The 254789-nt window shown below is 33.9% G+C and overlaps 21 protein-coding genes, 3 long non-coding RNA genes, 2 other non-coding genes and 7 pseudogenes across 29 annotated transcripts; 20 read left to right on the top strand and 13 right to left on the bottom strand.

Annotated features, from left to right (window-relative positions):
- Positions 1 to 32138: 32138 nt before the first annotated feature.
- On the bottom strand, positions 32139 to 33389 carry LOC120161644. Its single transcript, XR_005519493.1, has 4 exons — positions 33044 to 33389; positions 32798 to 32891; positions 32650 to 32718; positions 32139 to 32440 (listed from the first exon to the last, which is right to left on the bottom strand). It is a non-coding gene; the product is annotated as an uncharacterized LOC120161644 (long non-coding RNA).
- Positions 33390 to 35953: 2564 nt separating this feature from the next.
- Positions 35954 to 38764, top strand: LOC120161984 (protein SMAX1-LIKE 3-like). The gene is made up of 3 exons (XM_039172184.1): positions 35954 to 37270; positions 37373 to 37580; positions 37672 to 38764. Exons 1-3 carry the CDS (start codon positions 36105 to 36107, stop codon positions 38611 to 38613), a joined length of 2316 nt encoding a protein of 771 aa, XP_039028115.1. The 5' UTR covers positions 35954 to 36104; the 3' UTR covers positions 38614 to 38764.
- Positions 38765 to 45396: 6632 nt separating this feature from the next.
- On the top strand, positions 45397 to 51376 carry LOC120162384 (chaperone protein dnaJ 10-like). The gene is made up of 10 exons (XM_039172543.1): positions 45397 to 45596; positions 46037 to 46096; positions 47321 to 47403; positions 47532 to 47691; positions 48541 to 48670; positions 49297 to 49455; positions 49669 to 49847; positions 49943 to 50023; positions 50088 to 50249; positions 50886 to 51376. The coding sequence occupies exons 1-10, from the start codon at positions 45510 to 45512 to the stop codon at positions 50985 to 50987; spliced, it is 1203 nt and encodes a 400-aa protein (XP_039028474.1). The 5' UTR covers positions 45397 to 45509; the 3' UTR covers positions 50988 to 51376.
- Positions 51377 to 52945: 1569 nt separating this feature from the next.
- Positions 52946 to 56159, bottom strand: LOC120161497 (MDIS1-interacting receptor like kinase 2-like). Its single transcript, XM_039171725.1, has 7 exons — positions 55810 to 56159; positions 55555 to 55697; positions 55449 to 55501; positions 55061 to 55354; positions 54611 to 54959; positions 53383 to 54566; positions 52946 to 53301 (listed from the first exon to the last, which is right to left on the bottom strand). Exons 1-6 carry the CDS (start codon positions 56157 to 56159, stop codon positions 53593 to 53595), a joined length of 2163 nt encoding a protein of 720 aa, XP_039027656.1. The 3' UTR covers positions 52946 to 53301; positions 53383 to 53592.
- A 1423-nt stretch (positions 56160 to 57582) lies between these two features.
- Positions 57583 to 67662, bottom strand: LOC120162448 (SET and MYND domain-containing protein 4). 2 transcript variants are annotated; one of them, XM_039172599.1, is made up of 14 exons: positions 67318 to 67662; positions 67140 to 67226; positions 66962 to 67033; positions 64399 to 64600; positions 63786 to 63904; positions 61779 to 62168; positions 61545 to 61679; positions 60533 to 60670; positions 59550 to 59705; positions 59195 to 59422; positions 58645 to 58811; positions 58317 to 58431; positions 58124 to 58204; positions 57583 to 57902 (listed from the first exon to the last, which is right to left on the bottom strand). In XM_039172599.1, the coding sequence occupies exons 1-14, from the start codon at positions 67588 to 67590 to the stop codon at positions 57690 to 57692; spliced, it is 2376 nt and encodes a 791-aa protein (XP_039028530.1). In that variant the 5' UTR covers positions 67591 to 67662; the 3' UTR covers positions 57583 to 57689. The 2 variants fall into 2 exon arrangements, 1 of the variants encoding a protein (XP_039028530.1); XR_005519550.1 differs by lacking the exon at positions 57583 to 57902 and having other exon boundaries at positions 58163 to 58204; positions 58317 to 58424.
- Positions 67663 to 68443: 781 nt separating this feature from the next.
- LOC120161662 lies at positions 68444 to 72896 on the bottom strand (annotated as a pseudogene).
- Positions 72897 to 73768: 872 nt separating this feature from the next.
- On the bottom strand, positions 73769 to 76921 carry LOC120161667. Its single transcript, XM_039171883.1, has 8 exons — positions 76423 to 76921; positions 75953 to 76100; positions 75695 to 75845; positions 75423 to 75548; positions 75243 to 75323; positions 74725 to 74917; positions 74367 to 74637; positions 73769 to 74163 (listed from the first exon to the last, which is right to left on the bottom strand). Exons 1-8 carry the CDS (start codon positions 76618 to 76620, stop codon positions 73928 to 73930), a joined length of 1404 nt encoding a protein of 467 aa, XP_039027814.1. The 5' UTR covers positions 76621 to 76921; the 3' UTR covers positions 73769 to 73927.
- A 1017-nt stretch (positions 76922 to 77938) lies between these two features.
- On the top strand, positions 77939 to 84302 carry LOC120161496 (quinone oxidoreductase-like protein 2 homolog). The gene is made up of 6 exons (XM_039171724.1): positions 77939 to 77982; positions 78516 to 78881; positions 79000 to 79078; positions 79194 to 79277; positions 79394 to 79633; positions 84015 to 84302. The coding sequence occupies exons 1-6, from the start codon at positions 77939 to 77941 to the stop codon at positions 84300 to 84302; spliced, it is 1101 nt and encodes a 366-aa protein (XP_039027655.1).
- A 1336-nt stretch (positions 84303 to 85638) lies between these two features.
- On the top strand, positions 85639 to 87234 carry LOC120162514 (cytochrome b-c1 complex subunit 8). The gene is made up of 2 exons (XM_039172657.1): positions 85639 to 85887; positions 86972 to 87234. The coding sequence occupies exons 1-2, from the start codon at positions 85718 to 85720 to the stop codon at positions 87018 to 87020; spliced, it is 219 nt and encodes a 72-aa protein (XP_039028588.1). The 5' UTR covers positions 85639 to 85717; the 3' UTR covers positions 87021 to 87234.
- Positions 87235 to 88593: 1359 nt separating this feature from the next.
- On the top strand, positions 88594 to 91871 carry LOC120162513 (protein NETWORKED 4A-like). The gene is made up of 3 exons (XM_039172656.1): positions 88594 to 88673; positions 89719 to 89835; positions 90024 to 91871. Exons 2-3 carry the CDS (start codon positions 89742 to 89744, stop codon positions 91775 to 91777), a joined length of 1848 nt encoding a protein of 615 aa, XP_039028587.1. The 5' UTR covers positions 88594 to 88673; positions 89719 to 89741; the 3' UTR covers positions 91778 to 91871.
- Positions 91872 to 93172: 1301 nt separating this feature from the next.
- LOC120161755 lies at positions 93173 to 94319 on the bottom strand. The gene is made up of 2 exons (XR_005519503.1): positions 94098 to 94319; positions 93173 to 93208 (listed from the first exon to the last, which is right to left on the bottom strand). It is a non-coding gene; the product is annotated as an uncharacterized LOC120161755 (long non-coding RNA).
- A 2998-nt stretch (positions 94320 to 97317) lies between these two features.
- LOC120161746 lies at positions 97318 to 98952 on the top strand (annotated as a pseudogene).
- Positions 98953 to 99996: 1044 nt separating this feature from the next.
- Positions 99997 to 104457, bottom strand: LOC120161495 (annotated as a pseudogene).
- A 10089-nt stretch (positions 104458 to 114546) lies between these two features.
- LOC120161494 lies at positions 114547 to 116900 on the top strand (annotated as a pseudogene).
- Positions 116901 to 117213: 313 nt separating this feature from the next.
- On the bottom strand, positions 117214 to 119251 carry LOC120161493 (annotated as a pseudogene).
- On the bottom strand, positions 117780 to 117881 carry LOC120162581. Its single transcript, XR_005519564.1, has one exon. It is a non-coding gene; the product is annotated as a small nucleolar RNA snoR99 (small nucleolar RNA).
- A 399-nt stretch (positions 119252 to 119650) lies between the features above and the next one.
- Positions 119651 to 120705, top strand: LOC120162202. The gene is made up of 4 exons (XM_039172376.1): positions 119651 to 119747; positions 119929 to 120289; positions 120376 to 120492; positions 120566 to 120705. The coding sequence occupies exons 2-4, from the start codon at positions 119954 to 119956 to the stop codon at positions 120641 to 120643; spliced, it is 531 nt and encodes a 176-aa protein (XP_039028307.1). The 5' UTR covers positions 119651 to 119747; positions 119929 to 119953; the 3' UTR covers positions 120644 to 120705.
- Positions 120706 to 128912: 8207 nt separating this feature from the next.
- Positions 128913 to 136514, top strand: LOC120162200 (acetylajmalan esterase-like). Of its 2 annotated transcripts, XM_039172375.1 has the most exons (6): positions 128913 to 129042; positions 134813 to 134958; positions 135257 to 135469; positions 135551 to 135699; positions 135828 to 136101; positions 136194 to 136514. In XM_039172375.1, exons 1-6 carry the CDS (start codon positions 128918 to 128920, stop codon positions 136433 to 136435), a joined length of 1149 nt encoding a protein of 382 aa, XP_039028306.1. In that variant the 5' UTR covers positions 128913 to 128917; the 3' UTR covers positions 136436 to 136514. The 2 variants fall into 2 exon arrangements, with proteins under 2 accessions (XP_039028306.1, XP_039028305.1); XM_039172374.1 differs by lacking the exon at positions 128913 to 129042 and having other exon boundaries at positions 134650 to 134958.
- A 1737-nt stretch (positions 136515 to 138251) lies between these two features.
- LOC120161899 (dynamin-related protein 4C-like) lies at positions 138252 to 140408 on the top strand. Its single transcript, XM_039172108.1, has one exon. It carries the CDS (start codon positions 138282 to 138284, stop codon positions 140340 to 140342), a length of 2061 nt encoding a protein of 686 aa, XP_039028039.1. The 5' UTR covers positions 138252 to 138281; the 3' UTR covers positions 140343 to 140408.
- Positions 140409 to 140524: 116 nt separating this feature from the next.
- Positions 140525 to 142979, bottom strand: LOC120161897 (pentatricopeptide repeat-containing protein At4g20770). Its single transcript, XM_039172105.1, has one exon. The coding sequence runs from the start codon at positions 142889 to 142891 to the stop codon at positions 140552 to 140554; it is 2340 nt and encodes a 779-aa protein (XP_039028036.1). The 5' UTR covers positions 142892 to 142979; the 3' UTR covers positions 140525 to 140551.
- A 12994-nt stretch (positions 142980 to 155973) lies between these two features.
- LOC120161492 lies at positions 155974 to 156387 on the top strand. Its single transcript, XM_039171722.1, has one exon. The coding sequence runs from the start codon at positions 155974 to 155976 to the stop codon at positions 156385 to 156387; it is 414 nt and encodes a 137-aa protein (XP_039027653.1).
- A 5854-nt stretch (positions 156388 to 162241) lies between these two features.
- Positions 162242 to 163195, top strand: LOC120161690 (LOB domain-containing protein 15-like). Its single transcript, XM_039171905.1, has 3 exons — positions 162242 to 162330; positions 162427 to 162682; positions 162760 to 163195. The coding sequence occupies exons 1-3, from the start codon at positions 162317 to 162319 to the stop codon at positions 163141 to 163143; spliced, it is 654 nt and encodes a 217-aa protein (XP_039027836.1). The 5' UTR covers positions 162242 to 162316; the 3' UTR covers positions 163144 to 163195.
- Positions 163196 to 191282: 28087 nt separating this feature from the next.
- LOC120162418 (transcription factor TGA2-like) lies at positions 191283 to 195647 on the top strand. Of its 2 annotated transcripts, XM_039172571.1 has the most exons (10): positions 191283 to 191454; positions 192159 to 192252; positions 192456 to 192653; positions 193087 to 193161; positions 193251 to 193310; positions 194030 to 194107; positions 194190 to 194241; positions 194488 to 194759; positions 194922 to 195170; positions 195250 to 195647. In XM_039172571.1, exons 3-10 carry the CDS (start codon positions 192588 to 192590, stop codon positions 195394 to 195396), a joined length of 999 nt encoding a protein of 332 aa, XP_039028502.1. In that variant the 5' UTR covers positions 191283 to 191454; positions 192159 to 192252; positions 192456 to 192587; the 3' UTR covers positions 195397 to 195647. The 2 variants fall into 2 exon arrangements, with proteins under 2 accessions (XP_039028502.1, XP_039028503.1); XM_039172572.1 differs by lacking the exons at positions 191283 to 191454; positions 192159 to 192252 and adding an exon at positions 192291 to 192365.
- Positions 195648 to 196588: 941 nt separating this feature from the next.
- Positions 196589 to 200105, top strand: LOC120161911 (annotated as a pseudogene).
- Positions 200106 to 201465: 1360 nt separating this feature from the next.
- On the top strand, positions 201466 to 202713 carry LOC120162224 (40S ribosomal protein S24-1-like). Its single transcript, XM_039172397.1, has 5 exons — positions 201466 to 201617; positions 202033 to 202074; positions 202180 to 202350; positions 202481 to 202567; positions 202667 to 202713. The coding sequence occupies exons 1-5, from the start codon at positions 201546 to 201548 to the stop codon at positions 202697 to 202699; spliced, it is 405 nt and encodes a 134-aa protein (XP_039028328.1). The 5' UTR covers positions 201466 to 201545; the 3' UTR covers positions 202700 to 202713.
- On the bottom strand, positions 201475 to 221185 carry LOC120162225. The gene is made up of 3 exons (XR_005519537.1): positions 221053 to 221185; positions 217582 to 217587; positions 201475 to 201485 (listed from the first exon to the last, which is right to left on the bottom strand). It is a non-coding gene; the product is annotated as an uncharacterized LOC120162225 (long non-coding RNA).
- Positions 219251 to 220965, top strand: LOC120162223 (probable transcription factor At3g04930). Its single transcript, XM_039172396.1, is given in 2 exon segments — positions 219251 to 219537; positions 219540 to 220965. Coding segments are annotated over 2 exon segments (1260 nt in total). The 5' UTR covers positions 219251 to 219327; the 3' UTR covers positions 220590 to 220965.
- Positions 221186 to 225788: 4603 nt separating the features above from the next.
- LOC120162556 (cysteine synthase-like) lies at positions 225789 to 229651 on the top strand. The gene is made up of 12 exons (XM_039172697.1): positions 225789 to 225898; positions 226434 to 226486; positions 226595 to 226704; positions 226860 to 226917; positions 227225 to 227488; positions 227575 to 227712; positions 227832 to 227883; positions 228226 to 228305; positions 228787 to 228846; positions 229004 to 229084; positions 229336 to 229455; positions 229489 to 229651. Exons 2-11 carry the CDS (start codon positions 226448 to 226450, stop codon positions 229426 to 229428), a joined length of 975 nt encoding a protein of 324 aa, XP_039028628.1. The 5' UTR covers positions 225789 to 225898; positions 226434 to 226447; the 3' UTR covers positions 229429 to 229455; positions 229489 to 229651.
- A 960-nt stretch (positions 229652 to 230611) lies between these two features.
- On the bottom strand, positions 230612 to 230776 carry LOC120162572. The gene has a single exon (XR_005519555.1). It is a non-coding gene; the product is annotated as a U1 spliceosomal RNA (small nuclear RNA).
- A 2988-nt stretch (positions 230777 to 233764) lies between these two features.
- Positions 233765 to 234515, top strand: LOC120161491 (annotated as a pseudogene).
- A 131-nt stretch (positions 234516 to 234646) lies between these two features.
- LOC120161758 (protein MON2 homolog) lies at positions 234647 to 236380 on the top strand. Its single transcript, XM_039171968.1, has 5 exons — positions 234647 to 234717; positions 235082 to 235219; positions 235599 to 235731; positions 235843 to 236044; positions 236278 to 236380. The coding sequence occupies exons 2-5, from the start codon at positions 235160 to 235162 to the stop codon at positions 236342 to 236344; spliced, it is 462 nt and encodes a 153-aa protein (XP_039027899.1). The 5' UTR covers positions 234647 to 234717; positions 235082 to 235159; the 3' UTR covers positions 236345 to 236380.
- An 11452-nt stretch (positions 236381 to 247832) lies between these two features.
- On the bottom strand, positions 247833 to 249081 carry LOC120161490 (late embryogenesis abundant protein D-34-like). The gene is made up of 3 exons (XM_039171720.1): positions 248734 to 249081; positions 248218 to 248511; positions 247833 to 247997 (listed from the first exon to the last, which is right to left on the bottom strand). The coding sequence occupies exons 1-3, from the start codon at positions 249040 to 249042 to the stop codon at positions 247833 to 247835; spliced, it is 768 nt and encodes a 255-aa protein (XP_039027651.1). The 5' UTR covers positions 249043 to 249081.
- Positions 249082 to 250116: 1035 nt separating this feature from the next.
- Positions 250117 to 252928, top strand: LOC120161845 (pre-rRNA-processing protein TSR2 homolog). The gene is made up of 4 exons (XM_039172053.1): positions 250117 to 250382; positions 250510 to 250601; positions 251224 to 251331; positions 252706 to 252928. The coding sequence occupies exons 1-4, from the start codon at positions 250202 to 250204 to the stop codon at positions 252898 to 252900; spliced, it is 576 nt and encodes a 191-aa protein (XP_039027984.1). The 5' UTR covers positions 250117 to 250201; the 3' UTR covers positions 252901 to 252928.
- Positions 252929 to 254789: the final 1861 nt, after the last annotated feature.

The following is a 254789-nucleotide window of genomic DNA, read 5'->3' as shown; positions in this document are numbered from 1 at the left end:
CTACTAAAAAAACATGGGACCTTATAGTGAATTGAAATACTTAAAAAAGTTTAAAGAATTTTTTATACTATATCAAAATATTACAAATAAATTATAAAAAAATAGTTATTTTACTATATTTTAAGTTAATATATTTAAAATATTTAACACTAAAATTTTAAACTCAACTTCTTTTAAGAACTTTTAAAAGGCATTTTCTTATAGTACTTTTCAAAAGCATTGCCAAACCTATTTTGATGGGTTCGTAGACAAAGCCAGAATGATGGTTAATATTTTTAGATTCTACGTTATTAAAAAAACTAAACATGGTCGTAGTATTTTTGAATGGAGAATTTCTTATATTGATTTCTTTTGTAAGTTATAAATATAAAGAGATTCCCTTGAATAGAGAAGAAGGTGATGAAGTATATGAGGTGCTTATGATTGGTCTCAGCCTCAATGTTTTCTTGGTGCAGCCTATTTGTGCTGTGCCGAACATATGAGGGGTTATTGGGATATACAACTTTATATTTCCTGATTCATTCTCTATTCTTATAACTCCAATTTAATATCTCCCCTCAAATGATTGTGGCCAAATGATTTCAAGGGACATGGAATTTGTGTTCTTAGCACCAAAAATACATGATTTCTTTGTAATATAGCTTTTGACTTAAATAAAATGTTTGATAGTACACAATATACTTAAATGTTGCATGAAATGATATTTTTGTCTCACCCTAACAACATCTGACTTGATGTTTGTATTTTAATATTTTTAGCTCTAATTTGTTATTGTCTAAAAATTTGATATAAAATAATTATCCGTTTTATTTTTTTTGGTTTTGTGTTAGTTATTGTGTGAAAGAACTCACAAGTTATTGTTTTAGCTTGAAATGAAATAGCCGGTGGTTTGATCCTCGTGTATTTTTCCAACGGTAATCTCTTGTTCTTCTTCTTCAAGGATTCACCTTCTGCTCATCTTTCTTAAAGGTATGCTTTTAGTTCCTGGTGTGGGTTTATGCCCCTTTAGTGATTTTTCTGAAGCTAGAAATATATTCTTCTCCTATTTTCACTTCCTTCTCATTACAAGGAATTCTAGTCTATACTATACCTGAACTTTTGAAATTTCTGTTGAAGAAAACAGTGATGAAGATAGTATGCATAACAACGAACTAGTAATTTAGTTAGGTTGTTACATGGAATCTATCACATGCATTGACCTATAAGATCCTTTTTCCCTACCATGTTGGATATGCATATCAAGAGAAATCGTTGATATTACTTTCTTTTCAAATTCATTAAAAAGTTGTAAAGTTGTTAAGCTAGTAATATCTACTCTTTCAGTTTGGTTTGTCTATTCTAATACCATTTGAATTGATTAATTAATCTAAAATTAAAGGCTAAATTGTATAGGAAATTTATTCATGCTTTTTTTAACAAAGAATATCTATTTGTTTCTATAAGCAATAAGTATAGAGATGTTCTCTTGAATAGAGATGAAGTTGATGAAGTATAAGAGGTAATTATGTCTGGTTTCAGCCTCGATGTTTTCTTGGTGTAACCAACCTATTTCTGCTGTGCCGAACATCTGAGGGTTGTTTGGTTAAATGAATATACAACTTCCTACTTTCTGATTCATTCTCTATTCTTATAAGTTATAACTCCAATTTCACATCTCTCCACAAATGATGGTGGCCAAATGATTTTCAGCAGATAAGGAATCTATGTCCCGAGCACCAAAATAATATTTTTTTCTTTGTAATATTCTATTTGGAACTTTCTTTTCTAAAAGCAATAAGTATAGAGACGTTCTCTTGAATAGAAAGGAAGGGGATGAAGTATAAGAGGTAACTATGACTGGTTTCAGCCTCGACGTTTTTCTGGTGTAGCCTATGTGTGCTGTGCTGAACATCTGGGGGTTGTTCTGCTGAATGAATATACAACTTCCTAGTTTATAATTCATTCTCTATTATTATAATATATAACTCCATTTTCACATCTCTTCACAAATGATAATGGCCAAATGATTTTCAGCATATAGGGAATCGGTGTTCCGAGCACCAAAATAATATTTTTTTCTTTTTAATATCCTATTTGAAACCTTTTTTTCTATAAGAAATAAGTATAGACATGTTCTCTTGAATAGAAAGTAAGGTGATGAAGTATAGGAGGTAATTATGACTGGTTTCAAACTTTATGTTTTCCTGGTGCAATCTATTTGTGCTGTGTCGAAAATCTGGGGTTGTTTGGCTAAATGAATATACAACTTCCTACTTCCTACTTTCTAATTCATTCTCTATTCTTATAAGTTAAACTCCAATTTCACATCTCTCCATAAATGGTGGCTAAATAATTTTCAGCAGATAGAGAATTGGTGTTCCGAGCACCAAAATAATATTTTTTCTTTGTAATATCCTAGTTGGAACTTTCTTTTCTATAAATAATAAATATAGAGATTTTTTATTGAATAGAGAGGAAAGTGATGAAGTATAGGAGGTAATTATGACTGGTTTCATCCTCAATGTTTCCCTGGTGCAGTCTATTTGTGTTGTGCCGGACATCTGGAGGTTGTTTGGCTGAATGAATATACAACTTCCTACTTTCTGATTCATTCTCTATTCTTATAATTTATAACTCCAATTTCATATCTCTCCACGAATTATGATAGCCAAATGATTTTCAGTAGATAGGGAGTCGGTGTTCCGAACACCAAAATAATATTTTATCCGAGCACCAAAATAATATTTTTTTCTTTGTAATATCCTATTCAAAACTTTCTTTTCTATAAGCAATAAGTATAGAGATGTTCTCTTTATGATTGGTTTCAGACTCGATGTTTTACTGGTGCAACCTATTTGTGCTATACCGAACATCTGGGGGTTGTTTGGTTGAATGAATATATAACTTTTAAGTATTTCAGCCTCGATGTTTTCTTGGTGTAGCATATTTGCGTTCTCCGAACATCCAAGAGGTTGTTTGACTGAATGAATGTACAACTTCCTTTCTGATTTATTTCCTATTCTTATAATTCCAATTTAATATTTCCCCACAAATGATTTTGGCCAAATGATTTTCAAGGGACATGAAATTTGTGTTCCCAACACCAAAATAACATGATTTTCCTTGGAATGAGGATTTTGACTTGTATCAAATGTTTGATAGTTCACGACATACTTAAAAGTTGTAGCTAGTTTTGTTCTTGGCTCTCAATAACTGCATTTTTCTTCATGCTTGAATTTTTTATTCTTGTAGCCCTAATTTGTTCCTGTTTCAATATTTGTTTTAAAATAATTCCCCACTTTGTCTATTTTGATGTTTTGTTGATTATAGTGTGTAAAGAAATCGACAATTTATTACCTTAGCTTGAAAAGCCATAGCAGGTGGCTTGATAAAGCTACATCTATTTTGATGGATGTATAGATAAAGCCACAATGATGAAGAATTTTCTATCTTAGACTTTTTTATATAAGATATAAATATAGAGTGATTCTCTCAAATAGAGATCAAGGTGATGAAGTATAGGAGGTACTTATGACCGATCTCAATCTCAATATTTTCTTGGTGTAACCTATTTTTGTTGTGCCGAACATCTAAGGGGCTGTTTAACTAAAAGAACATATAACCACCTATGTTTTATACATTATCAAATCTTATAACTCCAATTTTACATCTCCCAGAAATAATGGTGGCCAAAGGATTTCCAAGGGACAGGACATCTGTGTTCCTAGCACCAAAATAACATGATTTATTTGGCATGAAACTTTTGACCTGTATAAAATGTTTGATATTTCACAATATACTTAAAGTTGCAAGTAATGGTGTTCCTGGCTCTCAATAACTGCCTCTGCTTTTATGCTCGAATTTCTAATACTTGTAGCTTCAAATTATTCCTATATGAAAATTTGACTTCTATAAACTTTGTGTAGCAGTCTGATAGCAGTCAAGCTCCTGGGTCTAGTAGGGCAAAGAGGGATGCGGCTGGTCGAGCTATGCAGAGATGGCATTCTCTGTGTGTTCTTGATATATGCGAGGTCTGTCATCCAATCATCAAGGTTTTGGGGATAACTTCCACGCATTTTTGACTTAATCTGTTGTTTATTTTCTTCCATCCCCCAAAAAAAATCTGCTTTGATCTCACCATTTTTATGAATGTCTCCATAATATTTCTAGGACAAAAGCTCGAGTATGACACCCAAAAGTGACAAAAACTAAAAGTTATGGTATTTCTAATACTCTAATTCGTTGGCCAAGCACATTTAGCGACACCAATTCTGAAAGTTATTCTTTATGTCTGAGACGTGGTTTATTGTCTCAGGTTCAATAAAGCGCAAAAAGCCATCAGTTATGGAGCAAGATGTCTAAGTTGCTCCACTTAACAAAAAAACCTACGATTATGATTGTCTTTTACTTATTCTTTATCCTTTTCCTCTATGTATAACTTGTTAAACAATATCTCGACTTTTGAAGGTGCTGAAACTAGGCCTTCTTTTGGCAAGTCGGCTACTATGGTTGTCAATATTGGAGTGTGGGCTGATTGGGTGAAGGTTAACGTGCAAAAAAACTGTAAGTCTTTCTCCCGTGATAATTCTTAGAGGGTGGTGTGCCTTTATTACCTATGAATCGACCTCTTTCTTCCCCTTTCCTAGTTTGTGACGGCTGTGAGGTACATGCTTTGGTTACCAGGCTTCTGCATGAAGAGGCCAATATATATATATATATATATATATATATATATATATATATATTCATGATTTTCCTTATTTTCATGTCTATTGGTAGTCCTTTCGAATTTAAAATTACATAACTTTAGAGAGGTAATGCCTCGATAGAAGAGAGATTTCATTTTAGCCAAAAGGATATGTTGCAGATGTATAGTTTTTTTTCCATAGTTGAACTTTACTTGGAAATTTGTTCGTTTGATCAAGCGACTTGCTTCTCATTCATGTAGCTCTTGAAGGAAGGATGCCCGAATACGATTGTTTTGGTCAGAAACATCTTCTTGCCTTAAACTAGTGGAATTGATCTTCATGTTCTAGTTTTTTCTATTGATTTTATATTTGATTCTGTTTTGTAGTTTTTCATTTAGTGTGTGATGCTTTTTGTTCCTGATGTGGTGTTTTTGACCCTGAGGTGAATTTTCACAAATGATCTATTTCATGATTTTTGTTTTTAGGCTATTCTCTGTATATCTTCCTTCAAAAACATGTGATTTCCCTTCTATTGCTTGCTTTTGGTTTCAAATTCATTTTCCCAAGTTTTCTATGCTTTATGTAGCCAAAACCTTCTTCGTAACAAAAGATCTGGGTGATGCACTTCTTCATGCCTGTGCTCATAACCGTGGGAGTAGATCCTACAGTTGATAAGATCTAAAGGGATATTGTCATTCTTTTACAATGCTTATCAGGTAATTTTCTGATGTTAGAATATACTACTTAATGTACTCCATAAACGTTAATCTTATAGTTTTCATAGGTTTTAGAATGGTTATTTTACACACTTGAATTTTGACATCAAAAGGATTTGCAAGGTAGCTTAGATGCAGATGCAAGATATGTTTGTTGTAGATGGGGGAATGCTTTATAGCTCAATGTTTTGCAAAAGACATGGGACTTTGTAGTGAAATAATTTTAAATCTATTTTTATATTATATCAAAATATTACTAATAATTTATATATATTTTACTATATTTTAAGGTAATATATTTAAAATATTTAACACTAAAATTTTAAACTCAATTTTTTAAAAGAACTTTCTAATAGTCTTTTCAAAAGCAATGCTTAGAATCTGGTTTGATGGGTATGTATAAAATCCCAGAATAATGGTTAATGCTTTTAGATTTGACGTTATTAAATAAACTAAAGCATGGTCGTAGTCTTTTTAATAAACAATTTCCTATCCAATGTGATTAAGTATAGGAGGTACTTATGAAGTATAGGAGTATTGTAAGTTGTAACAGATTGTAAATTAGGTAAATTAAGAGTTTTTACTTTGGTTTACTTATGTGGTTAGTTTAGATTAGGTCAAACTCTATCCTAAATTTTAAATAAGAGTTGTACAAGTGTAGGAGTTCTAGCCTAAGTATACTTCTTTGTATTATATGTCTATAAAAGACTTGTTTATTTCTTTTGAGATGAATGAAATAGACTGAAGAAACAAATTGTTTCTTGTCAGTTTCCACATGTACCTATTTGTGCTGTGTCGAACATATAAGAGGTTGTTAGGCTTAAAATATACTACTTCATACTTTCTGATTCATTCTCTATTCTTAATACTCCAATTTAATATCTCCTCACAAATGATTGCGGCCAAATAATTTTCAAGGGGCAGGAAATTTGTGTTCCTAGCACCAAAATAATATGATTTCTTTGTAATAGAGCTTTTGCTTCTGATAGTTGCATAAAATGATACTCTTGACTCTCACTAACAATATCTGCCTTGATGCCTTCTGATACATGTAGCTCTATTTTGTTCTGTCTTAAAATTTGGTTTAAAATAATTCTCCGTTTTAATTTTTTTTTGTGTTGTGTTGATTATTGTATAAAAGAACTCGACAAATTATTGTCTTAGCTTGAAAAGGAATATCTAGTGACTTGATAAAGCTAAATCTATTTTGACGCTATTAAATAAACTAAAGATGTTCGTAGTCTTTTTAATTGAGAATTTCTTATCTTGAACTGTTATTGTAAGCTGCACTACATATAGATAGATTCTTCTCGACTAAAATGAAGGTGATGATACAACTTCAAGAAGTTGTTTGACTGAATGAATATACGACTTTCTTCTGATTTATTTCCTATTCTTATATCTCTAATTTAATATTCCCCACAAATGATTGCGACCAAATGAATTTCAGGGGACATGAAATATGTGTTCCTGGCACCAAAATCACATGATTTCTTTGAAATTGAACTTTTGACTTGGATCAAATTTTTGATTGCTCTTGACATACTTAAAAGTTGCAGTTATTATTGTTCTTGGCTCTCAATATTTGCATATGTCCTAATTCTTGAATTTATGATGCTTTTAGCCCTAATTTGTTCTTATCTGCATATTTAAATTGCTGATTCATTTCCTATTCTTAGAATGAAGGTGATGAAGTACATGTCTCAATCTCGATGTTTTCCTGGTTCAGTTTGTTTGTGTTGCCTCTATCTTCATGCTTGAATTTAGATTCTTGTTGACTTATTTCTATCGTAATATTTGATTTTAAATAATTCCTCAATTTCCCTTTTTTTGTGCTGTGTTGTTTTTTGTGGGAAAGAAATTGACATTATTGCATTAGCTTCAAAAGCAACAGCTGGTGGCTTAATAAAGCTACGTCTATTTTGATGGACGTGTAGATAAAGCTGCAATGATGGTTAGTACTTTTAGATTTGATATTATTAAATAAATCAACATGATCGTAGACCTTTTATTGGTGAATTTCCTATCATGAATTTTTTTTGTTAGTAATAAATATAAGAGAAAATAACCTCAGTGATAAAAATGCCTTATAATATACGATTTTAACAAACTTTTTTTGGATTTGCCAAAATGACCAACTAAATCGCAATGCGATCGATAATTCGCAACGCGATCTCCGGTATTGCAAATCAGTTTCCAGATTCGCAACGCGATTCTGACTATCGCATTGCGATTTCCCAAATTCGCGTTGCGATTTTCCTAATTCGCAACGCGATTACGTAAATCGCAATGCGAATACGTAAATCGCATTGCGATTTTCCTAATTTGCATTGCGATTTACGTAAATCGCAATGCGAATCTGACTATCGCAATGCGATTTACATAGCGCCATTCGTATTAACGCGTATTTTTTTTCAAATTCTAAACACGAATTTTTTCTTAATATATCGGAAACTGAACCGTCCACAGTAATCGCAACTCATAATCTCAAACCTAAAATCACAACACTCAGTCCCATCTCTATCTCTCACTCTCTACGGCGAAATCCCTCACAACCATTCATGGTCAGAAATCCCTCACAATTATTCAGAAATGGAAAATCAACCTTCGAGGGTTAGTTTTTTTAATTAATTTTATTTTGAAAATTTTGTATTATTTTAGGTTTTTCATATTGAAATTGATGATAAGTTTACAAGTAATTTCAATAATAGATTAACCATTTCACTTAGATTTCTTATTAAATTCATTCGATTGTTGCCAATACTGCTAAACTGTTTAGTATTTAACCCTGTGAAGTTAGTATTTGTCTTTGTTTTGTCTTTTGGTTGAAGTAATGCAGAAGAAGAATAGTTTTGAGAATGAAAATCACAACGCGGAAATGACTATCGCAACGCGAAACCAAAATCGCATTGCGATTTTCATTTCGCGTTGCGATTCTCTCGTTGCGATAGTCATTTTCGCGTTGCGATTTTCATTCTTTCGTTGCGATTTTCATTTCAACCAAAAGACAAAACAGTGTTGCATATTTTAGTTTCAAGAATAAACTACTATTTATGTTTATTGTTTTTGGTATATCTTCACAGTGTAGTTTTTGGTATATCTTCACAGTGTAGTTTTTGGTATATCTAACTTGGTATGTTTATTATATTTGTAGAAATTTTTTTCGACTTCATTGGCATTAAGGAATAAAGTTAGCATAGCCACTACAATTGCTTCGAAGCTTTCACCTGCACAAAGAAAATTGTTTGAGGAAACCTGCTTCGGGCCATGGCTGAGAGTACAGCATCCGGGTGGAGATGTTAATTTGACCTATTTGTGGCTTCATACCATGACTAGCGATCTACCCGACAGTATACAACGTGGTGAGGAAGAGATATGGTTTCATTTTCCACCGGCGTATACTTGTTTTGGGTGGAAGGAGTTCTGCTTAATCACTGGTCTACGATTCGGACACGATGATGTAGGCCGGTACACTCGTCATATCACCCGCCCATCATGGTTATCCAGGGTTTTTTCTGATGAGTCAATAGAGAAGCCGAACTTACACGTCGACGACCTGAAGAAATTGTTTAATAAGAAAGATGGTTTTACTCGGATGAATGACGTCGATGTTGTCCGAGTATGCTTTCTACTACTTTTGTATGCCGACTTTTTAGGCAGAGAGGCCATACAACCTATTCCTCAAGAGCTAATATTATTGGTAGAGGACCTAAATGCATGAAATCTGTTTCCGTGAGGTTCGTATATATGGAAAGCTACCTGGACTAAGTTGTCGTCTGCCTTTGATGACCGCAAAAGTTTGCGGGGCGATGGGTCGAAATACACTTTGTCAGGCTTTGTTTGGGCATTTAAGGTAAGAATTTCTATATAATGTTTTCAAAATTATAATTAATTATTTAACAATTACTAATGTTTGTTATTATATTGTTTGTAGATTTGGATATTCGAGGCTTTCCCCAGCATGCAGACATATGCATTAAAAACCTCAAATGATATTCTTAGGGTTATTTCCTGGAAGAAGAAACGTCTGTTGGATTGGGAAGACTTAATACCATATACGACAATAAATAATGTAAGTTAACACAAATATTATCATATATAAACAAGTTATTAATAGTAGACGTTTAACTTTATTTGAGTTTTTATATTTTTAGGAGGCCAACACTCTATTAATGAGACTGACACTCACGGAGGCTGAGCTTGCCACTGATTGGTGGCAAGCTAGTCAGCGTTTTCTTGATGGCACGAATGATGAGCAGCCTCCACTTCCTCCACTTCGAGAGCCATCACCTCACCCAGAGCCATCACCTGATCGACCCGACTATACACCTCTACAACGAGAGCCATCACCTATCCCGTTACATCATCGAGCCTCTTCTCCACCATCACCTCATGATTGGCGACCGGCAAAGATGTCACGACTTCTATCTCCCTGTTCTCCACCTCCACGGGATGAGTCAAGGGAGTTACGTGATGAGGCCAATGCCTTGCGTGAGGAGATCGGTACTCTACGCGATAACGATGGTGCATGGCGTGTGGAGGTGTCTACTTTATGTGGTGAGGTTGTCGTTCTACGTGAGATGATAGTATCGTTGCAGAATGAGGTTCATACTCTACGCAACGAGATAAGTTTAAGATTTTCCATATTTAACTTGATGATAAATTTACTCGTAATTTCACTTAAATTAACCATTTCACTTAGATTGCTTAGTAAATTTATTCGGTTGCTGCCAATACTGTTAAACTGTTTATTAACACTGTGAAATTACTATTTGTCTTTTGTTTTATCTTTTGGTTGAAGTAAATTTATTCGGTTGCTGCCAATTCTGCTAAACTGTGCATTCTTTAACACTATGAAGTTAGTATTTGTCTTTGTTTTGTCTTTTGGTTGAAAGTAAATTTGTTCGGTTGCTGCCAATTCTGCTAAACTGTGTATTCTTTAACACTGTAAAGTTAATATTTGTCTTTGTTTTGTCTTTTGGTTGAAAGTAAATTTGTTCGTTTGCTGTCAATTCTGTTAAACTGTGTATTATTTAATACTCTGAAGTTAGTATTTGTCTTTGTTTTGTCTTTTGGTTGAAGTAATGCAATTCATTCAAGTTTCAATTTGCAGAAGAAGAAGAAATAGTTTATTCTTGAAACTAATTTAGTAATACTGTTTTGTCTTTTGGTTGAAATGAAAATCGCAACGAGAGAATGAAAATCGCAACGCGAAACCAAAAATCGCAACGCGAAACTATAATCGCGTTGCGATTTTTGGTTTCGCGTTGCGATAGTCATTTTTCACGTTGCGATTTTAAGTTCCATTCTTCTTCTGCAAATTGAAACTTGAATGAATTGCATTACTTCAACCAATAGACAAAGACAAATACTAAGTTGACAGTGTTGCAAGTTTGAAACATATTTGCCTTTGTTATCTGATGCATTTTGTGAAATATGATAGAATAATGACTTGGGTGAATTCAATGCAAGTTTGAAACATATTTGTCTTTGTTTTCACTGTTTAAATATCATGTCTGTTTATTTATTGATATTTGTATTTAATTATTTAGCGGCCCGATAAGGTGGATGCTTTATGTCGGGTTTTTCTTACACGACAGAGTTCACGCATCAGACGGCGTGCACGTGCTATTAAGTCTCCGTACACCCCAATAGTGTGAAGAAACCGCAAGAAGAAGCCCTACTCGCCTGTCATCCCTCAAGAGTACACTCCTATCGTTGAAGAGGCCCCTATCATTCCTCGAGAGTCCACTCCCATCGTTCAAGAGGCAACTGTCATCGTTGAAGAGGTCCCTCCCACCATTCAAGAGCCCGATTCACATGGCGTCATATGTAGGATTCTTGAGAAACCCTCTGACGTATCGGACATGATGGATTCAAGTTGTCTCTCGTATGAGTTACCGGCCAGTACCATACCGGTATCTGAAGTGGAGAGGAGACAACTACCGGACACAATTCTGGATAACACTCTTTGGGTTAAGACCACAGTTGATTTTTATCTACATGAGTGGAGCTATGGGTGTTTCACTGACATATGCAAGCTCAACGATGATATCTATTTGTTGCTTGATCGGTCTTGGTGGGGCGTATTATTAGGGGTCGAAGACAATGGCTATTTCGATGGAGGGGTAAGTCTTATATTTTTCTTATATTTCAATTTGATTATATTTTTTTTTAAATTTATGTAAGTTACTAATATATGTCTTTTTTTGTAAAACGGCATACCGATGTGTGGGTGTCACGTCTTTTAATAATTAGGAAACTTAAGGAAAATTAAAGAAATACACGATATACAATTATGCCGACGTCTTTTAACGCCGTTCACTTGAAGAATCAACGAGACGAATCATTTGCGTTGGGCAATGGACAAGCTAAACTTTATCTTGCATGGTGGGAGGTCGATAAGGTTAGTATTTTTTTAGATTGAGTTTAAAGGTATTCATAAATAAGTGCGTAAATAAATGAATTATTACTTATGATTGCAGGTGTTTATCCCTGTTTTAGAATGTAAACATTGATTTCTCGTCGAACTTCAGCTCCCATCCCTTAAGGCAATAGTATATGACATCATGATAAATTACATATCATTGGCTTATTTAAGAGATATTATTAAGGGATTAAGCTCTCATTTGGCTAAATTTTTTGATGCGATAAATTATTGGGCTCGTTCTGGAAATAAGAAGCCAAAGAAGCTCAATATTACAGTTAGCAGAGACGAGACCGCACCACAACAAACGAAAGGACCCAGATGGGATTGTGGTCCTCTCGTATGCTTGGCGTTGGAGCGTTTGATCATAGGAAGTATAAAGTATCTACCTCCCACCGATAGAGATAGAGCTGTAGTAGGCTTGTGGTTTCGGCATTATATTTTCTGTTTGTAGGTTTTAGATGTGTAGAAAGTGTTGTTTGAGCAAATATTTGGTTTCTGCAGGTTAATCTCAGAAGTGAGCTGCGTGAAAATGATGTATGGCTGCAATAGTTGATTCAATAGTAGATGAGGAAATAAGAATTATTGCTTATTTTTTTATTGTTTAATTGATTTGTAAAAGTTGATTTGTAAAAGTTGATTTGTTTAATTGATGTGAACATAATTCTTATTTGTGCTTGTTTAATTGATTGAAATGTAATGATTGATTTTGTTGATTTCAATCTGCATTATGTTGAAGGCAAAAATGACTATCGCAATGCTAAATGAAAATCGCAACGCGAAACTAAATTCGCGTTGCGATTTTCATTTCGCTTTGCGATTCCCTCGTTGCGATTTTCATTTCGCATTGCGATTCTCTCGTTGCGATTTTCATTTCGCATTGCGATTCTCTCGTTGCGATTTTCATTTCGCATTGCGATTCTCTCGTTGCGATTTTCATTTCGCATTGCGATAGTCATTTCCGCGTTGCGATAGACATTAAGATGATTGCGAACGTCATTTCCGTGTTGCGATAGTCAAATGAATGCCTTATAAGTGATAACAACTGAACAGATCATAGCAATTTTTAAACTCAAGTTACTAATACATGCCTAACTGAAAATGTTAAAAGTTCACACATAAAATCCACATAATACAACGTTTGCATTTAAAAATCACCTAAGTTAACAGTCCCAAAAGGTGAAGCCGGTTGTGATTGGGATTTTAAAGATGATTGCGATTTTGATTGCCTTTTGCTTGACACCATATGAGCTTTGGATTTTGATGAGGATCCATATTTTGGTAGAGGAAAAGATGATTGTGATGGCACTGGTGATCCACATGTCAACCTTGTATGACCACTTTCCTTGCACCGACTACATGTCGATCTCTTCTTCTCTTCACCCTTAGAAGGTATACGATCGTGACTTTTTGGTCGGCCAGGTAGCCTTCTGTCTATGGCTGGTGGCAAAACTGTTTGTAAGTCATCTGGTATTTCCCACTCAGAAGGATGTGGAATAGGGTAGACAATCTCGCCATAAGTGTGTCGATATACTTCTGTAGTGTAGCAATCTATAGCGTATGTGCTTGAATCATCTTGATTTAGATGAAGAGAAATTTTTATAACATGACCACACGGATAACCAGATGTTTGCCATTTCATACAACTACATGTCTTTGCATTTAGATCGACAAGCCCATTTAAGTTATTATCCAGTACTTCAAACAAAGTGTTTGAACATGGTTCAACTCTCCAAGACGTTGACTTCACAACACGTTTCGTTATCTTTTTTTCTGTCCATGGTGTAACACGATGTTCCAATGTTCCTGTAAATTTAAATAAATAATACTTAGTAAAATATATGATAAGTTACGAATTTAAAGAAATAATACCTGCATGGTTTCTTTTCTTGTAGTACCACTGTTGAATAGATGCTCGAAAAAAGAACATTAACATAGTAATGGGTAATTTCCGGGAATGATGACTTAGAGCGTTGATTGATTCTGCACTATTAGACGTCATGAAACCATATCTTGCTCCAAGTTGATGTACTCTTGACCATCTTTCAAACACGACATCTTCTAGTGTTTGAGCACACTGAGACAAAACACGTCTTAAACAGTTTATATGCTTATTAAAATCCACTTCCCGATAAGCTTTTACAGCCTTCCAGTATGTCCATTTGTGATTTTTTATACCAGCAGACCTTGATTTTAGATTTCTATACAAATGAACACCACAAAGTCCATGAAAAGCATCTGGGAAACACCTTCTAACAGCGTTATCAATTGAGTTTTCCCTATCGGATATGATTGTCAGATTGCTAATAAGACCTATGCAATCACTTGAAACACTAATGTAAGATAGCCTAAATCCACTTAGGGGCTCTAAATTCAATTTATTTGCAGCACATAACATTAGAGTTTCATAAGTTAATTTTTAATGACAGTTTTAGTTGAAGATTCATGGGTAAAGGCATATATTGTAAAACACTATGAACATTCTCCCATGACCCTCCAAAACACAAATCTATCCAAACACGATCAACATTAGATGATTTCATTATTGTAAATTAATTTACTAAACAAACGAGCTGCGAAACTAAAACTTGTTGCCGGATGGGAAAGGATGTCGTTGGATATAGGAACGGATGTCGTCGGAGAGAGTGATAGATGGAGATGGAATGAGTTGCAATTTAGGGATTTAGGTTATGAGTTGTTGCTGCTGCGTATTTATATACCCAAAACATTTGTGTTGCGAAATTAAAACCTGTTGCGAATTCAGAAATCGAGTTGCGAATTTGAAATTCAGTATTGCGATAGTCAGAATCTCGTTGCGATTTACTAAATCGCAATGCGATTACGTAAATCGAAGTGCGAATTAAGAAAATCGCAATGCGATTACGTAAATCGTAATGCGAATTAGTAAAATCGCAATGCGGTTACGTAAATCGCAATGCGAATTAGAAAAATCGCAATGCGAATTAGGAAAATCGCAATGCGAATTAGGAAAATCGCAATGCGATTACGTAAATCGCAATGCGAATTAGGAAAATCGCAATGCGATTACGTAAATCGCATTGCGATTACGTATTCGCATTGCGATTTTCCTAATTCGCATTGCGATTTACGTAATCACATTGCGATTTTCCTAATTCGCATTGCGATTTACGTAATCACATTACGATTTTTGTATTCGCATTGCGAATTAGGAAAATCGCAACGCGAATTTGGGAAATCGCAATGCGATAGTCAGAATCGCGTTGCGAATCTGGAAACTGATTTACGATACTGGAGATCGTGTTGCGAATTATCGATCGCATTGCGATTTAGTTGGTCATTTTGGCAAATCCAAAAAAAGTTGGTTAAAATCGTATATTATAAGGCATTTTTTGTCACTGAGGTTATTTTCTCTAAATATAAAGATCCTGAACTTTTTTTGCAAGTAATAAATATAGAGAGATTCTCTTGAATAAAGATAAAGGTGATGAAATAAAGGAGATATTTATGGCCAATCTGAGCCTCGATGTTTTCTTGGTACTTCTTATTTGTGCGTCCACCTTGATGTTTGTATTTCTGATACTTATAGCTCTTGTTTGTTTGTCTGAAAATTTGATTTAAAATAATTCTCCGGTTTGCTTTTTTTGGTGGTGTTTTTTAATTATTATTGTGTAAATTAGAGCAAATCATCAAATATCATGGACAAAACATAACATGTGAGAGAAGCTCCATATTCTCTCCAAAAATTTAGGCGTTTTTCAAAAATTTCTTTCTTTATCCCATTCGAATCCTTTAGATGGCGAGTCAGTTGAGAAGATCTGGTGGGAAGAATTGCGTTACAGTTATTATTTTCAATATTCTAGTTTGTCTTCATTATCAAGGTCTTAGGTTATTGTTCGATAAATATGACGAGGTGGTCGATTCTTTCATCCCTAGAAAAAGAAGCAAGGGAGATAGCAGGTTCGGTTTTGTCCGATTTTCTAGAGTGGAGGACGCGAGGAGGGCTATCATCTGTGCCGATAGATCTTGGATTCAAGATAAAAAGGTTAGAGTTTTCATGGCGAGATTTCAACCTCTTGATGTTTTCTGGAGGAAAAAGTTTTCTGGTTCAAATTCAGCCGTGGTCAAGAGTAGTGAGGCGGATGTCAAAGAGGTGCCCATTATTGGTGTAGTTGACGAGGATAAGCTAATTACTCTTAGAGATAGTTTGGTTGGTTGGTGCAGAAAATTTATGAAAATGAAAGAGCTAGCTGCTATTATGCACAAGGAATGCATATTAGGCCCGAAAATTATTAGGTTAAGTGGTTTAGCTATTTTGATCATATTTGAAGATGAAAAGAGTAGGGACTATACTCTAAAAAAATCAGATTGGAGCGTTGAATAATTTCTTTGACAAAGTGGACTTTTGGTCAGAAAACTTTCAGTGTAGCAGCTGACGAGCATGGTTTTCGTGTAGAGGGATCCCACCGTTTGTGTGGTGCCATTCAACTTTCAGAAACATTGCAATGGGAAGCTCTTATCTCCATTGACGTAGGAACATTTAATCCTGGCTCGTTTGATAGGGCTTGTTTTCAGATCATTACGAACCGCAAAGATCGAGTGGAAGAATCCTGTGTTTTGAAAGTCGGGGAACAATCTTTTACATTATTTGTTTCTGAGTTTGAACCTTGCTTTAGCCCAGATTCCGTCTGGGTTGATTCGTCTATGTTGGAAACGTCAGTTGCCTCCCCGTTGCCCACGGAGGGGGAGCTTATTGGTGTCTCGCCAGTTAAGCCTTCCGAGTTGGTGGTAGATGCTGGAACGTTTTCTCGAGTTAATCTTGATTTCAATAATATTAAGGAAGCTCAGCTAGAAACTCGAGCGTGTTTTGAAGGCATGCATACTGGTGGTGGAACGTGTGGTTCAGGTGCCAAGAAAGTAGGAAATGGTCCTTGTTCCGATGAGGTATGGGCTGTGGAAGTTGTGTCCTCGACAGTCCGTTACGGAACAACTGTACATGGGTCTGATTGCCAAATGAACGGCACTTTTAAATCTTTGGAGGTAGTTAGGGGGCGCAAGTGGGGTCTAATATGCATGGGCATAAACTGCCGTTTTGTGATAACCCGACAAATTGTAATGGGACATCTACGCTTGGTTCAGTTGGCCAGAGGAGTGCAGATCTTAATATTTTGGAGGAAGCTAGTGGGTTACACGTGGGCTCAGGTTTGGATGTGTGTGATGCTAGAGTTGATAGTGCAAATACGAAAGATGTGCAGCACATGTTTCTTGATGTTAGTGGTAGGCGTTTGGCTCCAATTAGAAATGTTGGTACACGGCAGACCAAGGTATTATTAAATAGTAATAGGTTCTTGGAGATCCCGAATGTTAGTTCGGTTAGTGGGACGGCTGTGCAGGATTATGACTGTCAAACTGGTGGCACTTTACATGCCGTGGAGAGTGTTAGTAGGGCGCACGTTGGGTCTAAGGATGTAAGTAAAGATAACGTGCAGCTGCCAGTTGTATATGAGGTACTCATAACAAGTCTCAGCCTCGATGTTTTCTTAGTGTAGCCTATTTGTGCTATGTTGAACCTCCGATGGGTTGTTTGATTGAACGAATATACAACTTCTTTCTAATTACTTTCGCACAAATGATATCACCAAAATAACATGAATACATGATTTCTTTGGAATGAAGTTTTTACATGTATCAAATGTCGGATAGTTCATGGCATACTTAAAAGTTGCAGCTAGTTTTGTTTTTGGCTCTCAATAATTGCATATGTTCTAATGCTTGAATTTCTGATGCTTGTAGCTCTAATTTGTTCTATATATATTTTTGGTTTTATACAATTCAATGCTTTGCTTTTTTGGTGCTGTGTTGATTAGTGTGCAAAAGAACTTGACAAATTATTGTCCTAGCTTGAAATGGAATAGTTGGTGGCTTGATAAAACTAAATCTATTTCGATGGATGTGTAGACAAAGTCATATTAATGATTTGTAAATATAGAGAGATTCTCGTGAATAGAGTTGAAGTATATTAGCTATTTATAATCGGTCTCAACCTTGATGTTTTCATTGTGCAATCTATTTGTGTTGTGCTGAAAAACCAATGCATTATTTGTCTGAACGAATATACAACTTCCTAATTTCTATTTCATTCTCTGTTCTTATAATTCCGATTTAACATCTCCCCCACAAATAATTGTGGCCAAATGCTTATCAAGGGACCAAAAATTTGTGTTCCTAGCACCAAAATATCATTATTTCTTCATAATAGAGCTTTTGAGCACCTGTATCAAAGGTTATTTAGTTATAACTCATCTTTGTAAGTTTCTCTTGATGAATTAGAATTGTCTAACTTGTAACACCCCCAACCCATACCCGACCCGGATATGAGTCAGAGATACTACATTGACTTTAAAACACAACTCTTAATAAATAATAGTAAAATATTTGAACTTATAAAAAAAATACAATAATATACATACTGTAATATATGTTTACCAAAATATTCAGAGCATACACAACTTAACCCTTTAATTACATGCCAACTGCTATTTACATAACAAAATGACCTACTGATTAAGTTGCTTCTGATCTGATGGTTGCAGGAGTAATACTGTCAAGCTGCTTCACCTGTCTCGTCTATTTCTTCGGATCCTACGTGTGAAACACTCACACGCTAAGTCATCGACTTAGTGAGGCAATAATAATAAAGCACATGTAATGAAGATATCATGATCATATGAGATGAGATGCAAACATGTACTTAATCCATGTAGTATACATCATTTATATCCATACCTGTAAGCGTATGACTGTAACATTCATGAATATGTATTAATAAGTTTAATGGCCCATGATAGCATATTGAGAACCTAAGGTATCTGAGTAATGTAAGGTTGTGCACTATGCTGTCACCACAGCTCGTATAAATGCACCGAAGTGCCCCGTAGAATTGCACCGTAGTGCCATATAATGATGTCCATAAGGACCACATAGAATTCCTTAAGAATCATATACATATACTATAGATCAAGTATGTGTCTTTCAAGACTTCACACAGGTTCCAAAGAATATACTTATGTCCTAAAGAACCGAATAGAATTGCACCGTAGTGCCATATAATAATGTCCATAAGGACCACATAGAATTCCTTAAGAATCATATACATATACTAGGGATCAAGTATGTGTCTTTCAAGACTTCACACAGGTTCCAAAGAATATACATATGTCCTAAAGAACCGAATAGACCCTCTACTCTTGGCATGCCAACTATACCTATAGTTCTCATCTACCTAACATGGGCTTATACATTTCCCGTAGTTCATATCGCGTAGACATAGTATTTCCATACCTTTATCACATAGGCATGTCATTTACATACCTTCATCACATAGCTCATATAACTTTTTCTGCATATTCATGTCATGTAATACATATAATATGAATTCATGTCATGTAATACATTTAATATAAATTCATGTCATGTATCATAATATGGAATGTGATCATATGTCAAAATATGGAATCTAGACTTATCACAAGTCTAGAACTGAATATACTACTATATTCATGCTATGCATATGCACTCACCTATACTTCTTTGCTTTTTCCTCGATCGATCCTACTTGTAGATTGTTCCCGAACTCGAGTAGGCTCGGTATCTACATAAACATAATTTTCAAGATGATCATCAGATGTCTATATCTTGAAATTAAGCTTTAATAGCCTACTAATTTAAGGAATTTATAGCTGAGTCTTTCTTCCTTTTCTTTCATTTTTTTTTCTCATGGGGGAATCGGTTCCCCTCCTGGGGGTATCGATTCCCCACTAGCCTTCTGGAATTCATATGCGTTGAGGGGGTATCGATTCCCCCCTGGGGGTATCGATTCCCCTCTATCATTCTGGAAATCATGTTCGTTGAAGGGGTATCGGTTCCCCTTGAATGGGTACTGATTCCCCTAACCCAGAAATCCTATTTTGAGCCCGGAAATCATCTCATTTCAGCTCAAACATACATATTTCAATCCCTTTAATACTCTTAGCTCTCATACACTTACTTAAACTACTTATTATCCATTCAATACCTCTAAAACTAAGAAAACTACTCATCCATATAGAATTGAAGAATCTTACTCCAATTTCAACTTGTTCTAATTTCAATTCTATTACTTCATACTTCTTAATTAGTTTATTGACAAGTCAAAAATCTGATTCAAACATCAAAAACTCATTCCTATCAAAATTTCATCTAAAAATTCATTTTCCAAATCTATCTCTAAAACACTTATCTTGTTGTTTTAATGTCATATAAGCTTTCCTTTAGCTTATATAACATCCAAACTTTCATTCCCAATCTTAAAAATCAAAGAAACTACCAAGGTTTAGATTCTCACCTTTACTTGCAAGTTTCACGCGGTTGGAGAAGGAAGAGAAGAAGAGAAAAGTCTGGAAGCTTATCTCAAATGCCCACGTGATTTATAATCTCACCCTAAGGAATATTTAATTATTTCCTTTACTCAATTACTCTTTTTCCCTCTTAATTCTCCTTCTTTATGATTCCATCCTACACCCAATAACCCAAATAGATCATTAAACTCTTCCATCATTATACTTAAATTACCAAATATTGAAACTTTGCAAATTAATCACTCACCCGACATGGAGGATGTTACATAACTAGTATTGTTGACTGTTGAGCATGACTTTCATTGTAGTTCGTAACATACTTAATAGTTGCAAGTAGCACTGTTCTTGCCTATTCGACAAATTGAATTCGATGCTCAAATCTCTGAAACTTGTAGCTCTAATTTGTTTGTGTCTGAATATTTGGTTTAATATAATTCTCTGCTTTGTCTTTTGTGTGTCTGTGTTTATGATTGTGTAAAAGAATTGCTTTAATGGATGTTTAGACAAATCACAATGGTGATTAATATTTTTATTTAATTATATTAAATAAATTAAACGTGATTGTAGTCTTTTTAACAGAGAATATTCTATCTGGACCTTTTTTTCTGCAAGTAATAATTACAGGAGTTACTTATTACTGGTCTCGGTCTCAATGTTTTCCTGGTGTAATTTACCGGTCTCACTCTCTGTCCTCTTTTCTGATTCATTCTTTATCAACGCATGTGTTGTTTATTTTATGTGAAATGATTTGAATATGATATATATATATATATATATATATATATATATATATATATATATATATATATATATATATATATATATATATATATATTTTGATGTAACGTAACTATTTTATGTTGAAATATGCATATCATGTTTATTGAAAAGATGATTGCATAAATAAAATGATTAAAATATTATTTAATTATGTTGAATTTAGATATATAAATTTGAAATTATAGATTTACATATTTTATTTAGGTATATGAAGTAAAGATATAATGTTAAAAAAATATTACTATCATTTGATTAAAAAAATTATTTTGATTTTTAATGTTGAAATAGTTTTGGTTGGATAGAAATAGTTGTATGATTTTAAAGTGCTAAGGTGGTATATGTTAGGGACGAAGCAACATAAGGACGAGCTGTATTTTTTAAAATTTTTAGTATAATGATATTTTAGGTCTTTCTAATTTAAATTTTAGTTAAATAAGATCTAACTTTGTCCTTGGTATATGCCACGTATTCAATGTGATGACATGTAATATGTTATGTGTCTAAAATGATGATGTATCACATATCATGTGTCTAAATTGATGACATATCATGTGTCCAAAGTGATGAAATGACATGTCATGTTTCAAAGGTAATGATGTGATATGTTATGAGGCCAAAGTGATAACATGACATATTATGTTTCAAAAGTAATTATATGTTATATGTCATATGTTTAAAAGTGATGATGTGATTTGTGTTATTTGTTTGGAGCGATGACATGGCACATGTTATGTGTCCAAAAGTGATGTGGTAATTTGTCATGTATTCAAAGTGATGATGAGGTATTGCCACGTGTCTAAAGTGGTGACATGGAACATATCATGTTATCAATTTGGACAATTAGAACTTGTCAAATTAGCGACAAGCGTTCAATTAACAATTTTCATTCAATTAGGGGACATTTTGTCCTAAAATAAAATATAACATGTCAAAGTGATTCAAAAAAGAATAGGGAATAATTATTTAAAAAGTAGGGACTAAAGTGACTATTTTGTCAAATGTTAAGGTTGATTAAAGATATTATTCCATGAAAAAAAATTTACTCTTAATGTTTGATTAAATAATTACTTTGATCTATTCTTTTTTAAAGCACTTTAACTTTCAATATTTCATTTTGAGTCAAAATGATTGGATAAAAATCATCAACTAATAGTCATCATTTGTTGTTAACATGACATTATTAAGTGTCTGAAGTGTTTAAATGACATTATAGCGTTTCTAGTATGGTGATATGATACTGCGACTTGTGCACAATAATGTTGTGCATTGTTAGATGTTCAATGATATTAGTAAATTATTTTATTTTTATATATTAAATTGATATTATTTATTTTTTTATTAAATTAATTTCATTGAATGAAATGATGATACATGTAATCATCTAAGTTTAAAGGGTAAAAACTCAATGCTTAGCAATCAAACTAAGTAATATATATCACTGACAAATATATTTTTATATTAGTATGTTTATAACATAATTATTAGTATATTTGTAAAGTAGATGATATTAATATGTTTCTATAAGAATATATTAATTATAAAATACTCTACTATTTACATCATAAATATATTAATATAAAAATACATTTAACAAATATATTATGTTATAAATATATTAATATAAAAATACTAATATTTTTTAATTTTTCATCTTTTTTATGAGAGAATGACATGTATCATCATATTATTAGATGAAATTAATTTAATAAAATAATGTTAATAGCATGAAATGTCGTCACATTAGATAAATGATAGTGTCACACTATTATTATAGATATGTTGTAGTATTACATCATCATTGTGGACACGTGACAATATTAATATAGTATTTTAAATATGTGACATGTGCTACGTCATCACTATTGTATATGTGATAATGTCATATAAATATTTTGGATACATATAACTTGTAACGTCAACTACAAGTGTTGACGTGAGTCAATTGAGGTTTTCTTCTCATCATGAGTTATTTTGACTCAAAATGAAATATTTGGAGCTAAAGTGTTTAAAAATGAATGAGGAATAAAGTGTTTAAAAATGAATGAGGAATAAAGTGACTATTTTGGAAAGTTATGGGTGAATTTATTCATTATATCTATTATGATTAACTACGTATTTAGTTACTCACCTATTTTTAGGATTTTGTTTTGGTCATCCAATTATTTTTTTTAAAATTATACCTAACTTTCTGTTTTGGTCACTCGTCTTAGTCGTCTATACAAAATAAACAAAATTATTGATGTGTAATTTTTTTAATGATGACATGTTAATATTATCGTTAATTTTTTGAATGTGGATAACAAAAATGTAATGTTTGATATAATTTTAAAAGAAATAGTTAGACGACCAAAACAAAATCGCATAATTAGATAAGTGACTAAATATATAATTTACCCATCTTTTTATTTATTATGTAAGTAGTGTGAATAAATGCATCTATTAGTGATAAATGCATTTTTCATACACAAATTACGAATGGGCAGGGGATGTGACGGGTTAGTATCCTGCATTGTCCTGATGCTTTACCTTAGAATCAAATTAGATCATGACCATTTGCGTTTAAATACTTTAATCGTCCCTACTAAAACAACTAATTATGAGAAAACTGTAATTAGGTGTAATGTTGTTATTTGTTGTATGATAATAGATCATGGCAAAGAGAATATGAATGATGGATTTAAAAAAGAAAAGAAAATGAACATGTTGAATGCTGAAAGATTGGCTGTACAGACTCTGATCAATAAAAATGTTCAATAGCTGAATTTGATTGTCACTCATCAGTTTCAAGCTAGAGAAATCTCTACATAAAAAGCCTTACACTTTATACACCCCCGGCTCGAAAGGGGCGCGCATGAACAGCTGACCCTGTAGTGTAACGACGACGGATGTCTCATACGGGTTGATTCTGGACGGTAAACTAACAACCTGGACAAATACAAGCATGTATCGATAATGGAAACAGTCGCTACCAATCCGATTAGGCATTTATAGTGGCTACTGAACATGGTTGCCATTATCTATACTGCGATTTCATCGATCAAGACGAACCTTTTTAAAGGGTGTGACACCCCACGGATTGTTCAATTCTCTTGGTTCGCCGGATATAACCAAGTGTCCTGCTTGATCGGACTGAACATGCACCTGATTCATTTAAGCACATGCAGACGGTCATAAAGAGGATTTGAAAACAGATGCCGAGATTAATCTTAATTAGTTAGTTAGTTGCAATGAATCTCTCTCGGAAATTCACCGAAAGAATCGTGTAGGCTACACTCGTGCAGACTTTGCAGTTAGCACATTAAGAACTCTATGTAAGAACCTTAAATGGTAAAGCCTAATGAAACAAAATTGAAAGTTTTTAACGGCAGGAAACAAAATTGTAAGAACTCGGCTAGACTCGTGCAGACTTCACACGTTAAGTTACTTAACAACAGGAAACTAGAAATGAAACAAAAACTAAACATTAGATATGATTTTGAAAAAAATTGAAAGTTAGGTGCTAAAATGGATCAAAAGTGATAGTTAAGTACTAAACGCATGGTTTACCCTTTCTTATTTTACCTTTTTAATTGAAGGATAACAAATAACTAGATCAAGCACTACGAGTAGAGAGATCTCTTAGGCAGAATGTGGTCTTCCAAGAAATAGTAGGAACATTTGCTGACTTTCCTATATGATAGAACCATGCTTATCTCCAGAAAGGATTGATGTACAACACACTCGCAATACTCAGTATGACCACGACGTAAGACGCGACGAACGATTCGTAGAAGTCGGTCATATCGATCAATCCATCGTCGGTCGACCCCTTCGGCAGCGAAGGCGGTGATGGTTCGGATGTCGAGCAGTTATTCAACAACGGTTTACCGCATAGAAGAGGATTTCCAACGTAGTTGCTTTCCTCGAATGTCGAAAATATTACAATCATTACCGGTGTACTTCCGGACAGATTATTGTACGCCACACTAAAATATGACAATTGTGGAGGGATCGTACCACTCAAGTTGTTGTGGGAAAGATCGAGGCTCTCGATTTGCTTCAGATCGGAAAATGCTGGTGAGATTGATCCTATCAAACTGTTGTGAGACAGATTCAAAGCAAAGATGTTTTGGAACTTGTTCACTTGGTGGGGAATCTCCCCTTTCAACTTGTTGCACGAGAAATCGATGTCGGACAAGTATGTAAGGACATCAGAACTCCTTATATTTTATGTAAAATTAATATGTAGAAAGTAGAACATAAACTTACTCAAGAAAACATTAAGACATATATTTTCATAATCTTGTGTTATTTCAAAAGAAAGAAATCTCAAGTCTGGAACATTAAAATGGTTGATTTGCAAGGAGCAGCACAAGATAGCAGAACTTCCATCTCCATTCAAGCAAGATCAGTTCAGTTGGGGAGCTGTGCAGTCTGAACAGGGCCTGCTTGCGCCAGTTGCTGGCCATAGAGAGAAAACAGTGTGGGAGTTGTGCATAGGAGAAGTAACTAAAAACAAATTAAAGTGAACTAGGTATTATGGTCCAACAATGGTGGAGCTAAGATAAACCTGAAAGTAGTGCTCAAGCTTGGCCTTGAGATTCTCGTACTCCTTCCGCAGCTCTTGGAAGGCAATTTTTGCCCTGCATGCAATTCATCACCTTCATTTTCAAATTCAGTATGCAATAGTATTGCATTTATGTAATGTTATGAGATTGGAAAGATACTAACGAGCAAATAAATAAGAATATATAAGTTTACATGAGAAATCTATTAACAAATCAAGAGTAAAAGAGATGAGTAAAGTATAATTAATTATAGAAAATGAGGGGTAAAATATAAAAAATCATAGAAAATGAGGCGTAAAATCAAAATAAACTAAAATCTAGAATCCTAATTTAATATTTACCCATATACTTTTTTTAATAATAAAAAATGAGAGGTAGTGTCCCTGAACGAAGCATAACTTCCACCCCTTTAGGGATGGTCAAAATATTTGATAGATTTTGATCAGACTCGTTACTATAGGATTGGGTTTTTTTAATAAAAAAATCTAGGTCTAGGGTGAATTTTGTGAATGAGAGAGTTGGGTCAAGAAAAAATATATATTTAAAATAAAAGTTTCCAGCCTGACCCGACTCGAATAATTATTATAACATCCCTCTATATATCTAAGAAAAATTACTATGATGTTACTCCATATATATATATATATATATATATATATATATATATATATATATGTATGTATGTATATCAATTATCTTTTTGTATTAACAAATAAAAAATCCTAAAATTATTTGTATTTAGTCGAGGGTAAATTTTAATCCCAAAATTCAGATCATAAATATCACCTAACAACAAGATTGAATTCAATAACAGTCTTTAATTTGTAGTTTAGGATCAGAATAATTAAAAAAAAACTCTTAAACCCCATGTCTATCCCCAAATGCAACACACAATAATTTTCACAAAACTTTTTTTCACACTACCTCTAGAAACCCTAAATACATATACTTACATGAAAAATCTTAGAAAATAAACTTATATCATATTATGGAGACTCTGTTCTCGTATCCTTCAGCTTGAGAGTCTATCCATCTATAAAAAATCTCATATTTTCTCTTAATTTAATTTTTCATCAAACATATCATATCGTAAAATTTTATAATTGAATTAAATAAAATTTATATCATAATTTCTAACATGCAATAGCGAACTAAAGCTTATCTTAAAAGTGAAACAACAATAGCAAAAAAGAACATTACCCTTCTAGGTTCTTTTCCCCCAAAAGCTTTCTTTGTTTTGATGCTCTCATTTACAACTTTCTTTGCACCAACGCTTCAGTTAACAATATCGGTTTCCCATTAAACCAACATTTGATTAAGCTTTTGTTTCACAGATTATGGGAATTTACCAGGCACTACTGCCCTTGAACTTATGAAGCACATGCTCCAGTTTAACTACATCAATTTCTCCCCTGCATAGATTATTTCCCAAAGCAATCACTCTCACCATCTTAATACATAGACATATATCCAAACAATTTTACAAGGTAATATTTATTCAAAAAACTCCCAATTTATTTGACAATAAACACTCAAACATCCTGACATACAATATGCTCGAACCCGTAATCTCTAAGAATAACAATCTATAACCCCCTCATACCGATGTGGATAGCTCGATCCGATCTGGAGTGTCACATTAGGGCCACCGGAGCGACCCACCATATAAATAGAGAAAAATTTAAAAATTTTCTTAAAACATGTAAAATCATAAAATGATTTATTATTTTTCAGAAATAAAACGGGTTTATCAGTCTCTGATATAAAAACTAAATACAATCTACATGCCCCCTAATCACATGTACCATACTCTGCATTCAACGCCGGAAGAGCTCCCTTACTGAATTCGATAGATGCACTGGTACAATTCTTTTAACCTGCAATGGTGAGTAATAGAGTGAGCTTCGGAAAATTCAATAATACAGAACTACCAGATGATGCTACATGACATGCAGATAAATGGGAAGCCATAATTTCCTTATTGAATCAAACGTATACCAATTGCGAGATAATCTGGGGTTCCATTAGTAGTTCATCGAGTAGAAGCCATGAATCTCAGTTCATAAGAAACCTTTCATACTATCACATTTTCATGAGGTCAAATAGGATGTCTAGTGTATTCCATCAGTACGATAAAATCATAATAGGTACACTAATCAAATGATAGTTCAGTAAATCCTATAAACCATAAAACTATCGTATAAAGAGTTAACCTAAGGGAATATATTAGGGCCTGGGAGCCTACTCAAGAAAGTTTGGGGTCACGGGGCCTACCTAAGAACACATCTTAGGGCCGCAGGGCCTACCCGAGAATAATCTCAAGGCCGCAAAGCCTACCTAAGAGTCACATTAGGTCCATAAAAATTTTCCAGCTTGATCAGAGTTGTACTATACAAATCTGTATCTCCAAGATATAATTTATACCGTGATACAAATCCATAAGCCATCACCATTAAGTCGGTGCATCCATAAAACATTAACCATAGATTTCAGTGTACCTCATGTTAAAACAACAAAACAATTTATTAAAAAAATAAGGAACACACTAAAGAAATCTCAGTACTTATCAGATACATTTTGCAGTTATCAGCATAGATAACATGAAACTGATGTCTTTTGATCAGATCCCAGGAACGAGGTCCTATTGAAGAGAATCAATTACTAACCAATCTAATCAGACATTTAAGGTTGATACTTTAGAATCTCACTATGTTTTCATATGCATCAAGAGAGAGTTCAGGTATGACCGGAGTAATTTGAACTGATAAAGGAGAAACGAAGATTCAGGGCACTTACCATCCTTGTCAATCGATCGAACTATCGAATAACTCCCAAAACTAATGTATATCAACGAGTTAATTCATTGCCCTTCCATGGTATTCACTCTTTAATACCAACAAATCTTATTCATAGATCATCTTCAGAAATATTATCGAATAAGTCTTAAGGAGACAAACAAACATTCCAATGGTCTTTACTTCATTACCATGTTTCAACTATATCTGACAATACTGATGTATTTGATTCATGAATCATGACCCATAAGGACAACTTATCAAGTAAATTCAACAGTGTTTCCAGATTCATCCAAACCACTTATTTAATCCTCAATCATTGAGGTTACTTAGTTCATTTAGCAATCATGACTATCACGGTTACTTCAGAGTTTTTCGGAGTAATACAGACGTTTCTGAATTTCAGATAAATATTGTACTTTCTTTCAGTTCAATTTAGTCATATAATAATCATTCTGATATTTGTGGTTGATTTGTCTCACGAATATCCACTTCTTAGTACCGAATAAGCTCTAGAGTTGAGTTGAGCCAAGTACTTCCAGAATTATCATCGATCCAAACTTGAGAAGACGAACACACATTCAAATGATATCTATGTCGTTCAGGTACTAACATATCATTGGGGTTGATCGGCTCACTTCAGTTGTGTTCCTTAAATTTTAAGGGTAGAACAACACCTATGTTTATTTGGATTCCTTAATTAATCCAAGACATTTACTTAGTCTAGGCCATAAGGGTATTTTGGTCATTCTGGTACTCAATTTTATTCCATTAATTTCAGAGCTCGAGGATATCCAATCATTCATGAGTTTAGTACTATTCTTAGGTCATTTCCATTCCAGGGTATTCTTGTCATTTTATAGATCCAGTGTATTACAATTATTTTCTTCCGTTCGATCTCATTATCGAATTCAAACTTATCATTATTTTAGTCATTTCGAACAATTCTGACAAAATATCACCATCGATAAATTATTATTCTTCATGTACTTACTCAAGTCGGAGATTTCCAGGTTAAATGCCTTCTCAGATGTTACTAACAGATTATCATGAATTTTCCATACAAAAATAGGATCTCAATAATCAAATCAATAATTTATCAGTTTAAAAACAAATTCTCATGTTACTTCCTCATTCAGAGTCAACTTGGACTATTTTACCTCTCAAGGGCATTTTCGTAATTTCTTAACCAGATAATTTTGGTATTAACTCTTAACGAAAATAATTATACTTTAGAGATCCAATGGTTAATTGCTTTCCCGAACATTCTTTGATCTCAAAATGATTCCTTAACAAACTTATAGTATCTTGCATAAACCATATTGGGTTAAAACCCGGTTATCCAAATTTTCTAAGCAAACTAGCATTTCTTATGCACATCTGTAGTTTTATCAGATCAGTATATCATTTCAGAGTTAATAATCAACTTCCAGGGACAATTTTTGTCGTCTTACAACATAAGGGTATATCCGTAATTTTACCCTACCGAAATATTCTCATAATTTTTCATCCAAGTACCTTTGATGAAATAATTATATGTTACAGATCCAAGCTGAATCATTTATCACTAAACACAAAACTTGTAATTTTAATTCTAACAATCCATCAATTTCTTATAAAAGTCATCTAAACCATAATCAGTTACCGAATTTTTATCGTATTTGGATCGAGTGTAGAAATTAATTAACTACACATATGAGACCAATATTATCTTATTCATGCATTTACCAATATTCACATGTTCCATAAAGCATAAAGAGGTAGTAAAGTATTACCTCGATTTTCGTGTCATACTGATCGGCCATTAAATTTCATTTGAATGTCCTCGATCCTTAATTCCACTTCCAATAATTTCTCAGATGCATATCAACATAAATTACATCAAAAACGAGCTTAATTCCAAAAAAAACAGATCGAATCGAGTGATAAAACAGTGAAAAACAGGTTATCGGGTTCGATTTTGGCAAAACGGACCCCAAAAACAGATTTAGGACATTGAAAACATCAGAATAGGTATACCCGGTCAAAGGTCGTTCAACGCCCGATCAACGCCGGTCAAAGTTCTAGTCAACGTCGGTCAACGCATGTCAACAGTCAACAGTCGACCGTTTTACACAAATATCACCCTAACCGAAATTAATTACAAAATTAGCCACCTTCCACAAATATTTACAAAACTAACACCCGAATTTTTCACAAATATCACCGTAACAGAAATTAATTACAAAATTAACACCTTACACACAGTGGCGGCGCGTGCGGCGCGTGAACAGTGATACGGTGTTGGAAAATTCCCGAAAAAATTTCTAAAAATTATTTTAAGGTATTTTGAGACACTTACCAAGCTCGGTTCATAATTTTGAACGGCGGAGAGCTCGATTCCGAAATATCGAAAACTTAGACTTTGTCACCCCTCCACGCGCCGGTGACGACGGAGAACGGAGGACACCGACGGACTCGGAACGATTCAAGGAACACGATGGAGTGAGAGGTGTCGAAAACGGTTAGCTGGATCGATGTGAATCGACAAAAAACCAACGAAAATTGAGTTAAAACTGATGATGCTTCTGACTGAAATTAACGATTCACGACGACGATTCACGACGAAAGGTTTGTGGTTTTTTGTTCATCGGTCGACAACGAACATGATGGTGGTTTCGGTTAGTCGATCGGAGGTCAGACGGCGAATAGATCAAAGTTGAAAGTGAGTTGACCGGAGGAGGAAGATAAAACATTTTTTTGCAGAAAACAATAGGAGGAAGGGATTTATATTTTCTCCTAAAGAAAAATAGTCAAATCATGAGTTTAGTCACTGAATTCCCTGCACTTCTTAAAATAGACTGTCAACTTTGAAATTTTACAATTTAATCCTCAATTTTCTTTCAAAATACAAATTAAATCCACCACGTTTTAAAATTTAGCCTCTAAATTGGGATGTTACACAATCATCATTTTAATCACTAATATAACTTATTCGTTCAATTTAACATATTATATTATGAATTTAAAAAAAAATACTTGAAATAATAGTAAATTATTAATTACTATTGAACAATTAATATATAAACTATGCAAATACAATTATATATCGTAGAAAATAAATCTAAATTAAAATTTGAACAAATTATAATTTTAATAAGCTTTTATCCGAAAAACATTAAGATTTAAAAAGTCAAATTAATAGTAAAATTAGTAATAATAAATGAAACAATAAATGAACAATAAAAAAAATTAACAGAAAAAAGAGTCGTTATATTTTCTCCTAAAGTCTCCATTGGCAGAAAAAATAAGGAGGGAATGGGATCTGCTTCTTTCTTCTTCTTGTTGAAGGATTCACATGCTCTTTTGAAGATTCAAGGTATGTTATTATTGTTTTTTTTTTCTCCTCATAATTTTCGTAACGTCGTTTGCCAAAGTTAACCTTGTTCTCCCATATTTGTATACTTAAATGAAGGCCGTGGAACCGATTAGTATTGTTCTTTCTTAGAGGAGAAGAGAATGATTGTTTTCATATAAAAACGAGAAATATGCTATGCTATTTTTAGGATTTCCAAAGGGTCAAAATAATAAATTTTTTGTAACCATTTCACATAAAACAATTAACTGACCTGACCAAATGTCTATGCACCAGTCAGAAACTGAAATAACACTTTTTTAATATTCAAGCGTACTCGTTAACAGCCATCGAAAGTATCTCCCAAATGGTACTCGAGTTAATGTTAACATTATCAAAAGTACTCGTTAACAACCAGAGTTTTCATCATCACAATCCAGAACCGATGGACTACAGATTCAGTAGGTCAAGTGGATTCAACATCGTGCAGGACATACGAACATAATCCAAAGCTCCAAACATTTGAAACATTTCACATCATTTAGTTGTGTAACCAACGTTTTGTTTCATATGGGATGCAGGTCGTGTAAGTGTGAAGCGTCGAGAAACATCCCACCATGCATTGTGCAACATGAACCTATAAATCTATAGAGAAAAAAAATTTTAATATCCCGAGCTCACATAGGATTTGGTACAAGAACCAACCAATTTGGTTTATAGGGTATATCTTCAAGTATTAATAACTATCGATATCAGTTTCCGGCCATCTAAGGTAATAACGCAGGCAATTCACCAGCACCTGCAGGTTGTGTAGTAAAAGTTTAAGAGCAAGGGAATGATGACAAAGATCCAGCAGAAACATAAGTTTAACAAGAAACTTTATGTATTGGCCTTATTTCTCAAAATGAATGGCTTCATTCGAAAAATAAAGAACATTTGATACTTAGGCAACTGAGAAAAAACAAATTGATATCGTTCAGAAAATAGATTGTCAACCTTAACAAATACCTGAGACAAGGAACTATTTAAAGCTGCTCCTCTGTAGCTAACGTGAAACTTGTCTTTCGCCACTAATCCCTGTGAAGTACACAGAACAAAAGGTGGTGAAAAAGGTTTCAGTGCGCATATACGGACTCAAAAAACGAGAGATGGATACCTCCGTATCAATTTCTGCAGATTCTACATCAATAATGACTTTGATAATCTCTACCAGCAGTCCAGGCCGATCTGCTGTCTCTATGGAAAGCAAGCTGGTAACACAGGGAGCAAATATATAAGCTGATTATATCATAATGGATTTAAAATATCCCAATATGTTGGTTGTGTGTGATCTAAACTGTGGAAAGGTGTGACTTATGAGCTGAAATCCATTTCCCATAAGAATTTATTTTGGATAGCAAACCTCCTATTGGGTCCATCTTCCTTGATACGTATACGAGTAGCAATGTCAACATCAAGCTGCACCAACAAATTTATAGAGGCTTAGGCTCAAAGTTCATAATATCCCAAACCCAAATGGCGCTTGCAACAACTCTTTGATATCTAATCAGAAGGCATTTTCATTTTCGAAGCCTGATCTAATCTTGATGAAATCAACATGTGCTTTTGCTTAGAGTTGGGGGCAGGAAAAACCAAACTTAAAAAATTATTAAGATTAGTTGGACCCCATTCTATGTCAAAACCGAATTAAATCCACTCAAAGGATTCAGCTATGGCGGCAATCAGTTTGGACTCAGAAATACTCTGAAAAGAACTAGAATACCATTCTGAATCCTAGGTAACTTAAATTCAATGTCCAGTTTTCAAACGGCACAAAGGTAATCCATTCAAATGTCGTAAAAGCTAGAGGCGACATTCAATCTGAGATAAACGGAGTATAAAATGCATGATTCTAATTTTGTATAAAATATTTATGTCCCAAGAATAAGTCCAGCATATATTAACAGATTTATCATTGCCTTTTTTTCCCCCCTAAAATGAAATAACCAGAATCTATAACCTTCAAGAATAATGTAAATTGGAATCAAGATCATTCGTTTGTGTAACACAAGGAAACACTGCTACTGGCATCCTATTACATAATTCTCTGAATCATCCAAATTTACTTAGACAGGAGTGACCTAACCACATGCACGTAACAACCAATATTAACAGTATTCCTGGATTCCAGCTTCATAAAAAAATCCAAAAAATGCAATCAGATAGTACTTTAAACAAACTGAGGTGAGGAGGTCTCTTACCTAAACATAGACAACTCAGCTATGAAATAAAACAAAGAAAAGATAAAATAAGTTACATAATTGGTTTGGCCAGTAATCCCAGAAAAATAAGCTTATAACATTTTGAAAGGAGAAAGCAATACAAGTTCCCACTTAACTGTATCAATGAGAGCACCCAGACGATTTCCAAAACTCAGCTGCACAACTGTTGCTTCTGGATCTGAATATTGATCAATCAAAACAATTGGCACTGGAATATAATCATCATCTTGTCCAGTTTCCTGCAATGTAAATCACCTAATTAAACTAATGGCATAATTATATATGCAGCGTGATGCAGAACAAGAATATGCTCATCAAGGGATTAATATATTTAGATTTTATGGATTGAATGGTAATTTTAGCATCTAGAAGAGAGGAATGTTAAAGACAAACATCCAAATGACTTCCAAAAATCACTAGGAAAGCAAGAGAGGAACTAAATCTCAAGCTTCTCAGTTAGTGAAATAGTAATTTTGTCCTTTCAGCTACAATGTCTTTAATGTACTTGAGGTTGGGCTTTGTTTCATGGTGTTGAACTGTTGATGACAAATAAGGGTTATGTCAGATATTTCTCGGTGAATTGGGCCTTCACAATGGCACCAATGCCCAACCTAAATAATTGTAAGACTGCTATAAAACTCGGGTTAATCCAAAATTTTGATAAGTACTTAGTCACAAGGTCAGCTTCTCGAACTTTACTTCATTTACTGAAATGTCTTTGAATGACTAATGGATGTATTTGACAAATTCATAAAATGAATTATAATGTTAGCTTTTTATTCATTTTATATAATTTATTATAATTAATAATTTATCTTCACACACTCATAAGAAACATTTTTGTTTAAAAATATAAACCGATATGATCAACGTTAAACGTTTCATTTACTATCGAGTTCGTTTGATTCATGCAAACGAAATTTATTTTAGATATTAATTTTAAAATTAACATATTTTGATATTTAATTGATAAAATGATATTTTTCATGTCAAAAAATCGTCATTCGATGTGTGCGCCATTTTTTTTGTGTGTGTTTTCTCATAGCCATGATTTTCACTAGTGGTTGATCTTTTTTAGTCGTATGGTTTAAAAAAAATGGGTCAGTTTCATCTCTTCAGAACATTTCAAAGCCTTCTCCGGAAGAGAAGCACGTGGCCATCCATGAATAAGTGTTGTATAGGTTTTAGCATTTGGCTTTACTCCAAGACCATGCTTATGGGATTGTATTCATTGCTCTCTGGTAAACAAATGTCAAAATAAGAATTTACTGCTAAAAATAACATGGACGTCAATGTACAAGAAGCGCCCAAAGGCTTTATTTATAATGAAAATAGTGCCACTGTGCCAGGAATCAAATTAACAAGCTTCATCAGTGAGAACTTGAACACAAGTTGAGTGCAGCAGACAAAGGAACAAGTCCACCGCAACATAATTCATAATCCATCGATTAAAATGTTGTAGACTGTTATACCGCCTGAATACATCCGTCGAAGAATGATGACAATCTACAAATATAATTAGCCAAAACACAAATCGAATGAAAACCTTTGAAGATCATTTAAAGCAGTCTTCATGAATATGTGATCTAAAACTCATATAAAAAGGAAAAGAAAGCAAAAAGAACTTCACATTTCCCAATTCTCTCCAAGCTTCAAACAGACAGATAGTCCACTCTTCCTTTCCTTTTCCTCCCTTTTTCCCAATTTCTCTAATTATTCAATATTGTCATCTTTTTAATTTAATTATGTAAATTACCCGTCGCTGAGAATAATCATTTTAGTATTTTTATAAAGACATATAAAGTGCTTATTCCGTTCTTTGTTCTTAATAAAGTGTTTTAAAATCATATAAAAATAAAAATCACTATTAAAGCTGCCAACTTTTAATTTATCGACATAAATTTGTGATCTAAAAAGAAAAGAAAAGAAAAGAAAAGGCAAAGTTAAATCACATGCAAGCCACTTTCGCATACAAAAGACCAAAATTTTGCCTCACTAACGGGAAAAGCATAAACCCCAACTTCCACTTGTCACCAATAGCTTCGTCTTCCTCACATATATATAAAGCTTGATGGCTGCTGCCTTAGTTTGATAGCTGATAATACATCAATTCTTTGTTTTTCTGGATATCTAGATGAAACCCACCGAGCTTGAAGCTCTAAGGATCTGATTTCGTTTCTTGATTTCCAGTGTTTAAAAAAGATGAGAGCTGGAGTTTGCACTGTGCAGCAAGCTTTAACAGCTGAGGCTGCTAGCATGGTGAAGCAAGCACTTGGTCTCGCTCGACGGCGAGGCCATGCGCAAGTCACTCCTCTTCACGTAGCGAGCGCCATGCTCGCGACGTCAACCGGTCTTCTTCGAAGAGCTTGTCTTCAATCTCATTCCCATCCGCTTCAGTTTAGAGCTTTAGAGCTTTGTTTCAATGTCGCACTCAATCGCCTCCATGCATCCACTTCTAGCCCTTTATTAGGCCCTCATCACCATCATCCTTCCCTCTCCAATGCCTTGGTGGCCGCGTTTAAGCGCGCTCAGGCTCACCAACGCCGAGGCTCCATCGAGAACCAACAGCAACCTATTTTAGCTCTCAAAATAGAGTTAGAACATCTCATACTCTCCATCTTGGATGATCCGAGTGTTAGTAGGGTTATGAGGGAAGCTGGTTTCTCTAGCACCCAAGTTAAAATCGAAGTAGAACAAACAGTTTCCATGGAGATCTCTTCCCAAACTCCATCTCCAAAAGAAAGCAATCCCAACCCACAAGCTCTCGGTGCTAACCCGAATGGTCAGACTCAGTATGGGTTCGGATTTTCATCGAGCAAACAGCTAGACCGAGTTAGGAACGACCGAGATGTGACCAATGTTTTGAGCACTATGATGAATAGGAAGGGAAACACCGTCATCATAGGAGAGTCAGTCGCCGTTGCCGAGAGTGTTGTTAGAGGAGTGGTGGATAAGTTCGAGAAAATGCAAGTCTCTGGGGATTTAAGATACCTTCAGTTAATCAGTCTTCCACTGTTTTCACTAAAAAATCTTGATAAAGATGAAGTGGAGCAGAAGCTTGTAGAGCTCAAATGCCTTGTCAAGAGTTATATGGGAAGAGGGGTTGTCTTGTTCTTAGGTGATCTCAAATGGATTTCAGAGTTTTGGTCAAGCTATGGTGATCAAAGAAGGAACTACTCTTGCCCGGTGGAGCATATAGTCATGGAACTCAAAAGATTAGCGAGTGGGAAATTGTTTCTCATGGGAATTGCAACTTTTAAAACTTACATGAAGTGTAAATTAGGCCATCCTTCTCTTGAATCAATTTGGGAGCTTTATCCTTTTACAATTTCAGCTGACAGCTTAAGTCTCGGTCTTAATCTTGAAAGGTAAATTATTTGATTTATTTTCTCGAGAAAAAAAAGGGTTGTTTGTTTTACTTATGGCTTATGCTAATCATTTTTATTCTTCCTTTTTTTGCTTTATTCCAGCTGCGATGCTCATTCTCAGTATGAAGCAAAGGAATCTATAGATTCGGTTACTTGGCCAGTGTCTGAAGCTGAAATAAATAAGAATCACAGTTCCTTCACTGATAGATTGTTCAACTTCGACAATGTCGTCTCTTCCAGTTCAAGTTTGCCTTCATGGCTGCAAAGCTACAAGGAAGAAACCAGAACAAATTCTTCCCATGATAATAAGGTATTTATCCTTCTCCTTTGAACTTCAGTTTGCAGAATTAATCATTGAAACAAGTTGAAATTCACATTTTCTTTTGCTTTTTTATTCACAGGAAGCTAACTGGCCAGTCATCTTTGAATCCAAGAAGTCACCCAAAGAGCTCCAGTTTTGGATATCTGAAAACGACCCCAAGCCTGAACTCCTCTCGAATCCGAATTCTAGCCCGAATTCGGCTTCTTCGAGCGAGGCGATCGAGGAGGATATTGACGGAATTAACGCGTTCAAGGATCTTAATGCTGAAAACATTAACATTTTATGCAATGCTTTGGAGAAACAGGTTCCATGGCAGAAGGATGTGGTTCCTGAAATCGTTAGCACCATACTAGAATGCAGATCGGGGACGAGAGAAGGCAAAAGCTGGTTAAACCAAAGAGAGCTCAAAGAAGAAACTTGGCTGTTCTTCTTAGGATCCGACAATGAAGCCAAGCAGAAGATTGCTAGGGAGTTAGCTAGACTCGTTTTCGGTTCCCAAACCAGCTTTGCCTCCATAAGTCTGAGCGATTTCGGATCGAAAAGGGCCGATTCGATCGAAGATAACAAGAGGAAGAGATCAGATGAGTCAGGCAACATTGATCATGTTCTTCAGAGATTTGGCGAGGCATTGAACGAGAACCCTCACAGGGTTTTCTTCGTGGAAGACATGGAACACGTTGATTGTGGTTGTCTGAAAAGGATCAAGCAAGCAATTGAAACCGGAAAGGTGACAATTTCTGATGGTGTTACGGTACCTGTAATGGATTCCATTGTCATTTTCAGCTGTGAAAGCTTCAGTTCGATGTCGAGAGCTTGTTCTTCGAGGAGAAGGCCAAATCGTAGTGACCCAGAAGAGATGAAAGGAACAGAAACGGAGCAGGATGAAAAACAATCTGTTTCTCTGGATTTAAACATTGCCATTGGAGATAACAGCAAGGAAAGTGACCATGAAATTGGGATACTGAAATGTGTTGATAACCAAATTGTTTTTAAAGAACAGAACAGGGGAAGAAGATGGTGATGAAGGAGGCAATTATTTTTTACTTTGATTTTTGTTTCGCTTACGTTGTGTGGTATATCTGTTTGGAGGGATAGAAAGAAAGAAAGAATCAAACTAACATGGTTTACAGTGAAATCGTGGTTGGGGATTATTTGGAACGACAGATTTAGCTATGTAGAACTGATCAATATCAATGTATAATTATGCATCGTTGATATATGTATGTATGAATGATAGTCTCATCCTACTCTGTTATTGTTAATTATGATAGCATCTATTCAGATTTGTATCAATAAAACTAAAATTATACAAATATCATTTATATATTTTCTAAATTTTAAAAGATAGATAAATGAGACATTTATCTTCACTATTACTCTCATTTTTAATTGTGATTTTTTGAACTGACAACATATCAAATATTTTAAAAAATAAAAAACATGTAATTGTAGAATGAAATACAAATATTTTTCCTTATTATTAATTTTTGAAATAGTAAGTAGCTAATTTATCAAAAATCTTTTTAGCTCAAGGGTATATAATACTCTTAAGTTTAATTACTTATTTGATGCTTAAATTTTTCCATTTTTCAATTTGGTATTCTTTTCAAACTTAGTATTTAATTTTTTATTTCGTCAATTATTTTGAAACTTAAAAAATTTCTCAGTGAAATTTAAAGATTTCATGATAAAATCTTATGTTGTGTAACAACGTGTGAGGTTTCTTTAATTTTATTGCAGTGGAAGTTCTATTAGATTTTATTGTGTAACTATGTGCTAGTTATTTAAATATTATATTATTTGTGATTAATATTTTTGGTTACAAAACACACACAAAATTATTTTCTATAATTTATAATTAAGAGATTACAAACCCTAAACTAACACCTGCCTAGCCATTTATTTACTTTTAAACCTATTAATATACAAATCGGTGTCTTAACTTGTAACTTTATTCAATTTGGCATTTTATTTTTTTTATCAAATTGATATTTAAACTTAAAAAAAAATCTCAAACTGGTACTTGTATTGATTTTTCATCTCAACAATCAATTAAATTACTGACATGGTATTGACTGGTCAAAACTTTAAAGCAATTAAGTGTCACATGTTACAATCTAATTAGTTGTTAAAATGACATATCATCATCATATACAAATGTGGGGGGAAATGACCATTGGAATGGTCCTAGTTATTAAGACAATTTTATTCTCACTACATGATTAGAGTTCGAATAACGTAATCTACATGTGTGAATTTAGATCGAAGTATTTAAAAACAATTCAAATTTAAATTTTAAAGCTGAATTAAAATACAAAATTAAGAAAAAAATATCAAATTTAGGTGTGGATTTGTATATTAACCCTACTATAAACATTTGAAAATAGTGGGGGGAAAGACTAATTGAATGTAAAAGATTCATGCCGTAAGAGCTATGCAAAGTAGCGATCATACTTTAAAATAAAAGCAGCATATTCTTCTATAAATAGATAAATAAAGATCACTTCTTTTCATGAATGGATAGTTGATTTAATTTTTCTTTCTTTTATTTTCTTTTTTTCCCTCTAGTTTCAGTTAAGTATTTACAACCTAACATTCCTAGCCCTTGAAAAGTATCGGCGGGATGATCAAAATCTAAATGAAGATATGGATACAGTCACATAACGTAAAGTTAAAAAGGGTTTATATTGATTTATGATAGTTGTGTAAATAAAATTAGATTATTAAAATTTATAAAAAAAAATAAAAAGATATTTACTAAACAACATGGAGAAAATCTTAATTATCTATTTTATACCATCCAATTATCCTAAATTAGTGTACAACTAAAAAGTTTTTACATTATATAAATAGATCAAAATATATACATATATGAGTTAGGATCTACTTATACAATATAAAACTATTTTAGTTTTACACATATTTAGGATCGTTGGATGAATCAAAAAAGACGGTTGAGATTAACTCATTGTTTTTTATCTAATAAATATCTTATTATTTCCTATTGTTAATATCAATCGTCTATTCTCATTAATTTAACTCTCGTAAATCTCGATAAAACTAAAAGGTTTTATAATATATATATTAGACAAAATATTATCAGAAATATCATTTTTTTAAATTAGACAAAATAATATTTTAAATTAAATTAAAAATATTATAAATTTATATAATTTTTTAAATTAAACAATATAATATTTTAAATTAAAAGTTAACTTTAAATCAATTTTCGTACATAATTACTCGAAATTTGTATGTCGGGAATAGGGGTGTAAACGAGCCGAATCGAGCTCGAGTATTGATGAGTTCGACTCGACTCAAACACTTTGAAATGAAACTCGACTCGAAAACTCGCGAGCTTAAAATTTTCAAACTCGACTCGAACTCGAAATCCTAAACTGAAGCTCGTGAGCAGCTCGAAAAGGCTCGAAATAAAAAAAATTCTTAAACTTAACTCGATTGAAGCCTCAAACTCAAACTCGAACATGAACCTTAAATATAAGAAATCATAATGTATTTTTTTATAAAAATATCAATACATATATATTAATATTATTAATAATTTATTTCTAAAAAAATAAAATTTTAATATATTATATTTTCGAGCTGCTCACGAGCTTTTCGAGTCGATTATCGAGTAGCTCGTTTCGGCTCGTTAAGAACTCGAGTCGAGCTCGAGCTCGAGTCGAGTTTATTCGATCCGAATATTTATCGAGCATTTATCGAGTTAATCTCGAGTAGCTCGTGATATGTCTCGTCTCATTTACAACCCTAGTCGGGAACACTATAAAATTAATAATTACTAATTAGTCAAATCATTGCCTCTCTGCGAAGCAACCAAGTCTGATGAAGCAAAACATAACAGGCAAAGTATCCTAATCTAAAAGCAAAAGAGAGAAAACAAAAAGAGAAGAGAAAAAAAATAAAAAAGAATCTGTATTTTTCACAAAAGACTATCATGTATATTTTCAGAAAGAGAATGTAAAAGAAAACATAATACTTATCATTGTTTTATATTGTTTTGTAAAATTATTTTCTTAGCATGCAATATACATTGATGGTAGAAACATATTGAGTTCACTTGTCACAATTCGATTAATGTTCGATTAAATCTATAAATTATTAAAAATCGACTCAAGGTTTTAAGAGTCGAAATGAGTTATTTAATATTTAACTCAAAAAACTTGTGAACAACTCGAAAAAATAATATATTATAATTTTATTTTTTAAATTATATTATTAATAATGTTAACAATTGTATTTTTTTAAAAACACATTATAAGATTTTTTTATGTAATTAAGGTTTAAGATTCTCCAATTTGAACTAAGCTCTAGTTTGAACTTCAATCAAACTAAATTTGAGCATATTTCAAGTTTAAATTTTTTGGAGTTTGAGTTGAACTTCAATTTTTTATTTCGAGTTCGAGACGAGTTTGAAAATTTTAAATTCGTGAATTTTTTAGTTGATTCAAGCTCAACATTAAACTTTTTAAGCCGAGTCAGATTCAACAATACTCAAACTTGACTCGTTTATGGTACTGCATCAAATAATTTGTTAAATAACAGTGTATATTTAAAACACCATCAAGGTGGGATAATTTATCCTTTAATTTTCAAATGGCAGTGAGTAACTCACCTCTTTAGTCTGATTGCGTCGCCCAAGACCTCGAAACTTTGAAAAGATAAAAGAGAAGAGATGGTTGGGCATGGAAATAGAGACAAAATTTCCTCACATTTAACCCTTTTGCAGTCTTTAAGCCACATAAAAAAACACATAAAGCTGATTAGTTTACTTTTATTGAATGTATTGCATGGAAGTAAGGGAAGTAATTCTGGGATCTCTCAAAACCCACCACCAAATTATCACTGAATAATTGAACGGAACGAACCTGAAGAGCACCACTGCTGCTCTGCCTCGGATCCTTCAAAACGCTGCTGCTTTATATGTAGTAAAAGACCAGTCAAAAAGAGGACAATGGCATTGGCATCAAAGTTAACAAAAGAATATGAGTGAGTGGTGATGAAAGATTTTGTGTTACCGTTTTCGATATGTTGTTTGCTTTCAATAATTGGTTTTCGTCTTCTCTTTAAGCTTTTTCTTTCTTTTTGGAGATGGAGAGTACTTTTTTTTAAGTGCTTACTAAGTTTGATTTTGACAGGTTGTTGCTCAATGATTGACTCAAATTTTCTGAAACAAACATCACAACTTCCTAAACGGACTCACTCTTGTCTTTTAAATTTGGTTAATAGACTGTCCAAAACATTAAAATGAAAATTGAAAAGAATGTTCAAACTCAACTCACTTCCATCTAAACAATGTTTGTTCTTTTCTTTTATTTCTTTTTCCCCTAAACAACCTGTCCATTTTTTCTTTTTCATCTTTAGTTGATAAACGACAACATCAACCTTACTGGTGATTATTGTTGTGGACATTTCTTTATTTTTCTTATCTCGTATATTTTTTTATTTTTTAATATTTTTTATGACACGATTTTCTCTACCTATATAACACGTTTCTATGACTTTTGGTATGTTTTTCAGTTTTATTTTCGATCGTTTGGTTGTTTTATCATTTATTTTTAGCATGATTAGATTTGACGTTGTCACGATTGATCAATGTGACGTTCATTTGTTATCCCACCAATCTTTCCTATTTTGGACTCTCAAATTTGATGTGGATACGCATCTTGCATCCGTATATAATTTTCTCACGATGTTTGGCTCTGATTTACGTTTATTGGTGATCTTTCTGTAGTTAAATCTTCTATTGTGGTTCGTTTGCCGTAACAGTCAGATCTTTTTGTATCTACCTATTGTTCAAGTTTTTTGGGATGAATTTTTCACCTTTTCCTTGTATGATCGTTATATGATCTTGAGTAGCTAGTTTATTGAGTTAATGGTTATGGGAAGATATGTGTTTAGTTTACAAAACTAGTTATAAACATTCATTGTCATTTTGAATATTTTTCTTTTTAATAAAATTAGTTGTTTATATTATATATATATATATATAACTCCCTTTAATCTAATTCAACTCAACGGCGCGCTTATTGTTTAAACAACAATAAACATTTGACGAGGTTACTATTATAATTGATATACACTCGTACCACAACAATTAATTTATTAATATAATGTATCTGTAAAATTATAATAATTATTTTTAGAACAACGACTGAATTTTATTAAAAAAATATAAAGAATCATAGTTACAACGCAATTTAGACATAGAAAGAAAAATAATGATTATAATCATAACAAAATCATGCATGTTAAACCTAAATATACGAAGAAAAACAAAATATTTCTTTGAAAATAAATAGCATCAGTTGGATCAAATTTGAACCTCTCATCTAAAAGACTAAAACCTAGTTCATACGAGCTGAACTTGTCCATAGGCCAGACCGTGATCTCATTTTAAAACATTTTCATAGTCCAAACCTACTCAAATGACCCATTTTACAATTCAATATATATATATATATATATATATATATATATATATATATATATATATATATATATAAACATTTTTTTTAATTTTTTGAAGTAATTATATAATTTAATTTAAATTTAAGCTAAATCGGCCCGGAAGTGAAAAAACCATTGCCTAAATTGAACCTAAATCAGGTCGGGCCAGTAGGATGGACAAGTTATTCGACCCATGAAGAGGTCTAATATGGGTCAAGCCTGCTAGATTGAAGGAGGACCTCCACCAGCGGACAGGTCTAGCCTTAAGGCCTAAACTTTTCGTTACGCAGTTGAGTAGTCAAGAAGGAAGAGTGAAGTATCAGAGATAAATTAGTCAGAAAAAAATTAAAGGATATGAACTCATATTTTGAACGATCCGATCCAACTTTGTGTTTAACAATTTTATATCCATGGAAAGATTATCGACACCTAGAGACCTGATTAAATTGATTGATTAAATGAAGTATTCGGTGCATACCAATCTTCATGACGAATAAGTCTACCATCCTCAACATATGCCTGATCAATGATATTATATCTAAAAAACTTGTATTGTTGTTTGATATGCAAAGCATGAAATTTCGAGTCACATTAACAATCAAATTGAAACAAAAGCAAAATGAAAGAAAAACTTCAAAGTTCAGACCTCCGTTAAAATTGTATTTTCCGTAACACTATATTCAACAATTATTAATTCACTAAAAAAGGAAATAAAATGTGATTATCACATCGGTAAAATGCTTTCCTCATCTATTAGAACTCATAGCATGAATGATAACATGTTTTTAACCCTCCAATTGATATATTTCTACATTTGGTCCTTAATATTTATACATTCTATCAACTTAATTTTAATTTAATTAAAAAATTACGCTCCAGTTTGCAAATCTCTTCAATTTGTTTTCTCTCCAATCAGGATGTGTCATCACATGATTGAAGGGTTAAATTTTTAATTAAATTAAAATTATGATCAAATTGATTGAATGTACAAGTATTAAAGATCAAATTATATTAATTTTATTAAATTATATTTCAGATAGTCCGTTAAATGTTAACGAAAAGTGATTTGATTGACAACATTTAAATAATCAAGTGATATGGTTGATAAAAATAAAAGATCTATGGTTAAAATAAAACTTCCACATAGTTAAATGGTCATGGTGTAGTTTACCCTTTATATAAAGGAAATAAAAGGCAGCGCGCTGACTGGAATCTGGCGGTAGTCAAAGGTTTGCGCGTGGAATTACGTCAAAAATACCGAATAGTCCTCAATTCTGGATTTGGATACATTTCGTTTCCCAATAGTACTTTAGCACGTTTTTACATTTTGTTTTTCCTATTATCTTATTTTCATCGAAGTAAAGACTATTTCTTAAAAAGCAAGTCATTTCCGAAGTTTTCAAGTAAACAAAATTCAAAAAGATCACTGCAAGTTGTCGATCGGCAATGGTGAAAGAGACGGAATACTACGATGTGTTAGGGGTGAGCCCTTCTGCTACAGAGGCGGAAATCAAGAAAGCTTATTATATCAAGGTGATTATTTCTCTATTGCTGCTAAATTAGGTCATTTTTTCCTTTCAGTTTTGAATGTTGGTAGATCCATCGGAAAACAATCTTTGATAGTAAAATCAGAGCTATCCTTACTTATGCTCATCTCTGTTCAGCTGGATTAGGTTATCTTTTTCAGATTTAGTGCTGGTAGATCCGTCTGAAAACACTCTTTGATTGTAGAATCAGAGCTAGCTAGCCTTATTCAAAGTATATACTAACCAATTTAATCTTTTTTTCTTAGATTTATTTGCTCAGTACTAAGAGTTTCCCCCTTTGTCATTCTCCATTCTTTTTTTTAATAGATCGGCATATCCTTATGCAGTTCAGCTAATGCTCCTCAGCAAATTTTGGCCTTCAACCTTTTCACTTTATGGTTCGTGGTCCTTTTAAGATGAAATCTTCACTTTGTTTATTGTATGCAGGCACGGCAGGTTCACCCGGATAAAAATCCCAATGATCCTCTAGCAGCACAAAATTTTCAGGCAAGCCTTACATTTAGCATGATCAACAGTCTGCTCCCCAAAAAATTGGTGTTCAAATGATGGCTTCTATTCTTATATAGTCTAGTAATTGTAATAATGGAAGTGGATATTTGCTTGGAGGGATGTCTTCCCTTTACCTGCTAATAATGTTTCAGCACCACAAACTCGCCTTACTGCCAAATGCTGCAGACTGGCATTACTAAATCAGTGTCTTTTTTTTTACTTTAATGTTTATATGACTTTCTATATACTATTTATTTAAGAACAAAACATAGGTAAATGAAAATTGTCATGAGGACCATTAATATCTATACAGTTTTTTAGGCTTATGTAAATAGCTGTTCCATATCAGGTACCTCCTCCATAAGTTGTGTGCTTTGTAGTCTTGAGAAATAATTTTTCACTTTAAACTTCAAAATGAAGTTCAATTTTGCCATAGCTTCTTTTCAGGACCTTGCCTCAAAATTTTTATTTGCTTGTTGGATCCAGACCTAATCACATTCATCATTGCGCCATGAATCGTTTAGTTGTCTGCTATTTTTTTAAAACTCTTTGAAGCTGTTTGGGTAAAGAATAATGATCTTTTACCGGAATCTCAGTGTTCTTGTGGAACAGTGAGAATAAACCTAAACCCTTTCACAGTTCACACCATACGAGGTTAGCAGTATGAATTATGTTATCTTTAATATGCTTTAATTAGGACCACACCGACGTATCCTTAGTAAGAGGAAAAAAGGAGACAAAAATTGATTAACTATACAGTTATATAGACAGTCTTTTGAGCATTGTGTCAGGTACAAACTGCTTCAGTTTCCATCCTTATTGTGTACATTGCTTCTGTTCTTTACCTCAACATTGGTTAGATCTTTAAAGCTGTTTAAAGCTATTTGGGTAAAGAATAATGATCTTTTATCGGAATCTCAGTGTTCTTGTGGAACAGTGAGAATAAACCTAAACCCTTTCACAGTTCACACCATACGAGGTTAGCGGTATGAATTATATTATCTTTAATATGCTTTAATTAGGACCACACCGACGTATCCTTAGTAAGAGGAAAAAGGGACAATTTTTTTTAACTATACAGTTATATAGACAGTCTTTTGAGCATTGTGTCAGGTACAAACTGCTTCAGTTTCTATCTTTATTGTGTACATTGCTTCTGTTCTTTACCTCAATATTGGTTAGATCTTTCTGGTGAGTTCTTATTTTTTAAGTTCTACTCAGGTGTTGGGTGAGGCCTACCAAGTATTAAGTGATCCGACACAACGACAAGCATATGATGCTTATGGGAAATCAGGAATTTCAACGTTAGTTTCCTATTCTAAGTCTATTAATATATATATATAATCTCTAGGTTCATAGGTTGTCAATTTTTCTTAAAGAAGTGTGATATTCTTTCCATGGATTTTAATTTGTTGTTTTTTGTAACCTGCAGTGAAGCAATTATTGATCCTGCAGCAATATTTGCAATGCTTTTTGGTAGTGAGCTTTTTGAGGAATATATAGGGCAGCTTGCTATGGCATCAATGGCCTCGCTGGACATTTCTATGGAAGAGGGGCAATTTGATACTAAAAAGTTACAGGAGAAAATGAAGGTCAAAGTTCTTGTTTATGCATGTAGAAGATAGACACTTGTACAAAGAATTTCAATTTTGATAGCGTGAATATTTGACGGAAGAAATAGAGCAAATGAAGTCTTAGTTCAATAAACTATGAATTATTTTTTGCTTTATAGTAACTCCTCTTATTGTTTGAACCTAGGAAATCTTGTGGAGAGGAGCAAAACTAGCTTGGACTTTACAAGTTTCCCAAAAAAAAAACCCTTAAACATGTTCACCCACTTCTTCTGTAACTTTTAAGATAAATATATATTTGGGTGGGGGGTGGTGGAATGTATCTATCTTCTGAAAAGACAAACAGGCCTTTCTATCTCAGTTGATCTAGGTTTGAACGGTTTGGGAAATTATTTTGTTGAATAAGTTATTAATTACGGAATTGGATTTTTAATAATAGAATTATTTTTCTTATTTTCATTGCTAGTGAGGTGCTACTGGAAGTCATTATTACGATCCCGTAGCTTCTACCTTTTTGTTCTTGACCTCCTTACAAGATTTTGCTGAAAACAGGAAAACTAAAAAGAGGCAGGTGTTAAAAAGTTTAATTTTATCCTGTATTATTTTATTTAATGTCAGCATTTATAAGGCAATGCATATCTTCGAGTATTAAGACATTTTTATCAACTTACAGTTGATAAATTATTCTTAGTATCATGATGGATTGTTGGTTTGATGTAGCTAGAAAGATTTTATTCCTTAGTGTTGACTTCTTTTACCTACTGATAAAATATTATCCCCGGCAATTGCTTAGTATGGTCGCTTGAATCCCATATAACACCATAGATATCTTTATATAAATTTCTTGGTGCAAAATGTTTCTGTCTACAGGTTGTTCAAAAGGAAAGAGAAGAGAAACTTGCACAAATACTGAAAGATCGACTAAATCAATATGTGCAAGGAAACAAAGAGGACTTTGTTAATCATGCAAAAGCTGAGGTATCAAGGCTCTCTAATGCAGGTAGTATTTCCTGTTCTCTGAAAATTGGAAATCATTTTTCATCTTGTTGGATGAATTTCTACATGTAAACAACTAAACATCTTCATGATTCTTCACCGTTCATTTTATTTGGCCTTCTGAAATGATTGCATTAATGACAAAAGTGAGCAGTCATCAACACCAAATTGAAGATTAAACCGAAGTTCTGTATATTCTTGAATATTAATCTGTTTTTCTTGTTGAAATCAGTTTAAGCTTGCATTTAGGTTCCAATTTTAATTTGCCTGGAGATGGGAAATTCTAAAATTAGATTATTTAATCTATTTTGTGAATTTTTCAAATGGCTTTCCGATTTGAAAAACCCTTATATGCAATACACATGGGGCAATTTTAGTGCCATTCAGTGTAAACTTAGTCACTATTGGGGTTCTTTGATATAAGTTTCTAAATTGGTGATTGAAAATGGCTGCTGAAGCATGCTCACAAATTTTAATTTAGGATAGCAATATCTGCTTTGCATGCCTTGGAAATCTTTTCCTCGTTATCTTTATTTTTGTTGGATGTTTGATTGTATAATTTTTTTTGATAAGAGTTTGATTGTATAATTGATTTTCAGTATTGACTGATTTGCTGTACATGTTTTACAGCCTATGGTGTTGATATGTTGAATACAATTGGTTATATATATGTAAGACAAGCAGCAAAAGAGCTTGGGAAGAAAGCGATATACTTGGGTGTGCCATTCATTGCCGAGTGGTTTAGAGTCAAAGGCCATTCTTTTAAATCCCAAGTAACAGCAGCAACAGGTGAGTAAACTGCTGCTAACTTTGATGATTAGTACACAATGATCTGTTTTTTTTATAACTCTTTGATTTTGTACTGCTGTTTGATCAATGATGTGTCTTTTATTCAATCCTTAACAAGAATAAAATCAATTGCACTTTTAATGTTTCTTGTAAATAAGAATTGTTGTGGAAAGAATTGTTGTGCTCAATCACTTTTTAGCCTTCTTGGTTTAGGTGCAATTGCTTTGCTTCAGCTTCAGGAGGATATGAAGAAGCAGCTTAATGCAGAAGGAAACTACACTGAGGAGGAGCTTGAAGAGTACATGCAATCTAACAAGAAGCTGATGATTGATTCTTTATGGAAGCTTAACGTAGCTGACATAGAATCTACTCTTTCTAGTGTTTGTCAAATGGTTGTTTCATTTGTCTCTTCTTTTATGGCTATTAGATGACACTGATTTAGTTATTTGTTGTATATTCCCAGTAATCTATCAAACATTTGTTTTAGGTTCTCCAAGATGGCAATTGCAGAAGGGAAGAGCTTCGAGCACGAGCAAAAGGGTTGAAAACTCTGGGTAAACTCTTCCAGGTATGCATTTCTTTTCCTCTTTATTAATTTGAAATCTTCATGAAAATGCTATGGTATGGTGTAGAGGGCCAAGTCTTCCGATGGAAGTGAGAGTGAACCTGTTATAGGCAGTAGTGCTGTTCATACATTGGATGGAAATGAACCAAGCCATGACGGCAGTTCTCTTAATGCATCATCAGTGTCTTTAAACCAGGAAGAGTTATCTCGTTCTACATTTGCATCACAGGTATGATTATTATGCAGGTCAATAAACTCTTTGTTTTATCCATGTGAACATGGGCCTTTTTGTGCAGATGGCGTTATAACTGTTCTAGATTAGCTGTTACTTACCTGTGATATAAGCAGGCTGGCAAAAGTATTTTGATTTCATAGTTTTTGATTACTTTGGTTATGTTTAGAGAATCTGGGATTGATCTTAAGATATATGGAGGAGACCGTGAAGATCTTTCATCTGATATTATCATGTGGTGTGTTTAATAATCACTCATGCTGCAATAAATGGCTACACCAAAGCTGGGATTCGATTTGAATTTGTTTGTGAGAGAGAAATAGTAATGTTCAGATTTTTCTTCACACGACCTTCAATTTTTTAACTCAAAATACTGAACCAAAGTAAATTTAAAGCACTACATAAGATGTGGTGTCTGGGTTCTTATGTTCAAAACAGACAGATTGAAATTATTTTTTTTCCAGAAAGACCCTGAATATGCCACTTTTTCGTTTGGTAGGAGATGGTAAAGAAGGTGAATGCTAGAGAATCACAAATGTTCTTTCTCATCCATGTTACTACCGTTCTTACGTGGTTTAACTATTAAAAAAAAAGTACACTTTTTTCTGACTATTAGAAGCATTGAAATTGTAGAGTCCGTACGTGGAAGCCCCCAACTTCGTGGATACTCAGTTCACCTTCAACTTTCCAAGGCCAACAGCACCACCTGGTGCACAAAGGACATTCTTGAATTAGCCAAGGTTGAGATGGTTCATCCCTAAAGGTGCATGATTTGTATTCGTGGATGCAGCTATCACAGGTATTTGTGAATGTCATGTCATTTGTGTACGCATGCCAGTCTCTGGGTGGTCTGATCATTGTTTGTTATTGTGTTTAATATATTTATGAAAGATTAGATCTATATGCATAGAGTGAAAGAAAGATGGCTGTAGAATATTGTTGTTTGCATTTCACAGGTTGTGACTGAGATATTACCTTCTTGCCTGCCTCTTTTTTTTAGTAGTTCGTTTTGCATTTGTTGTGTTGTGGTTTTAGAATGTAAATTAGTGATACACACACCTATTTCTCTCTCTCTCTCTCTCTCTTTTTGTGTGTGTTTGAAATAAAGTATTTGGTTTCAGATATTGGCAACACTGTATACAATGATGGTACTAGCAAACATTATTCATACAATAGCGTAGAGTCAAGATATATCGTATTTATATATGTTATAAAATGGTTTTATATATTTATTTTTTCGATTCTTTTAGATGAGTTTTTTCTTTCTTTCTTTCTTTTAATTAAGCAAGCATTTAATTTTTTTATCTAATTATGTCTTAATTTTTTTTTATCTAATGATGCTAACATCGTTCTCGTGTTTATTTTTATTTATTTTATTTCTTTATCTAATGATGTTAAAAGTTTTCGTTACTTTTTAATATGAATGTGAACGGGGCCTTTTTTATATCTAAATATCACCTTTTAAAAATAATTTTTTTTCTGATTAGTCTGAGGCGATTATAAGGTAGTATTTATTTGAAAAACTCTCAGTCAATTGACAACAACAATAATCTCTTGTTCACCAAAATCATTTGATATATGTTTAAATAGGGACTCATTTGTTATAGATTTAAGAAATTAAAATTATAAATTTAAATGAATTTGTTATAAACTTAAGAAAATTTAATGAATTTATTATTATAAACTTGAGAAAATTTAAATTGTGAGATGCTTCCGCTCAAATTAACATAATAACATTTTTCATACTAATCTTTTATGGTATTTAATCAATTTTTAGTTGCGGTGAGGTTTTTAAATGTAATATGGAGTTAATATAATCACTTTTTTTAGCCTGTTAAAACATTTAATCGATTTTGGTGGTAATCTTTCGATACATTTTGCTATTTTTCGAACTTGTAAAGTTTTTTCAACTTTCAAAACTGTTAAAAATTACGTAGGAACTCTTAATTCTAAACTGACATAAAAATTAAGCAATACGACTCTTCATTTTACTTGATAAGACAAATAGTCCATCGTTATCACAGTTCTATCTTTATATTAGAATTTTTACGCTCTTAATCATTTTAAAAATACCTCTATAATCTCTAATTGTTGAGGAATAAAGTTGGAGTCGGTGACTCCTGGGGGAGTCCAAAGAGATGAAAATAGGTTACCTTCCTTTTTTTCAGAAGAAGAAATAGTTGAAAATTACAATGCAATACATATCTCTTTCAAGTTTCTGATAGAGGTTAAGTGGTGATGAATGAAACCTTTGGTGAAACTCATCTGTATTTAATTAATTATTATATGTAGTATATGAGCATTTTACTTATCGATTTATTGAATTCAATTCATGGTAATTATATGGAATCTGTAAGTGAGAAAAGAATCAAAAGTGAGAACAATATAAATAAGATTTGTGCCAGAGATAAAATTTAATATGATTCGATTTTATTTACCTTTACAAATATGTACCAAAATACACTCTTTTAATATCCTTACAAAATCATCTTTGTAATCTAAAGTCCAAAAAATTACAAAGACTACAATTTTTTTCAAAAATAAATCGCTTTCCTAATTCGAAAGATTGAGACATATAATTTGTTTATAAAGTTAAATACTTGGTCACCAAGATCTATATAAATAAATTAAAAAATTATTAGTAGAAAAAATGGTAAATAGACGTGAAACCATCATGAACATAATCTACTTGATGTTAATATTAAACATGTTCAACTTGCCGTAAGTACATGGCTTTGATTTTCTTCAACCTCGCAACTTCTTCAATATCAATCCTCTCCTCTGCTATGTCGGCCGAACATTGCAGGGCTAATTGCAGAATGGAAGATAGGCTATCCTTTACTGCTAATCGCTGCTCTCTTTCACCTGTGTTTAGCAAATTATTGTCCATAACATGCAAATGGTAATGATTCCTTCACCCAACATTTTAGGCTCATTTCTTCCGCAAACATGTCGTTTGTTGGTTTCTTCCCTGTGAAAGTTTCCATGCCAAGAATCCCGAAACTATACACAACACATTTTGTAGAAACAATTCCTTCTGAACCGTATTCTGTATAAGAATCGGAATCGTCTGAAAATAATCTCAAGGCAAATGCATGTCTATATAAGTAGAAATACTAATTTGCATTACCTGGTGACATATAACCTATGGTTGATAGCGTCTTGGTTTATGTCATTAAATCTTCTTCACCCAAGAGTTTTGCAATGCCAAAATCACCCAGGTGTGCGACCATGCTTTTGTCTAGCAGGATATTGTTCGGCTTTAGATCGCAGTGAACTACGGGTGGGGTATGATCATGGTGGAGATATTCCAGTGCCAATGCGATATCGATCATTATGTTCAGCCTTTTCGAAATATCCAGAAAAAGGTTATGAGAATATAGCCACTTCTCCAAGCTTCCATTGGACTTGAACTCGAGTACCAAGGCTTTGAATTCCATATTAGAGCAACTAATGATTTTAACCAAATTTCGATGACGGATGTTGCGGAGTACCTCGCACTCGACATCGAAGCTTTTAAGGGCTCTCTATCTTGATTCATATTGAATACTTTTACTGCAATGGTCATCCCGGTTGGGAGAGTCCCTTGGTATACTGACCCAAAACTCCCTGCTCCAATTAAATTGCTTTCGGAAAATCCATCAGTAGCTTCATGGAGCTCATGGTAAGAAACCCTTCTCCATTCAGCCAATGGTAGCAAATTTTCTTGAATTCGCGCTTTGTCTTTCCTACTTCGACATCGTAAAAGGACGATAATCATCGTCGATATTAATATTGGTGAGCCGATTGCAGGAAGGATATATATTAAAAGCTTGGAACTCCCGGCCCTCATATAGGGATCATCAGTTCTGCACGGTGGGACTTGAAATTGTGGTGAACCACACAACTCTTCATTGCCTATGAATGATTGGCTTGAGTAGTTCCCGAACGATCCTCCATTCGGAACTCCCCCTTGTAGTCTATTGAAAGAGACATTCAAATACTTGAGATTTTGGAGATTCTCTAATGACTTCGGGATCGGTCCCGAGAGGTTGTTCCTCGACAAATCCAAGTACTCCAAACTTATCAACTCATCAAAAGACTGTGGAACAGAACCCTGCAGCATGTTACCAGATAAGGATAGATGAGTTGGGTGCATGAAACCAGCAATGGTGCTTGGGATAGCACCGGAGAACAGATTATCGGACAAATTCAAATTGGTCACAGACTTCCAGTTCCCAATATCAACTGGGAGAGAACCAGTTAGGGAATTTGAAGATACTCCAGGAACAAGATACCATTTAGTCTCGCCAAGGTCGATGGAATTGAGGTAAACTTATTCGAGCCTAAGAACAGATTTCTCAGAGAAACAACATCACCTAAGCATGCTGGTATTGGTCCAGATAGTTCATTATCCGTGAGAGTCAAGTAAGCCAACCTCTGCAGACGACATAACTCCGACAGGATCGATCCGTGTAGCTTATTACTCCCAAGGTTAACATTTTGAAGCTCTCTCAAATTTCCAGGTGTTGCAGGCATTGTTCCAGTAAACACATTGTGATCGAGCCCCAACCAAAACAGTAGGCTTAAGTTTCCTATTTTGCTTGGGATCCATCCCTTAATGCTGCAATGAGAAGCATAGAAAAAGGATACAGAAGCAGATAAATTCTCCACAGAAACCAGAAGTTCACCGCTGATCAATGGATTATCATCAAATATCACAACTTTCTAGTCTTTACAGTTTGTCAACGATGAGAGAAAGCTCAATTCAGGGTCGCTACTTAAATTGTTATGCCCTATGTCGAATCTTTGCAGATCTTTTAGATTGCCAAACGTGTTTGGAACAATTCCGAAAAGGAATTTTTCGGTAGCTGAAGATTAATAAGCTTAGAGGCATTGGAGATGGAACTGGGGATCGGTCCACTTAGTTGATTTAGCTCAAGATAAAGCCCTTCGAGTTTCGGAAGTCCATGGCCTGTAACTGGTGGAAGCTGGCCTGAGAGTAGATTGAAACCAAGCCAAATAACTCTTGTAGTAGACATGTTAAAGATCGAAGGGGGGATGAAACCAGTGAAATTATTATGTCCCAAATATAAGACTTCTAGATTCTGTAGGTTTCCTACCTGAAATGCAAGTGTATCTGTCATAATAAGGAAAATAATCACTCATTAATCAAATAATAGAGGTAGAGGGAAAGGGTTGTTTGGGTTTGAACACGATATCCAGCAGGGATGAACAGAGGGAGACTGGCAGGGCGGTCGTCCTGATATCTGGTGTCAAGAAAGACTTAAAACAAAGCAAACCATTTACAGCTATACTATACCTGATAAGCTATTACAGGAAAAATCAAGGAAACTCAGAAATGTTAAGTTCCCAATACTTGAAGGCACAGGCCCTGTTAAGTTGTTTCCAGAAAAGCTAAGCATCTCTAAGTTCAGAAGATCACCGATCGTCCCGGGATTTGACCTGCAAAAAGACAAAAAACAAAACTTGTGGGTAAGAAAAAGAATTGCAGAAACATGTCTTGAAATATAAATTGTGGAAAATGGAACCTGAAAGCAGGTTAGTTTCCAAAGACAATATCTTCAAGGTGGAAATGTTTCCAATCCTGACAGGAATCTGGCCTTGCAGATTGTTTCTGTTCAAACTCAAAATTTCTAGCTTTGGTAAATAGCACAGAGACGATGGGATTAAACCAGAGAAGTTGTTTCCAAATAAGTACAAGGTTCGAAGACGAGTGAATGAAGAACCAAACCACGAAGGGATTTCCCCACTGATTTCATTGTTTTCCAAGTTCATGTGGTTCAACCGACGCAGATTAGCCGATTGGTTTGGTAATGTGCCATGGAAACTATTATTAACAATGGTGAAGCTTGACAAGAAAGATAGATTTCCCAGGTCCGGTGGGATGGTGCCTACCAGAGTCATGCCTGTGAGATTTAGAGCCGTGACCCTTAGTCCCTAACGTTCATGGATCCGCAAGTGACACCGATCCAACTGCAGCCAGACGTGGTGATAGACCAGTTGGTTGCTAAGAGATTTCGAGGGTCTGAAGTTATACGAGATTTCAATACCAGAAGAGCAGATTAATCTGTGGTTATGTCGGGTGGTTGAGTTGATGAAGAAGAAACAAAATCACAACTATGAGGAGCATGGAGCGAGTATTTCTCATTTCATGAAGGATTTGAAATGATCAGCAAAATGAAGCGATCTTTCTTTTTAGAGAATTTAAGTTGCATGTACGACGTTATCTGTTAGAATGTGGCTTGAATTTCCAGGCCTTCAAATTTGTCAAATTGGCAGGCATCAAACGTCAAAGATGACTGACCCGAATGGAGAAAGACACGGCTTCGATTTTTGCAAGTTGTGCAACTGGTAAAATTGTCGATGTGATAATTTTGTTTTGATCCCTAAATTAATAGGTTATTTATAAGTTGATCCATAAAAGCTCAACTATAAATAGTCCAATCATCTGTCATTGAAAACCATCCCAAAATCATTCCACCATTTGTTTTATTTTCTCCCCTTTGAAATATTTAGAAATTCTTAAGGAGTTTCCTTCATTTGTAATATTTTGATAAGAATAAAGTCATCTGACAGTGATGCTCAAAAAGTAAAAAATATTTAGTTGTCAATTTAATATATTCTTTCTATTATTTATTTATTTTGTTCATTATCAGATTTTTCTTCTTATTTTAATATGTAGTAGTTTAACATATTTGTATGCTATACATTACAGTAATTTCAAATTTTGAAATGATATTCGTTTAAGAAATAATCTGATTTTCTCAACAATTGGCATTTGATTATCGATGATGGTAATTGTTCTATTACTAAAAAAACTAATGTCGTATTGCTCGAACGTATGTCTAGCGAAGTTTTGACTAGGAACAAAATACTAATATTTTAGTGGTCTTTGTGAGAACTTACCTAATACATTGTTCTCGAACTATATTTACTATCCAATATGTACTGATGAATACTGTTTGTTGGCGTAATGGCATCAAATTTTGGATGAAATGAGACACCAAGCTCTGGTATGTTCATTTTTCTCCAACTATAAATCAATTCTAACCATCACTACACCAATTTGATTTCAATATTTCCGATTTTTCATTAATTACACCTTCCCTATCTTAACGAAGCACGGATGAATTGCATAGCTGTAGTCGGGAATATTTCATCATCAGTTAAAAGCAAACTGATATTTTTGTTCTTAATCAAGAAATAAAGAAGAATAAAAATGTTTAAATTTGGGTCATAAATTTTAATTTGATCAATATAATTGAGAAATTGTATACACTTTTACACTAATGAATGTAGATATCTCCCCTCTGTATAAACATATTGTGGGGTGGTATGACTATGAAATATGAGGTATCAGTTTGCCAAAAGATGCTTACAGAAACAACAGCAATGGATACTGATTGATGAGAGAGAGAAAAGGTTTTTCCATTTTCAGCTAACAACACGGCAACTTTCTCTCTCAAGAACCAGTAGGTAAGGAAATATAGTGGCTGCATGTGGCCCATAATATTTAGAAAATATAGCACTCACTCGATTTATGTTGTTGACAGCAGTGCAATCACCCAAGGCTAACTCAATTGATGAAAGCTTAACTAATTCATTTCCAATTGCAATGTGATTGGACCCATATAGCATTTCCAGTATCTGCAACCAATAACAAAACTATGAAAATCTTATTTGGGCATCCTTAATCGACTTTATCATTACCCGAATGACTAAAATTCATCGAGAGCTTTCAAATTTCAGTAGATAATGGGAAACGGTGATCCTCCTAACCTTGTGATATGATTCCTGGAATCTTAAGTGTGTGAAGTAGTTTATGCATACACACCACCATATGAATTCTTAAACTAGTAAACAGTTACCTCAATCGATGATTTACAATGGACTTTAGCTATCTGAAAATCTCCAATAAAACAAAATGCCTTTGCCAGAATGTCTTCTGCCTGCAAAAGACAATGTCATAGGTGGTTACATCTCGTATTACTGTCCCGGTAACTCTTACAAAACTCACATTGGCTGCACAGAAGGTGTTAATAACTAGTCGATGGAACTTACTTCTGCAATGCCTTTGTTATAAGCATGCAATACTGATCTTAAAATACAAAGAGATCTCAAGGCATCAGGGAGACTAGTACTGCACATATCTTTGGAAGCTATCGAATCCTGCAATCTATTGAGCAATGAACACACAGTAGGTAAAACATATATGCTTCTCCGCAGCTGGACAGTATATGTTACAACATAATTCTAAATGAATGCGAAAAGTACACATAGAATCAAAGATGATAATCCTAATGAGATATTTTTAAAAATAACAAGATACAGAAAAAATATATATTATAAAAACTCATGAACAAAAGCTTAGTACAGATTAACTGTGTACCTTCTGAGATCAATCCAAGCTTTTTTAACTTCTTCACTCCTAGATGAAAAGTTGCAATAGGAACCACATTTCAAACAATACCCGGGATCAATATGGAGAGAACTATGTGTTTGATCAAGTGATATGTGAGCCACTTTCTTGACGTCAGAATCATCTGACTCGTATACCTGGAGATAGAATGACAAAGTTACATGATCTATCTGATTAACTCTACAGAAACCAACAAAATAATACCCCATAAATAGTTGATAAACTAAATAGTAATATTCACAAAAGTAAAACGTGCTTTAGTTCAGTTCTTACAAAAAGTACATTAATTAATCAAGTAAAATTCATTCTGCCAGCATTATTCATCTTTTATTAGAAGAAGTTGAATTTTAATTAGACTTTCTCTTAACCATTCATAAATAGGACTTTTAAAAAAATATTTTATTAAAAATTTAGCATAAATTCGAAGGTTGAAAATCTTGTGGTGGAGTAGCTAGTCTGTAGTCATTCTTCTACTGTATAGATGATGCTTACTAAATTGCACCAAGAAAAACTGAAGTACCTGCAAATGAGACTCGTTGCTGATTGTTTCTAGAATGTTAGGTTTCTTCTTCTCACAGTTAGCCACAAGATTATCTAAAACCACTCCAGAACAATTTGGATTAACACAACAAAATCCACTAATTACAAGATCAGATACATTCACTTTGGAACAACCACGACACCAACATCGAAAAAAGTACTCTTCTTCAAGAAATCTAAGGCGGTCTTTGCAGTCCCATTGCCCAACCTGTATAATTGAACTCTAAATTAAGGAAATTGATCTTGCCTTGTTTGCAAAAGATTAGATGTAACACAACTCTGGAGAAGTAACATCACCATTCCCCTACAAGAAGGATGTGTGTAAGAGAGAATACCTGAGGTCCATAAGACAATTCCAGGGGACAACCACCAGCTACAAATTCTGTTGTTCGTAGTAAGAGTGAACGCGAAATATAATATGCATGAATGTTTGGTTTGCAGGAATGGTTGAACAAACTGGCAGCTCTGTAAAGAGCCTGACCTACTCTGACCTGGGGAAAACATAAACTAATGAAAAGATTGCACATGTTCAGTACAAAATCAAACTATAAAGGTATCAATTAATGCAAAGCAAGTGAGAATTAGTGAGAATGTTTCCTGATGGGTGTCATGGTACAGTTTGGAAGGAACTTTTTTAAACCAAACTGAAGTCTAGTTCCCGAAATTGAAACTAAAAACAAAGACCAAATTATTTCTCCAAATTAAATAAATAAATAACGCACACTTTTTGCTTTGGTTTGTATACTACTGACTACATCCACAAATACCCACTGATATTTTTTATGCCTACAGTATCCAAAATTTTAAAAAAGAATGTCCAAAAATAGATTGGAGCTCCTTGATATGTGATGTATTGTTATATTTCAATTCCACGGTGCAAACAAAATAAAGCAAGCTGCAGTGCAGAAGTCCTTGTCTCCATATTTTTACGAAAAACATGTGTACCTAAATATTTGGACCTTGGCAACTCATTACAATAAACTAGCCTAAACAAATCTAAGAAGCCATTGATCAATCAGATCAAGTCATTCCTAGAGATGTAAGAATGGACTTAACACCGCATTACAGTTCATCATTCGGAATGCCAAGAAAAGAAAGGAGATATAATTAAAAATCCCTTAAACTCTCAACTCTTAGAGAAACTGAGCATAATTGCACTGGGCACATACCCAATCTGACACATAGCTTTCAACTACTTGCAACATCATTGCAAAGGATATTGAAGGTAAGGAATGAAAAGCAGGTTGTTAAAGAATATGACAAACACGGGAAAAGAAGCACAAAATAGGAAAAATTAAAAGCATACAATAAAACAAACCTGTTCCACACTACTAGCTACATCTGCCTCACCAGAGGATAACTTTTGAAACCAATCTTGCTGGTCATGAAAATCATTGGATTTCATACGGACAATTGCCATAGAATTCACTCTAATTTGAGATAGAAGTATGACAATCTGCATATGAATCAGAAAACAGATCCCAATGATTAGCGAAGATCAGTTATGCAGTAAAGGAAATGAAGCCATATGAACAGCACAAACATCCAAAGTAAGAAGTCTTTGGGTGGGGCCAAAAGTTTGCAAAACACTTGTATCAATCTGAAACTACACGGATATCTGATGCAGAACTTCATTGTTGGATGGAAAAAATGGGAAATTCTGAGACATAAAGACATCTTAAAAGGGTGATGTGACTACAACGGATATGCATCAAAAACTTGAATCGCAATAACAAAATCATTAACGTGTTGAAAATTTATATACAGAGTCCTGGTTATTGAAAGCATTGAACATATGAATAGCATATATGACTATATGAGAGAGAGAGAGAGAGAATGGATTAAATCTTTCAAGTATTTTTATGGTTTTGTTTGATTTTTCACTAAGACCTTGCACATCAGCCATATTGACCAAGTGAAGAGAGGTAACATGGGTTAAAATCATGTCAAGCAAAAACCTTGACGAAGAATGTATAGAAAAGTCTTTACCTATCTCCTAGGAATATATCAAAATAAAGCTAGCTCCAAGAAGCTCCACATTATGCAAAAAGGATTACATCCCTTCTATTGCTTCCTGAATTGTTTGGGAATGGATTATCCTCCGGTTTTTATTTATTTATTTTTTAGGGTTTGATTCAGATTTAAACAGAACGAAACTTTAAGTCTCAGTTTCACTCCTAAGGTGAACATAATCAAGCATTAAAAAGACAATTACAAGAGGTTAGAGGGTACAGTAACACTATACTTGATGTTAGTAAGAAAAAGATGGAGATTGTAGTACAATTTCTCATCAAATATAAATGGATATCACAGAAAGAATGATAGAGGACCTGTGATGTAGAGTTCCCATTAATTGACATCTCAGAACTGTACGAGCGTTGGAGACAAAATAACAATACAATGGAATATATATGTAGTTCCAATTTGCTTTCTGGTAGCATTTTTGAATAACTCTCACAAAGCCCCTACAAGGAGAAAAATTACAGGCCATAAGCTGGAATATCAGCCCTTGACATTAGTTATCCATTACAGAATTAAACCCACATTAAACTCGAAGAATATACCAAAAATTCTGAAAGATTAGGAACATCAGTAAATTTTCCTTTCTGCTCCATGGATTTCACTACTACTCGACCAGCCAGAACTACATCAGAAGGCAATATTGCAGGCCAGTGCACACCTTGACATTCATGTTTATGTTCTGATATGTGGTTAAGTTTTGGATCGCAATCGCTGCCTCCAGTTATATCTGGATACTCTTCATTACAGTTGGGCTTCTTTTTGTGGATGTTAATTTTACTAGAATAATTTACATGTATTTGTCCACCTGCTTGCATTTGGCAATGCTGGGAACAGTACAATGGCAGCGAACATGAAACACAGGGAATTGTATCTGGTGGTAGTTCATTCAAGCAATAATGGCAATGGGTTTCCCTGTACTGCTTCAAAATGACCTGCATGTAGTATGGTCAAGTAAAAAGTTATATTCCCCATTACCAGAACTGGAAGTTTCCACAACCAAAGGATGAACTGAAGCAAGAAAACATCATAGTTAAGCATATAGATAAAACACAGGTTATTTTACAGCCTCATGTGGTGCAACAAACCCCACTCATGCTCAAACGAAAGAGAAAGAACATCTCAGCAGATGTAAGCCTGGCCTGGATCTTTTAGTACAATTTTCTTCACCTCGTTCTAAGCCCTAAACTCTTTGTTTTTTTTTTTTTTTGATAGAAGTAGGAGGTCTCATTAAAAAACCCCTTCATAGTTGTCCCATACCACAAGGGGAAAGGAACAACTAGCGGAAGGAGGAAAAGTGTACCTCAATTTTATTAAAAACCCAAAGAAAGACAATGTTCCTTGTACAATACCAGAACTACTGCCCTCTAAATACAATTAGAGCACCCCGAAATGCCCTATAATTCACCCAATCCCTTCTTTAGCCAATTTGTCAGCCTCCCAGTTAATACATCTAGGAATCAGCCTAAGGATTATCTCCCTAATCTTTACAAGGGTCTCTATTTCCTTAACTAGGTTGATAAAACAGGTAGGGACAGGAGTAAACAAATTTATCCAACCCACTACAATTTTACAGTTACTTTCCACGATCAATCTACCCTTAGCTGCCCAAATAGAGGAGAAGAAGAACTCAATGCCTTTTCTAATCGCCTTCAACTCAGCCATCAGGGGAGGACGAGGGCCGATGTGTTCTGAAAAAGAGTCTAGAGTGACGTTATAAGAGTCTCTTAAAATGCCCCCAATACCCCCAGCCAACCAATCCTTCCGTACTGCACCATCAACATTCAGTTTGTAAAAAACCACCGGTGGAGGGAGCCATCTCTGCAATGGCCAACACTCAACCCCTTTGTTCGGGAGCTTGTCTACTAAGGAGGGCTCACCAATCAGCGAGTCCACCAAGATGGAAACTTGAGGGAACTTGGCCAAAAACCACTTAACCAATCTGAATCTAATGATAAAGAAAAGAGAAGCCCTATCTAGTTCCCGTTTATCACTAACTTATGAAATGCATACAAACATGCAACAACAGTCTCTCATTTGAGTTTCAATTTCAGTTTTTCACATCAAGAGAACAGGACATTATATCTACGTATGTATCACATGTGGACGACTAGAGCTCAGTAAAGTACAATGAATTGAATCAAGGGGAGATTAAGCACAATAATTCCCTAAATCCATATAATAGTGTATCAAAGTAAACCAGTTATATCATTCAAACCTTAGGTAATAAAGTTAAGGAATTAAATGTACCCAAAATATAAAGTTAAGGAATTAAATCATTAAACGTAACAAAAATATAAAGTTGAGGAATTAAATATCATTAAGTAGTAAACTGAAATGCTCAAACAGTGGTGGATACCAACCAGTATAATTATACAAAGTGAAAAGAAGCAAAGAGGACACTGAACATGGAATTAAGCAAACTATTACAGAGAAAATAAGAACATTCTTAATTACTCATTAAGCAATGCCTACTCAAATTTAAAACCATTTAAAATCAAATGATAAAATAAACAATAACACGTATAAATAATAATATAATAGATTCATACCACAGCATAAGGTTCTTCGGTATGAATCAAGGAAGCTTCAGGAATGTCAAATTGTGAAATCATTCCCCTTCCTTTGTCTGCTGTTTCTACACACTGTAGTTTTATTTGTTGTGGCACATCTGGCAGATGATTTGTGATGTCTTAGTAATTTAACAAAGAAAAAACAAAGCATCTTGTGATACAAGTGTATATCAATAATGCAATCAACAGTAATAAAAATTAATAAAAAAATCTAACCAATCTACAAAGCCTCTGATACAGAGAGCAGTAAAACCTGCTTAAGGATTTATAAGCAAAAGAATTCTACTCTGCAAGAGATTGCAACAATTATAACAAACAAGAAAAGTATTCCAGTATTCCCAATAACTTGTCATTGTTTACTTGTTAATATCATCTTTTATATTACCACACTTTCAGGTTCAAGTAGAAATTAGAAAACGTACATGAAAAAAAAAATTAGAATGCAAGGTCCTTCAAATTACACTGAAAAAACAGTTAATAAAATGCTGATAGAAAAGGAAAATCTGTGAAAGACAAAAGGGTTGGTAATTGACGAAAATTTGAAGGTGAAAACCAGAGATACATGAGTGCCGAGCAAAGGTTACTATCTTACCTGGAATTCGTACAAATTTCTGGCTCTGGTGAACTGGTTTAGCACTTTTATTCTCATGATCATGTGCAAGTATTTCCAGTTCACTTTCTATCTGTTTCTTTCCCCCTAGAGATGTCTCCATATTCTTAGCAACAGTTAAGTCATGGACTGCATCTTTATAGTTGCCCAGTGTAGCATTTACCTTACCTCTCCTATACCACGCCTACAATAAAGAAATGTTACTGTCACCAGAAACTGCTTAGTTTGGTGGAATAAGCACAAAAAAGAAACAAAAACAATCACAAAAGGAAAGGAAAGACTGGTATATGCAACTTTGAGACAAAAAGAAAGCTATATCCGTAAAAAGAAGATAGAGGTCTTTCCATATAGTGGGGCATATACTCTCTATTTTCAAAATTCCGTTTAAGGTAAACCAGAAACTAAACTCAGTAATGGCTAGATTCCTTTGGGGTGAAGAAACAACCAAGAAACGGGTTCATTGGGTGAATTGGAGTACAGTGTGTCAACCATTTGAAGAGGGTGGCTTGGGAGTCTTGGACTTGAGTTTGGTTAATAGAGTTTTGCTTGGGAAATGGGTTTGGAAGTATGCAAATGAGAAAGACTCTCAGTGGAAAAAATTAATTTGCTGTAAGCATAATGTCAGTAATTTATCTCTGTCAATATGCAAGGTTGTTTGTCCTCAAGTTTCTTGGTTATGAAGAGGTATTCAGAATAACTATGAGAAAAAGGACGAGATAGGGGAGTGCTTGAGGTCCAATTCGAAGATCCAAGTGGGGAACGGTAGGTCAATTGATTTTTGGAATGATGTTTGGGTCAATGGATCTTCTTTAAAGATTCAATTCCCTAGGATTTTTGCTCTATCGACTAATAAAAGGGGAAAAGTGGCTGAATTGGTGGCTTTGAAAATAATGGTTGGGTTTGGAACATTCCGCTAAGGAGGAATCTTTGTGACTGGGAATTGGATCAATGGATTTCTTTAATGCTTTTGATTGATAACATAGTCCTGACTGAATATGTGGATGATTTTCTTGCGTGGTCGGGGAAAGGTGATGGTTTGTTTTCGGTTAAATCTTGTAGAATGACTATTTCAAGCAGATTTGGATGTTCTTTTCAGTGGAAGTAGTGGGTGTGGTCTGGATTGGCTCCTTCTAGAGTGGAAACTTTTCTATGCCAGATTACTCACCTGAAATTGGCGGTTAGAGTGGAACTGAAGAAAAGAGGGGTTACTCTGGAAGATGTTTTGTGTCCTTTATGTCATAAGTATGAGGAATCAATTCAACATCTTTTTATATCTAGCTCGGTTGCAGAGGAGCTGTGGAATAGATTTTTAAGGTTTTGGGATATCTCTTCAGTTTTGCCCCAAGAACCTTCTTCCCTACTTTATTCTTGGTCTTATCTAAGAGAGTATTCTACTATTTGGAAGTTTATCCCCGGAGTTGTTTTATGGTCTTTATGGAAAGCTAGGAATTCAGTGGTGTTTGAAAACTGGAAATTAGACACTTCATCTATGTTCTTCATTTCCAGAATTTAGGTTGGTTAAATGGTTTTTAGCTAAATTCCCTCATGCTAATATTAAGGTTGACTTACTAGTAGGGGATCCATCTCTTGCAGACAGATTATCTATTAAAACCTATAAAAAGAAGAAGGTTCTTTGCTGGTCTCTGCCTCCTTCTAATTTCTTTAAATTCAACGTTGATGGGGCGGTAAGAGGTGATGGGTTACAGGGTGGAATTGGAGGAGTCTTGAAAGATTCGAATTGTTCTACTTTAACCACCTTTTCTACTGCTGTGGGACCTGGTCCTCTTACGTTAGCTGAGCTGAAAGCTATTAAGCAAGGAATTGATTTATTCCTTTCTTCTGAATGGGCATTGAAGGGAAGACTAATCCTAGAGAGTGATTGTAAAACAACAGTTTATTGAATTTTGATGCCATATTCTGCCCCAACGTTTTTCAGTACTTTGGTTGGGGAAATTGGGGCCTTAGTTTTTGCTAGGGGTATTATTGTTAGAAGGATTCCTAGGAGCTGCAATTGGGAGGCAGACAAGTTAGCTAAGGAGGGGATTGGTTGATGTTTAGAGCTTTATGGTTGTTTTGGTTTGTATTTTATTTCAGGAAGTTTATTATGTAAGTTGTAATCTTATGTAATTATGGTTTATCAATAAGATGAGGTACTCTTTTCCTCCTTCAGCCAGTTGCCTCTTCCACAAGAGTCAACTAAGAGGGAGGTTTTTAATGAGACCTCCTATTTCTATCAAAAAAATATAGTGGGGCATATATATAAATTCAATGTCTCAAATCATACAAGCCGAGCTCAATTGTACAAACCCTCCTACACAAACATTATTCTAGTGTTTTACCCCTCAATCCTATTTTCCTCTTCAAAATTTCATAGCCCATTTTTCATATTTTGATATAGACAGTAACTGCTCCGAGGCCAGGGCTCCTTTTGAGAGCAAATGCAAATGAATGTGAAGGAAGAGGCCATACGTAATTATACTAATGTCAGTAATTAATTATTGAAAAGTATTGAAACTGAGCCTATGAAGATGAGTTTAATATGTACCTTAGGATAGGAAGGAGAAATTTCTAGACCCCTGTTGCAATCTCGAAGAGACTCCATAGGCAGGCCCATTTTCTAGAAAGTTGAAAACCAAAACAATGACAGTTTACAGAGATTTACATTAGATGAACGATTGAAAGTTAGGAAGAAAAAAAAATCAGAAAGTGTGTGTATAACTTACGTGAAATAAAGAAGCACGATTTAAATACAATGTGGCAACTAGATTCTTGCCAGTTTCGTAGGCGTCAATGGGAGAAAGACGAAGCGCCTGTTATTCCATATAAACCAGCAAGAGAAAGCTCAAGAAAGGGAAAATTCATTCACTATTTAGGTAAAAAGTATAAAAGAGAAGAAGAGACCTTAGAATAGCAACGCAAAGCCTGGGAGTGATCTCCAGAGGAATAGCATTGATTTCCCTTTTGCTTCAACTCCAAAGCAGCGCCCTTGTTCTTAGCACAAAGACCGGCCTGGGTCGATGGCTCTGCTGCCAACTCTGATATCAACTGGTGAAATTGTGGCAAACTGAGGAAATATTGGAGCAGTGAAGACGATAGTGAAGGAAGATCATCGATACTGCTCTCCGCCACCCTCCGCTTCAGGCTCTCCGGAACCAAACATTTAAGCTTCTCCATTTATGAACGCTGGCTCTTTCTACTGTCTGCTTCACTTCACTGCTCTATATCTTCCTTTTGTTTTTGCCTCTTGTCACTGTGACTCCTTTCTTTCGCCTAAGAACTTCAGGGTTAACTAATGTTGTCTCGCCTAAAATCAAATGGTCAAATCCCGTTATTGGTCCATGTATTATATACAAGTTTTGAATCTAGTCCATTTAATTTTTTTCATTGAAATAGTTGGTTTAACGTAATAACTAATCCCTATATTGTTAATATTAAACAAAAGAAAAATAATGAGCTGTAAAAAAAAAAATATATTCATTATAATACTCTAATAAACAAACTATATCTATTTATCTATTCATTTTCTATTCCGAATAATTAAATGAAATAAAAAAAATTACGTGGAAAAGTATAAAAAATCAATGATAATCTAAGTTAAAACAAACATTAATTAACTTAACAAACGTTTTTATTATTTAACCATCAATATTTAATTTATTAATTAATTTAGATCAAAACTTACAAAAACTATTATATTGATTTATTAATTAATTGATTTGGATCAAAACTTACAAAAGATCATTATTAAAGCGATCTTCTAGATCTAATTTACTTTATTCATAAAGTCAAGATTCGAATTTTATTTAAAGGATCTAATATTATTAGACTATAATTAGTTAATAAATGATCTTTTAACTACGATTTGTTATAGTATAAAGAAATTTTAAATTTTGTCACAACATCATTGAACATCACCGCTTCAATTTTCTTTTCCCAAAGCTTCAATGGACTGAAACAAGATCTTAGCTGAGAGCTGTAAATAGGACTCCCAAGTACAAGGCTTGAAACATTTGAATTTTGGTATAATGTGCACCCAAAGAAAAGAAAATCAATTAATTCACCATTGGTTTTATGTTCTCAACATAATGAATGATTAAAAGGGAACAATGTGTTTAGCATGATGGAAATCCTAATGTACTGATATCTACGTGAACACTCCACCAATGTAGAGATGATCCTTCACAGCTGACACGCAAAAGATTACAACAATAACAGAAATGCAGAGGAAATTCTTTCTCCAACGAAGTTTATGTAGCATAGTATCGGAGACCGCGGACAACGATAACCTCTACTCTTTATATTCATCCTAGCTTTACAGAAGCTTCTCTAACTTGGTTTACCACCCCTAAATGCTGAAAGGAAGAATGATCTTGTCCCTGAAAAAAAATGGCAAACAATGGGTTGCAATTCAAAACCACAAAACATACCATCACGGTTAAAAAATGAAATGTTATTCCAAGAAACAAAAAAAAGGAAACTGCAAGAGAGAAAAGAATATGGGAACTGACCTTTGGTCGTCGAGGCTGTGGCAGAGACGCTGCCATGCTGCACTTTGTGTGCATTAAACGTTCTGATACCTGATTGAGCTGCATACACAAAATCCACGGTACTCTCTTAATGAGATTTGTCTGCAAATATTTTGGTATTTCCCAGAAAGTTGAGCAAAGAAGAGACAGAAGCATTAAAGCAATTTTCATCTGTTCGTTTGACCTACAAACATCTAGATTCTTTAACAGTTTGACAGAAAGCATTTATGATTAAGAGAAACTATACCAGATCGAAGCTCATGAGAACTCAAATTATGGTCAAAACCATCAGACAGCAATGTCTTTTCTAGCCCATGGTTCTTTATGTTAAGGGCAACCTTTCGCATTAGGTTATCAGAATTTCTCTTATTAATAACTTTTGATTCTTCTGTGTCATCCTCTCCTTCAGAAAAGACTGATGGGCTAGACCAGCCAGTCATATTTGCATCCCCCTTACTCTTCCGAGCAAACTTTAACAGCTTCTTTAATCCCTTGGGTGCATCTTTTTGGTAAACCATTGCAGGCAGACTTTCAGCATTTCCCCATTCATTAATATAACCTTCGCTACTTTCTTCTTGCAGCATCTGCGACAGAGAGTGCCGCACCCTTGGACTTGTTGATTCAATAGGTGCTATGCCAGCTGAAGACGTAATTTCAGCCGCTTTCTCATCACATATGTTAGGCAGGTTCTGGAGCTCTTCTTTTTCCATTCAAGCAGTTGGCGAGATGGTTGATTCTTCCTCACATTGGGAAGACCCTGCAATAGTTTTTAAGCCAGCATCAAGACCAGTAGTAAGTTCATTAGCACTCTCAACCACATCACCTTTCTGATGGCTATTCAACTGTGTTTCTGATAGGGTAATATCATCACAATGATCCAGCGAAGAAACATCCTGATCCTGATGCTCACTCACCAAGACAGAAGCATTAGCAATCACATCACTCTCTTGAGGATCAATAGAATTTTCAGGGTTCTTCAAAGAGTCCTCCAACTGAGAAGGATTTTTAGTCTTGTTAACACGACCGCTAGAAGTTAATCCCGAAGCTTTATGGAGAGATGGCTTTGATTCCAATGGAACTATACTACTTTTCTTCGTAACCTTGTTATACAAACTAGGCTTTGCTGGATACATACCGGAAGAGTCCCCAGGTGCCGCTGCTGTTTTTGTTTTTGTTGTTTTGCTGCTTTTCATCAATTTTTGTTCCTGCTTCTCCTTCACACCCTCTAAACCTCTTTTCTCGATCTGGGTTGCCTTTGGATTTCTTCGTTGTGGCAGGGAATTTTCCACTTTAGGACTCAGTTGCTGCTTGTGCTGATTGAGGCTTCCGACGTGTTGATGTTGTGCCAGAAGAAGAAATTGCAGCAGGAATTTTAACCAGTGATGCCCCTGCTGTTCTCGGTGATGGTGTTGAAGGCCATGACTTACGAGTAGCAGGCAAGGGGGATATTCTGGCTGACACCTTTTCAGCTGAAATTTTTTTGGTTTCCTTCCTTGTATTAGCAGGCTGTGAAGGATTCTTCAGTAACTTTTGGGAATTCTTAACAGTTGTTTGGGACATCGTTGGAGGATCATTTTTATGAATACTGTTCACATTGGTGGAAGCCATTCTAGCTTTCCTCTCATCAAGATTTTTTAGCATTGCTTCAATTTAGCTTCTTTTTCAGCATGCTTTCCAACATTCTCTCCTCTAAGTTTTTGATCCCTCTTCACCTTGTAATGGTGATAAAATCCACCTCTCTGCTCTGGAGACAGATTTTCCTTCATTTTTCCGCACATTTGGTTCAACTCCACTTCCTTCTGTTGGTTCCATTCAACTGTGCTTTTTGACGTTTCATTAGCTTCCTCTTCATGTAATATATCTGTGACCCCTTGAATATCTATAGGACTACAAGAGTTCTCTTCCAGCCTTTCTAACCCCACATCAATGGTTTCCTTGATGTTTTCCGCTCCAGTCCTAGTATCAGATTCCAAATTAACTTCTGCTGATCTCTCCATAATATCATTATCAATGACATTATTAGAAGGCTCTGAAACAGGATGATCTTCAGAACCATTCTGTGATTGGAATTGGACAGCTGATTCACCCATGCTTGCACTCCATCTTCTAAATGCAGACTTACTTGGACCAAGAGATACATTTGCTAACGAGTTCCTTTTCGGAACATCAGCGATCTGCTCCCTTTGTTTACTTTCAAAAAAACTTATAGCATCTTGAACACTCATTCGCTGAACATCATTCTCAGGTTTCTTAATGTGTCCGGTTCCTTCCTCTTCACTATCATCTGAAGCTACATCTTTTTGAAATGATATCTTTTCTTAGCAGGAAAGTAACCAAGGCTCTTTACAGTCAGAGCAGGGGCTCTACGCGAGCCAGTCCTCCCAATTTGAACCCTTCTCATTGGAGATGCTGAACGTCTAGGAGATGCGGATCTTATAAGAGCTCGACTTCTTTCTGCAGATATTGGATTCTCCTCACTTGAGTCAGAAGATTCCTCACTTTCTGTTGATCTATGACGTTCAACCTGCGCAGCTTTTGCTGGTGAAACACCATATTTAACTGGTGTTTCAGAACTTACTGGCTTTGAAATTTTATTATTTCTATCAGTCTTGTTTATGCTACCATTAACTGAAGCATGAGTGCATGAAGAGTTTTCGTCATTACGAGGGTTAGCAATTCCGCACTTTTCTCTCAGCTCTAGAAACATGCACACAAATTTCCTGCAGTGGATATTGACAAGATCTATTGGTTGCTTATAATTCAACTCGAAAACTGTTACAAAAATTTTGGGATGCAAAAGAAGATTGCGATTACAAATTCTTTGGGTAAATCAAATCCAAAGGATTGATGCACTTTTTTTGGAAGGCAACTTACTTTACATCGCTATCCCCGAAATTTTCCGAAAACTTTGCTAGATGAGTGATTTCTTCATAGGAGCAGGTTTCTCCAACCACCTGGTTAAAATCTGCAACTAACTTACTTATTAATGATGCAAGTCTTGAGTCCATAGCGCGTAAGAGCTCATTCCTAGCAAAGGTTTCCAAAGTTCGGTTGAATTTGCAGGAGAACGAGAAGACTAAAACACATTGACTAACAAAATAATATATATATATATATTATATATCAATGGAGTGAACATACTTTGATGTTTCTGATGATGAACTCTGGACTCCAAACTGCTGAGATTTACCATTTTCGCTACTTTGATTATGATTTTGATGACCCTGAGAAAATGAAAGTTTAGCAAGGGAGATGAAATCTTTTAGCTTCCTCCAAACACTTTAGGACATAGGATACTTACCTGAGCATATAGAGAAAGATGAAATCTTCTAGCTTCCTCCAATTGAGATATCTCAGCTTCAATAACTTTAGCAGTATCCAATAAATCAGTAGAACCCACAATATCTAAAAATCTGAGAAAGTAAAAGCTAGTGAATGCAAAGTAGGGAGGAACCTTACTGCTTTTCCAGCAACAGACGGAGTAAACTAAGAAAACGTGGGCAGAAAAAAGAAATGAAAAGAACCTGGAGAAAGTAGATATAGTAAACCATACGGGAGATTTGAGATTGCTGGGGGGTTGGAGTTTGTAATTAGCGGCATTGGAATTTGAACTGGAAATGGATCTGTGGGTGTACAAGTTGTTAAGCTCGGGCAAATGAGGCAAGAGTTTTTGAAGAACCCCAACACTCAGTTTCTCTACATTTTTACCACGACATGTATATGCCTCATACCTTGAAACAAAAAATAGATCAAATAATTGAAAATTTGCAGAAAGTTGTAGAAAAACTAAAGAGAAATGAGAAAGAACCTGTTTTGAGAAGGCATAATCTGAATGGTTGCGTAATCTAAAATCGCATCTCCTCCGTCCATCTCTTCTGGGTTCTTCTTCTTTCCGTTCTTTATCCAACAATTCAAAAAAAAAGTACGGATTGAAACTTAGCTTAAGGTTAAATCCAGGATCTGAAGAGATGCAAAATCAGAAGAATGTGCATTCATTCACGCTTTACCTTTTTCAACTTCTTGTGTAGTGGAAAATGAAAATTCTACAAGAACAAAATTCCCGCATTTGATTTGAGAGAGACTGAGAGAGTAGCGTTGTAGTTGTGGTAAAGTGGAACGTTGAAGTTACTTCAAAGCAAAAACAACACACGTCGCCATTTCTAGCTTAAGAACGGAGCTTATTGAATACACTTCGAAAACTTCAAATTCTATTATGATTACAACTGCTTGAAGAAAAAGAAAAGGTGAACTACCACGTGATCCATACCAAACAATTACAAAGGTAATAATTGATCCATGATATCATAATCTCATCTCTTCTGTTGCGCAGCATCACCGCCAAGCATTTCTTACGTATTTAGATTTCATAGCAAGTTTTAACATTTAATATACTTATTTTAGTATTTAATACCTTATATCACATTTATATTTACACAATAAAGAGGAAAAGAATGTTCCATTCCTCTTTCCTTGCCCCATAAGCACACCAACTCACACTCCAATTGGTTTCACCACCCGCAAACACCATAACTAAAAACATAAATTACTTTCTTCTCTTCTTGAGAACCCTTTTGTGTGGGTTGATGAATCGGCTAGACACCACCAATAGATTAATATAAGTTAACACGGAACTGGGTGTTCATATTTGGGTAGTCGCATTTTCGGCTACTCTAAATGTTTGGTATCCGAGATTTTTGGGTATAAAAAACTCAGCCCATGTCCCAGTCCATGATAGTCGGGTATCCGCAACACATCCCTGAGATTGCGCTTTCATTCCTTCCTTTATTTGCAACACAAACACACACTTCATACATGATAAGATCATTTAGAACACAAACTATATGAATTTCTGATACAATAACGGTTAATAACGGTACAGTTCCGTGAAAATCTAAAAGCCCCCCCATTCACAACAAACAACTCAACTAATATTACATTAATAAAATCCTAATCAAAATCAAACCATTAGTTAGACCACACATGAACTAAACCAAGCCTATTACCAGTATAAATCTCATTGCGTTCTTCGTCGTAGAAAGAGCAGTGATATCTTCTAATGCTTCTGCAACTGTGCTTCTAATTCTCGACGTGTTGCTCTGTGTTTTCAAACTGCAACTACATTTGCCACTGCAGCTGCATTGTTTTTCCACAGGGAAACTGTTGCCTGCCTTTATTTTAGCAAGACATTTACCAGTCAATATATTGCTGATATTAATGGAGCCTGCCATAACAGGGATGTAACAAATTCATTAGCCGCACATTCAGATGGTGAAACAAATACAAACTAAAGAAAGATGCGAAAAACAAAGAACATTAAATAAACCAACAAATTATCCTGCTTTACCAACATGCCAGGCATTTAAAACTGAGTTTTAGGGTTGTATTTCCAAGAAAGTAAGAAGTATAAGGAAAGAAAATACTAACCGTTTCCTTCCGATAATGGATCATCAGTGTCAGCCTTGCAGTATGAGATAATAAGGTCTTGATCACTTGTGATGTATATATTATTAGTATTGCAGTCAGGATGCCACAAAAGGTGATCCTCAAATGAAGTTACAAGTTCTCCACGGAAATTCCACACAGCCACTGTCCGATTTCTAAATGTAAGAAATAACTGGTTCTCATACAGAAAAATAAATGCTGACGGGGTCATAAATTCATTTTTGTTAACTTCTGTTAGCTCAGAATTGCGGACCTGCACAATTACAGTGTAGAATTTTTTTTAGCTACCGAACCTCCTATTTTTGGAATGGAATAAATGAATATTCACAAAGATGCTTACATCAAGAATCTGGAGGTTTTCATTTTCCTGCTTCACAAGAAGCTTTTCATTGAACTGTTCAATGAAATCCACCTTCTTATTCCGGTGAAGAAGATGACTAAAAGATTTGAGAACAGTACCATCCTCTATTGAAAGAATCTTAAGAGGAACATGGCCACCAACTTTAGCGAAAATTAATAACATGATCCCTGGACTGTCAAAAATAAATGATGGAAATGAAGTCAATTACGTAACGAGAAACCATTAAAGCAAACAAGTTAAGGCACCATTTGATTGTTACTGCCGGTACTTACTTCTTGTTTGTTTGGACTAAATAATTAGAAAAACAGTAAATTTTTACAAGAATAAAATGCATAATGTATACAACAGTTAAGCAACAATCAAGAGGAGCCTAAATTATTAACAACTATTAATACGTACAGAAGAATAAGAAAAGCACAAAGTTTCCCTTTTATTATCAATGAATGAATCTTTATTCTTGCAGGAAGAACACATAACCATCATGAAAGGAGCATTACCTGATTTTAATCTCTTGTACATTTCTATCTGATATGGAGTATAACATTGTATAATTTTTTAGGTCAAACACCTTGTATATGCTGATTACAAGACAAAAACAATATATATCAAACTCAGAAATCTAGTTAAGGAACCAATTGAGTTTAGCACAAAAGGGGATTCAATAGATGAGTGATTACCTATCCTGTGCGGAATAAGTGAGCACCTTCCCATTTACATCATCAAACTCAACAAAACCAGGCCATTTCAGTGACTCAGATTCAAAAAGAGCAAAACCAGCATCAGGTTGACCTCTCCGTATGTATCTGTCCATCAAACAGAATAGTTTCAGAAGGAAAACATCCCAAAAGCAGTATTTCATGTTTTTCTTTGATATTTTCCCCCATTTATCTTTTCAGATCAAAATGGAATAAGACAAGGGTTCTAAAGAGGTTAAAATGGATAGACATACTCAATCCTTGTACTTCTGCATTTCAAAGAGCTGAAATTGTCTGATGCGTAAACTGAGACTGTGATGAGTGAGTCATTGTTTTTATTGTAAAACAAGCTTCGTATAACTTCATCAGCAGTGACATTTATAAAGCATATTCTTTGATTAGTTTCTGCATCCAAAAACAATAAATATCAATACCCGCAATCTAATTCTTGATGCAGATAGAACAAAAAAGACAATCAAAAACAAGTTTAGAAGGTAAAGCATGATTCCCACCTCGGCTAAATGCCGCACATATACCAGATTGGGCAAGAGCAAAGACAATGTCTCGTGCAGCTACAATCTCTATAATCTTTGACCTCTTCCTCAGAAATGATAATACCATCGAACAATGTCCTTTTGGATCATGAGTATCATATTCCTCCTATGTATACACGTGCAACATATTACCAACATATTCCTCCTATATATTTGAGCTTATATTTCTTACTCGAATTTCTCAAACAAGCTTTATCAAACAAGGAAATAATTAAAATCGACATCAGGAATCTTTGGAAACAAAATTCCACCATTTAAAACTTCTTTTAACTTTGATTTTATATCCGAAAGCAGAGTTCTCATGTAAATTGAATAGAAAAATAAAAAAAATCCAAGCTTTAATTGCAATAGCAGTATATATAGAAGAAGATTTGTGCAATAATAAAATAATTAGAGCAGGGTTAGGTAAAGTAAGTAAAAGAAAGAACCTGCAAGCGAATGTTGCGGAAACGCTCCTGGGCGTCGGTGATGGAGAACGCACGGTGTCGCTTGGAGCAAATTTCTCTTCGCTGAAGCTTCTTGACGCTGTTAACAAAGCCATCCGCTCTCCCTCTCTTCTTCGATGCGACTATTCTCCGTCCACAGCAAGGCCTTGGGCTCACAGCTAATCTCCGCCCACCATCCATTACTTTTCAATTTCCTCCTTTGAATCTAACTAAGGTCTTCGCAAAACCCTAACTCCAAAAATACCCCATAGCCGCTGGTGGTGGTGGTTGCACTGGGATTTCAGCTCCCATAAAATTAACAGCCTTCCTACTCCTAAATCCTCCAGTTCTAGGGCCTTGCTTAGTAATGCTATGCTGCCCAAAAAATTATCTGCCAGAATACTGTCTACTCCCAAGCAGAAGATAAAGATTGTTCCTCTGTTATCTTCTCTCTCCCTCCTCTTTACTTCTTTCCGTCTATATTCCGGTTAGCATGCCGTACGATCTACTTTTTCAATTTTCGAATTGAAATTAAAAACTAAATAAATAAACAATAGGATTTTTATTTACTCAACTGTTACTGAATTACATGCGGTCATTTGTCAATAAAGTTGGTATTTAATTTTTGAAAATTTTCAAGTACGTGTCAGCATATTATTTATTGTTCGTGTACAGATTAATGCATTAAACGGTTTACGAAGTAAATAAAAATGAGATAAATTATGTGTTTAATATATAAATTATTATTTTTATTCTGTTTTAATATATAAATTTTATTTTTTAAAATCATATATAATATTTTTTTTAATTCATTGTCGTTAAAAATTTAATGATGATATTGATATGTCATTATAAGATAATATCACGTCATTATTAGAAAATACCACATCATTAGTTCTGTTAAATTTTTAATGTTAAGGTACCAAAATATAACCTAAACTATATGATTTTGAAAAAAAATAAAATTTGTGTACTAAAATAAAACTAAAGTAATAGTTTAATTTACCCATAAAAATTATAAACAATAAATTACATGAAAATGAAAATATATATTTAAACTATAGGTAAATTGCATTATTCACGATTTAACTATATTTTCACTATGATTTTAATCACTAAATTTAGATATATTCAATTTAATAAATCATTTTTAAATTATTCTTATTTCGATCATAATCTTTAATCTACAAAGCCTAAACTCTTTTTTTTACTCTCATCGATCATATTTTTATTATTTTGGTCCCATTATATCAAACATGAAGAATACAAGATATGAGTTAACATTCAATGATTTTAAGATTTAGTTTAAAATCTAAGGTTTTTGGGTTGTAATTTTGGGTTAAAGTAACGTGGTTACATAAAGAGTTAGAAATCTAAAACGATAAGGATATTGGAGTATACCACGTAGGTTAGAACAGACTGAGAGTGTTGTAGAATAGATATACACCAAGATGCTAGATAAGATAGTACTAGGTATTGAAACAAGGGGCACGATCGAAGCAGGATGTTCGGGTGATTAATGAGTGTTGGGAGTAGGGATGAGAGAGAGAACTTTGAGAGCGAGTACGAAGCGATGAAATTTAGTTTATGAAAGATCAAGGAGGCACAATATCGAAAGATGGTCGAAAAAGAAAATAACATTAAACTAGATGCTAGGATAAGTTTAAGATTTCAAGGTTTTATTTTAATTTAGATTTTGAAATTTAGGGTTGCATACAGAGGGTTAAGAGACTTGATATCAGTAAATAGAGAGAAAAGTGTAAGATTTTTATGATTTCTTTTAATTTTAAATTTAGATGATTAATTTGAAGTTTAGAGTTTGGATTTTAAGTGTTTTTTTAATGTTATATAATATTAAATATTGATAAAATGTGTCACACTTTAAAAATATATTAATAAAAGACGTTATATTATAAGGAAATATTTGTAAAATAAGTTCTTATAGCAATTAAAATACGAGCAATTCAAAAATTAAGAAATTAAATGAAAAAAAATCAACTTAAATGATTAAAAAAAGTAATAAGATAGTTGGGTGAGGTAAAATATTAGTAACAAATTCAATATTGTTTCCTCAGCCCAATCGTTAATGCCTGTAGGAACAGAAAAACCGGTAATAAGAAAGGGAAACACACCAAAAGCAACAACATCGAAGCTCTGTTGCGCAAGAGATTGGATGATCCATCATCATCGTCTATGTCGCCTATTGAGGTAATCAGAAACCACCCAATCCCCGAGCTGGATTCCGCAACAGCAGTGAGAGTCAAAGTCAAGGCCATTAGCTTGAACTTCGCTACTTACCTTAAGATTCAGGGCAAGTACCAGGAGAAGTTTCCCTTGCCTTTCATCCCAGGCTCCGATTATGCCGGCACTGTCGATGCCATTGGCACCGCCCTCGCCAGGTTCAAGGTGGGGGACTACGTTTGCTCCTTCGCCAACTTCATCGTCCAAGACCAATCCCTACTGTCCGTCCCACTCCTTTCCGCCTTAATTTCTAATTGCAAAAAAAAAAAAAGAAGAAGAAGAAGAAGAAAGAAAGAAAGAAAAGAAGAAGAAGCTTAATTAATGTTCCTTGTTGATCAGGTTTGAAGTGCCAAAAGGGTGTGACCTGGTTGCAGCTGCTGGACTCCCTGTTGCCTTTGGGACCTCTCATTTGGCCCTAGTTCATAGGGCTCACTTGACTTCTTCTCAGACATGCCCTTATTTTTTTCACTTCCTTTCATTGGATTCAATTCTGGGTTTTTACTTATATAACTAAAGGAGAGCAATTTTTGTAGGTATTGCCGGTTCTTGGTGCCGCCGGAGGCGTTGGAATTGCTGCTGTTCAAATTGGCAAGATTTGCGGCGCTGTTGACATTGCAGTTGCCAAGTGCCTCTTTTTCTTTCTTTCTCCATTAGATCATTAGCAGCTTTGTCATTCATCTCAAGACTCGAACATTGATATCAATTATTTTTCTGGGAAGCTGAAAAGGTACAGTTTTTGAAGTCTTTGGGTGTTGATCATGTGGTAGACTTGATGAATCAAAATGTAACCACGAGTGTAAAGGAGTTCCCTAAGTCAAGGAACCTCAAAGGGATTGATGTTCTCTTTGATCCTGTAGGTGGCAAGCTTACTAAAGAAACTATGAAGCTCTTATACTGGCGTGCTCAGATTCTTGTCATTAGATTCGCCAGTGGCGAATTCCCTGTAATCCCAGCTAATATCACTCTAGTTAAAGTACTTCACCTTATCTCTTCTTGTTACATTTTTTCCTCAAATCGATGCATCATGTATGGAACTATGCTACCTTCTCTAGTTAGCTATTGCATTCCCGGTTGGACCCTTGTTCTCATGGAGAAAAGCACTAAATTGACCATCTTATTCATTTTTATGTTGGTATCAGTATCGTAACCAGGAAGATCATAAACGGACACGAGTATAGTGTACGATCCTTTAAATATACGATTTTTTTAAAACAATTGAGTATACCTATGAACATATGTCCATATAAATTCATTCATATGATGCAATGTGTTTCTTTCTTCTTCATTTTCAATATATTCAGTTGAGTTTACATAGATCATAAACAGACATCACATGACAATAAAATATGCAAATGAGTTGAAATCTGTGAGATTGTGATGTCAAATTGTGTTCTCTTTTCCTTTTCACAATCATATGGATTCTTGGACTGTAACTTTGGTGATCTTGCGGTTATTTTGCAAAATAACTGCCTAATCTCGATCATATTTGAATGATAACTTTATGAAAATATTAATCATAGACGAATAAAGATATGCACTTGAAAGAGTTAAATATAGCTTTAATGCAGCAGATATGTGTTGTAACCCCCTCAGACCGATGCGGATAACCCGATTCGATCTGGAGTGTCACATTAGGGCCACCAGAGCGACCCACTGTAAAAATAGCAAAAAATTTAAAACTTTTCTTAAAACATGTAAAATCATAAATGATTTATTATTATTTAGAAATAAAATAGGTTTTTCAAACTCAAATATAAAACAAAAGACAATCCACATGCCCCCTAATCACATGTACCATACTCTGCAAGCAACGTCGGAAGAACTCCCTTACTGATGTTGATAGATGTACTCGTACAATTCTTTTAACCTGCAATGGTGAGTAATAGAGTGAGCTTCGGAAAGCTCAGTAATACAAAACTACCAGATGATGCTACATGTCATGTAGATAAATGGGAAGCCATAATTTCCTTATTGAATCAAACGTATACCAATTGCGGAATAATCTGGGGTTCCATTAGTAGTTCATCGGGTAGAAGCCATGAATCTCAGTTCATAAAAACCTTTCATACTATCACGTTTTCATGAGGTCGAATAGGATGTCTAGTGTGTTCCATCAGTACGATAAAATCATAATAGGTACACTAATCAAATGATAGTTCAGTAAAATCCCATAAACCATACTGTAGTGGAGCTTTTTAAACTCGTATTTTAAAACCATCTTACAAAGAGTTAACCTAAGGGAACATCTTAGGGCCTGAGAGCCTACCCAAGATAGATTTCGGGGCCGTGGGGCCTACCTAAGAACACATCTTAGGGCCGCAGGGCCTACCCGAGAATGATCTCAGGGCCACAGAGCCTACCTAAGAGTCACATTAGGTCCATAAAAATTTTCCAGCTTGATCAGAGCTGTACTTTACAAATCTGTATCTCCAAGATACAGTTCATACAATGATACAAATCCATAAGCCATCACCGTTAAGTCGGTGCATCCATAAAACAGTAACCATAGATTTCAGTGTACCACATGTTAAAACAATAAAACAATTTTTCAAAATATAAGGAACACACTAGATAATCCAATTATTTTTCAGATGCATTTTGTAGTTATCAATATGGATAACATGAACTTGTGCAATTTGATCGGATCCCAATAATAAGATCTTATTGAAGAGAATCGATTTCTAACCGATCTAATCAGACATTTCAGATTGATACTTTTAGAATTTCACTAAGTTTCTATATGCATAAGGAAAACATTCAGGAACCTTTATACATAATAATTTTAAATTCAAATTTACTGCGAGTGATTCCATTACCCAAAGGGGTATCAGGAATATACTTTGAATTCATAAGATTTCAGCACAATTGAACCAAATGAGGTATTCAAAATCTTTTCCATATGCGTTACTTGCGTTTTCAAACATGACCGAAGTAATTTTAGATGAAAATATAGAATCGAAGATTCAAGTCATTTACAATCTATGACTGTCGATCGTATTATCAAACAACTCGAGTTACACAACTCCCAAACTGATGCATGTCAACAAGTCAATTCATTATCCTTCCAGTGTATTCACTCTTTAATACCATAATGTAGATCCATAGATCATCCCCATAATCATCACTGAATAGATCTTCCAACTGTCTTTATTTCATTTCCACGTTTCAACGATATCATGAAATACAGACGTACTTGATTCATGGTACAACCCATAAGGACAATTCATCATGTAAGTTCAACAGTGTTTCCAAACTCATCCAATCACCTATTTAATCTTCAGTCATTGAGGTTACTTAGTTCGTTTAGTAAGCAAGTCTATCCCGGTTACTTTAGAGTTTTCTAGAATAATTCAGACGTTTCTGAGTTTCAAATACATGTTGTACTTCTTTTCAGTTCAATTTAGTCATATAATAAAGTCATTCTGGTATTCGTGATTGATTTGTCCCACGAATATCCACTTCTTTATACCGAATGAGTTCTAGAGTTGATCTGAGCAAAGTACTTCCAGAATTATCATCTATCCAAACTTGAGAAGACGAACACACATTCAAGTGATATCTATGTCATTCAGGTATATACATAGCATTAGGGTTGATCAACTCACTTAAGTTGTGTTCCATAACTTTTAGGGGTAGTACAACACCCATGTTTATTTGGATTTCTTATTTAATCCAAAACATTTACTTAGTCTTGTCAATAAGGGCATTTTTGTCATTTTGGTGATCAATGTTTTTTTTTCTATTCATTTCAAAGCTTGATTATATCCATTCATTCCTGAGCTTGGTGACATTCTTGAGTCATTTTCATTCTAGGGGTATTTTGGTCATTTTATATATCCAATGTATTTCAATCATTTCATTCGGTTCGATCTTATTATTTAATTTAATCTTATCACTTACTTCAGTCATTTCAAACAATTTTGACCAAAAAGCACCCTCTATAAACCATTCTTCAGGTATTTACTCAATTCGGTAATTTCCAGGTTAAATGTCATTTCAAATGTTATTAACAAATTTTCAGAAATTTTCCATACAAAGGTAGGATCTCAACAATCAAATCAGTAATTTATCGGTTTAAAAACAAATTCTCAGGTTACTCTCTCATTCAGAGTCAACTTGGACTATTTTCACTACTAAAGGGCATTTTCATAATTTCGCACTTAGATACTTTTGGTATTAACTCTTAACGAAAATAAATATAGTTTAGAGATCCTATGCTTAATTGATTACCCGAACATTCTCGGATCTTAAAATGATTCCTTAACAAACTTCTAATATCTTGTATAAACCCTCTTGGGGTTAAAAACCGATTATCCAAATTTTCTAACATAACTAGCATTTTTTATGCACATTTGTAGTTTTATCAGATTAATATGTCTTTTCAGAATTATTAATCAACTTCCAGGGATAATTCTTGTCATCCTACAACATAAGGGTATTTTTGTAATTTTGCCCTACCGGAGTATTCTCATAATTTCCCATCCAAGTACCTTTAACATTTAACATTTGATGATATAAAATATAAATTATAAATCCATGACTGATTTCTTTATCACTAATCACAAACTTGTAATTTAATTCTAACAATTCCTCAATCTCTTATATCAGTCATTCGATCCGTATTCAGTTACAGAATTTCCACCACATTCATATCGAGTGTATAAATCATTCAACTCCACTAAAATGACCAACATTATCTTATTCATGCATTTACCAATATCAACATATTTCATAAAGCATAAAGAGATAGTAAAGTATTACCTAGATTTTCCGTGCCATATCGATCGACCATTTAAATTCCATTTGAACGCCCTCGATCTTTAATTTAACTTCCAATATTTTCCTCACGATCCAGGCCATCAAAAATTATTAACTCGTATCCAAATAATTTCCCTCGCCATAAAAATAACTTATTAGAATCTAAATAATAATTTGGAAACCCAATTTGCATAAGTAAAAACTTGAAGAGTCAGTAATATTTAATTACTAACATCATGGACTAAATTGATCTTATTTAAACCATTATTCCATAATCATAATAATATTGAAGCTAAAAGACAAGGTAAAGTTTTTACCTAACTTGGATAACTCATCTTGTAATTCACCCCTTTTTGCATTTTATCAACTAAAACCCACGTGATTTGCTCCTTCTTCACTTCAAATTTTCTTTCTTTTTTTTTTCATTTTCTGTAGCCATCTCCACCGAATCTTTGTAGATGACCAAAGAAATTTCACCGGCCGGTAGTCGAACCCGGTGACTAACACATCGGGTCGTCGTCTACGACCATCGTTCGAAAACAAAATACACCATCGAAACCACCTTATATTAATATCATCAAACGAATTCTAAGCAGTATAATGCAAGCGAGAAACGATATGAGGTCCAGTTGGGTACTGTTCGAGCTCCACCTTTGGGTTTTAGAATTGTTGAAGATCGCCCAAGAGACTTTCTAGTTGTTAGAGCTTCATTTGTTTTTGCTTTAGTAGAATCGAAAGATGATGAGGCCATTGGCAAGCCTGGTTGCGAAAAGAGGAAGATAAACTCTGTTTTCCATATCTCTTCCCCTGCCTTTGCTTTCAATGATCGGTGCAGATTACACAAAGGGACCCTCTGGATTGGATCATTTGTTAATTATTGCTAGAGCTTTGGATGTATTCATATGGTCTTCTTGTATCCTGATTTACAAATGAATATTATAAAAAAATCTCATCAATTTGTGGTTCCAAACATTTTGAATAAAATAATATGGTTAACATCAATCAACTATGGATAGAATTCACGTGAATTCTAGAATGCTTTACACCCCATATTAAATAAAAAACTTACCCCACCAATTGAGGTGTGACATGTGTGGTTAACCTCATCTAATGAGGCTCAGTGGTCAGTTCCAGTATTAAATGAGTTAGTAGCACGCTGCACTCACTCATTATTAGTTGCATGTCTTGAAATAGCCTTCTAGAGCACCTATCTTTCGATAGGCGTAGTTTCAAGTGTTCTCTACTTTGGGTTTGAAATATCAGAGCTTATTGATTACTTATGTATGACAGGCCAACCTTGCATTCTCTGCAATTAAAGATAGAAGAGCAATTGGCAAAGTTATGATTACATTTGACGATCCGGGAAATGTAAGATCTAAGCTTTAAGTTATTAGGATTTAGCCGGTGCATGCAGGAGAATATCATTCCATGCTCAAGAGTCGGGAAATGACAATGGTGTTCATAACGAGTTACAAAAAGAAAGAAAGAAAACTTGAAACCGTGAATATTATATTTTCCTGTTTGGAATATACCTAAGTTTTTTTTTATGATTAATGGTATAACTAAGTTAAACATGAATTATGCAACATCTGCAGAATCTCTGTCCATGCTTTATAAGAAATTAGATGTCATAAATCATAAAAAGCTGTTGAAAAATGCTTGAATTTATTGTTAGTAATCTTAGAAATCCAGTAGGAAAATGTTTTTGGAAACTTATTTAATGATGAGCATTTGTAGATGATTAAATTGTTTTCAAGAGAATAAGATAAACATGGGTTATATATAATATAGGATCTTCCAACTCGTCCAAGTTTTCCATGATGATTCAAGGACTGTTTAACATGGTTTAAACTGTTTTCACACCGAGAAAATGTGTTTAATTGAAAAAAAAAATAAAAAATGATTTCTAAGAAAATGAAACTGAAAATATATGGAAATTACAAAAACAAAATACGCCTGTGGTCCAGTGAAAACGGTTTTTCTATTTAAAAAAAACGTTAAGTCAAAATACCTAGTTGTCTTCTTCTTGTTCACTGCTAATGCTCACAATACGCGGATTTACATCTCCGGTGACTAAATTAATGTTTCAACAGGTAGATTCAGTCTGAGTTGCCTTTGCTGGATGCTGAAAGTGCTAAGGAGCTTGTTCAAAGTTTGGGCCAAAGCCCATGATTTGTTTGGTTAACTAGCCAAGGCCCAGGCACAACACGCCTTTCCTCTACAAATTTCCCTAGAATTTAACAACTACGCATCGACGGGGAAAGAAGAGAATATTTGAGAGAAAGCCGAAAGAAAGGAAATGGGGAAACAGCCGGTGAAGATGAGGGCGGTGGTATATGCGTTGTCGCCATTCCAGCAGAAGATAATGAGTGGGCTTTGGAAGGATCTACCGGGCAAGATCTCCCACAGGGTCTCCGAGAATTGGATCAGCGCTACTCTCCTCCTTGCCCCTCTCGTTGGAACCTACTCGTAATTCCCCTTTCCATTTCTATTAACCCAATGCTAGCATAATATAATCATCCCTCTTTTTTAATTAGGGTTTCCTGTATATATACATGTTCCCTTTAATTTCACCTAGGGTTTCGTTTCATTAAATCTCTGTCTCGTTTTCGATTACTCATCATATCTTCTTATGTATCTATCATCTATCTATTCTGCCTGTAAGAGCTGAATATATTAGTTTTATGGGTTCATTGTTGATTTCGCCTTTAATGCTTTCTTACATTTGGAATTCAATCGTTCCTTGTTGCTTTTAATCATGAAAAAATAGTAGTAGAAGATAAACATCATTTATAGAAGAATAATTTTGTAAATTTAATGTTCTTCGTATTTGATTTATTACCAACGCTGTCTACCTTGGTAATTTGTTTATATAGGTAAAAGTGTAAATAGTTCGACTAACATATGAAATCAGCACAACATCAAATCTTTAACCTTTTATTTTAGGGTTCTATTGGATCTAGAAGGTAACTAGACTTTGTTGGTTGGTCTGTTTCTCATTGGTTTAGACTTTAGACAGGAGAAGAATTAAATTTGAGGTGTATTGAGTTTCTGTCTAAGAAGATAAAAAGTGCACCTGTTTTTGAAATTTAGGAACTTGCCTTTTGTGAATCTCTTGAGCGGTCTCAGTGGTAAAAGATAATGTTGTTCTCCCTAGAGGATCCGGATTCGACTAGTTGCGTCTATAGGGTGTGTGCATTGTCAATGGCTAAGAAAATTCTGAACAGATACTACCCTGTAATAATCTCATACTATTAAAAAAAGGAACAGGCCTTTTGGTTTCCATTGACATAGACTTTCATGCTTAATATGTTAATTACTTTTACATTCTTTGGTTGTTGGTCTTCTTCTCAGAAGAACTAAAGTGGAGAAGGAAAGGGAAAAGTAGAGCAGATTAACAGCTATAGATGTAGTAAATTTTAGTGCACCAAAATGTTGACTCAATGTCGACCTCTGCTTACATAATTAATGTTTTGTTATACACAATCTGTATTATTGATTTCATGTATATCTTCTTAGTTTATTTACACAACATATGTAATTGTGTGCACAGATATGTCCAGAACTTCAAAGAAAAGGAGAAGTTGGAACACAGGTATTGAAACCACGAGAAGCCTCCGTTTTATCAGAAAAACACTGATCTATTACATTTTAGACTCAAATTTATCGAGGTTGAATGCAATGATGAACCATGTTTCTTGATTGGGAGTGGATTAGTATCCGACCGTTGTGTCGGTGTGTTATTGGCATGGAATAAATGAATCTGGATAATATCTTCGTTTTTGGTAAAAATAAAATTGTGGATTTGTTCTTCAATTGTGTATGCAAATGATTATGGTGATGCCCTCTTGTATCCCATCCTGACTATCATTATGTTTGCTAGGAAGACAAGTGAATAGAGAGTAAAGGAACATTTTCAATCTAATAATTGAGCTGAACCTTAAATCATGTTAATTTTCATTTTATGAACTCGTGTTACTCGGACGATTCTGGGTATGCATGTTGGAACAGTTGGAATAACGTAGTTTTGAAATATGCCGAAATTTCACTGTCCGAACGTCAACAAGTTGAAATATCCAACTTGTAAAAGATGGCCTTGCAACTGATGAGGATGGGGGTGTTAATGTTAATCAAGAAAAGGTAGGCAATGAGCATGTTACGTTAATAATGGAAACAAGGAGATGGAAGCTGAAAAATGGATTGGACATTGAAGGCAGCCATGCACTAGATGTTAAGCAACTGTTCAAGCAATTATTTAAGCCGTTGCCTTTCTCATACCAAAACTTTTTTTGTTTGATTTGTTACTCGTAAACTTATTAGATTTTTTCTCTAATCGTATCCAAACGCCGGAGATGTTCGAGATGAACTTGAAGTTTACAAGAAGATAACAATAAAAATAAAAATAAAAGAAGCTTGGACGTGGTTAAAATGCGGTCAATTTATTATTGAGCGATCTCAATAGTAAAAAAAATGTTATTTTTAAAATCTGGATTATAATGATAAAATAATCTCAGTAGTAAAAGAAAATTTTATTTTCAAAATCTAAATTATAATGATAGAGGATATCAGTGAAAAAATATGGTCAATTTATAACTGACGTGGTTATGATTGATATCATGTTAGTTTGTAATGTTAAAGGTAAAGATGGGAAAATTTTAATGTAGTGATCAAAATAAAAACTCTGCTAATAATTGACTGACCAACTGTACAATTTATCCTTCTTTTACCGTTCGACTGACCAATAATTAAAGAAAATTGCATGAAAATCAAAATGTAAAAGAAAATATTTCAAAATCCAAAAATATCCTCCTGTGTAATTGACCTAAATAAATAATAATAAGGTAAACTAATTTTTATTTAGAATATAGAAGTGAGAGATTTTTAGTTTGAAAAAATTATAACTAAACACAAAAGTGAAGTTGCCTAGGATTCTCGATTGTTTGGAAGGGCCGGAGCCGATGATGGGATGTTCGGCCATTAGTCCATTTGCAGAGACAGTTGTAAATATTTCCAAATGCTACATATCAAAAGATGGGCCACTCTTCTCCTCTCTACCCCACCATATTTGCCGCCACTTATATTTTCAATTTTCAAGTGTTGATGAAATTATAGAGGGAAAGCCTTGTTCCCTCTCCTAGTCCTCTCTCCTTTTATCACCTTTTATTTGTTTATATTCTCTCCAATCATTTCAAAACCATGCTCCAACCGTAGTCTCACTGCCCTCACTTCCCCTCTCCTTTCATTCTTTCACTAAGGTCCGTGAACCTATTTTATTTTTCTCCTGAATTTATGATCAATTGTTACTTGTATGTTGATATTCATATTCTTGTACTGATTCTTGCTTTAATCTGTTTTCGGGATCTACATCTAGTTATTTTGAATCAAATTTTTGTGCTGATCCTTTGTTTTTCTAATTATAGTTTAGATTTCTTGTTATTTCAGTTACTTTCTTTGAATTTCTATGGAAGTTGAAATCGAGGCGAATCTCTGGCGTTTGTTCTTCCACTTGAATTGTCTTTTTATAATTAAGACCACAATGAAATCGTGGACTGTTAACAAATCATTGAGCGTTTTTTTTCTCTCTCTCATGTCTTAAGTTTGTAATTCAGATTTCTTGATGGATTTCTGATTAGTGTTGAGCTTTTTGTTCATGTTTATGCACTGTGGTATATGGTCAGCTCAAGCATCTGCAGTTTTACATGCTGTTTACATTCTGCAATTTCTATTTAGCGTGATGGAAAACACATGCGAGAACCATACAATACAAGATCAACCTTTCAAGTAGTTAAATTAAGTCAATTACTGAAACTGCGAAGAATGTTGTGAAGCCATCACTCTTTGATTTACTAGAATTCTAAGAATAAACAAATAGTTCTATCAAAATTGCTGAACAACCGGTGATTTGATCCCAGTTTTATAAAGGGTTCTGCCTTTCTTCCTCAGGGTTGTCAAAGTTTGTTGACAAACAATTGTATCCTTTAATTTGATTCGTGATTACATTATTAACACCTAGTTTTTCTGGAAGGATTGCCTGTCCATGGACAAGTTAGGCAAAAGTTTAAGCTTGTAACTTCCATTTTTATCCTTAATGACAGTGGGAAATGTTAATTTTTCTATATCTAAAATTAACCAATCTTTGCCTACTAATTAATTCATCCTAAAAAAGTCAATTAAACCATTTCCTTGTGTTGGCATAAAAAATAGAATCGATCTGGTACTCTTCTTTTGGAGCTTTCTTTTTCCTCTTTTTCTCTTTACAAATTTATTTTTGGGAAATCTTATACAAAGTTGTTTATATAGTTTGAAGACATTTGGAAGTAAATATGAACAAGGCTGATTCAAAGAGCATGAAATCTTGTTGGTGTGAAAGTCATCTCAATCCTGAGAATTCCGAGTGGCTGGCAGGAAATTCCAAAGGTAAGCAACTTACTTTTGAAGTTCTTGCATTTATGGTACATTATTCTTTCTTGTCGGTTTAAATCTCATAAGATTAGCATATCTCCGACTGTGTTGACTATAGATTCTTGTTGGTGCTCTTGATCGCCAATTTAACTATTATCTAGTGATCCAATGACTTGTAAATGATGTAAGATTCTTGGCTGCAGAAATGAACCAGAATATTAACCAAATAATGAAATTGGTGGAAGACAATATTGAAGAGCATTATCAGATTAAATCTGAGGTGATTGACCAAGTTCAGGAACTCCGCCGTATTTATCAGTCTCTGGCCGAGCGCTACGATCATTGGAGCGGTGAATTGCGTAAAACTGTACTTTCTGATTTCCTAACTCAAGGCCCTGACAGTGGTTTGGATCAAAACTCTCCAATGGTTACACCTGATAAAAAATTGGGTATACCCAAGTCTGTTCAACAAGCTTTATCTTTCAGTTCTGGCGGTGGTAGTTCTGAGTTGTCATCGAAGGAAGGGACTGAATCATCTTCGTTCTCATCAGATTTGGATTCTGAATCTTTCGGCTCATCTGTCAACATCTACTTGCGTTCAGTGATGGATGCTGATAACGGGGTAGAGCATCACAAAGTTATTGAGCAAGGAAGTGATCTCCCAACAATGACGGAGAAGATACGAGTGGTTGATGGAGAGAATGTAGAAGGAAAGTTGAAGATGGGGGGAAACAGAAGCTATGAAGAACTGAATGAAAGATTCGCCAAATGTGAAGAAGAGCTAAGGAATTCCAACCTAAAACTCCAGCTTGCAGAAGAAGAGATTGTGAGGTTGAATGCAGAGCTCAAGAAGAGTGAGTCTGTTTCTGTACTTGCTGAAAACATGGCCGTTCAACTCGAATCATTGCAGAGAGACATGAAAATGAGGGAAGCTGATCTTGAGCTGGAGAAGGGGAAGGTAATTGAGTTGCAAAAACAGATAGTTGAGATGGGAGCTTGCTTTTCTGACTCGAACTCCGAAGCTTCAAGGTTGATGGAGGAGATTGCTGGAAGTAAAGAAAAGATCAAGGCAACAGAAGAAGAGATTGTAATGTTGAAGCATGAGCTCGGGAAGAAGGTTTATGATGATGCACATGACGTGCTAGGCCAGCTTGAGTCTGCCCAAGAAGAGATAGCAACATTAAAGGCCGAACTAGACATAGACAGGAGGCAGGTTGTGAACTTACAGGAGCAGATTTTGAGGTACAAGGATGATCTATCTAGTCGTGGTCGTGAAGTTGAGGAATTAAAGGGTGCATTATGTGATGCCCAGGATCATTTCTCTATGCAGAAAGCAAGTTTCCAGTCTGAAATTTTTGGCCTGTTAGAAAAAGAGACCCATTTAGAGGCAAGACTCAAGGAATGGGAATTACGCGGAAGACTATTGGAGGAAAAGTTACGGGAAATTGAAACAGAAAAAATGGAAATGAAAGGTTTGTATGATGTTCAAGAGACTATGTTGCGAGGTCAGATAAGTCAGCTAAGGGCAGAAGTCAATGAGAAAGCTGTAAATGTAGAAGCTCTGAATAAGGACTTTGACAAAGTGAAATTCAATTATGATATGCTTATGGCAGAGAAAGATGGAGCTACTGCAAAGGGAAACACTCTCGTAGCCGAGGTTCGTTCCCGAGATTCACTGATTGGGAAAATGGAGGAGCATTTAGAACAATTAAGCAGGGAACATCAGCAGCTGATTTCAGGATCAAAACATGCAAAGAATGTAGAGAATGAATTGAAATTGAAGATAAAGGACCTTGAGAAGGAAGTGGATAGGCATAGAATTATGATGTTAGATTTGGCTGAGGAGAAAAGAGAGGCAATAAGACAACTTTCTTTCACTCTGGAGCATTACATGAGTGGTTATAAAGAATTTCAGGCATTTCTCAAGCACAAAGGACATGCAGTTAGGGCTTCATGAGTTTCATTAATTGTGTTAGTATAGTTTACCAGTCTTGATTGTATTCCCCCCCGTTTTGTTGGATGCTTTTGTTAAATTTTCTTTTTTGTGTCAATTAGTTGTTAAAATATATTGTTTAAAGGTGATTATGTTGCATGCTTGCATTGATGCCTAGAAACAAAACTTAATAATTTAATTCCTGTCCTGTCTTAAAATACGTCGTTTTAAAAACACGATAACTTTGGATAAGGATGAGCTAAAGAAGTGCGTGGAGTAGTTTTCTTTCAACTTGACATGATATGTTTTTTGAATTAACGTGATTGTAATGTTCCGTTTGTTTCAAATTACTTGATTACGATGTGACATTCAAGTTTCATACTTCATCAAATTCCAGATGAACAAGATTACTGCTCATTAGCTTCGTATTTATTTATTCTTTTTTTATCCAATCAGAATCAATTTAAAAGTCCAATTGTATAGTTTATTGGTAAAATGTAGAATTCTTTTTGTGTCATTACAATGTAGAGGGGAAATCTCTTAAAGCTGCCAATAAGCTACAATTTTCCCCCCCGATGTTATCAATATATTCTCGTATTTTTTTATAATTTATGTTATAACTGATATATTTTAATTGATATTATAAATATATATTATTATAACATTTTAAGATTTATGGTATAATTAAAATATTTTCATGATTTCTACCTGCTCTTTTGCGTATTACAATGATTATTTCTAGCCACTACCACAAGAACCTCTCATGCTTATGACGGCAGTATCTCCTTATAATGGGATTGATGATCAATTCCTTGACCACCAAATGCATTCATTCAAGGGTAATTATAAGGCTGCTAACTATCTTCTTCCACAAGAAAGGCGAAGAAAGGAAACCTGGCTTGATGAACGGTAACTGATTCCGGACAACATTAGATATCAACCCTTAAAAATCCATAACTATCTTCGACGTCAAATGTTTAACTCGAATTCGGGTGGTGAATCAATGAACAAGGATATGGATTTTCTTGATACTTGCTCAAAGATGTTTAATCCATTCCTGTAGGGTTTCCTCCTTCAGCTGACTTGTGGTTCTTTGAAGGGATATAAATTGCTCAAAAATGCTCCTTTCTGGTAGGCCATACCCTTTTAATTCACATCCTAATCAATAATCTCAACCAACAATTTTTATGAATGAATGAATTCAGAAATTGTGTGCAATAACGAAGTCAAGTTGAAGACAACAGTACTAACTGAAAGTGTTGAGGGACCGCACTCATAACAGCAAACCAGATGTTTACAAAACATTATTATTCAAGTTTCACTCTGCCAAAGAGACTGCATTCTCATAGGCAACCTGATAAAACAAAATCACAAAAAGTTTCAAGATTTCAAACACACATTCTTCTACTCGGACTCTTGTTTCTCGAAAAAGGTCCCCTTCAACCAATCAAATGGCTGGCAGACAAAGGAAAATGAAATTATTCAAACATTAGCTCATAAACAACTGTAATCTCCAATGAATGATTTGCTATCAGGCACACTCTCTACCCCCACCCCTTTCTCAAAATTCTTAAAGTGAAAAACAACATAAGACTCCCATCAATAATCATATAGCAGTGCAAACAAAAATACAGAGGCAGTTGACAATAGGACAAATCAATCATGGAAAAACAAAAATGAGCAATTTGTAGAGGATGATATCAAATCATTTTGAATCAGAACAACAACATAAAAGAAGAAATTATACTCGATGACTTCTTTAAAGCAATACTCTAATCGATCGCAGTAACACCCTAATAAAAAATATATCCAAATTTAAAACCTTACCAACAAAGTGTATGTGGGCAATTCACAACATTCTTTTTCACTATTTAACGTTTCCTATACTTGATTAAGGGGGGAGAAGAAGGTTAAATAATCCACAAGAACTCTTCATTGATTTAAAAGTTATCATGCAAGTCTTTGAGTCCCCATGTTCAATTGGAAAGTCCAATTTTCCTTATTAAATAACGTCATAGCCACACAGAAAATAGAAGCAAACATGATAATGAAAAGCCTAGGTTTTCATCTAACTAGATAATTAATGAAGCATCAATGTCTTCGAACCCTGCATTCAATATGATACTAGTATTAAATGGTCATGGACCATATCATTAGCATCAACCGTTAAATCACATCAATAGAAGAAAAGATTTGTTCCGAGGCATACATATTAAGATTTAAGACGCGCTGATTAGAAAGAGAAGGCCCTTTTCCTTTTGAGGAAATCCCTAGATAACCAATCAAAGTGATTTTCATACGGATCTAATAGGAATATAGTAATAATTGTTCGAAAGAATGAAACCTGGATGAGCCAAAGAGCGGTGGTGGTGGCAGCGACACCCCACATGGCAGCAGCCTGGATGTCCGCAGGGTGTGGACGGCGCCTAGGCTTGAGGAACTTGAACATGGTCTGTTCACCTGCCATTTCCTTGATCCGATTTCAAAACCCCGACCTTTCAAGTATAGACGATGATGGAAATCTGCTACTTAATTTCTATTCTTTCGCTCTCCACAAAAGTCGAAAGTTCTAAATCTAATCCTTAACTACACTAATTTAGGGTAAATTATATAAGATAGTACTAAATTTTAATAAAAAATATTATTAAACTATAAATTATTATTATCATAGTATTAATATAAAAAATAATCACTTAAGATCACACAAAAATCATTAAAAAAATGATAAAAAGTTAAAAAAATTAATCAAATAAAATCGAAGAAAAGATAAATACAAACATATCCAATTGTATCGATAAAAGAATAAAAATATTAGTTTTAAGATATATAAACATTTCAATGTATATATTGATTTTTTCATTAAATTATAAAACGTTTTAATTTAATTATAATATATTTTAATTTTAAAAAATATAAAAAATATTATTAAGTATCACCTTAAAGTTACTATTAAATAATAATAATAATAATATCAATTTGGTGTCTACTGTTATTATTATTTGTTTAAATCTTAATCATGCATGTAGGCTATAGGATTATTTTCTGGGCATGAATTTTTTCAATTGTATATTTTTTTTCTAAAATTTTTAATAATATAAATCAAATCGAAATCAAATATATTGTTTACTTTTAAAAACAAATTTAAAATACATTAAATTATATATTAAAATTAAATTATACTTTTTTAATCAAGTCGGGATCGTTGTATATCAAAATCTACTCTTTTTCGCACATTATTACTTCTTGTTATAGATTTTTTTTAAATAATATAAATTATTACAAAATAATATATATTTATAATATTTCTTAACTATTAACACCGTACAAACACATAATGTAAATATAATTATTCGTCTAAAATATGAAGTAGTCAAGATTCGAAACCGAAAGAAATGAATAAGTATGTTCATCTAGAAGCAAGGGAGGGAAAAGTGAAAACCCATGGAAACTGCCATTCATTATCACTCGTCATTACTCCTACTATTCCATTCCCACTTTATTATATTACTACATTTCAATAATCAATCTGCCACCCATTTCATGTTACATTTAAATAAAAAATAAAAAATCTTGGATGATTTTTATATAATTATTGATATTTAGATTGATTATTTTTAAATTTTATTATAGAGGCAAAAATTTTAATATAATCTATTTAATTTATAACATTATATATATTTTAAAATGTATTATCTAAAAAAATATAATATCTCATTTTATTAAATTAATTAATAGCTAACAATTTGATAGGTATGACTCATAAATATACCAGTAAAGAGGACAATGTTGATTTTGTAATTATGTACCAGGGTTTTCTATTATAAATAGAGATGTAACATAGACCTAAAAAATCATTGAATAAAACTTCTAGCGCCGCCTAAGCACCGAGGACGTAAGCACATTACCGAACCTCGTAAAACTCTCGTATTCTTTTATTTTCTTTACCCGTTTTCGTCAACACATTTGATGGTTTTAATATTACTTGTAAAATTTAATTATCATGAGGCTCTCTCTTAGGCTGGCCTACCTTTTAAGTTTATATTTATTGGCTTGACTAATACCCCTTTCTTTTTTCCTTTTCTTAACTGAACAAATTGAATTACATTAACTCTTCTATAACACTATGCTGTTTATACAAACGAAATAGTTCCACCACATGCTTTGGAGGGTTTGTAAAAAGGACTTCTCGCATCGGTAAGTCTCGAGACAAAGTCACCAATCGATCCGTAATTGTATTATGTGCATGTTGAGCATGACTTATGTGAACCTTCCCATCTCGTTGAAGTAATTCTTTGATCACAAGAATCAGAATATTGTCTTGGTGATCTGAGCTAGATTTCGAAATATAGCTTGTAGTCTTAGAATTATCAGATTCCAATTTAACTCATCTATATCCAAACCTCCATGCATGTCGGAGTGCGTCTAATATAATCCACAATTCTGCATTGAGCATCCAACATTTCCCTATGCTTCGAGAAAAGCCAAAAAGTTAATTGCCATGATCCGATCGAAACACCCCTCCCACAGCAGCATGATCATTCACAATGTCCACCCCACCATATGTATTCATTTTAATCCACTCAACCGGCCATCTCCTCCATGAAGTGGCACTTGAGATTTGAACTATTGTTGATGCATCACACCGACTAAAATTTTGTAGTGCGCCTTGAATCTTCCATGTAGCGCTAGCTCATGCCCGACAACATGAACAGGGAAAAGAGTAGACCGTGTAGCATTCTGGTTCACAAATGACTCGGTCGTCTCATGTTCTCTCGGAACCAGTCCTCTATAGGAAACGAATTGAACTCTCGAAGTCTACTCGGTCGAATCAAGGTATTCCAACATCCCCGAGCTTTTGAGCAGTCACGTAAAGCACATGTAATACATCTTCCGAGTCATGTTTACAAATGTCGCATCTATTATCAAGAGCCCCTCTCGTCGTTGGTGAGAAGGTTACCTCTCAATGCAAGCCAAGTAAATACCCGCATCTTTTAAAGTGTATCCCTTTCCTTGATCAAATGCAAATAATTTGTAGTATCACAGTACAGAGGTTGGTTCCCGATTTCCAACCGGAGAAAAAGATGCTAACTACTTGTTTTATAAATTAAAAAAAAACATAAAACCAGTTGGATATTATAATTTACGTAATCTGAGTTGGAGATGCGTTTATTTTCAAAATATTTTACAACAAACCACATGCACGATTATTTTCATCTATTGGACACACTGTTTTTATTTCTCTTCAATCTCAACGCCTAAAATTATAAAATATGGAAAACCCTAAAACAAATACTCCCATTAGTTGTTTTTACAGTAAATCCGGAGGAAAAATAATAGAGTAATCATTGAGAGCCGAGATTCAATACCATGAAACGTCGTGAATTTGAATATTTTTTTAATACCATTTGGATTCAAATATTTTATTTACAGCTGATATTTAACAAAAGAAAAAGGCGGGGAGATGATGGGGTCAGGGTTGCATCATGCATAAACGTCAGCTATATTTTGTCAGCATTTAAAGCGAGCTTTTCCTATCAATACCATTACCACCCGTTCCTCACAATTTCCTTTCATTTGCTTCTCCTTTTCCTCAGATCTTATCTACATATAATTTTCTGGGCTAATCGCAGCAAAGAAGAATAAAAAAAGCTTTTTTTTTTCTGGGTCGGGTGGTGCTGATCATAACTATGGGTAGTGATGTTTCAGCTTGGCCCCTGAAGCTTTCTGGTAAGAAGAAAAGGATAATAGAAGAACTTGTACAAGGCCAAGAATCTGCCAACCAGCTACAGATTCTTTTCCATAACTCCTCCCAAGAAACTGGGCACCTCTCATCGTCTAAAAAAGAAGCACTTATCGACAAGATCTTGAGGTCTTTAGATCAGACACTTGCTGTGCTAAGTTCTGTTGAATCTGCTGAGGTCTCCCAGTCCCAGACTGCCTCTAATCAAGATTCTGTCGACACCCGCAGCAAGAGACCTGCCTCTAAGGACAAGAGAGGCTGTTACAGGAGAAAGTAAACCCTGTTTTTCCAGCAAAAAAAATAAAGCCTTATTTGGATTGTTTCGAGCACAGAATATAATAGTAATTGGATGTGTTTTTTTTCATTGCAGGAGGGCTGCACAAGCATGGACAGTTGCTTCTGATACAATGGAAGATGGTCATGCTTGGAGAAAATATGGACAAAAAGGGATCCTCAATTCCAAACACCCAAGGTAATCCACTTCAGCATTTCATTGTAGAATTTTATGTTAGAGTAAGATATAAAATTATAGGGGAACAAAAGACACTAAGTCGGAAATGTTATTCTCTTTAGAAATTTCGAGTTCATACAACTATGTTTACAAGATGTGTGTGCCTTCATTGTTAATTAACAAAAAAAATTATGAACATATACAGCTTTTTAATCACTCCAAATTAATTTAAAGAAAATTTAAGAGATAAAAACTTATAAAAATTTGAAGGATAAAAATATATTGTCCAAATTAATTTAAAGAAAATTTAAGGGATAAAAACTTATAAAAATTTGAAGGATAAAAATAAATTATCAATAGATAACACAAAAATAAAATATCTAAATTATACAAGAATTAAAAAGTTTCAAGGGTTATTATTCCTCCAACCTTCTTGATTCATCCATGATTAAAACTAATCGTGCGGTTGAATCAAACAGGAGTTACTATAGATGCACTCGCAAGTATGATGAAGGTTGTCGAGCCACCAAACAAGTCCAAAGAATGGAAGATGGTTCTCAAATGTATAGGACCACTTATATCGGAACCCACACCTGTATGAGCTACTCATTCAAGGCTCCTCCCTAATCGTCACAAGTTCTGAATGTTGGGAAACCGGTACTGTCGATAACGGCGATTCCAAAATCCTGATCAACCACCACCACAGTCAACATTTGGATCCAACTCCGACTACTCTGGCTGTAAAGCGGGAAACTAAGGAGGAGACATCGACGACACCGAGTGATGTTACGGACTTGGATTCTATCATGTGGAAGGATTTAATGGGTGATGATGAGTTTGAATATTGCTCGGAGCCTGCTGAGATGGTGTCTAACACGTACCCGTGGTGCACGGAAATGAGTTGTCGGAGTTTTGAACTGGATTTTGGAATTAAGCCTCTAGAGTTTGAATTTGATGAGTTGTAAATATGGCTTCCCATGTAATATGATGATGTGGAGTTATAAGAAGCATTTTCAAGGAGTGAATAATGAAGCTATTTTTGAACTTTTTTAGATGTTTAATTTAGTCGTAACTTTAAGCAGCATATTATTATAAGTTTATGTGTGTTTAAATTTATAATATTCAAAATATTCAATAGGACTAAAGGTTATATTAAAATATTTATTAAAACTTTTCTAATACATAATCTTAAACTGTGTAGTAAATAAGTGATTTTAAATAATCTTAGGTACTGGACAAACATGAACTTTCAACCATCCTTATCCAAAAAGACATAATAGAGATGTGGGTCACATGTATAAATCAATCAGTCATATTCGGCGGTCATTTTTTGCATTTGAAGTTGCGAGGTCAATAAAAGTAAAAAAAAACAGATAACAATTGAAGTTGATGAGAATTAATAGGGTTGGGGAAGTTTTTGGATAAAAGCGTAGCTTATATGTATATATCGTGTTTAAATTTAAAATTATTAAAGGTCATAACTATTATTATAATCACTTAATCCTCACTGCTTTGTATAAACTTAAATTTAAAATAGAACCCACAATTACTTAAGTCATATTTTAGATTGAAAAATGAAATAAAAATGATTTCCACTCTTTCTAAATGAAATTACTAGGTAATCCATTAATATATCTTTCATATAACATTCTTAGTATTTGATAATTATAAAATTCTTATTATATTAAAGTTAAATCAGATCAAATTTTATTTAAAAGATAATTTCTTTCAATGATATAAAATTTGATATTAAAGCTTTATGATATTTAACTGAAACATTTATGTTTTGTCTTTTGTGCAAAGATGATAGAAAAAGACAAAAAAAGCATAAGAGACGTGGGTCACATATATTAATTAATCCCAGATTCAGCTGATTTGGCATTTGAAGTTGCCGGGGGACAAATTTATTGTTCATAAAAAAAACAGATAGTAATTGAAAAGACGAAATAAATTGTGCAAGTTGATGTGAATTATTTGAGAAGCATTTATTGCCCAAATTCGGACAAAACGTAGCCTATGTAATGGGGTAGTGCTTTAACCAACTTGGGCTTTCGAGTTTGAATTGTTGGACTCAAATTATGCAATCTCGGATCATAACAAACAAATATGTCATATTCAAGGATGTTACATTAGAGACACGGCTAGAGTGGTGGTGGGTAACAATCATACAAAATTTTGCAAAAGCATAGTAAAAGAACAAAATTGCTCGTCGTGGCCAATGCCATACCATGCATGCAGCCTATTACCCATCTGGGGGAGAATTGGAACCTACTTGAGTCTCTCCTTCCTCAGCCTCTCCAATTCTTTTACCATTTGCTAATGTTCCAATGACAGAGTGGTTTCTCCGAAACTTGAGGATAAGAGGCGGGCCATTGTCAATCATCTACATATCATTCATTTTTAAATTTTATTTCAAGTCCAATGCAATGCAAATAAAGCATGATCAAAGCTCGATCTTTTTCTAACCTGCTAAAATTCCGGCCGCCCAAGCTCCGATCTGCTTGTCTGGCAGCAACCAAGTCATCTTCTACCACTTGTGAGTAAACCACAAGAAAAATGATTTATACTCTTGACGCCTCCCTTCAGTTGACAAAAAACCAAAAGAAAAAAAATGATCTTGAGAAGCAATGATAGAAAAATCACCGTCACTAACTGAATTTAGTCCATCTAAAACATCAACAGATACCACACCTTGTCTACCTAGCAAAAAGAACACAACTTGAAAGATTCATTGCGTACTATTAAGTCTGTTAACTAGTTAAGATTCTGCAGAACTTTGATAAATTAGAGGACTACTAAGTGCAATACGATTCTCCCAAGTTTCAATTCATAACTTCTGCATATCTGATCCAATGGAGTGCTCCCAAGTTTCAATTCATACCTTCTGCATATCTGATCCAATGGAGTGCGGTAATGATCTAACAGTAACCAGATACCATCTCCAAGCTTTCAGTGCTTCTGCAACTTGTATTTCAGAGGATGCAAGGCTGAAATGGTACAATTACGTCAGAAGGAACAATATTAGATTTCCCCTATGAGGAGACAAGTAACTGGATATCCGCTGCCATTTCCACCTTGTAGTACTGAAAGTCATATTCCACCTGGAATAAGTATATTTCAATTTTGAGTCAGCTTCAACTGAGATCAGAGCAGAATCTCTCTGGTAAAATTGTCACTTTAATTGAAAATAATTGTAACAGTTAAAACTAGTTGCAATGTATAGAACAAACACATTCCTAATATGCACATTAAACTTCTAAAAACACCTTCTTTGGTCCAGTATATTTATGCACAAACATGCACACGTTTCAACAAATCAAGTGACAGCTTACTTTTTGAAACTCTTATCAGATTTTTCAGCAACTTTGTATTCTCAATTCCAATGGAGTTGAGGCTTCCCAATTCTAGTTGTGTTTCATCAACCATCAAGTGTGAGCCCGCAAGTAGCTGACGAACTCCAGGAAACAATCTGCGATACAACGTGAAGTTATTTAGAAAAGAAAAAGTTGAAGGTTCATAGCTGCTTTCTTAATGCTTGCAGACATTAACTTCCCCTAGTTACAGGGATACGATTAAGGATACCTGTTTGTTTGATAATCCTTTTTGGGAGCAAGAGAGGTAGTGTTTAGATATTCCAGTGTGAGAGGCATGCAATTAGTGAAAGGTAGCAGGTTTTTGAAAGTTTGACTAAGTCGAGTGCCAAAAACAGATGCACTTTCTTTGTTTTAACCTATAAGATTTAGTGACAGTTCCCTGACAGCAACATCGTCTACTCGAGTGTGAACCTGTCGATCAGTTTCGTACAATCAAAGACGGGAGTTGAAAGGAAGAGTTTTCAAGGAAACATGGAATAATTTTACTTTAATGGGGAATATTTAACAGATAGAATTCAAGTGAATAGGACAAGAAACTGCCACCCAACATAATCTCAAGAAAATAAGATGATAGTTGTAGAGGAAAATATTACCTTGGACAGAAGATGCAACAACATGAAATGAGCAGCTACGCCATCATTTCCAAGAACCGCTGTAAGATGCCAGAACAGAGCTTCCCTTATCTCTTTCACCAAATGTGGCTTTAGCTGGAAGAATGAAGATTACAAGGAAGAAAGATGAGAAGCATAACAGAAACCTCATTAGACAATAGAAGCATTGAACTGAAAACTAGTCAGCCTGAGAAAGAAAAATGCAGAGCAATCCATAAATCTCTCCTGTATATACCTCCAGTATTGGGGAGCCAGGCAGAAAGTCATGCACTGCAAGCTTCCTATGTACAATACAGTGCAAGCATGGGACCTGCAACAGGAAAGAGTAGAAAATTTACTTAATAGTCTTGAAACAGTCAACACAAAAAAAACAAACCAATTCATTACACCAAGACATTTGTAGAGCAATTGCCAAGCTAATCATGATGTGCATCATCAATAATGCATGCCAAGCTACAAAATTCCTGACCATAGTATGTGTGATAAAATACGTACAGGTAACTTGAGACTGAAGTATTTGCAAAATGGTCCTTTTCATCAATAATATAATCTCAAAAACTACATTTTCATTACAAAGAACTTTAATTGGTCCGTTATTTAAAGAATTAACGGGACTAAAACAAACTGTGCTGATATTGAAGCCACAAATGCTTCACAGCTGGAAGCAGATGAAACCTTATTAGGGGTATATGGATCAGTGCATCATCATAGAAACTATTTGATAACTCATCATTGTCATCCTTCTCAACTGCAAGCTCTGAGTCAAAAGTGAGGACCCCAATAAACTCAAAAACATCATTCAGCTTCAAGTCTGACTCTGAAGAATCATATATCTGCAATTAAAAAATGGAAAATAATCAGCCTTGGTTGAAAAGATAAGAACAAAACCACTCATCTATAGACCATTTCAATATATTTGGACGTAAAAATGCCACAAAACCATTTACCTCTACTAGGCAAGGAAGGTTATCTTTGTCACCAAATTGAAAAGTATTCATGGTGGAAGAAGTGCTTGCAGTTTTAAGATCCAAAGGTTCTGGTGAAGTGGAAGGAAGTCCATCTATTTAGCAAAAAATAATATGACTAGGACCATCTTCCTACTGAAGTAGGGGTCAAGCTCCCCTCCATTGTTTTGTCTATCCATTACTATACCATACAGTTTAACCTCATAAAAAGAAACTTGCATGTGTTAACATTTTAGATAAGACAGTAAAATGCATATAATGCAACATCATAAAAAGTTTAAGAAATGGCTTTTTACCATCTTCTTGGTAATTGGAGAGCTTTTAACCTCGCATTGGGAACTGAAATAAGATACAGCATCTAAGTTCAATTAGGTAAACTACAAATACATTAAAACCCGATAATAAAGGAACCCAGTAAGTAGGCATTGTTCTTGAGGAGTTCCAAATGTGTTCAACATACCGTACCCTTCACTAGAGAACAATTCAGAGATTCACCAAAGCAAGTTTATAAACAAAATTCAAACTAGTTTGGGGTGAAAACAATCACAAATTGCAGGCAAGATCATCACCTCATTTTCAGGAAAAAAAAACATGGTATAGAGACTACCCTATTTTTTTGGTGATCGCGACTAGCCTATTTTTATGATTGTGTAATATGATTGGGCCATCAAGTTGAGAATGAGACACAATGAAATGAATAGACAAATGGTAAGTGGAGCAAGACCAACCAAATCCAGGGGGTCCCCATCTTCACTATCCATCCTACGCCGCTTCTCCCTGCTTTGGGATGACCAATTAGAATCCATATCACAAGAAGGTTCAGTCCATGAACTCTGCCCTGGAACCTAAAGAGACCAATAAATGAACTATAAGAAAGTTTATTAGAACCAAGTTTAAACAAGAGAAAAAGAAAACTTCAAACAACGAATTTCATATCAACTGGCCATCATTTAAATACTACAATTAACCACAAAAACCTCAAAATACAAGAAGATAACTGACAGGAATACAGTACAGCAAGCGAAGTTCCCAAATACACGTATCAGAAGGTGATTCCATCGGATATTGAGAAACATCCGTGAACTTGTTGGTCCGGTATAAACTCACGTCCTTTATTTAGCAACAGAAAAGAGAAACATCAAACCCATTAATTCAGTGAGAATAAATTTTAGAGCGGCAAAGAAACATACATCCCTGCACGCGCCAACATAGAATTCATTTCCCAACATGTCCTGGATCATGCCACGGTAACGGACAAGACTGTTGTGCTGAGCCCATCTCAACGTCTTGGGATTAAGAATGGGAACCTTTGATAGACCCGATTCCTGGAAGAGGAAGTGGCAGAAGAGTTCAAGGGCACCCCAATCCTTGCCATCAAAGGCGGATGGATGGGTGAGGGCCTCTGATCCCAACCCTATCGCCTTCTCAAATGTCAATCGAACGGCACCCAGTGGGTTCGCTACGTACGGTGGACCGCCCATTTCCCTCTTATCAATCTCTGTCAGATTGATCGATTTGCTTACCTACCTCACTTCCCGCGGGAAGGTGGATGAGATTTCCCGCCATCTCGGCAGTGTGAGGGAATCCTAGAGGACATGGCAAAAGCCCAAAGAGTGGATTTTGACAAAATAAAGAAGAAGAAAATGGGCCGAAGGAGAGACCCAAGTGGTAAATGATCGACATAACCACTGATCGATATCAGACCTAAACCTTGCGTTGGAGCATTCGATGAGCGAATAGTTAGGTTTTTTTTTTCATTTACCGTTAAATAAATGTTAATGATTTAATGTACAAAATTTTTAAGCTGGTTTATTAAATCAAGTAAATAAGTAATATATTTTATTAATGAAAATAAATGAATTATAATTAATGATTGGACGATTATGTTTGGAGAGAATTATACATAAAAATAAATCTGAAAGGTGTAGTAGTTGAAGTCTCTGTCTCTTATTTATTATTGAAATTTATATATTGACTTTCTAAGTACGATGGTGCATAATTCATAAGCTGACAAGTGAACAAATAAAGTTGAGCATCGATAAAGAGTTACATGGAATTGAATCCCATCTTGTAAGCTTGATATCACGTGAACCATCTTCCAAACATTTCTATCACACGAGAGTCAATACCACACCTTTCTCTTCCCCACCTTTTTCTTTTTCTTTTGCTTCATAGTGCTATGCTATGGAGCCACTTTAAAAAGAGACGCTAAAGTTGCTCTTAAATGGGATTCTTTAGTTGGTTCAAAATAATGTTATATTGATTTAACTTAAATAGGCTTAAACGAGTAGAATCAAAGAAAATAACCTAACAACCTTGATTGAGTTGTTAATCAAATTATCAAAAAAATAAACATTCTTCTGCCTGCAAAAACACATCACTTTCCATAAGAAATGTAGAACTAAATCAAACCCACACCACAGATTACATAAATGTATTCGTTATATATAAAACATATACAGTCTCTATACATACACACATACATCACTTCAGTTTTGACTAAGTTTACTTATATGACATGATAAAAATATTTTACTGAGAAAATACGGGAAATTTAAACAAAAATCAATTTAGAAAGGTTGAAAGAGAAAACAACAACCAGCTAAGGAGCATGCATGCACGGCTATATATATATATATTCAGTGACCGATTCCAGGGCTTGGAACATCACCTTGCCTCCTGTAGAAATCATTGTAATCATAATCACTTGGGGTGCTGGGAACATCTCCTGGGTAATCTTGCTCTAACTCTAAAACCTTTCTTGTTGTTTTTGTTGATGAACTGAGCCTGCCGATACCTTCTGCCCTGCACTGAGAACTAGTTGTCAGGAGAAGCAGTAATGCAAAAAGCAACAGAAAACTGGGGTTTTTAAGCTCTTTCTTTGCCATTTTCACAAGATGGATTGATTCTTCTTTTTCACATTAAGGTTGAACAAGTTTTTGGAGAAAGATAAGATATGGGCAGCTAAGTGATTTATAAGGGCACAATGTTTGGTGGGTATCATCATTATAATTAATGAGATATATAAAATAGTATTATTTCGATTCATAAAAAAGAAGTAGGGCCGGAGCATGCAATGATCAAATATGAAAAAATTATCTTTATTTATTTTTTAAGAAATGGTAAATGAGAAATGAATTTATTTGTAGAAGATTACAAATGCTAACATCATATCATTCATGAGCAGTTGTCTTTTGACTACAGCACATCCATGACCTTACTGCACCTAAACAACACAAGAGAAAACAATTTAACCGATTGCTTTTTATTATCTCATCCGGATCTCTCTTGCAAGTGTGTCCGTTGTTATTTTTCGTTTATTAAAACTTTTGGAAATATTCTTTTATTGATCGAAGTTTCTAAAGATTTTTAAATTCACATTATCTATCAGGGTTAAATTGTAACCTTTATTAAAACGTTTAGAGAAATTTTTATGTTGATCAAAGTTTCTGGAGGTCTATATCCTCCGACCAACTACAATCCTTTGACAAAACCACTTATTGACACACGTGATATGTCAAGATTAAATTTACTGTTAAACATGTATATCCATTGATCCTACTAACCTGCAAATAGCATCATAACTCTAATTCTAACAACAACACTAATAATCAATATTAAAATTAACACACATAATTAAGAAGAGGCCTAAACTCTCTTTTTATCTTGTACTCTAAGATTATTGTTTATCTTTTTTTCTAGTATATACAATTACCATTTATAATTTTTTTTTATAAATTTGAATGATGAATCGTTTATGACCGTAACAACCTAGTTTTGTCACCAAGATTTTTCATTCAACCTATGATCAATTTTAAAAAAAAACTATGATCAATTCAAAACAAGTTAAATAGTAATTAGATATAAAAGTATATAGGGAAAACTAAAGAGATAAATTGATAACATCAGCAACACACACAAAGAAATCCTGCGCAAAAGCTGATTTTCATGGTGAAACGAGGGCGCAGGCGTGACAAACTCAATCATAATCTCTTTCTCCTATGTCTCCTTATAATTGTTGTCTTTTAGTTCGCTTAGTTTATTCAGCAAAGGAACAAAAGTTTGCAGATCCTGCTCCCCTTTATTTATAGGCTTAGATGAACAACTTAAGACAAGGTGATATAATGATCCAAGCTATGCAGTGTTGATTAGCAAGCTTGCTTATATGGTTGGTCTCCTCTTATGAATAACAGCTACATTTAATCAAACACACTTTCTGTAAACCATAATTAAGGAAGCCTCTGAATAAAATTTAAACCAAAAGGCTCCATTGCATCAACTTCTCTCTTACAACTACTTTTCGCCAATGCTTTGAATCTGATCACATTCGGAAAAAAATATAAAACTTTTGAACAAGTATCCATAAAAAGGTAAAGAGAAGGTTGCATTTTATGAACTCGCAACGATGTTGGATCTTTTAAATCCTGAAAGGTGGACGAATTCTTGTGAATTTTAAAAATTTCATGTTTTAATATTCATATTATAATTATTTATTAATTATACAATTCATTCTAATATTTAATATTGAGCGACACGTGGATATAACTGTTGACTATTAAAAATATTGGGGGGGAAAGCTGATTAGAGAGGATAAGATCAAAGAAAACACACACATCTATATAGAATATCATAAGCAAGAAAATAATGGGCCATGTGGTTCACCATTCTCCATATGCATTTGTCTCCTCCCAATTCACCATTCCCAGATTTTCATAACCTTTTTCTTCGGTCACTTCCGCCTTCTTCCCCCAAGGATTTCAAATCTAGATGCATTGCACTTTCGGTTACGCGGTTTAAAGTTTAAACAGTCTTATAGAATTATATATATATTGATTAAAGAGATGAATGTTATCGTTACAGGTCTTAAGTTCAAGCACTATAAACTCCAAGAGTTTCTGAGCTTTCATTATCAAATGACTGAGAATCTTTAGAATATATATTAACTTATAATTACCTTAGATTAATCATATATATATATATATAAACTCATCTTATATTATTAAGGCTAAGTTTCTCAAATTCAAGAAGTTGTAATGATAGAAAATATTCTTAAGGTTTGATTAAATAACTATTTTGATCTTTACTTTTTTAGAATATTTTAATCATAATATTTTATTTTTAGATTAAAAGATTCATTCGTAGGTTAAAATTGTTAGTCAACAAATAATTAAGGCTTTAAAATAGACATATTTTTTCTAAAATTAAATATTAAAGACTAAAACACTCAAAAATTAAAGGCTAAAATAATTATTTAATCAAATATTAAATATTTTTTACTCTAAATTAAAATCTAAAACAAGAATGGGGTACGTTGAAGCCATGCAAAGGGGGGTGCTTTAAAATTTACCAGTAATTAGAAAGTATTGTGTGAGCTTTAAGCAGCTAATTAGAGGCATTGGTAGTGGGTTTTGACTCAGTGTGTTACTGTCACAAATTATAATTAAACGAAGTTTGATTAATTGTCACCATTTTGGTCGGTGAAAGATTTCATACAAACAATTGGACCAACAAAATAATTCAATTAATTATAAAAAAAAATGACAAAAACTGACTGACGTCATGATCCCATCATCTTAATCAATTTTTTTAGTATTCCAAGCAAAAATATTGTGTGGACATTTTTTTTAATTAAAAATATTTATTTTTTATATCATTATTGGGTAAAGTACACAAATAGTCCCCTCACTATAGGACATTGTTTTGTTTAGTCATTCAACTATTAAAAGTTACAAAATGATCTCTCGACTATAGGATGTTGCTCTGTCGAGTCCTCCAACTATTAAAAGATGTAAGATGGTTATCCAACTATTCATATGTTCCAAACTTGTCATTTTTCGTTGAAAAGTTGATGGTCGTCTGATCTAGACGTTAACATGTTGACTGAGATATGGTAAAATTTGATCTCAAAACTATTTGAGTTGTATTTTATGGATAGATTATCTGTTTAAATTATATTGTCGAACCAATGCTTGAAATATTATATTGTCTAGCTAGCGCTTGAAAACAACGGTGGTGCCAGTAGGCATTATTAAAATATGATTTTATCATGTCTTAGTAAACATGTTAATGTCTAGATCAGATGACTTCCAATTTTTAACAAAAAAAAATGAGTTTGGAACATATGAATAGTCAGGTGGCCATTTTGTTACTTTTAATAGTTGGGGGACTCAATAAAGATCATCTTATAGTCAGGTAATCGGTTGAATACTTTACCCATCTTTGTTTATAAAAAAATAGTAATTAATATAGTGAACACATATTAAAATTTTTATTATTTTATATAGTTGTTACTTCATAAAACAGGGCATATGTTTTAAGAGAAATGAGTTTTATGTCTCAAGGGAAATAAAAATTATATTTTAAGAGAAATGGTCTTAAGGAGTACTTAATTTGTATTTTAAGGAAATCGATCTCAAGAGTAGTAAGATTTATTTCACTCTTGAAGGAAAACAAGGTGTTCGACTTTAAAAGAAAAATCAAATTAATATATATTTTAAATATATTTTTTTAATTTTTACGAAATTCAAAAGAAATTGAGTGAGTGGAGGTGTCCGTCATCCTATAAAATTATATAAATTCATCATTCAAACATAAAATTATATGTTAGGTATTCATCTAAACTTACTTCTTTTTTTATTTTACCATGTTTCCTATCAGTCAAAACTTCAAAGTGGGTAGGTGATATTTGTTGAATGAAATACAAGTATTATGATTAAGGATGGTTAAAGTAAATGAAAATAAATCATGATAATAAGCTTGTTTTTACCATTCCTAATCCAAACCCACGAACATAAATAAAAACCACAATAAAGTTGGGCCTAAAATGGTATTGTTTTTGGTAGTATTGGTTGAACAAGCCAAGACCAAGGCCAGCAATAGTTGTCGGTGGAAATTGAAATGCAAGCGGTGGGAACTACTAGGAAGTGTTTGGATATGCGTGGGACACAAGTCAGTGTGGAACGCGTAACATGAAAGTACAATTGCTGGCGTGTTTCATACTAGTCAACCCCTGACGTCTTCACCCGTATCTCTTCCTCTTCTTACCTTCCCCACTCTCCATTTTCCACTCGCCCTTCAACTTCCATGAACTTGCTTTATTATTTTATTTGACTAAAACATTATAATTTCAATGGAAATGTTTAATATATATGATAAAGCGCTACCTGAAACGTTATTTTTTATTAGAAATGTTAATATTAAGTACTTTACCGGGAATATTAAAAAATATTAATGTTTTAGTTAAAAAAATAATATTTTAAGTAAGTTTTACTAAAGATATTAAAAAAATATTAACATTTATGGTAGTATATTTCATTAACCATATATTAAGTATGCTGTAAGGTAGAACTACCCTACTCAACAATAGATGTCAAGCCAGTCGTATCATGTGTTGCCTAATCCATTTCACTGTTTTCAATATTTATATATTAAATTTGTTAACAATGAAAATTGATACGACGACAGTACACTGTTCATCTCTTGTAATTAAAGTAAAAAAATTATAATTACAAATTTTGTAATAAAAATTTCAAACTGAAAATGTTGATAAATAGTCGTCAGGAGAGATAAATAGAGAGTTTGAGATACATGTTGAGCATTGTATAAAATTTATATATAAACCCTCAATATTGATGTGCATGTTTAAAGTGATAATAGCTATTTGTAAGTTGATACGTTAAATTGATCTGTTGTCAAATATTAAATTTCACATAAAATAAACTAGTAAGATACCACATCAAGCGACTATACCTATTTAAATAATATGAAATTTTGAAGACTTCGATTTCCGAAAATTTCAAAAAATTTTAAAAATTTATAAGAAAATTCAAAGAAAACATAACAAAATACAATATTTATGAAAGATAGATTAAATATCTATTATTATTTTATTTTAAATTATAAATTTTAAAAATCAAATTCATCAATCATTGAGAAAACACTAAATCTTTTATTAAAAAATATTATTTATTATCATAATATTAATTATATATAATATTTCAAATCCAAAGAAAGGTAAAAAGACGAAAGGTAAATTAATTTATTTAAATGATTAAAAACATAATATAATAATAAAATCAACTAATTCAATTCAATGAACATTTACTAGGAACATCAAACATGGAAAGGATGTCAAGTAGCGTGCGGGAGTGGCGCGTGAACACGGCGTTTACTCTAAAACCTAACTGACTTTGTCAACTAAAGATAAGGAATCCATTCCATTCCATGCATATATAAACCCTGGGGAAGGACACGAATTCATCAATCTTCCTCCACAAAACTAATTTACTCTCGAACTTTTCTTCAACATTATTTCCCTCTCGACTCGAAAAACCATCAATGGCTTCCTTCTGTAAACCCCAACAACTCGTTGCTCCTGTACTCTTATTATTCATCTTCACCTTTTGTTCACTGTCTTCGGCTAGGCTTTTGAACGACTTTCTGTCCAGCGGCCTGCCTGCTACTGAAGCCACCTTGGACCTTGCTCTTGCCGCCGTCGAACACCACAAAATCCCTAAGCCATGCGACCACCGTACGGTTGCCATGAAGAGGTCCCATGTGGGGATTCTTAGGTCTCCGACTCAAAGACTCACCGGAAAGTACGGACCAATGATCCTCAGCAGGCTTCCCAAGGGAACACCTGTACCGCCCTCCGCACCCAGTAAAGGAATCAACAACATCAACAACTAGCCACCCACATAGTTAAATTTGTTATTCTTTTTTTTTTTTTTTTGCTATACACTCATAGTTAATTCTATGCCTTTGATTTTTCTTTCTTTCCCCCATTTTTAGACAAGTTTTATCTTACTGTAGTAGTAAGTAAAGTATATATGGTGATTATAGAATCACAGATTGTCTGAAATTAATGGATTTTTTTTATAAATTTATGATTTATCAATGGAGATGTAAATTTCCACCATATTGATGAGTTTTTGCTCTACATCATTCTGTTTTAATCATGTTGGAAATCGAATGAAGTCCAGAAAAAATTGTGCTCATATTATCTGGAGAAGTATCACGTTATTTTTTTTTAGAAAAAGTGGTTCTTCGATTAGTTAAGCAACTAGCTAGGAAGCCATTTATTGTGTATACAACTGCAGCATTTTTAAAGAACATAATGATATATCCTCTACATGATACTAATGTGATATTTTTACATATTCAATTGTTGACTTGACACATATCATATTATTATTTTACGTCTTTTTGACGCACGTTACATCAACACTTGATTACATATGAAAATATCATGTCACATATTAACACTAGTCAATTAATATTTTTTATCTAACAATGTATGTTTTGACTAAAAATTAGAACGTTTGAAATAATTTTCTAAAAAAAATAAAAGATAAAATGACCAGTTGTACAAACAGCGAGAATAGTTATGTCATTATACTTTTTAAAAAATACAATTATCATATGTTGTGTTTATATTATTATTTTTGGTATTATAACTTAATTAATGTGATTTGTATATATATACATTCTTACAATATTCTGCTTATGTTGGTGTTAGCAAGAAAAAAAACATATTGTATTTTGTATTCTTTTATTTATTTGTTATGTGACAATTTTATTCAGTATATTCTATATATATCAATATTTCAGTCATATAAATTTAAAACATTTTAGTTACATGTAATCAAATTGTTTGTCAATATTTTTTTAAAGATGATTTGTAATTTCATTATTTAAAAGAAAGTAGGAGTATGTAAGAACATCCTTAAAGAAAAATAGATGCATTAAACAAAAATATTTCAAAATGTACAAAGATTATAAAATCAAAATTATTTATACATTTAAGTAAGCTTAAGTCTAGTTATCTTTTTATTTTATTTCTTCATTTCTTAATTGACCCTTAAATTGTCTCTTATTTACCACCTCTCAAATGAGATAAATGAAAGCATTCCGATTTCCAAGTAATTTTGAGGATGAAAGTAAATAAATACTTACTTTTCAAATAGGTAGAAACCAAATCAGTTTGTGCTAAAGAATCCTAGTCCTTTTAATTTTAATTTTAATTTTAATTTCAGACCAAATTAATTAAGTGTTTATTGAATTATTATCGTCAGCAAAAGCAAAAAATAAGATTTTTTTACTTCAACATAAACAATTTCCTCAAACCTCAAGCTCTAACTCAAAGAATTTTTGTAAGCCATATGTCAAAAATCATCATCTTTTATAAAAAAAATAAAAAAAATATAAATTAACAAATATTTAATAAATTAAATGGACAGAGGTTGTCAACTTAGGTCATTGTTGAAATTAGGAATAGACCGACTCTCTAAAATTTTTAAATTGTTAATTTGTTATAAATTTTAGATTTTAAATTTTTTATATTGATAAATTATTTTTATTTTTAAATTTTAAGAAATTCGTCATTTAACATAAAATATTATGTATATTCTCTAATGACAACTAATTGAAATTAATCTTGAAAATGAATATTCAACCCATGGGAAGTGGAGCAGGTATTTTTACTTTGAATACTCGAGTCCTTCTTATCTTATGACCATTCCACCAAAAAGGTCTCCAACTTGTGATGTAGAAAGTCACTGCCGTCTCAACATGTCCAAATTGACCCATAAAAGTAAAAAGTATTATTTTCTTACATATAATAATTTATAATTTTAGACCTTATAAAAATTAAAAATTTGTTTATATAATAAGCAAAAGTTAACAATAAATTATTTTTTCTTATCCACTAAACATTTTAAAAATCTCAACTCTACTCAATCTTTTAAGATTTTTAAAAGGCTTTTTCTAATTTAGAAATATTTTTTAAGTTCTATTGACTAATCATTAAAAAATTAGGATTGTGATTTTACTTGTGATGAATTAATTTTTTTTATAGAGTATTAAGTTTTTTTAATTAAATAATTTTGGATATCGATTTTACATCATACTTTTAACATATTTATTGAATTATTTATATAAATCTTTGATAAAATTATGATAGAGTTATTTATGTAAGGCTTTAAATTTTGATGTTATTGAGTGAACAAAACGATTTCAGTGATTAAGAAATTATTATTATTTCTTGAAATCCTGGGTTTGAGCACCATATATATTAGAGATATAAGCATCTAATATCAAATAGTTGAAAGTCTTTGATCTCATTTTTAAATTGATCTCCTTGTTCATTTGCCATTTCCCTATACTTGATATCGATCTATTTGACAAGTCGATTAATCTCATGGTTCGTGTACCCCTTTGTTTTCTGGTCACCAGTACATTTGGCTAAGACGAAGTCATTAACGAACAAACCTTACCTCCACTTCGTGCTATCAATTGTTTACGAATGGCTAAATACAATATAGACATAAAAGGTTGCTGTGTATGTTAATATAGGTATTCTTACGTCATATTTAAGTACTTAGTTAATTTCTTTAACGTCATTTTTTTCTTCATATTAGAGCCTTATTAAATTTCATTGAAAGCAGATGACTGCTGGTCTGCTGCCAGTCGAAGTTCAGAGGTGAGCTGAACCTTCAGAAATTATGACTTGCAATCTGGATTCCAAGAACCTTGACCTATTAGAACTATCATTTCTAGTTTAATTAGTCCGTAAACGGTTCTTAGTTGGCGTACATAAAAATTGTTTGTCTCTATATATCGTCTAGCTTGAGGTTCAGTATTTTGTAATGGTCTATGGCTTGGATGTGCAAGCATAGATTTGAAATGATAACATTTTATTCTCCTTGTGAATGGTAATTCGGTTTCATGATACAATTACGTTGTTTTCCTACACAGTTCACCACGAACTTAAGATTGACCATCACTCATTGACAGGGGCGTTGAAGACCCTGCCTTGTGGGCTTGTGGAGTTGGAAATAGCTGGCGTACGACAGATGACATTAATGATACATGGGTGAGGTTAGAATTCTTGACTGGTGTGAACTGTGGTCAAGTGGTGTAACGAATTATCATCATCATAATCATTATTATTTGCACCATTGGTCAACATGCTGGAAGTACAATAAACTGTTTAGGTAAATCCTTAGCTGGGCTATTTTAGTTGCTCTGGATGTTTCTTTGAATTTGTCACTACACTTGCTGCAACTCAATAATATTCTTATAAGATGTCCACCGATCCTTTTCTTGGGGAATTCACCTATCCTTTTAGCTTCCAATTAGCATCACCTTCACTATGAGAGTCAACCCTGTGAAAACTAGAAATTAATGAATGGATAATGTTTCGTGGTCCGCTAAAGGAATAATGTTTGTTGGTCAGCAAAAAACTAAGCCGACTACAGAGGTTAATGAGAAACATGGAAACAATTAGAGCATTTAATTTGGGAATAAATGAAGTGAGAGTTTGATAGGAGAAACTTCCTTTTACTTTCTAGCATCCCAAGTTTGATAAGAGCATCATCCTTCTACATTTGTCCATTGTGTGTTTGATTGAAATCAAGCTTTTCTGCTCATCCTTTATTTCTTCCAACAAGTGATGTATTTTCATTTTCCCCATGTTGGTTAGCATGACTACAATAGCCGATTTGAATAACAAGTGGGATGCTGGACCTGGAGGATGGAATGGTAAAAATGTCCTTTTCCGCTTAAAGTTGTTAATATTCTTGTGTCAAGCTGCAGCTATTCAACTCTCAATTGTAATCCTTTTCGGGCAGATCCTGATATGTTGGAAGTCGGCATCCTGATACCGTTCTCATTTTAGCATTTGGGCTTTGATGAAGGTCTTCTTTTTCGTTTCTTTCCTAATTTTTCTTTGAGTATTATAGTCATTTTATGTTTTCTATCGAGTCTTTCTTATTAATGTTAAGTAAACACAATATATGCTGGGAATTGATAAATAATCTTAAATACTTGGTTCATGTAAACTACTTATATCCGTGAGCTTGCTTTTCCGTGTTCAGACATCAGTAGTTTAACTGCCAAGCCTAGATTTCAATTTAGATATTTTCTGAGAAGATATAATGGTGCAACTCTAGTTATTTGTTGTGTCTTGTGTCCTGTAAGTAAACTTTTCAATACTTACTTCCGAGTGTTGTTGTATGATCGATAGTGAAAACTACATCTACTTACGGCCTTATGAATACTTTAGTTGGCTGAAAATTTTGTCGTTGATGTGTGCAGGCTCCCCTTTTGATTGGTTGTGATGTAAGAAACATGATCGCTGAAACCTTTGAGATTATAAGCAATAAGGAGGTTATTGCTGTAAACCAAGGTGGAAGTGGAATTCCTTAATTCTTTTTCCCCCTTTCTTGTATATAGTTATCAACTCATATATTAGGGCTACTAAGTAGATAGTATTTTATTTCGTTATGCAGACTCTCTTAGGGTTCAAGGAAAGTTCATGTTGCTGGAGAAGATAGCTGTCTTCAGGTGACCTTCCAGTTTGTTTTAAGTACGTAAAGTGGATGACTTCTGTGAACCTTATCTAACGACAAAGGTAGCAAATTTGCATTACAGAGAACAACAGACACGATGACAATCCTCAGATGTGGCAATAGTTAACCAAAAAGTTAATTATGAACCGTATAGCGCATCACATCATTAAACTCTAGTTTAGCTTGGTTTGCAGGTTCGGGCAGGTCATTTGTCCAGCAATCGCTTGATTGTTGCTTTGTGGAATAAATGCTCAAAAGCAGCAATAGCTAAGTGGGAGGTCTTGAATCTAGCACCAGTGTCTCAATTAAAGATTCGTGGCAGGTGAGGAATGGTCTTAGATGTAAACTTGATCAAAATGTGCAACGTTCCACCCTTTCCGGGGACAATAACCTCTGTTGTTAAATAATCAATGTCAGTTGCCAGCAACGCAGTACAGCCTCCTGTATCATCCCAGGATAGTTTGATTTAATCAATGATTCAGCCTTTGCTTGAATTTCAGTTGTCAACCCATTGCTTATCTCTATTTGTTGCAGAACAAAGATCTTAAGGAATCTTCAGTGGCATCATTCAGTGCTAGATTTGATTCTCATGATTGTGGCATATACAATTTTCAATCCCAGCACGGTGGTTCTCTCCGATATTTAGCCTATTCATGAAGGTAGACACATATGGAGGTTTGGCTGTTGTTACTAAGAAGCCAAATACCACCCGAGTTCCTGCTTCTTGAAGTGTTGTAAATAGTGTCCAGTACCTTAGAACTCTAGAATACTAGAAACAAAAATAAAACTCAATTTGTTTTTATGCGAAGGACTACGAACAGAACCCAAACTTAATAGTAGAAGCAGTAATTATGAAAAATTAATTAGAATGATCTAAAAGAGCCAGCAACATTATATGAAAAGTAAGTTTGGCTAAGCATGTGCTATTTATGAGATATCAACTAGCATTCTCAGCCATCATGGCTTACAGAAATAATAAATAGTATCAAAATGGCTATTAAACTTTTAAGTAATCAAAACTTTTCTGCACATTTTCATGTTCTTAAAATTAAGCAGACATTTTAAAGCAAAATAAAATATAGACATTCATCTTAGGCTTCATACGCCTTAAGGACGAGGAGGAACGGCAACACCAGGACGTGGTGCTTGACCAGGCTGCCCTGGCTTTGGCATGTCATCCTAACAGAATTAAAATCAAACACACAATCAATGTAAGCTTTCTTAATATGGAAAATTTTCAAGGAACATGAAAACAAAACTATTTGCATTACAAACAAAAGGTAACGAGTATTGCAGATTACAGCAATAACAATTATTTCTGTTCGATTAGTGAAATTCATGGCTACATTGGAAAATAAAGCAATGACACTCAGACAATCAACAATACATGTGTACGTAGAAAGTAAATGTCTTGGCAAAAGCATTATTAAATATTTTATAAGATAAAATATCTTCTACAAATGATGCAAATAATTCAATTCAGGAGTCTGCTAAAATTCTTTACACATACAGATAACTGTCATGCATCATACAAAGACATTTTCCATCCTATAATGATCAGCATGCTACCGGAAAAGGCAACTGACAAAGTGATCAGATGGACATTAGATATGAGGGGCCAGTTCATACCTAAAGCACCTCAAGTTTCAGCCAAAGGAGCAGACTGGTCCATAAAGAGATGAAAACCATCACCAAGTGATGCGCCCACCAATTACAACCTTCGATGTAGGGGGTTTCCAAGTTTCAGGTGTATTTAAATTCTTCTATTATCCCTATTGATGATCCCCAAGTATCGTTTACGTTAATTCTAAGGCATACTTTCCATCCCATAATGAATCAATAAGCTACCACAAGAGACTCATAAAACTTATTTAATATCATTATAAGACAAAAATTGAATGTGTCTTCACATTTACGACAAGCATAATCCATGTTAAATAATAATGTTTTAAGCTATTAACCGTGTCTTAGGCATGTTATCCATGTTCAACACGTTTACAACACAAATTGACAAAGGTTTTCAATAGCTGAAATTACATTAACACTGCACCAAACGGTGGCAAAATCATACCTTCAAACAATAAGCAATGCATGAACAAGCATAATTCATTCACATCAAAACATATATCATTCAAATGCTCCTAATCAGCATATGAGAATCATCAAATTGCTGGTAATAAAAGAAACGTACCCTGCGTCTGATGAAGCGCTGGGGTGGGTCACGGTTCCTCCTGTCAGTGCGGGATCGGACTCTCACAACGCGGGAATGGATCGCACACGAAACACAGTATTGCATCTTCACATACAGCTTCGGCAGAGTGTAAGCTAGACAGAATTAACCAAACAATGATTTCAACATAAGCAATAAAACGAGGAAGTCGGATCATAATTGAGAAATTAAACGAAAATTACAGTCATAAACGCAGGCTTCCTGAACATCCCTCACAGCAGCTTGTTCCAAAATGTTTCTCACAAGAAACCTCTTGATCGACTTATCCTTTTATGTTCCAAACAATGAAAAAAATTGAAAAAAAAAATCAGCATAAATTTAAAGGAAAAATCCGAAGTCTGGGCTAAGAAAAATATAGATGAGAAATACCTTGGGACAGCATTTTCCACAGTTAGAGCAACGGATGAATTTGACATGGCCACGGCCAGGCCACGGCCATGCTTGTTACGGCCACCATTCCTACGTTTGAAAGTCTACAAGACAATAAAGATACAATCAGAGTGATAAAATTTGTGAAAAAGACCGAGTTTTGATAAAGAACCAGAGGCCAAACTGGAGATTAAATGAAGATCCGACCATGATTAGAGGAAGAAGTGTAGATTAGGGAGGCTCTTTGCTTCCGCCGGCTAAATAACTAGGCTTTGGTTTGTGAGAAGACTAGGGAAAAAATTAAGCTTTTATACTTGGGCGAGTGTAGTGCAACGAAACCCTAAACTTTTGTTAACAGTTAGACGCACCTATGTATTTTATTGAGTAAACTAACTACATGGCCACCCATTTATTACATAGTTTCTATTTCGGCCAATCAACTATTATTTTTTAAAATCTTTATAACATTAGTTTCTATTTCGGCCAATCAACTATTATTTTTTAAAATCTTTATAACATTATTTTTTGATTTTATTTGGTCACCTAGAGTTAAAGTTTAATGATGATGCTGACATATTATTTTTAATATTGACTTGGTATTATCTTATGCTAACATGTCAATATCACTGTTAATATTTTAACGAGTGACTAAAATAGAATCAAAACGTAATGCTAATTATGATTTTGAAACAAATAATAGTTGAACGATCAAAACAGAAACTAAGTAATAGATGTATTGTTAAATATGTAATTTACCCTAATTATTTATATAATAATTATATAAAAAATTCCCGACCACTCTCCACCATCTTCACACATCCTATCCAACTATCTTCTCCCCACCCTCCTGTCTATTACCCAATCCTTCTCTTGGTTTCAAGTTCCCGACACACCAGGGAATTAAGGTAATTTTCTAAACCCTTAAATTCAACATTCATTTCCACTGCAGTCATCAGATTTTGAGCTGCAGCTGCATTACTTTGCTATTTCAAACTTTCTGAACTGGATTATTTGCTTGCCCCTATAAAACATCTCTATTAACTATGTTTATGTTGTTATTATCGATCTTATGTTTGTCTCCAGCAGGAAAAGAAAAAACGAAATAATAAACATGATGGTTGCAACATTATTGTCTCCATGCAATTCGACTTTAGTCCGTGGTTTTTTGGGCGTTAGAGACAGGATTTTGAATCAACATGCCAAGGGATGTTTTCATGTTTATCAGAACAAAAGGTTATCTCGTAGGTTTCTTGTGTTTAATGCAACTGAGGGTTCTGCCGATTCCGGCAAGTCCGAAGAAAGTCTCCCTTCGTGGGCGAGACCAGATTCGGACGAGCCCCCTCCTTGGGCTCAAGATGAAGGAGGGAAGGGTTCCACTGCACAGCAGAGTTTTGAGGTTCCATTCTTTGTTTACTTGCTTGCCTCGGCGATAACTGCCATTGCCGCCGTATGTTTCGTGTTCTTATAGTCTATAATGTTTTTGAGACACTTGAAATTAAGATGGCTTAACTCTTTTTCCTCTTCTTCCTGCAGATCGGTTCTATTTTCGAGTATATTAACCAAAGGCCTGTGTTTGGAGTTTTGAACTCAGACAGTATTTTCTATGCACCCTTGCTTGGTTTCTTTGCATTTACTGGAATCCCCACTTCGGTGAGTTTCCCTGCTTCATTTGAGATCAATGTTTTGAATGCGGAATCGTAATGACCTGAATTCGAATATTCAGGCGTTTCTTTGGTTCAAATCTGTTCAAGTTGCTAACAAGGAAGCTGAGGAACAAGACAGGAGGGATGGTTTTTTGTAAAGTCAGATGACTCAAGTTGCCATTGGCACTGTAAGTTATTCACCATGTATAACTATTCTCTCTGGAAATCGAATGCCTTCCATTAATGTACCTCAGCAATACACAGCCACTTGAGACCCAACTTCTCTTGAACTCTTAACAATGGCAATTGCATTCTGAAACTCTCTTAAGACTGACTATCATCGAATGTTTGTCCGAATTGCCAATTCTCCGGGACCAAGTTGTAGCTTGTAAGAGTCTTACCATTGCTTGCGGTGACTTGGTAGGACAGGCTTTGGCCATCGAGGTAGGTGTTGTTCTGCCAGTTTTGGCCCCAGTTTCTTGACATCGCTTGCCATCTCCTTTTAGAGCCCATGATTGACATCGAATGGACATATCCGGAACCACCGACGTTTGTGATTAGGACCAAGTTGAAGTAAGAGCGGCCATTGATGTGAACCTGATTCCTCTTTTCTTCATGCATGGGACTCTTGTTTTTTTAATCAAATACTATTGAGATGAGCTCAATCAATGTTTTAAAATATAGCTAGTTTTAATTAAACTTTACCTTCTCAACGAAATGGGCACAATTCCGGCACGATATCGAGCTATTTGTAAGAAGGCTGGCTTGGTCATGTCGAAGTGTTGGAGAGGAGGATTGCACCACCCACCTGTCATTCGACAAAGCAAAGTTAGGGGAGTAGAGATTGCTGTCACGGTAATGGTTCCGGGCAGGCACAATTCGGGGTCACCATCACACCACATTTCGAAGCAATAACCGCAGCCCAAGCCATTGTTGAACAATCCAGCCATATCCACATGCACCTCTTGAAAATAGTAGCAAACCAGATAAACGCTCAGCGCAAGTAAACTTAAATGTTATATCAAACCATTTAAACTTACCCATTGTGCCAGGTGACGTAGCATGGCCACCTTGGAAATCCTCCTCCATGGTCATGCTAATATGGCTGGTTTGAATGAGATTATGAGATCATTTCTCTGGTTTGAATCTTCAAAAAAGAGAGTAACAATGAAGGTGAGAGTTTGAGGAATTTGAACAATAGAAAACAATCATAAGCAAGATCTTGAAGCTGAGCCCGAAACTGTCGAGACTTTCTTCATCGACTTCATCTAATAGCTAGGGATGAGCATGAGACCCAAACCCGACAGGTTTCGACCCGATCCAACCCGATCATGTCGAGTTTTTTAAAAAATTCGGGTTCGGATTGGGTTTTTTTAGATGTGATGTTTGGGTCAGGTCGGGATCGGGTTTATGGTGAAAATATCATACCCGACCCGAAAAAAATATATAATTTTACCTTATATATTTAGGAATAATTACAATAATACTCCTCTATATATTATTTTTTCAATTAAATTATTGTTTTTATTGAATAAAAATAATATTTTTTTATTATTTTAGGTCGGGTCGAGTTTTTAAGTTATATATCGGGTCGGGTTCAGGTCGGGTGAAATCTTGTTTTGGTCGGGTCAGGTTTCGGGTGGAGGACTCCTTGTTCTCGGGTCTAGTCGGGTGGATCAAAAACCCGATCTAACCCGACCCATACCCATCCCTACGTAATAGCTCTCTTGATTCAACAGAGAAGCAAATTCCTCCACCACCACCTCCGTCTCTATCTACTGCACGGGGTAGAAGTCAAATAATTTCCACCTGCAGCTATACGTATCGACTGTCAGGTAATCTATGTTAGTTTGCTAAACTTGATAATTTGACTACATTTTAAATAGGTTTTAAGGTATATTTTGTTCATAAAGCAAATTTAAATTAGTAATTTTATCTTTTATTTTTAATTGTATTAATTATGTTTTTTGAACACATTCAATTTTATCAAATTCATCTATTGATCACGTTAATAGTTATGGTATTGATGTGATGATTCACTGTATTAATATGAGAGTTTACGTGTGAATGAAAGAGACGTTGAATTAAATTTTCTAGCTAATTTTGATGATTTAATTAATTTATTAATCGAGTTCAAGAGTATAATTTATTTTTATTGAAAGTTTGACGATTTAATTAATTTTTAAGTAAAAAGTAAGAAATTAATAATTTATTAAAATTCTAAAAAAATATTATTAAAATATCCATGGGTTTTTAAAAAATAATACACTATTTGTTTTAAAAAATTAATTAACATTTATAAACTCAAAAAATTAAAATTATATAAGCATAAATTGTAAATATAAAAAATTAAAATCTAAAAATATTTATAAAGTATTAAAAGTTCTCAACACTTTCATCCAAAATATCCTCGACTATCTTTCGTAAAAATTAAATTTACCTATAATAAATAAATATATGTAAATGAAACTTGTAATAAGAATATATAATTAGAGATGTGCAAAATTTAAATAAACAAAAAAATAATTTTTTAATTTAAAAATTAAATAATTGACAAATTTTTGTAGAAAACGCAATGAAAAAAAAAGAATAGCTTGTTGGAAGCGTAGATGGGCTCACGATAATTTATAACTTGAACTTTTTATTTATACGAAACAAAATACGTTACAATGACACCACCTCAATATTACAATACTGCAATACTAGCTGCGGCTAGTTTACAAACACAACCTCACTATTTTAAGCTTTGCTAAGCTCTCTCAAATCTCTCTATTTTTTCTCTCGTATGTTTTTCTTTTTCTCTCTACTCACACACAACTTGGACCTAAAACACACATATTTATAGGAGACTTAAACCGCCTAAGACTTGCTCTGGATGATTCTCAATTCCTCTTGCTGCCTTATGTTTTGTTGTTATCTTATATTATAATATTAATAATTCATGAAGTTTCTCCACGTTGAAATGCTTCAATAGCATGCTGCCTAAACTTTCAAAATATCTTGCTCTTGTTGGTTTCTCCAAATTGGTCCACGTTTCAAGATTGGATAAGATTTCACATCTTTATGTTGCCACATTTGTCTTCTTTAATAATTGAGTTTGTCTTTAACACTCCCCCTCAAACTCGATTTTTCATTCCAAGCTTTTCTTTGAGTCGGTTGAATATATTTGTTCTCAATGGCTTTGTGAAAATGTCTGCTAGTTGATCTTCAGTTCTACAGTAAATTAGCTCCACATTTTTGTTCTTTACCTGCTCTCGTATAAAGTGATACTTTGTATCAATATGTTTGCTTCGGCTATGGGAGACTGGATTCTAAGCAAGGGAAATTGTAGACTTGTTGTCGACATAGATTGTAATTGGTTCTTCTTGTACCAAATTTAGCTCGTGCAAAATATTCTTTAACCACATTGCTTGGCAAGTGCACGTTGTTGCGGCTATGTATTCAGCTTCACATGTTGAAAGAGCTGCCGTTTGTTGTTTCTTTGATGACCATGAAAATGCTGCAGAGCCGATATGAAATAGATATCCAGTTGTGCTTTTCCGATCGTCTAAGTCTCCCCCATAATCACTATCAGAATAACCAACCAGCTTCGAATTTTCTGATCACGTGTAGAATAAGCCATGACCTGTTGTACCTTTGATATATCTGAGTATTCTTTTTGCTGCAATCCAATGATCTTGTTTCGGATTCTCCATGAATCTGCTTACCAATCCCACAGCGTATGTTATGTCTGGTCGTGTGAAAGTCAGATACCTTAGACTTCCAACGATGCTTTTAAACAACGTCGGATTCACTTGCTCTCTTGTTGAATTCACACTTAATTTGACTCCTGGTTCTGCTGGAGTGGCTACCGGCTTGTAATCTTCCATTCTGAATTTTCTTAAAATTTCTTCTGCATACTTCTTTTGTGATATAAATATTCCTTCTTGCATTTGCTTCACTTCAACTCCAAGAAAGTATGACATTTCTCCAATATCTGTCATTTCAAATTCTTTAGTCATAGCTTTCTTAAAATCATTGAACATACCTGGATTATTTCCTGTGAAAACCATGTCGTCCACATATAAGCACACGATCATGATATCACCGTCTTCATTTTTCTTTGTGTATAAAGCATGCTCATATGGACTCTTCATGAACCCGTTTCTTTGGAAATATTCATCAATCCTCGTGTTCCATGCTCTCGGGGCTTGCTTCAGACCATATAGTGCTTTATTCAATCGGTAAACTTTGTCTTCATGTCCCTTTTTAATGTATCCAGGTGGTTGCTCAATATAAACTTCTTCTTCTAGGTAGCCATTTAGAAATGCTGACTTCATATCCATTTGATAAATTTTCCATCCTTTTTGTGCTGCAACTGCTGTGAGAAGTCTGATGGTCTCGATCCTTGCTATTGGAGCAAATACTTCATCATAGTCTATTCCTTGTCTTTACTTATAGCCTTTGACAACTAGCCTCGCTTTGTGCTTATCGACCTTTCCTTCTTTATTGGTCTGTGTCTTGTAAACCCATTTTACTCCAATTGGGTTATGACATTCTAGTTGTCTTGTTAGCTCCCATGTATCATTTCTTTCTATTGATACAATTTCTTCATCCATTGCATTCCTCCATTTGTCATCTTCAACCGCTTCTTCGTATGTTATTGGATCACTGTTCACAAGTAAGTAGAAAAGTGAAACATTATTTAGTTCATAATCGTTGTACCTTTCTGGCATTCTTCTCTCTCTTGTGGATCTTCGAACTTCTATGGGAGGTACTTCAGGATCTTCTATTATGTTGCTGGCATCGTTGCTGCTGTTTGATGACGATGATACATTTTGTTGAGGACCTTGATCATCAGCTTGTTCATCTTGATTGATAAGATCATCATCTTTAAAAAATAATCCTTCAACTTTCTTTTCCTCTTTGCTCCATCTCCAATAGTCTGCTTCATCGAACTCGACATCTCTTAAAATTATTATCTTCTTTGTAAGAGGATTATATAATCTGTAAGCTTTGCTTATTTTATCATAGCCAATGAAAATACATTTTTCTCCTCTGTCATCAAGCTTCTTTCTGGTCTGTTCAGGAACGTGGGCATATGCGATGCATCCAAAAATCTTGAGGTGTCCAACTCCTGGTTTCTGTTCATTCCATGCTTCGTTTGGCGCATATACTTCACGCTTTTTGTTGGACATCTGTTCAATAGGTAAACTGCACATCGAACTGCTTCAGCCCAGAAATTTCTCGGTAGTTACTTGCCTTTTATCATGCTTCTTGCCATGTCCAGGATTGTGCGGTTCTTTCTTTCTGCAACTCCATTTTGTTGTGGCGTGTATCTGGCTGTCAACTGATGAATGATGCCATACTCTTTGTAGAATTCTTCAAATAACTTTGATGTATATTCGCCTCCTCTATCTGATCTGAGTGTCTTCAAATATTGATCGCTTTGTTTTTCCGCCATTGCTTTGAATTTTTTCAATTTTTCCAGCGCTTCTGACTTTTCTTTCAAGATGTAAATCCAACATTTCCTACTAAAATCATCAATAAAAGTTAGGTAGTATATGTTACCTCCAAGCGATGGTATGTCAAAAGGACCGTCTATATCTGTGTGTATAATCTCCAGCGCTCTTTGGGCACGTCAGGATCTACCAACTTCAAAGCTTTGTCTATGTTGTTTTCCTTTGATGCAAGCCTCACATAATTGATTTGGAGGGTTGATCTATGGTAGTCCTTTCACCATGCTTGTTTTTTATAACAGCTTCAAACTAGAAAATCCAAGATGTCCATATCTTAGATGCCACAACCATGAATCATCTTTGATCGCGGTCTTCATGCACTTGACTTCTCCCGACTCGATATAAATTGTAAAGAGACGATTTCGAGTCATAACAGCTTGGGCTATCAATTCTCCTTCTTTATTTTTGATGGCAAGCGAGCGATTCTTCATCTGCACTTCATATCCTTTTTCCAGGAGTTGACCAAGACTGATGATATTGCTTTTCAAAGCAGGTACATAATAAACATCTGAAATATATTTCTTTTCTCCATTTCTCTGAGTAATCATGACTTCGCCTTTTCCTTTTATTTCTGTATGCGAGTCATCTCCGAACGTTACTCGCCCATGAACTGTTTCATCTAATTTCACAAACAGTTCCCTTTGACCACACATATGGTTGCTGGCACAATTATCAAGATACCAAATATTTTTCTTGAATTCTTCATTTCCTTTATAAGTGAGGAATACATGAGATTTTTCAATTTTTTCTTCTTGAGCTGTTGCTACGTTATTTCTTTCTTCTTGTTTAGGAGAAGATCTACAGTCATAACTGTAATGACCATACTTATTGCAATTATAACATTGTACCTGGAATTTATTTCCTTGTTGATATCTACCCCTATCTCGACCTCTGAATCATCGTCCACGGCCTGATGTTGGATTGTTTCCACTTATTTGAACTGTGCTATATGATCGACCACCACGTCCATGAGTTCCTCGTCCTCCTCCGTATCTTCCACGATAACCACCATGATTTCCTCGACCTCGTGTGTAGCTGCTGCTAGCTTCTCCTTCGTTGACATTAATCTTGCTTAGTAGAGCTTGCTCCAAATTTTCTGAATCTTCATTTTGTTTTATTTTCTGCTCATGGGCTTGAAGTGAACCCACAAGCTCATCAGTCGATATCAGAGATAAATCTTTCGATTCTTCGATTGCCACCACCACGTAATCGAATTTTCTTGTCAATGACCACAAAATTTTTTCAATCACTCTAACATCGTCGAGTGATTCGCCATTTCTTTTCATTTCATTTACGACCGCTTTCACACGGCTAATATAATCATCGATGGTTTCTGTATTTTTCATTTTTAACATCTCAAACTCAGCTCGGAGAGTTTGTAAGCGTACATTTTTTGCTTTTTCGGCACCTTGTAGAGATTTTTGCAAAATCTCCCACGCTTGTTTTGCGGTCTTCGCATCAGAAATTTTTTCAAAGGTAGATTCGTCTACTCCTTGAAAAATAAAGAACAACGCTCTTTTGTTTTTTTCCGGGATTCCATCAATACCTTCTTTTCTTCATTGGCCAGGGCTGCTTCTGCTGCTGCATTTTCAGGCTCGGTGTAACCATCCTCGATGATATCCCAACAATCTTAGGAGCCTAGTAACGCCTTCATTTGAATGCTCCAACTTCCGTAATTTGTCTTTGTCAATCTCGGGATTTGTGGTTGAATCATGTTGGCCATCTTCTCCACCACGTTGAACTCGAACCAAGCTCTGATGCCACTTGTTGGAAGCGTAGATGGGCTCACGATAATTTATAACTTGAACTTTTTATTTATACGAAACAAAATACGTTACAATGACACCACCTCAATATTACAATACTGCAATACTAGCGGCGGCTAGTTTACAAACACAACCTCACTATTTTAAGCTTTGCTAAGCTCTCTCAAATCTCTCTATTTTTTCTCTCGTATGTTTTTCTTTTTCTCTCTACTCACACACAACTTGAACCTAAAACACACATATTTATAGGAGACTTAAACCGCCTAAGACTTGCTCTGGATGATTCTCAATTCCTCTTGCTGCCTTATGTTTTGTTGTTATCTTATATTATAATATTAATAATTCATGAAGTTTCTCCACGTTGAAATCTTCAATAGCATGCTGCCTAAACTTTCAAAATATCTTGCTCTTGTTGGTTTCTCCAAATTGGTCCACGTTTCAAGATTGGATAAGATTTCACATCTTTATGTTGCCACATTTGTCTTCTTTAATAATTGAGTTTGTCTTTAACATAGCTCAAATGAGTGCTAGAGAATTTATTTCTCAATTATAGTGTTTGTTATCATGTTAGCATGAAGACGTGAAAAGCACTTGATATTTTTAGGAAATATGGGGAGCATTTTACGTCTTTAAGGAAAGACACATGGAAGATATTATATTTTCTTCATATTATATACAGTCTGGTAAGTTGTATAGTCCAAAAATCGTCGAATCATTCTATTATCTTTTTCAAAGACGTCAAGTATTTCTCATATCTTTTTACTGATACAATAATAAACATCTTAGTTGAGAAAATAAATTTCACCATCATCCATTTTATTTTTCATTACAATATCTACGAAATTTTGTCCTACATAAATATATTAATTTAATTTAAAATTTAAAATATAAATTGATAGAGTTAAATGATTTTAATAATAAAATTGATGTAATTTAAAAGTATAGATAAAAATATGGAATGGGTTTACTTATATACCCTTAATAAATTTCTCTTAATTGGGTGGGGTCTGCTTTTTAAGTTCAGTTTGGTGAGTGGGAATGGTGAGTGTTTAAGACGATGACCGAAGAACAAAGGCAAACGTTGGTAGTTGTACAAATGTCTTATCTTACTGAATTTGGTCCGTTTTTGATTTGGATGTTAAATACCCAGTTTTACATTTCTCCACACATGACTTCTACTAAATGTGAACCGACAGGTTTAGCTTTCTCTGTACTTACTGTTATTATTTCTTTCTTGAGCTTTGTTAGAAGCAACAATGAACATATTCTTAGCAGTTGCAAGTTTGATGCCATATATCAGCTGGGGGATTCCATACCAGACGGTGTGTTTAATGCTAATAGTGACATAGGAAACAAAGGTGACATGTTTTGGGGAGCCGTGCGTGTTCACCTGGAGTGGAAAGAAACCTCGAAACGCAAACGCCATGAAAGCAAATTTTCTGGTTAGTTTACAAGGACCAAAGTCTGCACATGCAACTGTTTTCGGTGTGACCGAGAGATCACCAGCCGCTAAGCCTCTTCACCCCGACTCTAGGGTTTTTCAAATGCTTAATTTCATTATTCATCTAATTAAATTAATCGAACTTTTTAACTGTTATTCAAATACTTTTAAATCATTATTTAAGAGTTTATTTTATTACAAAAATTATAAATATTATCTAAAACTTATCAACTTAAACTTTTAAGTTCTTTTCACGTTCAACCAAAGCTGCTAATTCAGTAGGGGGTCTGGAATGTGTGAAGACCAAACGGTAAGTACCATACCATTTTTGCTAAACCATCTGCAACTGCATTGCGTTCCCATTCCACGTGTCCGAATCTTAGGTTACATTCTTGCTGGAGTAGTCTAACCACATACGGTATCATTGACGACGATTGGTTCATTTCTTTTCTTTGTTGTAAGAGCTGGATTACATCTTTGTTGTCTGTTTCGATCATAACATCGCGTAAGCCAAGGTTCCATGCTACCTCGAGGCCTACCACTACCCCCCATAGTTCAGCGTCTAACACTGAGCATCGTCCTATGGCTTTGGAGTAGCCGATAATCCATCTTTCATTAGGGTCTCGTACTGCTCCGCCACACGTTGTCTCGCCTGTTTCAATATTTCGTGCACCATCTGAGTTTAGCTTATACCAGCCGGCTGGAGGGGGTTCCCATTGATTTCTCTGCTCCGTTTGTTTGCGACAGAGTGGATTCTTTAAGCAACGTATGCCTGAAGCGTGTGAGGCTTCCCTTTGTAACCTTAAACCGAATTGTAGCACACTTTTCGTTTCACAAAAATCAGGTTTGAAAACAAACCTGTTTCATCGAATCCACAAGCTCTATATTATCGATCCAAAGGTCAAGTTCCAGTCCTCCTGGTTCAGCGGGAAATGGCTTTGGTTCTGCAGATTAGTGTGTACCCATTCTTTCATTGGCATGGAAAGAAATTCTTCTAATTTTCCATGTTTGATTAGTTCATGCCAGGTCGCCCTTGCTACCACACGCTCCCGGAATACGTGTGATATTGTCTCCATCGAATTTCCACAAAACGTGCAGGAAGCGTTGTCTGAGAAATGGCGTCGTTCAGCATTGGTCATTAATTGAATTTTTGTTATCAACCAGAGCAGCATGCGAATCCTTGGCAATCCCTTGTAGCTTGCGATCACTTTCCAAGCTTGTTCTTCTTCATTGCCTGTTATCAATATTCTGTTTTTGAAAATACTTTTCATTGAAAACTTCCTATTTTCCTCCCATCTCCACATTGGTTTTTCCACTTCTGTGTTGTTCAAGGGTGGTCGCACAGCCGCTATGATGAGTATAGCTGTTTGTGGTAGTGAGTTCCATAGTAGATCCTATCTCCAGTCTCCATCAGGGCCCACCATAATTTGAACTGAGACAAAGAGGTTAGGTGGTAGTTTTTCTCCAAGTTTGCAGTTAATTAATGGCCCTGTATCCGCTATTTAGACGTCCCTCCAAAAATCGACAGATTGTCCATTACCGAATGTCCAAATGATTCCTTCTCGTACTTCATTCCAAAGTGTGCTTATGCCTTTCCATAGTGGAGAACATCCTTGTCTTGTAACGCTTTCTGGCAGAAGTTCTCTAACTTAGTATTTTGATCTCAAGACTCGTGCCCATAATTGGTTTGATTGATCCACTAATCTGAATCCCATTTTTATTAGGAACGCTTCATTTCGAGATTGTAGGTCCCGAATACCACGTCCACCTTTTTCAATTGGTTGTTTTACCTCATCCCAACCGACAAGATTAAGGCCTCGTCGATTGTCTGTGTGTCCCCAAATAAAATCCCGTATAAGCTTTTCCATTTCGTCACATGTGCCTTTAGGAATATAACAAGTCTGCATTGCATATGTTGGTAGAGTCGCAGGCACTGATTTTGCCAAGACCACTCGTCCTGCTAGAGTTCGAGTCTTCGCTGTCCATCCGGTTAGCCTTTCTCTTGTTCTTTGAACCATATATCCATACGTTTCTCGTGTAACACACTGGTGGAGGAGTGGAACACCTAGGTATTTCCCAAGATTATCCACCCGGGCGAATTGGAACCCCTCGCTTATATCCTTTTGTAGTGAGGTTTCTACATTATGGGAAAATAAAATATTAGTTTTTGCGAGGCTAATCTTGTGTCTAGAGCTCTCACTAAATTCTCGTAACACGTTTTTAATCACATCAAGTTGTTCTAGTGATGCTTATGCAAACATGATCAAATCATCCGTGAAAAAAGATGTGATAACTTTGGACCATCTTTTGTTAATTTTATCGGTCTCCATTCCCCACTTTCAATTTCCACTTGAATTGCTTGGGCTAGTATATCCATGCATAGTACAAATAGGTAGGGTGATAACAGATCATCCTGTCGAATACCTCGTGTGGGTTTAAATAGTTCTAAATAATTTAAATATTTAACTGTTAAAAATCATTATTTGTAGACCATGAGGGAAAATCATTATTTAAGAGATTTTTTAAAACAAGAAAGATGGTTTTTTTGAAATTATTTTTTAAAATATTATAAAAATTAAAAATTAAGACATGTGTTAATCATTGATTAGTTTTTAATAATTCTTTTGATAATTGTAACTGATCAAATACCTAAAATTATAACCTCACAAATGTAAATAATAATATAAATAATAGAAAAAAACATTATACACCTAAACGAAATAAAAAAGTATAATTTAAACTATTTTCTTTTATATTGAACCTAACTTAGTGTAATATAGTTGAAAATTCATTAAACCTATAACATTTCCTTTTATATTACAATGGAGTTTGGTTTAATTATTTTTGTTTTAATTGGAAAAAATTCTTCATTTAATTTGATTTTTAATGAATTAAGGAAGCATAGAAGATTTTTTGAGAGTTTATTTTCTGTAGTTGGACCGAGAATCATTGTTTTCGTTTTGGGTGGTTCCTATAAAAGTTAGATCTCTACCGAGTGCATCAAATGCATGGTGTAATTGTATGTGTTGTTATTGTAGTTTATGCATCGATATATTGTACTCTTTTTTTTCTAAATAAGTTTAGTGAATTTTTTTTACGATGAATGTACTTTTGTTCCATTTATCAAATAAAAATGATCATTTCCTTTTTTTAAAAAAATATTTAATTGATTTAATTTGTGGCTGTAGGATTTTTTTCTCGGTATCTAGGAATATTTTATAGGATGTTGCCGATAATTTTATCATCTCCGTGCTTACAATAAATAAATAAAAATTATTAAGATCAATTTCAATGTGTGGGATTTTTATATAAATCAAATCAATTAAATTAAACAAGTGATCTAACTTTTAAACAAATCTAATCAATACAAATTTTAAGTGATCTACTTTTTTTATTAAGTGATCTAATTTACTAACATGAGTTTAGTTAAAGCAAAATATACCTTTCAATTGCAGGGATGTGAAAAAGCTTATCTAATATGTAAAACTGACTGAAATTAATTTGATTCAAAATTATTTGTGATTTGGAGGTGGTGATTCGAAACTGATTCGAGTCTGAATTGGCGTTGACCTAAACTTAAGTTCGACCTGGAAATAGTGGATTTGAATCGACCTGCACATGATATGAGAACGACCTGAATCCGAATTGAACTAATAATATGATAATCAAACCTAACCTGGATCTGACTGATATGAATCCGAACTCGAGATTAACCTGATAAATAACTAGTATTATCATACATGTTATGAACCTGACATGTTATGAACCTCACTTGTAATTAGCTAAACCTGTAAATGATTTAATTTGTTATTGAACTAATATGATATTTATTTGACTTATAAGTTACAATTATAAGTAACAATTGATAAAATTGTGAGATTTTGAATTTATAATAAATTATGAAAATTAATATGATTCATTTATAAAAGTTAAAACAAACTATGATAATTAATATGATTATATATATATATATATTGAAAAATAAATCTTATTATATCAGGTCCACTACAATATATAGAAATGCATATTACAAATAAATTTCTTAAATCCAAATACAAGCTCAATCTATGTTTTAAAATTTGAAAAGCTTGATTCCAACTATTTTTTTTTTGTCGCTCATGACTTCATCTTTGGAAGGAATCTTTGATTTTCTTTTGCTGAAGGGATAAGCAAACAATTAATGTGATGTAACTTTTGAGGAAAACATTAATTGTTTTGCCACCTCATCAATATATATATATATATATATAATTTATGTATACTGTTTTTTAATTAGTATAATTTTTATTATTTTTACATTTTAAAAAATTATAATTTTATTAAATTATAATTTGATTGTTCAAAGTATAATGTATATTATATATACATGCATAAGTATAAGTATATATATGTGTGTGTATGTATGTATATAATGTATATATATATACTTTATACATATGTATATACTTATACATTTATATATATACTTTATATTTATGTATATACTTATATATATATATATATTTCATACTATCTTTATTTATAATTTCATACTTGTTCAATTTAGTCCTTAAAATTATATTTGTATATGAAATTGACCCATACTTATTTATATTTTTATAATTTACTTCAAACCTTATAAATCACATAATAAATTTCATTTCAAATTCTATAAATTATATATAATCTCCAAACCCTATAAATTTTTGTTCACCAACATTTTAAATGGATGCAATTTAGTATATTTTATATTAATTTCAACTTCATATTTTATAATTATTTTGATTCAATCCCTCCTCCATGCATGTTGTTTAATTTATTTAAACTTTTATTTATAATTTCATTTTTGTTCAATTTAATATTTCAAATTATATTTTTATCCAAATTGACCCATAATTATTTATATTTCTTAATTTATTTTAAATCATATACAATTACAAATTACAATTTGACGTTCTTAAAACACTAAAAGGCAAAAAATAATTAACCAAAAAATAATTTGACCTGAAATCAATCCGTATCCGATAAAGATTCAACCTGAATTTTGTCTATCAATGATGTGACCCGATCTGAACGAGATCAGACTAAAGTCAATCCGAACTTGAATTAACCTGGTATTTAACTATTTCAGACCTGAACCCTTTTAACTTGAACGGACATCGATCCAAACTGAAATTAACCTGACATAAACCCGAATTGAATATGATGTCAAATCAACTTGAAAATGATCCGAACTGATTTGACCCATACTCGATCTAATCCGAACCATTAAATTAACTTGACTCAATTTATATTCAATTTAACTTGACCTGACAAGATCCGACTGAAACCTAAATTATTAGCTAATTTAAAACCATTTAAGTCTTTTAAATATATTTCTCTTAATTTGATGGTGTCTGCTTTTTTAAATTGAGTTTGGTTGGTGGGATGCTGACTCGTTTTTTCTTTATCGCATTGTATTTCTTTGGTCCATTTTTTTATTTCGATGCTAAATACCCATTTCTACATTTCTCAACGTATGGCTTCCACTAAATGTGTACCGACAGGTTTTGCTTTCTCTGTACTTACTGTTATTATTTATTTCTTTAGCTTTGTTAGAAGCAAGAATGAACATATTCTTAGCAATTGCAAGTTTGATGCCATATATCAGCTGGGGGATTCCATAGCAGATACTGGTAATTTTGTGCAAGACAACCCTTCTTCGGTATTTGCAGGGTTACCCTACGGTGAAACCTTAAAGAAACCAACTGGCAGATGCTCTGATGGCTTGTTGATGATTGATTATATAGGTAAAAAAATGAATTCCCTATGCTTTCTTTTTGGAGAGTAAAAACAATCTTGTTGATTAAAGGGTAAAAGTACCAGTAATAAACAATCTATTCTAATTAGAAATCTTTATTGAGATCAAATATGTGTTTAGAGAAGAATCCATCACTTTTGCCCTCCAAAAAGTGTCTACCCCATACCAGATATGCTTTAGGTAGTGGATCAGTTGTACACAAGAAGATGCCTAATTCGATTTCTGGGGATTTAGTTAAATTTTTAAGTAGTGTGTTGCTGTGTCGTGTTTTGAACATTTGAATGCAGCACTATCTGCTGGACTTCCTTTTCTTGATGCCTACTTAAACAAAGATGGAGTATTTTATCATGGGGTTAATTTCGCTGTTGCCGGAGCTACTGCCATGTCTGTGGAAGATTTATACAAGAAAAACATTTCCTTTGTGCCTACCAGCATGTCTCTAAGTGCACAACTTGACTGGATGTCTAACTATTTCAAAACGACTTGTCATTATGCCAAAGGTTAGCATCTTTACATGGTCGTATATTTGATCAGAATGGATTGACACAATAATGACCCACTTAAGGTGTTATGTTTGATAGATTGCTTCAACAAAAATGGAAGAGCCCTTTTCATGGTTGGGGAGATAGGAGGAAATGACTATAACTATCCCTGTTTCCAAGGGAAAAACTTAGCCGAGGCTAAGACAATGGGGCCCGAGGTTGTCCGATCCATAAAACATGCTGCAAAAGTAAGTTTCCCTTTATCAAACATTTGATGGTATCACTTGTAGTCAAGTTTCCTTTTATCAAACATTTGATGGTATCACTTGTAGTCATTTGTAGCCTTGTTCCTCATATTTTGAGTTCCACTTTGTAGAGAGTTATCGGATATGGTGCTAAACGGTTGGTTGTACCCGGAAACTTCCCCATAGGCTGCTTTCCTGTGTATCTCTCTTTATTCCAAACGAATGATGCTAGTGCTTATGATGAACTTCATTGTCTAAAGGAGTTGAATCAGTTTTCAGTTTATCATAATGATCTTCTTCAGAAAGCAATTGATGAGCTAAAAGAAGAACATCATGATGTGATCATTGTCTATGGTGACTACTACAATGCATTCGTGTGGCTTTTCACCAAGGCTAATATGCTTGGTAAGTCTGTTTCATTTGCAATCATTAGTTTTCGAGATTGTACTTTTAACTGTTTTGGTCGTTTTTTGTTTTCGAAAAAAAATTGTCATCAGGTTTTGATCCAACATCATTGCAAAAAGCCTGTTGTGGACTCGGAGGAGACTACAATTTTGATCTTTCAAGTTTGTGCGGAGATCCAGAAGTAACCGTGTGTGAAAATCCTGATGAACGACTGAGCTGGGATGGAATTCATTTGACGCAAAGAGCTTATGAGTTAATGGCAACATGGCTCATCCACGACATCTATCCGAAACTTCAATGTGAATATGTTGCTTCATATAGTTCTGCAGCCTAGTTTCTGCAGGAACTTGTTTGGTGTTCCATCTTCAAATTCACTGTTGTACAAAGTACCCCAACAAAAAAATTCATTACTGTGATATGTTATTCCAAAATATTGGTCTCAAACATGATTGCTCATTTCATTGAAGAACTGTTGTCAACAAACACAATTGTGTAATTCGAATTAGGAGTTCAATCACTACATCTCATCTTAATTCCAGGTAAGCTTGAATGTCATATATATATATATATATATATGCTATGCACTCTTCATCTTATTGAAGGCTGAGGGTTGAATTTTTTTCTTCTGGTGTTGATGTTATCAGCTGGAGGTGGTTATTATCTAATGTCTTTTTGGTGACGTGTTATGAGCTAACGGTGTTTGTTATTTTGTTAAGCCTTGCCTGGTGAGAAATTATTTTATGAACTCTTTCCGTCACATATTTTTCTCCATGTTATTGTATAGAGAAATTATTTTATGGACTCTTTCCGTCACAAATATTTTTCTCCATGTTATTTATATACAAGGATTTTATTTTTCAAATCAATTTATTCATTAACGCGTATTAAAATTAAACTTTAATTTAAGAATTATTTTTGGATCTTCATTAATACCCTTTTCTTCTCCATCAAAACAATCTTCTTTCTCTTACTCCACTGCTTTTCTTCTCTGCCCAATCGATTTGTTAAGTATCACCATTTACAAGTGAAAAATTGGTATTTTGAACAACTTCTCATTAAAACCTCATACAAGAGAAGCCAACATCATGAACGAAATGATCATAGATTTTGAAAGAGCAGTTATCTAGGGAGAACAAAAGCTTAGGCCACATCATTCAAGTCCTTTATACATTTAAGTGTTTTAAACCTCAGAAGCAAATCCGATATCTATCGAGCGTGCTTTCAAAAGAGACGAAGAACATGAAAAACATGGGAGAAAATGAGCTTATTTGTCATAAGATGATGTATCCAAGTGCGGTATTTACGTGCCATTCGATCAGATGAGACGAAAGTCAGCACATTAGTTGTCTGTCATGAAGGTACATCGAGTTAGAACCCAAAGCATTTGGCATTTCAAGTTCTCAAAGTTAAACTTGGAACGACCCCATTTATCATTTTTCTATGTAGAAATATTATTATCTGGGTTTTCAATTGAAGAACTAAATGATGTTTCAAATAAGTGAGCATTGTCTCTTTAAGTGTGCTTGTATTTTTATAACGTTCCTATGAGATGCATGGACTGTATTTCCAATGGGGTGTTAGATGTATATTTATTTTTAGAGCAACCACCATAGATAAACATATTAGCTCCGATAAGATGACCTCTTGTCAACAAACACAATTGTGTAATTTTAAGTAAGAGTTCAATCACTACATCTCCTCCTAATTGCAGGTAAGCTTGAATGTCATATACATATACATGCCATGCAGTCTCCATCTTTAAAAAAGTATCTGTCTCACCCTGTTTTGAAAAAACTTTTTCAATTCCGATACAATTTAATTTCGAGTTCAATCAAATGAATCGGATTGAATGGATGAGTTTTCCCGTACCTATTTTTTTTTCAATTCCCTTTGAATCTTCCTTTGCTTGTTTCTTGAGGTTTGGTATAAGGTGATGCTATCACTTTATTCTTCCTATTTTTGATGCTTTACTCTACCTGTCCTAGGCAAGCAAAGGATTAACATTGATTCTTATTTTTATTGCCTAGGACAGGTAGAGTAAAGCATAAAAAATAGGAAGAATAAAGTGATACCTGCCCTAGGCAAGCAAAGGATTAACATTGTTTCTTATTTTTATTGCCATTTAGTAATATTAGGTGATGGAAAAAAAAACGAGTAATTCTCTCTCTGGTTATCTAAAAATGAGTTCGCATGATGAAGCTGATTCAGGGAACATTGGTGTTTTCAATGATTATGAAGATTCTCAACCAGCAACTCCTACTATGGAACTACCAAGGGTTATGGCAGCAAAAGCACAGGCCCAAGCTCCAATAATTTCATCATACAATGACGAAATTCGACCAATGCTTGATGTCATTGACAGACTCAGGCTTCTTATGGTGATGACAGAAGGCATACAACTCCCCACAATAGTTGTGGTCGGAGACCAGTCATCAGGAAAGTCTAGTGTTCTTGAATCCTTGGCCGGTGTTAATCTTCCTCGTAGCCAGGGCATTTGCACCAGGGTACCTCTCATTATCCGCTTGCAGAATCATGCATGTCCAAGGCCAGAGGTTTACTTGGAGTACAATGGCAAAATTTTTCCATCGGAGGAATCCCAGATTGCAACAGCCATAAATATCGCAACTGATGAGGTTGCGGGCCGTGGTAAGAACATATGCAACACCCCGGTAACTTTAGTGGTGAAGAAGGATGGGGTTCCTGATCTTACCATGGTTGATCTTCCTGGAATCACTAGAGTGCCCGTCCATGGTCAGCCTGAAAATATACATGAGCAGATCAGAGACATCATCATGCAGTACATAACACCTAAGGAAAGCATTATCCTTAATGTTTTGTCAGCCACTGTCGATTTTTCAACTTGTGAATCCATTAGATTGTCGCAGCAAGTGGACAAGACTGGTGAGAGAACTCTTGCTGTGGTTACTAAGGCCGATAAGGCCCCTGAAGGGCTTCTCGACAAGGTTACTGCAGATGATGTGAGTATAGGACTTGGTTATGTTTGTGTTAGGAATCGTGTCGGTGATGAGTCCCAAGAAGAAGCAAGGAAGGAAGAGGCCAGATTGTTCGAAACTAATACACATTTATCAAGTATTGATAAATCTATGGTGGGTGTTCCAGTGTTGGCCCAAAAGCTTGTTCATATTCAGGCTAATATCATTGCAAAGTGCTTACCAGAGATTGTGAAAAACATTGGTGCAAAGCTGGCTGCAAACGTTTCAGAGCTAGAGAAAATGCCAAAGGCTTTCAGTTCAATTGCTGAGGCCACGCAAGCTCTTATGAGGATCATTGGAGCAGCTAAAGAATCCATCAAGAAACTTCTTTGGAGAGGGGAATTTGATGAATACCCTGATGACAATACAAAGCACGGAACTGCTCGGTTCATCCAAATGATCAATAAGTTTTCCGATGACCTTCACAACTGCGAGGAAAGTAATCTTGCAAAAGACTTTTTAGCAGAAGAGATCAAGGTTTTGGAAGATGTTAGAGGAATCAAACTACCAAACTTCCTTCCATGCGAAGCATTCCTCCGTATCCTACAAAGAAAAATCGAGAGGATATTGCATCTTCCAATCGAATTTTCTGAAAATGCTTGGGATTACATAGATGATGTGGTGATGTCAGTTTTTACGCGCCACTCAGAAATGTATTACCTCCTCAAGGTACCCGCCAAAAGAGCTGCTCACAAGCTTGTTCAAAATATGAGGGAGCAATCAATCAATAGGGTGAAGGAGATTGTTGAAATGGAAAAACTGACAGGCTATACTTGTAACCCAGATTACATGGCGGAGTGGACGAAGCTCATGAGCCAACAAGACTGTTTCATAAGTCGAGTAAATACCGGACCAAACATGTTGCAGCCGCCTTCCTTGTTGGTTCTTCAAGGTATTGGGGAAATTGCAATTGAACATCTGAGACAGCATAAGAATGGTTTGCTTCTGCAGCAAGCTTTTGACTTGAAGATGAGAATGTGTGCTTACTGGAAGATATTTAAGGTGAGATTGGTTGATTCCATGGCATTGCATTTACAGTATAGTGTTCATAATCTTGTGAACAATGACATGGAGGAGATTGTGAAGGACTTGATGGGAGCAGATGGGTATGGAATTGAGAGGATGACAATGGAATCCCCTGTAATGGCTGCAAAGCGTGCGAAGCTCAAAAGGAGCATCGAGCTGTTAAAGGAGTCCAAAGATAGTGTGGACAAGATCATGGACAGGATTGCTGTTTATGACTATTAACTACTTAAGTTGTTTTTTTTTTCAAATCAAATTTATGTCTTAATGCTTTGCTTTATAGCGTGCTTTTAAGTTTGTGTGTGTTTTCTATGTGATAATATTTTACAGAAATAATAAAATGGACTAATTAATCCTTTAAATGTTAAACTCTTTATATTGATTTGGAATACAATGTTAAGCTCTGTTTTCTGAGAGCCAATGAAGTTTGTCTATCACCCAACAAATAAACTTGTATCCTGCTCTTTCTGTTCAGTCCAACTATAGCCAGGATCCTTAACAATCTGTTTGTCGCTCATCAGCTCTCTGATGGCCCTTACATCATCCCATCTTCCTAAAGAAGAATAGATATTGGCTAGAAGCACGTACGGTGTGGGGTTTTCAGGGTCAAGCCGGAAGAGTTCCTGTGCTGCTCGTTGAGCTAAGCTGACAATTCCATGGACTCTACAACAACTAAGTACAACTTCCCATACAACTGGATCATCTTTATGTGGCATCTGCTCCATAAGGAGCTCCACGTCATGAAAATGACCGGCTCGACCAAGACAATCGATGATGCAAGTATAATGATCTAATTCTGGGTCAACCCCATGCTCACTCTGCATTGAGTTGAAAATTCTGAAACCCTGATCTACTAATCCTGAGTGACTACATGCAGTCAGAACAGAAATAAATGTTATGGGATCAGGTTTTACACCTGATGCAATAATGTCTTCATATAGACGAACAGCCCCATCTCCACGTCCATTCTGAGCATATCCGTGTATCATCTCATTCCATGTAACAACATTTCTTACAGGCATCATATCGAAATGCCTCCGTGCCTCATCTATGTCACCACATTTACAATACATATCAACAAGAGCAGTGCCCACAAACACATCACTCTCGTAGCCGTCTTTCACTACCTGAGAGTGGATCTGTCTGCCTTGAAATAAAGAAGATAGTTTTGTACAACAGCTCAATACTGTTGCATAAGAGAACTCGGTAGGCGACATTCTACCACGTAGTATTTGCTTAAAGAGCATGAAAGCTTCTTTGTTTAGAGAATTAAGAGTAAGACCTGCAATCATAGAATTCCAACAGACAATATCTAGCTCCAGCAGAGAAGAAAATATGTGCCCTGCCATTTCTGTCTTCCCACACTTTGAGTACATGCCAATCAGTCCACTAGCAACATAACTGTCGGTATGAAGAGCTGCCTTTTGCAGCGCAGCATGGACCTGTTTTCCACCCTCCAGAAAGTCCATCCCAGCACATGAGCCAAGGATGACGGTCACAGTAGTCCGATCAGGTTTTACACTTTGAAACTGCATTTCCCTGAAAAGATCTATTGCTTCTTTGTGATTCTTATTCTGGGAATAGCCAGAGATTATAGCATTCCATGAAATAACACTCGGACACGACATGTTATCAAACATCTGACGTGCAGTTTCAACATCTCCACACTTTACGCATGCTGCAAGCATATTAATATAAGTAACCTCACCAGGTTCAAAACCACAAAACTGCAACCTTTCAAAACACTCTATAGCTTTCCCACCATTTCCTTTCTGGCCATATCCAGCAATCATAATATTCCAGGAAACAACACTGACTTTTCCCAAATTATGAAAAACTATCTCAGCATTGTTCATAATCCCATTCTTAGCATACATATCAAGCAACGAATTACTAAAATAAAGATCATTTTCAAATCCAAGCTTAATTGCAAGACCATGTACTTGTTCCCCAAGTACAACATTACATGATAATCTATCACTATCTTCATAGCAACCAGATTCACCATACTCTCCCCCCTTTGCACAAACAGTCAAAACAGCAGACAAGGAAACAGAATCAATCCGAACACCTTTTCGACACATCATTCTAAACATCTCCAAAGCCTCAAAGACCCCGTCAATACTTCCTAACCCACCCATCATTGAAGTAAAAGTAACTTCATTAGGTTCATCGATATCCGAAAATATTTGAACAGCATCTCTCATAACCCCACATTTAGCATAAACAGACAATAATCCGTTACAGACAAATATATTCTTATCAAGACCGATCTTAATAACAAGACCGTGGCATATCTTCCCAAGCTGCAAATCCGAAACGCTTCCACAAGCACTTAAAACGCTAGCAAAGGTAATATGGGTAGGCAAAAAACCTTCCGTAACCATAAGCTTATAAACATCCAACGCTTTGTAATGGTACCCATTTTTTAACATTAAACTAATCAAGTTGTTCCAGGAGACAGCGTTTCTTTCAGGCATTTGTTCGAACACCTTGCGTGCAAAATTTAAGTTTCCAGCTTTGCAATGGAAGCTCAAAATGGCATTCCATGAATAAATGTCCTTGCGAGGGGTATGGTGGAAGGTGCTGTCAACAGAGGACGAGTCATTGCATTTGGAGTAGAGTTCGATGAGACGATTGCATAGGAAAGTGTTGGCTAAAAGGTTGTTACGGAGAACATTAGCGTGGAGGACTTTGCCTAGAAGAAGAGATTTGTTGTCTATGCAAGTTTGCAGAAGGTTAGCAATGCCATTCATCTTGCATTTGCTCCCCATTTTTCTGCACTGCTCGCGGAATACACAAACCGAGTCGCAACTCAAAATCTCATGATTCAAATAGAAATCAATCTTCAGGTTAAGTATCGGGTTTCAAATTTTGCCTTTCTTAATTTCCTGGCATTTGGTTTCGTCTATCAGGAAGCTTTAAAAGCAAGATAGGGCTTGGGTTTCAAAAAGACTCCGAACTTATCCAAAAAAATTATATAAAAAAATGAGAGAGAAGGAAAGCTTTAAAAGCTTCGACTGCAGGTGTTTGTATTGTATGACATAGATATCCTTTAGAAGAATATTATAAAACTAAAATATGGACAAATAAATGCTTCTTCTCTCAAGCCCTGCCCAGTAACAAAATAAACTCCTACAACTACTATACAATAGCTTAATGACTTGCCCTTTTAAAAACGGATCAATAGGCAAGGCCCCATTGACATGAAACAAAAGGGTTCAACAAAAACGGCAAGCTCTTTAAGTTCAGTCATCCATGGCGGTTTCCCTGCTTCACCAAGGTCATAATTTACCATTGCCGAGCACGATATATGAATGCGGTTAACTTAGTTGATCAACCTGAAAAGTCCAGAAAGATTTTGTTTACTTCTACTTCCACATGATAACAATTATGTTACGAATGCAGAAGCAGTGAAGAGTACCATTCACTTGTGTTTAAGCTCTTGAATCCTCCAGAGTGGTATGATTCACCATCATCTGATGTCTCATAGAACTCGAAATCTTCATAGAACTGTAAATTCCATGAATAAGAGATGATTAAAAAACGGATGTAAATTTATCCATACTTGCTATGTTTTATGTGTCAACATGTACACAAACCTCGTTGCTAAAAAGCTTAATAACTTCGAATAATAAAAGAATAGATGCAAAACTTTGTTCTATATTGAAGTTTGGAGAATCGATATGCTAACTTTCAAGTTCAAGAAGGGAAGCAAATAAGCTCAACCACGGCAGAATATACAAAACCCACCAGGGAGAAAGATTTAGAGAAGCTAATTATCACGCCAAATCACAGCTAATCATATATCAGTTCTAGTTGAAAACATTAAGATCCAGAAACAGTTATGCTGACGATAATCATGTCAAGATGATAGGATCATGAGTTCAAAATCATGTATCTTTAGAATCACCGGTTTATAACACAGGAAACAGAATCCACAAACAACTTCAGGTTTAAGAATCTACACAAGTTTTATGATTAAACATTCAAAATGTATCCACATTGTTATCAAAAGCAGAATAATTGATATCATCAATCATGCCAAAAACGCGTTTAGGTTACACTAGACATAGTTTAAATCAATTTAACACGCATAAACTCTTAACACCATTCACCTTCATAATATTTTTCTCCTCTTCAACCACATCCTTCATGTAGGCTGAGTCAATGAGAAAGCTGTGCATAATTGCTTTATTTAATTTGATTTTTAATGAATTAAGGAAGCATAGAGGATTTTTTGGGTGTTTATTTTCTGGATCGAGAATCATTATTTTCGTTTTGGGTGGTTCCTATAAAAGTTACATCTGTACCGAGTGCATCAAATGCATGGTGTAATTGTATGTGTTGTTATTGTTGTTTTTGCATCGGTTGTAACCCCTAGACCCGGCCTATGTGTTTCGGCTAAGTCTAGAAGATTTCATTAAAGATTCTGAAAGACATTTTTCCAAAAACATTTTTCAGTAATTTAAAATCATGTTACAAATGACCTTTATATATAAGTATATAAAAATTAACGATAAAAACTTAATTCGAAATATAAAACATGAAAGATATCAGGTAAAATATTACATAAAATAAATCCGGAGCATCGAAAATCAAATATCAATAACAACAGAAAACGTCATAAAACGATAAATACTTCAGAAATAAGGTACATGTCACCATAATTAAAAACAGTTCGGAAAACATAATATTACAACAAAATACTCTAAACTAAATGTACCAATCCTCCAAGTTCCTGATACGGAGTGTCTATCCGAGAGTATCTCAAAGGGGTAAAACAATTTGAAAAGTGAGCTAGAGGCTCAGTGTGACCCAACAGTGCCAAAATAAAAAAAAAACATAGAGTTATGATTTTCAAAAGCAGTGCAGATTACAATCATTAAAACATCATAGGAGTTTTTAATTTAAAAACTCCGCATCGTCCTCCAACCGAACGCCATGTGCAGATCCCCAGAAATGCACAACCTAAGGGAGTACCTTGGGGGCCTGCGAGCCTACCCAAGACAATTCCCGGGGCCACAAAGGCTTACCCAAGAAAATCTCAAGGCCGCAGAGCCTACTCAAGGCTCGACTTAGGTCCATAAGGAATTACCAACCGGTGCTGAACCTATCAGAGGAATTACCAACATCGATTGAACCTGCTAGAGTCTTCATACCATAACCCAGAGTACCCCGTAGAAAACATTTTTCAGACGGTAACCAGTAGTAACAATAATTCAGAGTTCAGACTGATTATCAGTTCAGTAATCCAGTGTTCAGAGATCAGAAATCGGGCAATCATGCTTTTCATTTCAGTAAATCCAAAATCAGGTAATTTATACAGTAGTCAAATCAGATTAAACAGTATATTTCAAATCATAGAAAACAATCATGTGCACATGAGATTTCAAACATATATTTAAAACATTTATACTGCACATAAGGAACACACCTCGCTAATAGGGTCATTCACCATTCTGTTCAATTCACTAAATTAAAACACTTAGATAAATATGAATTTTCCAGGTTTATGGGCTAATTCGGAGGCTTTCGAGTATGAATTTGACCTAACGGATTGCGGAATCGAAATCAGGACGTCGAAAAACATAAAATACAACTTTTCAAAAATTTGAATTCTCAGTCAAAGTCAAAGTCAACGGGTTTGACTGACGATTTGGAGGCCTTCGGGTTTGAATTTGGTGAAACAGACTTCGAAAACAGATTCGGCACGTAGAAAAATATCAAAATAGGTATCCTCGAACAAAATCAAATGTCGTTTAATGGCCGGTTAAAGCCGATTAAAGTTATGGTCAAAGGTGCTCAAAAGTCCACAGTCAACTATTACGAAAATAACACCTTTTTTTAAAATAATTACAAAAATATCACCTTTTCGAAATAATTACCAAAATATCACTTTTTGAAATAATTACCAAAATATCACTTTTTGAAATAATTACCAAAATATCATTTTTTTCAAAATAATTACCAAAATATCACTTTTTTGAAATAATTACCAAAATATCATTTTTTTGAAATAATTACCAAATATCATTTTTTTCGAAATAATTACCAAAATATCACTTTTTCGAAATATTTACGAAACTAACACCTTATTAACAGTATTTACGAAACTAACATTTTTTAACAATATTTACAAAAATACCACTATAACCGAAATTAATTACATATTAGTCACTCTTTTAAAACTATTTATCAACAATCTAAACCAACAACAACTATAATATGTTTTCAATCTAAACACTGAAATATTATTCAGATTAAACGATATGCCTTTACCTACGACGAACAGACGAAACAAGACGGTCATTGAAATGGTCGGAATCGACAAAATTAAAACGACGATCGGGGTTTTGGGTATCTATTTACCTTCTATATTCGACCTAACTATGACCGATTTCGGAGCGAGATTGGTCGGAATCGCTTCTCGAAGGTCAGGCGCACCTGATGGAGGTGGCGGTGTTGTTCACCGCCGGCTGGAACAAGGAGGAGGAGGAGGGGCGGAAGCTATTCTTTTAGAGGGGAAAACTGAGTCTAAAACACAAAGAATGGTTCTGCTATAACAGTTAATAATCACCCTAAATTTAAAAAATAACACCACCAACTATTATTTCAAGAAAAAAAATAAAAACAAGACCTAGTGGTTAGGCCATTGTCTACCACTACCTGATTAAAGAATTCAAAACCCCATGACCACCCCTTATTTTAATCTTAGTGCTATTAATATATATATATATATTGTGGCAATTATGGGGTATGACAATTCTCCCCCTCTAAAAGAAATTTCGTCCTCGAAATTCATCAGATTCTGATAAGAAAGTGAGATTAGGTCTCTGATAGATCCTTTATTGGACAAAGCTAATTTGATAATATCAGAATATCTTAATAAACTCGGAGCGGAAACAGGGTCTCGGTGCCTTAATCCAAAGTCTTAGGATCTTCTGTTACTAAACTCAGGTATAGAATTGGGTGTTGATAGAGATGTATGGTATGAAACAGAATTAACAATAAATATACCTACAGAAGTATCGAGCTCAAATCGATCAATGGAGCTTCGGGTAGCATAAACAAGAACAGGCTGTCGAGCCTCAGAAGCATCTGGTCCTCTACTCTGGAATCGGGTTCTACCATCGACCTTAGAAACAAACCCGGAAGTCCTACCCTGACTATGACTCATATCTGGAGTCTGAACAGAGGCCTGAGAACGTATAGGAGTTTGAATAGGTGTCTGATCAACATGAGCTGGATATGGACAATTTCTCAAGAAGTGTGTGCTAGATCCACAACGAAAACAGGTACCGATCTTCTTACGACACTCTCCTCCGTGTTGATTTCCACAGAACTCACAACTCAATTTTGGAGCAGAATATACAGAATCCTCTCGACTAGCTACAGTATGTGGAGGAGATACAGGCCTCGAATCAGACCGACTCATCTGATGAGGAACAGTACGAGATCTTTTATCAGGGCGTGCAAAAGGTGCAGTCTGACCAGAAGGCTTCCTAGATCGTTCTAGAGCTACTCTATCATTATCAGGTGCAGAAGCCTCGACTTCTCCGCATATTTTGCTCTCCCAACTACAACATCGAATATCTCGTCCTGATGAGTAACTACCTGACGACGCAACTCGAATCGAAGTTCCTGAGCAAACTTTCGGCATCTATCTCTCTCGGTAGGTACCAAACTGAATCCATACTTCAGCAATTTCAAGAACTCAATCTCGTACTTAGAATCGGTCATATCTCCCTGAACCAGGTCCTGAAACTGTTGTCGTCTCTGAGCTAAATAACGTTCTCCCAAGAAACGGCTCCTAAAGTGCTCTCTAAAGAAATCCCAAGTCAAACGATCGGTCTGAACACTACTAACCACTGACTCCCACCAGGTGTGAGCATTCCCATCCAACATAGAAATTACTCCTAAATAACGTCGATGCATATCTAAACCTAACTGATCCATGCGTCGCTTAGTATCACTAAGCCAATCCTCAGCCTCAGTCGGATCTCCACCAGTAAGGCCACTAAACGTCCTGACTCCAATTGCAATAAGGGTCTGAGAGATAGGAACCTCGGGTATAACGTCAACAGTTCTGACAGCTCCCTGAATCATCTAAAGAAATTGTCTACCAAAATTCTCATCTAATACAACTCTGGTAGACTCGGGCTCAGTACCAGTAGCTCCTCTTATCGGAGCAGTCATGTCAATACCAGAGGCAGAAGGTAAATTCGTCGGGGTCGTAGGAGTAGGATCATTTATCGGAGGTTGGGGATCTACACGTATCTCATCTACCGGGTCTGCAAATCTAGACACTCTGCCACGACCACGGCTAGTTCGAAGACCACATCTAGTACTCATCTTGGTGGATCTCGAGTTTACTACAGAAGATTAAACCTAGGATTAGATAGGAACTTGGAGTCTCGAACACAATTAAAATCATAAAAATTTTGTGACATGACCTTACTGACTTGTTTTGTAAAACATTTCAAAACCATATTTTCATTTTAGACTCATCACAGTCCGAGGTTTAAAAACCAAAAGCTCTGATACCAATTAAATGTAACCTCCTAGACCCGACCTATGCGTTTCGGCTAAGTCTAGAGGATTTCATTAAAGATTCTGAAAGACATTTTTCCAAAAACATTTTTCAGTAATTTAAAATCATGTTACAAAAGACCTTTATATATAAGTATATAAAAATTAACAATAAAAACTAAATTCGAAATATAAAACATGAAAGATACCAGGTAAAATATTACATAAAATAAATCCGGAGCATCGAAAATCAAATATCAATAACAATAGAAAACGTCATAAAACGATAAATACTTTAGAAATAAGGTATATGTCACCATAATTAAAAACAGTTCGGAAAACAGAATATTACAACAAAATACTCTAAACTAAATATACCAATCCTCCAAGTACCTGATACGGAGTGTCTATCCGAGAGTATCTGAAAGGGGTAAAGCAATTTGAAAAGTGAGCTAGAGGCTCAGTGTGACCCAACAGTGCAGAAATAAAAAAACCATAGAGTTATGATTTTCAAAAGCAGTGCATATCACAATCATTAAAACATCATAGGAGTTTTTAATTTAAAAACTCTGCATCGTCCTCCAACCGAATGCCATGTGCAGATCCCCAGAAATGCACAACCTAAGGGAGTACCTTGGGGGCCTGCGAGCCTACCCAAGACAATTCCCAGGGCCACAAAGGCTTACCCAAGAAAATCTCAAGGCCGCAGAGCCTACTCAAGGCTCGACTTAGGTCCATAAGGAATTACCAATCGGTGCTGAACCTATCAGAGGAATTACCATCATCGATTGAACCTGCTAGAGTCTTCATACCAAAACCCAGAGTACCCCGTAGAAAACATTTTTCAGACGGTAACCAGTAGTAACAATAATTCAGAGTTCAGACTGATTATCAGTTCAGTAATCCAATGTTCAGAGATCAGAAATCAGGCAATCATGCTTTTCATTTCAGTAAATCCAAAATCAGGTAATTTATACAGTAGTCAAATCATATCAAATATTATATTTCAAATCATAGAAAACAATCATGTGCACATGAGATTTCAAACATATATTTAAAATATTTATACTGCACATAAGGAACACACCTCGATAATAGGGTCAGTCCGAAAGATCTATCGAGCACCAGCTTCACTAGGCTCTTCGATTGAACGGGAACCTAAGCCATATCAGAACAGGGTTATATTCGAAATAATATTCTAAACAGAATAACTAACAGGGTTTCAGAAATATACGAGTATTCATGGCTTCTCGTGGACGAGCGGATCGGAAGGAACCGGGTCGAGTATTGAAACAGTCTGGAGATCCCCGAGTACCTTTAACATAACTATAATAAGTCATTCACCATTATGTTCAATTCACTAAATTAAAACACTTAGATAAATATGAATTTTCCAGGTTTATTGGCTAATTCGGAGGCTTTCGAGTATGAATTTGACCTAACGGATTGCAGAATCGGAATCAGGGCGTCGAAAAACATAAAATACGACTTTTCAAAAATTCGAATTCTTGGTCAACGTCAAAGTCAACGGGTTTGACTGACGATTTGGAGACCTTCGGGTTTGAATTTGGTGATACGGACTTCGGAAACGGATTTGGCACGTCAAAAAATGTCAAAATAGGTATCCTCGAACAAAATCAAATGTCGTTTAATGGCTGGTTAAAGCCGGTCAAAGGTGCTCAAAAGTCCACAATCAACTATTACGAAAATAACACATTTTTTTTAAATAATTACAAATATATCACTTTTTTCGAAATAATTACCAAAATATCAATTTTTTCGAAATAATTACCAAAATATCACTTTTTTGAAATAATTACCAAAATATCACTTTCGAAATAATTACCAAAATATCATTTTTTTGAAATAATTACCAAATATCGCTTTTTTGAAATAATTACCAAAATATCATTTTTTTTAAATAATTACCAAATATCATTTTTTCGAAAAAATTACCAAAATATCATTTTTTTCGAAATAATTACCAAAATATCACTTTTTCGAAATATTTACGAAACTATCATCTTCTTAACAATATTTACGAAACTAACATTTTTTTAACAATATTTACAAAAATACCACTATAACCGAAATTAATTACATATTAGTCACTCTTTTGAAACTATTTATCAACAATCTAAACCAACAACAACTATAATATGTTTTCAATCTAAACACTGAAATATTATTCAGATTAAACGATCTGACTTTACCTACGACGAACAGACGAAACAAGACGGTCGTTGAAATGGTCGGAACCGACAAAATTAAAATGACGATCGGGGTTTTGGGTGTCTATTTACCTTCTATATTCGACCTAACTATGACCGATTTCGGAGCGAGATTGGTCGGAATCGTTTCTCGGAGGTCAGGCGCACCTGATAGAGGTGGTGGTGTTGTTCACCGCCGGCCGGAACAAGGAGGAGGAGGAGGGGCGGAAGCTGTTCTTTTAGAGGGAAAAACTGAGTCTAAAACACAAAGAATAGTTCTGCTATAACAGTTAATAATCACCCTAAATTTAAAAAATAACACCACCAACTATTATTTCAAGAAAAAATAAAAACAAGACCTAGTGGTTAGGCCATTGTCTACCACTACCTGATTAAAGAATTCAAAACCCCATGACCACCCCTTATTTTAATTTTAGTGCTATTAATATGTATATTTTTTTATTGTGGCAATTATGGGGTATGACATCGGTATATTGCACTCTTTTTCCTTCAAATAGATTTGTGATTTTTTTATGATGCGTGTACTTTTGCTCCATTTATTGATCATTTACTTTTTAAAAAAATATTTAATCGATTTAATTTGTGGCTGTAGGATTTTTTCTCGGTATCTATGAAATAGTGGATCTAAACCCGACCTGCACACAATATATGAATGACCTGAATCCGAATTGAACCGATAATATGATAATCAAACCTAACCTAGATATGAATCCGAACTCTAGATTAACCTGATAAATAACTAGTATTATCATACATGTTATGAACATGACATGTTATGAACCTCACTTGTTGATAACCGTCGTTTTGTTATCAAAATAATTTCTGACTTCTTAAATAGGTAGGAAAATGTAGTATAGAGAAGCAGGGTCGATCCACAGGGATTGTGGTGTTTCTCATTTAATAAAACTCTTTCTTGATTTTAGAAGAAGATAGAATTCCAGATGAAGTTGAAAAAATATATTAAAATAAAATAAAAAAGGAAAATAATATAATAATAAATATAAAATTAGAATTTTTAAAAGTTGTTTTTAAAATAAATAAATAAATAAATAAATAAATTAAAGAGTTTGAGATAAAGAGAAACTTATTGTGAAAGCAGCCTCAGACTTTAGCTTTGTCTCAAATTCCTCAGATCATCGAAACTGATTTTTACTTCAAGATTCACGTCGGTTACTACAAGAACAATTCTTCACTGCCAACTCAGATTGCATCGTTTCAATAATGACTGATTCCGATCTCAGTTTCCTCTTAGCAAATAATTTTGCTAAGTGTGTTCTCGGGAAGTTGAATATGCTTCAATAAGAAAATCCTTCTTCAAACGTTAACTATAACAATATCCGGACCAATGTTGAAATCGTTCTGATTTGAAAAGTAAGCTCAGAAAACAGAGAGAAAATCCGAAGCGATTTAAGTACCTTACAATTCTCACGTTTGGAATTGAGCCTTCGCTTTAGCCTTCGGCTTGAAAGAAAATTAGCCAAGCATGACCAAAGTTATACTTAGCATAATAGAAAAGTATGCGAAAAATAGAGAGAAAGCTAGAGAGAAAAAGAAGATTTTATTCTTAAATGAGAGAGATATCTATCTAGGCTCACCCTTAGAAAATATTTATAGCCTTCAAATTCTTAAAAACAAGCTAAACCATCTTAAATCCTAATTAAAACAATTAAAACTATTTAAACTAAAATACCTAAAAATAATATAATATTATAAATCCTAATTAAAATACTAAAACCTATTTAAACTAAAATACTTAAAGAAAAGATAAAATATAAAAATAATATCCTAAAACTTAATTACAATACTAAAACTTATTTAAATTAAAATACAAATATAAAATATAATGTTTAAAATATTATCCTAAACTTGAGTTTAATTCAAATTCGAATTCCAGTCAGCTTTGATTCCGAAAATAAAAAACAGCAGAATTGTGTCATTTTGTGCAATTTCCAGAATCTTACATCCTATACAGAAAATGAATTAAAATGAACAAATAAGTCACAAAAATCAATGATTAAAGAGTAATTTAAAAGTAAAATATTAACTAAAATAAACACTTATCACTTGTAATTAGCTAAACCTATAAATAATCCAATTTGTTATTGAACTAATATGATATTTATTTAACTTATAAGTTTCAATTATAAGTAACAATTGATGACATTATGAGATTTTAAATTTATAATAAATTATGAAAATTAATATGATTACTTCATAAAAATTAAAACAAACTATGATAATTAATATGATTATATATATATATATATATATATATATTGAAAACTAAATCTTATTATATCAGGTCCACTACAATATATAGAAATGCATATTACAAATAAATTTCTTAAATCCAAATACAAGCTCAATCTATGTTTTGAAATTTAAAAAGCTTGATTCCAATTATTTTTTTATTTTGTCGCTCATGCCTTCATCTTTGGAAGTAATCTTTGATTTTCTTTTACTTAAGGGATAAGCAAGTAATTAATGTGGTGTAACTTTTGAGGAAAGCATTAATTGTTTTGCCACCTCATCAATCTATATATAATTTATGTATAATGTTTTTTAATTAGTATAATTTTTATTATTTTTATATTTTAAAAAAATTATAATTTGATTAAATTATAATTTGATTGTTCCAAGTATAATGTATATTATATATATACATATACATGCATAAGTACAAGTATATATATATATATATATATGTATATATGTATATAATGTATATATAATTAGGGATGGACATGGAACCCAAACCCGACGGATTTTGATCCGACCGACCCGATCGGGTCGATTTTTTTTAAATTCGAGGTCAGGTCGGATTTTATATTAAAATTTTTAGAGTCGAGTCGGAGTCGGATTGGGGGCTAAAATAATCCTACCAGACCCGACCCGCATAGTTAATGAATAATTATTTTTTTTAATTTTTTTTACTTTCCTATTCCGACAATTTTTGGTTCCCGAGGGCGTGACTTCCAATAATTATTTTAACGATTGATTTAACACCTTTTAATGCTTTTTCACGGCTTTTCCCCTTCTTTTTTTTCTCGGCTATACCATAATGGTGTTTGAATAATAATAATAATAATAATATAATGACAACAAATTATATACTATATAAGGACAAAAGAAATAGACAAATAATAAAACTTATTCTTCAGTTTGACTTCCTGTAAACAAGTAAAGCGAGAAAGCTCAGAAAAACACTAATGGACAGTTTGACTTTTCACGTCGCGGGGGTTCCAACAATTATTTTAATTATTTTATATTTTAAATAAAAAAATTTGTGGGTTTTAATAAATAAAAATTTAATCAGATCGGATCGAGACGAATTTTTTAAACTATCTTGTAACCCAGATTACATGGCGGAGTGGACGAAGCTCATGAGCCAACAAGACTGTTTCATAAGTCGAGTAAATACCGGACCAAACATGTTGCAGCCGCCTTCCTTGTTGGTTCTTCAAGGTATTGGGGAAATTGCAATTGAACATCTGAGACAGCATAAGAATGGTTTGCTTCTGCAGCAAGCTTTTGACTTGAAGATGAGAATGTGTGCTTACTGGAAGATATTTAAGGTGAGATTGGTTGATTCCATGGCATTGCATTTACAGTATAGTGTTCATAATCTTGTGAACAATGACATGGAGGAGATTGTGAAGGACTTGATGGGAGCAGATGGGTATGGAATTGAGAGGATGACAATGGAATCCCCTGTAATGGCTGCAAAGCGTGCGAAGCTCAAAAGGAGCATCGAGCTGTTAAAGGAGTCCAAAGATAGTGTGGACAAGATCATGGACAGGATTGCTGTTTATGACTATTAACTACTTAAGTTGTTTTTTTTTTCAAATCAAATTTATGTCTTAATGCTTTGCTTTATAGCGTGCTTTTAAGTTTGTGTGTGTTTTCTATGTGATAATATTTTACAGAAATAATAAAATGGACTAATTAATCCTTTAAATGTTAAACTCTTTATATTGATTTGGAATACAATGTTAAGCTCTGTTTTCTGAGAGCCAATGAAGTTTGTCTATCACCCAACAAATAAACTTGTATCCTGCTCTTTCTGTTCAGTCCAACTATAGCCAGGATCCTTAACAATCTGTTTGTCGCTCATCAGCTCTCTGATGGCCCTTACATCATCCCATCTTCCTAAAGAAGAATAGATATTGGCTAGAAGCACGTACGGTGTGGGGTTTTCAGGGTCAAGCCGGAAGAGTTCCTGTGCTGCTCGTTGAGCTAAGCTGACAATTCCATGGACTCTACAACAACTAAGTACAACTTCCCATACAACTGGATCATCTTTATGTGGCATCTGCTCCATAAGGAGCTCCACGTCATGAAAATGACCGGCTCGACCAAGACAATCGATGATGCAAGTATAATGATCTAATTCTGGGTCAACCCCATGCTCACTCTGCATTGAGTTGAAAATTCTGAAACCCTGATCTACTAATCCTGAGTGACTACATGCAGTCAGAACAGAAATAAATGTTATGGGATCAGGTTTTACACCTGATGCAATAATGTCTTGAATAAAAATTAACTTTTTTTGGGTAAACTATTAGTTTAATATCTCAACCATTATTTTTATTTTTTTGGTCACCTAATTATTTTTTGTTTCAAAATCATACCTATCATTTAATTTTAGTGTCATTTTGGTTACATGTGTTAAAAATTAACGGTGTTGTTGTCGTGTCACATCATCATTGAAAAAATAGAGCAACTATCATGTTAACAGTTCTGTTAAATTTTTAACGGTAAGTGACCAAAATGAAACCAAAACTAAAAGTTAGGTATGCTTTTAAAAAATAGTTGGATGACCAAAACAATACAAAAGTGATCATTTTAGTATTAAATGTGTAGTTTACCATTGTTTTAAAACATATAAATTTCTTATAACTAAATTTACCCGACGGAGATCAATTCCACCCTACGATTGCAAGGTATGTATGTAACCTTAAACCCACTAGACTAGAATTAAACAAGTCATTCGGCCTTGGAAATTTGTATTCGTAATTCTGATCTTTACTAGGCTTCAGCTTCGGCATTCTGAAACTAGAGATCTGCCAAGTGTAGGTCACACCCATTCCAAAATGTCGAGCGACAGTAGTAGTAGCTTTGAACTGAAAGGTCTCCAAATGAAGCAAGATGACAAGTTCTTCTCCAGGCTGATGTCCAAGGAAACTTCCATGGCTAATTCTTCTTCCAGAGTCTACTACGGCGGAGCCTCCGTTGCTGTTCCGTTCATGTGGGAATCACACCCTGGAACCTCCAAGCATCCTGCTTCTCACACTGCTCTCCCTCCTTTGACCCCTCCTCCTTCCTATCCCTATCATTCCTCCCTCGACTCCAAATCCAACCACAAAAATAGCTCCAAACCCACCCTTTTCGCCTCCATCTTTCCCTGTCTTAACTGCGCTTCTCCGTCGTTGCATGCTTCCAGTTCTTCCCCGTTTGCTAATCCTTCCATGAACCGAAAGTTAATCGAGAGACGATGGAGCTATTAATTAAGGTATTAATATCTATGACTGAGATGTTAGTATTAATTTGTTGCTTGTCACCATTTTCGTTGTAGGGAGAAACGAATTTAGTATCAATAACAAAGTACTAATTATCATTTCAATGAAATACCAATTAATGCATGGCTAGTGGCTACCGGTACAATTTTTTTTATCTATTGATCAAGTTTGCCTTATTAACCCTAAAAAGAGAACAAAAAGAGTAAACCCTTTTATCTTTTTTATTTACTTTTACTTTATTATTTTGGAAATTTATCTTTAAAGTAAAATATTCCTCCAGTACTCTAGTCCATTCTTCCATGTTCTTTGGTAAATTGCATTAAATAATCACGTGGGATGAATCAATTCAACGTACCCTTGCCTTTTAAGTGTTTACTTTTCACACATTTTTTTTAAGAAATCTTATTATAAAGTAATATTTATATACGATGTTAAATTTAATTAAATTTATATATATATATATAGATAAAATTGTTTAAGTTCAGATCATTTAAATAAAACAATATTTTTTTACTATTAAAATCACAATTTAGATTCTATTTTTTCACACACTAGCATCAAAGGAATGGTGAAGAATCAATTAACACCGCCATGTTTGTTTCAATTTTAGACCCATTGGTGAGGTGAGTGGGAATATTTATGGGGGAGTACAAGGGAGTTGGTTTGGTCCCCTTCAACTTCAACCTTACCTAATACGATACCAGCAAATTAATAATAAGGTTGCATTGTGTTACCTACTTGCTGCTTACAAGGTTATAGGTAATTGAACTTTTGGGTAAAAGAAATTAAACTAATCCCCAAATAAATAGAAATAAACTTATAAACACCATCTTTAAGTAGAATCATTATTTGGTAGGTTAAAAATGGAGTATTTTAATTTCTCATCTAATTATATATTCAAATTAAAAAAAGAACTTTTAATATATAAACAGTGAAAAATTGTGATTGAGCGTTTATTATCAAATAATTAAGAGTATTTAGAACATATATTACTTTATAATCAACTTTAATATTATATATAAAGTGTAAAATGTATTTTAAACCATCGATTTATTTTAATAATATTTATTTTATTTAGAATTTAAGGATATAGACTTTAAGATTTATGATTCAAAATTAGAATAGATCAATTGTATATAATAAAATATAAAACAATTTTTAAAGGAATTAAAAAACTCTATTACTACTTGATTTTAAGGTGGGTACATGTTTACTTTAAAATTTGAACGTTCTTCGGTTAATTATTCATTTTATTGATTGAGTTCATTTAAAAAAAATTGTGGTCTTCTCATATAAATTTTTTATATTATTAATATATATATCTTAAAAAATATTTCTAAATCCCTCACTATGTACTATTAATTTATTAAATAATCCATTTACGCAACTAGCATATTGAAGAATAAGTGCAAAATTGGGATTAGGTTATGTGGAGGATTGATTTTCTTCCCGAAGTTACTATGGTCCTTTCGTATTCTCGTCATTACCCGTTATCTATAAATTTGGCTTTGGTCGAGAAAAACAAATACAACCAAGATTAACTACTTATAATTATGGTTAAATTATTTTATTACGAAATATACAATAATGTTAGAGTTAATTATATTATATATTCTTAAATTATTATTTTTATTCTAGATCAGTCTTTAAAATTTTTAATGATAAAATTTTATTTTTATTTTTTATTTTAAATTAATTCTGAATTAATTAATCTTTTAAACATCTCAATTTATCCTTAAATTATGATCCCTGTTTTTAAATATTTCATACCTTAACAAATTACCAACGATATGATTTCCTATCCAAGTAACTAAATCAAGTTCAAGTCATGACGTAAAATCACTATAACAAATCAGTGGCGGAACAACATGGAGATTAGAGGGAGTCATGATCCCCTTAAGACTTGGGAAAATTATTTTAAGACCCTTTGGAATTTTTAAAAGTTTTATTTATCTCACTTAAAATATTTGAAAAAAATATTTTATTTTCTTAAAATTATTAAAATTTCATATTGATATACATACATATTTATATGTTTATAAATAAAATTCAATTGATATTCTCAAAATATAAATTTTATATATACAGTGTCATAAAAAATATATGAATTTAAAATTATTTATTAAAATATTAGTTTTTTTTCTTTTTATGTCTAATAGCTTAGAATTAAAAAGTATTGGTAATATATAATTAGTATACACACAAATTTAATTATTTTCTATAACTTTTATTTTGTTATTGTTATTTTTTATTTCTAAAATCATGGTTTTCTTCTCTCCTCCTATTTTTATAATATTTTTGAATAAAATAAAATAAGAAAATTTACATCGGACGAGACCAAAACTTGATTTTCTTCAAAATTTAAATGAATAAAAATTCAAAAATTAAATGAATGAAAATTCAAAATTTTCAATGATCTAACATAATATTTTAAACACTTTTAGACTCTTACTTTATTCTATAAATAAAGGTAAAATTCTGTTATTTTTCTTAATATTTTAAGTGTTTCATTTACAACTTGATTGCCAAAATTTGTTACTATAATTTAATTTAATTTACATGAGATTTAATAGACTAAGCTATTGTTAGAATTACTTTAGATATTTGGCCCCTCCAATATAAAATGTCCAGTTCAGCCACCTTAACAAATAGATTAAAACGAAATACTACACCATTCATGTGTCAAATAATTTTTAATAGTTTTTTAATTTTTTACAATTTTAATATTTTTAAAAATGGTTTTAAATTTAATTTTTTATATTTTATAATTTGTTAAATTTTAATTTTTATATAATTTTTTTATTTTTAATAGTACTTTATTGTTAGTAATTTTATTATTTTTAATAATTTATTTTTAATATTTTTAAATTTTTATTTAATTATTACATAAAAGATTAATTATGCTCTCGAATTTCCTAAAACAATTAATGTTGTTATCGAATTTTCTAAAAAAAATTCAAAGATTACCTTTCTATCATGCCATAATTTACACATAAACTACCACATCAACGTTGTTAATTGTCACATTATCATTATGGACTACTATATCAACATAATAGACTATCATATTAACAACATTAACAATCACGTCAACAAAATAACAATCAATCTTAGTCAAGGACCTAAATGGATGCAATTCGTGAATTCAAAGGCCAAACTGATATGTTTTCTACAATGAGACTAAATTGATTTTTAGTATGAACTCAAAGACAAAAATATTTCTTTAGCCTTAATAATAATAATAATTTAATTATTGACTGCATATCGTAATAAATTCATTTTTTAAGAATCTGTATTGATTATAAGTTAATATATATCTAGAAATTCTTTTATATTAATAACATATATATACTCTACAGACATAATTATTTGAATCTAAACTTTTTAGAAAAAATAACGTGTTAGTATAGGTTTATAAATCAATTTATTCAAATAACACAATGTTTAATTTAAACAAATCGAGAGTCAACCTACAAATTTTCGAACAAACAAAATCCTATGACCAAACTCACAAATAAATGAATGACAGCAAGGAAAAGTCTGCCCATTCAAAGTTGGGTTCATTCGCGGTCTATTGATTTTACCATTTGTGGACTCAAATATTATTTAAGGTGGACACGTGTTTATCATAAAATTTAATTTTTTATATTAGCTATTCATTCAATTTGAAATTTCATTTATATTTGTCTATATAGAAATTTATGTTATTAATATATATGTTTATCTTTAAAAATATTTATGGATCTATCACTTGATTCGATTAATTTGATCAGGCCGAATTTCCTCTACATTTAAATTGTTCAGCTAAGATGCATGCATTTTGAGCTATATATGCATAATACGAGTGTTTGTTTGGTATATAAAGTTGAAAAATATTACTGCGTTCTATGAGGTCCTTTGATTGCATGAGAGAACAGTGAAAGTGGGCAAATTCTGGGATTTGAGATACAGCTAGGTTGGGTGTGGGAGATTAGTTTAGTAAGCCTGAAAATACGGGTCAAATAAGTGCCTTTTTCCCTTCAAATCTAAGCAAATTTATCCTCTCCATTTCACCACCCACTTTGATATAACATTTCTTTTAAATCATATCCAACTCTCATTTTTCTTTTTAAATTAACAACATTTACTTAAATTTCAATGAGTTGTCAAACTTACTAAGCGGTCTTAGTAATAGAAGAGAATGTCATTTTTTTTCTTAAAAATTTTGGATTCGAGTAAATACGTCAATAAGATGTGTATATTGCCAACGACCAAGAAAGATTCTAAACATATATATATTAATTGAATAAATAATTCTGATAAATCAAAGTCATATAATAGAGAAATAGAATTTATAGTTAGACCTATTTTGTATATACAGTAGTTTAGAATTCAAATTAGTATTAATTAAAGATCTTGGTAAAGGAGGGTGGTGTTAGTGTGACTAGGGATGGCAATGGGTCGGGTCGGGTCGGGTTTTTGGGCCACCCGACCCGACCCGAGAAGAAAGGGTTCTCCACCCGTGACCCGACCCGACAAAATTAATGTTTCACCCGACCCGACCCGACCCGACTTAGAAACCCGACCCGACCCGACCCGAAATAAAAAAAAAATTTAATTCAATGAAAACAGTGACTTAATTGAAAAAAATTATATATGGAGGGATATTATTGTAATTATCCCTAAATATATAAGATAAAATTATATATATTTTTCGGGTCGGGTCGGATTTTTTTACCCTAAACCCGACCCGACCCGACCCGAACAGTGCATTTTAAAAAAACCCGACCCGACCCGACCCGAACCCGAATTTTTTTTAAAAAAATCCGACCCGATCAGGTCGGGTCGGGTCAGAATCCGTCGAATTCGGGTTGAGTTGCCATCCCTAAGTGTGACCAAGTCTAAATGTAAGGTCAGTTGGGCATCTTGGAACAACAAATTGCGGGTAGTATAAGGCAATTCTGATCATAATTTGTATTCCAATTTGGGAATTGATATACAAATCATCATTTTAAGTAGAGATGGACTCTTGATTTTGACAAGAAACTAACATAGCGTGCCCTTAACCCAAGAAACCACATATTCCTATCATTTATCATCAATATATATATATATATATATATATATATATAATATTTTTTTATTTTGGATCGAGTACTACAGAGACGAGAGAACGATCTTCTTAACCTAATTTGCTCTATTCGTAAAAGTCATGATTCAAACCCTTAATTTTGCTTAAAGAACCTAGTACCTCATCCTACTAGACCAACCAATTGTTGGTAGTTTGGATAATTTTTTATTAAGTGGAAAGATATAATATTTTCAAGAAAATTATTAGATTTGGATCGAAGATAACATAAACAATCATTCTTATCATTCAACCAATTAATGTATCTCATTTTAATATAATTAAAACATATTATATTTACATTACTTGATTTAATTAAATTAAATTTTGAGTTAAATCTTATATTATTTTTATATATATCACATGGTTAAGCTAGTTGAATAGTTTGATTTTCCAAAAGTCAACACATTTAAGGATTCGCACGTGAGCAAGCAAAGATAGAACTGGCATTATATATATATATATATATATATATTATCACCTCTTCAATTTCTCCCACTCTACTTTGCTTCCATTGAAGCTCCCTCTCAAAGCACTCCTCTTACTATTATTATTTAGTGTGTCGGCAAATTATAATTCCAAGAATCGACTTTGTGTATAAATATAATTACATAAATCCATTTTGCCTATAATATTATATATTAATCCCATTTTAAACAGTGGACCATATACACATACCTTTCTCCTGTATATCTTGTCTTTTAAGCACTCTTTTCCCCCTTCTCTTATTTCCTTCTTCTTGTTCCTTCTCTTCTCCTCTCTAGCAGCCTGAGAAAATTGTTCTCCAGGCCCGAGAACATGCATGCCTGAATGTCCACCGAAAGGTAAGACCCATCAACTTAATTCACTTTTCTGAGATACCTAATTATTGATTGCATAGATATAGTAACTAGTCATTTTTTTGGGTGAAATATATTTAGGGAGAGGTTAGAGGAGATAGGGAAGAAGATAAAGAGAGAAGCAGATGTTTCATTTGGTCATCAGATGGGAAGAAGACACATACTGGGACCTCCAGGAACCCTAAATAATATTACACCATGTGCTGCCTGCAAACTCTTGAGGCGTAGATGTGCTGAAGAATGTCCATTTTCTCCATATTTCTCCCCACATGAACCCCACAAGTTTGCTTCTGTTCACAAAGTCTTTGGTGCTAGCAATGTCTCCAAGATGCTAATGGTATTCTATTTTCTTCTTCATCTAAATCTGCATTTGTTTCAAATAATGATTTGCCTTTTCATGGGGGTGAAATTCAGGAAGTACCGGAGAGCCAAAGAGCCGACGCCGCGAGCAGCCTTGTTTACGAGGCGAACGTGAGGCTAAGAGACCCTGTTTACGGCTGCATGGGTGCAATCGCAGCTCTGCAGCAGCAAGTCCATTCTTTACAAGCCGAAATCAATGCAGTGAGGACCGAGATAATACAATACAAGTGTCGGGAATCTTCCCATTTAGCCTTGCTTTCTTCTGGGGCTGTTACAATTGCTGCACCACCAACACCACCACCACCACCACCACCGTCGGCTCCATCACTTCCTCCTCCTCCTTCTTCCATGTTACCTACTACAGCTGCAGACTATAGTATAATATCAAATGAAAATGTTACCTATACTTTGGATAACAAGTATTACCTAGACAACTGAAATTAAAAAAATATACCCATATTTATTTTTCTTTGTCATGAAGCAAATGGAATAAAAGGATGAATGTTGATTCTTATTTCATTGCTTTGTGTCATATTCAGTAACACAAAATATTACTGTCTATATATACCTTTTACCTATAATTGTGGGTTGATGTATCTGTTTCTTCTACATTTGTCTCTTTGTAATATATATTGAATTTCTTGTTTCCCACCTCTTTCTAATATGCGCACTGCATTTTTCATAGTTTCTTCATATGTATATTTACTTCTGTGGTTGGTTAAATTTGTATCTCGAATCCTGCATATGTTTGTGGTGTAAAACTGGATCCTAGGTGAATTTTTTTGTTGGGTGTGATGGGAAAAGATCAAAGTGTGAACTCGTTTCATGTGAAGAACGGACTATGTGAACATGCTAATCTGTGGCGCTTGTCACGCCCTTGGAGCCTTAAACTCGAGAACATACGACCTTAGATGCTTCAGAACCACTTTTGGGCATTTTGCACCTAAGTCAGCCTGAAAACACTAAGCTAGAAGGCTTTTAGCACCACGCGGAAGCACAAAAAAAAACTTGGGAAAGAGATAGCTAACACAAACAAGAGAGAGCGTTGGGTGAATGCTCTTTGTATTCGACCAAATGAAATGAAAAGTGAAGTGAGAACAAATGAGGTGGGGAAGACCTCTATTTATAGTTGAGTCCCCTTACAATGGACGGCTAAGATCAATCTAGATCAATGGCTAAGATGAGCCCTATTAAATACAAAATCCCCTAATTTAAGGGAAGACAACCAAGCAACAATCCAATTAGTCCCATTCTTTCCTTAGATGGTTGTTCACATTGGATATGGTCAAAATCTTCTATAATCTCCTCTGATTTGTTATCTCCTTCCATATTTACCGAGCTTCTGGGATCATCTTCTGATATGCTGCCACTTTCCATATTTGCTTGGCCAGTGTGGAAAAACTCCTTAGCTTTCTTCATGGATTGGGACAAGTCTGATGGATCAGTCACGTCTAACACCTTCTTGAGAACCTTTGTTGCGGACTCAAGCACACATGTCTCAGGCCCAAACTCTATGGGCGTGACATTCTCCCCCACCGAACCTAGAGATGCCCTTGTCGCACCACTAGAATTTACTCGGACTTGCTCAACTTGGTTTCTTCCAGGTGCCTCGGCTTGTTGTTGTTCCCCCATATGAATTGCTTGCCTTGGCTTTTGCTACCATGTAGCCTTGTACTCTTTTGTCCTGTTGCGCACACCTCGATTGTAGGAACCCCTTCCTACTTGTCTAAAATTGCCTTTGAACAGATCGCCTCGATCCTTAGGCACAAGCTTGGATGACTACCCATGTCCCTTCCAATTTTTAACTGCTCCCCTTTTTATGGTTAGGTCCTTCTTGACCTAGACTCACTGAAAATGGAAAATTAGACTTAACAACACATGCAAGAGTTTTGTTCGAGATGTACCTTGTTCCTTTCGGTTGCATTCACCTAAAAGTGCATCATCCTTCCTTTCCCCTCAGAATCTAATGCTCCATGCATCTACACTTCTCCCTTGAAGTTCGGTGCTCCTTGTTACATCGGCTCTTCTACCTTGAAGTCCGATGCTTCTACCAACTACATTTATTTTAAACAAAACTAGACTGGCATACAAACACAACCGTATAAAAATCACCTCCTAATCGTTTTTATAGAATTTTTGGTGAATTTTCAAACTTACTGTCAGATTCAAAAATCTAAACAATTTTCATTACTTTGCACCCTTAATTTCTCCATCAATTCTTTTAATTTACACATTGATCCTTACAACTTTATAAGGATTACATAATCATCCATTCATCATGTCTAACTTCAATTTCATGCTAATTTCCATTTCAAACCCATATATTCATCTTTTTACAATTTAATCCCAAACCTTTATAAACTTTCAAATTGATTCAAACAACTTGTAAGACCACTATTTAATATTCCAATACGACATTTAAACATAGTACATCAACTATTGCATTATAATCACTTAAATCCCCAATTTTCAAAACTTTACGATTTGGTCCCCAAACTTTAACAAGCTTCCAAATTGGTCTAAATCACAATCCAAAGCATGTAGAATAATTCATACATCATTTCTGACCCTTAGGGTAGGCCTGTAAACGAACCGAACGCACACGAACGGAGGTATGTTCATGTTCGTTCATTTAATAAATAAACGAACACGAACATAAACGAACAAATTTTTTTTTGTTCATGTTCGTTCATTAAGGAATATAGCTTGTTCATGTTCGTTCATTTAATAAATAAACGAACATAAACGTTGGAGACCCTAACTTCCATTGTTCTTTCATGAAAAATAGTCGACAATGCAAATAAACCAAATCTACAGTGATAAATAGCGTAAGAGCTGATTCGTAGTGATGAAATGTTTGAAGATATCATATATTTCGATTGATCTTTTAAAGATATTAAATGATTCACACGACTTTAATTTAACGTTATAACATTTATCTCAGTGGTCCATGATTACATATGAACAATCATTTTCCACTACGTTATTCTAATAAATTCTCCGGCTAAAAGTTTTATGACATCAATGTCAGACTTTAGTGAGATTTGTTAATAATGGTCCTTTCTGTTGGCATAGTCGAAAATTTAACAGCATGAAGATTTCGAACGGTACAAATTGGACTACAAGGCAATAACATAGATCCGAAATCCCTCTGATGCTTCATATCGTAACTGATATTATTGCTAAACTACCATTCAAAATTTTAATCTACCTAAAGTCTACTCCACAACTAAAGGTCACACAAGAACTATGAAAATAAAAGTTCATTGTTAAAGTGTATTTTCTACTTATTAATGGGTTTTTCCTAGAAAACCCATTACTTCCGCTATTACACTCTTTTTCAAAAATTGCATGGAAACCTTTGTTTTGTTTTCAAGCAAATTCTATATATTTTTCTCTTTATTAATGCTCATATACTTCCAATTGTTACCTTTATCTTCCCATCTATTTCTAGAAAGAAGTATGATGTTTTCTTGAGTTTTAGATGTGAAGATACCCGCAATAACTTTATATATCAACTATTAAGCCAAATAAAACAGAGAAATAGATGAAAACAGACCTGTAAAACATCATATTGCATTATAATATAACTTGTTTTGAAGCTTTCACCGATCGTCTCCACTCTTCAGTGAACACTAGGGTTTGGGAAAAAAAGGGAAAATGAATATAAGTGTGAGGTGCCTCACGGATTAACATATTGGATTTAATCTCCAAATAAAATTGGGTTAATTATGGAGTTGGTCATCAAAATATCAGATTAATTAATATTTTTAAGATACTTACAAATTGGTCACCAAAATTGATTTAAGAAGATTGGGTTAAACATAAATGAACGAACATAAACGAACATAACCGAACGAACATAAACGAACATAATCGAACGTTCACGAACGTAAATGAATGAACGAGACCTATGTTTGTGTTCGTTCATTTAATTAAACGAACACAAGATCTTGTTCATGTTCATTCATTTAATAAATAAACACACATAAACGAACTTCCCGCCGCATGGTTCATGAACGGTTCGCTGAACGTTCAGTTCATTTACATGCCTACCTTAGGAATTTTTCAATATTTTCCCCTATTTTTATCTTCATGGCCGAAACTACTCAAAGTATATGTAGAAAAATTTTCACTTTGATTCAAGCATGAATTCAACATCTAAACATCAATTCCATACAATTTCAACCTTTTCCATATCAATTTCAATTCAAACATCTAGTTTCCTTCAAACCCTAAATTGGTCAAATATTTCATATACAATTTCTAATGATTTTCAATCATTTTTCATGCTTGGAAATGATTCTACAACATCCATAATATCATAATTCTTCATCAATTCATAAAACCCTAACATGAACATAAACCCTAGGATTTGAGAACTTCATTTTCAAGCAAGATTAGCATGAAAAATTAGTACCAAAATATAGAGCTCATCGAATCGGACAAATTTTCTTTTATGCTCGAATAGAAATTCCTAAGAAATTAGCTTGAAAAATCAAAAAGAAAATTTTCTCTTACCTTGGTTATGGTGAGCACGACTTGGAGAAGAAAATAATGAAGCAATCTTGATTTTTTTCATCTTTCTTAATTATAAAATGAATAAAAATCTCATTTAATGTCAAATTATCAATTAACCCTTAAAATTCCACCATCTTTACCATTTTACCCTTGAATTTCATGATAATTACTAAATTACCATTCTTTCATCATCCCTTACATCATCAAAGTCAAACAGGAACAAATAATTTGTCATTTTCCAATTTTTCCCTTGTATTTTTTCAAAATTTACAATCTAGCCACTAAAATCCAACGATCCATATTTAACATGGAGACATCATCTTAAATCCAATAATTCTTCAATTTAACACATGAAAAATAATATTTTTAACCTTTCCTTATCATCCTTCAAAATATCTCAAAAATTTGATTCAATCCGATTATCCAAAATTTTCTCGAACTTTATCGCTTTATACAAAATTCGTATGAAAAAATTTGATTCCCACAAAAATTTCATTCTTGGGGGTAAAATATTCATTTACGGGACCAGATTACGTAACGTTTTCAAATTACACTTTGATCCCTAAACTTTTCCCAACTTTATATTTTGGCCACTAAACTTTCAAAAATTACATTTTGGTCACTAGGTGAAATTATGGGGTATTACATTCCAAGTCCATCTAAATGAACCGAACGAACATGAACGATGATATGTTCATGTTCGTTCGTTTAACTTTAACCAAATAAACTAATGAATATAAACAACTAAACGAACATAATTTTGTGTTTGTGTTCGTTCGTTAAGGAATGTAGCTTGCATTCATTCATGTTCGTTTATTAAAATGAACAACGAACATAAACGAATGTAAACTAACATAAAATGTAACTTTCTTAAACAAAAATTCTTAAAAGAATATAAATAAACGAAGATAAATATAAATTTAATTAAACAAACAAATTATCGAATGTAAACGAATATAAACAAACATATTACATTTCACGAACGTAAATGAACGAATGAGTCCCTTGTTCGTGTTCATTCGTTTAATTATAAATAAACAAAAAATCTTGTTCATGTTCATTTATTTAATAAATAAATTGTTGAGTATTGTAAATATTAGTTAGGTGTGATATGGTTGTTACATTCTGTTAACAGTAGTTAGGAGTTAGTTACGTTACTAGTTTACTTATATAAACCATAATTGTAATCATTAACTCTAATGAAATTAAAAGTATTTTTCTCACACTCTCTTAAACTCTACATAAACAAATATAAACGAACTTTTTGTCGAATCGTTCACAAACAGTTTGATGAACGTTGGGATCATTTACAACCTTATCTATCATAAATTGATATTGCATAATAGCAATCGCGGCTTATATGAATCGGATCATCTCCTTCTAGACAACATCTAGGGCATTTATTGTTGGTAGTGATCCGCTTGACAGCTAGATTCTGTATGTGGGGAATAAAATTTCTAACAAATTTCCAAGCAAAATTTATACCTTAGCTGGGATTTGATCTTCTTCGTAGGGTGAATTAATAATATGTTTATAACCACTATAGATAGTATAAAGACCCGAACCTTCACTCTTCCGGTAAATAAAATTCTCATGGGGAAAAATTGGTTGGTGGATATTTTAATAGATTTAGCTTCTTCATTAAAAATAGACCTGATTAGAGCAGTGTTCGATCATCTTGGCTCTTCAATTATTGAGTCCTAGACACGTTGTAACTGTGAATCCGGATGAGGAGTAACCTTGCTTCTTGTTTCGTAAGAAGGGCGATGTTGGATTTCCCAAAGTCCCTAAAATCCATACTTCTTTCTTTAATGAGCACAATTCGGACCATGTGCACCAATGTATGCATGCCTCTTTTAGAGGCTGATATTTGCCACCAGAAACGAACTGCAATGGAGTTAAGTTCTTTGCAAAAACTTATTGAGAGAAGGAATCATGGCATGGTATAGAGCGTTATAGATTGAGGGATCGATTTGATGAGCACCTCCTTTCCACCAAGAGAGAAAAGGAAAACGAGTACTCCATCCCTGAATCCGTAGCTGATATTTCTCCTTAATTTTGAGGAATACCCTTAGGTGGCGTTTGGTTCGCTGGAATGTTTATGATGGAATTGGAATCTGTGAAGGAATTGGAATCTGTCAGGAATTGGAATCAAATTTCATATTCTGTTTGGTTGGCAGGAAATGGAATTGGAATCCAATTTCATATTCTGTTTGGCTCGTAGACATGTCAGATGAATTTGATTTCAGTAATATAAAATGACAGAATTGCCCTTCTTGTTTTTTTGCTTTATTTTAGTTTATTTTACAACTTAACATGTAGTAATATATTATAAAAAATTTAAAAATATTAAATTTTCATTTTATTGATTGACTATTCATTTCAATAAATTATAAAAATCATGCTAATTAACATCATAAGTTAAAATCATCGCAATCAAAATATGTTAATAAGTTACCAAAAGATAGAGCAATATTTCGATACATTCCAATCGGAGTATGCTAATTAGTTACCAAAAAATATACCAAAAACTATTTTTATTCAATATATGAATTAGAAATTCGACCCGACACGACACAAAATAATAAAAAAATTATTTTTATTCAATAAAAATATTGACTTAATTGAAAAAAATTATATATAGAGGGGTATTATTGTAATTATTCCTAAATATATAAGGTAAAAGTATATATATTTTTTGGGTCAATACGGTTTTTTTACCCTAAGCCTGAACCCGACCTGACCCGAATATCACACTTAAAAAAACCCGACCCGAATATCACACTTAAAAAAACCCGACCCGAATATCACATTTAAAAAAACCAGACCCGACTCGACCCGAATATCAAACTTAAAAAACCCGACCCGACCTGAACAAAATAAAGTTTCACCCGACCCGACCTGAATATATGAATTAGAAATCCGACCCGACCCGAAATAATAAAAAAATTATTTTTATTCAATAAAAACAATGACTTAATTGAAAAATATATATATAGAGGGGTATTATTGTAATTATTCCTAAATATATAAGATAAAATTATATATATTTTCGGGTCAGATATTTTTCACCTTAAACCCGAACTCGACCCGACCCAAATATCACACTTAAAAAAACCGACCCGACCCGACCAAAATAAAGTTTCACCCGACCTGACCCAAATATATGAATTAGAAACCCGACCCGACTTGAAATAATAAAAAAAAATATTTTTATTCAATATATGAATAAGTTACCAAAAGATTGATGAGGGTAGTATGGTCAAATTTCAATTCCCTCCAACAAGGGAATTGAATTACATCCATTCTTGGATGTAATTCACTTTCCCTCATTTGATGGAAAGTTGAAGCCATAAGGGATTCCAATTCCCTTGGAAAACTTGAACCAAACATGGAAAAGTGGTGGAATTGGATTCCAATTCCCCCCAATTCCAAGAGATTCCATCCAACCAAACGCCACCTTATTTCCTTATGTGTGGATTTATTTTCTTTCAAAAAAAAAGGTGACACGTGGTACCTCCTTATTCGATGATTAAATTTATTCTAATTTATTAAAATTAGGACTAAATTGAAAGAATCTATAAGTAACATGAACCAATTGTATAATTATGCCAAAATATTTTAACTGTCACGTCACCTATCCCGTTAAATATTAACGGTCGGTGGCTTGATTGAAGCATTTAAATAGCTGGGTGGTTTAATTGATCAAATCGAAACGTCGATGGTCAAAATGAAAGTGAGCAATAGTTTAGTTGTCACCCGTGTAATCAGGTACGTCCTAAAAGATGTGTATGTCATATGTTACTTTTTAAAATGAGACCCCTAAAATAATTTATAATAAGATAAAATTATAAAATATCAAAATTTATCGTATTACGATTGTTTCTTACAAAATAAAAAAATCTAAACATATGAAACAACTTTATGATCGTGACATTTTATTTAAAAAATGTTATCTTTTGGACTCTCTTAAAAATAAAATTGCGACGTTTTTTTTAAAAGTACGATACTCTCAAATTTTAAAACCTTATAATGTATCACATACCCTATTTATTGATGTACAGACGTGCGTGTAATTTACCCTACAATTAACTTGAATTTTTGAAAAATTCCAACTTAAAGAAATACTTTATCCGATCGATTAAGTGCACAATCAAGAGTCCATGCTTGGGCTTGAAACTAATTTGTTCGGCCATTGGATTTAAAATTGCTTAGTAGTTCTTTTTTTATCCAAATCATATTTATTTATATAAAAACATACCAAAACCTTCCATCCCTTTTACATAACGTCTCCCAAAAAGAACAAAATCTCCCAAGAACCAGAAGACATATAGAGTGAAGGCCAAATCTCTGTGAATTTTTTTTTCTCAGACTCATTTTGAACTCAAGTTTGATTTCTCAACCTTTTCATTACAAGTTTTCGCAAGTAGTAGAGGTGTCACTATTTTGTAAAGAAAATAAACAAATCTTTCATATATAAATTTTGCAGTTTGACTTTTAACAAAATGGATGAACTTCTTGGTGACTCGACTTTCAAGAAAAGAAGATTTAAGTATCTTTACTGTGGTGAGAGCATTGTTCCAGAAAGTTTGCAGGCTTTCAAGCCTTGTTGAATCAAAGAAGTACTTTCACATATCGTTGATCCATATGAAAGACTTACAGAACATGATTATATTTCAATCTGTGGATGGGACAACATATTCGGAGTTCAGAATATTAAATACTATATGGATGGGTAGGTCTTATGACCTTTAGTTAATCCGGCTATTTTTCAGAATTTAGTCCCAGTGAAAAGTGTTCTTCTCTACGGACCATCTGGCTGCAGCAAATCATTAATTGCGAAGGCAATTTCAACCGAGAAAGATGTAATCTTCATTCACATCTATCCATCTTCGCTGACTGGGAGAGATTTTGTAGGGATTTTGTGAGAGTACTCTTCCTACTAGGAAAGGAGATGAAGCCTTCTGTAATTTTTTAGATCATTTTGAGCAAGCTTTTTCTAGATAGGAGGTAAGACAACAAATACTCGCGGAGATGGACAACGTCCTTGGCGAGAGGGTGGTACTTATAACAGCAACTAGCAAGTCAAAAGACCTGGATACGGTCGTCATTGCTAAATTCACCAAAAAAAAATATTTGTTCCACCACCTGATTCTGGAGCTAGAATTGTAATTATTTAAAAAGCAATGAATACTTTGGGAAATGCTTGCCTTACTGAGGTACAACTACATGTTGGGAATCACGTTCTTTCCCGTTTCGTGAAGTTAAGATAGACACTTAAATATTAAGGATAGTAAAGAGACCACAAGAGTATAATTCTCCAATTTGGAGATTCTTCCACTATACAAAATAATAGTAGGATTATAAGAATGTATTCACAAAATTTGACTTATACTTTGTGGCTCACTCAAACTTGAGGATAAAGACTTCCCAAGCTATCTCTATTCTCTCTCAAAGAGGCTCTCTAACTCTCTAGTTTTTCACTCTAAGAAGTGAACTCTCTTAGTATTTTTGGATTTCTTGGGATGGTTAGGAATGAAGTCTCTCACCCCTATTTATACTACTCCACCTCCACAATGAATGGTGGAGATTACTTACATCCAATGGTGGAGATTAATTATCTAGAATGCTCCACACACTCTAAGAAGCTCTACACTCTTCCACTCCCTTCCATATTCTTCAATACTTTTCCATAAGGTTCCACACATCTCCAGAATATTCCATATGATTACACACTCTTCCACAAGCTTCTAGAGAGTTCTACACTTCTCTAGAGTTCTCCGGAATGTTCTAGAAAATTATACACTTCTCCAGAAAGCTCTAGAATTTTCTAGAATCTCTCTAATTAAGGAGGGATCCTGCATTACAACACTTGGGTTTTAATACAAACTGATTTACCGAAGTTGATTTAGAAAAGCTCATATCTGAGTGTCAACTAGGTTCTTTAAGAAGTGTTGCGGGGAATAAAAGAATATCAGAAGTTCAACCTCATGAGGTGCCACAATTTAGTTTCCTAGAGTTGATTAGTGTACTCCAGAATATGAAACTAAGTATAACAGCAACAGAAATTCAAGAGTATTTGATGCAGCAAACCACATTGGCCTCATTGGGTTTATTAGGGTTTAGGGTTGAAGGATCCAATGTTCATATGAATTTGTGTTGTATAGGTTTTACTACTAACTTTTCTTTTGAACCAAGAAATATATAAAATTTCTAATTTTCTTTCTTTTGACTAAAAAACTTATAATTTTCTTAAAAAAATTATTATACAGTGTGCATTGCAATTTGAAGGAATAAACCTAAATGTGTAGTCGTGGATAAAATTTTTAAATATTTAAAAATATCTACTTCAAATTTGTAATGAATAATAATTATAATTTTGAATCCAAATAACATCATAATTCCAAATTACAATCTAAAAGGAATAGAGTTTCTAAATAAGTAGTTTCTTTAAAAAGATTTGGGATATATGGTATTAGAATTATGCTTATTTATTAAATATTGAAAAACTTAAGTTTTTTAACAGTAAGGTTGCATGATCCAATGGATAAGGCGCTGATTTATGGAACCAATGTTTCTGGGTTCGATTCCCAGTGGAGTCGCAGGTTGGATTTACCAATCAAAATGGACAAAACTGTTTTTCTTTTCTATTTGGGCAAATTCCACATAAAAGAAATACAAAGCAAGTTCTCAATTAATGCATGAATTAATAACAGGGTATATTATTTGGTCACAAATTTATATTTATAATTATATTTCAATTATTCACTTTTTATATTCTAAAATCATATATATCTAATGTTATGTTTTATTTCTGTTTTAGTATTCCTTTATTAAATTTGATTTATTGACTTAACATTAATAATGATGTGATATGATATAATGATAATTTTAATATTCAAAATTTACCCATTCTATTAGGCCTGTAAATGAACAGAACGTTCAGCGAATCGTTCATGAACCGTGCGGCGGGAAGTTCGTTTATGTGCGTTTATTTATTAAATGAACGAACATGAACAAGATTTTGTGTTCGTTTAATTAAATGAACGAACATGAACATAGGTCTCGTTCGTTCATTTACGTTCGTGAACGTTCGTTTATGTTCGTTCGATTATGTTCGTTTATGTTCGTTTGGTTATGTTCGTTTATGTTCATTCATTTATGTTTAACCCAATCTTCTTAAATCAATTTTGGTGACCAATTTGTAAGTATCTTACAAATATTAATTAATCTGATATTCTAATGACCAACTCCATAATTAACCCAATTTTATTTGGAGATTAAATCCAATATATTAACCCGTGAGACACCTCGCACCTATATTCATTTTCCCCATTTTTTCCCAAACACTAGTGTTCACTGGAGAGTGGAGACGATCGTTGAAAGCTTCAAAACAAGTTATATTATAGTGCAATATGAAGTTTTACATGCCTACTTCCATCTCTTTCTCTGTTTTATTTGGCTTAATAGTTAATATGTAAAGTTATTGCAGGTATCTTCACATCTAAAACTCAAGAAAACATCATACTTCTTTCTAAAAATAGATGGGAAGATAAAGGTAACAATCAGAAGTATACGAGCATCAGTAAAGAGAAAAATATATAGAATTTGTCAGAAAACAAAAAAAAAATTTCTATGCAATTTCTGAAAAAGAATGTAATAGCGGAAGTCATTGGTTTTCCAGGAAGAGCCCATTAATAAGTAGAAAATACACTTTGACAATGAACTTTTGTTTTATAGTTCTTGTGTGACTTTTAGTTGTAGAGTAGACTTTAGGTACGTTAAAATTTTGAATGGTGGTTTAGCAATAATATCAGTTACGATATGTAGCATCGAAAGGATTTCAGATCTATGTTATTGTCTTGTAGTCCAATTTATACCGTTCGAAATCTTCATGCTGTTAAATTTTCTACTCTGCCAACGGAAATGACCATTATTAACAAACCTCACTAAAGTCTGACATTGATGTCACAAAACTTTTAGCCGGCGAATTTATTAGAATAACGTAGTAGAAAATGATTGTTCATATATAATCATGGACCACTAAGATAAATGTTATAGTGTTAAATTAAAGTTGTGTGAATCATTTAATATCTTTAAAAGATCGATCGAAATATTTGATATCTTCAAACATTTCATCACTGCTAATAAGCTCTTATGCTATTTATCACTGTAGATTTGGTTGATTTGCATTGTCGACTATTTTTCATGAAAGAACAATGGAATATATGGTCTCCAACGTTTATGTTCGTTTATGTTCGTGTTCGTTTATGTTCGTTTATTTATTAAATGAACGAACATGAACAAGTTATATTCCTTAATAAACGAACATGAACAACAAAAAAATTGTTCGTTTATGTTCATGTTCGTTTATGATCGTTTATTTTTTAAATGAACGAACATGAACATACCTCCGTTCGTGTGCGTTCGGTTCGTTTACATGCCTACATTCTATCCCATTTTAAAACAATTTAATAAATCTTTAATATTTAGAAATTCTATTAATATTATATTTAATAACTTCTTAAACATATCTTCTTCTCCCCCTATGTTATCCCTCAAAATCCTATTGGAAACCCATCCTTTTCGTTCACTTCTTCGGCTTTCTCAGCCGATTTCCTAAACAACAAGAAATCTTTGATTTTAGGATCTGGAATAAACTTTTTAAAAAATTTGTTCTCCTCAGCTCCAACAACTGAATTTTCCAACATCAATCTTGATGTTGCTCCCTTCAATCCCTACTTAGTATAACCAACGAGTAGGTATTTGATCTTGTATTTGAAATATTTGAAGATACTCTGATGGCTTTGGCATTCACTCTTAGTGTCAGATCAGTCGAGAGTTATATGTTTTCTTGGGCTCATATTTCGGAAGACAAGTGAAGCTTTTATGGAATTTCGATCGTCGTTTAGCCGAAAATGGTGATGCTTGAAAGGGAGTTATATTTTGATATTCTCATTTTTTTAGAGGATGTTGTGGTTAGATCGGAGGTCTCCAATGATAGTTTGTGGCTGATCAAATTTTTTCAAAGGTGGGGGTTATCTTTTGAATTGTTTTTATACCTGATAAAGCGATCTAATTGTTCCGATATTAGTCGGTTGTTGATTTTAGAAGCTGCAGTTTTTCTTGTGCTTACTGTGGAATGAATTCTGGTGGCTAGTATAGCAATTATATATGTGGTGAGTTTGCTTGAGCTTCTTTCATTTCGCAAATTCAATGGTGTTTTTTAAAGTCTTCGAATCAAGTGTGGTGACTGCACTTGTTTGCAACATTGGCGGCAACTACTCCAAATATTTTAAGTGGTTGTAAAAGGTAAATTTCAAGTATCCGTTCTGAAGAATGGGATACGGCCTATTGATTGATTTGTCGAGATTTTTGTTTATTTGAAAGGGTGTGAGTCGTAGGGTGTCTATAAGATGCATAGTGCGTTCATGCCTCTGGTCGGTTGCTTCTTAGGGAGTATTGAAGATTTGTATTGGGATTCTGCTATTGCTATGTGTTGTGAGACTAAGCCTTTTCAGGTGGTTCTGTGTTGTATCAGATGAGTACCTAAGGAAGCCATCGCATGAGCTGCTGCTTGATTCCCTTTTTCGCCAATGAACGCGAACGAACAGGAGACAAAACACTTTGGATCGCGTGTAAGGAAGCCTAGTTCGGAGAGGTCTTCCATATTTTTGCTGACCTTCGAAATGGTTGTTTTGGAGTAACTTTCAATGATTACCCATTGAAGACCGAGATCCAAAGCGAATTGCATACCTTGAAGCTCAACCGTAACCTCCGTAGAGAACGTCGAGCTAATGTTGTTATTAATTCTGAAACCCGACCATAGAATTTTTCTTTCCTCATCCTAAACTATTATACCCGAGGGAGATTTCTTGTGTGTAAGGGAGAAGCTGGCATAAACATTTACTTTTGCAAAAGACAAAGGGAGAGGTACCCAGATTGCATCCTCATGCATTGGTGGAGCCAATATACATTCAAGGATGTCAATTGACACCCCAAAAGTTTATAAAAGGAAAAAAATCATATATATATAATAGGGAAGTGAAAAGTGACACCTCTTTTAGGAAGATTTAAACACCCTAAAGGAAATTAAACCAACTTTTAAAAAAATATTTAGGGTAAACTATATAAATGGTCTCTAATATTTGATTAAGTTTTCGTTTTCTCCACTGAAGTTTCAAAAATAACAAATTAATCACTAACATTATCAATTTGTAACAAAATGATCACTAACATTATCGATTTGTAATAAAATGATCACTACATAGTTATCTCCATTAAATTGATGATGTGACAACATTAAAAAAGGTAAATATTTAGTTTTACCCTTAAACTATTGTTAAAACATCAAATATGTCATTGAATAATGATTTTATCTCTAATTTACCCCCAACAACTTTCTAATTTTCAAAAAAAAAATCCAAAAATTATAAGCATACTTGAATAACTTTTTTTTAATCTATAAAAACATTAAAAATTAAAAGATCTATAGAAATACTAAAAAAGTGAGAAGTTTATAACAAAATAAATATTAAATATTTTTTTATTATTTTACTTAACACTAACTTTTATTATTTAGAATTCTATTATTCAAATAGCACAACATAACTGTCCAAATTGGAGTTAACTAAAATAATAAAAATATATTTAGTATTTATTTTCTTATAAACTCGTCACTTTTTTTAGTATTTTCTAGATCGTTTAATTTTTAATTTTTACATTTTTAATGTTTTTATTTTTTAAAAAATATTCAAGTACAATTAATATTTAGAGTTTTTTTAAAAACTAGAAAGTTTTTTAAGGTAAATTTGATATAAAATCACTGTTTGAGGACCTATTTGATGTTTTAGCGGTAATTTAGGGTAAAACTAAGAGCCATTCCTGTAAGAGCCACAGAGAGGACGGCCAATTTGATAACTGGAATGATTTATCAGTTGAACTGAAAATTTGATTATTTTTTACACAGTTCATTTTACATTATTAATCAGTTTCGAGAGTTTATTAAATCATTTTTTGATTTTAAATTTTAAAATCGAATGAATTGATTAACAAGCTTCTTGGGAGACAGAAATAGAGGTACACAGAGACTGATTTTTGTTTCTTCTAAAAAAATTTGGTATAATAACGTCATAGATTTCTGTTAATTTAAAATGAAATCAAATTAAGATTTGATGTCTTTCAAATTTTGAGATTAAATACTTATTTGAATTTATATTATTTTACACTTAAAATTTTGAAATATAATATTTTATTTTAGTTTCGTCCATTGTTTTTTTTTAAATAGTGTCGTCCATTGTTAAAAAGGAAGGATTGTGCCTCGGGGAATTTATCAGAAAGTCCACATTAAATAGTAGGTCTATTTTATGGGTTTAGTCTCATTATAAATAATTACATGGTGTTTTTCCTACTATTTATTCTACACGTTAATATACTTTATAGTTTATATAACTCAAGTAGATAGCCAGACCCAACTAAGAGTCCGTCATTACGACAATTACATAATTCTTAATTAATTGGTTCTGTCTTAACAACTTATTTAATAATGTATTAACGTATTATTCTTCAAAATCAATATTCTATCAATTAATTTTTTTTTGCCAAAACACACATGGAAAGAATATCATAATGGTGTATAACGTATCACTTGAAGAGTAAAAATCTCATGAATATTAAAAACTAATGCTCAACTTGATAAGTATTATAAAGTCATTTTTGTTAACAACAGTTGGGGCTCAACTTTTTCCAGATATTATTCCTCAGTTTAGCAATTTTTAAAAAAAAAAAACAAGGAAATTGAAATATTCACAATCAATGCTTTTTTCCCCCATGTTGTGTGTACTTTACGACTTTTTTTCATTCCCATAATTAAATTTGTTAAAACAGGTGAATAAAGTGATATAAATGTTGTACCATTGAAGTCGTCAAAATCAACAGCGTTCTCACTCGGCAGAGCCGCCCACCAAACTGCCGACCATATTCTTCCCATGAAACACGTTAATATTCCTCCTTACACAGAATGAACAACCACATTTCCGATAGCGTCCCCCGGAGAAAGCGCCAAGAACATGAGCGCAGCCATGAGGCCAACCGGGAAAAACAGAAGCAGCAACGGCGGCGGAGGTAGCGGCGGCAACACCAACGGAAGAACAAGCATAGACGCCGTCAATGCCGCCAGCAATAGCAGTTCCGCAAAGCCAAAAGGCCGGAAACGCCTTGCCATCCCTACAACTGATTTGCTTGGATCAATCTTGTTGTCGTCGACAAGACTCTTGTCATTAAAGAGTGTTCTTGTAATAAAGAAGGGCAAAAATGGCTTGAGAGTTGGAGAAAATTTGAAGGTGAAAACAAAGGGTGCTGAGAGTAAAGAGATTAGAGAGGTAATAGAGATATATATTAGTTGAATAACGAGGGTGGTTAATGTCAGCCGTTGATGTAAGAGACTGATGTTTGTTTTATTTGACCAGAAAATCTGGTATCGGCTGATATTCCGTATCAAACAGAATCAAGAAGACGGATCCCAATATATTCGGCTGATCCTTTTTGGTTATATTTGCTTTAATACTTTACAAATTAATTCGCTTATTATTAACTCAGAACATATCTAGTGGGAATTATTATATAATTGAGTTTATTTTAATTGGATATATATATGTGTGTGTGTGTGAATATGTAGGATTAAGTATATTTAATTATAAGATTTTTTTTTAATTAAAAATTAAAAATTTTAAACATTATATTAGAATTATATGTTCAATATATATATATATATATATATATATATATATATATATATATGGCAAGATCGTTTTTATCCTACTGAAAAGTAGTAGTCGAATAATTATAATTATAAAAAATATTTGTATTATGCTTTATGTCGATAATAGGTTGTAAAGTGATTGGATATGTTTGTTTTGGGACTCATATCGGGACTTTATTCAAGGATTCGATCAAATAATTTTCATTGGGACAAAGATTACTTAATTATTATATAAATAACTTTATTTAACATTTTAATAAAAAATTGTTGCTAGAAGCAATAATTTTATTAAAAATAAAAAATATCCAAATTATAATAAAGATTACAACTATAAATTAAACATATAATAAGAATATTTTTCTTAACACAATAAAACTAGTCACTTAAGATCACACAAGGATCAGAGAATATCATCATGATAACAAATAAGAGTCATCTTGATCAGTCGTGGCAATGTCAAATCCAACCTGACAAAAATAAATGAAAACAATACTCAAACAATCGAAAACGTGCCATAGAGACAAAGAAAAATGTGTCGTAAATGCAGAAGAATGTGTGTCAAAAATGCATAATTATTAAGAATAAAAAATAAGAATATACAACGCTATAATAAAGTAAAGGAAAAATAATAAATATCGACGGTCAACAACTAATATCAAAACTGGTATTGTCGCCGATCACAAATATGAAGAAGAAAAGAGAGTAACGATGACTATAAAAAAAAGAGAACAAACCCTAATATATCTCACCTATTATTTTTATTAAACTCGTTTTTATAAATATACTTTTGGTGAGGAATTGTTTATAAAAATATATATAAGTTATTAAAATAGTTATAAATTAAAATAAAAAAGCTAATGAAGGCATTGGTTTAAGAAAATTGCATATCAGGTTATTTATATAAATATGTTTATTTCAATGACAAAAATTTTATTTAGAGTTTAAGATTCATAAGTTTAGGGTTTTAAATTTAAATTTTTGAGTTAGAAATTTATCTTAATTGAAACTTGAAATGAACATAACTGTATAAAATTTAATATATAGAATTTGTGTATCAAATAATGATTATTGGTTTAATAATAAAATGGAAGTTCCTAAATTTTGAATTTTATGATTTATTTTAATTTAAATCTTATCATGTGTAATACTATTCATCACTTTAATTATATATCATAATATTGATTTTGTTTATAATTATGTGATTAAGCGTATAAATGTGCTTATAAATTAAAGAAACTGGTTACATATAGAGTAAGTGTATCAATAAATTCCTATGCAAATTTCAATTAGTGGGACAATCTGTAAATCTCAATTGGATCTTAGGTATGTCATGACCTTGGACCTGAATTGGGAGAATCACCCATGACCTGAACTTTTATTGTCTCAATATATATATCAATAAATTAGTAGCAATCGAATTGAAATTTGCAACTAATGCATAACTTTGAAACCAATACAAATGTTTCAAAATTCATAGAACCGAATCCAAACTTACATTATTAACAAAAAAATATAATTAGAAATTTATTCTTCACGTTTATAATGTGGAGAAATGATTTCCGTCCATTAATTATATTCCAAAGGGAAGGACGAAAGTTGATAAGATTTGCCAACAAGGAAATAACACAATGAAGATGTAGACATCCCCAAAACTATGAACCCACCACCCACCATGTCCCTTCCAATTCTCCTTTTCTTACGCATTAAAAGTAAGGATATTGACAATCTAGTTTCTCTGCCTTTTAATTTAGGCTGAATATTCAATATACAAACGGTGTAAAATTCGACGAAACATTGATGAATTAGATAATGACGTATTTTCCATAATAATATATAAAATTATATACTATCATCATATTAAATACTAATCATTTAATTTATTAAATAAATTTAATATTCAGAGCAAAACTGTGGAATTGTTGAGTCGCTTTGAAAATAATAAATTGCCCTTCTTTCAACGCAGAAACTATTATAAACGGTCTTAAAGTTTTTCACGTTGTTTGAATAAAAGAGTACAGTTCAAAGGTTGTTTTTAATATTTTAGCTTGCAGTATTATCCATTGTAACCATATCTATATATATATATATGGAACATATTTTATTGATAAGACAGTATTTTATCCATTACGAATTGAATTTATGTAAAATTAAAATTTCCAATAATTTGATAAATTCCGTACTATATTTTCCCAAAACTTTTAGTCTCTTCTTTTGTTTCCCCTAATTTTAGCAAGTCTGAACTGAAACCTCATTTGGCACATGTGGGAAACGTGTTCTCCCTTCTAGAGAAGTATAACAAAGAAAAGTTTAAACAAGACATCACTCCAATCTTAATTATAGTGTATGATTAGATTGATAATTAACTATAATTTATTCGAATGGAATTAATCGTAGTAAAATTAAAATAAACGTGAAGAGGTTGTTGATTAAATTATATTTGAATTGATCTTGAAGATTACATGTTGAAAAGAATAATTACGTATTCAGAATATTAATATAAGACGAATTTAAAAATATAAAAACATATTTCAAAATTATTTTAAAAAACTTTGATTATTTGAGTTGGTTAAGTAAATTCAAATTCGACATAGGGAATTTTAAAATAAAATAAATCACAAGTTATTGATATTTTTAATTGAAAAGAAATCAAAATACAAAATGATATTTGGAGTTGTACCTGTCTTTACTAACTCTAGGCCTAACTCAATAAAAAAAGAAGCAGGTCCACAAAACATTTACCAAATCAAAGCTAGGGAATAATTTAGTAGGAAAATGAATGTAATTACCAAACGAAACGCTGTCTTGCCTGTTTTTTTTAAAAGAAGACGTGTCCTTGTGATGCACATGCAGGCAGATAGGAAAGAAGATATGAGTGTGTATGATAAGATACAGGAACAATTAAAATATTAAAGATGCAGATGATAAGATACAGGAACAATTAAAATATTAAGGATGCAGCAAAGTCCAAAGAATGGGAATCTCTTGCATGAAAAATCGTCTCAGTTCAATGGATGGAGAGTGAAACTATACTTGAAGCCTTTCAAGTAGTCATCCCACCCCAAAAATTAATAATTCTTTTGGTATTCATATACACAATATGCAGTAACGAATCTATATATATATATATATATATATATATATATAAATATATATATTAACAACATAAATTTTTTATATGATATAGATATAAATAAAAGTTTAAGATAATAACAATGAATAAACTAATTAAATAATCGAAAAAATCAAAGTTCATATAATAAAAATTTACTCACCGTAAACTACAAGTATATCCACAACCGTCAACCGACATTAGCCGTAGATCCACTAAGAGTCTAGGGTAGGCACGTGCCCACTCTAAAATATGAATTTTCTCCGAATAATTATTTATTTTATTGATTGTATCCACCGTAATATTTTATTTGTGTTCCCTCCAAATAAAAAAAAAACTATGTAATTAATATATACGTGTGCTTATCCTAAATATATTTCTAAATCCACTATTGACAAACGAGTTTGAACTCACATAAAATAGAGGGTAGATGAACACCTATTACCATGTTGCGGAAGACGACTATCGGATAGAGCAAAATCGCAACTGATAATTTGAGAAAATAAAAATGAAGATAAAAGATACACAAAATTTACGTGAAAACCCCTAAATAATATAGGGTAAAAACCACGGACAACGGTAGAAGAATTTCACTATGAGAAAATAGGAATTACAACTTCTCTCGATCTACCAAGGAGAAAACAATGATAATTTTCTCTTGATTAAAAAAAGAGAAAACAACTCTCAAGAAACTCTCTAAATTCTCTAGTATTGGGAGAAAGCTAGAATGATTTGGGATGGTTTTGAAGCTAAATGAGTTAGGGTATTTATAGTTGAAGGTTAAAGACTAATCTTGTAAATACCCTAAAGTTTAGGGACTAAATGTGATTTATCCTATGTCAAATAATTCAACACTTTACAGCTGCTTTTGTCTGCCCCATTCGGTGCATTTATTGCACCGAAAAATCTGATTTTTTTAAGCCACCAAAACTAACTTTTGACAATCTCCCACTTGAAGATGTGATTGTTATATCTTCACACAATTCTTTCTACTTTGTATCATCATGTTTCTTACGTCTCTGACAGGCCACAAGAGAATCGACACTAAGTAAATTTATCAGCGTTGATTGTCTTCGTCATGAAATCTGCTATGTTGTCTTTAGTATGGATCTTTTGCATATCTACCGTCCCTTCTTCCACTTTTTCACGAATGAAATGGTACTGAACTCATATGTGCTTTGTCCTTGAATGAAATACTAGATTCCTTACTAGATGCAAGGCACTTTGACTGTCACAAAACAGAGAGACATGCTCTTGATTGTGCCCAAGCTCCTCCAATAGCATCTTTAACCAAATTGTTTATTTACTGGCTTGTGTAGCTGCTACATATTATGCTTCTGTTGTGGATGTAGCCACAACTGACTGCAATTTTGAAACCCAACTTACAACTCCACCAACAACTTTGAACACATATCATGTTGTAGATTTGCTTTTATCCAAATCCCCTGCATAGTCAGAATCGACATACCCATTGATAAGTAAGTTTGATCCTCTGTAATATAATGTAATATTTGAGGTCCCTTTGATGTATCTCATGATCCTCTTTATTGTATTCCAATGCTCTTTGTCTGGATTCACCATGTACCGACTAACCACTCCCACTGCTTATGCAATGTCAGGTCTTGTGCATATCATAGCGAACATTAAACTTCCCACTGCTGATGCATACGGTACTCGAGACATCTCCATCATCTCTTCTTCACTGCTAGGACTCATACTGGAGGATAATTTGAAGTTAATATGAAGAGGAAATTGGCTTACAATCATGCATGTTGAATCGTGACAAGATCTTCTTCAAGTAATTCTTTTGTGAAAGCCAAATCTTCCTATTACTTCTGTCTCAGTGAATTTGCATCCCCAAAATCTTGTTTGCTGATCCCAAGTCCTTCATTTCAAATTCCCTAGCCATTTGTGCCTTCAATTCTTCAATATGATCTTTGTTGGGTTCTGCAACCAATATGTCATTCACATACAATAGCAATATAACAAAATCGTTATCACCAGACCTCTTGAAATAAGCACAAGTGTCTGCATTAAGTCTGTTGTATCCAAGGCACATAATGAAGGAATCAAATCTATTATACCAACACACCGGCACCTGCTTTAGACCATACATAGATTTGTTCAACCTGCAAACCAATTTCTTCTTTTCGTTTTCTTCAAAACCTTCAGGTTGGAGCATATAAATCTCTTCTTCAAGATTTCCATGAAGAAAACCTGTTTTAACATCTAGCTGCTCTAGATGTAAGTTCAATGTAGCACACATTGCCAAGACTACTCGAACTGTTGTTAGTCGAACCACATGAGAAAATATTTCATTGAAATCAATACCTTATTTTTGAGCATATCCTTTGACTACCAGTCTTGCACGATACATCTCCACTTGATCGTCACCATTTCGCTTGATTTTGAAGACCTATTTGTTACCAATTGGCTTCCTTCATTGTGGTAGTGGCACAAGGTCCCATGTATTATTTTTATGAAGGGCTTTAATTTCTTCTTGCACCGTCATAATCAACAGTGAAACATCTGAGATGTTTATTGCCTCCTCGTATGTTGATAGCTCACCGTCATCTATTAAAAGACAGTATGCAATATTTCCTTCTATAACATAATCTGAGTGCCAATTGGGACGTCTTCTCGTACGATCTGATTGACGAGTTGTTGGAGCTTCAGAACTCTCTGGTTCTTGTTCATCATGTGTTGGTTCTGCTTCAGAAGAATCTCCTTGTTCAACCTCCTTTTCCACAAGTATCTGTGTAGTCTCTGACTTTTCAGTATTATTATCATCTTCTTTTCTTTGTAGTTTATCTTCTACAAAGATAACATCTCTGCTGATGATCACTTTGCGGGCAGTGGGATCCCCAAGCGATACCCCTTTACTCCATCAGCATACCCCAAGAATTTGCATTTCCTGGATTTTGGATCCAGCTTTGAAATTTCTTGGGAGTTGTACATCACGTACACTATACTTCCAAATACATGGAGGTTTGAATAATTAGTTGGTTTACCAGTCCACATTACCATTGGTGTCTTCAGCTCTATTGCAGTTGATGGAGCTTGATTCACCAAATAACAGGCGGTATTGACTGCTTCTACCCAGAATGATTTTTCTAGGCTTGCATCCCTCAACATTGCTCTTGTTCTTTCTAACAAGGTTCTGTTCATCCGCTCTGCCGCTCCATTTTGTTGAGGAGTGTTTGCCACTGTGAACTGTCTTTTGATGCATTCTTTCCTGTAAAAGTCATCAAATTCTTCACTTGTGTATTCTCATCCATTATTTGTTCTGAAACACTTGATCTTATTTCCAGAATCAAGTTCCACCCACGCTTTGAAGTTTTTGAAAGTTGAAAACACATCTGACTTCTTCTTAATACAGTACACCCAACATCTCCTGGAGTAGTCATCAATAAATGAGATAAAGTATTTTGCTCCGCCTAGGGATGTAACTGGTGCTTGCCATACGTTAGAGTGAACCAATTCTAGAACACTTTTGCCTCTAGAATTTGATGTGTTGAATTTCAACCGGTGTTGCTTACTTGTTATGCAATGCTCACACAATGTAAGTGATACCTTTGTTAAACCTGGAAGTAGCTTTTGCTCCACAAGGACTTTCATTCATTGTTATGACATGTGTCCAAGTTTCTGATGCCATAGCATTGCAGAATCTGAACTACATGAGGCAGCAGAGGCTTCTGCTTTTAGCAAACTCTCTCCCTTCAGCATGTACAAGTTTGCTGCTATCTTTTCGCCTTTCAGCACCACAAGCGCTCCACGGAACACCTTCATGATTCCTTTCCGTGTTTCAATCTTGCTTGCATTATTATCCAACAATCCATAGGATAATAAATTTTCTTCAGGCCTTTCACGTGTCGCACATCTCGAACAACTTTAATTGTTCCATCATACATCTTCAATTTGATGGTTCCCACGCCAATGATCTCTAAGGCATGATCATTGCAACTATACACAGATCCTCTTGAGACAGGTTCATAATGATGGAACCATTCTCTTCTTGAGGTCATGTGATATATTGCTCCCGAATCAATGAGTCATATATCTGTAAATCTTTTTCTACTTTCCATGGTGGTTGACGCTTCACAACATAGAGCATCTCCATCATCTGAAGTGTTTGCGATATTGCCTTGTGGATTGGAGTTTTTATTTAGACTCCAACAACCCTTCTTCAAATAACTCTTCTTTCCACAGTTATAACACTTTAAATTCTTCTTGCTTCTCGACTTTGATCTACCATGTTTGTGATTACTGCTTTGGCCACGTTCCGTTGATCTCCCTCTCATCGTTGTCAACACTTCTGCTTGTTGCAGATTTACTTGTATGTCTTCCTTATTCTTGCGCCGATTTTCTTCTTGTAGAACATCAACTGCAACGTCATCGAAGACTAGACTGGTGACATTACTGTTTGTCAAGTTGATGATGAGTTGACCATACGAATCAGATAGACTTTGAAGTAGAAGTTTAGCACGTTCTTGTTCTTCTTTTGTACATCTTAAGGATGTAAGCTGAGAAAATAAAGTGTTCAGCGTGTTTAAGTGCTCCATCATTGAAGTAGATTCCGACATCCGGAGAGTGTACAATTTCCTCTTAAGGAAAATTATATTGTTCAACGATGTGGCCTCGTACAATTTGGTGAGATGATCTCATATCTCCTTAGCTGTATTCTTCTCCTCGATGCTTGACAATACTTCATCTGCTAATGCTAGATGAAAGTTTGCCATATCATTCCCGTCCATTTCGATCCATTTGTTATCATCTGTGAAATCTACTGGCCTTTCACTAATAGCTGCTAGACAACCGTCTTTCCTCAGAATGACCTTCATCTTCAATTTCCACAATGAGAAATTTCTCCCATTGAATTTTTCATTATCAAATTTTGTTGCCATAGCTTCTATTACGGATAGCTCCCACTATTTCACTATCGTGAATAGTTATCTGGAACCTTCAAATAATGAGTAATAACTTCTTACTTTCTTATGATGGAGGATCCACCTTTTGGTGGCAACCACAAAGACAATAAGTAGATATTACACACTCAAATCTGGCTCGGATACCAATTGTTGCGAAAAGACGGCTATCAGATAGAGCAAAATCGTAGCTAATAATTTGAGAAAATAAAAATGAAGATAAAAGAGACACAAATTTTGTGGAAACCCCTTAAATAATATAGGGTAAAAACCACGGGCAACGGTAGAAGAATTTCATTATGAGAAAATAAGAATTACAACTTCTCTCGATCTACCAAGGAGAAAACAATGATAATTCTCTCTTGATAAAAAAGGAGAAAACAACTCTCAAAATACTCTCTAAATTCTCTACTATTGGGAGAAAGCTAGAATGATTTGGGATGATTTTGAAGCTAAATGAGCTAGGGTATTTATAGTTGAAGCTTAAGGATTAATCTTATAAATATCCTAAAATTTAGGGACTAAATGTGAATTATCCTATGCCAAATAATTCAACACTTTACGACTGCTTTTGTCTACCCTATTCGGTGCATTTATTGCACTGAAAAATATGATTTTTTAAGCCACCAAAACTGACTTTTGACATACCATTCCATCACAAAATGAGACTCCACAAAAACTAGTAGATATATGTGTTGTTTAGAATTATTTACTTTAAAATCTGAATTTATTTATGTTAATTATCTATTTTATTAATAGTGTTATTCTTAAAATTTTATTTGTGTACATCTCATAAAAAATATTATTATTATATATATTTACCCTAAAAGATATTTTTAAATATGTTACTACACATGTTATTTTTTATTGTCATAGTTTGGAGCTTGATTAACATTAATCTTCCAAAGAAGTCAATGTTCTTATTAATTATTGTGATATTTACAATTATGATTATATATTATAAAGTTTAAAAAAACTGCATTCGTGAAATGAATTGGAACTGTATCACGTCTTTGATTTGATATGATGGGTTTAGAAGTCCAAAGAGGATTTCCTCTCTCACTTTCAAATCCCCATGTGTGTTATTTTTAAACATGGGTAGTTGGGTACATGAACTTCCATTCCATGAGATTTGAGATGTGCTTTAATTGGTTACGTTCATAATTGTCTGGTCGGTATCTCAAAATAAAAATATTCATTTTTGAATATTTCATTTACCTCTTGTCATTGTCAAATTAGGCATGTACCCCTTATTTTTCTCTTTCCTTTTTAATATTTTACGTTTTTTTAAGGTTTAATATTGATTCAATCTGACTTATCATATACTTTAATAAAATTTAGTTCAATTTAAATTATATCTAAATTAAACTCAAAATAATCCAACTCCAATGAGGTTAATTCGATCTATTTCAAAATAAAAGATGGATGAAAAGAAGAGAGTTTTAAATTAGCAACGCCTGTGGCATTGTTTTAGCAAGTATGACTTGGTTATATTGTTTTTCCATTGACACCCCCCCCAAAATACAAGGTTTGAAATATCTTTCATTGGGCCAAAATACCAATAAGGTTCGACATTCTGTACTGCAGGGATCAATATCGTGGCCCTTTCGAGTTCCACCTTGCCGAAATTCATATCCATCAAGTTAATACATCACAAAAATTAAATTGTTAAATTATTTATTCTTATCTAAAAAAACAATATTTTATGTTTTTAACTAAATAAAATTAATTGAATTAAGTTTTTACAAGTTTTTAAAAATTTTCTAATATTTTGTAATTATTAAAATTATTTATAATTTAAAATTGCTTATAATATTTCAGTATTTTAAAGATTTTTTTAAAATTTCAAGAAATAGATGCCAACCAATCAATTGCTATATCAACATTTAACATCGTTTAATTAATGTGATTAAGGAAAATTACAATGAAAATGATTCAATAGATCATTAATTTTTAAATAAAATTCCAATTAATTTATAATTAAAAAATGATGACTAATTTTGGGTAAACTACGCATTTAGTACCTAAAATATTAGTTTTGATCTGTTTCAGTATCTAAACTTTCAATTTTTTCAAAATCATACCTAATGCTTAGTTTTTGTTTTATTTTTAGTACAAAAACCTAAGTGTTGAAAAAATTGAAAGTTTATGTATTAAAACACGTTTAGTACCTAAACTATACTTAAGTTCTGAAAAAAAAAGAAGAAAGGTTAGGTACTAAATAGTTATGTATTAAACACGTTAAGTTTTAAATAACGAGTACTAAAATGAAATAAAAACTAAATATTAGATATAATTTTAAAAAAATTAAAAATTTAAATACTAAAACAGATTAAAACTAATAGTTTAATTACTAAATTTACCATTTAATTTTTAATAGAATTAGAAAAATAAAGAACTCAATTAAATCTAAATAAAATGACAACATATAAAAATTAACAAATGTCACGTGAATAGAGAATCACCAAGTCCATCCGCAAGTTGGGTATAGACTTCCTAATGAGTAAAAAGGAGCCCGAGGGTTAAACTTGAAACGTGGCTTGCGGAGAGCCGTTGATCATAAAATTGTCATCAGATTACATCACGCTGATATACGCACGACGTCATCCTGAGTAATTATTCACGTTGACTGAAATGGAATCGACAATTAGACATTCTGGAGAGAAAGCGACACACTTTCTAATTGTTGCTTCTTCATAAATTTTCACTTGTGATATTTTTAATATACGAAAACGTTATCGATTTTATTATTATTATTTTAATAAAATTAATAAAAAAATTACCGGCTGCTTCTTCTTTTCAATTTTAATCCGCGGGTTCCGACCGTACAGTTATTAAATGGCAGTTTGAACTTTGAGGACTCTGCTACAACAAAAGTTTTTGGTAACTATGAGATCAAATTCTCATTTAAATTAAAAATTTAACAGCCCAAAGACAGACATCCAAAGCTAGTTTCTTACAGAACAGTTGAGCAAACATTTAACTCTTCTTATTACTGTTAGAGATTTAAATAATAATTAAGATTACGTTTTAGGTCATACATAATTATTAGTGTTATAATTGTAAGTATTATGATTGTATAATGATGACTTTAGATAATATAAATATTATTGTATAAAGACTATTATTCTAATAGCATATCGTTTTTTAAAATTTTGATATGTTTAGTATCTTCGAATGCTGTTTTTATATTGAATAAAAGAAAGAAACCCACGAAAAAGAAAGAAAACTAGAAGGAAAAAAAAAGTCAAAGTGACCCACTAACAAAAATACCAGTAACTGAAAAGGCAATTAAAGAGTCATTGGCTCTCGGGGAGTGGAACGATTTCTCTCACAGAAGAGGACGTCTAGAGATTGGAATATCATTATCCAAAGCAATACTAATAAAAGTTTCAAAAAACCCATATTCATCGTCTTCCTCAAATTTTCACCAGGTGAGCTTTCTGCTCCAATCCCAAGCTTCAAACTTTGCTGTCTTAAAAGTCATCATTTTCAATTTTTTTTTTATCAAAGTTGACTAATTTTCACTGCTTTAGCTGGGGGAAAAAGTGGTAGGTAACCGAGTTGAAAATTTTGATGTATTTTCTTGTGAGCTTGGGAGTTGAAAGATTACTTCATTTGCCATTTTGATGTTCTGATATAGATTTTTGGTTTCTGGGTGTGGATGATTTTGTGTTAAAGTCGTGTGATTTTTATTTGGTAGTTCAATTTGGGTCATTAAGGGGTTCTCTAATTTGGGTTTTGATTGATTTGGTTTCTATGTAGTTTTAGGTTGCTGCAAACATTCAAATTTGGCCCCTTTGCACTTCCTTTTTATAAATATTTTGAAAAATTGGGCTGCTAAAATTTGAGTTCGATGAAGTATTTGATTTAGGGGAAGGTTTTTTTGATTAAGTGTTGTTTAGGGCATGATAGTGCCATTTTTGTACAAGGGAATGACTCTTTAGTGTCTTTACAATTGATTTTTTTTTTCATCTGAGAAGCTGGAGCAGACTGATTAGTACCACAGGTGATTGAAATACCAAAATAAGACTAATATAAACAGGACCTGCAACTGATCATTTGATTTGGTTTTTAAGACTTTGGTATCTCTGAAGTCGTGTTCTTTTCTTGGATACATTCATTTTTGAGCTCATAGGGAGCGAAGGAGCCTAGAAATCCTTTCCAGAAAGCTCACTTGTCAGCGACTTTCATCACATGGCATTGGTGTCAGGTTCAAATTTGCACTGTAGGTACTAAGCCATTCTGTATTTAATTTGGTAGTGCAGACATTGTGTTTAATTTGAAAAAAGCAAGTGGTCAACCATTTCCTTCTGTTCGCAACCATATCAGCACTTCATATAGGGTGGACTCTATTTCTCTTATAATTTAACGAGTGAGTACTTTTTTTTTTGTAATGCTTGGTTATTTATACTCTCCTTGTTTCCTGAAACAGACTACAACTTCGTTTATTATAAATCCATCTGCCACCCATGTTGAATTTCAGAGATTGCACTTGGGAAGAAGTCAACAAAATAATCTAGTTGCCATATCTAGTGGTAATACAGAAAACTGGGGAGAATCCAATATGGCAGATGCTAGTCCAAGGACTGATATCTCAACAGATGCAGAAACAGATGAAATGAATCAGAGGGTATAGTTTTTTCATATTTTCTCTCCTTATCTCAATACTCTAATTTAATAAATTTTAGGACCTTTTAGATGGTTGTCTTTACTTGATGCTCTTCTTTAGATTTAGGCAAGCATTTAACAGTTGCACTATTGAAATGCATGCTATTATAAATGTTGGAATATGCTAGGGTAAGATGTGATTTACTGCAATATGCCTAAGTCAAAGGAAGCGGGAACACCTAACAAGATATGGGGGAAGCTCTAGAAATGAACCTTGCATTTATTGATCTTTATTTAAATATGTTCCCAGGTAGAGCACGTTTTTGTGATTGTATTGATGGATCATGTAGTGGGACAAGTATTGTTTGTTGTAATTGTTGTTATTCTACTTGCTGAGAAAAGACTTAGTTTTGTCCATGTTGTTACCAGTCTCAAAGTTTATTGCTTCTGTGCAGTTTGATAGTGGAAAATCAATTGTTGTTGCACCTTCTGATTCTAGTGACCGATCCAAGAGTAATTTGGACCAAAAGGTCAGATGCTTTTGAAATTATTTGCATGGATAATAGCTGAGCATTAAATTGGTAATATTGAGTGATCTTTGGTTGATAATATTCTACAGATTCTTCGCAGACTTGCTCAAAATCGCGAGGCTGCAAGAAAAAGCCGATTGAGGAAGAAAGTATGTTGTTCTCCTTTAAATTTAATGCTTTTATTCAACTACTTTTTGGAGGTCATCTTATATTATTTCCTTTTATTTTTTACTTTTCATTTTTTGAGCTTGAAACTTCCTAGGACTCTTTTGGTAGATTCATGAGTTCAAGTGTTTATAGCAGAATTCCTGTTGCCTTTATAGTGGCTGAAAAATGTGACTATAGTAGAGTCCCAAGTGTTTTCTCCTTACCGCCTGCTTTGGAATTTCTAGTTGTTCTATATAAATTTCTAATGATCTACGGATGTGTACGTTCTTGCTTTCATCTTGATAACTAGCTAGGGTACACCATTTTGACTATGAGTGTGCCATTTTCACACTCTTTTGTTATAATCATTCATGCTCCCATTTTGTGACACTCGATTAAAAAGTAGTGAAGAGATGGCTATCAACTATTACATACTTTATGGTTTCACATCCTCATGATTGCTTCAATTTTTTGTCACTATGTACCATTGGATACTTTATGCTCTCAAATTCTCGTGATTTGAAACTTTGCTTATTGTTTTGAGATTCAGTCTTTGAAATCCTCTCATTCACATTCATTGAAATGGTTGATGTTGATGGTTTCGCTGCATAAGACAATTTTGCATGAATATCTTCGTGTTTGAGCTCACCTGGAATGTTTTGTTTTGCGTGAATATTTTGATATCCTGTATTGAAGCACATCATTCTTTTTTCATTCTCAGGCGTACGTGCAACAGCTGGAGAGTAGTCGTTTGAAGTTGACACAACTAGAGCAGGAACTCCAGCGGGCACGGCAGCAGGTTAGACTTGTTCCTTCATCACTACATGAACTGCATTCCCAACTCAAGTACGTATTACTTACAATTTTGCCATTCCCTGCAGGGTATCTTCATATCGAGCACAGGAGATCAAAGTCATTCAATTGGTGGAAATGGTAATAATTTTTTTTCTGAAGCATGTTCTTGGTACCAAAACTTTCTTTTGTAGTGATTGTGGTACGAGTTGATTTATTATTGAAGCAACAGAATTATAATTCCAATGACATTGTGTTCACTGTAGTGTGATCGTGGAGTTTCTTGATTTTCTATTTTGTTCACTGGCATGCAGAATTATAATTCCAATTTAATCATGTATATACGAGTTTCTCTAATAGTTTTCGTCATTTTTTTTTCCTTTTCAGGTGCCATGACATTTGATGTAGAATATTCACGGTGGCTTGAAGAGAAGAATCGACAAATTAATGAGTTGAGAACGGCAGTAAATTCTCATGCAGGCGATGCAGAACTTCGTATTATCGTTGACGGTGTTATGGCACACTATGATGAAATTTTCAGGCTGAAGAGCAACATAGCTAAGGCAGATGTTTTTCATTTGCTGTCAGGCATGTGGAAGACACCTGCTGAGAGGTGTTTCTTGTGGCTTGGTGGCTTCCGGTCATCCGAGCTTCTAAAGGTGAGGCCGTATGAGGATTTAGGGACAACTAATTGGAATGGCTAACTTTTTTAAGAATGCAGTCCTAAACATACTGGGAGTTAAGGTTGATAGGATTCCTTATATTTTTGTTCTTTTTTGTTCATAATTTGTCATCTTAGAGTTGAATGGTTATGCTTGTAGCTTCTTGTAAACCGATTGGAGCCTTTGACAGAGCAACAGTTGGTGGGAATTGGCAACTTACAGCAATCCTCCCAGCAGGCTGAAGATGCACTATCTCAAGGTATGGAGGCATTGCAGCAGTCTCTGGCGGAGACATTGTCCACAGGGTCTTTAGGCTCGTCCGGGTCATCCGGGAATGTGGCAAACTACATGGGTCAAATGGCCATGGCCATGGGCAAGCTAGGAACCCTTGAGGGTTTCATTTGTCAGGTAATCCTTTCCCTTTCGAAATGAGAAGTCGAGTCACTCTCAGCTTTCCATGGAAAAGCTAATAAGTTAATACTACCAGGCAGACAATCTGCGGCAGCAAACCCTGCAACGAATGCACCGGATATTGACAACCAGACAGTCGGCTCGTGCACTTCTTGCGATACATGATCACTTCTCCAGATTACGAGCTCTTAGTTCCCTCTGGCTCGCACGACCGAGAGAGTGAAAATCTCCTGTCTGCTCTGCTGGGAAAATCACGACACCAGACAGCTCGCCCGCTAACACTGGCAACTAGTCTAGTGATCCTTGCCATCTTGTGTATTTTGTATGTAATGTGTTTGTCTTTTCTTGTGTTGCATGTCGTGAAATGAGCAGTTTCTCCAAACTGAAATTATGTAGTTATATTTTTCACGATCAATCTTATGATCATTAGCTGCCTTTGTAAGACCAGATTTACCAGTATTTTTGAAGTGAAATTCTGGGAGGCAAAACCAACATATATCTGTCTTTCTTCAAATTAATAGATTTCTTAAATTTGAAAGATTAATTTTATTGAATTGTTTTAAATTTAGACAAAAATTAATAGAATATCAGTTTTGGGAACTAAATTTGTTATTATACAATATTATATTAGACATTCGATACAAATTTAAGGACAAAGTGACTTGTTTGCAATAAAATTTAAATGACTGATATATCTGCAACTTTTAGGGAAAAAACGACATGTTTGTTATCAAACTCCGATTATAAGGTGTTGTTTTGTTGAGTATTTCGACTATTAAAAGTTACAAAATCATCTCTTGATTATAGGATGTTATTTTGTTAAGTCTCCTACTATTAAAAGTTATAAAATTGTCACCCGACTATTCATATGTTTCAAACTTGTTCTTTTTCATTAAAAACTTGACGGTTATTTGAGTTAAATATTAATTTGTTAATTGGGATATAATGAATTCATTTTTTAATTGTGTCAATTGGTACCGTCATTGTTTTCACGCACTAGCTCGACGATATAGTCTAAACGGAAAGTCGATCTACAAAATATAATTCAAACGGTTCTGTGATCAAATTTTATCATATTTCGGCCAATATGTTAAAGTCTAGTTCATACAACCGTTAATTTTTTTAACAGAAAATGACGAGTTTAGAACATATGAATAATTGAGTATCATTTTGTAACTTTTAATAGTTGAAGATTCACCAAAGTAGTGTCTTATAGTGAGAGGGACCATTTGTGTATTTTACTCTATCATTTAAATTTTTGAGATTTTTCATGATAAAGCTATAATGATACTGTAAATTTTTAAAAGGATAATGTAACAATATCCGGCCTTGGAAGGGACAAAATTCTAGTTATAAATTTCCCCTCGGTAATTCTCTCCCTGCTCTCTCTAGCATCACACGGTTCACACCAGGTCATCGTATTGTCTACCTTTTTTTTCAATATATATATTTGGTTCTATTATTTATGTAGTGTATGTTTTTCCAGGTGAGGGAAACAAGAGGAAGATCTGATGTACATACTGGTGGATCTTAATTACAGACAATATCATAATGGCTCTTGAAAATAATGGTTTGTTTCTTTTCTTCTGGGTTATAGTATTGAACTTTGATCTTCTTTGAGTTATACGTTTCTGTTTATTTGAGTGATTTTTTTGGTATTTTCTTTAGACGCTGTATTTGATGGATTTCTGTAGTTTTTCTTAAAATATATTCCTTTTTTATTGCTTTGTTTACTCGGAGTTGAGATCACTTTTGTTTTAGGATCTTTTTTCAGGGTTACTTTATAAGAATTTTTGTTTCGAATAATTTAATTTGAATTTATGGTGATACGTGAGAGACATGTCTTAAGGGCTTTTTGATTATTTTTTTGTGCCATTGAATAGGCAATGCTAAGAAATTGGAATGTTATTTATTATTTTGTGCAAATTTAATTTGGAGACTTGACTTAGTACTATAGATTAAATCGAACCTGTTATTTATTGTTGGAGTAATTGATATGTAAATTTTGTTTTTCCATATTCTGTTGAACCGAGTAGTGATCATGTGGAGAAGTTTTAGGTAGATTGTAGGATTATTTCTAGTGCTAGATATTTTATAATATCTTTAGCCTTGTAGATTATTTTTTGCTACCTTCTGTTTTTGAATGATCTCATAGTCATGCTCATTCACCTAGGTGAAGTCACTCGTTCTTTATTGCAACGAGCCTTAATGGTTTCGATTCAGAAATAATCTTTTAGCATTTTAGAAGGCACTTATTTTGATGCTCTTTGTAAAAAATTGGCTTGTAGATGCATAAAAATAGTCTTCTACTTAGAGAAGAACTTCCTTGATGTTTTTGAAAAAGGAATAGCACATGAATTTCAGGCTTTTGGAGATCTTTTAGCATCTAAGAAGGCACTCTATTGATGTTTTTGGTTAAGAATAAGCCACTTGAATTTCAGCCTGTGGACATGGATGGAGGGCGTTGCAGGGATATTGGCTTTGCACCTTCAAATTAAAAGTTTGATGCAGGAATAAATTCCAAGTCAGTGTATCCTTTAAGAGTCTGGACTTTTAGAAGTTTCATTTCTTTAACCTGATTTAGCCTGCCATTTTCTTGTGTGTGCCTATATCTGTTGGGGCTCCACTACAGAAGTGCAAGGTGAAGGGACATAGCCGAAGGCAGTGATGCATGATATGCTTATTTTCTGATCAAATATATGTTATTCTTATGTGAAGTATGCTGGTGAGTTAAAGCCTTTTAAGATGTGTTACAACTTACAAGTTCCTTTGTTTTCTTTGTCTGTGTTGGCACTGAGCTCCATACCTGTTGCTGGCTTACTGCCATTGGTTGTTGCTCGTTACTATTTCTTAAAGGAACCACATACACGAATTTTCCTTTCTTATACTTGTGGGATGTTTTTAAGATTTATGTACTGTTATTGGTGTAATGGTTGTATCTTATGTAATTTTTCCGTTATTAATAAAATTCAAGGCATTCTTTTCCTCTTTTCGCTGATTAAGGAGCTTATTATCAAGCTCCTTAATCAAGAAGGGGGGTTTTTAACGAGGCCTTACATTCCTATCAAAAAAAAAAACAATAGTACTGCACTTGCATCATAACATATCTTGAGCTTTTTGTTATTCAGTGTTACAATTTTCCTTTATGTGTGTTTTTTACTTTGTTCCGTTTTCAACAGTTTCCGTCAGCTTGTTTGTTCTTTGACTTGTAGTAATTAGTACGGGTCTTATTGGTTTTGCATACTTCAAATCTGTTTTTGGACTAACATATTTTTGGTTATTTATTTTGTGTAGAAACTACGCAAGACTGTGAGCCAGTCTTAAAATGCTTCCAGACGAAGGGGTTCCCATACAATATGCCATGTCCTGGGAACTCAATTGAAGGCCTCCCAGAGCTTAAAGATGAAACCGGTACTCACCCAGGTGGGTATATTATAGAACCAGTTTGCTCATCGAGTGGAGAGTTTATGGAACTTCCAAATGAGTTTTACCACAAACCTACTTTCCCACACGAGTATGGCTCATGATCGCCCTTTTATCCTGACACTCATAAGTTGCAGCCATACCCATTGAATGTTTTTGGTAGCCAATTCTACCACTTTCCCATGGATAATCGATTTCGTTATGCTCCATTCAATGTGATCACTCAAGGATACCCTTTTGAGTTTCAGTTCCAAGATTTTCAATACTTTGTGGTCATAGACTTTGAGGCTACTTGTGACAAGGAGAGTAATCCCCATCCACAGGAGATAATTTTCTGTCATTGTGAGCAGTGTTACTGGCCAGTTGGAAGCATGTTTTCAGACTTACATACGACCAACTTGCAATCAGCACCTTAGTGATTTCTGCAAGGATCTGACTGGCATCCAGCAAATTCAGGTCAGTTCACAATTCCTTTTTTCTAGGGGTGGTAAGATAGGAATTCAATCAAGCGAGGTAATATAAGATAAATAAGGGTCCAACTTTAAGGATTGCTCTGTCGCGAGACTTGTCTGATTGTGATTATTAACTGCATTGATGTTTGACTGTGGTTTCTTGCTCTCTCGTACACTGTGACTTGTGAGTCATATGTCCTAAATATGCCTTTGTTATCTAGATAGATAGAGGTGTTATTCTGAGTGAGGCTCTCCTCAGGCACGATAAATGGCTAGAGAAGAATGGCATAAAAAACACCAACTTCGCTGTGATGACATGGTCGAATTGGGATTGTCGGGTAATGCTGGAATCCGAGTGTCGATTCAAGAAGATACGGAAGCCTCCCTACTTCAACCGGTAAATAATTTTGATATGTGCTTTTTGGCCCTGTTTTTTCTTTTAACAGATCAAGTTGTACTGTTGATACTTTTGTTATGATAGCTATTTGTATCACTAATATTATTTTTCATTTCATATTTTCCTTTTGGCAGGTGGATCAACTTAAAAGTTCCTTTCTGTGAGTTTTCGGCAATGTTAGGTGTAACCTGAAAAAGGCAGTTGAGATGGCTGGCCTGGACTGGCAGGGCCGTGGCCATTGCGGCCTCGATGATGCCAAAAATACAGCTCGCTTACTTGCCCTTTTGATGCACAAGGGTTTTAGATTCACTATCACAAACTCGTTGATGTGGCAGGCTAGTGATGGTTCATTGACATGGAACTCGATCCCCATGAACATGGCCTTCTCTCCAAATCAACAACATAAGCCTAAGGATCAGCAAATGCCCCTATTCCATTACCATCCCTACTGTTTCTGTGGGGTGAAGAGTAGCAAAGGAATGATTTGAAAACCCGCGCCGAAGCAAGGGAATGTGTTCTTTGGCTCGGGAACTGGATTGTCACTCGAGGTGTCCACTGCCACTACTTCGAGTGGGCTTCTCCCTGATTCAAATCTGCAAAGGCTTGTCCATCTTTCTTGATGGCATCATAAACCCTTCTCAGTCCTGTAAAAAATTAAAAAAAAAAAGGTTAAAAAAGAGGATGGTAGCTGAGTTGTCTCCTTGTTGAAGCACAATATAAGCTACCTTAAGTTACACAACTGCTTGGTGAGGCTTCCAATTCCTAGAGAAATATATTAGTACTCAGGATGGTTGCGCCGGAGCATGCACATTCCATAACCGTTGGTCTTCTGAGGAATCAGGAGCTTCAACTGGTAAAGCTAACTTGTTGACTGGAGAACAAATCATGAATTTGAGGATATGGCTAGTTAGGATGATGATGCATTTACATGCTAAGTTATCACAGTGTTGTTGCACTTGCTTGCACCATATTTGTTTGTGTTTCTTTCTTACTAACAGCCATTCCGAGCCAAGACGAACACGAAAAACATCTCGAATAACTCAACTTCGGGTCCGGTTATCTTGATTTTGGACAAATGTTGTTATTTGGAAGGGGAGTGCATTAGTTATCTGTTGGATTTTCAGTCTTCAAATCACCCTCACCATCTAAAATTATAGCAATTATTGGTGATCAAGGTGAAACCGAACACAGGATTTAGTTCAATTGATCAAACATTATCGATTAAAGATTATATTATTTTATAAATTCTATGATCCGAATCTGAACACCTGCATTTATAAAAACACGTGAACCTTGATATTATCGCATAAATTCACCGGCAGCAAGTAGTAATTTTCTCTCTCCTTATTTGTGATAGGGTCTATATTGATAGTGATAGGACTATATTTAGTGCTATGGGGAAATTTTTTAATTCGAATTGATTCGAAAAAAATCAAAATTTTTGATTGGACACGAAAGTAAAATGTTTGAATAGAATTGACTCGACTCGTAATTTTATAAAATCGGTACAACTCGAAAATATTTCAAATCCGAATCGAGTTATGGAATAGGACTTGAATAACTTGAAATTTTTATTAATCACTGGATTGATTTTTAATTTCGAGTCAAACCCCTCAATTCTATGATATGTATATATCGTATATGAAAAAATATGAAGAAATTTATATATGTATATCGTATATGGTTATAGAAAATCGTTTAAATTAAAATCAATTTATATCATAATATTATAAACATTTACAACTAAATTTAAACAAAAACTCAAACATCTCAGACTCAAAAATTTTCAAAATAAAATTTAAGTTCTAAAATAGTAATCATCAGCTCGAATAACTCAAAACATTTCGACTCAACTCGATTGAATACTCACCCGGAAAAAAAGCCAGGCACTATATAGCAGGCTTAAAATAATCAAATTCTAAAATGGTTAGCCCAATTGAAGACCCGATACTCATAAAAGTTCGTTTAGCCCAAAAGATAAGAAAACCCTAATTATCAGTGGTATAAATTCTCCCCATTTTACCCTTCCTGCTTTAGTTGCTGCTGCAGTTTGGAATCTTGCAGAGCTGCTCCCAGCTGAAAAACGAATTTTGCTCTGCAATGGCGGATAAGGCAGTGACTATTAGGACGAGGAAGTTCATGACCAACAGGCTTCTTTCCAGGAAACAATTTGTGAGTACCTTTTTCGTTTCTCTCCGCAACCAAACATGGCTCAATTTAAATTTTAGTCTTAGTTCTTATTTAGATCTGTAATTTTGTTTTCCCTATTAATTTCTTCGTGTAGGATTTAGTACCGGTTTTATTTATTTTTTTGATTAATTAATACATGTTTTAGATCTGCTTAAATGAGGAAATTACAAACAAAAAAGAGAGCAAATCGTGGTGGTTTATTACATTGTTAATAAGATGCTTAATTTAGAAGTTTGCTTTAATGTTGATTTGAATATGATACACTTCTTTGCTTAGGAAGTATGATTACCGTAAAATATGTTATTCTTTTGGGGGAAAACTGAGAATTTCCAGAATGACTTGTATTTGTTTGAGTTTATTGTTAACCCGGTCCCCCTTTTCTTTTACCTTTTTGTAGATCATTGATGTTTTGCACCCTGGTAGACCCAACGTTTCCAAGGTAATCCTATATAATGTTTTCCGATAATGTCGTTGTCTTCCAACTGCTTGTATATTTTGATCGATTGTATTGAGTGGTTTTTTATTGTTGATTTGTTAACATTAGGCAGAGTTGAAGGAGAAGCTTTCTAGAATGTATGAGGTGAAGGACCCCAATTCAATCTTTGTGTTCAAGTTTAGGACTCATTTTGGAGGTGGAAAATCTACTGGGTTTGGTTTGATTTATGATTCCGTCGAGAATGCGAAGAAGTATGAACCCAAGTACAGGCTGATTAGGGTAATTGCCCATGAGTTCCTCTGTGCATACCTTCTGTCTTATTTGTAGTTGTGAGTTGCATTTGATTTGGCCTCTCTTTGAACGGGTGATGTATAATGCAAGACACTTAATTTTTGCCTTGCCTTTCCAGAACGGACTTGATACCAAAGTAGAGAAATCGAGGAAACAAATGAAAGAAAGAAAGAACAGGGCTAAGAAGATCCGTGGAGTAAAGAAGGTAAGTTTAACTGATTTTTACCTAGTTCGCTTGAACTGCTGTCCATTTTTAATAACCGGCTGAGCTGATAATCGAACTGTATTTGCTTGCTTCAAATAGACCAAGGCCAGTGAAGCTGCGAAGAAGAAGTGAGAGCTAAAAGGAAGGCAAGGCAAAGGTAAAGCTTGTGACGATCATAGAGCCAATGCCTCGCAACAGTGTTTCCTAGTTGTTGCAAAACCTTTCTTTTTGGAAACTAGTTTTTGGATGTTGTTGTCTGATGTGTTTAGCCATATTGTTACTACTATCTGATTTTGTTATTTTAAGGATTCTTGCTTGACATATAATGAAATATCCCTGGACTTTACGTCAGGTTTTTGTTTAGCTAAAACGATATCTAATGTTTTCATTTAAGGGATAAGTCACGTTTTAACCCTTAAACTTGTTCATCTTTCTCACATTTGTATCTGATTTTTTTTTGTTCACATTGATATATGAATTTGTCTACTTTTTTCATATCAGTACCTTTTTTTTTTTGCCTACATTAGTACATCAATTTTAACCCATAAATCTTGTTGTCTTGGTTAGAATAGTGATGGAAAATCAAGTATTTTTGCCCTGGTGATGTGTGAGACTAACACTCCCTTCTAAGACTTGGATTTTGTATGATTTTAGTTTTAATATTGAAGGAAACCTGAACAACAAAAAATTGAACAAGATTAGAAAGAAAAGCAACAAGAAATAAGAGAGTGAAAAAATAGGATCAAACTTGGACGAATCCCTTTGTCAAAATTGAAGAAGTATTTTTCTTGAAACTGAAACAAAAGGTTAAAGAAATAAGAAGAATTAAATTGCAACAAATATTAATAAAAATAATGAAAGAGACAATAGATGAAAGAAGATATCGTGGTCGTGTGCACCTTTTTAAAGCAACAATTTCAACAAGCGATACAATTGGCTCCAAGAAAACGTTTTTGACAAGAAGTGTGATGATGGAACTACGAGCAAGAATATACAAGCATGATATAAACAAGTTTCTTTTTATGTATTGTTGGATAAAGATCACAAATTCATAGCAGAAGCAATTATTTTTTTAAAATAATAAAAAGTGATTATAAGATAATATTGCTTTAATTTTTTTTTAATTTGTTGATAACATTTAGATTTTTACAGATATAATTATTTGAAGTCTGTCCAGCTCAGTTGGTAGAGCGCAAGACTCTTAACCTTGTGGTCGTGGGATCGTGTCTCAAGGTGGGCAATTCATAATTCTGACTGCTGGAGGTCTTCTACGGAAGATGCTCTCAACCTGGTGCTGGAGGCAGGCTACTATCCTACCTCTCCCTCACCCCATTACATATAGGAATATGGTCAGCTAATTTGAATTCTCAAAGAAAAAAGTTACTTTATTCTACTACTAAATTCGTTCAACAAGATCTAGCACAAGCAATTAAAAAAAACACGGTTTTGATCAACACTGACCCTACTGCCCATGTTGGGGTTACTGCAATAAGAGAGCTGAGATCACCACAATAAATAAAGCAATCGTATTATCTTATCCTATTTTATCTTTTTGCTGATAGTTTCTATTCATATTATTCGACTATATTTAGATATGGTTTTTTGAAAACATATAATAGAGTATAAGGATTATATTCTTAAATTCATGTTTGAATATGCGTCCTACACTAATATTTTTTTTAAAAAAAGAAAGCTGATGACTCAGATCAGAGTAATACAAATCAATAATATTATTGGATCTGATCCGTTCATTGCTGATGCATTGAGACTGGGTAGTGCAGAAGGCTCGCATGGAGATGATGAAAGCTGGAGGTTCAGGTGCCGTCATAGCAGAATAAGTCTTCCAGAAAACTAAGCACACTTGCATCTCATTCCCACAATCAGAGACTGCTGTTGGTTTTATACTATGAATATTTTATGTGGAAAAAAAACGTAGTGAATGTTGTACCTTGTCGGAGATAATAATATAAAATATATGATAATTTGATATTTACTGGAACACTTAACCTAACCACTCGGTCGATCCCTACAACCATGGAAGGTCCTCCAGAGTTTGAAGCAGTCGCTTATAGAGTGAATTAACCTACATTTCTAAAAAGTGATAAAGCAGAAGTAGGTTAAAACTTAAAAGAGGAACTGGTAAGCAACAATTAATTGATAAAATACGTTCTTTCAATTTACTTTTTTTATTTAACATGTTTTTGTCAAAAAATTCATAACAATTAACGATTGAGTGACGATAAATTGATAAAGGGCGTCGAAGATTTATTTATTTATTTATTAAATGCGATCGATGACATGGGTAAGACCAAGAGAGAGAGGCTGTTGTCCGTATGTATAGAAAGGTGAGAGTAATGCAGATGTGTGAGACGAATGAAGGAAAAATAAAGAAATTCATAGATTAAACAAGGGGAAAATATGGGATTTTGAGGAAATAGAACAAGTTTCCTACCAAATTGAAAAAACATGAGAATTCCATACGTTTAAACGTAAATTACACCAATTGTCATTAACGTTATAGTAAGTTTTCATTTTTCTATTAAAGTTTTACAACAACAACAACAAAACCTTATTCCCATATACAATGGGGTAAGGGGAGGTAGGGTAATAGGCTGCCCCCAACGTCAGGTTGAGAGCAACTTCTGTGGAAGACCTCCGGCAGTCAGAAAATTAAAAATAAAGATAAAATACAATGCATGTATAAATAAATAAATACATAGTTGAACAATCTTCATATGCAGAGAAGGAAACACAGAAGTCAGCGATAGTAAGCTACGAGAAGGAATAAAGTCAAATGGGTTAAAGCCTAAACTAAGGCAACACTACTCCGCTACCTTAGTTCTAAGCCTTCATGAATTCCAACGACAGAAACGTATAAAAAGTAGAGGTCATGAAAATTACTACAAAGGCAATTAAAAAAGAAGACAGAGATGCTACACCCTATGGTTGTGACCCACACTGCTCGGCTACCCTAGTCTTAAGTCTCCATACTTTCCTATCTGAGGTCATGTCCTTGGTAAGGGCTAAATCCTTCAAATCAGATCTCAAGCAGTCTACACACTTCCTCCTTGGTCGTCCTCTCCTTCTGGCACTGTCGACTGTAATCGACTCTACCCTCCTGACCGCATCCGACGGTTGTCGCCTAAGGACATGCCCAAACCACCGTAGTCTTCCCTCCCTCAATTTTTCGGATACAAACACCACCCCCAAGGACATCTTAATTGCCGAGTTTGGTGTCATGTCCCACAGAGTCCTACCACATGCCCATCGAAGCATTCTCATTTCTGCGGCCTCCATTCTCCTTACGTGATCTTTCTTGATTGCCCAACATTCTGATCCATACAACAGAGCTGGTCTTATTGCCATTCTATAAAATTTTCCCTTAAGTTTTAGATGCACCTTCTTATCACACAAAACTCCAGTAGCAGCCCTCCACTTTAGCCATCCTGCCTTTATACGGTGAGAAACGTCATCATCTACATCCCCCATCTTTATGTATCATAGACCCTAGGTACTTGAAACAATCCTTTGAGGGGAGAACGTGTCCTTCGATGCATACTTCTACATCTTCATCGTTTTGGTTCCCACTGTAGTTTGAACATAAATACTCTGTCTTTTCAATATTGATCCTTAGACCTTTTTCTTCCAAAGCAGTCTTCCAGGTAGTCAGTCTACTATTCAGCTCCTTTTTTGTTTCAGCAACTAGGACAATGTCGTCAGTGAAAAGCATACACCATGGAACACCATCTGGTGTCGCACAATAGATGTCGTCCATAATCAAGGCGAAGATGTAAGGGCTAAGAGTCGACCCCTGGTGGAGTCCGATTTCCACCGGGAATGTCTCGGTGTCGCCAACTGTAGTCCTGACGTATGTAGTAGATCTACAGTACATATCACGAATCGCCCGAATATAAGCAGTTGGGACCCGTCTCGTTTCCAAGGTCTTTCAGATTATATCGCGGGGTACGCTATTATACGCCTTCTCAAGGTCAATGAATGCCATGTGAAGATCTCTATTTGTTCCCTATATTTCTCCATAAGCCGCCGAAGGAGATGAATCGCCTCCGTAGTAGATCTGCCTGGCATAAAGCCAAATTAGTTTTTCGAAACCCTAGTAACCTGACTCAACCTTGCCTCTATCACTCTTTCCCATAGCTTCATGGTATGACTGAGTAGTTTAATACCTCTGTAGTTACCACAACGTTGGGGATCTCCTTTATTCTTATAGATTGGTATCACCGTAGACTCTCTCCACTCCTCTAGCATCTTGGTAGTCTCTAAAATAATAGTAAAGATGTTGGTCAACCACTTAACTCCCTCTTCTCTTAGGGTCAGTGTTGCAACCGTCTTTCGATTGGGCCCCAGAATTGGGCTTCGACTTAGGAAAATGGATTAGGAGTCGCCACCGATCATTTATTTTAAAGCAAATGGGTTGATCGGACATCCTATTTCTTACCTGATTTGCGTCTTACCAAAGATGTGTCGAATTCGGGAGTCGGTTACAGTCAAGGAAGGGTTAGCACCCTTGAACTGTCCTTTCGGTACTACGTAATTTCCAGTTGTCTTTGATTAAGAAAATTATAAGTTAAATTAAAAGATAAAATGACGATCCAAATTACTCACCTCTAAGGTTTGGAAAACGAACCCTTAAATAATCAAGAAAAGTGTTAGAAAAACAAAAACGATGAAGATAAATTGAAAATAAAGAAAATGAAATAAAGAAGAGATAAACAAAAAAAAATAAATACTAACAAATATGGACGAAAAGTAAACAACACAGTTGATATGGAGATTATGAAAATAAAAGGAATATATAAAAAAAATAAAGACAATGGAATAAGATAAATAAATAAATAAAATAGGAAAAATGAATCAATGAATAAAGAAAATAAAAATAAATAAACAAAACGAAGGGAAAGAAGGTAAAAAAGGAAATACATACATATTAGCTTGTAAACTAAAAAATATATAAAGAAAAATATTAAGAAATAACGTAATATATATATATATATATATATATATATATATATATATATATATAACATATAAATAAAATAAGTAAAAAATAAAATAATAATGATACATGTATATACATAACAACAAAAGGAAATAAATAATAATATTATACAGGAGTAATATCAAATATATACTATAATGTAATATTAAATAAAATAAGAAGAAAATTGAAATTCAAATCTAGAAAACGGACTAGAATGTAAAAAATAGAAAATCGAATGACAAATTTTGGAGCACTTTGAGGATGAATTGAGATTTCAGGGTGAAAATTAAATCCTTTATAAACGAGGGGACCAAGAGTGAGATTACCCCTTTTTCACACTCATTCAGAAAATCAAAGTATTTTCTCAAGAAAAGAAGCCTCGGGGGCTAGATCTATAAAAATAGATCCCCAAAAATGCCCCTGTTCATCGGCAAAAAATCGTTTTCTTTGGTGTTTTTCGAATACAAAATGTAACGAGACATAAGCATGCAAGCGTAAACTCGAAAAAGGTACTATATTTACCTTGTATTTCTCTTCGAAAACTTGCAGGAAAAAAAACTCTGATTTCGCTCTAAGATTGCTCGTAATTTCTGCTTGTATTTCGTATCTCCATTTGTGTGTTACAAATGATATGGATTATATGTATTTATAATGGAAAAAACATACTATTTTTAGAATCCTATACAAAATAGACTTCTAACGCTCTTTGGTTGCTGTGAAAATTAGTTGCAGGAGGAGTCTTCGGGGAGGAGACATGTGGCGCTGGAAAATTAGTGTCTACAGCTGCCCCTCTTTGTCCTTTTTCGTGGAACGAAAAATAGGGCAAAGATAAAAGACACAAATTTTCGTTCATATCGAATATCCTCTATCGCAGAGTTGAAATCCGATATTTGATTGGTTTGCCAAATTGAACTGAAATATGGAATGACTCCCTCGTCGTGAGGTCGAGTTGAACTGGAAGCTTCTGAGCACGATATCCTTCGTCATGAAGTTGAAATCGAACTCAAAGCTTTTGGCGAGTGGCCTTTGAATCGTCTTCTGGATCAAGATACTTTGTCGTGAAGGTGAAACTTATCCTGAAGACTTCGGTGTTGCTGCATTACAGATGACTCCTTCGTCGTGAAGTTGGGTCAATCTGTTTGTGAAGTTGGAATCGAATATGACCCCTTCGTCGTGAAGTTGAGCCTTGGATTTGGATATCATTCGTCGTGAAGCTGAAATCCAATGTAAGTTGCGTTGTTTCGAGGCCAATATCCTTCGCTGTGAAGTTGAAATTGACTCTGAAACTGAAAAGTGTGTTGACAGACGCTCCTTTGAGTTGGATATCCTTCGTCGTGAAGTTGAAATCCAATCTAGAGATGGATGTTGCTTGTGTGCACGATTCCCTTTGTTGTGAAGTTGAAACCGTTGGTGACCCCTTCGTCGTAAAGTTGAGTCTGAATTTGGATACCCTTCGTCGTGAAGTTAAAATCCAAGTAGGTTGTACTGTTCCGAGTCCAATATCCTCCGCCGTGAAGTTGAAATTGGTTCTGAAACTGGGAAATTGTTTGTTGACAACCAGTCGTCCCTTCGTTGTGAAGTTGAACTTGTGTTATCTCGAGTCCAATATCCTTCACTGTGAAGTTGAAATTGGTTCTGAAATTGAAAAATTGTTTGTTGACAACCAGCCGTCCCTTCGTTGTGAAGTTGAACTTGTGTTGTCTTGAGTCTAATATCCTTCGCTGTGAAGTTGAAATTGGCTCTGAAATTGGGAAGTTGTTTGTTGACAACCAGCCGTCCCTTCATTGTGAAGTTGAACTTGTGTCGTCTCGGGTGGCGCGATATCCTCCGTTGTGGAGTTGAAATCGTGGATGTGTGGGAACGATATCCTCCGTCGTGGAGTTGAAATCGTGGATGACCCCTTCGTCGTGAAGTTGAGCCTTGACTTGAATATCATTTGTCGTGAAGTTGAAATCCAAGTATTGTGAAGTTTGGCTTCGAGCTAGATATCCTCCGTCGCGAAGTTAAAATCTACTCTCGAGTTGATTGTGTAGCTTTGAGCTCAATATCCTTCGCTGCGAAGTTGAAATTGACTCTAGCTAAAACCTGAAAAAGTTATGCATATATGTGATGAGATGAATGCAATGCTCTTAGGTATGCCTAAAATGCATATGCAACATATGTTATTTTTGGGCTCGGGAGAGAAATCTCGATCTCCTGTTGCTTTTCAGGAATCTTAGTTCTGGAATCTTCAAGTTCTGATCCCTGATCTCGAATTCTTCAAATGTTCAAATCTGATGTGCACATTCTATTTTTTTGATTTGAGAAATGCTTTCGACTATCCCAAGTATGTGCCTGAGCTGAGTGTAACGGTTCAGATGATGCTTCAAGAGAAATTGTCTCGAAAGAGACAGAATTCGTTTCAAGGGAAACGATCTCAAAGATATATGTTGTTTCATGAAAAACAGTCTCAAGGGAGACAAAATTTTGTTTTAAGAAAAACTGTCTCAAGAGAGACAAAACTTAGTTCCAAAAGATATTGTCTCACGGGGAGATGAAATTAGTTCCAAGGAAAACATATTCAAAGATTTTGTTTCAAGGGAAACTGTCCCAAGAGAGACAAAATTCATTTCAAGGGAAATGTTTCAATGTTTATGTTTCAAAGGTTTTTGTGTTTCAAGAGAAACAATTTCAAAGGTTTTTTTCCAAGGGAAACTATCTCAAGAGAGACAAAGTTTGTTTTAAGGGAAACTGTCTCAAGAGAGACAATGGTGAGCATGATTCCCTTCGTCGTGAAGTTGAAACTGTGGGTGGCCCCTTCGCCGTGAAGTTGAGCCAGAAATTGGATATTCTTCGTCGTGAAGTTGAAATCCAACTTGAAAACACGAACTGGATCGGTTCTGAATTAGCTCTCGAACTCATCTGAAGTTGATTCTAAGATCTGTCGATCTTTCAATATATCAAATTAGTTGAGGTGTAGCTCATTGCTACTGAGTTAAGCAACCACTATCAATTTTTACAAACTCTTTTGAATCATGTATCTTTCGCATTGAAGTTGAAACTTGACTCTAAAGCTGCAAAAATTATGTATGCTAAAAATGATAAATGTGATGCTCTCAAGTATGTATAAGATGCATGTAACATGAATTAATGTCATTGATCTCTTGGATAGAGCCTCATTTTTGCCTGATTGTTCCTGCATGTGGAGGAAATGCCTTCAGAAGGTCTGATAATTCGCATTAGGATGTTGAATCCCTAAAGATGCCCCAATATCAAAAAATGCTCCAATATTTGATGTTGAATCTTCAAAGATGCCCCAAATGTTCCTCATTTCTTGCTTCAGCATTGATTCTGAGCACGAGCTTTGTGTCTAAGAGTCACATGTCATTTACCAAGATCCACTCTATAGAGATTGTCTTGTTTGAAAAAAAATGTTTTTCTTTCTCTTTTATTTTCAAAGTTATGAAAATATCAATTAAAAGAGTTTCGAAAAATGTTTAACCAAAAGTTTTGAAAATATTGTCACTTTCACGGTTTTATAATTGAGATGAATCATAAAACTAGAGTTCATCGGATATCAAAGAATTAATTACAATGTTAATCCTTCAATAAATTATATCTATTTGACAAGTGTCAAGATCAAAGCTATCTTTGGGAAATGGTTAAGTAAGGAACGGATAAAAAAGTCTCAGATTATCGTGTTTGGTCAAAGGTTTGACATTTTATGCTCAAAGGATTGATGGGGTAGCTTGCATGTTTCTCTGCTAGAAGTGTTCTCTGACTCCCAATCTTCGTTGTCACACTCAGATTGTGCGATGCCTTATCAAGGAATTTGTGTGATCGCCTCAGTTGCATAATTTTTATATTCAAGCCGCCTTTTCAAGTTTTCAACTCGAACCCTCATTTGGTTTTAAGACATTATTCAGGATTTACGTCTTGAACCCCCTTTGTCATTTTTCTCTACCATGCATTAATTACATTTTTTTTGCAAATTAATCATGATGGATGGGATGAAATCTGAAGATAGTCTCTTCTGTTTAGAAATCCATGTATGATTAGAAGGGACTTTTAAGGCACGTAATGTAGGCCATGGCTCATGGTTATGAAAGAAAAGGATAAATAGGCCCAAATAAATGTTTCAGGGTATTGAACCAAGGATCAATTCATTTTGATGCCCTCGATCTTGTCTTGCTCAAAATGTCTCTTTCTCCTGATGCTCTATGATCTTCGAGTTAAGTGATTCAAGAATGATTGTGCTTGATCAATCTCATAGTTTGAATCTTGATGTGCCATTTGTCTTTAGGGAATCTTTGCATGTGCTTTTTTTTTCCTTTTCCTTTTGATTTTTTCTTCTTTTCTTTTTTGTTCTTGTTTTTTCTTTTTTGCTTATTTTCTTTTTTGTTCTTGATTGAATCTTCACACTTGGTATTTGGCCCACCTTTTGGTATTTCCTTTGGATTGATGTCTTCACTCATGTAAGCAGATTTCTTCCACCTTGCCCCCAGTGTGGAGGGTGATCCTTGGTTAGGGTTGAATCAGAAGAAAAATACTATAGGCTTAAAAGGAGACACAATGGATATATTTTTTCTCCTGTTGTGAAGGGATAAAGAAAGAAAGCCGTTCATCATTTCATACATGGAAGTCCTCACATAAGAGGTATCCCCAGGGGGATAGATTTTCAGGATTAATTCTATTTACATGAAAACAGTGTAATTAATGCATGATATAATTATTTCGGATGAATTCTTCTTCTTTTTTCCCCCAGATGTCTTAATGTTCAAGCTCCCTGCTAGATTCCCCAAGTTATGTCTTAGAAGAATGCTCATGTTCAAATGAACAACTCGATGTTGTGGCCTTTAATGGTGTAAAAATGTCAATTTTGAGTCTAAAAAGACAATAGTGTGATCTTATTGACTCAAAGAAAGGTGTGGGTGTATCAAAAAGATAAAGGTAATATTCAAGAATTTCAAAGGGAGGTAATGTCAAAATTTGTTCTTTTTGGTAATGACCATGAGTTATTCTGGGTAAAGAATCAAGGTATTTTATTTTGGGGTTTGAGACAGGATAAGAAAGGTCTAACCTTGTCATATGTCAAAAATCTATAATTCTTGAAGAATTAAAAGAATCCTTAATTCATTTAATATTCGAAGAACTAAAGATTAGAATTTGTTCAATTGCTCCACCTTAGAAAGTAGCATAAATTCAATCCTTTAAAAGATTAAGCAAACGATGAAAGATTAGAGACGTGTTTAAACAAAACAATCCTCTAAGTGCAAATGGTATATGACATGCCCCCTTCTTCGGTCGTTTATGCCCCTGAATCCATCAGGTTTTGGATCTTGCTCTTCAGCGCCTTATAGTTCTCATAGGAATGTTTGGGGCTTCTTATGTGGTAACAGCTAACAGCTTCAACATCGTAGTCCTTAGGATATGTGGATTCTTTTCTTAGATCATCTTGGCCGGCTTTGGCCTACCATCAGCTGATCAGGCTCTTTAATGTTACAATCTTGCTTCCATGTGGTTAAATCCACTTCATCGAGTCCTTCATGACTTAATTTCATGTTTGTGAAAATGCTTAAAAATGTAGATGAAGATGCAAAAAGGCAAAAAGGCAAAATGCAAGAATGCATGAAATGTTCGAGGCATTGATCCAGAAAAGTGTCCATTATTAAAAATAATTTTTACTTACACAAAAATGTTTTATCTTGTAAGAGACATAAAAACGATCAAAGGTACATTCGGACTAAATCCTCTAGACCCTGAACAACTTCTAGTAGGTTGACAAGTCTTCTGTCTTCATGTGTCATTGGTTGTATGCCTTGCCGGACCATTCCAGCTTTCCTTGCCAGGCCGTGTAGATGACGAGCTGCCTTCTGTACTTGATCCAGGAAGTCTCGGATGACTGCGTCTCTGCCCTTCACCCTTTGTTGTGCTTGCTCCCAACGGAAACGCCACTGTAAACCTCTGTCGAAGAGCACTATCTGAAGCTCGCTCACTTTCTTCTTGAACTCATCTACAATAGCTTCTAACTCAGCTATTGTTTTGCCATCTCTCTCATGTTGTTTCTCCATATCAGCCATCTGGATTCTCAAGCATTGGTTTTGATGCTGACTGTCTGCTAAGCGCCTCTGGGCAGTCTTCATCTGTTCCTTCCAAGTTCTCTCATCACACCGTTCGAACTTTCTTTTCAGGCTATGGGCTTAGTCTTTCCAGTATTTAGAAGCCACTTTCAACTTGGAGTTATCCTTGACTTTATCTTGATACCCATTTCTCAAGTCTTCGAGCTCAAAACATACTTTTTTATGTTCTTTTTCAAGTTTGTTTGCTCGATCTTTCTGAGAGTCGTCATCTAGCTTCCACTGATAGCGCTCAGTTTCAAGCTCCTTTACCCTCTGCTTCAGCTCGTTATTCACAGCTTCAAACTCTATATTGGCTATCTCAAGTTCAGAAAAGACAGGCCTGAGATGTTCTTCTAGGGTTCGGGTGTCCTCACAGTCTGGCACCGGGATATTGTCATTTTTTCTCAATCTTCGCCACTCCATATAGTCCGGAGTAAGCATGTTTCTGGCAGCTACAACATCCATCCAGAATATTTTCTTCCAAGAATCGACTGCTTCGAAAGTTTCTCAAACAGTTCCACCACGGCTGCGTCAATGTACCCCAAAGTCTTTGGGAATATAATCAGTCCATACAGACCCAGTGCAAACAAGTCTATTGCCTTCCACTCATCGGGATGGTCCTTCATCAGTTGCTTGATATGAAGCCAGGCAATTCCTTCCCCATTGCCTTTACATCGAGCTCGGTCTGTTACCCATCTTTCGTCAACCCCAGCAACCTTGGATAGTGCACTCTTGAAAGGCTGACTTTTGATGTGTTTAATATAAGCTCACTCCAGTCTGATATTTTCACAGTGCAACAGTGTAGTGTACTCTTCAATGGTGGGCACCATGTCCTCCTGATTAAAAGTGAAGCAATTATATCCCGGGTTCCAAAACTGAACCAAGGCTCTGATCAAGGGCTTATCAGTCTTGATTTGAAGCAACAATGCAATGTCACTGTACCGTTGGCTGAACTTCTGTTTCTGATCATTCTTCCAACTGCCTCAGATGTCCCGAAGCTTTTTCACGTCATTCTACTTTAGGCTGATAGAGGCGTAGCTAACCAGCTCTGACACATAGCTTCCTTGAAGATTATCTCCATTTTCCTTCTGAGTCTTCTCGGACCATAGTCGTACCTCGGGGTTTTTAATCTCTTGTATTACAACACCTTTATCCATTAATTCAGATTATTTTGTGTAACAAACACCTTTTTAGGGATCAATGGCCTCTTGTTATGATGCAAATGCTTTAAAAACAAACACAAAGGCAAACAGTTAGTAAAATAAAAATAAATAGAAATAAAAAAAATAGAAATAAATAAATGGCAAGAAAAAAACATAAGAGAAAAAAACATGGTTATGAAAGAAATGTTCTAGGTTTTAGAATGTGGTTTTGGGGTAGGCTCTATTTCTTCAAATTCTCCCAGTATAGGTTCTAAAAAACGGTACCCGAGTTCTCCTTGCTGGTGCCCCCTTGGGCTTGCCAGACCCTTAGTCCTAAACCCATCATAGGCTTATGTGGACTAAGTTAAACTCGAGAGGACACATTCCCTTATGCCCATACAGAGAATAAATTCACACGAAGGCATAAGGTATATGAATCCCGAAGGCTACTTGCTAGGCCCATACGGTGAATAAATTCATACGAAGGCGTCGCTTTCACCCCCACTTAAAACGGGTTTGGAGCTCGGGTTTAGTGCCTTAGATGAAAAAATCTTTAAGGGCTGAAAACATGAGAAAACGATTAGTACAACTATTTACTCAAAAAAATATAATCAAAGGTAAGTAATAATGATCGAAATGTTACCTTAAAATTTAAACTTACCCTTTTCGTTAAAAAGACAACTGGAAATTACCTTAGCCTGACTCACTTACCTGTGTCCCCAGCAGAGTCGTCAAGCTGTCGCAACCGTCATTATTATTTATTTCCTTTTGTTGTTATGTATATACATGTATCATTATTATTTTATTTTTTACTTATTTTATTTATATGTTATATATATATATATATATATATATATATATTACGTTATTTCTTAATATTTTTCTTTATATATTTTTTAGTTTACAAGCTAATATGTATGTATTTCCTTTTTTACCTTTTTTCCCTTCGTTTTGTTTATTTATTTTATTTTTATTTTCTTTATTCATTGATTCATTTTTCCTATTTTATTTATTTATCTTATTCCATTGTCTTTATTTTTTTATATATTCATTTTATTTTCATAATCTCTATATCAACTGTGTTGTTTACTTTTCGTCTATATTTGTTAGTATTTTTTTTTGTTTATCTCTTCTTTATTTCATTTTCTTTATTTTCAATTTATCTTCATCGTTTTTGTTTTTCTAACACTTTTCTTGATTATTTAAGGGTTCGTTTTCCAAACCTTAGAGGTGAGTAATTTGGATCATCATTTTATCTTTTAATTTAACTTACAATTTTCTTAATCAAACACAACTGGAAATTGCGTAGTATCGAAAGGGCAGTTCAAGGGTGCTAATCCTTCCTTGACTGTAACCGACTCCCGAATCCGACACATCTTTGGTAAGACGCAGATCAGGTAAGAAATAGGGTGTTCGATCAACCCATTTACTTTAAAATAAATGATCGGTGGCGACTCCTAATCCATTTTCCTAAGTCGAAGCCTAATTCTGGGGCCCAATCGAAAGACGGTTGTGACAGTCAGCCACACAGTGATAGGAATTTGATCTGGACCGATAGTTTTGTCCCTCCCCATCTTTCTAAGGGCCATTTTGAGTTCCTCAATCCCAATCCTGCTAGTAGGGCAGTCATTGGTCGTAGTATGATGAACGACTAACCTATCAACATTACTAGCTCTATATGGAGTGGAACTGTTATTAAATAAGCCAAAGAAGTAACTACCCCAAACCCTCTTAATATCATGATCTTTTACTAAAAGAACACCATTGTTGTCCTTAATAAACCTAATGCTACCTAGATCATTATTTTTATTCTCCCTGGCTTTGGCAAGCCTGAAGATGTCGTTTTGTCCTTCCTTGGTGTCTAATCTCTTGTACATTTCCTCGTATGCCTTATCCTTTGCTTTAGCCACTATTTTTTTGGCTTCCCGCTTTTCCTCCTTGTATCTTTGTTTAACTCTTGATCTTTCTTCGTCGTCATTGCAATGTAGCAACTCCTTGAAGCAAGTTTGCTTTGTCTTCACCTTAGTTTGGACTTCATCATTCTACCACCATGATTCTTTATATTCCTTGACCTTCCCTGTTGACAACCCAATGGTGTTTTTGCCCACCTCTCTGATGGAATTTGCCATATTTTTCCATAACATATCTGCATTATTTGAGTTTGTAGTTCCAAAACCTGTATGATACAAAACCTTACTCCTAAAGTCATCAGCTATCGCTCTATGTAAGTTCTTACAAAGGATCCTAGGTTTACCTAGTTTAGCCCTCCTATGAGTGCTCCGCCCGTGGCATACGCGGAACACCAAAACCAACAATTTATGTTGTGATGCATATGTCTCTTCAGGGAACACCTTACAGTCAATGCAAGCCCATCGATCCTGATTTCGAACCAGGATGTAGTCGATTTGGATACCCCGCTATAGAACGTAATCAAGTTCATATATCTCTTGTAAAAGAAGGAGTTAGTGACCACTATATCGTGTGTAGTAACAAATTCAAACAGCGTACTCCCCTCCTTGTTCCTACTACCAAAACCGAAACCCCCATGAACACCGTCATACCCGTTGATTTCACTACCTATATGGTCATTGAAGTCTCCCCCTATGAAAACTCTTTGGTCCTCCGGAATGCTCCTAAGTACATCATTTAACGCATCCCAGAAGCAACGTTTCTCCCCCTCCCCTAGGCCAACGTGTGGGGCGTACACTGAAAGAATATTCACCATTTTCGCTTCTATAATAACCTTAATCATCATGATCCTATCACGGTATCTACATTCAACTACATTTTCCTTGAGCCTAGAGGATACCAAGATACCCACCTCATTTCTAGCGTTATCTACGCCTGAATACCACAACTTGTACCCGTTACACTCTCTGGCGCGAGCCCCTTTCCACCTAGTCTCTTGAATACATGCAAAATCTATTTTCCTATTACTTAGTATGTCGGTCAGCTCCATCAGCCTAGCATTTAATGTGCCTACATTCAATGTACAAACTCTAAGTCTAGTCTCCTTGACACCACTCTATCGATCCCGTCCCCTTAACGCCATATGGGATCTAAAATAAGGACATGACCTCAAGTAATCATCTATAGCCGAAGCTATAAGGAACTATGAAAAAGGAACCCAGAGAAGACAAGAGATGCACTAATAAAATGCTAGAGAATTGAGGGGTACTAAGAAGCCTAGTTGGTTACTTAATAGGATTTTAATTTATAAAATACTATTGTTATTATTATTGCTAAAAGCCTAATGTAAAAGGGAAGAAAATATAATAATATTGATTTTTATTATTATGTGGGGTAAATATTAATGATTATAATTAATTACTAAAAGCCTAGTGTTAAAAGGGAAGAAAAATATAATAATATTGATTGTTAATTTATAAAAAAAAGTTCTAATGTTTACTGTCAATTTCAAAAAAAAATTTGAAAAAATTGAATTGAATACTAGGAGTCTAGGACAATGAAAAAAATACAGATCCAGTAAATCCTACTCAAAGCAAGTAGAAAAATATAGATCCATTATATCCTACTCAAAGCAAAACTGCTTTTCAAGTAAATAACAAATTTTATGGTAGTTTAAGATGTCATAAACTCAAAGCTTTACTCAAAACATGTTGAACTTTTTTCAATAAAATTTCCATAAATAATCCAGTCAAACCTCAGAATCTAGAGATCCTATAATTTTCAAGAACCAAAATACTGAGAAATTCCAAAAAAATAACAGATCAGAAAGTTATTCGGTCAAGATTCACTAAAAGAAAAGTAATTTCCCGCTGCTACTACAAACAACAGAGCTAAATCTACAAATGAAAACCACAGAGTAAAAGTAACTAAAAGAAGAAGGAATACAGAGGGTAGAAAAGGGAACCTGAGACAAAGAATTCCGAGTAGATCTAAGCAAAAATAAAAGAGGGAAGGTGATTTTTTACTAGTCAATTGTCAAAGCCCCAAAGAGAAGCGATCCGGTAGTAAATAGGAAGGCCGGAAAGTGAGGCCCGTTGAATGGGGGAGAGGAGCAGATGTATATCGTATCGAGAGATCCTCTTTGATAACACATCATCACTTTGGTAACACAATAATCAATTAAACACATATTAAATATTTCATCAACAATATATATCGATCGATAGTAACTAACGATTTTCATTTAACTGAATTATTTTAAAAAAAATAAACATTAAAAATTAATACTCCAACAAAAGTTAAAATTAAAATGATCGTTTATATAAAAATTAGATATTAATTTCGTCATTATGCGGAGAATTTTTATTAGCCTATCTTATCCACTGAATATGAGTTTCATACTTTTAGAAAATCAAAAGAAATATAATATCACACCAAAAATCGAAATTGATTTGATTTTCCTGGCACACGCTCTAGAGAAGAGCGTGGGCCTAATTGTGAACCCGACACGGGTCTAACTCTAACCAAACTTTCACCAAGTCCAACACGCCTTTTTTAATCAACAAAATCCTCGTGAGCCTTTTCGTTTTTGACTCTCTTCTTCCTTCTCTCATGGCTTCGGAGCAGTACGGTGCCGTTTTTGAGGAATATCAGGACGACGACGAGGAACCCTCTTCCTCTGGAAACGACGACGTCCTCAACGACAACGACGAAGAGGACGAAGAGTTGTTAGAGGAAGAAGAGGATTTTAATTCTCCCTCTTTACTACCTCAGCCGATTGCCGCCGTCGTTTCCACTGATTCAATCCCCGCCGTTCCTCTTGCCTTGCCTTGCCTTCCTCCAACGTCGTAACCGTCGCTGCTTTTCCAATCGGCGAATTGAATCCCGATTCCAAACGCCAACGGACTGATTCCGTGGTATCTGAGAAAAAACCTCCTCTGCAACCTTTCGATGAATCACGACGGTTGTTTCAACGTTTATGGACTGACGAAGACGAGATCGAGCTTCTCAAAGGATTTCTCGATTACACGTCCTCGAGAACCAACCCAAATTCTTCTTCTCACCACCATCATCATGATACTGCGTTGTTTTACGATCTAATCAAATCGAAGCTTCAGCTGGATTGCAACAAGAACCAACTAGTTGAGAAACTTCGAAGATTGAAGAAGAAATATAGGAACGTGATGAACAAGATCAATTCAGGTAAAGATATTTCCTTCAAAAGCCCTCATGATCAAGCTACTTTTGAAATTTCTCGAAAGATCTGGAGTGATACTGTTGGCAAAGTAGAAGATAATGTTTTAGATTATGATGAAAATAATATTAATAATAATGCTACTAACATCAATTTACTTGATGAAAGTGGAGAGAAAAGAAATTCTACTCCGAAATCCCCAGCTACCAAGAAAAGGTCTAGAAGTAAAGGAGGGAAAATGGAGGAGAAGAGAGTTTTAAACGATGGGTTTGTGATTTCTAACAATAATTTTAATAATAGTGATCATGATCATGCTCATGTGGACGGATTTGGAGGGGGTGGCGGTGGTGGTGGAGGAGGAGAAAGAGGAAACGTGGCGGCTGTAATAGAGGAGGCGGTGAAGAGTTGTTTAACACCCTTGTTTAAGGAGTTGTTAGGTAGTTTAATGGGAGGAGGAGGAAGAGGATGTGGAGGAAGAGGGATTAGTGGATTGGCTATGAATGCTATGCCATTAAATTTCGGCAATTTCGGGTACGGCAGTGGTGGTAATGGGGAGTTAATTGATGAGAGGTGGAGAAAGCAGCAAATATTGGAGTTGGAAGTTTATTTTAAGCGGTTGGAGTTGGTGCAGGATCAGATTAAGGCAGCTTTGGAGGAGCTGCGGTTGATGGGAGGGTGATTTCTGAATACGGTTGCTTATGAGTGATTTCTGAATACGGTTTGCTTATGAGTGATTTCCATGAAAGATTTCTTGATTATTGATGGATAGGCTGACAGTGTAGGGGAGTAATTGGTTTTATTAGTTCGTTTTTTGGGTTTTCCTTTTGTTTATTTGATAGAAACGAACAGTTATTGGAATAATGATTTATAATCATTTAGCCTTTGAATCAATAGTATGTTCTAGTTATTCTCATTTGTGTATATATGGTTTTTATACATGGGTTGGGATTGACTTGCCTAGAATAAAGGACCGATGTTATCCTTAATGCAACCATGCGAACTCTAACATTGTAGAATTTGCAGAATGGATTCAACTACAGTTTACCATTTTACTGCATTGTTGCATAAAATGTTATATTTTAGTTGAAATTTGAATTAAATAGATGATAGATCACTTGTTATGACTTGTTGTTCTGAATCACTGTTTTGCTTAATGCATCCATGTCTGACACATTTGGACATATGCGAGTATGATCTTTTGAGAATATCGAAAAATTCATAAAAATATGAGCATATTTATGTTACACATACTTTTATTTGACACTTACTCTCGGGTCCAAGGTTGAAATTTTTGGGATGGGGGAAACTAGGGTTGGGATGTTATCCTTTATTTATTTGCTTCTAATGAGAATGGTTTTTGATTGTTTGGTGTCATTTCTTATGCATTCTATTTTCATTTATTTCTTGCAAACTTTTTTTTTAAGGTTTGTTAAAAAAACTGTAATGTTGCCTCTATGATGGTCATATTGGATTCATTGCTCTGAGTTCAAAGGCTGTTGTATTTCATGAAAGCCTATGATCAAACTCTCAATCATTTCGTGCAAACTTGCTTTAATGCTTGATAAAAGGCTTGCAATGTTGTTGGTACAATTTGTTACTGAGAACAAAGGTTGTTCAATGCATCAAGCATGCAATGCTTGCCTATGTTTACACGGACTCGGGGTGAAGGTGTCCAACATGATTATGTTCATTTCTTTTGAGTTTAACCATTTACAGCATCCTTGAAGGATCATATATTGGACTCTCAAATTGGCAATTGGAGGTGATAATTCTTTTGAAATTTGAGAAAAATTACAACGTTTAGGTACCGATTTGTTTAATAAGTCAAAAAGGAAAGTAGGGAGTTTTTGTTTAGTGTAAAAGGAAATCTGAAATGGGAATTGAACTCATCTCAAAACCAGGCGAATTACCGAAGTCAAACAGAAAGCCCGGCCTATTAGAAGAACAATTCTACTGGTAAACTGCCTGATCCAACTACCACCTTTCTATTGATCCGTTCGTTTCTCCTCCACCCAGTTACCCAAAATATCAATTAACAACCTGAACAAAATACTAACACCGAACCCCAAACCTTTGAAACTCCATTCCGAATGGCTTCTGCAACAATAAGGGTTATCTTTTCTTTTCACTAATTAACCCAACCTTATCCAAAACCACACCATCTCTGTCTTCACCCCAAACCCACAATCTGGCTCAAATACAAACCCCAAAAAAGGCAACTGCATTTCTGCATCAACTCCATTGATGTCTCCAAAGAAGACGGCCCAAGTTCAAAGCAGGAGGAAACAAAGATGGATAAAAGCAGGCTAGAAGAGAAATTCGCGTTGTTGAACACTGGGATATATGAGTGCAGATCGTGTGGGTTCAAGTAAGATGAAGCTGTGGGTGATCCTTCATATCCAATCCCACCGGGGTTTCAGTTCGACAAGTTGCCAGATGATTGGAGATGCCCTACTTGCGGGGTTGCTCAGAGTTTCTTTGAGAATAAAAACGTGGAGATTGCAGGCTTCGCACAGAATCAACAATATGGCTTAGGAGGCAACACGCTTACTTCTGGACAGAAAGCTCTGTTAATTTATGGAAGTTTGTTCTTTTTTGTGCTCTTTTTGAGTGGTTACTTTTTGCAGTAATAACCTGTATTTGGTTGCAGGTATATATAATTTTTGGAAATGGTAGAAGAATTCTTCCATCCTAGTTTCTTCACGGCTTTACAATTCATATTTAGTGGATTCTCTATGCGACTCTGGAATACAACCATTTAATATAAATTTAAAAAATGACATAAATCGGTTGCAACAATTTTTTATCAAAATGATTGAATAGAATAATATTTTCTATTGTAACATAAATTTATTTACAAAATTTACAGAAAGTGATAGATGGTTGGTGTGACATTGGACGTGCATGTGTCAAAAATACAGGCAAGTCTAAGGATGGGTACGAGATCTGAAATCAATGAGTTTTGATCCGATTCGATTTTATTGGGTTAGATATAAAAAAAGGGTTTGGATGGGGTTGGGTTTTTTAGAGGTTATATTCGGGTTGGGTTGGGATTTAAGGTGAAAATATCTTTCCCGATCCGGTCTAAAAAATATAATTTTACCTTATATATTTGAAAATAATTGTAATAATATATTTTTCTTTATTTTTTCAGATTAAATTCTTTTTTAATTGAATATAAATAATGTTTTTAATAAATATATTATTTTGGTTATGACTGGATTCGGATTTTATTTCAAAAAGACGGATCGAATGATGGGTGTATATTTTTTGAGTCGAATTCGGGTAGGATATGGTGATTCAGTTGCATGTGGTCGACTACTTCAAAAAAAAAAAAAGCTTCTTTCATAACCTGATGGTTCAGCAGGCCTTTGTTTAATGCTGGTGTAGTTGTTGGATATAAGATGGTGGTTGCTCGAACAAGAGCCGTTTGGTTAGATATTAAGTATGTGGTTGACAAGACGTTGAGCTGCCTCTACTAGCTGAGGGCCAACACAAAACTTGGTTAGATTCTATGCGTGGCAACTCCTTAACAGGGGGAAGAGATTGCACCTCTCCAACCATTCCTCTCAGTTAACCAAAGAAATCCGTTCATTCCACCACTGTGAGGAAATGATGGATAGTGATGATAAAAGCAGATTTTCAGTCAAATTACTTGAAATGTAGAACAGAGAGATTAACCAACCTAGCATTTTTGTCAACAGGCCATGCATTCTTTTTGTGAGGGGAGAACTGATAGTAATATTTGTGAAGATGAACGTTTTCTTGGATAATAAAATTTTACTTATCTAAAAAAGAAAAAAATTGTGAAGCCAAAGGCATAACATAGCTCATTTCTTATATTCCTCAACTATCCCAATAAAAGTTGGTAGTAATCAATGCAAGCATATGATGGCGACCCAAGTGGGTACTTCTATATCAACAACATATAAAAGGGCAGAGGGAATAAGTCTGAATAAAATTATAAGAATATTATAGGCATGAAAATATTATTCTAAGTTTGATTTGGGTTTAGAATGAAAAAAATATTTTATTCGAAAGACAATTAGAAAATATCCACGTTTTGAAAGAGTATAATATTCGAAGACAATTATAAAATATTATATGTGCGTGAGTTGAATACAATTTTATCTTAAAAATTAAGTCGGATATCGAGTTAGATAAAAAATTTCTAAATCCGAATTAATTCAGCTGACAGTTGAAAGAGTATATTATTCAAATCGAATTTGAATGTATAAAAATCCAATCCAACTGAACTCATCTTCAACCTTAATCTGAATCCTTCAACAACAACCATAAAAATATGAAAGTAATTTCGTCGTCCCGCCAAAGGTATAAATCTGATCAAGAATTTTGAAGAAAAAAGTCGGAGTCTACGATCATCATTTCTGTGATGCCAAAATCTGTTGAAGCTTCAATTCAAAAATTCAAAAAAAAATAATTAGTACAAAGTTAAAAATATTATAAATCGGTTGCAACCAAAAATATTATAAATTTATATAATATTTTTTAGTTATATGATGTAATATTTTTATTGTAACTGAAAATATTATAAATTTATATAATTTTTTTAATTAAACATGATAACTTAAATTAAAAACTATTTTAAATTAAACTACCGCGTAACATAAACAAATTAATCCGTTGATTTCAGTTCCTTCTATCCGGTATTGGAAAGCGATGCATATAACCTACTTATAAAATAATTAAAAATAAATCTCCACCAAATTTTATTTATTTATTTATTTATTTTAATTATCACGTCTAATAAGGAATTACAAATCTTAATTATTGCGGACACTGTTATCTTATGATTGGCCACTTCCGCGCTACGTAATGATCAATGACTATATAAATTATATAAATATAAAAAATAATTACAAATAAATCCTATCAATTCTTCTTTCTTCATCTTTAATTATTACGAACTTATAGAATAATTACAAATAAACCCCACCAAATCTTCTTTGTTCATTTTTTAATTATCACGTCTACCGATGGACTACAAAACTTAATTATCATTAATCTCGAGAAAGACATTAAGTATATGAAAAAAATATGCACAGCGAATAAATATTACATTAATGAATCATTATGACGTATGCTCATTTAATCTCGAATCAATGTAAATAAAACTCATATATGTAATAAGATTTAAATTAAAATAAATAAATAACTTATTAAAGGACTAGATTATTCATCCAAGCATGAGGTCCTCGAAAAAATTAGATATAAATATTAAATTAAAAAATAAATTTGAATAAAAAATTTATGCCTTTAAAATATAGATTGAATTTGAATATATAAGGCCTAATTTAATTTTTTTTTTAAATATTATAGTTCACAATGTTGATGTGATAGTTTTTGTGTAAATGATGATATAATAAAAATATTTAGTTAATTTTTACAGAAGTTTAAATATTTATTTAAATTTTAAATAAAAATTAATAATATTAAAATATTAAAAATACTAAAAAATTTTTAGAATTAAAAGTTTGAGGAATTAATTATTTTTATAAACTTTTGGTTTAATGAAAAAATGGTATGAAACGATTCTATAGAATATGAAAGCAGATTTATTTGTAAAAAGTAAAAAAAAGGTTTATTAAAGATTAGTTTAAATAAAGGCCGACTGGCATTCTATTTCCCAAAAGAAAAAAGAAAAAGAAGAAGAGAAGATTAGTTTAATAAGTAATAATTGTTTATTTTAATAATTAATTAACATTGTTTATAATAAATAATTAGTTTTCCTTAATTTTGACTTTTCCTCATCGCCTAAGGTCAGATGACTCAAAGCTCTCCGCCGGATAGATACCATCAAGGAAGAAAATATTGGTAATGGTTTGATATTAGCCAGCTAATCCAGATAACATTTTTATTTTCTAAGAGGAGAATATTGACAATTGACAAGGCCGTAAGGCACTGCCATAAAATCCCAGGAAATTCTCTCAGAGTTTCATCTACAAGGGATTTCTCACCTTTCTCAAGGTTCAGTCTTTGAAGTTTATTGTTTAAAGCTTATCTATCATATTTTACACTAAGATTCTGCTTTGAAAACACTTTCTTTAGAGAAGTTCCAGTCTTGGAGTTTGGGTACTTCAACATCTGCAAAATTATATGTTTTTAATTATTTTATTTTAGCTTTTATATCGTTCTTGTCTCAAAGACTCTGCTGAAGAAAGACTGCCTTTCTTTGGAAAAGTTGTAATCTGGAAATTTGGGTACTTTAAAATCTGTAAAATTCTAATTGTGTGTGTGTGTGTTTATGGTTGGATTTATGGTTTTTGTTGGTTACTTCGTTTTCATGTTTTTATATATGGGTTTTTTTTGCTTGGTTACTGTAACTTTCAGGGGAATTTTTACACCTTTCATAAAGAATCTGTTTTGTACTTTAATTGTAGTTAAATCCAAATATTTTGAAATCTCACTAATTGCTATTACTCTTAAATTATTCGAATTGTATCAATTTTATGTCAGTTTAGTTTGTCTTGCTTAACAATTTTTCTCTGCAATGCTTGTGCAGTACCTTGAGAAGAAATGGAGCACAAGACTTTAATTGCCAAAGATGTCACTGAAGTAAGCCAGTGTTCATCTTTATTAATAAATTTACTTCAGTTTATGTTTTGTTTAATTTAAGAAAATAATTGGTAACCTCGTTAATCTTGTTGGATTTGATATAAAAAGTTGATCGGTAAAACACCTCTGGTTTATCTAAACAACGTTGTCGATGGATGCGTCGCTAAAATTGCTGCTAAGTTGGAGGCAATGGAACCCTGCTCCAGTGTCAAGGACAGGTATTAAACTACTTCCGCTTCACCATTTGAAAGTTGTCATATAATACGCTGAACAAGATTTTATCGTACACTATGCCTATTACGCTGCTATCAGTTATGTAGGAGTGGAGTATATATAATCTTTGATGAGATGCAAACTCTTCTTTTCTTTGCAGGATCGGATATAGTATGATTGCAGATGCAGAGGAGAAGGGTCTCATTAATCCGGGTGAGGTTGGTATTTCTCTCCTAGAGATTTATGTAATCGAATTGTCAAGTTAATGTTAGATCACCTTCGCTTTGCAAGTAAAATTATGCATTGGCTTCTCCAGTCTCTTATGCCACTATGAACATGGGTAATTTAAGAAAAACGAAGAGTTGGAGCGACACAGCTCTATGTTTGTTCCTTTTAATTATATCTGAACATTTTTATGTGTAAAAGTAAGGATGTGTCGATGTTATTATTACCCTGTAGTTTTGTGTTATCAACTTAACCGTGAAGCTTTAACTCAAAACAATTTCCTTGTCCTATATGCTGAAGAGTGTCCTGATCGAGCCAACCAGTGGTAATACCGGTATAGGATTGGCATTCATGGCAGCTGCTAAGGGTTACAAGCTCATTATTACAATGCCTTCTTCAATGAGTTTAGAAAGGAGAATGGTCCTCCTAGCTTTTGGAGCTGAGCTCGTTCTTACAGATCCAGCTCGGGGTATGAAAGGGGCTGTTCAGAAAGCTGAAGAAATTCATGCAAAGACACCTAATTCTTTCATTCTTCAGCAATTTGAAAACCCTGCCAACCCAAAGGTATCATTGCAAAACACTTTGCATGAATATTTTGGTTGTTGGAGTGTAGGAGGGTGCCGTCATCTGATTCTTCTTTCCTGATTTAGGTCCATTATGAGACAACTGGACCAGAGATATGGAAAGGCACTGGAGGGAAGATAGATATACTTGTCTCAGGTATTGGGACCGGAGGCACTGTAACAGGAGCAGGGAATTATCTCAAAGAGCAGAATCCCGACATTAAGGTTAGATTTTCTGATGCCCAATTAGACGGAATAAATTCTGGCTTCAATTACTAAATCATGTTTGTACAGAAGTGTGCTTTCTATGGCTTATATTGCCCCTTGCATATCTTTTTGTTCAGCTCGTTGGTGTGGAACCAGTTGAAAGTGCGGTGATTTCCGGAGGGAAACCTGGTGAGTTGTAACATTACAATGCTTCCTTTTCACATAGTTCGTCGTAATGTGTATTCTATTGTCTGCACTTACATTGTTTTCTACACTCTAACTTCTAGCTGGGAAGATAGGAACTATGTTAGTTCCTTGAACTCGGGTGTGAGTGTCAGTCATGGGTATGCTTCCCCCCCCCCCCCCCGAGTTTCCATGTATTTTCCTGTAATAACCAGCATGCTAGGATTGTCTTTAGTCTCTTAGATCTCCCATTATTAACCAAAACTTGTTTTCTTTTCCTTATTGAAACATACGATTTTATGACAAAGTTTTATCTACTGAATTACTGCTGCACTTTTAATGTTCAAGGTCCACATAAAATCCAAGGAATCGGTGCTGGCTTCATTCCTGGTGTTTTAGATGTCAATTTACTCGATGACACTGTTCAAGTAAGTTTCAGTTGTACTTATTTATTCAGATAATGTTTCGAGTGTGGGATATAAATGCTATTTTCTGTGGAAGCATAAAGAACTTTCATTTTTCCTATACCATAGTTTACTACCTGTTTTCTTACATTATACGATCAAAACATATTATATGCTGTTATCTATGAGCTTGTAAAGGAACTTGCATTTTTCCCATGTCATAATTCATTACCAGTTTTTTTTTTTATTCTATGTTGCTTGGACCTGGGTATATTAGCATGTATGTCCAAATATGTGTCTGACACCGTTACTTCAACAAAGATGGAAGAGTTGGAGTAGCATAGATTCCTCCTACTAGGGTTTTTATATATATATATATTAGATGGTTATAAGGAAATTTGGTTGTATTTGACATTTATGAGCCTATGCTATCTTCATTTGTAGCATTTCTTCCATGTGCGTATGCTATCATTCGTTGTAATGATTGTTACCTGTCTGACTGCAGATATCGAGTGAAGAAGCTATTGAAACTGCAAAACAACTTGCTTTGAAAGAAGGCTTGTTGGTAAGTTTCTTCACTTTAAGTGATATAATTTAGTAAGGAAATCAATAACTTTTAACGGTACTTGTTAACCTGTAAACTGAATTCACAAGTTTTTGTTAGACTCGTTTTGTGGTTTCTGTTACTGATAATTGTTTGGACTTTGGAATCCTTGTTACAGGTCGGTATATCATCTGGTGCTGCTGCTGCTGCTGCAATTAAGATAGCCAAGAAGCCAGAAAATGCTGGGAAACTCATTGTTGTAAGTTTTTATTTATTTATTTTTGAAGTCAATCCTGCATTATTCTAAGCATGACATTAAAGACAATAGCACAAAAGATAAATGCCGTACTAAAAAAGGTTACGTTATGGCGACATTCTATGTTGATTACTTTGACCTTACGGTCCTGGCATATATATAAAATTATGACTTGATATGGTACTTCCCTATTCTCTGGCACCCCAAAGCTAAGTTGAAGCTGTCCTAATCTTCTATTTTTGAAACCTAAACAGGTGGTCTTCCCTAGCTTCGGAGAGCGCTATCTCTCTTCTGTGCTGTTCGAGTCTGTGAAACGCGAAGCAGAAAACATGGTTTTCGAGCCTTGAAATGAACCGAATCGTAGCTTCAAAGATGTGTGTGATTATACGATGTATGGGGATGAGAAGGAAGTTGTCAAGCGGCAGGTCAATCTTTTTGATATGGATGGATTCTCAAAATTACTGTTAGTATGGTGTTATATTGGATGGAATAAGGGCAAAATGTTGTTTGAACAATGTTGGTGAAGTCCCTCCGGTGTGTTGTGAGATTAAACAATCATGTTTCAATACATTCAAAATTTCTCAGAAATAAGTTTCAACTTGAATAAAATTCGGTGTTTCCATTGCAGATATGCTGATTGGATTAATGGAAATAAATTTCTTGTTGGGTTTTGACATTCATCAAAATTTGATGTTTCCAGTGAAAAACTCTCTTTAAAATCAGATCCATTGTTGATTGAATTATTGAATTACTAACATATGGGATGGCAAAGCAGCAAATTTGAAGTATATATTGGACAGGTTATGACGTATGCGGAGCTCTCCCATTTTGGGGGAAGCCGCGCCCCTTCGCTTGCCAATATTCACTCGGAAATTTTAAAATATAACACGTTAATATAAGCTTAAAAAATAATATAAATTGATTACAATCGAATATATTTTTTATAACAATTTTTATTGTAAGTTTTAAACTTTTCGTAAGGTAATTTTTCGGTTGTAATAAAAATATTATAAATTTGTATGTAGTAAAAAATATTGTAAATTTGTATATTTTTTAGATTAAATATATAACTTTTAAATTAAAAATCATTTTAAATTAACCTTTCGCGCTACATTTCAAGGTAAGGTGAAACTTTAACTGAACCTGACATCTCATCAAAAATTTTATTTTTTATATTTATAAATATTTTTGATAAGTTATTATTTTTATATAAATTTTAATAATTTTTCTTAATAAATAAATCATCAAATTTTAAAAATCAAATCCTACCACATCAATAAAATTAATGATTATATTATATACATATTAACTGTTAAATGTTATAATAACAATCACATCAACACAATAACAACCTCGTTAAATTTTTTAATTCTTAAATAAAGAATTTTTAATCCTAAAAAGAAAAACACTTTCGTATTAACCAAAAGTTCATATTAAGACAACTAAATTAAAAAACAATATTTGCTAATCGAGAACTGTCAACGGCGAGGAAATTGTCAAGTTTGTTACTTTGTTTTGTCGTTGTTGTTGGAGGGGGCCGCACGAACACGAGCTCCCAACTTCCACAAATTATGACGTACACTCTCCACAAAAGGGAGATGTTAGGCTAATGCACCTCCTCCATTGTGCAATGGAGGCCACCAACCTAGGCCATGGGCCTTCTTGATCGCCCATCGACCCCGTCCAGGTATGTATGGCTTGGCCACTTCCCGTCCTCTCTTATTTAAAGTCACCAACATCCCCTCCATCTTCTCTTCCTTTGCAATGTGGGATGCTACCATATAACTGGCTTTCTTTTGAGGCCTGCAAAATGAACTAACCTCTTACCCATTTGATTGCTAATGTAAAAGCATAAAGTTTCAATCATCTATGTTGTGAAAAATATTGATTTTCTTTAGGAATCTCGGGTTATGGGTTATGCCAAAAAAAAGGTGGGGTTTCATTGACGTGTTTCAACATCAAACTTTAGTTATTTTAGAAATTTAGATGAAAAAAGTAGTGAATAGTTGAGAATTCTATCATTTCTGCAATATACAGTGAAGTTTCAGCGAAAGCTGAGATTCAGTGGATTCTTTTCTATGTGCTGCTGTTCTGATGAAGGGTTTCAGCAGTTTCTTGGAGGGGTGCCGGAGTTTTCGCCTGATGAAAAGTTTAAACATTAACAAGTCTTTTTTTAATCATACCCTTATTATTATTATTTACTTATTTCTTTAAAAATGTTATTATTTCTGAGTTTAAGAATAAGAGAATTATTAAAATTAGATACTGAGAAACAGTCTTGTATTGAACATTTGAAGCATTGAAAATTTTTACAATGTTCGTAGAGCGTAGACGAGAACGATAAACGATGAGCATTAATAAATTAAATTATAAAATGGTAAATCATGAAGTATTAAACTTATAATTATAATTTAGTAAAAAATTAAAATGTAATTTAATTAAAATACAATATTTTTAAAAAATTATTTTTTATAATTTTATTTTAATCAAATTAAATCAAATGTAAATTTGAGAAATTTATAAACCGTAGTTTATTTTAATATCTTGTAAGCCATCGTTGTTGTTACTACTGTCGCTGTCACCTCCGCCACCAATATCATCTTTCGCCGACGAGTGAGTATTTTTCGTTCATCCCTACCGACGTGCCTGCCGTTCGCACAACCAATCTATTAAGGTAAGTTTTATTAATTTAATTTGTTTCATAATTGAGCTTCCAGCCAAGCAATCACCGGCAAGTGGGACCTCCCCAGTTGTCGGCACCTCCAACGACAGTGGCTGTGGATGCCGGCGTGGTGCTGCCTCCATCTTATCATCTTTCCCTAATTACCCAATTCATGAATCCTAACCCTAAACTCAAACATAATCTCTTAATTAGTGTAATTAGAAAATCATAATAATCGAATTAAGTATCATATTTACTAAATTACAACTCTAATTAGAACAATCAAACCCTAATTTCTACGTTAGAGCTTTTTTTTTTAAATCCAATATTGATTTCTCAATTTCTTTCCTGTTGGTCGTACCGATACCCTGGATCCTGTGTACCAGTACGCGGGCATGCTAGTATCGGTACCCTATGCGTATTGGTAAATAATTGTACACTGTTTTTGTTGAAGTTATGCGTACCGATACTCTATATTAGGATATCGGTACAGTATGCTTGCTTTATGCTATGTTATGTCAAGTGTGGAAGCTTAAATTTTATCTTTTTAACGTAGACGAGGGATCTAAACTTAAGACCTGGCAGCTCTGATTTTAAAATGTTAGATTGTGATTTTATATCTAGATTTATTCTCTAGAATCCTTAACTAATGGGTTTCAGGAATGTTTCACTTTGTTAATGATTCCTTGAACCGCATTTCAAGGCACTGTTAGAACAGGGTTTATATTGGTTCTTTCTTGCAGGCATGCTGGTTACGTGTTAACTCTATTAAATGGACATTTGCACTTGATACTTATTTATGTATTCTAACTTCAAGTCTCATATCTGCACTTGATGCTTGTGTTTTGCAGGTTTATTCTGTCTAATTATATGGCTACGTTCAAGATTTTGGTTACTTATGAGCAGGTAATTATGGAATAACCTGACTCAAAATTGTTTTGTATTTTGTCTAAGCATGCTAGTAAGACGTTTATGGTTGCAAAGTTTGCATGGCAATTGAACAGGTCTTGAAGCATCAGATATGTTCACTTTTAATGACTTCACTGCGTACCAACTATGAGGTAACTTCTCTTGTCTCGCGTGATAAATCTATGTCCTGCCTTATAGAGCTTCTGCCCCTCTTCAGTTTCTGTTTTAGATGTTACACGTAAGATATAATTGTGGTTTATGTTCTCTATTTTCAGTTTTTATTTTTTTCCTAACCAGTGAATTTTTCAGATTTAAATTTGAACTAAACCTAATATATATAAAATGTAACATCCATTTTTTTGTCTTTATGGATAAGGCTTATTGTATTGTTCAGTAGCTTATTCAGTTCCCCAAAAGATGACATGAGTTTTCCCCTAGTCAAAACCAACTGCTACATGTAAGAAAGATAGCAATAATGTGCACGGTGTGAAACACCAGCTGAATCTTCCTTTTCCTCTTCTTTTCCTTCATCGTCTAAGATCTATGTATTGATTTTCAATGAGCTGGATTAGGTTCATTGTGTGAAGAAGTTTTGAAGTAATCTATTTATCATTTTTGCCAACTTCATGTATCTCCATGCATTGATGGCAAACTATGCAATGTTTACCAGTTGTTTTTCTATGAGAACTGGCTCTGGCAACGAATATATCATAACTGTTGTAGTTGTAATTGCCACTTACAAGTTGCTTTTTAGCCTAATTGGAAAAGCTTTCTCTCTATGTTCTGAACGTACTCATGTATTCGATTGAGCATTTGTTTGAATGGCTTATGCTGCAATTTCGCAGGGACATGATCCACATGTGCTGCATACTGTGCTGGAAGTCTTGCCGATGTTATGTCCGGCCGAGCACCTTTCTTCAATGTGGCTCATTCTTCGGCGAGAACTCTTACAATATCTTCCAGGCCAAGATTCTTTTTCACCGAATGAGGAAGATTAAGCAAGCCAAGGCATCACTGGTAACCATATTCCAGGTGTAGAAGAGACTTCACTGAATCACTGCAGTTGATCAGAAATCTCTATACCTAATTAAAATACCGATGTTAAGGAATTTATGTATTGTTTCACAGATGTTCATGTAAAAGTGAAGTATGAGGCAAACAATGGTACTTTTTCTTCCACTATCCGAAAGGCTGAAATTCTATCTCTAACCTTCGTTTCTTCTCCAGCTGCAACAGTTAATAGCCCCAATTATTTATTAGGCGACAAGCTTATTCCTGTTCTGGTAGATCTAATGCTAAAAGCTCCACCGGCCAAAAAGTATATCATTCTTAACAGAAGTTATCCAAAGACTTGGAAGGTATATGATACTCTGTTTTCTGAACACTCATGTTCTACTGCAGCTATACTTTTCAGTTACCTATCTAAAATGGTTGCTGCTGTGACAATATTCCGTTTTACTTTTCTTTTTTTCAAGTTTGAAGGGAAGTAATAAATATTGCATCATTTTTCCCGATAGAATCTGATGTTGGATAATTGTATATGTTTCGTTTGTTTGTTACTGAGTTGGAAGTAATTATTTAGTTCATTCAATAAAAAGGATTCATTTTGTTAGGTCAATGACAACAAGGAGAGACGATCTAGATGGTTCACTTTGGAGATTAGCTGTTGAAGGCTTCCACCGGATCCTTGTTGATGGTGTCAGCAAATTAGCTTTGGAGTGTCGACTGGATTCAGAAATTAGTAGACCTGCAAGATTGCGCATATGGAAAGAGATTGCAGATGTCTATGAAATATTCCTAGTGGGTTATTGTAGCAGTGCTCTTCCTTCCAATTCCAACAACGTGATAGTTCCCGCGAAATAGCGGTTTCGTCGTCGACCGAGTTACCCGCTACACCTGCAATAGCGCCCGCGACAACATCAATAGTACCCACGACGGCCACAATCACGGAAAACCCGAAATGACCGAAAACGCGATCGCAATTTGAAACCCTGCTCTAGAGATGACCATAGTAAACATTCTGAGTGAGGAGATTCTTAAGTCTCCAGTTGATGCTCCTATTGAGGCAAGCAATCCCTATGTTGCTCTGACTCTTTATTTTCTTGAAGTACCCGTATCCGATGCATATATAGACATGAGATATCACCCTTTGAAGATTCTCCAGATGCACTAAAAAAGAAAGAAAAATTGAGTATAACCGTGTCGGACACATACCTGAACCGGACACTCAGTTACTCACCCCAATCTGAGTAACTTAAAGCAATTCTCTATGTTTCTATTCGTCTCGTGTTTTTATTTTCATTTAGACCACTTAGATCGGTTTTACTTGGTTGAATAGGATAACTGTGATGAATATACTTTGAGTTTGAGGGACAAAGTATGCATGGTTCATCTTCATCGCTTTCCTAATTCTTCTGTTTATAACACAGATTCTCCAGCGGCCTGTTTCCACATTGGATCGTTGTGCCTCACGCACATGCTCTTTGCCTGTTTAAACTGTTGAACTTATGCCGTTGCGTTGTAGTGGGTTTTCCTTGAAATGCTTACAGGCATTATTTTCCCTGAGCTATTAAAGTGGTAATTTTTTACTTTATAACTGATTTTATAAAAGCTGACTACAATCTCGTTTGCATAATGGCATTCATTTGTATTTAAATGTTATTTTTATTATTTCTTTTCAAAAGAGAAAAATGTCCGTATGTCTATGGTCATTCCGAGAACCTTTTGTATTATTTTATCAGTAAACAAGAATGCAGCATTTGAAATTGTTAAATATTTTGATATTTGACTGGTGTCATGAGCTAGAGTTCATCATGTTTCTATTTTCCCTGTGAGCATCTCTTACATTTTGAATTAATAACCTTTTCACCATCCTTTAATCATCTGTAGGCAACTATAATTTCTGTTTTTTATTCAAAAATCTTGATATTTTGTCAACATTCTTCTATCTTCAATGATGAACCGGAGACGGATAATTGGAGTTCTACAAGATCTGAGGTCAGCAAAATTGCAATCATGGTACTAATGACTAGATGCGAATGCATCTTGAATAGATTTTTAGTCGACGAAAATGATCTAGGTAAGCATAGTTCCATATTCCATTTGTAAACAAATAATCAAATTTTAACTTGTTTTACTTTTGGTTCACTTGCTGCTACCAAATATGAACCCTAATTTGGTTGCCCCGCACGTGATCGTCCGCTACCGACAGCAAGACTCACGGAAGTAAGTTTTGTCCTCCATGAACTGGCTCACATGGTGATTCATGCAGACACTGCGTCTATTATTCCTATATGCCCGCATCTGAAAACTGGCCTAGCCGAGGGCAACCCAAAAAAACGATCACATCTGCTGCTTCTTTTTCCCACCCTCTGTGAACTAGTTGTATCAAGGTACAAAATTTTGATAATTTACCTCATTCTAAGTTACTTCTCCATTCAATAATTTAACTACGTTCCTCGGATTCGAGTACGACTGTGTCTGGCACGAATATGATCGGTTATTTCGAAATTTTTTATATATTTAAAGGGTTATTGGAAGATCATATTTCAAAGAGTGAGCAACATAGGATTTTATTATTCCTGGTTCTTACTAAAGCCAAAACCCTAATCGATTTGGATGACAGGGAAACTAGAGTGAGAGAGTTGGTACAAGTTTTGCTCAAACTCATCGCCAAGGAACTCACATTATAAAAGGTTAACACAGGCTCTTGAGAACCATTTTTTTATTTTATTTTATAAAAAGCAGATATTATCACATGCTTTTTTTGTATTAATGTAATCATAGTCACGACATTATATTAGTTTACATTAAGACAAGGCCCAGTTTTGTTCTCGGGGATGATTCTTGTGTGTACTTGTTACTATTAGTTGTCATGCAATTAATAATAGTTGCATAATGCATAATAATGGTTCATAATGAATTATAAGTTGGCAACAATAACGGTTCATAGTTGGCACTAATAATGGTTGAAAAGTGATATGGTAAAATTACACATTTTAGTCATTGTACTTTAGAGTATTTACAAGATTAGTCCTTAAGCTTCAACTATAAATACCATAGCTCATTTAGCTTCAAAACCATCCCAAAGCATTCTAGTTTTCTTCCAATACTAGAGAGAATTTAGAGAGTTTATTGAGAGTTGTTTTCTCCTTTTTATCAAAAGAGAATTATCATTGTTTTCTCCTTGGTAGATCGAGAGAAGTTGTAATTCCTATTTTCTCATAGTGAAATTCTTCTACCGTTGTCCGTGGTTTTTACCCTATATTATTTAGGAGTTTTCTACGTAAATTTTGTCTCTTTTATCTTCATTTTTATTTTCTCAAATTATCAGTTGCGATTTTGCTCTATCCGATAGGCGTCTTCCGCAACAATTGATATCCGAGCTAGATTAGAGTGTGTAATATCTGTTTATTGTCTTTGTGGTTGCCACCAAAAGGTGGATCCTCCAACATAAGAAAGTAAGAAGTTATTTGTAACACCCCCAACCCGTATCCGACCCGGATACGAGTCCGAAGTGTCACATTGACTTTTCAAATCTTGACTCTTAAGAAAAATCCCGGGAAATTTAAAACTTTATTTAAATCAAAATAAAGACTTTATCAGAGTGCTCGTACTTAATGACTTATTACATGCCAACACTTTATACATAACCAAATACATACTTTGTCAAATATTTCTGATCTGATCTTTTGGTAAGGAAATCTGACCTGTCTTGCTCCGCATCACTCCTTACTCTTCTCGAAACCTACGTGTGAAACAATCACACGTTAAGTCGAAGACTTAGTGAGGCATAACAACTTATAATGCACTTTAAAACATATATTGATACATGCATGTTCTGTTCTATCATGTTATAGCAATTCCATGCATTTTTCATATCGTATAAAATCATATCAGATTAATTGCAGTAAATACATACATACACATAATTCATCATTAACAGTTTATCATATAATCACATACTTTTTCAATCAAACACTATACACACATAACATCATATCATTTCTATAGCATTTATCATACCACTAACTTATATTTGTTCATATCTCTGGATTAGCCCATGTACATATGTGAGAACTATCGATATGTGAGTCTATAGAGGTTGTGCACTATGCTGTCACCACAGCTCGTATAAATGCACCGAAGTGCCCCGTAGAATTGCACCGTAGTGCCATATAATGATGTCCATAAGGACCAAATAGAATTCTTTAAGAATCATATACATATGCTAGGGATCAAGTATGTGTCTTTCCAGACTTCACACATGTTCCAAAGAATATACATATGTCCCGAAGAACCGCGTAGAATTGCACCGTAGTGCCATATAATAATGTCCATAAGGACCACATAGAATTCTTTAAGAATCATATACATATGCTAGGGATCAAGTATGTGTCTTTCCAGACTTCACACATGTTCCAAAGAATATACATATGTCCCGAAGAACCGCGTAGACCCTCGACTCTTGGCATGCCAACTATACCCCTAGCTCTCATGACACATAACATGGGCGTTATCATTTATTTCATTTCAAATATTCACATAAACTTGTAATTCACTTTCACATATCACTTATCACATAGCTTCTTTTCATATGATCACATAGTCACGTAGTTCACTTACACGTAGATCATTCCCATATAATTCACATGTCACATATGTCATGTTTTCATATAATTTCTATCATTTCTCACCCAATCACCTTTATTCATGTACACATACTCATCATATCTTGTTCACATATGATCATATACTTCATATAACAGATAGGAACACTTTCACGTAGCTTATAATCATAGGTTTTGTCTCATAACATATACTTGTTTTCACATATATATTTCATATCAATTCTTATACCATCACATAATTCCTTTAACATACATAACATATCATGTAACATTATAATAGAAATACTTATAAGTCATATCACTTAGAGCACATATACTTATAGTCACATTGCTATATCTTAATCTTATGCCTTCTCTTAGACATATATATATATATATATATATTCACATGTTCAGGCAATCCACCATTTCATCACATAATTGTGTATTCATATAACTCATTCCATTTCATTTCATATCTATCTATATATATATATCCTCAAGATTATCCTAATATAAATCATATAGCACTCTTATATTTCGTATTCATATTCATCTAGGGCAGACTTATAAACATATCTCACTTCTATTATTTCTCTATATATAATCTAATCTGTTTACTTAATTCAATTTCATATAACTCCTATAATCTTCTCATATAACTTCATAATTTCTATCATACAACCCATGTGTTATAGTTTTATTTAAACATATGAATCTTTCCCATCTAGCTTATCTTATATGTTCATCTTATCATTTATGTTCAAATCTCCTAGTTAGTGTACTATTCTCACTTCATCCTATAGATCAATATTATCCAGCTTATTTCACTTATCATATAATAATAATTATATTTTACTATGATCACATAGTTTATATCTAATATAATTCATAATCTTTCTTATGGAATTACTTATACTTTATCATCCAACACATAAAAGAACAGATCAATCCATATAATCAAGCATACATACATGCATATTCCACTCATGCCTTTAATCATGAATTCATGTGTAACACTTTAGGAAATAGACTCATCGCAAGTCTTATTCCCATCGCACATCGTATACTATTGAATATGCACTCACCTGGCCTCACTAGTCAATTCCAATCTCTTATCTTTCCCCTTGATCGATCTTACTTGTCAATGGTTCCGGAACTCGTTTAAGCTCTGAATCTACATAATTATACATTTTAAGGCAATTATTAGATACCTACACCTTGTAATTTGATACTAGCAACTTAAACGAACTTATTAAACCCATATTCCCAATTTTCCTTTAGGGGGAATCGGTTCCCTACTGAGGGGGTATCGATTCCCTCATGACATTCTGGAAATTTTGTCGTTTGAAGGGGTATCGGTTCCCCTTGAATGGGTACCGATTCCCCTTGCCCAGAAATCATATTTTCAACCCGAAAATTACTTCATTTCCCCTCAAACACTTCATATATCATCCCCTTTTCATTCTTAACTCTAGTACACATACTTAAACCAATCTATATTCATTTATTTCATCTTAAACCTCAAAATCCTATATTCCATACGAGATTCAAAAAATCATACCAAATTTTCAATGTGTTCTAAATCCAATTCTAACACTTTATACTTCTTAATTAGATTGATGACAAGTCAAATTCATCCTTAGAATTTCAAAAACCTTTCTATATCAAAATTTCATTTCTAATCTTTTAATAGAAATTCCTTTCTAATTCTCCCTTCTTGATGTTTTAAGTTTATACAAGCTTTCCTTAAGCTTATATAACCCCCAAAGATTCAAAACCAACTTATAAATTCCAGAAATTAACAGTTAAAAATCAAACTTACCTTTAAGCTGGAGCTACGAGAAGAAGAAGAAGAGAGCAAGAAGAAGGCTTCCAGAACTCTCCCAAAACCCACGTATCTCACCTGTATTTAAAGGAAATACAAAATATCCTTTAAGCTGAAAAGACTAAATTGCCCCTTTAATTATCCATCTATGCTATTCAATCCATCATCAAAATTCTTTACTTAAATCCCAATACTTTTAACTTATTTCAAAATTGAGCACACAGTTTCCAAAATTTACATTTTAGTCACTGATCCGGCTTTTGGGGATGTTACATTATTACCCATTCTTTGAAGGTTCCAGAGAACTATTCACGATAGTGAAATAATGGGAGTTATCCGTAACAGAAGCTATGACAACGAAATTTGATATTGAAAAATTTAATGGGAGAAAATTCTCATTGTGGAAATTGAAGATGAAGGTCATCCTGAGGAAAGACGGCTGTCTAGCAGTTATAAGTGAAAGGCCGGTAGATTTCACAGATGACAACAAATGGATCGAAATGGACGGAAATGATATGTCAAACTTTCATCTAGCATTAGCAGATGAAGTATTTTCAAGCATCGAGGAGAAGAAGACAACTAAGGAGATATGTGATCATCTCACCAAACTATAGGAGGCCACATCGTTGCATAATAAAATTTTCCTTAAGAGAAAATTATACACTCTTCGTATGTCAGAATCTACTTCAGTGACGGAGCACTTAAACACACTGAACACGTTATTTTCTCAGCTTACATCCTTAAGATGTACAATATGAGAACAAGAACGTGTTGAACTTCTACTTCAAAGTCTACCTGATTCGTATGATCAACTCATCATCAACTTGACAAACAATAATATCACTAGTCTAGTCTTCGATGACGTTGCAGCTGCTGTTCTATAAAAAAAATCGGCGCAAGAACAAGGAAGACAGACACGTAAATCTGCAACAAGCAGAAATGTTGACAACGATGAGAGGGAGATCAACAGAACGTGGCCAAAGCAGCAGTCACAAACATGGTAGATCGAAGTCGAGGAGCAAGAAGAATTTAAAGTGCTATAATTGTGGAAAGAAAGGTTGCTTGAAGAAGGATTGTTGGAGTCTAAATAAAAACTCCAATCCACAAGGCAATACTGTAAACACTTCAGATGATGGAGATGCTCTATGTTGTGAAACGTCAACTACCGTGGAAGGTAGAAAGAGATATGCAGATATATGGCTCATTGATTCGGGAGCAACATATCACATGACCTCAAGAAGAGAATGGTTCCATCATTATGAACCTGTCTCAGGAGGATCTGTGTATAGTTGCAATGACCATGCCTTAGAGATCGTTGGCGTAGGAACCATCAAATTGAAGATGTATGATGGAACAATCAAAATTGTTTGAGATGTACGGCACGTGAAAGGCCTAAAGAAAAATTTATTATCCTACGGATTGTTAGATAATAATGCAAGCAAGATTGAAACACAGAAAGGAATCATGAAGGTGTTCCGTGGAATGCTTGTGGTGCTGAAAGGCGAAAAGATAGCTGCAAACTTATACATGCTGAAGGGAGAGACTTTTCTAGAAGCAGAAGCCTCTGTTATCTCATGTAGTTCAGATTCTGCAATGCTATGGCATCAAAAACTTGGACACATGTCAGAACAAGGAATGAAAGTCCTTGTGGAACAAAAGCTACTTCCAGGCTTAACAAATGTAGCACTTCCTTTGTGAGAGCATTGCATAACAAGTAAGCAATTCCGGTTGAAATTAAACACGTCAAATTATAGAGGCAAAAGTGTTTTAGAATTGTTTCATTCTAACGTATGGCAAGCACCAGTTACATCCCTAGGCGGAGCAAAATATTTTGTCTCATTTATTGATGACTACTCCAGGAGATGTTGGGTGTACCCTATTAAGAAGAAGTCAGATGTGTTTTCCACTTTCAAAATCTTCAAAGCGTGGGTAGAACTTGATTCTGGAAATAAGATCAAGTGTTTCAGAACAGATAATGGAGGAGAATACACAAGTGAAGAATTTGATGACTTTTATAGGAAAGAAGACATCAAAAGACAGTTCACAGTGGTGAACACTCCTCAACAAAATATAGTGGCAAAGCGGATGAACAGAACCTTGTTAGAAAGAACAAGAGCAATGTTGAGGGATGCAGGCCTAGAAAAATCATTCTGGGCAAAAGCAGTCAATACCGCCTGTTATTTGGTGAATCGAGCTCCATCAACTGCAATAGAGCTGAAGACACCAATGGAGATGTGGACTGGTAAATCAGCTGATTATTCAAACCTCCATATATTTGGAAGTATTGTGTACGTGATGTACAACTCCAAAGAAATTTCAAAGCTGGATCCAAAATCTAGGAAATGCAAATTCTTGGGATATACTGATGGTGTAAAGGGGTATCACTTGTGGGATCCCACTGCCCGTAAAGTGATCATCAACAGAGATGTTATCTTTGTAGAAGATAAACTACAAAGAAAAGAAGAAGATAATAGCGTTGAAAAGTCAAAGACTACACAGATACATGTGGAAAAAGATGTTGAACAAGGAGATTCTTCTGAAGCAGAACCAGCACATGATGAACAAGAACCAGAGAGTTCTGAAGCTCCAACAACTCGTCAATCAGATCGTGTGAGAAGACGTCCCAATTGACACTCAGATTATGTTATAGAAGGAAATATTGCATACTGCCTTTTAACAGATGACGGTGAGCCATCAACATACCAGGAGACAATAAACAACTCAGATGTTTCACTATGGATGATGGCGATGCAAGAAGAAATTGAAGCCCTTCATAAAAATAATACATGGGACCTTGTGCCACTACCACAAGGAAGGAAGCCAAATGGTAACAAATAGGTCTTCAAAATCAAGCGAAAATGGAGACGATCAAGTTGAGAGGTATCGTGCAAGACTGATGGTCAAAAGATATGCTCAAAAAGAATATATTGATTTTAATGAAATCTTTTCTCCTGTGGTTCGACTAACAACAGTTCGAGTAGTTTTGGCAATGTGTGCTATATTGGACTTATATCTAGAGCAGCTAGATGTTAAAACATATTTTCTTCGTGGAAATCTTGAAGAAGAAATTTATATGCTCCAGCCTGAAGGTTTTGAAGAAAAAGAAAAGAAGAACTTGGTTTGCAGGTTGAATAAATCTTTGTATGGTCTAAAGCAGACGCCGAGGTGTTGGTATAAGAGATTTGATTCCTTCATTATGTGTCTTGGATACAACAAACTTAATGCTAACTCTTGTGCTTATTTCAAGAGGTCTGGTGATAACGATTTTGTTATATTGATGTTGTATGTGGATGACATGTTGGTTGCAGGACCCAACAAAGATCATATTGAAGAATTGAAGGCACAACTGGCTAGGGAATTTATATGCTCCAGCCTGAAGGTTTTGAAGAAAAAGAAAAGAAGAACTTGGTTTGCAGGTTGAATAAATCTTTGTATGGTCTAAAGCAGACGCCGAGGTGTTGGTATAAGAGATTTGATTCCTTCATTATGTGTTTTGGATACAACAAACTTAATGCTGAATCTTGTGCTTATTTCAAGAGGTCTGGTGATAACGATTTTGTTATATTGATGTTGTATGTGGATGACATGTTGGTTGCAGGACCCAACAAAGATCATATTGAAGAATTGAAGGCACAACTGGCTAGGGAATTTGAAATAAAGGACTTGGGATCAACAAACAAGATTCTAGGGATGCAAATTCACCGACACAGAAGTAATAGGAAGATTTGGCTTTCGCAAAAGAATTACTTGAAGAAGATCTTGTCAGGATTCAACATGCAAGATTGTAAGCTAATTTTTACCCTCTTCCTATTAACTTCAAATTATCCTTCAGTATGAGTCCTAGCAGTGAATAAGAGATGATGAATATGTCTCGAGTGCCATATGCATCGGCAGTGGGAAGTTTAATGTTCGCTATGATATGCACAAGACCAGACATTGCACAAGCAGTGGGAGTGGTTAGTCAGTACATGGCGAATCTAGACAAAGAGCATTGAAATACAATAAAGAGGATCTTGAGATACATTAAAGGGACCTCAAATATTGCATTATGTTACGGAGGATCAAACTTACTTGGTATGTTGATTCTGACTATGCAGGGGATTTGGATAAAAGCAAATCTACTACATGATATGTGTTCAAAATTGCTGGTGGAGCTGTAAGTTGGGTTTCAAAATTGTAGTCAGTTGTGGCTACATCCACAACAGAGGCAGAATATGTAGTAGCTACACAAGCCAATAAAGAAGCAATTTGGTTGAAGATGCTATTGGAGGAGCTTGGGCACAATCAAGAGTATGTATCTATGTTTTGTGACAGTCAAAGCGCCTTGCATCTAGCAAGGAATCCAACATTTCATTTAAGGACAAAGCACATACGAGTTCATTACCATTTCATTCGTGAAAAGGTGGAAGAAAGGACGGTAGATATGCATAAGATCCATACCAAAGACAACATAGCAGATTTCATGACGAAAGCGATCAATGCTGATAAATTTACTTGGTGTCGATCCTCTTGTGGCCTGTCAGAGACGTAAGCAACATGATGGTACAAGGTAGAAAGAATGGTGTGAAAATATGATTGTTCCAATCAAATCTTCAAGTGAGAGATTATTAGTTGTCATGCAACTAATAATAGTTGCATAATGCATAATAATGGTTCATAATGCATTGTAATTTGGTAACAATAATGGTTCATAGTTGGCACTAATAATGGTTGAAAAGTGACATGGCAAAATTACACATTTTAGTCATTGTACTTTAGGGTATTTACAAGATTAGTCCTTAAGCTTCAACTATAAATACCCTAGCTCATTTAGCTTCAAAACCATCCCAAAGCATTCTAGCTTTCTTCCAATACTAGAGAGAATTTAGAGAGTTTCTTGAGAGTTGTTTTCTCCTTTTTATCAAGAGAGAATTATCATTGTTTTCTACTTGGTAGATCGAGAGAAGTTGTAATTCCTATTTTCTCATAGTGAAATTCTTCTACCATTGTCCGTGGTTTTTACCCTATATTATTTAGGGGTTTTCCATGTAAATTTTGTGTCTCTTTTATCTTCATTTTTATTTTCTCAAATTATCAGTTGCGATTTTGCTCTATCCGATAGTCGTCTTCCACAACAGCTACATGTAGAATTTTTGGTAGTTAAATTTTTGTATAGAAAAGAAAAGTGTTTATCATTGACAAAACTTGGAAAAGGAAAAGGAAAGTCAACTTGTCTTCTTCACCTTCATTTGCATATCCTTGAAATCAAACACTTACTTCCGTGACATATTCTTCAACTTGTCTAATGAGTACTTGTTGTTACATGCAGAATTCTTAATCACTTTTCTTTAATAGTCGGGTCATTAAAATGTATTACCTGTTTGTAATCTTTTTTAGCAATTGATAATGCATACACATCTTGCTAAAACATTTGGTCGAATCCAGAACATCAAGAGAGAGTGACAATCTCTTTAACCACTAAGACCATTCAATGGATTCGATTTCTTATGTATTTTAGTTTTTAATGTTTTATTTTATCAAAATATTCTTATTTAAATAAAAATCGTTAATTATTTATTATTAATGTGATATATTTCACATGTACTAAATAATGATGATGTGAAATATATCATGTGCATCAAGTGATGATATATTATATCAATAAAAATATTTTAATTCTTTATTTATTAAATTAATATTATTTGTTTTTTTATTAAATTATTTTATCTAATAAGAGGAGGATATGTATTATCATATTAATGGTGAAAAAAATTACAAGTGAGGATTCAAACCTTGTTGTTACATGCAGAATTCTTAATCACTTTTCTTTAGTAGTCGGGTCATTAAAATGTATTACCTGTTTGTAATCTTTTTTAGCAATTGATAATGCATACACATCTTGCTAAAACATTTGGTCGAATCCATAACATCAAGAGAGAGTGACAATCTCTTTAACCACTAAGACCATTCAATGGATTCGATTACTTAAGTATTTTAGTTTTTAATGTTTTATTTTATCAAAATATTATTCTTTAAATAAAAATCGTTAATTATTTATTATTAATGTGATATATTTCACGTGTACTAAATAATGATGATGTGAAATATATCATGTGCATCAAGTGATGATATATTATATCAATAAAAAATATTTTAATTCTTTATTTATTAAATTAATATTATTTGTTTTTTTATTAAATTATTTTATCTAATAAGAGGAGGATATGTATTATCATATTAATGGTGAAAAATAAAAAAAAATAAAAAACTTTACAAGTGAGGATTCAAACCTTGTACCCTAGGAAGGAAGTCTGATCCTAATCACTAGATTAAGTTAAGAACTCGATATTTTCGTCAGTCTAAGTTTATTATTATTTTTAAAATATATATTTATTAAAATTAACATTGATTATAATATTGTCAACATTTGAGGTTCATTCTTATAATTTAAATACGATGAGACGTAATTTGTACCAAAGTGATACTAATGAGTTCTATTGCTTCTCAAATTTTAATTTCTTATGTGTGAGTGATAAGATGACACTAGTTTAAGTTTCTTAATAGTAAAATTCAATTTTTATTAATATATTCACATAAAACGATAAAAAAAATCATAATCCACTAAAGAGTTATTTAAAAATTCAAACTGATGTCATCTTGTTATATCATTTGATTTTAAAAAGTTAAATTTAAGGTCCAAAATAATATTAATTGTCATCAATTAAATGTAGACAAAAGTTTATTAGTTTGAAATTGTTTGAGGGAATTTCATAGGTTATTATTGCTGTAATATAAGATTGAATCTATTGAAAATATGTTTTAGAAAAGATAATAAATTTAAAGTATCGAGAAATGATAAAAAGGTCATTCGATGATAGCACTTGAATTTTTGTAATATTTTTTTATTTCTTTTATAATACCAAGCACTTCCCATTATAGCTTTTAATAATATTTTGTTTTTTATAATAATTTCAAATTTTTTTAATTTGTAAGTAGATATTTGAACTTTTTAAAATAATCAATAATATCTTCTAACATTTTAAAATATTAATTAAGTCCATCTATGATGTCTAGTATGTTCATATCGTGGATTCTCAAATTAATATAATTAATTGTCACATCACTATTTTAATAATCAACAATAACTTTTATCGATCAAATGACGACATTAATAATTTTATTAGAATACATGGATAAAAATACTCGTTAAACCTAAATAAAATTTATATGTAATTTCTTTACAACTTCACCTACAATCACTGTTAAATGAATTTTATAAAATATTTTCTTTCACCAACATTGTGATGTCATAAAATGGTAAAATCTAACCTATCACTTTTTGGAAAATAATTATAACATTTATTGCTGTTTAACAGATAAATTTTTAATATTTTATTTATTTATATCCGATTAATCATTAACCTGATCAAAGATACAATTAACTTAGTGGATTTACTCGCTTGGTAAAGATAAAAGGTAACTCCCATCATTAATTAGAGTTTCAAAGACAAGGAGCATGGCAAAAAGAGATTACCAGTCACAATGAACTGCTATTGTTTGACAGATTCACTAAAACCATTGCAAAAATGAGTTTATAATTTATAGATTAAAAGATAGAAGAAGAATCGGATAAATATATCCACTTTCGCCTTATTCATATAATCAGGTAAAAGAGATTACAAGATAAAGTGACGCGTAGAGAGCAAAAGTTTTATACTATGAAATTACATAGTATTTGCCGTAAGATAGGTAGAAAAATATGGTTCAATTGGTGGTCTTGTTGTTCAGCCTAGCAGCCGTCGCCAGAGAAGCCGCCACACCCACCGGACGTGCCGTGAACGTCTGATCACACCTCATCTCTGCAACACTCACCTCTTCTGCGATATCTTTTGTTACTGTGTTATCTGATGGCAACTTCTCCATTGCATTCTACAATTCGACCGACACAAAATTTTAATAATATGGTCTACTTATAAAATTCTAAAGGAAAAAGTAAATTATCAATAATAAATATTTAAATTATATAAAAATTTAAATTTTTTAGAGGAACAGTAGACCTCATCAGCCATCTCGATCTATCTGCTCGTTTTATATATATTCTGAATATTTTTTTTTAGTTTGGTACTACTACGGGTGCTTTAGTACTCACCGAGAGGATATCACTCAACTTGATCTTGTCCTCTTCTCTAATTGCATTGGCATTGTGAGTGGCAGCTGACTGAGCTGCAGCGGCAACGCCTCCGGGAATTATGTTGCTACGGCCGGTGGCTCTCACTTCCGCCGCCTGTATTGCAGCTGCATCACTCCAATCTACCGACTTCGTCCCTGCTGTAAGAGCGGCTGCTTCGAGTGCTTCTCCGATCGTGATTAGACTTCTGGAACCACCACTCGGTCCAGAAGCCGAGTATGACAATGGAACTTCCTGGCTATATTTCCCGATAACCTGCTCATCACATGAATATATACATATATATTCAACTGGTTATCACTTATCAAACAAGGGGATGATTTATATTTTAATTTTTTTAATCAATCCTATTATTTCTTCAAAGATCTCTACCATGTCAATAGATAAATATAAATCATGCAAAAAAAATAAATAAAAATTTGGAAGATTTAAATGAATTTTAGACTGTGGATGCCTCGTATATATGTTCTTAATTACCTTATCATCAATAGACTCTGTGATTATACGTTTCCCATCGAGATGAGTCTCTTCGACAGTAACAGCACTGTGGACATTGACATCGTCGGGACCGACGAATCCAGCCCTCTCGTTCATCATCGCCGCAGATTCCATAGCGGCGGCGGCGCAATCCTTATTGGTTTCGCCGAGCAAGGCATTCTCCGCTATCTGCATCATGGCGGCGTCTTTAGGCGCCACCAGCTTCTCCGCAAGCTCGCCTTGTATGTCGAATACATCTCCGTATCTGATCGCTTCTTCTTCAGGCTTCATATGTTGTTGCTGACTCATTTTTTCTTTTTATGGGTTTCGTTACTTGCAAGAATTTGAGAAATTCAATCGAGGAAAGAGATGGGGAGAAGTTCGTTAAATTTTGTTTTATACGTGCATGGGGCATGCAAGGTTTGGACACGTTTGTTTCGGGTGAAGTGAAACATGGCTAGGAAACAGATGAAAACGGTTATCGGGTTCGATTTCATTATTTACACATGCATAAGGATGATGACTTTGTCTAGGGTTAAATGGACTTTGTCTACGTTCTAATAAATATATATATTTTTAAATTTATTGAACAATGATTATTAATTGAGCGTAAATAGTTTACTTATAAATCTTATTAAATATTTATTTTATCTTTAAATAGATATTTTATATATTTTGTTTTAATATTGTATTATGTATGAAAAGATAAAAATATAATACTATACGAGCCATTGTGGTAGTATAGTAGATCATCATATGAGCACAATTAACTATTAATATAACAGTCAACTAGTGACGGTTCACCTTTATTTCAAGTTTAAAAACTGAATTTTCTTCGATTAATTATTTTTTTATTGATTATACCCATCTTGAAATTTTATTTGTGTCTGCCCTATATGGAATTTTTATGCTATTAATGCATGTGTATTCATCCTAAAAAATATTTCTAGACCCGTGAATGTGATCAACGATTATTTTTATAAGTCAAATGAGAAAAACAATATAATTGAAAAGTTTAGGACTAAATTAATATAATTAAAAAGAAAGGATACAATTATTGATTTAGGACAACTATAAGGATAAACCCCTTAAACCAATAATTTTATATAAATTAATTGATCACGTATTTGATTTTAAAGGAGTTATTATTATTTTATTTATTAAAAATATAAAAAAATTATTTTATTATTAATTATTATTTGTAAAAACAAAATTTTTATTCTTTTTTTTCAATTATATAGTGTTTAGTTAATTATAACACCAACTCAAATGCCTTTCAAGTTAACCAGAGATAAACGGGCTTTTGATTTGAGTTGGCGGTAGACTGAAGTCTTAAATACAATAGGATCCTTTAAAACCCAATCTTAGCCCATTAACTTCAAATCGTAGGGTTTTAGTTCTAACATACAAGGCCACGACCACGAAACCCCGAAGGCAAACAGAGACGGAGAAAGGAAGACAAAAACCAATGGAAACGAGAAGGCTAACAGCGGAATCAACTCCCATATTCCAAGAAGGAATAAGCTTAATCCTCTCTCGGTGGTCGGCTCTAACCGCCGCCGTCGAAAACGAGTGGGGCGGCCGAGACTCTCGCATCAAAGCCAACATGATCTGCTCCGACGTGTTATCCTTCTTCACTGAATCCAACGGTCCATTTTGTTTTATATATCTTAAGATTGCTCAATTTTCTTTTTCTGTTTTTCTGAATTTCAATAATTAAATTTGATTATATTTCGGGTCCATTTATATATATATATATATTGTTTTTAATCTCAGCCGAGCCGCTTTATATAGACGATTTGGAGAATGTTTTAGAGGAAGGTTTGCTTAGTCTTAATACGTTAGTTGAAGATGGTAGCATTGAGGAGGTATTTTTAATTCTTGAGTTTGTTCTTGGTTCCATTTCAGGATTTTTCACGTTATTTGAATATATATTTTTGTTTAATTGTTATAACCTTCAAAATTGTGCCTCTTGTCATTATTTTAATCGAATTTTGTAATTCGTTCTTCACATGTCGCTGTTGCTATAGCTCATTATGAACTTCTGTAATATTTTGATTAGGTGTAAGTATGAATTCTCTTTTTATTCTTTTGGAGTTAAATTTACTAGCTAATTTATAACAAGTGCAAGTTTTGGATTACAACATTTTGAAGTATTCTACTATTCTTTATAGTATTCATCTATATCTGTACATATGTTGCTTTAAGCATATCCTTGGTAGACTCATGTGGATGTACTCCTAAACTCAGAGTCCAAGTAACTTAAATATGTACTTACTTTTGTCCATTGTTCAATTTTTAATTGTTATTTACCCTAAATAACCATATTTGATGCACCTTGGACACGTAATACATGATAAATATTTGTGTTCAACACTGGATCTTGAGTTCATATAACACAGCAGTTACTTTTATAATTATTTTAGAAGGTTTGGGTTTATGCTTTTTATTGCTTAACAATAAATATTATATTTCTTCAACTTGTTACAGGTGGCAGAGAAGTTAATGATTATGCATGAAGAATGTTTAGAAGGTAACTATCAATCTATTGAAAAACTGAGGACTACGAATCCTCTACCAGTTGCTCATGTCAAACCGGTAATTTCTAGTTATTCAAACCCCTTTTTGCACACGTGTTTTGTAGAAGACAATATACTACAGAGTACTTTCTTTATTGGATTTTACTTATATTTATCCTTGCTTGTTTTCCTGAATTTTGTTTTCAGTGATTAATATAGCTGTGTTGAGTGTTGAAATGTTGAAGATAATATACTATATTCTACTGTACAGGGAATTTTGATTTTGTTTATCATTGCTTTCTTGTGTTTTTGTTTTCGATGATTCGTATGACTATGTTGCATATTAGGAAAGTCCCATCCTATTAGTCATATGAAGAGAATTCTTGGATTGTTTGGGAACTCTCAAGGGTGTGAGATACCAATTATTGTGTGAGCCTTTGAATGAGGAGGTGGCAGTCTTTGACATATATTTATATTATTTTTTCTCTCTGCTAGGATTTTATCTATATTTGAAGCTTGATAGAAAATTAATAAACAAAAATATAAAAAGAGAAAAATGAGTTCTATAGTTCATGCTATAATTACTAAATGAAAGAGAGAGAGAGAGAGAGAGAGAGAGAGTAGCCTATAGTTTGGGATTACTTCAACTTTTCACCTTTCAATCCCTTTCTGTAGATAATTTTCTTTTGAAAAGGTACAAACACACAGAAAGAAGGCGTACTGTTCCTTAAAGGTGTTGCAGATGTGAATTGAAACAGACTCTGATTAGGGATTTGCTTTCCTGAGGGAAAGGCTCGTGAGCTGAACATAGGCTAGTCTATTCGGTTGTGGATCCCTATAGTTAGAACCAGAACTTTGGTTCCTACTGAGTACATTGGAAGTGTAATCCTCAACTGAAAAAACAATGGAAGCCGTAAATTGTGATGGAGTTGTCTTGGTGGGTACACATGATAGGAATCAAACCATAGCTTCAGTTGGTCGAGTGGGGGATAGGCTACACGCATTTTTTCATGCCATATCTTGATTTAGAAATGCCTTGGCTTTTCTTCATTAGGGTGTATTGTATTATCAGAAATGGGAAGTTCTACATTCTGTACTACTGAACCCCTTGTGGGTGAATTACTGTTCTTCGATGGACTGTATAATATGAAATCGTAAGGTTTATGCTATATACGGCTGATCCCCTTTTTGGTGAATTAACTTCTTCAGTGGGTTATATAATCTGAACTGGAAAGGTTTATACTTTATACTGCTGAATCCCTTTACGGTAAATGACCGTTCTTTGACTTTAAATACAATGTCATCTCATAAAATAGTAACCCCATTTGCATGGTGGATTCCTTGCTAACAAATTAAATATTACCTAGCGATTGTTGTGGATGAAGAATCCGATGGCTGAAATGGTATGCTTTGTGTTAACTCGTTTTACTTATGTATCCATATTTTATCCTAGTTTACCGAGGATGACGAGGACGACGATGAAGATGATTGCATGGATGCGGACAATGCAACAACTATGATGACAGATGTACCGAATTCGGATCTGACCAGTATGCCAGTAGATGAGCCAAAACCAAGCCAGGCAGCTGAAGCAGAAGATGGTTGGGTAGTAGTCTCATCTAGAAGAAACAAGGGTGGGAGGAATTAAATTTAACATTATTTAGCATCTTCGTATTTCTCTACTCATATTCTTATATGGGTCTTCAATAGATCTTTCAAAACAATTTTGGAAATTGAATATATTTGTATTTGTCACTCGCTTTTTCCGAGTCCTGTAATATTTTCTGTTACTCACATTCCAAGTTTGAGGAACAATGAATTAATCCTTCCGAAGATGAGTACAAGCTACAATTTCAAATTTTGCATTATTATAATTAGAATCCGAAAATTAATATTTTTTACATTAATAAATTTTATTAAAAATAATTTACTTCAACAAATATTCTAAAGTTAATAAAAATTCTTTTAAAAATTAAAGAATAAAGAAAAGCTAAAAAATAATGGGAAAAGCTAATTAATATTAAAAATTTATAATATATTATACTACAATTTTTTGTTGGGTTTGTAATATTGATTATATATATTTAATTTTTTTATAAATTATAATTTTATTTTATTGATTTTTAATCTTTAAACTAATAGTATAATTTAGACTTATATATTTATGTTATACATACTGTCGATAGAAAGTAATTAATGTTGTGGTAAAAAAATAAATTAAAAGTTTTAGCCTTAGAATTTGAGCCCTGTAGTGACCAACAGTGATGGTGGTAAATGACGATTGACAGTAAAATATTTTGATTTAAATCAAGAGTCAAATTAATATTTTATCTAAAATTTATTATTAAAATTATATTTTATTTAAAGTTTAAAATTAAATTTTTTTATTACAATTTTTTTACCTTATATTAACTGTTACAACACAATTAATATCTCATGCTTTTTAGCATTGGGAATAGTTTTTTTTAATAAAATGGTCACGGTTAGTATAATGACGGAAACGAGATTCGATGAAACAAATTGAAATGGTTTGAGTTAATCAATGAAACTCTTCGCCATTTCCCAAATGTGACACACCAGATGAGGGTCCCTCTTTCATGAAAAAAAAAACAAAAAACAAAAATATAACCTTTTAAAAATCCCCTTTTAGTGCTAAATGTGACCATTTCGAATCTAATGGTGTTTTTTTTTGCTGTTCAACGTACTCATCCTCTTTCAAGTTTTGTGATTTTTTTTAATCAAATTTCTCAGTCAAATTTGCTTGTACGAGGGGTGTAACATTGTTATAATCGATGCGTGCGTATAACAACAACCAAAACAATTCTTACCTAGGAGGAGAGAGAAAGGGAATGTTGCTACTAATGACCATTGGATCTACAACTTAAGAGAGATGAGATATATAATCCGAAAGTTTTTAATCATTTGCTATAGAGATTGTTAACTATAAATTGTAATATATTTTATCCAACTTAAACGTTTAGTGGAATGAAAAATACCACGTTCGGATAACATAACACTATCAAATCTAATAAAAATTAAACAACTGTAAAAACACATCTGAATTAAATCTAGGATTATTAGAAACTTATAAACATTTTAGAAGATAAAAAATCAAATTTCTGGAGAAATAAGGATTGATACATATGTAATGGTATCAATATTACATTGAAGTATAACTATAAATTTTGCATCCAATGTTTGAAAATTTTCAATAAAAACATAACAATAATACCTTTAATATATCGATAAATTTTATATTTGATTTCTCAAAAATCAAATATAATTAGAGAGTATTGTCGCACTTGTTATGGTTCGATAACTTCATACCATAATGTATAAATTTGATACTTTTAAGGTAACTTTTCATGCTGTAAATCAATAGAAAATTATACGAAAACATATTATAACCTAAGTTGGAGAATTTCATACGCATAATACGATATATGGCCCAATTCATCCATTAAAAAAACTTATTTAATCAAGATTTAACATGTAACACTCCAATTTAGGGGCTAAATTTAAGAAATTATAAAGTGG

Source organism: Hibiscus syriacus, unplaced genomic scaffold (assembly GCF_006381635.1).
Source record: "Hibiscus syriacus cultivar Baekdansim isolate YM2019G1 unplaced genomic scaffold, ASM638163v2 tig00111402_pilon, whole genome shotgun sequence".
Lineage (NCBI taxonomy): Eukaryota > Viridiplantae > Streptophyta > Magnoliopsida > Malvales > Malvaceae > Hibiscus > Hibiscus syriacus.
The sequence above is the reverse complement of the archived record's forward strand: the minus strand, read 5'-3'. Positions and strand labels throughout refer to the sequence as shown.

Bases quoted from the DNA above. Each gene is read 5' to 3' on its own strand.
- LOC120161984 (XM_039172184.1), top strand. From the start codon at position 36,105: ATGAGAGCTGGAGTTTGCACTGTGCAGCAAGCTTTAACAGCTGAGGCT. The intron at 37,271-37,372 runs GTAAATTATTTG...GCTTTATTCCAG, and splicing joins CTCGGTCTTAATCTTGAAAG to CTGCGATGCTCATTCTCAGT. The intron at 37,581-37,671 runs GTATTTATCCTT...TTTTATTCACAG, and splicing joins ATTCTTCCCATGATAATAAG to GAAGCTAACTGGCCAGTCAT.
- LOC120162384 (XM_039172543.1), top strand. From the start codon at position 45,510: ATGGTGAAAGAGACGGAATACTACGATGTGTTAGGGGTGAGCCCTTCT. The intron at 47,404-47,531 runs GTTAGTTTCCTA...TGTAACCTGCAG, and splicing joins GGGAAATCAGGAATTTCAAC to TGAAGCAATTATTGATCCTG. The intron at 50,250-50,885 runs GTATGATTATTA...TTGAAATTGTAG, and splicing joins GTTCTACATTTGCATCACAG to AGTCCGTACGTGGAAGCCCC.
- LOC120161497 (XM_039171725.1), bottom strand. From the start codon at position 56,159: ATGACTCTGGTAGGCACCATCCCACCGGACCTGGGAAATCTATCTTTC. The intron at 55,698-55,809 runs GTCTTTGGAAAC...GTCTTTTTGCAG, and splicing joins ATTTCCACCTTGAAGATATT to GTCAAATCCCGGGACGATCG. The intron at 54,567-54,610 runs GTGATGTTGTTT...GGCTCGAATAAG, and splicing joins ACCAATACCAGCATGCTTAG to TTTACCTCAATTCCATCGAC.
- LOC120162448 (XM_039172599.1), bottom strand. From the start codon at position 67,590: ATGGAGAAGCTTAAATGTTTGGTTCCGGAGAGCCTGAAGCGGAGGGTG. The intron at 62,169-63,785 runs GTATGAATCTAT...TACTACATGCAG, and splicing joins CCGAAGAACCTTATGCTGTG to GTCATTTTGAAGCAGTACAG. The intron at 59,706-60,532 runs GTTTGTTTTATT...TGTTTTCCCCAG, and splicing joins TAGCTAGTAGTGTGGAACAG to GTCAGAGTAGGTCAGGCTCT.
- LOC120161667 (XM_039171883.1), bottom strand. From the start codon at position 76,620: ATGGATGGTGGGCGGAGATTAGCTGTGAGCCCAAGGCCTTGCTGTGGA. The intron at 75,549-75,694 runs GTATGTCTATCC...TTTGATGGACAG, and splicing joins TGCAGAAGTACAAGGATTGA to ATACATACGGAGAGGTCAAC. The intron at 74,164-74,366 runs GTTAGTATTTTC...CTGTTATGGCAG, and splicing joins TCCATTATCGGAAGGAAACG to GCTCCATTAATATCAGCAAT.
- LOC120161496 (XM_039171724.1), top strand. From the start codon at position 77,939: ATGAGTGTTGGGAGTAGGGATGAGAGAGAGAACTTTGAGAGCGA. The intron at 77,983-78,515 runs GTACGAAGCGAT...TAATGCCTGTAG, and splicing joins AGAGAGAACTTTGAGAGCGA to GAACAGAAAAACCGGTAATA. The intron at 79,079-79,193 runs GTTCATAGGGCT...CAATTTTTGTAG, and splicing joins GGACCTCTCATTTGGCCCTA to GTATTGCCGGTTCTTGGTGC.
- LOC120162514 (XM_039172657.1), top strand. From the start codon at position 85,718: ATGGGGAAACAGCCGGTGAAGATGAGGGCGGTGGTATATGCGTTGTCG. The intron at 85,888-86,971 runs GTAATTCCCCTT...TTGTGTGCACAG, and splicing joins CCTCTCGTTGGAACCTACTC to ATATGTCCAGAACTTCAAAG.
- LOC120162513 (XM_039172656.1), top strand. From the start codon at position 89,742: ATGAACAAGGCTGATTCAAAGAGCATGAAATCTTGTTGGTGTGAAAGT. The intron at 89,836-90,023 runs GTAAGCAACTTA...TCTTGGCTGCAG, and splicing joins GCTGGCAGGAAATTCCAAAG to AAATGAACCAGAATATTAAC.
- LOC120162202 (XM_039172376.1), top strand. From the start codon at position 119,954: ATGATGGTTGCAACATTATTGTCTCCATGCAATTCGACTTTAGTCCGT. The intron at 120,290-120,375 runs GTATGTTTCGTG...TTCTTCCTGCAG, and splicing joins CGATAACTGCCATTGCCGCC to ATCGGTTCTATTTTCGAGTA. The intron at 120,493-120,565 runs GTGAGTTTCCCT...TCGAATATTCAG, and splicing joins TTACTGGAATCCCCACTTCG to GCGTTTCTTTGGTTCAAATC.
- LOC120162200 (XM_039172374.1), top strand. From the start codon at position 134,655: ATGCTAAATACCCATTTCTACATTTCTCAACGTATGGCTTCCACTAAA. The intron at 134,959-135,256 runs GTAAAAAAATGA...ATTTGAATGCAG, and splicing joins GTTGATGATTGATTATATAG to CACTATCTGCTGGACTTCCT. The intron at 136,102-136,193 runs GTAAGTCTGTTT...AATTGTCATCAG, and splicing joins CACCAAGGCTAATATGCTTG to GTTTTGATCCAACATCATTG.
- LOC120161899 (XM_039172108.1), top strand. From the start codon at position 138,282: ATGAGTTCGCATGATGAAGCTGATTCAGGGAACATTGGTGTTTTCAAT.
- LOC120161897 (XM_039172105.1), bottom strand. From the start codon at position 142,891: ATGGGGAGCAAATGCAAGATGAATGGCATTGCTAACCTTCTGCAAACT.
- LOC120161492 (XM_039171722.1), top strand. From the start codon at position 155,974: ATGTCGAGCGACAGTAGTAGTAGCTTTGAACTGAAAGGTCTCCAAATG.
- LOC120161690 (XM_039171905.1), top strand. The intron at 162,683-162,759 runs GTATTCTATTTT...GGTGAAATTCAG, and splicing joins ATGTCTCCAAGATGCTAATG to GAAGTACCGGAGAGCCAAAG.
- LOC120162418 (XM_039172571.1), top strand. From the start codon at position 192,588: ATGGCAGATGCTAGTCCAAGGACTGATATCTCAACAGATGCAGAAACA. The intron at 192,654-193,086 runs GTATAGTTTTTT...GCTTCTGTGCAG, and splicing joins CAGATGAAATGAATCAGAGG to TTTGATAGTGGAAAATCAAT. The intron at 194,760-194,921 runs GTGAGGCCGTAT...TTATGCTTGTAG, and splicing joins GGTCATCCGAGCTTCTAAAG to CTTCTTGTAAACCGATTGGA.
- LOC120162224 (XM_039172397.1), top strand. From the start codon at position 201,546: ATGGCGGATAAGGCAGTGACTATTAGGACGAGGAAGTTCATGACCAAC. The intron at 201,618-202,032 runs GTGAGTACCTTT...ACCTTTTTGTAG, and splicing joins TTCTTTCCAGGAAACAATTT to ATCATTGATGTTTTGCACCC. The intron at 202,075-202,179 runs GTAATCCTATAT...TGTTAACATTAG, and splicing joins GTAGACCCAACGTTTCCAAG to GCAGAGTTGAAGGAGAAGCT.
- LOC120162556 (XM_039172697.1), top strand. From the start codon at position 226,448: ATGGAGCACAAGACTTTAATTGCCAAAGATGTCACTGAA. The intron at 226,487-226,594 runs GTAAGCCAGTGT...TGATATAAAAAG, and splicing joins TTGCCAAAGATGTCACTGAA to TTGATCGGTAAAACACCTCT. The intron at 229,085-229,335 runs GTAAGTTTTTAT...AAACCTAAACAG, and splicing joins ATGCTGGGAAACTCATTGTT to GTGGTCTTCCCTAGCTTCGG.
- LOC120161758 (XM_039171968.1), top strand. From the start codon at position 235,160: ATGCCGTTGCGTTGTAGTGGGTTTTCCTTGAAATGCTTACAGGCATTA. The intron at 235,220-235,598 runs TATTAAAGTGGT...CAACATTCTTCT, and splicing joins AGGCATTATTTTCCCTGAGC to ATCTTCAATGATGAACCGGA. The intron at 236,045-236,277 runs GTACAAAATTTT...TTTGGATGACAG, and splicing joins TGTGAACTAGTTGTATCAAG to GGAAACTAGAGTGAGAGAGT.
- LOC120161490 (XM_039171720.1), bottom strand. From the start codon at position 249,042: ATGAGTCAGCAACAACATATGAAGCCTGAAGAAGAAGCGATCAGATAC. The intron at 248,512-248,733 runs GTAATTAAGAAC...TGTGATGAGCAG, and splicing joins CAGAGTCTATTGATGATAAG to GTTATCGGGAAATATAGCCA. The intron at 247,998-248,217 runs GTGAGTACTAAA...GTCGAATTGTAG, and splicing joins AGTTGAGTGATATCCTCTCG to AATGCAATGGAGAAGTTGCC.
- LOC120161845 (XM_039172053.1), top strand. From the start codon at position 250,202: ATGGAAACGAGAAGGCTAACAGCGGAATCAACTCCCATATTCCAAGAA. The intron at 250,383-250,509 runs GTCCATTTTGTT...TTTTAATCTCAG, and splicing joins CTTCTTCACTGAATCCAACG to CCGAGCCGCTTTATATAGAC. The intron at 251,332-252,705 runs GTAATTTCTAGT...ATTTTATCCTAG, and splicing joins CAGTTGCTCATGTCAAACCG to TTTACCGAGGATGACGAGGA.